Source organism: Zootoca vivipara, chromosome 10, assembly GCF_963506605.1.
Source record: "Zootoca vivipara chromosome 10, rZooViv1.1, whole genome shotgun sequence".
Classification (NCBI taxonomy): domain Eukaryota; kingdom Metazoa; phylum Chordata; class Lepidosauria; order Squamata; family Lacertidae; genus Zootoca; species Zootoca vivipara.
Window position 1 is genome coordinate 7,986,519 of NC_083285.1, and position 247,995 is coordinate 8,234,513.

General features: G+C 41.9%; 3 protein-coding genes across 5 annotated transcripts; 1 reads left to right on the forward strand and 2 right to left on the reverse strand.

Annotated features, from left to right (window-relative positions):
- Nucleotides 1-247: 247 nt before the first annotated feature.
- Nucleotides 248-75,706, reverse strand: LRRK2 (leucine rich repeat kinase 2). The gene is made up of 51 exons (XM_035126473.2): nt 75,357-75,706; nt 75,093-75,178; nt 68,326-68,435; nt 60,801-60,889; nt 58,523-58,657; nt 55,940-56,074; nt 54,628-54,759; nt 53,510-53,629; nt 51,662-51,777; nt 50,683-50,762; nt 49,585-49,691; nt 48,548-48,677; nt 47,154-47,278; nt 45,026-45,153; nt 44,230-44,374; nt 43,056-43,195; nt 38,049-38,177; nt 37,755-37,925; nt 36,429-36,684; nt 34,554-34,742; nt 33,434-33,552; nt 30,710-30,776; nt 27,922-28,121; nt 27,553-27,803; nt 26,954-27,102; nt 25,727-25,820; nt 24,161-24,347; nt 22,586-22,767; nt 21,590-21,819; nt 20,300-20,427; nt 19,440-19,658; nt 18,064-18,265; nt 17,028-17,116; nt 16,718-16,905; nt 16,338-16,492; nt 15,268-15,414; nt 14,966-15,157; nt 13,297-13,443; nt 12,795-12,895; nt 12,056-12,246; nt 11,646-11,806; nt 10,444-10,614; nt 9,422-9,522; nt 8,969-9,163; nt 7,394-7,587; nt 6,892-6,961; nt 5,860-6,044; nt 4,231-4,383; nt 3,406-3,614; nt 2,337-2,411; nt 248-814 (listed from the first exon to the last, which is right to left on the reverse strand). The coding sequence occupies exons 1-51, from the start codon at nt 75,553-75,555 to the stop codon at nt 693-695; spliced, it is 7,596 nt and encodes a 2,531-aa protein (XP_034982364.2). The 5' UTR covers nt 75,556-75,706; the 3' UTR covers nt 248-692.
- Nucleotides 75,707-112,108: 36,402 nt separating this feature from the next.
- SLC2A13 (solute carrier family 2 member 13) lies at nt 112,109-225,780 on the forward strand. 3 transcript variants are annotated; one of them, XM_060279394.1, is made up of 11 exons: nt 112,109-113,030; nt 135,516-135,675; nt 138,047-138,255; nt 152,305-152,413; nt 172,009-172,172; nt 175,275-175,395; nt 187,430-187,555; nt 207,053-207,174; nt 208,626-208,778; nt 209,748-209,901; nt 218,585-225,780. In XM_060279394.1, the coding sequence occupies exons 1-11, from the start codon at nt 112,439-112,441 to the stop codon at nt 218,724-218,726; spliced, it is 2,052 nt and encodes a 683-aa protein (XP_060135377.1). In that variant the 5' UTR covers nt 112,109-112,438; the 3' UTR covers nt 218,727-225,780. The 3 variants fall into 3 exon arrangements, with proteins under 3 accessions (XP_060135377.1, XP_060135379.1, XP_060135378.1); XM_060279396.1 differs by lacking the exon at nt 218,585-225,780 and adding an exon at nt 212,494-218,571; XM_060279395.1 differs by lacking the exon at nt 218,585-225,780 and having other exon boundaries at nt 209,748-218,571.
- REDIC1 (regulator of DNA class I crossover intermediates 1) lies at nt 225,131-238,817 on the reverse strand. The gene is made up of 8 exons (XM_035127703.2): nt 238,788-238,817; nt 237,409-237,544; nt 236,987-237,119; nt 232,687-233,204; nt 231,614-231,680; nt 230,207-230,267; nt 225,816-225,920; nt 225,131-225,580 (listed from the first exon to the last, which is right to left on the reverse strand). The coding sequence occupies exons 1-8, from the start codon at nt 238,815-238,817 to the stop codon at nt 225,131-225,133; spliced, it is 1,500 nt and encodes a 499-aa protein (XP_034983594.2).
- Between the last annotated feature and the right edge of the window lie 9,178 nt (nt 238,818-247,995).

Here is a 247,995-nt window from a genome sequence, read left to right on the forward strand (position 1 = left end):
GACTAAGTTATAGTCAGAGCAGACCCACAGAAATCAATGGAAGTATCCATCAATTTGAATGAGTGTACTTCGAGTACGACTTATTTGGATTCCACCCTATATATTTAGGAAAAGCAAAGAGCTAAGTTCCATTGCATGATTATACTGCAAGGTACTTAATATCTGAATATTTAACATAATGCCTGAAACAGCAATCAAACAGGATCTGGACCTCAGCATTCAGGTATGCAAATGCAAACATACAAAACCGTATGTTTAGATGAGTAGGGTTTTTTTTTAATCAAAGCAAAGGCAGACTGTTTGACTTCCTATATTTAAATAGATGCATTGCTCTATAACATGCCTTTATTTATATCATAATGCTTCAAAAAGTTACAAAGTATAAAAATATCACTTGATTAAATATACATACATAAATACAGCATGGGATAGTGGAATTACTCTAAACATGGAGTGGTATAAAAGACATTGAAAACCAGATGAAAGAAGTTCAGGTTATAGGTTACAGCTGGGTTTCCTACCTACCTTTCACCACTGGAAAATTAAGGCACTGCCCAGTCAATAATATTCTCCATATTTTCAACAAAACTGATGCTGATGCATTCTGAGAAATATTGACACTGCATATTTCAATGGAGCTAGCACAGAACCCTCCCATATGAGCACAGTGAGATAAGTGTTTTCATAGCCAGTTAATCCAAAGAAATGCTCTTCATTTTTTCTGCTAACTCTTGTCTCAGCTCAATATGTTTTCTCAGGTTTTGTACTTCATGTGGCAGATTAATGTCCCATACAGTCAGACATGACTGTATTCCTGTGAACAAATTGAGGAAAATATGGTTGAAGATATTAAATAGGAAAAATATCTCAAGCATTTTTTCAGCTGTTGGGCAACTTTTTTTTTTTAATGGGAGCTGAAACCATCACTTGGGCGGAAATCCTATGCACACAACTGGGGGAAAAGTGGACTTACTCCTGAGTAAACAGGCATAGGATTGCTCTGCTAATGGCTAGCAATATGTGCTTTAAATGTACGGTGTGTACACAGCCTCAGTCTTGTAAAAAATCCTGGATACAGTAGTTTGCAAAGAGTGCTGGGAAATGTAGATAGGCAAACCACAGTTCCCAGGATCCTTTGGGAGAATTCATGAGCTTCAAATATATGGTGTATATGTAGCCCAAGTGTGAGAAAGGGACAAGCCAGCCATAATGACAGCAGATTCATGTGGGCAACATTTATCTCCAAGCTTATTTTTCATCAGTCTGGTTAAGAAAGGAAAACCTTGCATATACGAGACCCACACGTGAGTGGGATTCCTGATCTCAGAGTTCTATGGTATCTGTAAGTGAAATAGTTCTCATGGTTGCCTCACATGAGAAAAGTCCTGACTTTTAACCAGAAAGATCCAGCCTTTTACGTGGTTGCATGCAGAAGGTAGGAAAGACCTCTGCCTCCCGAGGCCTGGGAACAGCAATGGGCAAATCTGCATTTCTGGCCTGTATCACTTTTGCGTGCTTTTACCCACAATTCCATTTGATTTTCGCATTAATTTATGAACATTTAAATTAAAATCTTCTCAAAGCAATTATTTAAATGTGCATTTTGCATGCTTACATGAACTGCATCACAATATTCAGACAAGGGCAAGCCAAGTTCTGGGCTGGACGGACCTACAGCCTGACAGGGGAGCTTTATACTGTAGGTGGTTCTTTATTCAAACATAATGGAAAACCACAGTCTCCTGTTATGTGCCTTTTATAAACAAAGTCTGAATTTGGACATAATCAAGAACTGAGATAAGTTTCAAAGCAGAATTGAGAGCTTTAGATCCCGTTTTTTAATTCATTAAAGAGCAGGGAAACATGTATGAAGAGCCCTGCACAATTGTGCTTCACAACAGAAAACCAAGGTTTCCCATTACTTCTGAACTGGACCTTGGTCTTTGACTGGTGGACCTAACAATAGCCATCAGTCAGAATGCTTTAGTCAGCAAGTTGAGCAATAAACTGCAATCCTACACACTTATCTGGAAATAAGTCCCATGGAACTTATTTAAGTCTGCAAAGGACTGCACTCCTAGTTAATCAGCATGCTATGTGGCACATTTAAACTTGGGGTAGACGGAAATGGTCCCCGGAAAGACTATGTGGGGCTTTCTATTGTGTATTATAGCATTCTGTTGTGTATGATTGACGCTGTGTAACATAAACCTGCCAAGAGTCAGCAGGAACAGAAGACTGAATAAACAGCGATGAAAATATTATCATGGCATGATCTCATAAAAGCTGTACAGATTCCCTTTAAAATGTTTAAAACAGAAGGCACTAATCCTTACCTGTGGCGTATTTGCTGTCTTTGCTTTCACCTTTATGGCAGTAGCCCAACACCAGAACTACATTCTTCAGGCTCCCTTTTACCAAACAAACAAAAGAAAGATATAATCCAGTATTCAAAGTTAAACTTTAATTTGTAACGAAACAGTTTCAGTATTAAAAGTACATCGGCTTGGATCCAGCCCCACCCTCTGTGTGCAAATGGAAAGTACCTCAATGCATGCATTGGCGGCAGCAGCAGCGGGCAGGGATTGTCCTATCCCTTTGACTGTAGTCTCTAATGCTACCCTCAAACCTTTGACAGGGTTTTTGGAGGAAAGCAGGAAAGTTTCTTTGTGTAAGTAGAAGCTAACTGAGGCTTCTTTATATTCAGACCCTGTACTTTGACGAAGTATTATAATTTAAGATTGCACTTGAGGAAGGTTGCCAAGAAAATAAACAATCAGGAAAGTGCAGAGGACAAAAATAAACTACAGCACATATTATAGAATTATGACAAATAGTACTATTGCTCTAAATTCCATACTCAAGTTTTTACAATCAAGAGCAGGAGACTTTGGAGCTCGACTTTCAGCTCATGCAGCAAGCCATAGTAAGCCTTACCAACTGCAGTTAATGTTCAGATTTTTCGCTTTGAATCTAAACACTTACCCGGGAGTAAGTTCCACTGAAAACAATACTTACTTTCGAAGAGACATGTATAGGATGACACTGTAGGAATCATGTGGGTAGAGCAATGAAAAAGGTTTTTATTAATATCTAACTTGGGAACTGAATACTACAGATGTGTTTCCCACAAGCAACGTGGTCTTGCTCAACTAACACATATTAATTTTAATAATAGAGGTTAGTGGAAAAGGTATATCTGAGGGTAGATTTGCTTCGATATTTTTGAAATGGTTCAATATGGTCATGGATCAGATGTTAAAAACTACACACATATGTGTGTAAAGTACAAATGAAAATGGTAAACATGTGTGCTCAGTTCCTTGAAGGACGCACAGGATAAGCCATACATAAATACATTTCATTCCTGGGACCATGATGATTTCCTGTGAAGCCTTCACTTACCGAATTGGGCTGTCATCATGAATCTAACAGAATCACAGAAATCCCTTATTATTCTTATGGGCCGACGAGTTGAGAGGTCAAGCAATAAGATATGTCCTCCCCCTGTGCCAATCCAAAGGGCTGTATTCTTCTGCAGGCAGAGGCTCTTCACTCTTCCCAAAATAGCAACTTCTTGTTTTGATTCTTTATTCAGGTTTGGCACCTCTTCTCTAAAACAATATGATACCATTGTATGTTAAAGTTGCAATGGATCATGCCTTTCCTTTTGTTTCCCCGTATATTTTCACATAAACATCTCATTAAGTGGCCATTTGTTTAACTGAAGGACAGAAAGAAATGCTTTAAGCTACACCAACTTCCTATTCTCTCTTTGCACTATCTTTTAGAATACTAAAAGCAGACACCTAGCAATCTCTGGCCACTTCCTGCCTGTCAGAACAACTGCCCAGTTTGAGTACCGGTAGTTGCCAACATATGTGCTTCCTGCAATAAAGTGTACCTTCATAATAAACCTACACGAAAAGTTTGTGCATTGTAATACATAGCAAAATCTCTACTGCACTACAAATCCACTTTAAATGGGCAAATATATTACAGTAAAAAAATGATGGGGAAAAGCATAGGAATGTATCAAATAACTACCACACTGTATAACCTCTGTGCAATCAGGACAAACAGGTCATCTAGAAGCCTTTTTATTTATTTATTTATTTATTTATTACTATTAAAGCTTCGCTTGTGGAATGCATTTTAAAAATCAGCTTAACCACCCATGATATCCCTGATTTCTCTGTGACAGCTGTACACAAAATATCAAACACTTACTTTAGAAAATGCATGCAATCGATTAGTTCACAAAGCTTCTCTGTCTTTTTATCCCAAATTTCCACAAAATAGCTATTTTTCTTTGCCAGGTAGATGGATTTGTCTACTGCTATTGAAATGATATTGGCATCACTGTGAGCCTTATGGCATAATCTGAGGGGTAGAAAAGAAAAATCAGTATGATGTATGATGGTACAGAACATATAACATGTGTTTGCAAAGATGGGAAGTTAACAGTAGACACCTCTGAAAAGCTCAGTGGACTCCTCCCATCCCCGCAATAACCTAGATCCAAAGGCCTACCTGCCTTCAAAAAAATGTGTGCCACAGTGGGAGAGGATCCCAGCAGCAGCTCACACAGGTAAGTACTTTCTGCTCCTACACAGAAATCTCTGGGTACTGGCCAATATTCGCAGTTATCCTCAGTGGCTACATGCTTGAATTTAATCTGTGTCCAAACTAAAAGCCTTCTCTGTGGTGGCACTTCAAATGTGGAATGCCCTCCTCCTACAAGTCTGACTGGCATCAATATTGTCATCACTCTAGTGCCAAATTAACCCCCCCCCCCAAAAAAGTTGATGGTTAAGCTGATGGCTGTTTAGCCTCCTCTGCTTTTTGAGCTGCCTTTGCTCTGAATTTCATTGCTCTGTTGTGGTGTACTTGATGTTCTATGCCAGTGGTTCCCAACCTTTTATTGGCCATGCCACACCTAAGCATTTCTAAAATCCTGATGCCCCCCTGTGACATATAATTACTGTATTATTATTATTCAAAAAGTGAACTCCTATTCACATGAGGGAAGACTAAAAGGCCATTAACTGTTAATAACTCATTCTCAAATTGCCCCCTTAAAAATCAAATTGCCCCCCTGTGGGGCATATGCCCCATGTTGGAAACCATGGTTCTATACCCAGCCTAGTATCTGTACGTTGAAGGGTATGCAACTCCTATAATCCTTTCACAGTGAAAATGCTGGCTGGGGCCAATGAGAGTTAGGAGTTCAACAACATCTGGAGGGTATCACATGACCACCTCTGATGTAGATACGTGCAGATAATGTGCAAACATTTATACATGCTCAATGAGGGCTTGATTTATTGCCAAATGACGTCACTTAAGACTACCTCCATGACATCCAAGGATTTGTTCAGATCAGCTTCTGAGCATCCAAAGATCACAAGGAAAAAGCAGTGGGAGTTCACACCAAGATGTATTCCAGGGTGTTTATAAGAAATACACATGGATCAGCATGATAGAAATAAGTGGAAACAAATACACCTGAAAAAGGTGTGTAGTATTTATGCAAGCGTGAAAGTACTTGGGACTCCCTGACCCTCAGTCATATGAATATAAGACACTCAGCATTTGTTTGGAAACTGTAAACAGTTTGCTTAACCTTATCACACAATTTATATTTTACAAGTGATAAGGCCAAATAAGGTTTCTCATGATTGGTCGAGGAGAATCTTATTCTCCTCATTCCACCAAAAAGATGCAGATAAGGTAACTGTAAAGAGAAGTACCAGTCAAAAAGAAAAGCAAGATACTTAAAGAATAAATGATGTATTTTAAAGAACACAACCAGAAGAGACAAAGGCATGTAGTTAAAATTAAAACAAATGAACTTACATTTGGCTTGTTTTTGTCTCAATGATTTTTTGGATGCAGAAGTCATTAGAAAATGATATAATCTTTGTTCCACAGCCTCCCCAGATTGTATTTTTTTCACATGAATAAACAGATTCTCTTAAGCACATAAGTGGGGTGCTGCGGTTTCCAAGTTGTAAAATCTTCAAAGGTGCAGCATCTTTGCACTGGAAATATAGCAAAAAACATTGGTGAGAAAATCTCCAGGCATGAATAAAACACCAGTACCTGCTGATATACATAACTTTAAATGTTGTTGCATGGTCATTCAACACTAACAACAATAATAAAATACCCTTTCCCCCTGGTAGTACTCAAAGCAGCTTACAAATAAAATTAAGAACTGCTAAAAATATAGGGGGAACAATCATTAAAAACAATTAAACACTGATAAAATTAAAACTACATACATATATAAAATCTGTTTGAAACCTAAAAATAATTACATTTAAAAAAATACTGGGATACCATTTACATGATATGCAGAATCTAAAATATCTAAGCATAAACAACTTAAATATGAACCAAGGTGCATTCATAAGCCTTATGGAAAATGAGAAAATATGAGGAGACACAATTGTTGAAGAGGGAAACATGACTAGTGAAGGAATGAAACTCATTGTGTATGATCCACAATTCTTCTGTAATGCTATAAATGAATTTAACATTGTTTATAAAATGGATTTTGATTAAAATGAATCATAAATCCTGTAGAGTTTACTATATTTATAAGCAAAGAGAAGAGCAGGTTGGCCATGATTTGATCATGGTGCACCAGCCCACTGCTCATTTGTGGTAACCCATTATTTATTTTAGGCTATGGCTTACCATAATGTGTGAAAGGGGCCTTTATGTAGCTTCCCTGTTCAGTGATATTTCTGCTGATATCTGCTGTCAGAGAGTTTTAGAAAGACCTCTAACCTTTCAGCAGAAATGAAAAGGGGGAAGTGCATCAAAAACTATGTATGTGTTTCATTGCTGCAGAATTATTGGAAGATAGTGCTGCAGATGTACCTTTATTGCTGTGTCTTTAAAAACCGCTAGCTGTCCATCAGCTGTACCAGCACAAAAATAGTTCTGTTTGCTGAAATGAAACAGGGAATTTTGCAAGAATATCATTGAAATAAACTGATCATATATATATATCTTACTAAACCACTGCATGATTCTTATAGAAATAACTGTTCACTGCATACTAAATGAACCATTACACATGCATAATTTTTAGTGAGATGCACCAATATACGTGTGCAGTATTATGATTGGAAGCACAAATCAAAATGCATTCAACTTCATTTTTTAAAAGTCTACCCTTCAAGTAATATTGCAATTGGACACCTGCACAAAGGCGATAATAATTCTCACAACACCCATTTAAGCCATTTGAATATGTAGGTATGAGTTGCACAGGTATGTAAAATTATTTCCGGGTGGATTTCTTTTTTCTAACAGACTGTCCTAAAACTATAAATCAATTATGAAATTTCATCTATACTTAGATACAACCATACTGTACTTTTGCTTTGCATAAGAGTAGCAGTAAAGACATGTGACAGAATCAGACATCTTCTGAAGTTGGTGCCTGGGCTTCTCCTCTTCTGCGTGAAAGACCCACAAACAACCAGAATGAGTTCCTGCTACTATCCAGTTCTCCTCCTCTGCAGAAAGTGTTACCAAGGCCATATACAATACTCTGTTATCTGCAATTTCCTGGTGGGGAACAATATATATAGTAAACATCTGGACACAATTCCATAAACACATGTTAATACTATTATTATCTTTTTATTATACCAATTCCCTTGAACTGAAACTTCTAGAAAAAGATCCATCCGACTGACTACTTTATCTTTCCAAAATTAGTAGCTACCATGGGGCTATGGAACATGTAAATGCTTCTTTTTCTCTAAGGACAACTGGTCGGGTGCACTTTCCCTTTCTCTGAACATTAAGGAGCAAAGATTAAGTTACCAGTTCCCTGCTGCCCTTCCTCTACTCATAGTAGTAATGAACCTGGATTCCTGAGTGTCCAAGGGGGAAATGAATCCACTCACTGGGACCATCCTGAGTAAGCCTACAAAACACCAGATTCTACATGCAGCCTTCAGGGGTATAATAATAATAATAATAATAATAATAATAATAATAATAATAATAATAATAATTTATTATTATTATTATTATTATTAGTACCCCACCCATCTGGCTGAGTCTCCCCAGCCACTCTGGGGGGCTCCCAATCGAGTATTAAAACAAAACAGCATTAAATATTAAAAACATCCATAAACAGGGCTGCCTTAGGATAACTGCTTATTTCCTTGACATCTGATGGAAGGGTGTTCCACAGGGCAGGTGCCTTTTATCTATGAAGGCTGATGGATTGCCGTCTCCTCTGAGGACCAAGAGAGCCCTGCACAGCTTCCGCTGGCCAAGTCCCAGCAGCGTGAAAAGCCTACCACCTGAATACTAGGCTCTCCTGCATGACTGCTGACCGTGGTCCTGAAACACTCCTTTTATTTTGAACCAAAACCCTTGTTCCTGTTCAGGGCCCTGACCTCATTCCAGCGAAAAGCCATATGGGGCCTGCCTCCTATCATCTCATTTGGGCTGCCCTTTTTCTCTCCTCAACAATTAAAAAACACACCCCAAAGGCTGAAGCCTCTTAATGTTGCATTTTATTATTCTTTTTTCTAAAGTCAGGGTTCCTTCCATACATTTTTATTTAATGTTTTATTTGCCTGTAAGATTATAGCACTTATTTACACATAAAGAGGTTTAAAAGATAAGACTCACTGTTGCTAGGCTAACATTGAAAACTGTAACAGCTATAGTAACAATTATTGTTCCTCTACCAATTGAGTATGTAATTGAATGCTATTATGAGACTGATAGATCTGAGATGTAAAAGAAATCTCCATTACAAAATGCAAAACAAAACAAACCTTTCTACAGCATGCAGGTATATATACAGGCTGAATTAATTGCCCTTTGGGATTCTACTAATTAAAGCATGAAGTTTATTATATAAGTACTGCATCTACCAGGACTGCATCTACCAGCATTTGTATTAAGCACCAGCTTTTACACCTACCTGACACCTGTGTCCATCTGAATTTAAATCAATAAATGAGATCTGTGCTGCTTCTAAGTTTCCACTACCTATCCAGATTCCTGTCTTCTTACAACTTGGATTTGTAGCAACCATGCAATCTGCTCCAAAAGGAGAGGGTACTGAGATGTATCTCATCAAGCAGACAAGTTCTGCGGAATTCAAAATATCATAAACCTGCAGAAATACCACATTAGTAGCAACAGTGAGTAATGGCTCCTTCTGAATTCCTTTATACATTAAGTTCCTTACACCACAGAATGTAAAGATTAATCGTATAGTAATAAAATGCACTGCCAATACTGCATATATTGTTTAGAAAGGCATTTAATGACACATTCATTTATGCATCAGATCAGATGGTCTTTTCCATTAATAATGTAATTGAGAGACAGATGGAAACTTATAAACACATAATCCACAGCAAATGCCTACCTGAGCAGATGTAGGTCTTTCCTGAGGATTTTCTTTCAAACACTTCTTAATTAAATCTTCAACTTCTGGCCAGGGGGTGCAGCTATATTCTTTGACAGGATCTAGAATTTAAGTTTTTAAGTTTCAGATGAAGAAAAAGAACTACATAGACCAGTGTTCAGTATACAGTCCTCTGAGCACCAGAAGTGGTTTAGTCATGCTGGCCACATGACCCGGAAAGCTTTCTGTGGACAAACACCAGCTCTCTCGGCCTGAAAAGCCGTCCAAGGGTCCTTTACCTTTTTAATAGTAAAATCAATTGCTTTTAAATTCTTGCTTACTGCAAGAATTCCTTCAGTCAAAATGGGTTTGAAAAGAATGTCCATCTCTCCCATGTACCATATTTTTCTGTGTATAAGACGAGGTTGTGTTTCTTTTTGCTAAGTCTTGGTTCTTTCACAGAAGAGCCCAAAATTTACTCTCAGCATCAAGACACAGAGAATTAAACCAAATTACAAATTTTAAAATATTGGCCCTGACTCATGAACTCCAAGCAGTGGATGGTACACTGTTATTTAACAGTGTTATGTAACCTTGTTCTCTTCAGTGTAAATATTTGTTGCTAACACAAGTATTTCCTTAACTTTGCTTTAATGTTAAAATGGACCACCCACACCCATGCAGAATTGTGTGCACACATAATACACATAATGTCCTACATACCATCTTATATGAGAAGGACATTAAATAATGAAAAATAAACTACCAGTGAACAACCTGATTATATCAACATAACTAAGGAGGCACTGTGTATTCTGTAAACCTACACGGCAGGGGTTGAGCCAGATAATATTAGCTGCCCTGAATTTCTGTTGGTTTTAATAGAACACTGTGCACTGAATATTTGCAGTGCCTCCAGTTTCCAGGCCACTTGATATCTTTATTCCAAACCTTTCCCCTTCTGCCTTTTTGGCTTTCAGTACTGTCTACTGCTCATGCAACAACCACTGTACAGTACTGAACACTAGGAAAAGTAAACATACCTGGCAATTTTCCATGGATAGCTAAGTCATCAAATTCATTAGGAAATTTCATGCCTTCTGATATTCTCCCACCAGCTGTTAAAATGTCATACAGGAGCAAGCCAAATGAATAAACATCAGCTTGCTGATTGTAAATAACATTTCCTCTTGCAACTTCTGGCGCTCTGAAGCCTAAAAAATAATATCCAAGTCATTAATTGTTATGCTTCTTACCATGCAGTTGCTGTATTTGTTGTTTTAATTTAGAAATCTCATGTTAAGCGGCATAAGAAACTTCACACGAACACCAACTATTTTGGGCCTAAAATGAGCCAAGAGCTTTCAGAAAGCAATCATGAACGTTAATAAGAAAAACCATCTCTTACACTCAGTCCATCTCTCTTTCCACAGAAGCATAATATACAAAGGAGAATAAGAAAGTCACTGAAAGACTTTATACACAGGCTCTCATACCCAGCTGGCTATGGAGTCAACAAGCAACAACCCCAAAAAGGTAAATTGAAACCTTTGGCCACGAGAGGCTGTCCCATACTAATGCAATATGAAAATCTTATACCAAGTCAGACCATTAGTCTATCTAGCTCAGTAGTGTTTACACTGAATGGCTCTCAAGTCAGGGGATTCCCCCAGCCAAATCAGGATATGCATGGGATTAAACATGGGACCTTCTGCATGCAAAGCATATCTTTTTTCAAATTCAATAAAGATTCTGTGCCTGTTTTAAGCTGCAACCCCACCACTACTTACCCGAGAGTAAGCACCACTTAACCCAATGGAACTTATTTATGAGTAGACATGACTAGGATTGTACTCCAAGCAATCTTATTAAAATAACGCATGTTGAAACATCTTATTCTGTATCTCTGTATCCTGACATAGGATACAGAAACATATTCTGACATAGGAAAAGAAGCAATCGTGTATGTTCAAGGAAAGGATTATGAAGATGAAAAATTGCCATCACTACCTGCAGGACCCTGACAGAGTTCTAGGAAACAGGAGGTAACCCTGTGTTCCCAAATGGAAAAGAGTAATCGTTTACTTTAAAGCCATTTCCCCTTAGGATGGGGAGAGTCAGGCTGGTCACTGGCTTTGGAAAATTTAGTTCTTCTAACTTGCATTTCTCAAATGATGTTAACCTTGTTACACTACAACAGATTCATGCGATACCTTGATTTGATTAAACATGAAGTCCTTCATACCTGGTGTGCCCTCAGACGTTTTTATCCCCATTCTACAGCAATACTGGGCGATACCATAATCAGCAATCTTTGCAATGACTGCTGAATTGGGATACAGTGTAAAGAGAAGCACATTGTGGGGCTTTAGATCACGGTAGATTATCATTGCTGAATGCAGATACCTGTAAAAAAAAATGTATTGGAAATATTGAAAATGAGAGGTAGTGCCAGTCAAGGCAGTTTCAAAACATCTACTCATAGATGTTTTGTCAGAGTGCACAACACTTCAGATTTATCAAATTTAAGAAATCCATTAGAATAAGTGAAAATTATTTAGCAGAAATAGAATATTCAGAAACATGTATTCCAATGGGGAAAAAAATCCATTTTGATTTTTTTGTGCTGAAACAAACATTTAAAGATAGTTTTACCTTAAGCCATCGGCTACATGTAGAGCTATCCTGTGCTGGAGTGTTCTAGTTAGACTGGCATTGTCTTGTTGAAGCAATCGATCTAGAGACCCTTTTGGTGCTAATTCCATGACAAGCATTCGGGGACGCACTGCGGCAGCCAGCAAGAGCACTAAACTAGGGTGATGAAGATGGCAAAGCACTGCAAGTTCCTAGAAACAGTAAAATTAAAATGAAACAACAGAAGCACAAGCACTGGTTTTTCAGTGGCAGTTCTATGCTCAGGTGGGTGGGAGGTCAAATAGATTATTGGAGCCAGCTCTATCTTGTATGCACAAAGTGTCAGAAAACAATTTGGGAAGGGCTTCTAAATCTCTACCTTGCCAACATTATATGACAAGTTATTGTGTTAACTTGTAATAACTTCCCCATAAGCCAGAAACACAAATTCTTAAAAGTTAAGATAATTCAAATATTAATAGCCCCCATTTCTTTTACAAAGGAAATCCAATATGGCCAAGCACAAGCAATTAAAATATAAACATAAAAAACACAAAAATAACCCTGGGACACAAAAACCTGGGGATAACCAGTTTCCCCAACTACCAGTACTGTCTTATCTGGATTTAAATTGTTCACCCAGTCCCCCAAAGCATTCAAAAAGTGGTTCACAATATTTAGAAAGTAAGTTTTTCTTCTTTTAAGCTGCTGAAACCTTCGAAATGGGTGCTTCTCCCAAACAAGCTCTTCAAAGACTTACTTGTCTTAGAAGTCTAAGAGATGTGTGCTTATTAAAAATCTTTACAGCTGCCTCATTTCCACTGTAAGAAGCACGGTATACAGATCCAAATCCACCATCACCTTTCCCGAAAGAAAATAGAACACAATGTTAAAAATATATAAACTGTAATCCATCCCGAATTTGCCAGGGCCTGTTCTTTAAAATATAAAAAAATTTCATTTTTGTATTTTCTACAATATAGGTGCTCCCTATACTTTTCGAGAACTGGTCAATGAACAAGTTAAATTAGGCCTCATATAATTTATCAATCTATTTGCACAGTTAATCTATTTTATCCAACTCAGAATAAAATAGGATATTAATGGATGTTAAAATGTTATGTACAAGGTTACATCAGGGTGTTCAGTGCCAATAGCCCCGCTCTCATAAAAGTATGCCCCTCCTGATTCAAGGAATGTATACCAATTTGGAAAATTATACAAGCTGGCAGTCTCACAGCTATAGCAACAATAATAGTTACCTAGAAGAAATTCTGGTGTTTGGCAAAATACTAGTTCCTCATTTTTCAACATTATATTTCTAGGTAAATCAGCCAGTATCAGGTCTGGGGCAATTTGGGCAATTGCAATGGTACATTTTGGCTGATCTGGATTCACCAAGAGGTCACCTATATGGATAAAGAGAAACAGAAATACAAAAGATTGAACAAAGAGATTGTCACGGTCTGGGTCGTTGGCAGCAGCAGTCCAGACCCGACACGCCGGGACCAGGGTATAAATGGTAACAATGGTAGCAGTTCAATGGAGGATGAAACTTGATGGAACAGAAACTGGAGGAGAAGGAACTGGAGCAAGGCCAGGAGCACTGAAGCAGGATCAGGAACTAGATCAGGAAATGAAGCAGGATCAGGAGCAAAAGCAGGAACTGGCAACAGCTGGGAATAAACCATGTTGCTGTGGCAAAGAACCAGGGGAAAAATACATCTCCTGATCTGGCCACACCTGCCAGGCTGCACCCAACTCCCCCAAAACAAGCACAGTAAGGGCCTGGTTCTGCAACTCCTTGCTGTGCTCAGGGCCTGGCACCTGCAAATACTCATGGTACTTCTTACAGAAATAAAACAGTGTATCCATTATTCCATGCATCACTACTCCTAATACATATTAAATTCTATGTACCTTTGAATAATAAGTGCCATGTATTTAAAGTAAGGTTACCAGACGTCCCCATTTCCCGGGGACAGTCCCCATATTTACAAATCAGTCCCCTGACAAAATCCATCTATTTAGTAGGAAGTTGAAGTGTTCCCGGATTCATTGAAAAAAATCTGGTAACCTTAATTTAAAGAGGTTAAATGGCAGCATTTGTTGTGAAGCATAAAACGAAAACACTGATCTGTTGTTAAAGGTCCTCTGGACAGAGGGTTTCTGTAACTAGAAAGATCAACTCAAACTGCTTATTACCACTGTGAAACTTCTGTTATTTTGGAAGATGCAAAATCTTGGCTTATAGCTGTAGGTATACCGTATGTATTTGTGTAATGCAACACTGTACATCATGGGAGCTGAGAGCTTCTCTGCCAACGGATAGAAGTATACAGAAACCACTGAAGTGATAAATCTAATGATATCCAGAGCTGCAGTACGTATTATATTTGTACTGGCAGTTAACAGAAGCTGTTTGGAGTTTACCATCCAGGATGAAGTTGATCAGGAGTTCCTGAGTGCAGCTGATCTCAGTGGTGTTTGCATTCAGTGCTGAATTTAAATTCAGTACAAAAACGAAGTTGTGCCACTGATGGATTGGTGGCACTTGGGAGGCTCCTGAGTGGAACCAATCGCAGTGTGCCTTGTATTTGGCACCCAATGCAAGTTTTGCTTGCAGAGGAGCAATTGGGAGTGCACTGTTATGTTCACAATAGTTCTTTTGCAGCCATGGCTGCATAAACTCCATGCCTGATATCAAACGATGTCAGGTGTGGGGCATCTGGGTGGGACTTGGGGAAAACAGCCTCATGACCAAATTGGGATCCTTGGTGGTCCTAAATCATGCCTCCCAGGCTGAAGGTCCCCCCACCTGTGAATTAGGTTATCTGTGTTAAAAATACGAATATATTGATGAGAACAGATATACATTTATTTGCACACTGAAAAGGTATTTTAGGATAGCTTTGTTAAAGCACTAGATACCTTCTTCTGCTCTTTTCAGAAGCTCATCAAGTAATATTTGCTGGTGCTCCTCACCATCCTCAAAGCTATACAAAGCCCATTTTTTCAAGAGTGTTTCTCCTTCACCACAAACATCCACTTCTAACAAGCCTGGAAACCATTCTTCCATAAGAGAATCAATGTGATCAACAACTTGCCCCAAGAGGATGCAACCTGAATGAGAGTCAAGAAAATGTTATTCGGACCGTGGTGTGCTACAGCTGCAAAGTGCAAACCCAACAGCATTCTCCTCCCCAAAATATTCACTCTGATATAAGTTTAACCTTTTCTGCAAGAAGGCACAGTAATTTTGAGGAAACTGTTTGGGTTGTTTTCAAAAACTGCTGATTCCACCAGGCAATAGGCTTCAGGTGACCAGTTCAGATATATGCCTTGCCTCCAATACATCCTGTTAGGACGAAGAGCTCGTTCTGCAGAGAAAGAAAAAAAGGCTTTGCAAAACTATTTTCCTGCTGTGAGTCTGCACAGGTTATTTTACAAAGCACGCCACCTCTTACCCTATGCATTGCCATGATTTTATATCACTGCATGAAAGTGTAAAGCATAAACACATAAGTAACTGCATATTTGCAGACTATATTGTGTTATAGTTGAACCCTAGTCTTTGCTGAATCAATATTTCATTATTTCAGTTTAGCTTTCTCAACTGATTCATGAGATGTTATACATGTTGTTATACATGTTCTGAGGCCATACTAACATGCAAATATGCAGTTAGTATGGCCTCAGAACATGTATAACAACATGTATAACATCTCATGAATCAGTTGAGAAAGCTAAACTGAAATAATGAAATATTGATTCAGCAAAGACTAGGGTTCAACTATAACACAATAAAAATTAGTAAGCAAAAGAAGTAGCTCCACCAGTTATTTCAACCTTTCCTCCCCCGTGTCCACTCCAATTTGTAATTTTTTAAATAACATACTATCAGGAATCTGATTTATACCAGTTCAGAATACTGATTTATACTGGATCAGACTACCACTTAATTCCTTATTGTTTATTCCTGACTTGGCAGCAATTTTCCAGCAACAAAGGCATTTCTGTTAAATAAGAGATCCTAGGGATTGAACCTGGGGCTTTCTGTATAGGCTTACTTCCCCCTTACTAACGCCATGTTAAAATAATAGAAATCAAACAGAAAATACAAAAACCCCAACAGACTTTTTTAAAGGAAACAAAAAGAAGTCAGCAATTTCAATATTAAGAGTTCTGAGTTACTTTCAACATTGTATTGGGATACTGTCCCCTCTCCCACTCAAGACTCCCTATGTTTAATCACGTTTTAGCCAAGGAGAGCAACAATGGAGCCATGTGAAAATTAATGTACCTCTTCCTGAAAGAATAAACGGTGACACTTCAAGCAACCTGTTGATTAGCCTGGACCAGAATCCCATGGGAAAATAGGGCATTTCATACAGCCTAATGATAATTTCAGAGTTTTCACAGTGTGGTAGCTCTATCACAGGCCTATTATCTGACAAGCTGGAAGAAAAAGTAAAGTTGTTCTTAATATTTCTGATTTTATTTTTTCCCTATAGTGACAGCAGGAGTTAGAAGTAGCCAGAATGTGCAAAGAGTCTCTTTCTCAGGTGTTCTTCATAGTTCCAATTAATGGGCAAGTCTAAAAACACCAAAGATAAAACAAGTCATGAAGCTCTAACACTACATTTCCTTAACACAGCACCTGCTTTCAAGCATTTTGTTTACCTGCTTGGAACAAGGAGCTGATCTTCTCCTAGTGGCAGTGCTATCTGAAACTTCTCCAGAAGCCTGAAGTATTTACACATGTAAACCTTAGGAAATTTGCTTTTCTTTAGCAAGAAGTTCTCTACATCGGAACGCTTTATGATTCCCTTTGGGTACTTAGGAAAGCCTTCAACCTTCACTGTCAAGATCTAGGGAAAAGAAACAAAACTCAAAGTTCTTGAAAAAAAAAAGTGGGGCCTGAAGCAAGAAGGCAAGAGGTCGATGTGAACTCAGTTGGTCACAAAAAAAGAAAAACCATCTGAAAACTCACCTGTGCCATGATTTTACATAGCCATTTAGGGTCCACAAAATACAAGTCGCTTAGTTGAAGTGCCGGATCTTGAAAATGGAGCAAAACACCTGGGTGAAGAGCAGCACAAATTAATATTTTAATCAACACATATTGTACTTGTAGATATTAGTGCTGCTTGGTTCTTATGGTAGGTTAGACTCAGAATGGCCAAGAGAAAAGACTCCACTGAATCTTAAAGGAAGAAGACAATTTTGATGGAACAGTGCGTTTGGATTAGGGATGGGGAAATGTGTCAGTTTCGGTTTCTATTTTTTCCAATCTTCTGTTCACTTCTTTACATTTCCACATCAGCTTGTGATTTTATCTTCTTCAAAGGATCTTCAATAAGATTCATCAGCATTTTAGTGCAAATTTCTCCTAATATACCCATTTTTGCAAAACAATTTTCACTAATGCAACAATACTAATCTCAGCAGTTGTCTATTTTTTTTAGAGAATGAAGACATTCTACTTCAGATCAATATCAAAACTTTTATACCTAGAAGTGTGTTGTTCTTAGCAGAAATAAATAAACAGAAAGGTACATAGTACATTTTCATAGTTCTAGTTACAGGTAGGTAGCCATAATGGAAGGATTTTTTTGTTTTGTTTCGAGTACATTTTCAGTCATGGATAGATTGTTTAAAATCTTGGGGCACTACTGCACATTTCCAAGGTAAGCAAGGGGCTTCCAATCATTAAAAAATTGTCTTGAAAAAGTCTCATGCACCAAAACTATGCTAGAGCAAAGGCAGAAATATATATTGTTGCAACAAACACATTTCTACTTGCTAAAATGTAAGGAGAGGCATTTGCAGAGAAGCAGTGATGGGTGGAATCTTTACCTTTTTTCTTGCCTATCTATTCTCCCTACAAATACAGTCAGGGTAGTCTCTCTCCTAGTTAAGGGAATGAGTCTACAGGAATCTACCGGTAGCTATAAGAAAAAATGGAGGGTGGGGGAGGGTGGAAAGGATGCAAAAGCTAAGAACATTATTTTGGTGCTGCATGTTACCTGATTCATTTAGAAAGTGAACAGCATGTGGGAGCTCATTTTCATCCAACTGCAATTGGTTTTCTTGCACCAATTCTAACAACCGCTTGTGGTCAATCACAGGAAATTCAGCTGGAACATTTTTGCATTCCCCTAAAATTCTCTTCTGAAGTTCCAAGTAGCTGTCTGGGATTAGCTGCCCAACAACGGGCTGGTCTCCGATCTGTAGAACGAACACGCTTTAGACCTTTTTATGAATTCTTTAGTGATGGGTCAAACCTCCCTACTCAGGTTTGGAAAACTAAATGATTTATCCTAAGACTTGGGGGACAGTTTGGTCAAGTCTGAGCCCATGTCTAGGCTAAACTGGACCCCATCACAACTATGATGTCATGGGAAAGGGAACTTCAAATCCTGACTGGCCGGCCTCCACTCTGCCCATTCAGGAGCCTGGGCAGCTGCTGTGGTGGAAGAAGGAGGGAAGTTTTTCACTCCCTGCTCTTGTGTCCTGTTAAAGCAGGGGGTGGTTTTCCCAATGCTACCTACCTCAGCAGTGCTGGGTCAGTCAAAGTAGTGTGCTAAAACAGTGGAGGAAGGAGACCTCCCTCTATTATTCTACAGCCAAAACTTCTTGTCCTTCTGCTAGCAGGTGAAGACAGTTTTATTCCAACAGGCCATTTGGAACTGACAGCTTTTAAGCAGAGGGCTTTTAATAGTGCTGTGCTATTTTTATTACCAGTATTTTAACAGATTTGTTTTCATATTGTTTAAATTCTATTAGAATTTGATTACTTTTAAACTATTGTCTTTTTTATCTTTTTACCTTTTTGTATTTTTTCATGTTAATTTGCGCAAGCCACCTTGAGTCCCACTCTGGGAAAAAGGCAAGCAAAAACAACTACAACAAATCTTAACAGAAAACAAGAGAGAGTGTTTTAAGACATAGAAATTTAACAATGTATAAATCCATATGATTTATCTCTACTGCTCTGACAGACAATTCACATGCACAATACTTGGCTCCTGGTTCCAAATCTCTTCTCCCTTCTCCTGATGATTAGATTTATGCCCCACACCTTCCAACAAAGGAGCCCAACGGTGGCTTTACTGGGATACTTTGCATTACAGTATTTACAATTTCTCTGAAGCCTTTACAGTTACTGTCTATGCAATGAGAATAACTTATGAGCTACTTTTTGTTGTAAGGTTACGAGATAAGGATTGGTAAAAGGTTTTTTGCACATTAAGGAGACATCATACTGCAGATTGTGTAGTAGTTCCGATTAATGGCACCATAAGCTTTGATACAACTGTGCAAGCCTTAAAGAACAAAGTGCTACAGTAAACTTTCCTGCATGTGAACGTGAATGTGTATCTATATAAATGGCATGGCTTACTTTGAAATTCAGACTCTCCTCTATTATAGTTTTTCTAAGTTTGATCATAGCATCAGACTCTTCAGTAGCATTCACAAAATGGTAATCTCGGATTGCTGGAAATCCCCTCTGATTCATCAGTTCCTTGGTAATTTTGCTGACACAAGTTCTACGCTGTTTGTCATTAGAAATGTCTAAATGAGTACCAATGAGAATCACAGGTGAAGATGAAGCTCGGGCCTGTAAAGAACATATAATCACAGTGCATGATTAAGATTCTCATCCAGTACATAATATACAGCTTTTAGGATGGTTTTGCCCCTACACCTTGGAGTAAATTTCCCATGAAGTGCATCACATATAGTTTAGATATTCAACAGTCAATGCACCACTTCAAGGTTTGTTCTAGGTTTATGGTTTCTCTGAACTGAGACAAACTATGAGCCCAGGATTGGACATAATGCCAAACCAAATGAAGACTTAGCCTCAGGTAGATTAGGAGAAGTGCACTGTGCAACCATGAACTTTGGTCTGGAATCTTGACTGTTTGAGCTAAATCATGGTTTGGCTTAGCATTACATGCAAACTGGGAAACTACGTAATGTTATATGCAGACTTGAAAAACGAATATAGAAAATTTCTCCATCTATGATCTTACATAACATTTTATGAGCATAGCGCAAAACATGTTATCATTACTATATCTATTAAATCTATAATTTAATAAACTCTAAAGAAAATATGAAGAAAAAACAACAGCTAACAATATCTAAGACAGGCCAATAACACTGTCAGGAAAAGCCTGAGCAAACAAATGTGTTTTCAATAAACTTTGGAACCACCTTACTGGGGATACCTCCAGTATGATAAAGTTACAGTACCTTGATATTAAACAGCCACGGCTTCATAGCATCCACTTCAGCCTCTCCTTTGCTAAGGTCATAAACAGTAAGGTATAGAGCTCTCTGGGTCATAAAGTGAGGGTGAGCACTGTAGAATTCCTCCTGGCCTAAATAACAACATCATTTTTGTGTGTGTTATGTGCTTGCTTTTTCTCTCTCCTCTAGGTCACAAAAAACCACAATAACATTCCTATACTGTAATCTGCACAACCTCCAATTCTTACAGAAAAACCCCAGAGTTCAAATATTTTTAGGCTAAGAAAAAAATAACATTGCACAGCTTGAGAGGCACCTTGTTCTGAAAAGCTCCCCACACACACCAGGAGAGTCCAAATTAGGTAACCCTCCCAGGAATCCTGAAATTTGGAAGCAGTATTCATATTCTTATGCTTGACAGGATCCAGAGAAGAGTTCCAGTTTCTTTCTTCTCTGCAACAATTTCCACTGCTTTTAATATTGGAAGGATATTATATGTTTTGGCGCAAAACTAACTAAAGGGAAAGGTCCAGAGAGTGGCAACCCCAGAACAGGCTTTTCTGCAGTGGCTTCCTGTTTGTGGAATGCTCTCCCCAGGGAGGCTTGCCTGGTGCCTTCATTAGGCGTCAGGTGAAAACATTCCTTTTCTCTCAGACCTTTGAACAATCTAAGGTCTTTTAAACTATGTGTGTGTGTCCAGGGGTGAGGGAGGTATTTTTGTGTTTTATTGTGCTATTTATTGTGTTTTTATACTGTAAACCACCCTGTGATTCTTGAATGAAGGGTGGTATATAAATTGAATAAATACTGTAAATAAATAAGCAGGCTGCAGGTTGTGCACAGAGTTCTCTTGCGTCTGTATGCTTAAGTCTATGAAACCTAGCAATTATCTCTATTTCTATGACTACTAAACCAGACCGAACACCTTACCTATCAAGCCTGACAACACACTTTCATTGCGTATGTTCAATGACCACTTGCATTTTCATACTGCTAAAAAGTTATGAGCCACCCAATATTAACTATGTAACCTAAAATTGTTTTGATGAATCATTGCAAGCTGTTAACTTTCATAGGCTGCCTTGTGCATAGGTCTGAACCAAGTAGACTAAGGCCATGCAATTATTAACCTACATAAAATATAGGAAACAACAACTATGCCATTTGGGACTACACAACTGGACCTTAAAAAAACATGTAATGGGGGCACAACTGATAAGGAAGTAGCTGTGATTCCATTTCCCCACTGTGCATAAGCCAAGCTTGATGTTAAATGTAAATATGACAAGATACCTCCAAAATCCCAGACACTTAATACAAGCTCTTTCTTTGTTTTACTCTTCACTGTAACCCTCCAGTCAATCACATCAATGCCAACTGTCGCATTCGGAATTTCAATGTCTTGTCGCTTGCATTTCATTAATTGTTGTAACAGTGTAGTTTTACCGCTGCCTGTATTTCCAACTATCATGAGCTTCATCCGGTTATAAGGGACAGCTTTCTTTAAACGCTGTTGAAGAAACCTTGAGTAAGGGAGGGAACCTTTGTAAGAAAATTGTAATTATAATAGAAAAACTCCTTCATATATACAGTAAAGATATATGAACCAAGTTAGATATTGCAAAACATTAATGTTAGCATTATGTATAGTTTATTGCTATGAGAAGGAGGCAGGAAAGTCCCAGGCTGGTGTACTCCTTCACTCCCCATCAGAACAGCAGAAGGTTGTGACCAAAAGTTTTCATTTCCGACCAACCACAGCGTAGTGTTTTGTTTGAACGTGGACAACCTGTGGCTAATCTTACCTATAGTCCCAACTCTACAATTCTGTGATTCTATGGCTTGTTTCAATTAACCATTAGTTAAGACTAATTACTTTACGTTACATTACATTACAGCTCAGTTCAGTTATTTCTTTAAAGCCAGTGACCATCATGGGGGTGGGGAGAGCATCAGAAAGCCCATGGTCCCACTTAGTTTTACTTATGTAAAAATTTGTCCTCATTTTTTTCAAGGTCCAATTGCATACAGATTTGTTTTGCAGCTTGGCAGTTTTACCTGTTAAGGCAGATCCTGTTGATACCACCAAATTCTAAAACAGTAACAAAAAAGCAGCCAAATTTATTCTTACAAATTTGCCACTTCAGCCTCCTGTTTTGAACAATTTGTCCATTTTTAAAACATATAAATTAAATTAACTTGATACTGTTGGTATTGCTTTGCTTTGTCTTGTTTTTGCTTTTAAACAGTCAATACATACCCACCCATAAGAATGTTGAGATAACTAACCTTATAATGTCCCTCGCTTTCCATCCCACATACTTGAAGTCAAAGCTAAGATTTAAGCCTTCCAAAGGAAGGTCCCATATTCTGGATAACTTTCCCATTTCATCAGGAAAGCTTCTTAATTCTGGATTGTAACTTACATCAAAAGATGTTAAGTTTTCAAGGAACCCAATTTGAGGAGGAATCTAGAGAGGGAGAGGAAGCATATTAACAAAAATCCTTTTTGGGGGGAGGGATAGAGTATTTATCTGTGCAAGATCAAGCATGTCAACAGCTAAAATGAACAAATCATAATTAATATAGAAAATCCCTTGTTTCATTTACTATTATCTATTTCACCCAGGGCTGTGGGTTAAACCACTGAGCCTAGGGCTTGCCGATCAGAAGGTCGGCGGTTCGAATCCCCGCGACGGGGTGAGCTTCCGTTGCTCAGTCCCAGCTCCTGCCAACCTAGCAGCTCGAAAGCACGTCAAAGTGCAAGTAGATAAATAGGTACTGCTCCAAGCGGGAAGGTAAATGGTGTTTCCGTGCGCTGCTCTGGCTCGTCAGAAGCAGCTTTGTCATGCTGGCCACAGAAGCCAGCTCCTTCGGCCAATAATGCGAGATGAGCACCGCAACCCCAGAGTCGGTCACGATTGGACCTAATGGTCAGGGGTCTTTATTTCACCCAGTGTTCTACAATATCTGCAATGTAGACAACGTATTTTATCTACAGCGGATAGCTCGCAATTTGGAACAAATGATTAATTTAGAATAAATCATTTTTCTCCAGTAGCAATGCATCCTTCTACAGCAATGCTATATTACTCCTTTGCAAAACTGATTTTAGGCATTTTGATACCCTTGGAGAGCTGTTTAAAAATGGTGTTCTGTTTCTCCTCAGACATCACCCTACAGATCCTAGACCTAGTGACTCATTCTTAGTGATCCTTCTGAAAATATTTATGGACCAAAGAAATATGAATCAAAATTGCACTCCTCACCATTTGAGGATCTTTGAGCAGGTGTCCCTCTCCTTCCCGCCTCTTAAGAGTCTCACCAAACTGATTGTGTTCTCTGGCTTGCTAAGCTTAAGCAGAGCTTTCTATAACTCTTTTCTCATAACTAGGCGAGTAAATAGACGCCTTCTAGGACAACTACAGAGTCTTATTAGTGCGCCACTGCCCACCCACCACACACAGCTGTTGGCATAATGAAATACAGCCTGATCCTCTTTAAACTGTTTTTGGGAACTCTTTTGCCTGTTGCTTCAGTCTTCATTGCATACTTATAGTATCAAGTTTATGGCTCTTCTTTTGTCTTCTTGTGGTTATTTAACAGCACAATGTGGCATTGGGTTCTGTGGCAGAAGTGCTACCCTATGTAGTTGTTTAGTGATAAGGCCACCTTGCTACTCAGGCATCCAAAGAAATTGGTGTTGAAAGAGTAATTTTGAAAGTAAAGCAACAACGGCAAGAAATCACAGGAAAAACCTTGTCCCTATCAAACAGTTTTTTTTTAATAGAACTGTGTTGTGGTGAAGTAAGAATATCATTCTCAAGAGCAACCACCCTATTAATAGTGAAGCTCACAGCTTACCTCTTTTAAGTTGTTGTGGGAGAGGTGAAGCTTTTCGAGCCGAGACCACAAGAAAGCTTTTGCATTCAGATCCAGGATGCTTATTTGATTATGATTAAACAGCAACTCCCTTAAATTAGACGTTTTCCAATGAACTGGCCCAGGCAGAGTTGTAATCTTATTGTTGCTTAAATCCACTGATCTCAGACTAAAAAGAAAATGAGGAATATGCAAACTTGTTATGAGCAAACTTGTTATATGCAAACTTGTTATTTCAAAGAACTAAACATTTTAAAAAAACATTTTAATTTTTTTTAATAATCCTGGAACAGGCATATTTATTTTGCCCACCGTATTGAAGATTAAGCCACTGGATGCCTGTTTATCTCTGTTTCTATACTAATAAGGCCTAAGTGGCATCTGTTAGAACACTCATTGTCATCTCGATCAGATAGATGGACTAGGACTGCTTTGATCCTCGGACATTCTTAAACTAAGAAAGTCATAGGAGAGTCTATGAAAGACTTAATATAGCCGAACTATGACAGAGTTGCTGGACATTCAGCTTCAAGAAAGAGACAGAAAATGCAGTTTTGAAGCAACATACCGTGTTTCTCATATTATAAGACATGTCTTATATTTATTTTTTCCTCAAAAAAACACACTATGGCTTATTTTCAAGGGATGTCTTATTTTTTTCCTCCTCCTGCCGCGGCCAGCATTGCTGCTGCGCCTATCACTATGTCTTATTTTCGGGGTATGGCTTATATTCCTTGAATGCTTAAAAATCCTGCTATGTCTTATTTTATGGGTATGTCTTAAAATATGAGAAACAGGGTACATGTTAAGTCTTTTGAATACAGACAGTTGGATTTCCAAAGTCTATGCATAGGTAGAACCTGGATGACTGTGGGAAAGAGTTTGACTTGGCAGACCACCTTACATTCTCCCAAAAGGGCTTTGCCCCTAAGGAAGCAATGCTAATTAATAGCTACATGAAACCTCTGAAAGACCTTATTTGGGGATTTGGAGCACAGTGTAACCCCCCAGCTCTGTCTCTCCATTACATCTGAATCAGGATTGAGACTGTTCAGGTGCTTTCCGGTGTCTGTTGGCAGTGATGAGGCCAATAAAGTGAGCCTGAGTCCTGAAAAGATGCAGATGCTATGGGTGCATGATTCTGAGGGCTAGAATTTAGAGAAACTGCCTGTTCTGGATGGAATTGCGCTTCTGTTGGAGGAACAGGAGTGTCACTTGGGGACACTCCTCAATTCCACCCTGTCACTTAGAGGTTCAGTCTTGAGGAGTGTCTATGCCCAGCATGGCTGCTTCACCAGCTACATCCACTGCTGGAAAAGGATGGTGTGGTTTCAGCAGCTCATGCTGTTACAACTTCACAATTGAAGTATTGCAATGTGCTCTATGTGGGGCTTAACTTCAAGGACTGTTTGGTTTCTGCAGCTGGTGCAGAAAGCCACTGACAGGCTGTTTTAATGGGGCAGCAACACATGTTGCTGATCCTTAAATCTCTGCACTAGCTACACGAGCATGTAATTATTCAGAAAGAGAAATACTGTAGAAACTTACTGTGGGAGAAGAAGAATTGCTTCTGGAATACTAGAAAAATTATTCTGAGATAATTTCAATGTAGTTATGTTAGGCGGCAAATCAGGTGTGGCCTCTAAAAACAGTAAAAAGAAAAGCAATTATGTTACCAGTTAGTAAAACTGCTAAATAATACACACAATATAGGAAGGCAGTTATCATAATCTAAATATTTATAGAACAGGACTTTTCTAGATGATAAAGGGAGGAATAATCTAAAGTATTGTTGGCAGAGTGCTCCAGCATTGCAGAGGCACAAAGGGGGAGGGCAGATTTTTAAAAAAGTTCTCTTTCCCCTTCTCTCTGACACACACGCACACACACACACACACACACACACACACACACACACACACAGTATAGGCAGGAAACGATGTGACACGCAATCTCAACAGATACCTGTAACACCTTATACCAAATGAACTTTTAAACAGCCTTGGGTGCATGGGGAAAGTAAATAACTCCAGAGCAGAAGGTGCTCCTGGAAAAGGATGCTTGCTGGTCTCTGCCTGGGGTTCTCAAAGACCTGCCTCTGTGTGCCCTTGTTTTTGGAACCCTGATCCAGCACTAAACTCTGCCTGCTCTCTCCCTCTGTTGCAGACTGAAATGCAGCAACCAAGGCATTGTTTTCTGTTCAGACAACTGACAGAGGAAAGGCCTAAATTTACTACTACTACGGTACTACTACTACGTCAGGAATTTGACAAGCGGCTTTGTGCAGGTCATCATCTCTCAACCTCAATTTCCCATCTTGTAATATGGCAACATTAGGGCCACTTCTAACAATACATTTCTCTTTTGGGTACAGATGTATGAGCACAAAAACCCAATTTATTGTTCACACATTTGAGAAAATTCTCCGTTTAAGAGCAATACTTGAAAGTAAGGCCTTTTACAGTTGCGTAGCAATTACTGAAGCTTTCTATTTTTCAGGTTGGTTTTATATTTAATTTATAGTATTTCCCACTCACCTCTCTGCCTAAAGGCACCCAAGGTGATGTACACCTTTAAAAATATATGCAATACAAAAACCAAGGAATTATATACACTAAAAGTGACTCATGACAGTACTAGTCTTATAGACAGCAAATAATAGCACAAATACTGTATTAACTACAACATTTTCCTTCTCCTCCTACACACCCCACTTCACTTGCTCCTATGCCTTACAGCCATAATATTGTGCCACGTCAAACAGTATACACTCACCAAGTGAATTCATCCCAGCATTGAGTGTCTCCAGCTTCAAACAGTCTTTTAGAAAATTCTCAGCCAAGAAGGATACAGCATTCTTACTAATGTTTAACACTTTCAGTTCCTTCAAACATAATGGTGAACATGCACTTGAAAGCTTGTTACTAGGAAAAAAGGAAAATAAATAGCGTTATAAGTAGCATACACACAAAAAATGCATATGGAAAGATGCTAGAGGTCTGCAGCCCACACTTTGGGCTGCAGTGCATTGGACACATTTGCATGTCATGCTATATCATAGTTTAACATTATGTGGAGGAATGAGCTACAGGAAACCTCAGGTTCCCATGTTCCCACTCCTCCTTCTGTATGGCTGTGTGGCAGTGGAGGAGTTAATAAGGTTTCATAAAATGATGAACTGGGACATATGCAACCACAGAACTTTAGTGTAGGGCAGGGGTGACCCTGTAAATGTTGGTCTCCAATGGTCAGAGATGCAGGGAGTTGTAATCTATATTATAGAGGGACCTACAGGTACTTTCCTCATGTTTCAATTCACTGCTGCCAACAACCCTTGAGAACCATATATCAAAATCACCATGACCTGTTCTTACCCTTCTAATATAAGGTGCTCCAGGTTTTGTGCAACATTGGAGAGAAATTCCGGAATGCACGACAATTGGTTGTATGATAAATTCAGTAGCTTTAGAGATGGACAGACAATCTTTGAATCCAAAATTAAGGAAGGACCAATCTCATTGCGGGAGATATCAAGATGTGTTATATGAGGCATTTTGCACAGGTATGGAGGAAATGATTTAAAACGGTTACTGTGCAGATCCAGATAACTTAAACACTTCAATCTCTGAAAGAAAGAAGGATGAATTGGATTTTTTTAGTGGGCACTTTAAACTATTTTATGATATAGTAAATGCATTGATAGTATGACATAAATATATATTCCAGCACTGTGTTAGACTCACCTCACACAATTGTTCAGAAATGCATGGAAGGGCATTCTGATGAAGCTCTAATTTCTCAAGATGTTCCAAATGAGTAGTTAAGCAAGAGCTTTGACTGATGCTATCTATATTCTCCAGCTCATTTGATGAAAGATCAAGTGACTTAATATATTCCCTGTCAGGGATTGACGAAGAGGAACTGTCCAATCGATCTGGGGTGTCTATTTTATAAATGAATGAATGAATGCAGAAACATTAGCTTTATCAAGAAATGCTTGCTACAGTATAAATGACATTTCTTTTTGACCAGCAGGTATGAACACTTAAGAAAATCCTGATTGGTTTGCCACCTGCCTCAAAATGCTAACCATCGGGATCTACCATTTTGGATGGAAGTAAAGAGGAAAACAAATAGATTTACATGGAATTGTATTTGCAGAGATACATTTCTCTGCTATAGTGTCACCAAAATGTCAATATAATGAGCATAGGCAAAATACATATTTTGAGCAGGATTCACCGAACATGGCTCATCAAGCAGAAGCCTGAGCAAGGATTCCCTCATGCAACAGGGCTCCCCCCTCCCCTTGTGCCCTGCAACCCCTGGCTCTGGTATTACAGTATTCAGGGGTAGAAGGCCTATTGCTCCATCTGTCAAGCTGCAATGACTGCGCAGCAGGAACATTTGTAATAGTATGACGCTGAATTCTACTTGGAGGAGAAATTAGGTACCTTTATGATGAAAAGGGTAAGAAACCCAAGGCAGAAATATCAGAGAATTTCAACAGATGTGAAACAAGATACTACACAGCTTGATATCAAGAGAAAATTTACTTAAAATTCAGTATTAATGGCATTTAATACCATACAGAGTAAGCAAGATTTATTTGTCAGTAGAGTACTTTTGGAGGTGTAAAACAGAATGGACATTCTTTTGTATATATTCTGGAAATGCCCTGGAATTCAGACTTTCTGGATTACAATTCAAAGTCTAATTAGGAAAATGACTGGTTACTTATTACCACTAGATCCAAAGGTATAATTACTGGGATATTTAAAAGACTTAATTCTTTATGTTGACTTGGAAATGGTTATTAATTTTCTTATCAGTGCTAGGATTTGTATAACAGCTAATTGGAAAAAGAGTACAGTCCCGGGGTGTTATCAAATTGCTTTAGCGCAATATGGAAAACAGTTATATTATTTAAGTTAAGCTTGCAGAAGAATGAATAAGGAACAACAGTCAAATAAATTTATAGAAATGTGGTTTTTATTTGTGAGGCTCTGGAATGTTAAGCTTCAGGATAGCCAGGTGTATGTAATTTTTGCTTCACTGTATTTTTTGCTGCAACTGACATTTTTGGAAAACAAATAAACAAATAGATAAATTAATTTTTTAAAATAAGGAAACTTTCCCTCCATCATCAGGGGGTGCAGAGAAATAGAATAGCTCAGTGATAAGTGGCCTTCTGTGCCAACTTTTAAATGCTTGCTGAAAATTTATGTATTGCACCAGCTGTAGACAGGCAATCAAGAACGGTTAATTGATGTCTGATTTTAATTTTCTTATAGTTTTTCTTGTATGATTTTATGTTTCTACTGCTGCAAACCACTTTGGTTTTTTTATGACAAATTGGTATACAAATATTTTATAGATAAACCAGGTACATGTTTTACAACTAGACAGTCCCAGGTTCAAATGCGCCTATCTTCACCTAAAGGATCTCAGGAAGTAGAGTTAGAAATATCACCACCAGAAACCTCAGTTTCTCCCAGTCAGAGAAGACAACACTAGGCTAGCCGGACCAAAAATAACTCAACAGCTTCCACGTATTCAATGCTCATTCTCTTTCCTGCAGCTTTAGTAGGTACAAGCTATACTATGATGTTGTTGTTCAAGGTCTGAGGAAATGCACAAATGTTTTTACATATGCTCAAGGTCTTGGCTGTATTACTTTATTTTGCATGAAGAAGGAATTTTGCTTCAGGCCAGAGATCCGGCTTGTGGTTCTTTACAAGCATAGTTCTTTACAAGCATAGTTCTTTACAACTACTTTCTCTAGGCATGTAGAAGACTTGGGCATAGAATGTGTTGATGGGACTGTACCCACTGATGTAGCAAGAAATTTAATTAGGTGGATGTCAGGGGAGCTCCCTACAGGGAGCCTCCCCCCATCATCCTGACCAGTACCTCGCCTAGCGACAGCACGAGCAGCGACTCAGGAGGGGAGGAGGAGGAATGGAGCGGGAGGGAGGGAGGGAGGGCTCAGTGAGGCGTTTGAGCCATGGCAACGCTCTGGAGAGCAGACCGTGGAGGAAAGGGTCTGCGAGGCGTCAGAACCAGGGCACTGCTCCAGCCAACAAAAGGGGGAAGAAAAGGCACTGCTGCTCCCGGCACCCGAATTGAGGCGCGTGCTGACACACAGGGCTAGGGGGTGGCGCTTTGGGGTGTCCAGGCTTTTCCGCTGGTCCAAGAAGCGACGGACGCCATTGCTGGGTTCTGAATCGGACTAGGTGGTCATGTTTTCTGTTATCTCTGCACTGTAAATAGTATGCACAATAAAACTCTTAAAGACAGCATGGACTGGAGCCTCTTTACTCGAGAGTAGCCGCAACAACCCCATGACAGCCGGCATTTTATTTCTCCAATTCCACAATTCTATACCAGTTTGTACTATGTAATCTACTTCTTAGACATTTAAATTTTACACATATTTTTATGAAGCATGGTAACTGTATGTAGAATTTAAGTGAATACAAAATGATGTAAACTTCTTTAATTAAAAACCTACTGTGGGTATCCACTTACTGTGCAATTCTTCAGAAGACATTTGCCCTCTTCTTGGATTCTTAAATGGTTCGTGTGACCCTTGTCCCTGGAGAACACCAAAAGCTTAAATGTTGCAGTTAGGAATATTTAGATGCATTTAAAAAGAGTGGATGATCAAATTATTATGCTTTGCTTGCGGTAACAGCATTAACAAAGCAACCTAAGTTTCAGAAACATCCTCTACCTAGACATGGACTCCTAGACATGGACTCCACCTAGTTAAATTGGTCAGGAATGGTAACTCTCAAGTGGAGAGGAGAGCACTGGCAAAATGCATGGGAGGCATAGGTGACCATTCTATCAGCACACAGACTTATCCTTGTGCAACGGCACAGTCTCCCCCTCTCCTCCACCAATGGACCCCCTAAATCTGTTCTGAGGGTTCCACCATTGGGGGGTTGGGTTTATGTGCTGCGGAAACTCAGTCAAGCAGGTAAGCTCACCATAGAAAATAGTTGCTTAGCAGAGTTGTCTTTCCTAGGCCAACATAACCATTATCTCTACACACACTATTTACAGATATTACAAGTAATCTTTCTCTGAGCCCAGAGAGGGTTATTTGCTTGCAAACTCCTTGCTGTGTTGAAGTCCACAGCCAAGTCCTTAGTTCAGTTGCTTGCAAAGTCCTACGGTAAGAGTTTTCCAAGTGTTGAAGTCAGGCAATTTAAGTCTTCACATGAATCCACAATTCCAACATATAGCCTTCAACAATTCCTGCAATCTCCTACCATGACCCACACAGTATGCTGTAACCTGAGCCCTTTTATACACAAGGTTACTTGCCAGATAAGAGACTCTCAAGATGCCTGCAGGTGCACTGTGGGAAATGACTACTGTAATCTCTGCTGACTTGTGGAGAATTAACCCATTAACTGACCACCTCCAACCCTCTAGAGAAGATTTGGGGATGGCATAGGGTGGACGTGGGTGAACAGAGAGGTTATTCCTGTGGCGCCAGTGGTGTTCCTTGTGTTCGCACAACTATTTTAGTTGAATACTGCCCTGTGTGCACTTAATGAGCATATAAGAAATCAGCGCAGATTGTTTGATGTGATTAGCATTGTGGACAAAGCTGCTTTAAGAAGGATATGTGGTCCAGGAGCTATTTCTTATACAAATTGCTCAGCTGCAATGCACTGTTATGCTATAGTTACTGCATTTCTTTCTGCTACCGTGTTTCCCCTTTTTTAAGACACCGTCTTACAACTTTTTCCCCTCAAAAAAACACACGGTGGCTTATTTTCAGGGGGTGTCTTTTTTTTTTTAAGTGCCGGTACAACTGGGTCCCACTGGCTCAGGACGCTTGGCGCTCTCTTCCGTGTGCATTTTCTGCCTCTTCTATTCTCTCCGTTTCCCCTCCTCCCCATCCTGAGTCAAGGGCTCTCCTTCCTTGGAGGCTTCTAAGCAGAGGCTGGATGTCCACCTGCCTAGGAGACAGACGTGCACAGGGGGGGGGGGGGCTTCACTCTGTGGATTTAAACCTCGTAGGATGCCAGAGCAGGAGGTATACACGAAGCTGCCCATCTCCCTCAGCAGCTTTAGGTGCTTCTCCTCCTGCTTCGGCTTGGCGCTCGCCGCCATGGCTTCAAAGGCAGCGGCAGCCGGGTGTGTGTGCGCGCGGAGGTATAGAGGCTGCTCCCCGGGCTCTCTCACGCTGGCCGGGGAATGGGAGGGAGGCCGGGACCCGTCCCGCTCCAAGACGCTAGTGAGGGAAGCGCGAGGGGGACAAGGCTAGGGCCTGCGCCTCTGGCGCGCGCAACCCCAACTGACGGACCGACGGAAGGAAGGGAAGAGGGAAAGGGAAGGAGGGGGAGAGGAGCGGCGTCAGCTCTCGGCGAGGAGGCCGGGGCAGCTGAATGACGAGCCGAAGAGGAACCTGCGCGGCACCTTTTCTCTGTCGGGGGGGGGGGGGAGAGATGCGATCACAAACAGAGAGAGATGGACGCGCACACGGGGGGAGAGAAAGACGCACGGGGGGAGAGGGAGAGAGAGAGAGAGAGACAGACAGACAGACAGACGCGCGCGCACAGAGAGAAAGAGACTGACACTCACAGAGAGAAAGAGAGCGGTGCTGCTTTGCACTTTGTCAGCGCTGCAGCCGCCGCCGCTTCCGAGCGCCAACCCGACCTGGCAGGCTTCCTCCTCCTGCCACGGCCGGCATTGCAGGAGCTGGGTCCTGCTGGCTTGTGCCCTCCGTGCTCCGTGCGGCACTGCTGCACACTTTATTGGCGCTGCAGCAGCCGCCACTTCCGGGCACCGACCCAACCTGACAGGCTTACCCAACCTGACAGGCTTCCTCCTCTGTTGCGGCCGCCGTGCTGGGTCCCGCTAGTTGGCTGGGGCGCTCAGTGGTCTTGCTCCGCACGTCGCGGAAGTATGGCTTATTTTCGGGGTATGACTTACATTTCTCAAACGATTAAAAACCCTGCCATGCCTTACTTTTTGACTACGTATTAAAAAAGGGGAAACACGGTATGTATGTAGATGATATTTGTTTATATTCTGCCTTTTCCCCAGACAAGGACTCAAGAGACAAAAAGCTAAAGAAGACCCTTTAGCACTTACAGATACACCTTTTATTATTTATTTATTTATTTAGTTAATTAGTTAGTTAATATACCGCCCTTCATCAAAAGACCGTAGGGTGGTTTAAAACATAAACCATCTAATATGACTTTACACCCATTTGATTATTTTTCTTACCACAGACTTGGAATTCCTTTTCAGGGTCAGAGAACACATCTGCAAGGCCCTGTCTTTGTGGACGTCTGCAACAGTCACGGAGTTGGATTTCTTCTTCATGATAATTGAGTTTTCACTCTCTGAGGCAAAAAGGGGGGTTAAATGAGATTGCAAGAATGGCTGCATAAAACTGAAGCCAAGAATTCAAACAAATAGAAGTCTACATGGCAGAAATGTCACCAGCACAACACCAAGAGCAGGAACTGATGCTTGCCACCCTGGACTCCTTTGGGAGGAAGGGCAGGATATTTAATAATAAATAATAAATGTTAACATCTATGAAGACTAATTTACACATACAGCAGATACTATTTCTCTGTACAGTCATACCTTGGTTCTCGAACCCTTGGTACTTGTACGTTTTGGCTCCCGAATGCCGAAAACCCAGACGTGTTCCGGTTTTCGAACGTTTTTCAGAAGCTAAATGTCCAACGCAGCTTCTGCTTGAGTGCAGGAAGCTCCTGCAGCCAATCAGAAGCCGCACTTTGGTTTTCAAACGTTTTAGAAGTTGAACGGACTCCTGGAACAGATTACGTTTGAGAACTAAGGTATGACTGTACTGTTTTCCTTTGCAACCTATTCTTCTTTTCCTGTGCCCTTTCTTTGACTACATCCTGCTGACTAGAGTGGTTTCTCTTGCTGTTTTTTTCTTACTGGTTACTGATAACATGGTTGCTCAACAGTAGAATCTACTACCCTTCAGTGTCTCTCAAAAAGCTTCCTTTTAACACAGTCTTTAACTTCGTGATTTACACTGCTGTCACTTTCTAGATACCCTTTCCTACCATCCTTTCCACTCCATCTCATGCAGGGCGATTTGACTTGTAATCACCATTTCAAATACTAAACTTTGGATATGACTTTATATTTTAGCAACTTTTCTCTGATGGGATTCAGTTCTGGGGTTGCAGCGCTAATCCAAGGGAGCCGGCCTTTGTCTGCAGTTTTTCCGGGTCCTGTGGCCAGCATGACTAAGCCGCTTCTGGCGCAACTGAACACCGAAACCATGAAAACCAATAAAAATACTTGGATAAAAGATGTAACGGAGTGGCAAATCCTTCATTTAATCTAGCAACTATACCTTCACTATCTATACCATCACTCAAGCAGAAAACACTGTCGACTAAATGGTCAGGAAGAAGTTCCCAGTCATCAAGCTGCTCCTTTATATTTTCATCAGTATTTTCTTCAATACTAGAACTTGACTGGTCCTCATAGCTGCTTTTCTTTTGGTATCTAAGCACCATTCTGGCCAGCGCAGAGCCTGCATCTAATGGACAGGAAACAAAAAAACTCACATTTTTAAAGAAACATTGGACAGAGTATATATACAATAGTTGCATTTGGACAATTGTATCTCAGCTTAATAGGCAGAGACATGCACAGGTCTTTTGCCCTCTGTGTGAACTGTGATTAAACCAAGAAGAATCTAATTAACCAAAGTTCCCCATTTAATACAAAACAAGAAATTATGGTTACTACTTGTCAGGGGCTGGTCTGAGGAGGAATGGTGGAGACTGCCCCCCCCCCGGGCAGTTCCCAGAGAAGAGGGAGACAATATAGATTTACAACAGTGGTTTGCAGAAGGTCATAGTTCAGAGGCTGCAGAGGGGAGAAGCTGGGAAATATTGGGAGAGAAGCAGGAAGAAGAAAAAGCACCAGTGGAGAGACAGCTGACAGACTCAGTGTCTTTAGAAAGCATTCCAGATCCCCCTTCTCCCAGGACCTGGCGGGCATGGAAAGTAGAAGAACAGAAAGTGCAGAGGCAGAAAGCAAAGATCAGCCAATGTAGGGATGACGTATAATACATAGGAGAGACGGAGGCGGTGGGGCTTTACTCGGAGCAATGCCATTACTGCAAGAGAGGCACTTTTCAAAGCCTCTCTCTGTGAATATTGAATAAAAGACTTGGTAACAACTCTTGTTTATCTTATTCTTGGCTTCCCACCATGGGAGGGATCGGATTTCCTGAAACCTGACCCTACTCCAGCTTCAGAACAAGTCATACAGGAATATAGTGGTACCTCGGGTTACAAACGCTTCAGGTTACATACTCCGCTAACCCAGAAATAGTACCTCAGGTTAAGAACTTTGCTTCAGGGTGAGAACAGAAATCGTGCTCCGGCAGCGCGGTGGCAGCAGGAGGCCCCATTAGCTAAAGTGGTGCTTCAGGTTAAAAACAGTTTCAAGTTAAGAATGGTCCTCCAGAACTAATTAAGTTCTTAACCAGAGGCACCACTGTATAGGAAGCTGGTTCAAACCGACTCAGACCAGCAGTTCATCAACTGGGAGCAACTCTCCAGGGTTTCAGGCAGGCGTCTCTCCCAGTCCTTCCTAGAGATGCTGAGAACTGAAGCTGGGGCCTTTAACAAAGCAGATGTTCTGCCACTCAGCTGTCACCCTTTCCCAAACATTAAACCACAATTTGAACTTGAGTCAATATTCTGGTTTGTTCCAGACTTGATAACCACCGTTTCCCAGTCTTATGGGCAAAAGGCTCATTCATCTATTGGCTTACTAAGTCAAGTTACGATTGTCTGAATCAGCACAATACAGTGAATAAAGAACATACCTGGAACTATTAACCTCCTACATAAAAAGCCAGGAAACTTGGGTTGGGCAGAACTTTGAAAGCAGATTTTAAAAAAAAGATTAAGCTATTACTGCTTCATATTGACAACACTGGCCTGTTACAAATCATATGGCTAACAGCCACAATACTATTCTTCTTTTTCACATGAAAAATGGTGCCAATCACCCAAACGATCTAATCAGCCATGTTTGAGTTCCAGCAATATGTACAGATGAAATCAATGGCAAAGAAAAATCAGGGGCCTACACTGCTTATTGAAGGAACTAGCTTTAAACAAGCTGAAAATTACATGTACCATAGTTGGGCCATGCAGGTATCAACAGCACAATACATATTTTAAAATGAACATCTACAGCCACTTACTTTGTTTCTTGAAGGATCCTTGTTTACTTGGAAACAAGGGGCTCAGCCAGGAAGGTTCAATTCTACCAATGCAGAAACCACCAAGACATATGCTGCTGTTGGCCAAATCCAGACTAAGCTTTTTTAAGAGCACACTAATGACCTGGCTATCTCCTTTCTTGATGCTGATTGTGAGAGCACTCCGAACATCCTGCTCTCGAGCACCACCGTTTAATAGCAGTTCTACCAATTTAGGATTGCTCCCTTTCTCACAAATCTATGAAAGAGAAATAGATGATTAATGCAAATGGCACGTAATTTTGCCAAACTACTGGGAGTGTCTCCTGTTCTTACAATTCTTCTTTCTTTCTTTCTCTTTCTTTCCCTCCCTCTCCCTCTTTCTAGCAGCAGCACCAGGTGTATGGGGTGAAGGGGGCTTCAGCTCCCCCAATATCTTTTGGCAGGGGGCAGTGCCCCCAAAATTGAGGGGGCCACTATCCCCTGCCGCCGCCAGGTGCCCTCCACGTGCCCTGGCCCCAGCCTCCACCCGGCAGCCCAGGAGCCAGCCGGCAGCTGGGACAAGCGTGGAGGGAGACCTCCACGCTTGCTCATCCCAGCTGCCGCCTGGCTCCTGAGCTGAGGCTGGGATGAGCAAGTGCAGAGATCGCCCTCCATGCAGCCTGTCCCTGCCTGGTGCACGCCAGGTGGCATCATGTGACACATCACATGACCATGCCTCCTCAATTGGGGGGGGGCAAATTTACTGTAATTTCCCAGAAAACCCACATGACTGTGCAGCAGTAAGGGTTTTTTTTTACTGTTCAAGAGCCTCTGGGGAACCCTTCTGGCCATGGCTGAGCCAGCCATCATGCATTTAAGAGTAATCCAATGATGTTCCTCTATAAAAATGAAAGGCAGTCACTCAAATAGGTGAATGAACTGGCAAGTAAACCAGAACATTATGGAGTTGGCAGCTATGCTTGTTCATTGTCTCTAGTATTTCTCTAGATTTTTCAAGCTTGTTGCTGCCTGTACAGTAGCACCATTCTGAGTTCTAGTCAATGGTCACACTAAAGTGTGACAGAAGGTTTGAGGAACAGGATGCAATGTTGGAAACTGACTTTTATGCAATTCATGCATGCTTATGATGTTTGACATGACTGGAGTCAAGTGATGGGTTTTTCAAAGGGCAGCCTCTAAATTAACTATTAAGAATTTTTCTCTTGTGTACTCAGTATAGTGTCAGATGCATCTCTGTTTCAGGTCTTTCTGCAGGATGTTTTTCTTAAAAAGGCCATGCATACATATTTCAAACTGATGCAAAAAAAAATATTTTAACATACGTACTTGATAGATTAAAGAGTTTTTCTTTGTCTCCTTATTCACATCAGCTCCCAGCAATAGTAAGCATTCAACCATAATGCTGTTATACTCAGCACAGGCTTTCTCCAACATCAGGTTTTTTAAATCATCATTGTCAGCTATTTTAGCAAAGCATTTACAACAAAGATTCTGAAACTAAATTGAGAAGACATGCAATTGAAACTGGGTGAACATCTTCCAGAGTATGTCGTATTGAATGTCCTGGGGAAGGAGCAGGGAGAAGGTCAGAGGAAAAGAGAAGACTGAAAGATGAGATACCTGCTGGTCTCTTTGCTCAGTGAAACACATGGACATCTGATAAAAAATGGCTGTATCAAATGACTCCTGTATTAACAGCTTTGCAAAACAAGGTGACAGGTCAAGTATTTTTATAATCACATTAAATCCCTACAGATAAAATGAAATCAAAATGGTTAGGACAACAGTCAATAATATATTGCTAAACACATTCAAGAAAACAACAAACCTCCAAACCAAATAACAAATAGGACCAAAAATATTTTGGTACATAAACGTAGGGCTTATCCACAATTCCTTTAGTGCCACATTTCTAGGCACAAGTCTGTGGTTTCCAAGTCCATGTCAGAGTTTATTTACTGCTGAATTGGAGCAAATGGCAATAACCACTTGGACACAGATCAGGAAATCCCAGCCCTGTGCTTGAAAGCGCAGCACAAAGGGAAATGTTAGATAAGCCCTTAATCATATTGTTCGATTTTGCCACAGGGCAGAACTGAACAGTAAGCCTTGGTGCACATGAGCAGAAGATTCCTACACTGACAAGACAGAATAATACCATGGTACGTCAAAGATGTTGTTATATTTCACATCAGAATTCTAGCAAATTAAAAGTGAAACAGCAGCTTCCATAAACAACCGGGGGGGGGGGGAGTTTTTACACGTTAAAAAAAATCATGTGTATGATTACTCTTTCTACAGGAGAATAAATATTTTCCAGCTAGGTATCTTCTCTACACTGAACAGTAAACAGGCAGCATAGGAGGAAAAATTAAAGCTGGGTAAAATGGCCTCTCAAAATCCTCTACCTTTTTTATGGGCAGAGAAACTGGAGGGACTATTTCACCAGAGTTCAAAGTGGGCTGCTGCTGAGGCATAGAGGAAGGAAGAGCTGGGTTATCAGTAAAATCTCTTCCGTCCTCGGGGGGAGGAGATGTTGTGGGCCCACGAGGCCTTCACGTGGTGGGGGGATGGCTAGCATCCCCCCTCAGCCCATTGGTTGCTTCCCCGCCACGGCGCAGCCAATCTGGTCGCTCCATGGGGGCGTGGCTCGGGCATTTAACCGAGCGCGCGACGGGGAATCGGCCTCTTTTTTCTGGACCCAATCCTGCTTTTCCCGCCCACCCTCCCTCTTGTTAGGCAGGTTTCTTCAATGACGTTGCTGCGCAGGTTTATTGGTCGCCTACGCGACCTGGTAGGATTTTTCCCGCTTGGCAAATTGGCTCTGGCCTTGTGGTTTTTGCCTGCCGCGTATGCAAATCGTCACAACTTGGTGGTTTTTGGGGTAGGCATTGGATTATCTCGAGAAGGTACAGGTGCGGGGGGGAGGTCGCTGCCATCACCTCCCCAAAATGCGGAAAGGTACTCCCTTAAGGAGTCCGGGGGGCGTTGCCAGTCCGAAGCCGTGGTAGGTGAGGGCAGAGGGCACGCCCCTGATGGTGGCCCCAGGATGAGTTCCTAGTAGATGTGCATCGCAGAACTCAACCAATGGTGGTTAACCTTTCACAGACTGCCAGCAGAGCGGGCTGGAGTCGGATATAGTCTGGTAGATCCAATGCCTATGCCAATACCCCTCTTCATCCGTAACCAAAAAAGTTGTGGCCTTCTATGCCCATTAACCTTATACATTGTGTCCGTGTCTTTATTTTTCGCGGGAGGGACTCGGGGATCGCCACACAACAAACAGCCAGTGTAGGAATCAGAGAAAGATAAGAAGCCAGCTCTGTGGCTAAATCTGACAGGAAAACCTCCTTAAGCCAGAAGTTTTCAACCTTTATGAGTCCACAGCTCCCTTGACCAACTGCATTCTTTCTGAGGCAGCCCTGTGGGGCTCAGGAGCCCAGTTATGTCACCCCTTGTCTGCAGAGCTGGCAGCCTCTCACCCTTTCTCAAACACCCTCCCTTGTGGAACGTTCCCTCAGCCTCCTCTCCTCTCCCCTCTCATTGGGAGTCCGGGCAGCCGCTGCTGCTGCCCTGGTCTCTGAGATTCAGCCCCTGCCCCAAAGAGAGCTGCCTCCTCACACTGCCCCACAAAGGCCTGGGACTTGTCTGTCCATTCCCAACAGCAATGGCTGGCAAACTGGCTGGCTGCACTCTCTCACCCACTTGCTTGCTTACTCCAAGGCAACCTCAGCTCCTGGCAACCAGCACCCTCTGGCCAGCCCCTGAGGCACCATTCGCCTGGGAAGCTTGTAGCCAGGGCTACTGCAACAAACAGCTGTGCAAGCCTTTGGGAGGCAAGATGCAAGAGGGCATCAGAGGAGGGATGGAAGGAAAGAGGGACAGAGGCCAGTGTTGCCCGCAGCATCCCTGTGTTAGCATAAATCCTATGCAAGGAGAAAAGCTGCATGTGACTGATTGTTTACATTATAAGACTGCTGTAACTTCCCCACACACAGGAGACAGTGTAACTTGATCTCCTGTCATGTGATGTTCTTTGTTCTGTTTCTACTTTCACTTCTGATTGAATGAGAGTGATGGCGAATACACTTAACCATCGCTCCCTAATAAACGTAGTTAAAAGCTACGATTGTTTGCTGTCTTCTTTACCGAAGCCAGTGGCAAGAGAAAGAATATAGGGCTTTACACCCCGATATTCTAACACCCTGACCATCATTTAAGGCACCCCAGGGTGCCACAGCACACTGGTTGAAAACCACTGCCTTAAGCTGTTGCAGCAAGGGAAAGGTTAGGAGCTGGTGAGCAAAGGGCAGGGCCTGTATTGGAAGCTGGGAGGTAGTGGTCAGGGTAGTAGTAATTGAGCAAGTCGGGATAGGAATCTGAAGTGCTCTGACCCTCTGAGCCCCTTGGAAGCCGGAAAAATTCTCAGAAAAGGTTTGGGCAGTAAAAATAGTCCTCAGTCCTTTTAGGGGATATCCCCCTTCATCCTTCTTGAGCCACCTGAGGTATGTGCTAGACAATGAGAGGATTCCTTGCCTTGTGAGATGGGGCTGGAGCCCCCTTTCTCCTCCATCTCTTCCTCCTACCCGCATTTCAGGGAAGCTGAATTTTAAGAAGCCCAGCACACTGGAGGTGGTCCATCTGGTAAAAGGTAAAGGTAAAGGGACCCCTGACCATTAGGTCCAGTCGTGACCGACTCTGGGGTTGCGCGCTCATCTCGCATTATTGGCCGAGGGAGCCGGCGTATAGCTTCCAGGTCATGTGGCAAACCAGAGCAGCACATGGAAACGCCGTTTACCTTCCCGCTGTAGTGGTTCCTATTTATCTACTTGCATTTTGACGTGCTTTCGAACTGCTAGGTTGGCAGGAGCTGGGACCAAGCAACGGGAGCTCACCCCGTCACAGGGATTCGAACCGCCGACCTTCTGATCAGCAAGCCCTAGGCTCAGTGGTTTAACCACAGCGCCACCTGGGTCCCAGTCCATCTGGTAGCTGAGCCCAAAAGAAGTGAAGGGCTAGAGGGGTCCTCTGAAGTGCCACTATTTCCAGCCCCTCCTGCAGCTGACGTTGAGGCCCTATCCTGACACTAACGCTGCATTACAGTAGTTGCTCTTGCAGTTTCCCCACCTTTTTATTTGCAATGAAAGCTTGTGATGTTGGCAAGGGAGACAATAACTCTTGGGACCTGTGGGAAATGGAGGAATCTTGTGTTACCTTCCTCATGGCTGAGCAGCTGTAGGTTTTTTGTTTTTTCAATAGGATGGATATTCACAGCTCATGGAGTAGAATGATGGGAAGCATTAGCAGTTTGAAGGAGCAATGCTGAGCAAAGAGCAGAGGAAGAAGGGCCTCTTTTTTATTAAGGAACAACAGAGGACAAAACAGCTAACAAACACACAAACAAGGGAAACAAGCATGTAAGAAGTGGAGACACAGATTATTGAAAATCAATTATAATGGTGAAGACAAAATCAAAACGGAGAGCTCATGAGAGGTTGGAAGCTTTCCTGTGAACAGCAATTTTGCCTTCAACCACCAGGTGTCATTCAACACCCACAATGATGGCAGATTAACACTCACAAGAGAAACCACAACCACAACCAAACAACAATGGCTTTGGGGGGATGAGAGGGGGGTGGGAATAAGAAATATCAACAAAATGTTTTCTGAGATATTTCAGCTCATATATATATATAGTCTTAATAAGCCAAGACATACGACCTCTCCTCCATTTCACTTCCCAGTACCACTTGCCATCCACCAGAGGGCAATTTTTAGGAAATTCCTCATGGAGAAGAGCTAAATCCTGGTACATACATGCATGGACAACACTTGGAATCTATGCACTGGTATACTGGCAGCTGGACAGCAACTACAAAGTGGCAATCCTAAGCATTCTTACTTGGAAGTGAATGTAGAATGTATGCAACCTGTTCTGAAGCAAACATGCTTGTGGTGTACATCCACTTCCACAAAAGTAATTTAGTTTGGCTAATGAATTTTCTGCATTTGCACAAAATTCTCATGATGCAGTTTTCATGCTCTTGGAAATGCCATACATATCAGTGAATGAGAGGCTATATACCCCAGGAAAAGAGCCATGTATAAACATGCTTCTCTGTGGTACAGTAATGGGAAATTGCAGATCACCAAGATACTGTAAATTTAAACCAACTTTTGAAGCAACAATCATTTGTGTGGCATGTAACATATGAAACTGCCTTAGCTGTTTCACGGTCACAACTGAAAGCATTTCAGGAGAAATGATATTCTCAGAGACACAAGAATATGGCCAAAAAAGAGTTTTGAGGGAAAGGGGCAATGGGTGGTGACCACAAAAAGAGGTGGGTTCAACTTGTGCATGAAACAACTATAGAGCATGTTATAATGAAAAGGGCTACAACAGGGATTTGAGATGTAGCTGTAAGATCTAAAACAAATTAAGATTGAGTTGATATGACCTAGTGCCATGAGTAAACCAGCCGTGAGGCACAGAACTACAGCCCACTAAAAGTGGTTATATTCAAAACCTAGTATGAAAATACATCTCTGAATTTAACCTTCCCCAAAGAAGCCTCACAACCAAATAGAAAAGTGCTGGATTTTTATACCAGACGCATTACATACATGTGCCTGTATTTCAACAACCTCCTTAAAGCGCCGTAAAGTAGAAACCAAGATTGCCGCCAGAACTTGTATAATTGCAATGCACAATATCTTTCTTGTAACCAAGGATCCCAGAAGACTTAAGCCTAAGCACTGTATTTCTGGAAAGAGAAAAGGGAAAGGAAGGTCAGGAATATTGAAATAAATGCATGGTATTGAACACAGAATAGCGTCTTTCTTATTTGCTCCTATTGCACAGAGGGTGGTACACAACATTCTACAAGTGGAACTCTGCACACACAAGAGAGTTCCCCTTCCTCTCTTCCCACATTCATCCCATATCTGCTCCAGAGGGTCTCCAACCCTCCAGAGGATGTGCAGGTGGCTGCAGGGTAGAGGTGCAGCTTTGAAAACACAGGAGTCCCTTTCAGAAGAAAGTGGGAGGGAGATTTTTGGGCCAACCATGTGGCTCTGTGTGTGTCTCATCTGCTGAATGTCAATTCTTTTCTTCTAAATGGTGTGTGATTTCTTATTAATAAATATATTTCTTCCTCTCTTGCTCCATTCTCTCTTCTTTTAAAAAAGGATAATTAAATCTGATTAGCGGAAAAACTTTTGATTAAGCATATTAAGGCTCCATTCAAACTCCAAAGTGCCAGGAAATCACAGCTGTTAAGGGCCACTTGTAATGTGGAATGGTACTTTCAGTTTGCATAGAATTCATGTTTCTATCCCAGAAAAACAGACATATTTGGGATTGGAGTCCATCACTCTGACATTGAGAGCAATCCACCTCCAAAGTGGATCTAACCATGTAATAGAATACCATGCCATATAAATATTGCCTAAGCAACACAGCTGTTTGGGGCATGGTCCTTAACAGCTGCAATTTCCCAACATTTAGGAGCTTGATGGAACATGAAAAGCCCTTAACACAACATGGTAAAACTAAAACTTGTTTTTTGTTGTTGTTAAAAACATGCTTCTAGAGTCTGTTTCGGGTGGCTTTTGTTTCATTTGTCTCATTGCAGCTGATAAAACAGGCCTTAAATTGCCCTTCAAGCAAGGCTGAACAAGCAAATATCAGAGATGCTTCAGACACTGGGTGACCAGCATAGTGCAGGATGATTGGGTTAGATGCAGTTAAGTTATGCAAGATGCAATTAAGTGCAATTAGCCCCATCTTGCTTTGTACCTTGATCATCAGGATACATCTGTAGCGTATGGAGTACAGTATCTGTCATTCCTTGCTGTGTCAACATTTCTAGAGCACCTGAACATTCCACAACAGAAGAAAGTACCTGAAATCCACATTTCTGAATACCAGGATTTCCAATAAACTAGAAACAAAAACATGCATGTAAAGTAAGGTTATCTTATATGGAAAATGCAAAAACAAACTGTTAAGTTATTTCTACTAAATTTTGTAATTCATGCAGGACCAGTTGTTACATTTAAAAACATCTATTATTCTGGAAGACTTCTTCAAGGCTCACTGAGATTCATAACCACTGCATCACTGCGATAATGCCCTTCAGCACGAGCACAGGAAGCCAAGCACTGGCAAAATCTAGACATGCCTAAGAGATGGAATACTGCTTGGGACAACTGCCCAGCAGCATCCAGTCTCCTTGCGGAGGTCGGGGTGTGTTGGTGATATGCTGCTTGCACTGCCAGAAATGCGTGCATTAGTACATTAAAGCTCTAGATCATGTCCTCAGAGAGCTTCAAGTGACAGATGAGCATTACGAACTTTAAATAACCCGGGCAAATAAGTGAGTGATATCATTAAATGACAATTATGCTGTGTAGTTGAATAAATCTACATTTCAATACACAAGGAGGCCACGATTTATGTTTTACACTTTTAATATGGATGGAACATTCCAACTTGAGTAGAGAGAAACAGAAGAAATCTCGATATGAAAGGAAAACGAGACTGAAATTATGTAGAGGGAATTTGCCCTGGAAGGAAAAAAATTGAGTCATACCGTGTTGAGAGCATCAAGGACTAATGAGTGAACACCTTGCAACAAACATTGGTTTTTAATCACTTTCAGCATTAGCGCCAACTCAGTATCTCCCAAGTCAGAATTATTTGGTTGCTTTTTCAGCATGCCTGTAACATAAAAAAACCCCAAAATATTTTCCTTGTAAAAAGAAATACTTAGTTAAAATGAGTCAAGGATATCAATATATATATGAATCTAAAGCCCAATATTTTCACTTTAAATTTCTCTGGGTATGACTACAGACCAAGTAATCAGCTGCTTGTTTCTCCCTCTTTCTTTTTATATAACAATTTTTGCAATTTGTTATTTTATTTTGCTGATATCTTCAAAAGTAAAAAAAGAAGATTAATCTATCAGTGCATTATGGTATGCTGGGGAAGACAATACACAAGTATTATTAATAATCTATATATATAAAAATGTAAACTGGCCATGTCTGTTAGTATCCACGTTTCACCAAAACTGCTTGATCGATTGTGTTCAAATTTTGACACAATGCCAAATGTGACTATGAGAGCAAGCCCGTACCGTTTTCAAAGACAGATGTCACACCTGGGCCATGTAAAACCCCCCAAAAACACGTGTTCCAGAACTCACAAATCAGACCAAAGTGCATGCTGGGAAATAGAACAGAGAAGCAGCGTCTCCATTGGCTGCAGACAATCGGTGACATCACAAAATTCCACGGCAACCAACTGAAAACAGGCCTTTTGCAGCAAAAGGCCCAGCATCGCCCAGCCGAATGAATAGGCCGCAGCATTGCCCAACTGACTTGGCTGCAGCGGATGAGCCCGGGGTGAGGTGGGGGGAGGAGTCAAAAGGGGGACTCTGAGGGCCCATTTAACAGACTAAGCCACAACAACGTGTGGCAGGGCCAGCTAGTAATTATTATAATTCTAATAACCTGCCCTACATCCTAAGGTCCCAGGGAGGTTTACAACAAGTGAAACACAGTATTAAAAACAATTCAAAGTAACTTAAATCACAGAAATAAGAAGGGTCCTAAAACATACACCTCAAGTGTCAAAAGCTGGAATAAAGAGGTACATTTTCAGCACGTACCAAAAGCTGCACAGTCAACTTGAAACTTGCATTTAACTTATGTTTAATGTTTTATGTGCATGGTGGCTGGCCGACATGCAACCACAAATTAAACACACACAAGGTGGAGAGCTTAAAAGCTCTATACTGGACTCTGGGAAGGTCTTTTTCGAGAGCCTGCATGAGACCTTCCAGAGCCCAGGAAGCAAGACAGAGAACTTAAAGGCTCTTTGCCTGTTCGGCATGCCAGCTTCAGAAATTCAGGTAGGTAGCTGTGCTGGTCTGACACAGTCGAAATATATATTAAAAATATAAAAAAATTGTCCAGTAGCACCTTAGAGACCAACTAAGTTTATTCTGGGTATAAGCTTTCGTGTGCATGCACACTTCTTCAGATACTTTGCAACTTGAACTAAAAGAGGTATGTGACACATTATGAATTAATTTGCATTTGTGAATTAATATGTATTGGTCTGATGTTTTCACCTTGAATAAGTACAAATTACAACCCAGAATCCATCTAAACTCAAAACACCTATAACTTCCGTTAATTTCAATGGGAAAGTTAAGTACATACTTAAACCTTTCTCCCATAAACCAATGGGACATAAACATATAAAACTTTGTTTACAGTCATACCTCATGTTGCATCTACTGCAGGTTGCATTTTTTCATCATACGAACGCGGTGGACCCGGAAGTGTTTACTTCTGGGTTTCTCCGTGCGCGCATGTGCAGAAGCATTTTGTGTGTTTCACGCATGCAGACGCACTCTATCATGCTTGCACGCATGCGTCACTCGGGTTGCAGACTTTTCGGGGTGCAAACGGCACCCCAGAACGGATCAGGTCCACAACCTGAGGTACCACTGTATTTCCTACATCAACAAGTCCCCCTCCTCCCCATAAAATCACTTGGCTTCCTATTAGCAGAAACTGATTAAGTTTTCATTTCCATCACTATTTCATGAGAAGCCATACAGCAAAATGACTAGACAGCAGGCTCATTAACTCCTTATTTCTAGTTGCTCATTTAGATTATGATGTATTCTTCATGCATTTTCTTACCTGAAGTCATAAAATGTAAAATAACTCTTAGTGCCTCCAGCTGTACAGATGGGGATGATTTATGCTTTCTCATAGCCATTACAACTCTCGATGCCACTTCTGTCATTATATCCGGAGGGGGAAAACTGCAGGATCAACGAACCACATTATCAATTACACACAATACCGCTGTATTGTTTTAATATTTGATTGGAAGCCGCCCAGAGTGGCTGGGGAGACTCAGCCAGATGGGCGGGGTACAAATAATAAATTATTAATTATTATTATCTGATTATTAAATACCCCTTATTTTTCACATTATGAAATATTGCATATTTTTGTATATTATTTATGTGTCCTGGCCAGGATCCAATATAATACACACCTATTTCCTCATACTGAAAAGGGCTGTGATCTTGTCTTTCTTGAACACCAGCCCCTCCACACTCCAAAGCAGATGGAAAAGCAGTGGCTCACATGGTGAGATTGTCCAGTAATGTGGGGGAGAGTGCCCAAGACGAACAGGTAGCTACTAAATATGATAAAATCCAGCATCAACCTGGGTGAGTGGTGGGAGGCCCCTTGACTGAGATCAGCAACTGAGGCCCTCTTGACTGTGTTTCAGGCATAAGAGATCTGTTATGATGCAACATGGGAGATGCCTTCTCAGTGGTGGCACCTGCTAATGGAATGCCTTTCCCCATGAGATGTGTGGTAGTATCTGCCCTATGTTTGAAAGAAAAAAAATTCCACAGACATTTGTAGAGTATTAGTACTAGGATCTGGTTATTTGCTATTGTTTTGCTGTACAGTACTAGTTGTTGTGTTGATTTGGTATTTGCTCATGTTTTTGTATTGTGGAGAACTATTTCGTTTTGTTGTGCCTCTCTCTGTGATTGCGTTGTTAGTGGAGGGTGGGTTAAAAGCAAGCAGAGTGTCTGTGAGTAACATCAAGGGTTTGAGTGTTTCCAGCCACCACATACCTTGCCCTTGGAAGCCTTATAAGAAGCTGCAGAAGGAGAGGGACACCAAGCATCATCATGGGAGGGTGTTTCTAGGACTAAGGTGAAACTGTGAAGCTCCCTTGTTATGTTTGCTATGGGATGCTGCATGTTTAAGTGAGCTTCTTATATTTATAGTATAAAATGTGTTTTTTGTGTATTATTATATTTGCTACTGTTTTGCTGTATTAATGTGAAATTGATTTTGTAGCATCTGTTTGAAATGCATCCCCGTTTCTTTGTTTTAAGCTGCCTTGAGCATGATCCCACCCCCACAGAAAACTAGCATACAAATCACATGAATGAAGTGCAAAATTTAAACTTGCTCTAGGATATAATGCATGAATACTGATATATTTGCAAAATCGTGGTTCTGATTTTGGGTGTACCTATCACAGAACTACATTTCGTTACCTTCCTTCAAAAGCACGGTTCAGCAGCTTGCAAGCACTTTCTGCAACTTCAGGGGAGTTGGAGTGTTTCTTCATAATCTCCAGCACATTCATGTGTATTCCTTTTGCCAGCAGAACTGTTCTAATATTTACTACAATAAGAATAGGGTACTATATGAAAAAGAGCATGAATATTGAATGCAAGCACCTACCTTTTTCATTTTTACCCAAAAGGTAGGAGACACGTTTAACAATCTACTTCAGGTTGGATGCAGACTAAACGAGCATTCTGATTTAAGTCTACTCAGATCTGTGTCCAACTGAATTCAATCCAACTGATTCTCTGTTAAGTATGTAAGGGATGTGCAGTATAAGTTAGGTGCACTACTGAAATCAACATGACTTTGGTGCCATTGATATAAATGGCATAACGTGCAACTAATTTAGGCTGCAATCCCAACATCACTTACCTGGGAGTATCTGAAGAAGTGTGCATGCACACGAAAGCTCATACCAAAATAAAAACTTAGTTGGTCTTTAAGGTGCTACTGAAGGAATTTTTTTCTATTTTACCTGGGAGTAACCCTGTTGAATTTAATGGGATTTACTCCAGAGTAGATGTGATTTGGATTGCAGCCTTAGTGCAGATCTAGCCCACAAATTGCCTGAGATTTGGAATGGGTTTGTAGAGCTGTTTGCAGGCTAACACCTGGAGACCAACAAAACTGATGACATATCATGCCGTGGAACATTTTTAAATACTTTTTTGTTCTTTTTACTTTCCTTTTTTCTCCTTACTTTTTTGTTACTGGTGTTTATTTATAATCGGAGGGAGCAATGTGTCTGGTTGAGAGCAGAGGATATTGGGGAACTGCATCTCTAAAAGAATTTGTGAAAAAATCAAACCAACTATTATATTCACAGCCCTAAATTGTTAATTGTTTGTCATTCTAGTTAAATCTTAAATTATCCCTGAAATTTATATCTGACAAATTCAGTGTCAAGGACAGGTTTTGTGCTCCACTCCATCCTCTGGTTTAGTGTTACACAATCCCTTACCACTTTGCTCCAGTAGAGTTGCCAACGCATTTGCAGCAGCTTTAAACAATTCTTTTGAAGAATTATGCATCAACATGGATAGCATCATTTGTCTGTGGGCTGGGAATCTAATGCAAACAGGAAAGGATATGATAACAATCAAACATTGTTATAGCAAAAAGAGATACCAATAAATGTTATTATTCTGTTCTAGCATCAAGTTGTCACTATGCATCTTGGGCCAAAGTGCCATTCCAAAGCAGTCAGGAACTAAAAGCAACATAAGGGTAATTTTTATTTTTGATTTAACAAAGTCAGATTTTCATCTACGTAACTTGTCAGTGTTATCACCAGTTCTATCCCTGCTCCAAAGGTTAACAATGAACAAACTGTGCCAGAAAAAATAGAAACCGTAAGGTTTAAGTTGTTGTTGTTGTTGTTGTTGTTAATTCAATTTATATACTGTCCTTCATCATAAGATCTCAGGGTAGTTCACAGAATAAAAAATAAAAACAAGTAAATAAGTAAACCAAAACAGCAAAACAATACCGCCCCTTCCCACAGACACATTAAAAAGACTGTGAAATATTAGCCAAAGGCCTGGTTAAAGAGGAATGTTTTTGCCTGGCACCTAAAAATATTTAATGAAGGCACCAAACAAACCTCCCTGGTGAGAACATTCCAAACAGGGAGTTCTACACACAAACCCTAGTCCAAGGATTTCCCTTATGTTCTTTCGTGTTTTACCACTACGGTAATACTGGCCACGGCTGGTTCTGGGAGGCTGTCGTCTTCCTGCACGGCCGGGGGAAGGGCTACCTCTGGCCGCACTGGACCTTATAGGTGAGGTGGGCCTCACCCACAAGATCAACCGGGGGCAGGGGCATGACAGCTGCACCCAGTCCGGCCCTGGTGTATTTAAGGGAGTGGCTAGGTGCAGGCTGTCCTCTTTGCCATGCAAGACAGATATGTGGGAAGCAACAATACCAGTGTCACTAGAAGGCAGTCTCCTTCTCCCAATTTACTCTTAAGACAAATGATATTGAAGAGGAAAAAAACAGATCTTGGGCTGTAAATCTAGTGGTTCACATTTCCATGCATTCAATTTAGGCTACTAACTTTTTGTCTCCATCTCCAATCTTCTCATGAAGATTACGTTGGTACATAAGCAGATTGTTCAAAGCCCAACATGCAGCCTCCTAGTGAAGGAAGGAACAAGAAAAGAAACTATTTGGTCAATAAATTCAATCAAACCTTTCCAAACTATTCCAAGAAGAATCATCAATATAATTCATGGCCACAGCATGTACTTCAATCTAAAGTGCTAAAACAATTTCTCCATAGTGGCTGCTGTAACTGAGACGGAAGGGAGATTACTGTACTGTTGTTAATAAACGATGTGAACTTAATCTGTAATGTAAAAAATTTTCCAAGTTAGTTTTGATGTCGTGTGAATCACAGCATACAATGCTTCACATGAACAGAGAAGTTAAATAAAATATGGCTTGTGGCTAAATTAGAAGGAATGACATCATATATTAGAATAAGACAAGCAGATACAATGGATATAATGGCCTTTTGTATTATCCTGGTTTAGTCTGGGAAGTACAAATCGTATCTGCTTGCTTAAAAATCTGGACCAAACAAGACTGTCAAGCAGCAATAGGTGAGGGATCAAGGAAGTCGTAGCATTTAAGCTCCTCCATCCCAAGCCCAAGACTTCAAGCCCTTGGACCCTGCTTTCTGGACCACAGTAAAGCCAAGTCCAACTATGCTAACTATTGTCCCCGAGCTTCAGTTCCTCACCAGTAAGATGATAACAGAGAAATGAGAACAGAGAAATAAGAAATGAAACAGAGAAACGGTGAAAAAAATCAACCACTTCTGAGAACAAAACACACTGAAGATTGTAAGGTATAATTTGAAAATTAAGAATGCAATACATTAAAAGAATGCAATACATTACTGGCAGCAAATAAATGCTTAAGAAAAAAATTCTACCCAATTTGATTGTTGTTTCTTATGGTTGCAATTTATATAAAGAACATCATTTAGGACTCTTCTCAAGTTTCCCAATTCTTTACCTGCAGTTTCTTACCTGCACATCTATATTCTTCTGATGCAATTTTAATGCTTTATAACAGGCTTCCAGCCAACACAATTCTTTTTCTTCCTCCTCCTCTTCCAAGTCTCTGCTTAAAAATATTGTTTCCGCTTGAGGAAAAAGTTTATTCGCATTTTGAATATATGAATATTCCCTTGTTTTTACACTCTAGAACAGACTACCGAAGGTGAAACACAAGGATCAAGATTGCTTATTAGGAAAACTGAAAGCACAATGACATATTTACAGCAGAAGCCTTTTAACAGAAGTTTCAGCAAGCTACCAATTGACTCAAGAATTTAAGACAACAACTGAATTCTGTTAAAGCTGAAACCCAATCACTGGTATCAATGGGCATTTTGATACAGAATGGTGTTAATTAAAACTTTGGACTGTGTGCTCCATGCACATAGCCAGGATTTGGGGTGGGGGCAGGCTCCATGTTAGGAGGGGCAGACTTCATGTTAGAGTGGGAGCAGAACCTCAGTTAAGTGTTTTTATTGATTTACTTGATCTAGGTGAGGCAGCTGCCCACCCCCGCTACACCCATGGTGTGTTCCTATTGTCTACAATTTGCTTTTATTTCAGCCAGAATAAGATGCTTTGAAATTAAAAGCAAGCTTATGACTGCTAAGACTGTGTGTTAGGACTGTCTTCCATTCCAAGTATTTAGCTGCTTGACTGTCTTGGTCTTAACTGATTAAAACTATTACACTCAAACAAAGATATTTTGAGGTTATTTCCTCATATTTTAAAAAAGAAAACTTTTCTAAGAATTCTGGAGATATACCATTTACTAAGCCTTCTCAGGTTTTCTGCTACAGGTCTTAAGCTACATGTGTTGCTTTAGGCCAGAATGGGAATGGTTGCCCTCTTGCCAGGGTAAGCAGAAGACGGCCATTCTCCTCCCCCTTTTTAAAAGTCCCAAACACAGTGTGGCTTCTCTGTGTCTCACCAGCAAGAAAGCACACACAGAGTGGTAGAAAAATAAATACAAGAACAGAAACTCTATGGCACATGATGGGTGTACATAGAAATGTTGTAAGATGCAAAGGTTGAGGAAAATTTCAGGGAGAAAGGAAAGCCCCTGTGCTGTTGACAGACTTGCATAAGAAGTCAGGTGGCCTGGTAACCTGATTGGAGATGAGGAAGCTATCAGGAGTCTGAATAGAGAAGAAGGGAAACAAAGAACTGGAATATCTGTTATGAGGTGCCAAAGCAACATTGCCCAAAGCATCCTCCTCATGGTCAATACCTGCTCCATCCATAACTTGTGGGATAATTACATGGATTACAGCTGTCATGTTGGAAGTCTCCATTAGCTTCAAACATGGGGACCTCAACAATATTTTGTGAGGAACAGGGTCAGGAGCCCCTCCATCCTTTAGGAAGAACACGGATGATTCAACAGGAGGGAGGCTGCTTTCAGCAGCAAGCAAGAACCTTATGCTGATCAGCTCTAACAAGAAGTAATGAATGCGCTGCTAAGGGGATACAAAGAAAGCAGCCATCGGTTCAGAAAAGTGGAAAACACAATAGTGATCTGGGGCAGGGGGGTTCCAGCAAAGTGTTTATAAAGTCCTTTAGGAGTCTCTCCCAATCTGCTACTGTACAAATATTTTGGATTCCAACTATTTGCTTGGCCAAATGTCAGGGATTATGGGAGTTTTAGTCCAACAAAATCTAAAGGGCAGCATATTGGGGAAGACTGGTCTAGCTTTTTCCTTACTGAAGGTGGCTATTGTTCATACAATTTTGCAGTCACATATGACAAAACTATTCTATCAGCAAGTTGTAGGAGCATTGAGAAACATAATTTCTTTAACTTATATAGCTACTTACTGAGAAGAGCCAAGCAACTGAGGCCTGCAGCCTGCAGCTTTGCACTAGCAGGGTATTTTCCGACAGCTGTTACAATGAATTGATGTACATGATTCAATACCAGGATATTGAAAAAGTTTTCTGTATACAAGAGATGAAAAAAAGCTGAGTCGCATGCAAACACTGGATGCATGCATTTTACGCACATACTGTGCAGCAATGGCCATCATATGAAGAAGAAAATAGATATTCATAAAAAGTAAATTCAATTTTTCAATCAATGACCCCCAAATTCCCCTCTCGAAAAAACTGTGAGTTGTTTTTATCTCTACATGGTTGCAAAAGTGGGGGTACACGAACTGGGGTGATTGTGGCTGCTGTGGGGAAACTTTGTTGCTTTAGGGAAGGTCAAATAGATGGAAGCTCTGTCCAATCCCTTGCCTGCTTTCTGTTCCTTCTGAGGAATCACAACTATTCAAAGGCGTTTAAGATTGGTTTTGCAATTGTGGCTCTGTAGCCCTCCAGATGTGGCTGGACTATATTTCTGAACACCCTGACCATTGATCATGTTGGCTGGGACTAACAGGAGCCACAGGTTCCATATCCCTGATTTAAAAAGGAAACAGTCCCAAGGAGTCAAATTCAAATCTTGAAACCAAAAGCTATGTTTCTACCGGGAAAATCCCTCCCAAGCAGTACCAATCTGACACATTAAATAATGTGGCGTTTTGTTTTGTTTTTCTGGTGAGGCAGCAAATCTAAACACACAACTTTTCACACAAAAGGGGATTCTTCCTTCGATTATGGCAGCTACACCCAGATGAGAAAAGGCCTGAACAAATGAGACTTTTTTAAATTATGTAAGTGCCCAAGAGCCAAAGAACTCCTTGGATCTTTAGCAAGTGCTTCTGTGCATTGACTGGGGTTTCACAGCTTTATTTTTCAACTGCAGCTTCTCTTGCTTCCCCTGAGCTTCAGGAAATATTGTCAGGCAGCATAACTTGCTCTCATAGAAAGAAGGGCTTCAGAAGCTCCTCTATATTCATGGAGCTCTTTATGCACTATTTTTACTACTAATTTTCTCTCCAGTGTACTCTAGAAATATCCCCCATGTTAAATAAAGGGGATCATGTTCTCACCCAATGCAAGTTTGTGCAACAAGCAGCAGCTCACTTCCTGAATTGGTTCATTGTCGGAGAAATCTTTCATCATTTCAACGATGACATTGTAACACCTCACATTTCCAGACATGAGAATTTCTGCATTGCTAGCTGAACACAACAGAAGGAATAAACTTACTTGAGATGATAATAATAATAATAATAATAATAATAATAATAATGAAGATTTATGCACAAGTGTTCTTTTAAAATTGACTGACGGAAATATTAATTCATTGTAAGACTGAAGTGTGCACAACAGAATCACCTTGTGTATTTCTACTGCTAGTCCAAGCATGGTTTTTTTCTGCATTCTGAACAGAACATTCCCATTATCTTAGGCAAACACACGTAGTTTCAATGTACTGTTATAATGTTCAAAACAAAATTCTGAGAAACCTTTATTTTCAAATGTTTTCCACTTTAGCTTTGGCATGCCAGCTGTAGGTTGAGCAGAAAGAGTGCCAGCAGCCACCATTTCAAAGGCTGACACCCACCCAAAAAAGAATCTCAGTGTGTTGTGTTGAACCTTCCAGTTGTGCTTAGCTCCGTTTCATGCACAGCTTTGCTATACTTCCAAATTTCCACTCCATATCTCCAGGCCAGGAGAAGCTTTGCCTGCTTAATCTCTACATTAGGAACATAGGTAAAAGGTAAAGGTAAAGGACCCCAGGACGGTTAAGTCCAGTCGTTAATTATGGGATGTGATGCTCATCTCCACTTTCAGGCTGACGGAACCAGCATTTGTCCGCAGACAACTTTCCAGGTCATATGGCGAGCATGATTAAACCTATTAAGTATTATGCCCATGGGTGTTATGGTGCAGGAAACATGGCTAGGAGGCTGTGGAGAACCTTGCCACTGCTACAAGCAGCAGTTAACCTTTTAAAATTATTTTTAAGAAAGTGAAAATATGAATGAGAAGAAACCGCCTATAAACCTCATGCAAAGCAAGTCAAGTCACTCCCAATAAGTTTTATGAAAGTTTTATGAAATTTGCACACAGTCAATCCCTACTCACTCCTGTTTTCATGGAGTAAAAATGGTTTAACAAAGGGGATGTGAATTTCAGTACAGCTCTTATACTGAGGAACTGAGCCAAAACAAAGGTAGCACCCACCTTTCAGTTCAGAAATAATTTTCAGACATCAAATACAGATCAGAGCACACCCATGATCTCTCTTTGAAAACTGCCCTTTGTTTGCAAGTCCAGACAGGAACTGCTGATTAATTCTTAAGGGCACACCCTCACCGCATGCACACTCTAAATATTAAAAACTACAATACTTACGTGGTCCTGCCAATGAATGTAAAGACAACAGGGCAAGGAGTACTAGGTTTTCTTTTTTGGGGAATTTTTTGAGCACATTCAGTATGATCATGTGATCTCTGTCCTCAACAAATTCAATCAGCTGCTCCTCTGGAACTGAAATTTAAAAACAAAGACATAAGGACATAAGCTCTTTGATACATGTATCCATTTTCATTCACTGAAGGCAAACTAAGGATATGCCTGGGACAACACAAGAGCAGTCTGCCAACACCAGACCAGACCACTATCCGTGCTTTCTTCTTCATACCAAAGCAAACCTGAGTGTTCTAAAGTATAAAGAGTAAATGAGAGAATGAATTCTGATTCAGGTGAGTTAACAATAGGGAAGAAAAGTTAAGAGTGAAGCTAGGGAGACATGAACCTATTTTTAAAAAAGGCTCCCAAGCCACTTCACCCACTTCTTCTCTGTTGCAGCTTGGATCCATCCTTGGATCCATCCTGATCCTCCACATCTGAACTGGTAAAGATATCTCCTCTTTTATGAACAGAAGATAGCGACTTGTGATTTCTCTGTTCAGCTGTGTCATTTCAGTCTTCTAATGTTGCACAGCTAACATGAGCAGACCACTTGTGTAAGCACGTATTTTTATTTGATTACTTACCCACTCTTTATCCTAAGGTGGGGAGTGTGTGAGCTGGTTGTTGCTAACTCCTTCACTGGTTCTCTGTTTTAGCAAAAAAGACTTCAACATCTCCTCCACCTAAGCATAGCTGTCAAGTTCACCCCTTTTTTTTAAGGGAAATTCCCTTATGCTGAATAGGCTTCCTCGCGAGAAAAGGGAAAACTTGACAGCTATGCACCTAAGAGATGTGCCAACTCCAGACAGGAGGGCAGTCTGCACATCTCCTCTTTGACTGGAAGTCAAAGGTGTTTTTTGGGGGGGGGGTTGGATCAGCAGGGAGAGAATTATTTCCCCTTGTTTAGAATGTATGCTGGTTGTCTGCACAATAGGAATTTTGTACAGGATTGAGAGGAAAAGGAATAGGAAGTGTGACACATTTCCATTTCCTGTCTGATCCAAAATATAGTTTTCATGACTGCTTGATTCTTCCTGTACACACCAAACTCCACTGTATTCCAACTCCCCTCCCTAGGAAATTATTTCTAGCTATTGCCTTGATACTAACAACAGTTGTTGGGTATGAGCTCTGGTGAACAAAAACAAGACCATTAACTACAAATGTGTTTTATTTTATTTACTTTCCATATAGCAGCATGCAGGAGGATTTTGAACACAGGAAACTGCCATCTACTGAGTCAGACCACTGGTCCATCTAGCCCAGTATTGTCCGTGCTGATTAGAAGCAGTTTTCCAGGGTTTCAGACCAGTCTCTCCCAGACCTACCTGAAGATTCTGGATATTGTACCTGGGGCCTTGTGTGTGTTAAGCACACACTCTACCGCTAAGTTGCAGTCCTTACCGATGAACCAACTTAATACAGTTTTCTTTTTATTATCATCTTCCAAACAAAACACAAGTCAGACACAAAGGTATTTACTGTTGTATAATTAAAGGATAGTAGATAGACATCTCCAAAGAAAATTAGATTTTAAAAATAAAAGTCTACCAGGAAGTTCTGAAATTCCTACTGTACGTGGCAAATTGTAGAAAGAATAATGTGTAACACCTTTTTGGCATCAAACAAGTTTGTCGACTTTGATCTGCTTATAGAAAATGATTTTTTAAAAAAACAAAACAAAACACTGTACCATTTTCAGAAGAGGATTTCTAAGGTTAAAATAGATTTTTCGGCATGAACTGGTCAGTTTTTTGTGCTATTAACTAAATGTTAAATTCACAAAAACTGTGAGTGGATGCTTAACAGGCCAAGCTCTGGCACAAGATCTAAGAGATGTCCGTGATCCAGATACAGCATTTGTGTATTGACCGTATGCCATTACCACTCCTGCTGCTGTGTCACAGAAGATTTGCAGCTGGCCACAGCAGTCACAAAACTTCCCAGAAACAAGCAAAGGAGCACTAAGGGCAACTGCATAGCACCTCTTTTATGCCTTGGGTTTTCCAGTGCTTGGCAGGTCAAGGAATGTATTGAAAGGAATGAAGGGTGGGATCTGCTTTGACACCAATCAGTAGACAGACAGGTTAATTAAAGACTATAAAGGTACCAATTCAACATCAAGTGATCTGGGATATGTGTCCTTATTTACTGGACAGTCTGTAGTTCCCTGCCCCAGTGATGATGCAGATATCCACACACTCCTGCAGCTGTCAATCTTAGGAATAGGTGGTTTCTTTAATCAATATCACCTAGGCTAATCAATTCTTCTCTCCTGGAACATGCAGCAGCAGCTGCAGCAGCAGCTTACAATTGCAGGTTATCATTGCTACCCACCCAGAACTACTGTTGTCACTTTATTTTCCAAAATAGTGCTTGGAAAATGAGTAATTTAAATGATTCAGTTGAGAATTTAACCAATTTTTTTTTCTTCTGGAACACCTTATTTCACAAACATATTTCCTGTTTCATCAGGCAACACCAAGAACATCAAGAGCAAAAATACCTGTTCTCACGATTTACCTTTTTCAAGAAGCACGTGCAAAGCTTTACATCCATATTTCTGAATCTCCTCATTATCAGAAAATGTGTCCATGGCATCAAATACCAGTAAAAATACGTCTGTTCCTTCCTCCAAGAGAAGAAGTGTTATTGCATCTACAAATAGGGGAGGGAAGTTGCAGGTTTACCAAAATATTTCTTTTTTTCTGCAGTCACAAACCACTTTAAAATACATTATCTCAGAACTGGATTGTCAAAAATAAGCCACAAAGATTCAGTGGGACTTACTCCCCGGTATGCATGTAGATTGCACGCCTAAATTACACAACAATCTGATGCATGTTTATGTAGAATAGAAGTACAACCCACTGCATTTGATGGGACTTCCTACTAAGAATGGGCAAATTTGTCAGATTCTTCTTAAATTCAGTCCTCCACATTTCTACATCAGTTTGTTATTAAAAACAAAAACTCACCAGCATAATTTATCACCATTTTTGTGTGCAATTTTGCCTTTGTACATATTTTTGTAAAGGAATTTCCCCTATTACAATGCATTTTGTATGTTATTTTCACTAACATATGCAATTATACACACACTTTAACCTAATATACACTTTTGTACACAATGCTTGGCATTGGAAAATTCTGAGAAGTGTGAATTATTTTACAGGGCTGTATATGGATTACAAAAATTCACCTTTACATGCAAACTGAATTGAATTTCTTTCCCACCCCTACTTACTACCAAATAAATATTGTACTAGAACAACATTAATCCTTGATCCTACTGTCAATCCATTACCAATATCATAAAAAATGGCAATGTTCTCAAAAGTAAAAGTGTTAGCAGCCATTTTACACATATTCTGCATCTATATAATTTGATAATGGGCAATGCAGGATTCATGTGTTAAAGGTAAAGGTAAAGGTACCCCTGACCTTTAGGTCCAGTTGCGGACGACTCTGGGGTTGCGGCGTTCATCTCGCTTTACTGACCGAGGGAGCCGGGGTACAGCTTCTGGGTCATGTGGCCAGCATGACTAAGCCGCTTCTGGCAAACCAGAGTAGTGCGTGGAGACAGTGTTTACCTTCCTGCCAGAGCGGTACCTATTTATCTACTTGCACTCTGATGTGCTTTCAAACTGCTAGGTTGGCAGGAGCAGGACCAAGCAACAGAAGCTCACCCTGTCACGGGGATTAGAACCTCCGACCTTCTGATTGGCAAGCCCTAGGCTCTGTGGTTTAGACCACAGTGCCAACCACTCACTTTGTTGCTGGTGTGCAAAAGCTTGTGTCCCTCAGAAAAGCAACAGGTAACATGCTTGCTTTGAAGTACCTAGGACCAGAATCATGATGCAAAATAATTTAAATCCTTTTACTAGGAAGGGTGACACCTTCGTCTCATGCCGAAATGTGATTTAACAATCTATCTCTCCCACCCTCTTAAGAGCATAAAGTGGGTGGCTGATTACCTCCTTGCTTCCACAGATAAATGTTGGAGAATGATGGGTGGGTTTTGTGCCATTTTCAATTATGCTTCTGGCTCTATGTTTGAACAGCTTTGGCCACACTACAACAGTTGCCTGCTCAATCCAGGAATAGGATACTGATGGCACACATACAGTCATACCTCGGTTTAAGTACGCTTCGGTTTCAGTACTTTCAGTTTAAGTACTCCGCGGACCCGGAAGTGTTTTATTTCCAGGTTCTGCCGCACGTGCATGCGTAGAAGCGATCTACGCACTTCGCGCATGCGCAGAAGCGCTCTATCAGCGCTTCGCGCACACACACTATCACCATTCAGATTCAGTACTTTTTGGGGTGTGAATGGCACCCCGGAACCAATTAAGTACTTAACCCGAGGTACCACTGTAAATGTTAAATTTTTTTCATCTAAAATACTGTCTTATTTATTTTACAGTACAGTACACTGATTATTGCCTTCATTTTATGGATCAATGGTCTCATTAGACAGTAAAATTTGTGTTAAATTGCTGTTTTAGGGGGTGTTTTTCATCATCTGGAACAGATTAATCCACTTTCCATTACTTTCAATGGGAAAGTTCGCTTCAGGTTAAGTACAGACTACCGGAACCAATTAAGTACTTACCCTGAGGTACCACTGTACACACTTTTTTTATCCTGGGATAGGAAGTACTAAGCATTAACTAATGCAATATAGATTGAACAGCCACCAGGTAAGGTAAAGGTAACAGGTTAAGGTAAATGCAAGACTGGCAGCATTCTGTACAATATTCTAACCCTAAGTAATTGTAACATTTGGAAAAGGCGGTACCTGAAGCGAGAAGCATATTTAATGCTTTGAGGCCAACTGTTGAAAGGTGTACGTTCACATTGTGGTTTTTAAGCATCTTAAGAATGAGCCTGAAGTGAAAACAGAAAAAATGAACTTGATACCAGAACAAAACACTCAAATTACGGTAAGTTTCAAGAAAGCTAGTACTTTCCTTCCACATCAGAGTTAATAAAAATCACAACATGACATACATAGTTGCTCTAGTTGAGTGCAACAACGAATAACTACCAATTGAGATGGACATATGCTTCAAAAGACACAACTAGCTAATGGAATCTGAATGAATATCACAACATGGATGAATATCCAGATGTATATCCATGCACCTCTGAACACAAATCTCACTATCTATATCAGGTGGCTGTAATCAAATATCTGCCTGTATACTGAGCATTCAGACCTCTAGGGACCCTCTCACATCACCTAAATAATCAAAGAGAGCCAAATTGATTAGAGCAGGGCAGCCCAACTTTTCAGACCAAATGGGATCCAAAAGTACTTTGACAGAGACCCACAGGCTGCACACTGCCTTGTTGTGCAGAGGTGGGGGGGAGCAAAGCCAAAATTTGACACACTGACACACACACTCATGCTGCCTTTCCAAAGCTGGATAAGTGAGGAGCCAGGCTTTGGGAAGGAGATGCAAGGCTCTCAGGGGTCCTAGAACCCTCCCACTTCCTTCCCAAAGCTGAGAAAGCATGAACTAGGCTTGGGGAAGGAGGATAGAGGACTCTAGGACCCTGTCAGAGCCCTCACACCTCCTTGCCAAAGTCCAGCACTTCACACAAGGGGCATCAAATGTTGCCAAGAGCTTCTAAAAAAGGGCTTGAGGACTGCATGTTGAACTGCCCTGAGTTAGAGAGTTAGATTGGGGAGACTAAAGTTCAAATACCCACTCAGCCATTAATTTCAAAAGCCCTAGGCCAGTCACTATTGAATCAGCCTAACCTACCTCAAAGCGTTCCAAGAATGAAAGGGGGATAGAACTGCCCTAAGGTCCTTGGTGGGGTGGGGTGGGGGTATAAATGGGATCCAAGTGTAATAAAATAAATAAGGATCTCCTGGATTATCAGAGGAAGATGTTATGCATTCTCCCCACTTCTCCACATACACACAGACGTGCATACACTTGAACCAAAATGAGTTCTTGCTGAAGGGACTGGCATTGTTGCTGGGGCTATAGCAAGGCTCAAAGGCAAACAACGACAAAATGACCTTGACCACTATCACTTTGCATAAAAATGCATGGAGGTGCTCATATAGCAAAATATTCATAAGATATTTATGGTACACTGGTGAAATGCAATGCAGCTGAAAGTTTCAACATGATACATACATGGTTCTGCAATGAGTTATAATCACTGTTGAACTTCTGCCAATAAGACAGAGCATCCTCAGAGTTCCGGCTGCTTTTTGCACTAAGAGTGATTTAGCTGTTGTTGAAGAGGTTTGAGACATTTAGAAAGGAAGATTCAGCTAATACACCAATTAAGCATGATACTTGTTAAGCTGCCACGGTGCCTTGTCAATATTTATTATGCTGCACAGGGTACTCCAAGGCACAACTGTCTCCTGTGCAACCGCCTTGTATCATTAAACTCGGCACTGACTCCAAGGAAAGATTCAAATCAGCTTAAAACCTTGTCACATACCAGGGTAATAGTTCCCCAAAGGGTCTGTTTCCCCTATTTTAAGACGTAGTCATAAAGGAATTAGCTTAGCATTCAGTGCATGTAAATAAGCTTCAAAGTAAAGATATGCAGAAATGAAGGGATAGGGCAAATTTCCTCCAAACTTTTAGAGTGGCTCCACAGGCTATGGAATACGTCATCTTAGGCAGCAGTGCTGTGCACCTTCAACTCATCCCACATTCAATTGTGTACAGCAATAAAAAATAAGACAGTATAGTCAGATATGGAGTTCTTTCATGTACTTTTATAGTAGTGAAAGAAGCAGCACTGTCAGTCTCAAAAGAGAAAAAATGGATTGCTCTCAGAATATAATCCAGGGAGGGCAGGCAGTGCTTAATCTCTAACAAGAAAGACAGCTCAGATCTATGTGACATCCTTTCTGTCTGCCCTGGGGATAATTAATTTTAAGAGTATGACAACAGCAACCTATTCTTAGTGATGAAAGTTACTCTGCATATGCTCAGTGGAACTGAAACAAAAATATTTTTAGCAGGCAGCAAGGCAACTGCCTGGTGTCCATTTATACGTGGCTTTGCTGTCAATCTTAAAGGTAAAGGTAAAGGGACACCTGACCATTAGGTCCAGTCATGACTGACTCTGGGGCTGTGGTGCTCATCTCGCATTATCGGCCGAGGGAGCTGGCGTATAGCTTCCGGGTCATGTGGCCAGCATGACAAAGCTGCTTCTGGCGAACCAGAGCAGCACATGGAAACGCCGTTTACCTTCCCACTTGAAGTGGTGCCTATTTATCTACTTGCACTTTGATATGCTTTAGAACTGCTAGGTTGGCAGGAGCTGGGACAGAGCAACGGGAGCTCACCCCGTCGCAGGGATTCGAACCGCCGACCTTCTGATTGGCAAGCCCTAGGCTCTGTGGTTTAACCCACAGTGCCACCTGCGTCCCTGCTATCAATCTTATTCTTCCCTTAATGTGTCAGGTGGGTTTCCCACTTTCCTTAATGTGGCACATCTGCATTAAATTATATATTGTATTGTCATTCCTCAAGATCAACAGATTTTCAGAAAATTTTATCTTCCCAGTTGCACATGCTGTGTTCAAGTACTGCAATTTAACTTAAATGCTAATGCCACATGTGCAGCTTAGAGCTGTATATTATTTAGAGTCAAAGGTGAGCATTGAGATAGCCAAGTTTGCTAACAATACTAAATCATGCAGGGTGGTTAAAACAAAGAGAGATTGTGAAGGGTTCCAAAAGGATATCTCCAAACTGGGTTTATGGACAGTAAAATGGCAAATGCAATTCAATGTGATGGGACACTGGGTCAAAAAAATAACAATTGTAATTTCAGACAAACACTCATGAGGTCTGAACTAGTGAAACCTTAGAGTTGTAGTGGATAGCTCCATGAAGGTGTTGAGCCATGTGTGGCAGCTGTGAAGAACACAAGTGTCATGGTAGGAATCATTACGAAAGGAACTGAAAATAAAAACATCAGTATCATAAAGCCATCATACAAATCTATGGTGTAAACACATTTTGAATACTGTGCACGGTTTTCATCGCCCCACCTCAAAAAGGGTATTGTAGAGCTGGAAAAAGTTTGGGAAAAGGAAACCAAAATGATCAAGAGAATGGAGCAACTCCCTTACAAGGAAAGGTTACAACATCTGGGGCTTTTTAGTTTAGAGAAAAGATGAGTAAAGGGAGAGTTGTATGAAATGATGCATGGTGTGGAGAAAATGGATTGAGAAAAGTTTTCCTCCCTCACATTAACACTTAAACTCAGGGCTATCCAGGGAAACTGAGTGTTGGAAGAATCAGATTTCACTCCCAAAAATAGTAGTGTTTGATTTTTTTTAAGGATTAGGAAGGATTAGGAAAATTCGTGGAGGATAAGTCTATCAGTGGCTACCAGCCGCAATGGGCAGAGCTAGTGTGCATCTGAATAGCATTTGCTGGAAACAGCAGGAGGGGACAGGAGCTAACCTGCTACAGTTTGGCAGGTCTATCAATTGATGGATTTTCTTTTCGATTTCTGGAGAAGTATACATTTATGTGACCTTACAAAACATTTTTGGCTGGATCCAAAAGTGTCCTCCTGCCAATGAAAGGGCTTGAGCCCAGAAGAGGCCCCTGTGAACAGAAGGGGGGATTTTTGCCAAACCCCCCTCATCACCAAGTATAATTTCACTTTCTGCTATGGTTATCCACCTACCTGAGGCAGATTGTTTAAGAGTACGGGCAGAAGGTAGAATCGAGATGCTGCAGCACCCCATTTAATAGGCAGAACTCCACACATGTAACTCCAACTCTGTGTTTATCAAGGGACAAACATCATGAAAAACGTCAGGAAATATGAGCTGTGTAAACCTATGAACTAATACAGTAAGAAGCAGCTACCAATATGAAAGTGGGGTAAAAAAATGCAGAATTTTTTTAGGATCAACAGGAAAACATAATGCAGAAACCTCTCTCCCAGTGTTCACAACCTCAAAAGCTGTTTAAAGAGAGAAGTGAAATGTTTTCACTTCCCCTACTTCCTGAAAGCTCTGTGACAAAACAGATGTTGAAATATTCAGAAAGTAACTTTTTTTCCTCCTTGAAAATGGTTACTATTTACTACAACATTAGTCATCAGACCCAAGGGACAAGGTAGGCTGTCTGGGCAGATTTAGCTTAGTTCTACAACAGAAACATCCAAGAGTCCTGTGGCATCTTAAAGACTACCGGTAACTCATTCCTTAAGGCAAAAGCTTTCACGAAAAATTCATCAGTTACAGAAGTTTCTGTTCTCTAAAAAGGGACAGATATTTTTCTGAAAGTTTTAATCATCTTATAGCACTGCTGTTGTGTGTACATTTTAAAGATTTCCTTCAGCATATCCAGGTCATACCGTACGTTTGATACTAATATACAAATATACACAATAGACAAAATAAGCTTTAATATCACATTTCCGTGATTTTTTACTCAGCTCATAGGAAAGAGAGATGGACTTATTACCACCCTAAAAACTCGTTAAAAGCTAGAGACACTTAGGTAAAACTAAGAATGTAATGAGAAAAAGCCCATCTTCTCCAAACCTTTCACCACAGCCCCTTCTGTGCTATAGAAGTTGTTGCCTAAATGAGCTCTACTCAACCTCACACAATTGTAATCAATTTCCTCTGCAAGGAACTTTATAACACTACCACTACTACTACTACTACTAACTTATTTTAATGTATTTTTAATCTTTGTTGGAAGCCGCCCAGAGTGGCTGGGGAAACTCAGTCAGATAGATGGGGTACAAATAATAAATTACCTGTATTATTATTATTATTATTATTATTATTATTATTATTATTATTCCCTGCCCATTTCTTTGAAGCTTATGCACAGATCCTAGAAGCAGTACAATGGCTTGTTGGAAGGAAAATGATGTAAACTGGAAGGGAAATAATCTGAACAGTGGTGCCATCTAGGCAGGACCCCTTTTGTTATGATGTCACAGTCTTGTGTAGCAGTAGTTTTGGGTGACTGATTATAACAGAGGAGAGAGAGAGCCAAACAATTTCAGATTTTATTAAGTGGGTCCTGAATCAGGTAAATTTAGGCTCCCTCGGGCCTGAAGAGCACCACAGTCACCTTTGACTGGAATTAACCATGCAGGGGTCCTTTACCTTCTTTACCTTTTTAGTCTGGCTGGTGTGGTTAAGAGCAGAATCTGATTGGCTGAAGGTCCAGTCAGGTGGGAGTTATATGTCACAGGGAAGTCAACTGTCAGTTAAGGAAAAGACGTTGAGAAGGTGGAAGAGAAAGGAGTTGATGAGGAAGGAGTGACCAATTCCCTTTTGGGATTATAGGGACAGAACTGCCCAAACTGTATAGAAATTTATTTATGTATGCTACTACAACGACAAGAATATTACTTGCCCAGATATGGAAAGATGAAGTCCCAGCAAAGGAAGAATGGATACAAAAACTTATGGAATATGCAAAAATGGCGAAACTTACCAGAAGAATAATAAATCAAGATAACCTGCTTTTTATAAAGGAATGGAAATGGTTTCTTGAATATTTACAAATAAATTGTAAACAGATAAGAACATTGGCAGGATTATTGTAATAACCTGCAGTTTTATAAGAGTATATATTTAAAGTAGATGAACAAATGAGTAAATTAAGTTAATTTGGATATGCAGAAAATATAAAAATAAATTTAAGGAACTGCAGAAAGAGGGAGAAGGAAGTCAAGTTTTGAAATGTTAAAATCATTATAAAATTATTGAAATGTATAAAATTGAAAATCATAAATAATAAAAAAGGAAGGAGTGAGCAAAGGACCAGAGAGAAAAGCTGAGGAGAATGGCTAAGGCCTGGATATTAATACTTCAGTGTGTTGTTAATACCCTGTTTCTCATATTTTAAGACATACCCATAAAATAAGCCATAGCAGGATTTTTAAGCATTCAAGGAATATAAGCCATACCCCGAAAATAAGACATAGTGATAGGCACAGCAGCAATACCGGCCATGGCAGGAGGAGGAGGAGGAAAAATATAAGACATCCCCTGAAAATAAGCCATAGTGTGTTTTTTTGCAGAAAAAATAAATATAAGACATGTCTTATAATATGAGAAACACGGTACTTGTCTGGTAAAGACTGAAAAGGACCTGGTGATTGAGTTGGGCTGAGAAGCTCTCCTGAGATTGCACAAGTGGCCTAACCTGTCCAAGAAGCCAGTACAAGCAGAGGAGGAAATTTGGGAGGCAGACTGTGTCCAGCAGCTGGACTGGGTTGCTGGAGTAATTGGCTAGGGTGGAAGTTTAGGGAATTTGGCCTGAGGTACAAGCCACTAAAAGGCTGGTGTCAGCAACGTGGTCTCGAGGCTACAGCAACTCTTGTCAAGCACCTTTAAGACCTTAATGTAAATAATGCTGCTTCCTTATGTACATAGTTTCCACTCAATAAAACAAATAATCTTAGTTAAGTGTCCTTTGTCTAGTTCTGGCATCCACTTCACACCTAAGCTTAATACACTAGCTACCAGGAGATTTTGTAAGCATTCTGAGAGAACTGTTGGCAGTGGAAAATTAAAAAGCACAGGTGTCTAAACCTGTGTTTTTCACATAGTGAGGCTGAAAGAATCAGGTATACCTGACATCAGATATTATATTCTGGTCCACAGCAGCAACATGCAGAATTAAACACCAGCTTATTATATTTACAACTGTTCTTCTCTTCTGAGCACCATTCATACATTTGTTTATTAAGTCAAAGGAGAAGCAGCAAGTCTACTTCTTTTGTGACAATTTATTATTCACTTGTTTTTAGTGTAAGTTAGCAATATTCTTGCAGGGAACTCTGTCAAAACACAATACTTTAAAACAATACAAATTCACCAGGTAATAAACAGCTTTTAAACATAACAACAGTAAACGTTTACACTAAAGTCACCGCGCCACAAAACAATACCAAACACAACAATTCATTTATACATTAGAAAAGCTAAAGTGGTACACCATTCTCGGAATTTCTTTCCCTATTTTGTTTCTTTCCAAACCTAGAGAACAACCTCACAAATTCAAATGGGAAATTATTATTAGGTCAAAAAATTAAAAAGATCCCACACATAAGTAACTGTTAATCTGAGCTGTTTCCATGTCATATTCTGTTCTAAACAACCCTTGCCCCAAAACTGTGATAAAAGTAAGCACTGCTTGGTTTTGCCCAGAAACTGAAATAGTTAGCAAAGGTTTAGAGGAGAATATCACATTTCTCCAGTAACAACAGTAATTTCTATTTCCATTTTGTGGAAACACTGAATTGTACACATTATACTATTTTTAAAACATTAATGTACTTACTGGTGAACACCAAGCACTTCCCAATCCTTCCCAACACCTTGAGGAGCTGCTAAGTTATGAAGCGTGTCTGGGCAAACTTCGATAAGTTTGCAAAGAAGCGACCATCCCACCTTAAAGGAAAAAACACAACTAGTTTTCAAAGCACACATCAAGCTCTTTTTTGCACAATCACAAGACTTTACAACTACAAAGTTCTTAGGATGGACTGTTACAATGGCAGATTTAGTCCAACTTTCAAAACATGTTATTACACTATTCAGATTGAGATACTAGTTTACAACTTTTTAACTTGTATATTGGTTTGAGGGGATTTTTAATTGATTTTTTTGCTTCAAAAATATTGTAACACACACACACACACACACCATAGCTGCCAAGTTTTCACTTTTCTCGCGAGGAAGCCTATTCAGCATAAGGGAAAATCCCTGTAAAAAAGGGATAACTTGGCAGCTATCACACACACACACACACAATTGCTATTTAAATACACATATACATAAACACTTCCTCCTATGGCACAATTTGGGTATTTTCATTATGCATTTGATTCCAACTGCCAGTCAAAAAAATGTTGACAGCTACTGCTATTGTCACAAGACACCTTTGGACTAGCCTCTTTCACATGCCTAGGGATTTCCCAACATTACTCAAGCTTCCATAAAAGAGACTTCAGGTTGGTAATTCACTGATAATGTATGCGTAATACATAGTGAGATAGGCAGTCTATTAATGTGTTATCAACGCACTGCATGTCCAGACGATGTGGAAGCAATGCCCACATCACTCCAGTTCAAAGAATATCCATTTAAATGGCAAACTACATGGAATATACTTTCAACTGTGAACAATACACACTTAAAAGGTCAGAGCTCTGCAGAATAAACATTGAAGTGGTAATTTGAAAGGATTCCAGACATTTCTGTCTTTAGGGCATCCTGCCAATTTATGCATGCCATGTGACTAATTCGCAACACAAGTACATACGGTATTTGCATTTTAACTGAATTACTTATTTAGTCAAATTCAGAATCTGAGGTCTGAAATATAAACTTTGTTGTTGTTGTTTAGTCCTGTCCGACTCTTCGTGATCCCATGGACCAGAGCATGCCAGGCACTCCTGTCTTCCACTGCCTCCTGTAGTTTGGTCAAACTCATGATGGTAGCTTTGAGAACACTGTCCAACCATCTCGTCCTCTGTCATCCCCTTCTCCTTGTGCCCTCAATCTTTCCCAACATCAGGGTCTTTTCCAGGGAGTCTTCTCTTGAAGTATAGCATATATTTAACACAAAAAACAGTGACAATTTGTTGTTCACAAAGGACAGCTGGACATATAAAGGGCCCCATAACCATTAGTATATAGTTATTGTTCTGTTTGTTTGGTTTTTGTTGTTGTTTAGTCGTTTAGTCGTGTCCGACCCTTCGTGATCCCATGGGCGAGAGCACACCACACACTCCTGTCTTCCACTGCCTCCCAATTTGCTCAGACTCATGTTCGTAGCTTCGAGAACACTGTCCAACCATCTCATCCTCTGTCGTCCCCTTCTCCTTGTTTGATCTTCTTGTAGTCCATGGCACTCTCTCGAGTCTCCTCCAGCACCATAATTCAAAGGCATCAATTCTTCGGTGATCAGCCTTCTTTATGATCCAGCTCTCACGTCCATACATCACTACTGGGAAAACCATAGCTTTAACTATACGGACCTTTATTGGCAAGGTGATGTCTCTGCTTTTTAAGATGCTGTCTAGGCTTGTCTTTGCTTTCCTCCCAAGAAGCAGGTGTCTTTTAATTTCATGACTGCTGTCACCATCTGCAGTGATCATGGAATCCAAGAAAGTAAAATCTCTCACTGCCTCCATTTCTTCCCCGTCTATTTACCAGGAGGTGATGGGACCAGTGGCCATGATGTTAGTTTTTTTGATGTTGAGTTTCAGACCACATTTTGCCTTGTCGTATCGAAGGGGCTTGAATAACTCAGAGAAGCTAGGAGCTATGCCGTGCAGGGCCGCCCAAGACGGACAGGTCATAGTGGAGAGTTCTGACTAAACATGATCCACCTGGAGCAGGAACCGGCAAGCCACTCCAGTATCCCTGCCAAGAAAACTCTATGGACGAAGACAATAGGCATAAACTTCTAGTTTACCCTAAAGGCATTAAGATTGTAAAGGCAAATCACCTAAGCACATTACTTCTCCTTCTGTCAATTTCAAGAGATAAAACACACTGTCGTGAGGATCTGAAATTGGTTTTCACTTCCTAGAATAATAGAATTGTAGAATCGGAAAGGATCCCAAGGGTCATCTAGTCCAACAAATTAATAGGATGCAACATACAAGTTAACAAGGCAGAAATATGATGAGGTTGTTATTTCTCTCCTGCTCCAATCCTTTGCAGTGACATCAGCATCAGGTGCTTTGCTACCCAGCAACAGTCCAAACTTTGAACATGGAACTACTAGCAAGTAGGGGGAAAGTCATTGAGTCTCTTAGGAGTGTTGCTTCAAGGGCTTTGGGAGAGTGGCATGAAAGTGAAAAGACAACAAGAGAAATGCCTTGCGCTTGTGCATAAGGGCCCTCAGGGCAGCCCTGTTCCTCAAGTGACAACACAACTAAAAGCCACTTCAAATAATCAGCAGAATCAAAAGGGAGGAAATTATCATGGAATCTACCATTTCAGGCTGCTGGTAGGTGGTGTTCATGTTGAATGCTTCCCTACAAAAATTAATTCCTGCACATAAAAACTAGCATTTCTGACCCTCGCCTGTCTCCCTCACATACTATTCTACTCCCCCCCCCCAATGAGTTCAGTGATCAAATATTTCCTCATCCACATTCCTTCAAACTCCTCCCCTCACACTTTGAAGGAAAAGCTTTAACCACTTGATTTGGTAGATTTTATAAAACTATAGCAAATCGCTTATTTCCAGAAATGCATAATGTAGGATGCACATTTGGCTTTATGGCACAAACCATTGCTTGTATTGCAGCCATGAAGCCAATAATAAACTAGCCCAGATGAAAAAAACGCTACAGCAGTGCAAAGAGTCCATAATCACCAGCTTTGTCCAAAGCATCCATCTCTTTGACTATGCACAAGGATCAAACCCCGAACAGAACGGGGGGGGGGGGAGATCTCTTCTTATTTAATTTGAGTGTACGATAATGGAGAGGTTTTCACAGGTACCCCCCACCCTGCCCCACAAAAAGCAGAACTAGACTTGATAGGACATAGAGGCTGCCAGCTGCCTTCTTGTTCATTTCTGCCTGAAAAACACTCATGTTATTATGATAACTAAACAGACCCACATAATTTCCTTTTTGAAATGTATTTTTTCGCATTCCAACAGTTTCCTTTATTTAAAATTACTGCTTGAGGTGTGATATTCTCTGCTCATTATACAATATGTCGTGCACTTAAAGCAGAAACCATTTATATCATCCGTATGGAACAGATATGCAAATTTCTTGACATTTAGTCTCTAACTACTTTGTATTCATGTTTTCTAAGAACGTTGTTTGAAAATACTTATAGATCAGGGGTGTCAAACTCAAATTCATCGGGGGCCGCATCAGCAGTTTGGTCACCCTCAAAGGGCCGGTTGTATCTGTAGGACTATGTGTCCACTCTTTATTATCATAAATTATTGTCACTGCATTCAATTATTACTGTTTTTGTAATAATGTAAGTAATAACTAGCTCTGAAAGCAGAAACATAGTCAGAATAATGGCAAGTAGATATTCAAATGTACAATTATTGTACAATTTATTGAAAAATGATTTTTGGCAACTGCACTGGGTGGTGGAGGCTCGCTAGGGTTTCATGCAGGACCTTTGCAGAGCTACTAGTACCTGGAGATGCTGGGGTCCTTCTGCATGCAGGACAGATGTTCTGCCAGTGAGCCACCACCCTTCACCAAAGGGATTGGCTGAGGTTGACTCACTGGAGCTGCTCTCCTGGTTCCAGGGTTTAAGGGCCAGAAGTATAAAGCAGCATCCTATGTTTCTGAGGAGAGGGAGAGGGAGGGGAGGGGAGGGAGGGAGGGAGGGATGGAGGGAGGAAGAAAAGAGGGAGTGGGAGGGAGAGAGGAAGGAAGGAAAGAGGGGAGAGAAAGAAGAGTAGGAAATAAGGAAGGGAATAAAGAAGGAAAGAAAAAGAAAGAGGGAGAGAAGACGGAAAGGGAGAAATAAGGAAGGAAGTAGAGGGAAAGAAAGAATAAGAATGAGGGAGAGGAAGAAAGATGGGAAGGACAGAAGGAAGAAAGGAAGAAAGGAAGGAAGGAAGGAAGGAAAGAGGGAGCAGGAGGGAGAGAGGAAGGAAAGAGGTGAGAGAAAGAAGAGTAGGAAAGAAGGAATAAAGAAGGAAAGAAAAAGAAAGAGGGAGAGAAGACAGAGATAAAGAAGGAAGGAAGGAGAGGGAAAGAAAGAATAAGAACGAGAGAGAGGAAGAAAGAAAGGGAAGGGGGGTCGCCGCCTTGATTCAGCGCCAGAAAAGAGAGCGAAGGGACCCAGGGGCAAAAAGCATTTCCAGTGGAGCGTGAGGCAGCGGGTGTCCGTTTTAGGAGAAGTGCGTAAAGCCTCAGTTGCACGTTCGTGAGGCTGAGCCGCGGCAGGATGAGGAGGAGGTGAGGCAAGAGGAGGAGAAGGAGGAGGAGGAGGCTTGCCGGGTCGGTGCCCGGCAGCGCCGTGCGGAGAGTCCCAAGCCTCTGGGACGCAGCAGTGCTCTGTAGCACTTTGAATCCTCCTCCTCCTCCACGCGGCGCTGCTGGGTGCTTTGTCTGTGCTTCAGCAGCAGCAGCAGCCGTTTCCAGGCGCTGAGCCGTGGCAGGAGGAGGATTCAAAGTGCTACAGAGCACTGCTGCGTCGCAGAGGCTCGGGACTCTCCGTGCGGCGCTGCTCCGGCCGCCTTTCTACCCCCCCCCCGGCGCCAGCTGTTTGTCGGCGCTTTGTCGGCGCCGCGCTTCAGCAGCAAGGTCCCGCTGCTGGGTCCCGCTGGCTGGGGCGCTTGGCGGGCCACATGACGAGGTCTGGCGGGCCGGATTTGGCCCCCGGGCCTTGTGTTTGACACCCGTGTTATAGATACATATCTCAATTAAAATTATACATGTAAATCAAGCAAAGTTGAATAACTCCCTTAAAAAATACTTTTCACATTGTTGTTTGAAAGTGGGCTAGCCTGTTATAACATCCAGGGCAAATCTTAAGACATATTAAAGATGGGTTCATTTCCTTTCAACTTGCACTGTTTTAAAACTTAACCAAAATGAGACAGCAGTTGTGATATGAGAACACCACGCTGAAGTCTATACCTGCAGCACATATTTTACAGTTAACATTTTTTTCGACATGAAAATAAACTAATGGCAATAATTTCATGGGTTACACCATTGCCCGTCATCAAATTCGTAAAATTTATTATTTTTATTTATTAAATTTCTATATTGCCCTTCATTCAAGGATCAAAGGGTGGTTTACAAAAGGTACAAATGCCCCAGGGGAAGAGCTTCAATACAAGGTCAATTGGATTTACGGAACTGGAATGATGGCTGAACTTGAACATTCAAGTCACTTATTTTTGCAGTACAGTACTCCCATTTTCAAGGGGTAGATGTAATAGCCTCATGCACTAGCAGCGGAAACATCAAGTCTTAGGGCACCTTAAGGATGAATGCATAGCATATGTCATGAGCCTAATAGTTTGTCTTCAGGTTACAGGTAGGTAGCCGTGTTGGTCTGGGTCGTAATAAAATTAAAAAATTCCTTCAGTAGCACCTTAAAGACCAACTAAGTTTTTATTTTGGTATGAGCTTTCGTGTGCATGCACATGCATGCACACGAAAGCTCATACCAAAATAAAAACTTAGTTGGTCTTTAAGGTGCTACTGAAGGAATTTTTTTAGTTTGTCTTCAGAATGTCACGTTTTTTCTTGCTTCCCCATTTTCAAGTACGGTAACTCACACAAATACGCCTTTCAGAGAGATATGAACTGAACCCGAATTTGCTTCAGAAATGGGTACAAATTGAGTTGAGACATCCCCAATCACCACAAAGAGCATCTTCGGACCTAGGATTTCCGTTTGGGCATCCCCTTCTATATCCCTACATCATATAAAACTTTTCAGTAGACATCACCCTGCAATAAAGTTGGGATGGAGAAAACAAAGTCGAATCGTTCCTCATCTGCTGGGATAGCTCAGTGAGTAAATCATGAGTCTCTTAATCTCAGGGTTCTGGGTTCGAGCAAAAGATTCCTGCATCGCAGGGGGTTGAACTAGACGACCCTTGTGGTTCCGACTCTACAATTCTCTATGCGCTGGGCTAAAAAGTGGGGAGCAGGGGTGGGATAAGTAAAAAAAGAGAGAGGAGACGATAGCTCAGTGGGTTAGTTAGAGCATGTCACTCTCATGGGTCCGATTCCTATTTGGGCCACCTGCTTCTTCCTGCCTTGCAGGGGGTTGGACTATATGACTCTGGGGGTCCCGTCCAAGTGCTCAATTCTACGACTCAACGAAGAGTTCTTTATTTTTATTTTACATTTTAGAATATTCTTTTAAACAACATTAAATCAATGGCTTCCCTTCTTCTCTTTCTCATTTTACATATCACAAATCCCTGCATATATTACATAAGTGAAATCATTCAGTATTGCACCCATCAAAACTGATCTACACCGTTGAATTTATCTCAGTGCTGCCAGGTTTTTTTTAAAATCAACACATTTTTCACCTATGCAAGCATATTCCGTTCTTCCCGTTCTGTTATTTATTTACCTGCTGCACGCTCGCCACCCTCATGTAAGAGGCCAGCACCAACAACAGAGGCACGTGGACGTTTTTGCCGACGAGCAAGGGAGGACCTGATCGAAACCAAAAAGGGAGGGAGGGAGAAAGGAAATAAAAAGGAAAAGCGAAATAGGAAAATGCGGGGGGGGGAGAGAGAAAAAGTTTTTGCCACGTTACTCAACAGCTCGGAAAGAGGCTTAAAACGTCAAGCAAGAATAAAACCCCGAAACGCGAAGGCTCTCCGGAGTTTACCGCTCGGCGACGAGGCGAAGGCGAGGAGATCCCTCAGGATCTGGACGAGGGTCTCGATCTGCTTCCCTTCCTGGACATTCTTCAGGCGGACGATGAGCTTCTTGAGAGCCGCTTCCCTCTCCTCCTCCTCTTCGCCGCCGCCGCCGCCGCCGCCCCGGCAGCTCCTGCTGCTTCCCCCCCTCCGGCCGCCGCTGCTCATGTCTCCCTCGGCGGCCACGAGCTTTCCCTCACAGAGAGCAGCTCAGAGGGATTTCCCCCTCACAGACCCCGCAGACCCACTGCAGGCTCCCTCCTGCCCGCTCGGCCGCGACGAGGGAATCAGGAGGAGGAGGAGGGGTGGCGGCGAAGGGAGCCAGCAGTGCGCACCACATGCCCGTAGATGGCGCTTTCGTTGCGGCCTGTTTGCCCCGCCGGGCTCGAGGCGGGGAGGAAAAAGAGGCGGGAAATCAGTTCGGCCGGCCTGCCTGGCGGCTTCGCTTTCCAGATCCTCGTCAAGGGCGGCGGAAGCGGGAGGAGCCGCAGGCGCCCCGCCTAAAACGAAACCGAGGGAACGGGGAAAGGGATTTGCGCAAAAAGCGGCTCTCCTCCTGAGGGCAGGATACCGGGGGGGGGGGGAGGAATGGCGACCTCTTGGCGTTCTCGAGGAGCCGAGGGTTGCGTGTTCGTGGTTGTGTGTGAAGGCGGGAGGAAAAGGGCTGTTTCGAGGCGCCCTCCCGCCTCAGAGTTGTCAAAGCGAGGGGGGAAATATCCCATCATAGCGGGTACCCCTGCCTTCATTGTTCTTTGTATATTATTACTGTTATTACTAATTTCCTTTCCTCCCAAAGGCTGTTGCTTTTGCGCCAAATTGTCTTTTTAATATACATATTATATATATATATTTAATACACACACACACACTTTTCAGATTTATACATTTCATTCATTTTACAATCCTAACATTTCAAAGCTTGACTTCCTTCCCCCTCTTTCTGCAGTCCCTTAAATTTATTTTTAATACCTTCTGCATATCCAAATTCATTTAATTTGCTCGTTTAGTTATCTGCCTTACATATATACTCTTATGAAACGGCAGGTTGTTACAATAATCCTGCCAGTGTTCTTATCTGTTTGCAATTTATATGTACATACAGTATTCAATAAACCATTTCCATTCTTTTATAAAAAGTTTGTTATCTTGATTTCTTATTTATCCAGTAGGTTTTGCCATTTCTTTATATTCCATAAGTTTTTGTATCCACTCTTCCTTTGCTGGGACTTCTTTCCATTCTGCGCCAAATTGTCAGCAACTGCCTATCTTATCTGAGGAGAAGGCGGCCATTGGGATGCCCAGCTTAAAATGATTTCAGGCTGTTGCCAAAACTTGACGGGAATGAAGCTGGGGAAAGTGGGGTATTTTGCTCGATAGTACAAAAAGGAGGGCATGGCCAGTTCAACACTACTACTACTACTACTACTAATAATAATAATAATAATAATAATAATAATTTATTATTTATTCCTCGCCCATCTGACTGGGCTTTCCCCAGCCACTCTGGGTGGCATACAGCACCTAAAAAATCGTAAAACATTAGACATAAAAAACTTCCCTAAACATTGTTGCCTTCAGATGTCTTCTAAAAGTCAGATAGTTGGTTATTTCCTTGACATCTGATGGGAGGGCGTTCTACAGGGCGGGTGCCAACACCGAGAAGGCCCTCTGCCTGGTTCCCTGTAACCTCACTTCTCGCAGTGAGGGAACCGCCAGAAGGCCCTACCATATCTTCCAACATTTTCCCGGTGAAAATAGGGATTTCCATAATAATTATTTTACTATTTATACCCCATGCATCTAACTGACTTAGCCCAGCCACTTTGGGCGGCTTCCAACGTATAAAAATAAAAAAAACATTTTTTAAAAAAAACCCCGTATACAAGGCTGCCTTCAGATGGCTGCAGCGGTCAGATAACCCCATACCGTCCAACATTTCTCCTGTGAAAATAGGGATGTCTTAAGGAAAAGTGGGACATTCCAGGATCAAATCAGAAACTGGGATGGCTTCTGTAAATCCAGGGCTGTCCCTGAAAAATAGGGACACTTGGAGGGTCTGACATACATCTTTCCTGAGTGTTAGGTGGATAAATATCTATTTTGCACTTTGATATCAGATTACATATCATTCCATGAGAGAGTTGCTTGCATTACTCTTTTCCATTTTCTGATGTCATTATGCAAGAACTATCCCAGAAAAGGGACTGAGTTCAGTCTTCAGTGGACAGTGTCTACCCATCTCAGGATTTCTTTTTTATCCTTGCTCTAAGGTCGGCATATCATCAGTAGAATAAATACTTCACATTAAACACCCAGCAGTAGCAGTTACCAGGAGTTTCCTGGTAAATATATCAGAGGGCTCATGACACAGTAAAATGTGACTCATAGCAATCCCTGTAAACCCATAGCTTGTTCAGCTATTCCCCACCCATGTATATACAGAATGAGGAAACAGAATTACATCAGCTCCTCTTCCCTACCATCTGCAAATTTTAGTATAAAATTTGTACAAACAACTGTTTTAAGAGTAGCCAGGTGTCCTGCTGTACAGAGGACAATCCTCTTTTTAAAGATGTTCTCGGTTTAAAGGCCTTTCCAGTCCCAGCTTAAGACCAAAAAGAGAGCAGAGATATTGAAGTTGCCAATCAATACCCAGACAACAGATAGAAATGCAAGACATGTACATGACTATTTAAATTATAGCATTTACTGTATTTCTAAATGTGCATACATGTATGTATGCTAGCAAATGCACATTTTTGGCAAATCTGTGTTCCCCTTGTTTTTTTTTAAGCCATTGTTGATAACAAATGGGAGGGAATGTGGTCCTGCTCCTCTCCCCCCAAAAACTATCCTCTGCCTTCCTTCAGGTGATGGTCTTAACAACAACAACAACAACAACAACAACAACAACTTATTATTTCCACCCCGCCCATCTGACTGGGTTTCCCCAGCCACTCTGGGTGGCTTCCAGCAGAATGTTAAAATACAATGATTCATCAAATATTAAAAGCTTCCCTATTTGTTCTTTGGAAATGCCCCCTGCCTGCCTCTGGCATGCGACCATTCAAATGTGTGTGCTATCCTGCACTCTAATAACAACATATTCTGAAGTGAATATCACATTCACATGTACAGAGGCCATGTATTTTCCTGCTACTACCCTAGTCTTCTATCCTGCCAGTCACACTTAATTTTACTTTATTTAATTATATGTAATTATGAGAAGCCAAGTTATGCTGGACAAAGGGTGCATTCAGGAAAGAAGACAAGGAACACATTATGTAGATGTTGCTGAGCTTCTCTGCTTATCCAGAATCGTAGGGTAATATTTAAATGCAGTATACCTTTCTCCTGTGCCTTTTAACAGTTACAATGTATTTCAGTGCATAATTCTAGTCTCCTATTCCCAGGGGTTGGTGAACCTACTAATTATACATGGGGCGACTTTTGAAAAGCCTTTGGAAATCTCAGCAGGTTCAGAACGTGCTATCCAGTCTACTGACAAAGCCTTGTTCATGTTCAAAGTTATGATTTCGTATCTTTAAGCTGAAATCATTTATGCATACTTGCCTGGTAGTAAACTCCATTGAACAAAGTGGAACTTACAAGTAAACATTTATTTTGTACTAGCTGACCCGGCCACACGTTGCTGTGGTTCTTTCCTGTGATCCCCCCCCACCCTGTCCCAATCCATGACGTATCCTGCCCTCTTCCCTCCACCCCGGCTCATCCCTGTGTTTCGGTAGGATACCCTTCCCTCTGTTGTCCCTGGGGAGTGTTGGCCCCTCCCCCTGTATCTCCATACCTTGGCCCCCACCCTTCGAAAACGAACTGTCAGCTTATAGGTTCTATTTCCCAGCATGCAATTCTGTCTGAGCCTTTTGTTGTCCCTGGGGAGTGTTGGCCCCTACCCCTGGTATCTTCCTACATAGGCTCCCACCCTTGGAGAAGGAAATGTCAGTTTCTGGGTTCCATTTCCCAGTATTTACTTTTGTCTGAGCCCTCTGTTGTCCCTTCCCCCTGTAGCTCCATACATTGGCCCAGGCGCACGCATCGTGAACATTTCTATATATTTAGATTAAGGATCAGGGGTGATGATGCGCCCCGGGACGCAGAGAACTACTTTAAAAATCCCGACTGGGGGGAGGGGGTGTCAAATAGCATGTGACACAACGCCCACTAAATTATAAAGTGAAAACCCCTCGCTGTGCCCCCAAGTGCGTGTTAGGAGAAATGATGAACAACTGCCTAATGCTACCAGGCGTTTATTAATACACCCGCCGGGAGAGGCTTTGGGCTTGGGCTTTGGGGGTGGAATGGCTGTTTTGGTGGTTGTTGGACAGTTGCTCCCCCCCACCCTACGTCAGCCCATGACCTATTTGGGCTCCTCCTCCCCCCACCTCCCACCCAGGGCTCCATTCCGGATAGTATTTAAAGGGCTGTAGATCTGAGGCCTAGTATGTAAAATGGAGCCAAGGCCTAGTCTTTAGGCTGTAAAGTAGAGGCGAGGCCTTGGCTTGGGCTAGTATTTAAATGTGACCCGAGGCCTCTGCCCTGTATCTCCATTCCTTGGCCCTGGCCTGACTCTGTGGTTTGTCTGGTAATAGCCCCCCTTCAGATCCCCCTGAGCCTCAGAACTGCTAGGTTGGCAGGAGCTGGAACCAAGCAACGGGAGCTCACCCCGTCACAGGGATTCGAACCGCCGACCTTCTGATCAGCAAGCCCTAGGCTCAGTGGTTTAGCCCACAGCGCCACCTGGGTCCCCCCAGGGCGGGTTACAACAATTTAAATTTCAGAATTAAAAACAGTTGAAACATTACAACCACAGGATTAGGGTGGCCCCTGGAAACACACATCTCAGGTGTCAAAAGGCAGGATATAGTATGCATGTGATTGCAAAAGCTGGGAGTAATGTAACACTTTGGTCACAAAGTGATCTACATTTAGCAGCATAAAATATGAGCTAGGAGGAAATCACCTGCCAAAAATACATATACAGGTATGGTCATTTACAAACATCCACTATTTTTCCTGCTTTGGTTTCCTGAAAAGAGCAAAGTACATGATGTATGTAAAGTTCTGGATTATTTCTTTACAATGCAGTTTTAGCCCAAGTCATGAATCTGCTCTTTAAAGACATCTGATTCCGAGAAATCTGGACTTAAAAGCTTGGGATTCCTTTTCAACTGAAAATATGGCTAATGACTGGTTAAATGCGCAAACATTGTTGCAAAAGCGGCGTCCTCTAATTTCTGAAAAGTGGGACACTTTGCTTCTGTCATCATCACATATTTTATAAGGCTTCCTCCACAAAGAAACTCTTGTCTTCGTTTCACAATTTGCTTCACAATTAGAGGCCATAAACTGTGGCTAAATTTGTGACATATTTTTAATTGTTGAAGAAGTTAGTTGTCCAAGCACTGGAAGAGAAACATGACTATACAACGCTTAAGTCCATGATTCATATAAAGATGCTAGTTTAAGTACTTCTTGCAGAATGTTTGGGCAGAAGTATTGCAAGGTTTTATTTTGCGGGCAAAATAAATTGTACTGTACAATGTGCTGCAATTAGGTCACTTCAGCAAGCAAGCACAAATATGTTTGCCCTCAAAAATTAAACCAGGATATATCAGACTGTAGTTTGAACTAAGTGCTTTTATACTATATATATATTGTGTGTGTGAGAGAGAGAGAGAGAGAGAGAGAATACCATGTGTTTTAGCTGCAAAAGAATTAATTTTGAAAAGGTAATTAAATATATTGTCTTTTTAATTTTAATAAAAGCTACTGCTAACACATTTGCCCTCTCTTCATTGTGTCTATGAATATGTCTTACTTTAGAGTGACATCTAGTGTTTTATCTGTGCAATATTTTTAATGTGGAATCTATACGTCATGATGCTTGTCTGTTAATATTGGAACAGAATATGTTGAGTTTATATAAGAAAATCCAGTTTATGTTCTATTCTCTGAAACTCCCTCCCACAAGAGATCTGACTGGCGCCTTTTTTATTTTGCCTGAAGCACTATGAAAAGTCCACCCTAATTATTTGGCTTTGGGGGTGTTTAGTATAAAGTAGGACATCCCTATACTCTAATAGTATTTAGAACCTACCAGCACAATATACCTGTATTGTCCCCCCCCCTCAACTTTATCTTCATTGAAGTTTACCCTATTTGAAGGCTTAATATTATTCTAAGTGAATAACTTTAGATCAATTCCTTACATAGAAACAGAAGAAGAAAGTCTATTTTGCTATGCATTGAATACTCTGGAATTACTAGAAGATTAGAAGTAATAAACATTAGAAGTCGTGAATAATGACTTCATTAGATAAGTTCACCCCAGCTTGGGAAATCAATTGCAATAAGAAAAGCACATAATCCAATGCTCATAAGGAAACAAGCAGTGTTGTCTTTTTGAAGCAATGCAAGAGAAATCTCAGACTGAGCACCATGCAGTGCTCCATGGAATTTTTCTGCATCCAGAATTGTGCCCTGCTCAGCTCACCCTCCACCATCAACCTCCCTATTTTGAGGTTCTGGGTATGTGTGCAGCTCCTCTGTGGTAAACTACAAATTATTTACTGTTGTTATTTATTACATTTGTATACCGCCCTTCATCTGCATATCTCTTCCCCTCACACAGCTATAGAGTGGTGTAATCCCTTTCATCAGGGTACTTGGGGCATTGTAGTTTTGGGAGGGGACAAGGGGCCTCGTAGTAGCAACTCTCAGCACTCTTAACAAACTACAGTTCCTAGGATCCTTTGGGGGAAGCTATATCTATTTCAAGCAGCAAGTTTAAATGTGTAGTGCAGTTAGGGCCTAAATCAGACTACCCCTAAATAACATTGAATAATCCATCCGCTATCTGAAATGATAGATAACACTATTAAAGATTGCAGCCTTGTGAGTTATTCGTTTACTATGACTGTGAGCTTACAATAACATCTTACAGTACATGCAATATTGTGATCTAGTGCCTGACTAGTTCACTATCTTTGTATAGCTGCAGACCAACAGAAGTATGCAGATATGATTTGACTTTTGTAATCCCTTCTTTGTGCCCATATCCCATTCGCTCCTTCACATGCACAACCCACACATTCACACTGGGGGTGGAACAAATGGCAATTTTCCCATATTGAGACTGTCTCCGAGGAAGTTATCCTTCCCAAAGGAAACAGTTTTGTAAGCTGAAACAAGTGCCTCGATAACAAGAGTCAATAGAATTATCACAATTTGTGGGGCACAAGCTAGTCAGTTTACTAAGACTGCATTTTTTATTTGTTTATTTATTTATTGCAAAGAAATAAACCTAGTGATGCTAGTAGTGCTATAGTGCAATCTTAGCAAACTAAGCGTAATCCTTGTTCTGCACATTACAGCAATTGGATTATTTTATTACAGTATTGAGGTTGCTTAGAAGTTTCAGCACCACAGAGAGCTCCAGGTGAGCAACTTGTTTCAAGAAAGGTTGAGCGCAGACTTAGCCTCTTTTCCTCATAAAACATCTCCCTGTTTCCACCCTTTTGTAACTACAGTGCCTGAAGCTGGGGACTTCTCTATTCCTGAACCTCCTGCCTGTGCCTGTGAGGGTTCAGGCTCTGGCTCTACAGATCCAGGAGGTTCCTCTAGGGCAGGGGTCAGCAAACGTTTTCAGCAGGGAGGCTGGTCCACTGTCCCTTAGACCTTGTGGGGGGCGGACTATATTTTGGAGGAGAAAAAATGAATGAATTCCTATGCCCCACAAACAACCCAGAGATGCATTTTAAACAAAAAGGACACATTCTACTCATGTAAAAACAAGCTGATTCCTGGACTGTCCGCGGGCTGCATTGAGAAGGCGATTGAGCTGGATCCAGGCCCCAGGCCTTAGTTTGCCTACCCATGTTCTAGGGCAGGCATCCCCAAACTGCGGCCCTCCAGATGTTTTGGCCTACAACTCCCATGATCCCTACCTAAGAGGACCAGTGGTCAGGGATGATGGGAATTGTAGTCCAAAACATATGGAGGGCCAAAGTTTGGGGATGCCTGTTCTAGGGCCTTGTATTCCTCAGTTGTTTCCTCATCTCCAGCAGCAGGCCTAAAAGGTAAAGGTAAAGGGACCCCTGACCATTAGGTCCAGTCGTGACCGACTCTGGGGTTGCGCGCTCATCTCGCATTATTGGCCGAGGGAGCCGGCGTATAATTTGCAGGTCATGTGGCCAGCATGACAAAGCCACTTCTGGCGAACCAGAGCAGCACACGGAAACACCGTATACCTTCCCGCTGTAGCAGTTCCTATTTATCTACTTGCATTTTGATGTGCTTTCGAACTGCTAGATTGGCAGGAGCTGGGACCGAGCAACGGGAGCTCACCCCGCCACAGGGATTCGAACCGCTGACCTTCCGATCAGCAAGCCCTAGGCTCAGTGGTTTAACCCACAGAGCCATCTGGGTCCCACCCAGCAGCAGGCCTAGAGCTCTGTAACTCTCCTTAGCTGAGCCCCTGAATCAGAATTTTAACTGCTGCTAGACACTGGGGCCATGACACCCATCGAAGTACATTTAATAGCTGGTATTTGTACTTCAGGGGGGAAAAGGTTTGGCACACAACCTCCCAAACCCCCAATTTAGAAATGTCTTGGAGAATGACACCACTGAAATTCTGATTCAGCAGATAGTCACAAATCCAATTTCAGTGCTACACATTTATGAAAGCCTGAGTGAGGGGGTGCTGCGCTCTCTAGCCCCATTTTGGAGCAGCGTAGGAATTATGATTCAGCAGAATCTTATTCAGTGGGATCCCCCATGGCACTGTATTTCCTACAAGCATCTGGTTGGCCACTGGGAGAACAGCTGGGCTGTTTGGGCCACTGGCCTGACTCAGGAGTTCTTCTTATATTCAGAGCTGTTGATACAAACAAGCTAAGAAGGTTTCAGAGACTGAAACATTTTTCTCCACTTTTTATCGTTTCTCTTCTGTGCTATACAGTGGTACCGTGGTTTGCAACCGTTTTAGATTACAACTGTTTTGCATTACAACCACGTCAAACCCTGAAGTGTGTGTCCCTTTTTTTGGATTACAACCCATTTGGGGGGGGATTACAACCCTTTTTTGTGTGTGTGGAGACCCCATTGGCGAAAGCGCGCCTTGGGTTACAACCTGTTTTGGTTTACAACCAGACCTCCGGAACAGATTATGGTTGTAAACCAAGGTTTCACTGTATTAGGAAATCATATTTGTAGTGTTTGCTTGAAATGGATCCCTGTTTCTTTGTTGTAAGCCTCTTTGAGCACAATTAACTGCCAACCCATGCCACTTGGAGCATTGTTATTGGTGTGTGTGGAAAAGCGGCATACAAATAAAATGAATGAATGAATGAATGAATGCCAGTAACCTCCAAGTCTTACTTAGCATCCCATGGGCTGGAGCAGGATGTTAGTTCCATTATTAAGAAATGTTAGAAAAACAGAAATTTCTACCAAATGTGTAATTAGTGTTTATTGATATTTAAAACCCCCACTTTCCTTTCACTCTCTCTAATATGCCATCTAAAATATCCTCCTATTCGGTCCTTGGCTATTTCCCCCCTTTTTGTTACTGCATATCCATTTTTATTTCATTTTCCCCTCCTTTTTGAATTATAGGCATTTAGCCTGATTTCTGAGGAGAGAAAGTTATCCTTAGTCTCTGTACCAGATTGAAAGAGTGGGTGTTTGGCAGAGTTCACTCTCATAGTGAGCAGTGATATCTTTACATGTGAGAATCATCTGACTTCCTTTTTTCTTCTTCAAATAAAGTGAAAGTTTATTTAGCACCTACCCACTTAAGCAAATTGTTCTTTTTTGACATGTGAAAAGATGTCACTGCATTTATCCAACATAATGGAGTAAAAGGTAAAGAACCCTTGGACGGTTAAGTCCAGTCGAATTTGCTTTTGTGTGCAGTGCTCATCTCCACTTTTAGGTTGAGCTAGCCGGCGTAATAATAATAATAATAATAATAATAATAATAATAATAATAACAACAACAATAATAAATTTTTATTTATACCCCGCCCTCCCCGGTCAGAACCGGGCTCAGGGTGGCTCACACCAATAAAATTACAATAAAACATAAAAATCAATTCATTAAAATACAGATTAAAATACAATATTGAAATTTAAAATGCACCCTCATTTTAAGTAGTCCATAAATCCAGCCATGAGGGAGGAAAACATAGGGGTCAGACTAAGTCAGACTAAGGGGTCTGACCAACCCAAAGGTCAGGCGGAACAGCTCTGTCTTGCAGGCCCTGCGGAAAGATGGCAAATCCTGCAGGGCCCTGGTCTCCTGTGAAAGAGTGTTCCACCAAGTTGGGGCCAATACTGAAAAGGCCCTGGCCCTAGTAGAGGCCAATCTAGCTACCTTATGGCTCGGGATCTCCAGAATATTGTTGTTTGTGGACCTTAAGGTCCTCCGCGGGGCATACCAGGAGAGGCGGTCCTGTAGGTACGGGGGTCCCAAGCCGCATAGGGCTTTAAAGGTCAAACCAGCACCTTAAACCTGATCCTGTACTCCACCGGGAGCCAGTGCAGCTGGTGAAGCACTGGATGAATGTGATCCCGTGGCCAGGACCCCATAAGGAGCCTCGCCGTGGCATTCTGCACCTGCTGGAGTTTCTGGGTCAGCTTCAAGGGCAGCCCTGCGTAGAGCGAGTTACAATAATCAAGCCTGGAGGTGACCGTCGCATGGATCACTGTGGCCAGATCAGGGTGAGAGAGGTAAGGGACCAACTGCTTCCTGGGTCATGTGCCCAGCATGACTAAACCACTTCTGGCACAATGGAACACTGTGACGAGTGCCAGAGCACATGGAAACGTCATTTACCTTCCCGTCGCAGTGGTACCTATTTATCTACTCGCACTGGTATGCATTTGAACTGCTAGGTTGGCAGGAGTAGCCAAAGTGATCTGTTCTAGACATGGTTGGATTCCAGTTCTCATCAACCCCAGGCAACATTGCCAATGGCCAGGGATGATGTAACCCAACAATAGTAGGGAAACGGGTGATAATGTAGTCTAAACTACTGAGCCTCTTGGGCTTGCCAATCAGGTCGGCGGTTCGAATCCCCGCGATGGGGTGAGCTCCTGTTGGTCTGTCCTAGCTCCTGCCAACCTAGCAGTTCGAAAGCACGGCAGTGCACGTAGATAAATAGGTATCACTGCAACGGGAAGGTAAACAGCGTTTCCGCATGCTCTGGCTTCTGTCATAGTGTTCCGTCGCGCCAGAAGCGGTTCGGTCACACTGGCCACATGACCCAGAAAGCTGTCTGTGAACAAACGCTGGCTCCCTCAGCCTGAAAGCAAGATGAGTGCTGCAACCCCATTGTCGCCTTTGACTGTCCCTTTACCTTTTTACGTAACCCAACAATATCAGAAAGGCACTATATTGGCTACCCTTGCAGTTGAGGTTCCATCCAGTACAAATAAATATGTCCCCCTCAAGACATAGATAACCCCTTCTTGGAATCGGAGGCCGACGTCAAGCAGCCACCAAGCCCTAGGAAGAGCAAATGACTAAAGCTAATGGCTCAGTCTGCCACCAGATGCCCAAGTACCCTCCTGAGGAACAAGGACTCCTGAGGATTAAAGGGATCTTCATAAATAATCTACTGCACATTAGCAGACCAAAACTTCCAGCAGCACAGATGGCCTGCAGTTGTGTTCTGTGTGGGTCTATGAAGGCTTAGATTTACAAGCCTTCCGTTCCAGTCGGAGAGGTGGAGCCATGTCTTTTCAACCAGTGTCATTATTTCTTAAGCCGTCTACTTGTGGACGTCAAAATGCTGCTGGACAACGACTCCCATGATCCCTCACCATACTGGCTAGGACTGTTGGGAGCTGGAGTCCATAAAATCTGGAGCGCCACAAGTTCCCCATCCCTGGCCTGTGTTTGAACTTTGAACTGCCTTTAGACCTTGCCTCATTGGTCATTTTCCAAGGAGGAAAGTAATGATAGTTCCGTTGGTTAGAGTGTGGTGCTGATCATGTCAAGGTTGCAGGTTCGATCCCCACGTGGGACAACTGCATATTACTGATTTAATAAAAGGCAAAGGTCCATAACCAAAAACGCCCAATATTTTCCTCCTCCTTATAAACCAACATGGCAGTCTTTGTTCCTAACATTCTAGCTGTCGGCAAGCTGTAAATGTTAAATAAAGCAGTACAGATAATGCTTCCCTCTTCATTTCTGTTTCGCTGTTCTTTTGTAAGTGTCTTCGTAGACCATGTCTGAAAACTGTTGGCTTGTTTACCGGGAAGATTTGTAGGCATGTAGTGTCGGCTGTTGGGTTCCAGATCTTCCCGACAAGATTTGTGGCGTTCATTATAACTTTCTGCAAACTGGATTGGTTTGGCAGCTCTTGCAGGCACTGAAGCAAGGTTTCCCCGTTGGAACTTGGAGGAACATTTTGAAGTTCGAAGCCGCCATCCTGACATCTACCCCTCAAACCCTGCCAGCAGCAGCGTTTGAAAAATGATCTGTAGGGGAGTTGACTGACACATGACTCTTTTTTTGCCATTATCTTTGTTTCTTACCTGCTTAACTGTCAGCCTATGATTCATGAACTCATCCACTACCTTGCAGATCTGTCTTTCGACAAAGACAATAGGTTGTTTTTAAAAGCAGGAATAACAAACTATTTTAACATCTGTCAGAGCATAGTTTCTTCTCCGGCAGTTGGGGGCAAAAGTGGACAGAAACGGAGAGCTATGGAGCACTAGGGAAACAATTATGAAGCTTCCAAAAACAAAACATTTGATTGCTGAGCTTAGAATTAAAGCACAGTGGTATGGGTTTGCAGGGGGGAAATGTTAATCAAAAATTAAATGGAATGGGGATACGCCATAGCTCAGTGGTACAGCATCTGTTTTGCGCACAAAAGGTCTCAATTTCAGCCCCCAACATCTCCAGGGAGGGCTGGGAAAGGCCCCTGTGTCCCAAACCCCTAAAACTCAGACCTTGGTGATTTGTCTACCATATAATGTCCAGGGTCTAGCACCAACCTTGCCCCTTCTTCTCAAATCCAAGCAGCCTAGGCCAGGAGACTCCCAGGCCTTACCAAACACCCTTAAGATTCCAGAAAAGAGCTAGTGTCTCCCTGAAATATTCAGGTAAATAACTTACGCAGTAACAAATAATAAAGAAGTTAGAGGAAGTGGGTCCAGTACCAAGGCTTGACCCAAAATGGAAGCCAGATTTAAATGAGATACGGTAGATTTATTTTTAAAGAAAGGAATACTGTAAAATCGTACAAAGATAGCCGCATGTAAGGCAACAAAAAGGCCCACAAAAACGACAGGTCTAAAGTACAGTTGACATTTATGGTTGGGCGTTAGAATCGGTCCATGACACACAAAAATATAATCTCCCAGGGGTTGCATAGAAACAGGTAAGAGAGACAAAGGAGACAAGGGTGAAAACTAGCTTTATAGTAAAAAGCACTTTCTGGCACTTGGGCAGACTGTTCTTCTGCAGAAATGAGTCCCCAATTAGTAGGCTTCCTCCCTGGCCTTGAAGCCTAGAGAACACAGGTGCTTCAACTTGATGAGATCATCCAGATTAGTGGGAAGTAGCTTCTTTCCAAAAGGCCAGCTTTTTACCCAGAGACCCAATCTAGGGAACAATTTTATTGACAGTTTCCAAATGCATAGTGAACAAACAAACAACATTCCGGAATACATAGTAGATTCTGACTGGCAGTAACACTTCAAGGTCACTACAGGTGGGCACACGATCTTAGTGGGAAGGCTACTTGGTGCGTTATAATCATTGTTATGTACTGAGCTGAATCCTAGAACAATAGGATTCAGAATCAGCGGGAGCTACCCAATCCAACTCCAGGTGGAAGTGAATCCGCAACCTGATTGGCCTGCTGGAGCAGCCAATCAGGCGGCTGGCAGAAGTGAATCTGCTACCTGATTGGCCTGTAGGAGCAGCCAATCAGGCTGCAGGCAGAAGTCAATCCACAATATAATTGGCCCACAGGTGTAGCCCTGAAGTAGCCAATCACGCAAGGCCCATTGTGTAAATAATGTATATAAGCAGATGGTTTTGGGAAAAGAGCCATTCGTCTTCTCTTCTTCTCCTTGATGAATATGAGCTGAATAAAGAGCATGAAATTCACTCTCGACTCCGAGTATATTTCACTGGCGACGAAGGTGGGATCCTGCTGAGCTGACCGCCACCACGCACTGCACCGCAGCACCGCCACCTGCTGCACCGCTGCATCGCACCGTGCATCCAGGCTTCAGCTCCAGGACCCAAGGAACCCAGAATGGCAACCGACAGCAGCTTCTTGCCATTCAAACCAGCATCAGGAGACTGGGAAGGGTACGCCGCCCGTTTCAACTTCCTCCTGCAAGCAAAAGAAGTCACCAACGATGCCATGAAGAGGGCGACATTCTTCAGCGTCTGTGGAGAGGAGACGTTTGAAATCGCCCGGGCTCTCCTTGCACCTAGAGATGTCGCTACCGTCTCTTACAAAACAATAATGGAACGGCTGAAGGAGCACTTTTCACCACAGCCCTCGGTGGTAGCTTGCCGAAATGCCTTCTACGCAAAGCGGCAAGCCCCGGGGGAAACCATAACTGGGTTTGTGACCTCCCTCCGCCAAGCCGCCCGGTTATGCAACTTCTCAGAGTTGGAGAACATGCTTCGTGACCGCCTCGTCGGTGGCCTGAGGGACGAGATGTTGCAACGACGCCTCTACGCCAAAAAAGACCTCACGTTCCAGATTGCTCTGGAGGAAGCCCTGGCAACCGAAGCCGCCGAGAGGTCAACGCAAGAGGCACGACCGGCCCCGCCATCCCAACCGAGGGTCTACCACGAAGACCTCACCGACGAATCCGAATCTGACAGGGAGGAAGTACACCGAGTACAGCGGCGCACTCAAGCAGCACACACACCACAGCAGCCTCGACGAGAAGGAGGGAACTGTGCAAGCTGCGGGGAGAACCACGAGAGGAGGACCTGTCGTTTCCGCAACGCAGAGTGCAGGCAGTGCAGAAAATTGGGACACATCGCCCGGGTGTGTCGGGCTCGACTCACCCGTCGACAAGCATCAGATGACCGACCCAGGAGCCCCAGGTCACACGGCACCATGCACCAAGGCAACTCGACGGAGATCACGGACTACCAGGTATTCCAGTTGCCCCATCCCAGCACAGAGAAAATTTATATAGAGGTACAGATAGAGGGAGCCCCATGCCGCATGGAGCTGGACACGGGTTCAACTCTATCCATAATCTCGGCCCGAACATTAAGGGAACTGTGCCCTAATGGGGGTCCCAAACTAAGGCCGGCCCCATTCACCCTCCGGGACTTCCAGAAACGTAAGGTCCCTACAATGGGGGTGGGGACCTTCAGGGTGCAATATCGAGGGCGAAAGCAACAATTGGACTTGCTGGTAGTTAAGGGCCCCTACGTTAGCTTACTGGGACTGGCATGGTTTGGACCTCTGGGGCTAGCCGTTACCGGGGTGAACCGCACTAGCTTACTAGTGGACGTGGACGCCATATGCAAAGAGTTTCCAGGGGTTTTCGATGGGGCATTGGGACGATATACAGGACCCCCCCATTGTCCTACAGCTAGACCCCGCTGTACGACCCATCAGGCACAAGGCCCGCCGGGTCCCGTTCGCCCTGAAACCCCGCATAGACGAGGAATTGGACCGGATCGTGGAGCAAGGAGTGCTGGAGCCGGTGCCCAACGCCCCCTGGGAAACTCCAATTGTCACACCCGTCAAGCCTAACGGTTCGGTCCGCATCTGTGCAGACTACAAATGCACCATAAACAAGGCTCTCACGGCCCATGCATACCCAGTGCCAGTGGTCAGCCATGTCCTCGCCACCCTGGCTGGGTCAAAAATCTTTGGCAAACTGGACTTGGCCCAAGCGTATCAACAGTTGCCTGTGGACGAAGCCACAGCAGAGGCTCAGACGATTGTGACGCACAGAGGGGCATTCAGAGTAAAGCGGCTGCAATTTGGCGTTAGCGTGGCACCAGGCATATTCCAGAATCTAATGGACTCTCTCCTTAAAGGGATTCCTGGCGTCACCCCCTTCTTCGATGATGTACTGATCGCCGGGCCCACACCAGAGGAATTTGAGGACAGCCTCCGCTCCGTCCTGCACCGTTTCCAGACGGCGGGCCTCAAGGTGAAGCGGGAAAAGTGTTTACTGGGAGTGCCGCAGGTGGACTTTCTGGGATTTAAGGTGGACGCAGAAGGGGTCCATCCAACCGGTGACAAGGTACGGGCCATTTGTGAGGCCCCAGCGCCCAAGAGCAAGCCCGAACTTCAGTCATTCTTGGGACTATTGAACTTTTACCATGCCTTCCTTCCCCATAAGGCAGCGGTAGCGGAGCCCCTACACAGACTCCTAGATAAAAGGGCCCCTTGGGTGTGGGGCCAGCGACAAAGGGCCGCATTCCAGGCAGTCAAGGACTTGCTCGTCTCGAACTCGGTCTTGGCACACTTCGACGAGAGGCTGCCAGTGGTGCTGGCATGCGACGCCTCTCCCTATGGCATCGGCGCTGTCCTGGGACACCAACTCCCGGATGGAAGAGAGGTGCCGGTGGCATACTTCTCCCAGACGCTTGCTGCAGCCGAACGAAACTACTCACAGATTGACAAGGAGGGTCTGGCAATCGTGAAGGGCGTAAAAAAATTCCATGATTTCTTGTACGGGCGGCCCTTTACCATAGTGACTGACCACAAGCCGTTGCTTGGCCTGTTTGCCCCCGAGAAGCAGACCCCCCAAGTGTTGTCTCCACGTGTCCTCAGGTGGTCAATTTTCCTTGCCGGCTACCAGTATGCACTAATCCACCGCCCTGGGAAGGCGATGGGCCACGCAGACGCACTCAGCAGGCTACCACTACCAGAAACAGGCCCCGACCCAGCGCCTGCGCAAGAGGTTATGACCCTGGAGCTGCTTCCCGACCGACCCATTCAGGCACAAGAAGTTGCGCACCATTCCACAAAAGATAGGGTCATCTCCCGGGTCCTGGACTGGGTGTGGCGAGGATGGCCCAGCAGCAGCCCCGGGCCAGAATTCGCTGGCTACACAAACCGCAAACATGAACTGTCGGCCCACAAGGGGTGCCTGTTATGGGGAAGCAGGGTTGTTGTTCCCCAGCCCCTCCGCAAAAGGGTCCTCACAGCCCTACACGAGACACACCCAGGGGTAGTGAGGATGAAGGCCCTTGCCAGGAGTTATGTGTGGTGGCCGGGGATTGACAGAGAGATAGAGGCCTGGGTCCAACACTGCCAGACCTGCCAAGAATCCCGCCCGGATCCCCCAAGGGCCCCAGTCCAGCCCTGGGAGTCCGCCCGACATCCATGGTCACGCTTGCACGTGGACTTCGCTGGCCCCTTCCAGGGAAAAACATTCTTCATAGTGGTGGATTCCTACACCAAATGGCTGGAGGTCGCACTGGTACCGTCCACTTCTACGGCGGCAGCCATCCGGGTACTACGTAAGCTGTTTGCAACCCACGGGCTCCCTGACACCCTCGTCTCGGACAATGGAACCGCATTCACGTCAGAGGAGTTCCAGACCTTCACAGCGCAGAACGCCATCCGCCACATCCGCTCAGCACCATTCCACCCTGCCACCAATGGCCAAGCGGAGCGCATGGTGCGAACCACCAAGGACAGCCTCCGCCGCATAACACAAGGGGACTGGGAATACCGCCTTGCCGCATTTCTTCTAGCACAGCACAGCACCCCAAGCACAACGACGGGCCGGAGTCCAGCTGAACTACTCATGGGCCGGCGCCTTGCAACTAGACTGGACCGACTTCACCCCGACAGAGCTCAGGATGAGGTAGTGGTGGGGAAAGGCAGGAACCCCCGGACATTTGTGGCCCAGGACCCAGTGTATGCAAAGAATTTTGGGGCAGGCCCAGCATGGGTACCCGCCACAGTCACCAAGGTGACCGGTCCCGTGTCGTACGAGGTACTAACGGAAGGGGGGCAATGTTGGCGCCGCCACTGCGACCAGCTACGGCGACGATTCCCAGGAGGAACCCAGGAGGAGAGCGGGATAGAGGGGTCCCAAGGGGACAGCAGGGCAGTGAGGCCTGTAGAGCGAGAGGGGTGGGCAGGGGAAGCAGAAGCAGTAGGCACAGAGGGGCGCCCCAAGGCTGGAAGGACACCGGAACCAGAGTCACAACCTAGTGGTTCAGTGGCGCCAGACCAGACAGCCCCGGCACAGCCAGCAGCCTCGGAACACGAGCCAGAACCAGAACCCCTGACCAAGGAACACCCCAGGCCACAACGCACACGGAGGCGGCCAGCAGACCTTGGGGACTACGAATGCAACTTCCCGGGCAGGACTGGAACTTAGAGGGGAGGGGTGTTATGTACTGAGCTGAATCCTAGAACAATAGGATTCAGAATCAGCGGGAGCTACCCAATCCAACTCCAGGTGGAAGTGAATCCGCAACCTGATTGGCCTGCTGGAGCAGCCAATCAGGCGGCTGGCAGAAGTGAATCTGCTACCTGATTGGCCTGTAGGAGCAGCCAATCAGGCTGCAGGCAGAAGTCAATCCACAATATAATTGGCCCACAGGTGTAGCCCTGAAGTAGCCAATCACGCAAGGCCCATTGTGTAAATAATGTATATAAGCAGATGGTTTTGGGAAAAGAGCCATTCGTCTTCTCTTCTTCTCCTTGATGAATATGAGCTGAATAAAGAGCATGAAATTCACTCTCGACTCCGAGTATATTTCAATCATAATCATATTATTATTATTATTTATACCTAGCCCATCTGGCTGGGTTTCCCCAACCACTCTGAGGGGCTTAGAGAATATATAAAACATAATAAAGCAACAAACATTAATAACTTCCCTTTACAGGGCTGCCTTCAGGTGTCTATGTAGTTCTTAATGTCCTTGACATCTGAAGGGAGGGCAAACTTGGAAGCATTAGCACAGGCATCCCCAAACTGCGGCCCTCCAGATGTTTTGGCCTACAACTCCCATGATCCCTAGCTAACAGGACCAGTGGTCAGGGGTGATGGGAATTGTAGTCCAAAACATCTGGAGGGCCGAAGTTTGGGGATTAGCACATCTGTAAAGTTCTAGCATTTTTCAGATGCTTTTTCCCCCTTTGACTGTTAGTACATGCTTAATTTTTTTTTAAAAAAAACTTAATACAAAGTAAACATATACCAAAACTACCCATACATACCAGAAGAAAAGTACATTCACATTTCTATTATCCTATATTCTCTTTGGTTTGTCTCTCTGGAAAAGTAGTTTTATCCAGCGAAGCCAAGAACTGGAATCCCGTATGGTACTTAGAGGTCCCACACTTCTTCTGCATAATGTGAAGACGCTCCTCTGTTGTATTCTTTGTTATTTATACAGTATGTGCACTAAAGTCATACCAGTCCACTTGAAAGATGTCAAAGTGTTTTTGTTGTTCTAATAAGCAAAGCCTCTGAGTAAATTTTTCTCTTAAGGCAATGTGCCACATTTTGTTATACCACTAATCCAGGGTGGCTCCTTTCATATCCTTCCAATACAGTGGTACCTTGGTTTGCAAACAGTCTGGTTTGCATACGTTTTGGATTACAAACACGTCAAACCCGGAAGTGCGTGTCCTGGTTTGCAAACTTTTCTTGGATTACAACCGCTTTTTTTATGATGAAGAAAAATTTTTGGAGGCCCCATTGGCAAAAGCATGCCTTGGGTTACAACCTGTTTTGGTTTACAAATGGACCTCTGGAACAGATTCTAATTGTAAACCAAGGTACCACTGTATTGGATAATTGTCAGTCATCAAGATTTTACTATGTACATCAGTATTACATGTTAAAGAAGTAGTTAATTTTCCATAAGTTGGTATAAAAATGTTCCGTCCCTCCGGATGCAGTTGCAGAGTATTGTGACTGTCTCATTTTGGCACAGACTGTCATATATCGCTGGCTTATATCAGAAGCTCTCATTATGGCTTTCTCTGAAGTGTGGAAAATGGTGGATTGTGGAGAATTGTTGCAGACAGAACTGGAAAGACTTTGTTAAGATGAGACAGAAGAATGAAGCTGCAGGATTTTGGCAACTCTGGACTTTGGACTTGCTGATAACTTTAAGCAAGGACTCTGAAAGCTGAAAGCCCTCTCTGGGCTCAAATAGAGAGGAGCCTTCCTGAAACAACTGTGTATAGTGTGTGTATAATGTGTTGTATGTTTACTATCACAACACAAACTCTGCTACACTTTGTCAGCTGTGGGAAGTTTAATTGCTTTGCTTAACCTCTGATTGTGCACAGTCACCCAACTATTGGACACGAACGTTCAACAATACCATCTGTGAACAGATTTAGTAAGGTTTTTGGATACTTTGGGCAGAATCAAACTAAACAGCTCTGCTAGTGCGATGAGTTTTAGCTGCTCAAAGGAACATTCTCACCTTCTCTTGTTCCTATGAACCCACTGTGCCTTCTGTAAATCTGCTCCTGAGGATTGGGGAAAACCCCACAACAGAGTTATGGGCCACACAGAGGGAGAACATGGGGAGAGAAGAGGTTTCCTTGCACAGCTAAAACTCCTTGCGCTAGCGGAACAATTTAGGTGGGTACCTCCCTTTAACTTTGTGTTTTATCTGTTGTTTTCCAGTTGTTGATCCTGTTGTTTTCTTAGTTTTATATTTATTGTTCTTAGCCAGCCACCTTGAGGCTGTAGTGAAAAAGCAGAAAGCAAAAGAGAGCAAGCGAGCGAGCAGAGTAGCAGTCTTTAAATCTCTCTCTATATATATAAATGTAAAAATCGTTTTAAACTTTTCTCCGTAACCGCTTGACCGATCGTCCTGAAATTTTGACGCAACGATCCAGGCCACTCCCCGAGCGTTGTTGGGGACAAAAATCCCTCAAATCACACACCTGGGCAGGTATAGACCTGGTTTTCCACCAAGTCAAACAGCGCCCTCAAGTGGCGTAATACCCTCCTCCACCCCCTCCCTTCCTGTGAAATCTAAGCCACACCCACAAACCAAATGACACCATCAACCAAGCAACTGAAACCACCAAGGCGGCCATTATCAGACCCCTAGGCCCCCACCAAATAACCAACATTGCCAAGTGGAGGTAGGGGCCTGCCTGGAGGGGATGCGGGGGGGGGGGTTGAATAGGGAGCAGGTCAGAACAAGGTGGGGGGGAGACACAGGGATGAAACCTGCCCTCTCCACAGTATCTCACCTCGGCTTTGCAGACTAGGCCGCTTTCCAGACTAGGCCAAGTGGAGGTAGGGGCCTGCCTGGGGGGGATGGGGTGTCCAAATAGAGGGCAGGGATACGTAATGGGTCAGAACAGGGTGGGAGGAGACACAGGGATGAAACCTGCCCTATCCACAGTATCTCGCCTCGACTCGGGGACTCTGAGGCTCAGGGGGATCTGAAGGGGGGCTATTACCCTCCATTTCACAGACTAACGCACAGCAACGCGTGCAGGGCCAGCTAGTATTAAATAAATTCATATCTGTGCCTAAAGTTAATGGAAGCAATCCTTTCGGTTAACAGATCTGCTGCTGCTTCAACAGAGGACAAAAGAAATATCACAAGTGCAACAAATGGCAGTGTCATATGGTACATTTTCCCTCTTGCCCCGTCCCTCAAAGCTGGAGAGAGAAGAAAGCATTGCTCATTCCTGCTCAAGGCTACAGAGGTGACTATTTGTTTTGGAACATGAAGAAGAGTTCTTTTCACTATTCTCCTTTAAGTCGTACCCTGGATGCAATAAGGGAACTCATCTGGGTTTATTTAATCTTCACAGACAGTAATGGGGGAAAGAGGTTTCCTTTACTCTCAGTTTTGCTACGAAAGCTTCCATAATTCAGAGATATTAATTGGCCAGCCAGCTGGATGAGTAACTGACACAGTGGCAGCCTGACTGGTCACACTGCCATCATCTTTCTCCTGCAAAGGTCTTTTCAATTATCACTTCGATTAATAGTTTTTCAAGAACGCAATAGTGAATCACTGCCGGAAAGGAGGCAAACTTTTTGCAACCTGAATATTTTGTGAAAATTTGCTCAAGGTTATTAGGGATAACTTCCAGTCTCCAGGGTTTACATGCGACATCGGCACCTCACAGGGGATGGAATGGCCTGTTTTCTGTTTCTTACCATCACCCCCACCCCATTGTAGCGGGAAACACGTATAGGATTGCCCCAGACAAGACCCAGAGGTTTGAAATATATTGAAAAGAAACTCATCTGATTTTCCAATTATCACTTTTTTTTAATGTGTGTGAAAATAACTTTTTAAGGATTTTTCTGTTTGTAATCTAATCGAGCACATCTTATTAGATCCTTCCGTGCACAATCTTTTCCCCAGTGCAGCTGCATGATGAACAAGTCTGGTCTTGGGAGTAATGATTTTTAATAACATCTTGTTCCAGAAGAAGCCAACTGTAGCAGTCACTATCATGTGATGCTTGCAGATGTAGCCTGCCCTACTGATTAGCTTTCTTTTCTATATCATCTTCCACAAACTTTGCAGCGCACAAGGCTTAAAAGAGTAAGAAATGAAAGAGCTGGTCTTCTGCCAAATAAAAGCCTCTCCTTAATCAACAGTCACAAGGCTGGAGTAGATTTTAAATACATTGCATGTCAGTAGATTATTTGATACATCCTTACAAAAGAATATATTGTGCTTGCTCTAGCAAAGCAAAATGTGCAGTAGAGGGCTTGGTGTAATTATTTGCCTGTACATAGACTAGCAGTGCAAACCCATTGCTGGATTTTTGGTTAATTTAGACAGAATTTTCTACTGAAGCTGTTCCACAAAAGCATTTAGTGCACACATTGCTGAAGAAACTGGGGCTCTTCCGCTAGTATTCTGGAGTAATGTACTCAAAACCCCGCTTTTTCTTATAACACCCGAAATCTGACTTTGCAAAAGATCTGGCATGGATCCTTGATATTTTGTAGTGTGGCACGTGCACAAACATCACCCCACTTTTTATAGGGAAGGGTTGGGGGTGCGGTTTGGGAGAGACAACTCTCTCTGTGCAAGGTATCTGCTTGCAAGCAGGAGAGAGATGGCTGAGAAATACAGTTGTACTGAACTGCAGACAAAACTTCACCACGATAAGCAGGTTTGCCATAGCTCAGGAAGACATGTAGTTCCTCTTCTAAAGGTAAAGGTAAAGGGACCCCTGACCATTAGGCCCAGTCGTGACCGACTCTGGGGTTGCGCGCTCATCTCGCATTATTGGCCGAGGGAGCCGGCGTATAGTTTCCAGGTCATGTGGCCAGCATGACAAAGCCGCTTCTGGCAAACCAGAGCAGCACATGGAAACGCCGTTTACCTTCCCGCTGTAGCGGTTCCTATTTATCTACTTGCATTTTGACATGCTTTCGAACTGCTAGGTTGGCAGGAGCTGGGACCGAGCAACGGGAGCTCACCCGCCACAGGGATTCGAACCGCTGACCTTCTGATCAGCAAGCCTCAGGCTCAGTGGCTTAACCCACAGAGCCACCTGGGTCCCAGTTCCTCTTCTATGCTCCTATAAAATCAGCAGACGGTATACTGGGCATTAAATAGGGGGAAGGGAGAGAGAGGACTGTCACTGTGCCCATACCCATAACTCCCAACATTTACAGAGTGGGGGAACAAGAGGGTACATTAAAAGTGTGAACACTGGAACAACTGGAAATGGAACATTTCTCAATTCAGGCACAACCCACTATTAATGTGGAAAGGAAACACAGTGGCATACAAGTAAATGGCTTATGTGTAAATGATAAGGAACTACAGTATATGTGTCCACTCCAGTCTGGAGGAGCTGAGAGATTCAATCAATTTGCTCTATCCCGTGTTCTCTTTCATCTACAAACCCAGCTCAAATGATTTCATTTACCCATGTGTCACTCACGGGACATCTATTTGACAGAAAGAATGTGAGACAACCTTTGTTGTTGTTTAGTCGTTTAGTCGTGTCCGACTCTTTGTGACCCCATGGGACAACCTTTAGCTTGCTGCTAAAATGATCCGTTGGTTGATTTTGCTTAATGAGATTTTAATTTGAAGATCGCAGTATGCTTCATTTCACAGAAGGCGCTGGAAGTTATTTATACAGCACAGACATGCATACTTACACACCGCCTGCAACCCAAAGGTTTCCAGAGTGTTGCACACCAGCATGCAAAAGGTCAAACATAACTATTCACAATAAATAAAAACATTAAAAACAAACACATTTGCCAACATATTGAAACTATAAAAGCAATTTATAATGCAAAACAGCACCTCAGCAGAAAGAGACACCAGTTCTTTAACTGCCCCCCATAAGTCAGAAAAGAAATATCTTTATGTCAAGCTGCTAAGGTAAGGGAGAAGCATAGCTCTCATGGCAAAGAGATCCAGGGTGCCACAGCAGAGAAGTCCCTGCTTCACATTATTGCACAGTGAACTGCAGTGGTCAGTGGAACGACAAGCATGGCTTCCACCCCCAGAACTTAAGGCACAGGTTGGTAGCTATAGGGAGAGGTGCTCTTTCACATGTTTGGGTCACAAATAATTTAGGGTATATATATGACTTAGTCAGCACCTTAAACTGGGCTTGGAAGCCAACAGGCATCTAGAGCAGCTCTTGTAAGACTTGTGAAATATTACCCCATTTTGTAGTGCCAGTCAACACCTTGGCAGCTGCACTTAGTACCAGCTGCAGCTTTCAGACCTGTCTTCAAGGGAAGTCCCATGCTGAATGCACTGCAACAGACTAAACATGAGGTTGCCGTGTTGTTTGCTACTGTAGCCAGGCTGTCCTGGCCCAGAAAGGACCATAGCTGGCAAAAACAGCTGGAGCTGGAAATAGGTGAAATGCCTGAGCTTCAAGTAACAATTGTGACTCGAGGTATACCCTAAAGGTATAAAAGTGTAAAGGACCCCTGGATGGTTAAGTCCAGTCAAAGGCAACTATGGGGTTGTGGCGCTCATCTTGCTTTTCAGGCCGAGGGAGCTGGCATTTGTCCACAGGCAGCTTTCCAGATCATGTGGCCAGCATGACTAAACAGCTTCTGGTGCAACGGGACACCGTGACGGAAACCACAGCGCATGGAAACACCGTTTACCTTCCCGCCGCAGTGGTACGTATTTATCTACTTGCACTGGCATGCTTTCAAACTGTTAGGTTGGCAGGAGCGCAACGAACCTCACCCCGTCGCAGGGATTCAAACCGCCAATCTTGGCAATTGGCAAGCCCAAGAGGCTCAGTGGTTTAGACCACAGCACCACCCGTGTCCCATGACCAGGGCCGTCTCTAGGCCTGGGTTGGGTGGCGCAATGCGCCAGGGCACCTGGCCACCAGGGGCGCTGCTGCACCCGCCAGACAGCTGATGTCTGAGCCCTATGGCTCCACCGCCACCACCACCGCCTCTCCTTTGGCCGTGGGAATCCCCTCAGCTGCAGCCCGCCAAGCCACTGTCGCCTGCGGGAGTGGCGGTGGCGGGAGCGGCTCCCGAGGGGCCTCCTCCACATCTGGTGCCCGCCGCCCCACCACCACCACTCCTGGGGCACAGGCAGTGGCGTGGCAACTGCCTCTTGCTCCTCGGGCCGCTGGGAGCGCAGCGAGAGAGCGCAGGCGGAAGCAGTGGTGGAACGGTCAGACGGCCAGGGAACAAGTGGCGCACTGCGGGACCCGGAATTCACCACTCACGCTTGTTTCCTCTGGTGCGGATGGTGGCCGCTGGGCCAAGCGGCCTCCGGGCCAGGGAGGTGGCAGGAGCTGGGGAGCTGCCTGCACCCTGGCAGGGGCGGAGAGGGGTCAGCAGCGTGACCTGGCAATGGGACACCACACAGCAGGTGAGGGGCGGCGGGAAGCCTGGGCTGGTAGTGCTGGGGACCCTGAGCCAGGGCGAGAGAGAGCAGTTTGGGGAAAGGGAGGGGGCGCCGAAGGGACCTTTGAGCCATGGCGCTAGATTTGCTTAAGACGGCCCTGCCCATGACACCCTAAGCCATTAGCCTTTTCCTTTAGGGGCAGCCCATCACCTCCAGAACAGGCGGTCAACCCAACTCTTGGACTTGAGAACTGCCTACCATCAACAGGGCCTCCATTTTGGGTGAATTCGTCTTCTGTTTCTTGACTCTCATTCAACCACTTGCTGCCTCCAGATCCTGTTCTAGCAACCTGAACAGCCTCTCGTGGGACTTTCTTTGGAACGTTCATAATAGGATTAAGTGATTATTAAATGACAGGCTTTTGAATTAGGTGATTCTTTTTGCATTCAATTATCTTGTTGTTGCATTTACGCTTCTCGTACAGACTGGTTTGCTGCACATTTTATGAGTTCTTGGCGTTATTGAAACGATAACTTTACCAATAACTGTTTTTCAGACTGCGGAGGTCACTGAGGAATACCATGTTCTTTCGGCTAAGCCTATTTGCAGTGCAGACGGGAGTTTCTGTTTGACACATAAGAACATAAAAGGTCATTCTGACATATGCTCGTTCTCTGGTATTTCCAAGCAGAAGTGGTATTTCCCCGGAGACTCTTGTCTGCAGCCCAGTTCCATCTCCTGCTGTTGCGATTCTGGAGCAAGCAGAAGATTGTGCCTCAGAGTGAAAGTGGCAACTTAAGCAAGTAGAGCAGAAGCTATCTAGCTCCCTCTCAGCACCCCTTCAATGGGATGTTACACAGCTGAATGTGTGATGTTACTATTCTGCTAGGAGCCACCCAGAGGGGCTGGGGAAACCCAGCCACAGGGGTGGGGTATAAATAATAAAATTATTATTATTGTAAGATGGAAAGAAGCAAGAGGGGCTACAGATTGGTTTGGTTTCACACTGCAGGACAGACAAAAATGTGTTTACCTCACAGCAATGCTATGAAATGAATAATTCTTATAATGTTGATGTTCGCAAACAAGATCAAGGGGGGGGGGAGTGGTTGAATGGTGGTCAAGGCTATGGAAAAGAGATTTGAAATTTAGGACATGTTGTTCATTGAAAGAAGACTACATGAAAATCATGTACCAGTGGTATTTAACTCTGGTCAAATTAGCAAAGATGTATAGAACGAGCTCAAATACTTGCAGGAATTGTAAAGAAAAAGAAGGTACCTTTTACCATATGTGGTAGACGTGAAATTAAAAATTTATGGGAAATGATATATAATGGAATGAATTTTTTTTATTTAAAATAACTTTTGTTTTAAAAAAGAGAAGCTTTCTTATTAGGGATTATAGGTACTGAGATTCCAAAGGATCAGAAAAGACTGTTCATGTATGTGACAACAGCCGCACAGATACTTTTAGCCCAGCGATGGAAGGAAGAAACAACCCCGACCGGAGAAGAATGGCAAACCAAGTTGATGGACTATGCCAAAATGGCAAAATTAACTGGGAAGCTCAGAAATAAAGAAGTCAAGAACTTTAAAAAAAATAATGGGGAAAGTTTTATAATTTCTATACAAGATCATTGTAAGCAAGTTAAAACATTGGCAGAATTTTAACCACACTTGTAATGTAACGGAATGTATGGATAATTTAGACAGAAAAAAAAGGAGGCGTATTGATATGCAGTTGAAAATATAATCAATAGGACCCATGGAAGGGATGGATGGAAGTCAGGAGATTCAAAGTAATCTCGATATTTGGATTCTGAATTGGATTTTGGTGTAAGTTTATATTTTTGAAAATCAAATAACAATTTATTACTTTTTTTAAAAAAAAGTAGTTGAATGGTAGCATACGGCTGCCATGAACTTATTATTGTGTCAAAAATAAAGGAAATTTCCTATAAACATATTCTCTCTCTTCGCTCATGCATTCATATATCATTGGTTTAACCACTGACACCATGTCCCGTACTTGGTTTAACCAGCCCATTATTGATGGGGTATATTTTAAAGAGGTATTCTTGCACCCATCTTACATAGGTGGTACTGAGCCTAATTGTGTGTCACCAAAACCAAGGGAGGTGGAGAAATGTCTTGTTACGGCCTTAACTACTGAAGCTAGCGAGCCCTTCTTTACTCATCCTGCTTGTTCCTGTGACTTGCTGAATCCCATAAAAGTCTCCTTCATTGCATGCTTTAATTCCCAGGGACAGATCACCCGAGAAAAGGACACTGTTAGTCCAGCCTTGTGCATTCTTACTCCCAGGTAAGTGGATACAGGATTGCAGCCTCTAGACAGGCAAAACTTGTCATTCATTCATTCATTTGATGGCACTGCTCTTATGCCTTCAACAGTATCTTACACAAATTTAAACTAGGACAAAATTTTCCCACTTCTTTCATCCGTGTCAGGAAAAGCTTTACCAATTTTTTTCAGGCTGCTGCAAAAAGTACAGTGGAAGGGCCAGTAAAAGTGGGATGTCCACGTAAATTAGAGTGCTGTTCTACTATGATTTCTCATGATATAAACTTTAAAAAACAACAACTCCAGTCTTAACTTTTTATTTCTCTTTCAATTCTTTCCATCAGATACAGTTTGCTTTAAAAAAAAAACCCACAGCCCAATCAAAATGTTCTCAAAACCTAAAATCCAACAAAATAATTCTTTCTAGAAATACAGGGCTAGGTTTGTATCCACACCACAGGGAAGAATGTCTCCCCCCCCCTTCTCCTTAAAGGCTGGTTGAAAAGCAATGTGCTAAAAGGTTTCCTTTGAAAAATCAGTGTTCCATCAAATTCTATTATGCAGATCTGTTTTACCTTTACAGTATTGTACATCATCACCATAATCCATGGCTCTGAAATGCAATCCACTCTGTTTTCCACATGTACAGACGAAAAGCTCTCTGTGGGTATCCATAAAATGTTTTTCATATTTATTACATTATCATTTTAGAGATGTTAAGTATAATAACAGCAATAAATTATTTGCTAATCCTGTGGTGCCAGCTGAATAGAATAAACATTACTATTTTTACCTTCATAGGAATGATATGCTTTAATCCTTTTGAAAGACTGTGCTTAAAAAAAATGGAACTGAAAATTTCAGAATAGAGGCAGAGGGCCTTCCGGAGATTAAAATAATGGTCTCTCAGCGCTAGATAACAAAAACCACTATCTAGGAAATTAAAAATGAGCAATGATATACCCTGTGATCTTCAGCATTACTAACTCATAAACAAAGGATTAAAGAACGAACAGAAACACTGAGAACCTAAATTGTTTCATGGGATCTACTTTAGATTAATTTCTTATGGTCTTTCTAAGTCAATTATCCTGCTATAATGATAACTGGTAGACTATTTCTTCACAAGTGTGTGGGGGGGAACCTTGTAAGTATCTACTTTTTTATTGGTTGAAATGCTGAAAGAGTAGTAAACAAAAACTACATGGAGACATTGCCTCTGGAGACATTTGCACTCCATAAAAACCTCCAATCCAGAGAGAAGGAGAAGGAGAAGGAGAAGAAGAAGAGGAGGAGGAGGAGGCGTTTGGATTTGATATCCCGCTTTATCACTACCCGAAGGAGTCTCAAAGCAGCTAACATTCTCCTTTCCCTTCCTCCCCCACAACAAACACTCTGTGAGGTGAGTGGGGCTGAGAGACTTCAGAGAAGTGTGACTAGCCCAAGCAGCTGCAAGTGGAGGAGCGGAGACGCGAACCCGGTTCCCCAGATTACAAGTCTACCGCTCTTAACCACTACACCACACTGGCTCTCGAGAGGAGCTTTGGAGATAAAACAGTCAACAGATTCTGTTGTTTCCTTCCCAAAGAAGGAGCCAATTAGCACCATTTATTTACCTATTTATTTTCTGCCATTTGTATCTGGTCTTTCTTCCATTATGGAACCCATGGAATACACGTGGTTCCCAGGAAAGACATCTATACATCTGTGCACTAACCAGACCTGCCTAGCTTCAGCAAGACAGTGGCATCATGTAACTTGAGACCATATTCTGGGCCAACGCATCCAGCACAACCAAGACCCCATTACAGTTGTATCCATTGATCCGGTGAAGGATGAACGGAGAAGAAAATTAAGTGAGGAATGCCTGCGTTTATCTTTCTTTTGTGATCTACTTAAGTGACCGCAGCATGCTTGCTTGGCTAAGGCAACTTTGACTAAAGAGCCTTTGCTGACATTGGAATTGCTTCCACAATGAGTTGTTTGTTAATTGGCTTTTGAAAGTATGTCTGCCTATTAGTCCTCCTCCTAATTAGCAACTAATTGGGGCACTAATTGTGAAGTATAAAATCATTACTGTTTAGTTTAGTTTAGCAGAAACTTGAAAGCTTGCATATTTTAAAAGGAATCATTTTTACCTGTTTAGAAACTTGTGCAAGAAAGTAGACTTCTCTGAGATAAGTCGTTGCTGTTATCGCATTACAGTGGCGCTCTCACTTGCCCAGTTTAAGTTCCTCCCAAACTCTCCTCCCCATGTAAAATTCATAGCTGCCAAGTTATCCCTTTTTTAAAGGGATTTTCCCTTATGCTAAATAGGCTTCCTCGCAAAAAAAAGGGAAAACTTGGCAGCTATGGTAAAATTGGACACAAGAACTGATTAAGAGACAGGTAACAAATCTCATAGTCAATGAGCATCATATTCCAATCCATCATCTTGATTTCAGAGATCGCTATCAAATCTAGTGGGGGGGACGTGTGTTTTGCTATAATTGTGCTATCTAACATGTTTCAAAAGTCTACTGGATGGAACCCAAGACCCTTTGGGAATCAAGGGGCATGGGGATTTCTCTCTCTCTTAAGTACTGGGATTTAAAGACTTTTATTAAGATATCCGCATGCATGGTTCTACATTTATCTTAATCATTGTAAGCTAATCAAATGAATGAAGGTAACCTTGACACTTGTGGCTATAAGACTAATCATGGGGGGTACAACTATCAGCGACTACTAGCCATGATGGAGGCAGTGTGGCTCTGAATACCATTTGCTGGGAATCACAAGGGAAGAATGCTGTCTTGCCCTAGTACTACTTTTGAGCTTCCCATACGTATGTGGTTGTAAAAACAGGATGCTGAACTGGTTGGGCCATTAGCCTGATCCACCAGGTTCTTCTTATGTTCTTAAACATCTACCATGATAGGTTCTGAAGTGTAGGTGGGTTCCCACGAAGCAAGGCACTGTGATAACAGCAAGAACCTTTATTGAGCTAACAGAACTATACAACAGGGGCAAAGCAACTGCTTACTGTACTGTATATACATTTCTGAAGGCCTGGGCCACTCCCACTCCCAACGTGATTGGCTATCTAAACTTCCAAGCTGTGAATCGTAACTCGGAGTTTAAGGGCCAATGGCAGTGGCTCCAATCTTGAACTGTTCTGTGATTGGATATCATGTATCAAATCAGAACACAGGGGCTCAGAATTCTTAGTTCAGACTCAAGCTCAGGCAAACACAGACCACTGAATACATAACAGGTTCGGTCATGTATTTGCCATCTGATGCATAAGCCGTCTACTTTCTTATAAGCTCACACAATACTACACAGATAACTTACATAATCAGGAGGCAGGTGAAATGTGTATTTCTATTTAGCTGGGAATAAGTCCCTGAGATCAGATCAGATCAGCTTTCTTCCGATTAAAGTGTGAGGTGTTTGAGGACCAGGACATTTGCAGGGAAGCCAAAATGCCTGTTTACAAAGCTATTGTACTACTATCCTTACTGTATGCTTGTGAAACATGGACCACTTATAAACGCCATCTCCAACTCCTCGAAAGATTCTATCAACGGTGTCTCCGGAAAAATTTACACATCACTTGGGAAGACAGGCGAACTAATTACCAGTGTACTGGAAGAAGCAAAGATCACCAGTGTTGAAGCAATTATTCTTCAACATCAACTTTGTTGGACTGTTCATGTTGTGTGGATGCCTGATTATCACCTTCCAAAGCAATTACTCTATTCTGAACTTAAAAATGGAAAGCGTAAAGCTGGTGGTCAACAAAAGAGGTTTAAAGACTGTCTCAAGGGAAATCTTAAAAAATGTAGTATAAACACCATCAACTGGGAAACACTTGCCTGCGAGCGCTCCAATTGGAGAACAGCCTTTACCAAAGGTGTCATGAGCTTTGAAGACACTCAAACTCAGGACAAAAGGGAGAAATGTTCTAAGAGGAAGGCACGCTTGGCAAATCCACACTGTGATCAATTCCCGCCCAGAAACCAATGTCCCCACTGTGGAAGGACGTGTGGATCCAGAATTGGCCTCCACCGTCACTTACGGACTCATTGCTAAAACTGTGTTTATGGAAGACAATCTTACTTGAAGAAGAAGGAGGAGGAGGAGGAGGAGGAGGAGGAGGAGGAGGAGGAGGAGGAGGAGAAGGCCCAGTGAAATCAAGAGGACTTGCTTCTGAATAAACATGCATTGGAATGGGGTGCACCGCACCGCAGAACCTGGGAATACTTGTCCCTTGCAATGTGTTCAGAAAACATTCTGAGCTGAGTGAACTGTCCTGTGTATATAAGAATCAGGGATGTAGTCGGCAAGGATGACTGTTTTGTTATTTAAAAAACCAACAAAACCAAAAGCCTTGTTCTGGCAAAAATCACGAGGCACACCACCATTAAAAAAGTTAAAAAATTTAACTCTGTGCCGCCCTATATTATAATTATGACTGTAAGAAACACTTGCCAAATATTGCTTTCCGGCGGGTCAGTGCTGTGTATTGGCGGCCGCCAGGCTCGTTTGCACTGAGCTTTGGGAAAGAGGAGGAGAAATATTGCTTTCCGGCGGGTCAGTGCTGTTCATTGGCGGCCGCCAGGCACGTGACAATGCAAATCGCCCTTCTCGTCGCCGCACGTCACGGCACACCAGCCAGCGTCTCGCGGCACACTAGTGTGCCACGGAACAGCAGTTGAGAAACGCTGCCTTATACTACCGGTATATATTTTCCATTTGTTAAGCCTAATGTTTTCAACCACTAGGAGGCATAGTGATCCTATCCGTAAGTAAGCTGTGTCCTGCTTTTATAATACTTTCAGAGAGTTGCGGAAATATAATTAAAAGCCTCAGGATGTAATTGCATCTTCTTCTTTTGTTTACCCCTGCCTCTGTCCCCCCTCATTCTCTGTTGTTTCCATTTTGTCTATTGTCATATTCTAAGTCCCTTAAATGCACTAACATTTCCAGAGTACCATCTATGCACTACCTGGAGTGTCATAGCTGTGCCACCTACAGAGGTGGCGCTTAGATTGATAGATAATATGCATACTTTCTTAGGAATAAGTCCCATTGAGCTTTCTGAGATTTACATCCATACAACTGGGTTGTATTACATCCTGCTCCACGTTTTATTCCATATTATTCCATTACTATATTTTTATTGCAGAATGAAGATTTCAAAAAAGTTTTTGGGAAACAAAGAGATCTATTATTTTAAAATTGCACTGACTGGCTTCTTTATTTTCCTAGCATTCTGTTTATTTTCAGACTAGGGCATACAGTATATCAAACCTGCTTTCGTAAACCATCCAACTGAAAATGTCCAAAAGTGAGAGAGAATGTGAACCTGGAAGGTTTATTTAACAGAGCTGGATGAAGCAGAAGCAATTTTAAATGAAAAGACACTCAAATGAGGCTTTGCTGGGTTAATCCGTTGTTATAAAAATAAGTAGCATTTTTGCAACCCTCCTAAAAAATGAGTTAGAAATTGTCCTCTTTCCCATTGAAAAAAATCCTGCCCATGGGCCATTTGCATGCTTAGCTTCCAAGCTAATGAGTTAAAGAAAAAAAAAGTTTGGCTACATGAGAGAAAACCAGCTAGACAGGTTCAAAACCAGTTAAGTAGAACCAATGCCATTTGACTTATATTTTATCCCAGCAATTCTCTATTCAGAAGCAAGTTTTATTGCACCCGCATGTCCTTGGTGTTAAAATGCCAGGCCATATTTTTTCTCATTTAATCTGGATTTACCCTTTCTGCGTGGGAAAACAAAGTTTTTTTTTATTAAAAAAACTGTTGCCAACAGCCTGTTTTCTACTTCTGAATGACTTGTTTGCAGTATTAAGCCCCCATCTGGAAGCACCATAGGGATAGGAAAGGGAGGAAGCAGAGGCAGGAAAGAAAGAAAGAAAGAAAGAAAGAAAGAAAGAAAGAAAGAAAGAAAGAAAGAAAGAAATTTTCTAACTGGTAAGGGAACATCCATCCACTCAGTGAATTGCATCCACAAGACTTCCATCCCGACCTTTAAAGAGTTTGGGGTTCTAAAATCTGAGGCCTAACCGTGCATCCTCACTCTTAACTTTCAGGACTCTCTTGAATACTTTTTTATGTCAACGAGCATATGCAGTTGTTTAAAACGTCCCTTAAGCATTTTAACCATCACTTCAAACTGCTTTAAAAATGTTTTATGCTGTTGTGCACTGCCGTGGCTCTTTGTGAAAGTGTGTTATATGAATATTTTTTTATAAACAAAACAAAAATCTACTCAAAAGCAAGGGAATTGAATTCCAAGGGGTGGCGAACCTAGAGCCCTCCAGGTGTTGTTGGATTGCAACTCGGATCAGCCCCAACCAGTGTGGGCAATGTTGGAAATACTGTATCTGAAGGCCCACAAGTCTCCTATCCCTGTTCTACTGCAGTTCCTGTACTCAGGGAGATTTGCCTCAAGCTACTCAAGCGGCAAACGTGAATGGGATTGCCATTTTACAGCCTGATCCTGTTCATATTTACTCAATAGTAATTGCAGTCTTCATTTTGGTGGTTCAAGCTGCTGTCCCTAGTGTAGTTAGGTAATTTCAGACTCTGGGCTTAACAGTATTCTGGAAGCCCTTCGTTAACATTTAACTTCACTTTGGAGCCACTATTTTACGGGAGGGATTCCAGCACATACCGGAAATTTAGGGTTGCACAGTTAATGGATCAAAGTGCTCTGTTGCATTAGCAAACTTAAACAAAAGTGGCTTTTTGGGGTTAGCATAGCGAAGGGGAAACACACCGGAAAGTGTGGAATGAAGTTTTTTTTTGTTTTAAATATTTTTATTGAAGAATTTTTTTTAAACAATACAAATTACATAACCAATTACAATTTCTCCCCCTTTTCCCCTCTAATTCCTCCCTCTCCCACCCTCTAAGGACTTCCCTCAACTCCCCTCTCTGATTTGTTTGTACATATTGTTTTCTGCATGTTATAAAATTTTACATATCATTACCTTATCTATCATATGTTCTACTAATAAATTGTGGATGTTTATCCAAAACCTGTCAAGGAGTCCAAATCCTTTTGTTGTCTTTAAAAATAATTTGTAAAAAGTTTCCATTCTTCTTTTAAGTCACGGTTGTCCTTTTCACGTAGTTTATATGTCAGCTTTGCCAACTTTGCATAGCTCATCAGTTTTTCTTGCCACTGTTCTTTCGTTGGGATTTCCTCAGGCTTCCATCTTTGTGCTAACAAGACTCTTGCCACTGTTGTAGCGTACACGAATAAGTTCTTTATTTTCCTTGGCAGGTCTTGTCCTAAAATCCCTAACAAAAATGCTTATAAACCCCCCCCCCCCAGCCTTCCTTTTAGGAATTATAGGTGCCGAAATCCCATGGGAACAGAAAAAACTATTTATGTATGTGACCCCGGCTGTGCAGATGTTATTGACCCAAAAATAGAAAGAAGATACCTCTACTTACGAATTTAATACGTTCCAAACGCACATTTGTAAGTAGAAAAAAATTGTAAGTCGAATCCCATAGGAATGCATTGGGAGAAAAAAATTGTATCTAAACCACATCCAAGATGGTGGACGGAGCTTCATTCGTAAGTAGAAACATTTGTAAGTAGAGTTATTCGTAAGTAGAGGTACCACTGTACAAGTCTCTACCAAAGAAGAACGGCAGATCAAGTTGGTGGATTATGCTGAAATGGCCAAAATGACGGGAAGAATCAGAAATCAGGAAGACCAAAATTTTAACAAGAGAACGGGGAAAATGTATAACTTATCTTAAAAGACCATTGTAAACAGTTAAAAGCGTTAGTAGGATTGGAATAGCACTTGTAGTTTAATGGTGAATTTTGGACACAAAATAATTTTGGATTATTATAAAATATGCAGGAGGAAATGATTGACAATAGGGCCCACAAAGGGGAGGAGATTCGTTGGAATCTTGCTTTTAGGTTGCATGTTGGATATGTGACCTTAAAATTTCAATCTGAAAAACCAAATAATAATTATTATTTTTCAAAAGAATGCTTCAAAATGTGCTGGCATTTGGGCCATAGCTGCCAAGTTTTCCCTTTTCTCACGAGGAAGCCTATTCAGCATAAGGGAAAATCCCTTAAAAAAGGGATAACTTGGCAGCTATGATTTGGGCCCCTCCTGCCGAGCGGGGCTCTTGATTTTTGCCCCCTCCCCCACTCGAGTCCTGCCGTGGCAGCAGCGGCGTCGGCCTCTGCTCAGAGTTCCAAGGGCGGGATCCCCGTGACGCGTGGGCGTACAAACGCACGCCAACCCTGCCACAGCTTTAAATGCCCCACGCGGACCTCGCCGTGGTTTTTTCCCCTGAAGGATCGAGGGCAAAGCAGGCTGGGCCATTCCCCCCTCAGCGACCACTACGCGCGTGCTCAAAATATGCCTTCCCCGCGCTTGCTCTGTGCGTGCGAGGGGGCGGCGGCGGCGACGACGAGAAAGGGATATTTATTTATTTTCCTGAGGGAAAGAATGTAAAAAAAAAAATTTAAATAAAAAGAGGAAAAAACGAGAGGCGGGCGGATACACACAAAACACACGCCCCTTCTCCCGCCCTTCGCCCCGCCTCATGGCCGCCTCGCTCGCTTCCTCGCTGGGCCAGTCACTGGCTGAGGTGGCAGCTCGCTCCTGGCCCCTTCCCTCCTCGCTCGAGGCCCCGGTGGGCGTGAGGCGACGACGGTGGGCAGCAAGCGAGCGGGGCTCCTTCGCCTCAGCGCGCGAGGACGACGATGATGAGAGGCGGCTGCAGCGAGGCGTCTCGGCAGCGAGTCCTGCACTGAGCTGCCTCTCGACACACGCCGGCCGGCCGACCGACCGCCATCCCGAGCGGGGCTCCTTCCTCCGGGGGCTTCTTCCCGCGCCCGCCAGCAGAGGCCGCCGAAGAGGGCTGGCGGCGCCGGCTGCCCCATGTCCCGCAAGGCCAATGTGGAATATACCCTGAAGAGCCTCAGCAACCTGATGGGGGAGAAGCGCCGACGGCAGCAGCAGCAGCAGCAGGCGCCCGCCGCCGAGGGCTCGGCTAGCCTCGGCGAGAGGAGCCTCCTGGCCGCCGCCGAGTCGTGCTCCAGCCTCCACAGCCAAGCGTCCGGCGGCGGCGGCGGCGGTGGCAGCGGCAGCGGCGGCTGCTCGGAGCTGGAGCGGGCGGCCCGGCGGCAGTTCCAGCGGGACGAGACGCCCAGCTTCGTGTACGTGGCGTCGGTCTTCTCGGCGCTGGGCGGCTTCCTCTTCGGCTACGACACGGGCGTGGTGTCCGGGGCGCTGCTGCTGCTCAAGAAGGAGCTCCACCTGGACGCCTTCTGGCAGGAGCTGCTGGTCTCCAGCACCGTGGGCGCCGCCGCCCTCTCGGCGCTGCTCGGCGGCGTCCTCAACGGGTGGTGCGGGCGGAGAGCCTGTATCCTGCTGGCCAGCGGCATCTTCACGGCCGGAGCCGCCGTGCTGGCGGCCGCGCAGGACAAGGAGACGCTGCTGGCCGGGCGCGTCGTGGTGGGGCTGGGCATAGGTAAGCGACCCTCCCCTCGGGTCCTCCTGGAAAAACTCTTGTATCATTGCTGTCATCTTTTTTTTCTTTTTCTTTTTTGCATCCTCCGCGCACCCCTTTCCCTCCAGGACTCCTTTTTGCTTTGCCGCAAAGCACCTTGTTTCAGCTCCGCTTTGGGGCATTGCAACAGACCTGCGTGCCTGTTTGTTTCCGTGGAAGTAGACTGAGGCTGCTCCGTGCAGGAATCTTGCATAGGATTGCAGCTTGCCTCTTTTAAGTCTCTCCCCCTCCCCCAAAAAGCTAGCCTCTTTTGCACATATGTTGAGTTTCCCCGGCTATTGTAACCAATGCTTTTCTTAGAGAAAAAGGTGCCAGTACTCGCCATAAAGTGGTTACAGTAAGTGCCACACTTTTAACCAGGGTTTTTCTAGAAAAAAGGTTCCTGTACTGCATACACTTGAGTATTCTTAGGGGGAAAAGCACTGTTGTAACATACAGCAAACTTTTCTTGAGAGTAGTATTGGTGGGGCTAGAGAGAACTCCTCTTCCTCAAAACGCCCCCAATTGTGTGGTGTGTGCAGTGCAGAACAGGTAACTTTATCAAACTGCTTGGGGTTTGCACCCTTGTAACCTCAGCTTTTTCCGCTTAGAGCAATGAGATGGCTCTCCCCAACCCACCTTTCATCTGTCCCCCCCAAATAATAATAATTTCTTTTTATCCATTTTGTAACAACACAACATAACCAAATAAATCTCTTGTGTCATTTTAAAATGACACAAGCCTAGTCTGGATAACTTTAGAAATTAAGACTTCAGCTCTTAATGTCTACTGCCAAGTGAACAGCCTGAGTCTAATGTAAGAAGGAAGTTGTTGACAAGATGTTAGTCATTATTATTTATCATCATTGTAATTGTCTTTTTGAAAGTAAAGCCCTATGTTTATCTGTTCTCAAAGGGAACAGTTTGTGCTGTTAAGTGGCCCTCTCTCATTGTCCTTTTGCAAGTCAGAAATTCATTTTAAAGGTGATCATTGTTGCCACTGCCAGTGGAGTTTTCTTTAGCATAGAATATTTAATGTAGGATAGCTGGCAAAATACAATTATATCATTGCTTGAAAGCGGTGCTGTATATTTTTGAAAGATGTTCAGGAGTGCTAACCTTAACTCAATCCTGAGTTAAAATTGAGATGGTGCAACTGATGGTATTGTGGAGAGAAATGTCACATCTTTGAAAAGCCACCATTTATTTGTACAGCTGGGAAAGCAATGTGTAGCATTACTTAAGTAAGCTTAAGTACATACAGTAATGGCAAACAGATAGTCTTTACCTGTTTCATTTTTTCCCTCCTAGCATATTGAAGGGTCCTTGCTGTTTCTTATGATGCCATTGTTCAGTAATGCACAATATTTGAAAGTTGAGCTTTCCCAGAACTTGCTTTATGAATTGAGTAGCGGGACCCGGCCACGCCCCCATACCCCAGTGGAGGACAGTAGGATACCCTTCCCTCTGTTGTCCCTGGGGAGTGTTGGCCCCTCCCCCTGTATCTTCATTCCTTGGCTCCCACCCTTGGAAAAAGAATTGTCTGAGTCATGTATTATAGTCATTGACCAGTAGATGGCGCTGTGTTGAGTTCCTTAAAATTGGCTTTTACCTGCCTCAGGTGTGACATCTGTCTAAGCAAACTGTATAAGTTCCTTCGTGTATTCGCATGTGATGTTGTGTCAAAATTTCAATGCGATCGGTCAAGCGGTTTCGGTGAAAAGTGGAGACACGCAAACATGGCCGGTTTACATTTTTTTATATATAGATAGATCCTGGAAGATAAACTTACTAAAGTCATTTAACAGAGGATAACACATAAACTACAAACATACAAACTTGCCTCAGAGTAAGTCTCATTGAATCAAGTGGGACATCTATATAGATGTGTGTAAGATTTTGCATTTAATGGCATACATTTTTGTAGAAGGAATACTTCTATGTAGAAATGGCACTTTTATTCAGTCCTTCTGGCAAGGGGTTTAGGGAAGCCTATATGATCTTCGCACTCTCTTTCCCCCATAACTCTCTAAGATAGGCTTAGACTGAGAGTGTAACCGTGTGAATATAGTTTTAAACCCAGGCATCAGCCCTGTACAGCTTACTATTTGTGTAGAAAAATGCTGAGGAAGAAAGCCTAGTGATAATTGGTGGTCAGATGATCAAATTATTAGCAATGGAACACATACACCTTTTCTACCTCATTTTTGAACATTTCATTTGGAATTTCGTTTAAGTAGAACACACTTATATACGGTAAGTATGTCTGGGTGTCTACTTTAGGTACTCTCAAAGGCAAGATGGCAAGAATATACTGAAAATGCATTAGCCAGAGATTCCTAAACTCTGTCAACTTCGTATTCGTCACAGTACTGTACATATTATCTTCGCATTGGCCTCTTTATTGCTGAAACCTCTTTTCTCTATCTTAAAAGTTTGTGGTTTTGTTGTGTGCTTTTGTTATTCTGCCCATATTTACCTTGTCGTCTCTTGGTACAGTATATCTTTTTTCTGGCTTTTTGCAGTATGAAAACTTTGTCACTGATTCAGCCAATGCCTTCAGTTACATTTATTCTTAGAGATCATTCAGCACTATGCTGTTCTCTTTGTCATACATATTCTGATTTCAATCTTCCATTTGTCGTCTCTAATGTGTTCTGTTAGAATTGGATCCTGTGGGCAGAACCTGTTTCCATTTTTTTTAACCCTTTGACAATATAAATGAGAACTAAACCTTGTAATGAACAAGTACTGTACCACAAATACATGAGATCACACTTGCCTCTTTTGCCATTACATAATTGTGTACTACACTCCTTTTTAAAAAATAACTTGCTCAGTTGTGATGCATACTTCAAGCTTATTTCTTGTTGGGAGAGAGAACCAGCTAATTGAGAACCATTGTTGCATTGCTTTTCACAGTTTGCATCTGTGAAGCTGTACTGTTGCAAGCTTTTGTTATCAGAAGCATGGGGTGTGCTTTTCAAAAAGAGCAACAACTTTTTGAAAACAGATAGAGGGAGCCTCTGCTCTCAGCCATTCATTGAACAGTTACAGGAGTTTGTAGAATACTCCTTCTGAGAATTTAGTGTAATTGTATTGGCATAAGGCTGATGAATCGTGAGTAATAATTCATAATTATTCATACTGCTCAGCTGTGTCTATTTCTGGGAATTCATAATTTAGTGTGTTTACAATTTGACTCTTTGTTGTGCAAAGCTTTTGGGTACTGTAATTATTGGGACTGAAGTGCAGTTAGAGGACTGTATCTAACCCTCTGGAAAAATGGTAATTTGACAATTAGTCTTAAAAGTAAAAATGAACATTATTGTTTTTCTCTTTATATGTGCACCTACTTTTAAACTGATATAATTTACATAGACTAACTAACCTGTGTGTCAGTCTGTGTTCTGCATGTCTTGTAAAGGAAAAATAATCAAGATGATATCTCTTTTAAAAGGTTTGAGTTATCAGGTTTTGGTGTAAACATTTACGCTTTAGTGGTAGTGAAACACTGGCTTGCTGCCCTTCTTCATTTGTTCGATTCAACCAGATTTGCCCATTGAGTCATGAATAGCATAGATTTAAACAGTATTCCATTTAATTCAGTGGTCCTAGGTCACCAGATGGAACCACTTCAGTGTGAATAATGGATTTCAGCCTTAGTTGCTCAGCAAATGTATCTGATGTGGATTACCTGGTTGTAAAATGGTCTAGAAAAATAGTGAAATAGTTTAATGATAGTGTATGTGTGCTTATAGGTGTAGCCTTTAGCAGGCTTTGTTTTTTTCTGGTGGTAAGATAATTAGAACTGGAAAAAAAACTGCTTTAGGCTGCAGGGTGTCTTAAAAGTGCTTGATGCAGTATAAAATTAAGCAGGAGTGGACCTGGATTGTAGCAGGATGCGAGAGTCACTTGGAAGTCAACTGGGTTATTTGTAGAGAAAGATAATTAGTTCAATTCTTGGGTGGAATGCAACATTTCTGAAAGGCTTAATCAATTATTTTCAGGTTCTGATAAGCTGAACACAACAGCTAGTGGAAAAAACGTAATCATACCAACCAAATGAAAATAACCCAAGACTACTTCAAGTATTAGAGTAATTCCTGTGTCTGTAATTTGTTTTCAATAAAGTGTTCCTGTGACTATTCCTGTAACTAATTTGTTTTGAACTGTTTTTAATACAGAATTTAAAATTGATGTAACCCATCCTGGGACATTATGGTAAAGGGTGGGTAATTAAAAAAATACTGGTAGTAGTAGTAGCAGCAGCAAGACTTAAAGCAGAGATGAGAACCTGTAGCCCTTTAGAGGTTGTTAGACTAAGTTACCATTGGCCATGCAGGTTGGGACTGATGGGACTTGGGAATCCAATATCTGGAGTGCTTCTAGGGTAGTACCATATCCCTAAATTTAAAGACCTCTTTTCTGTTCTTGAACAAAATCACAATCAACTTTCTCATTGTCAAATCGACCATCAGAGGGAGCTAAGGGGCTTAAGTAACTTCTTGAGGGCTGTAAAAAAACCCCATAAACATAGCTGAACTGTAAGTGTATGTTCAAATTAGACATAATAGGTTGGAACACTAAAGAGCAATAAGGAAAACTGACTCATCCTTTCTGTCTTCTTGAGCTATGGGGCACTAGTAGAAGTTTTCATTTCGTGTGTATTGTGACTTAATGTTTTGGACAAGGCTTCCAACTTGGTCCTTTGTTCATATTGTCTTTACTGATTTTATATTTTATCTTTCAACATTGTTTATTGTTTTGATATATAAAAACTGAGTTAAATACAGGTACTCTTAAATAGTGGTACCTTATTAAATTGTCACCACTGCTCTCAATATGAACATGGTTGGTGATACTGAATTGATGCCAAATAACTGCTATTCAGCAGGCAAAGATTAGTTGATTAGTATAAAGTGCTAGACATTATAATTCATGTTGACTGTTGTTCAGTAGAGCAGCTTTGCAATTAAGTCCACAAAACTTAATAGCCAGCACACCTGTGTCAGTGTTTTTGTGGCATTCTGATGGAAAGGGGAGAAACAAAGAATCCAGCTGCCTTTGCCAATAAAAGGTTTATTGCCTTGTTGTATGGTAAAAGTTCTTATTTGCCAAAACTGAACCTTGAAGTTTGACTGCTAAATGCTTTTTTAAAAAAATGCTTTAAATTTAAAGCACATTTTCTTCCCCTCCCCCTAAGTCATGGGAACTGTAGTTTACCCCTTACAAGGCTACAATTCCTAGCACTCTTAACAAACTGCAGCATGGTCATTTACAATGCCTCTGACATTGACTGGGGGTATTCTCAGGGGTGGAGCTACCTGCCCCGGCACCCTGCGTGGCCTAGCACGGAGAGCATTGGGGGCACGGAGAGCATTGCCCGCGGCAGCATCGTCCCTAGTGCCATGCCACCCGTCGGGGGCACCACCCGCGCAGTGAGCATGGGGGGTGGTAGCATGGCAATATCACCTGCCCTCACGGCTGACACCTGGTGCATACCGCACCCCCCCTGCACCCACCTTTCTCTGCCAGTGGGTATCCTCTCCTTCTCCTCTTGAAAAAACGGATTCACTCAGTGAAGCAACTGAGTGAGTTCTGGTATGTGATGGCCATCTCCAGTTAAGAATTCTGTGTGTGATATATAAAAATAATTGTAGCTATGAATGGCCCAAGATGTTACCTTCTTGAAGCATCAAGTTCAAAAGTTATAGTGAATGAGCACACTATTTCCAATTTGATATCAATCCAAATTCAAGTTGCTTATGCTGATGTGTGAAGCCCATGCCGGACAGAAATCACTGTAAAAGTGACTTGTTTTTCTCATTATCATGTTAGACAGTCATGACTCTGTACAAGGGTATTACATATGGAGGAAGACCACTTGCTTGAAGGTGAAGGTTGCAATCCTGGGCATACGTATTTCAAACTATTGAACAAAGTAGGATTGACTTTGAGGAAATTTGCACAGGCAGGGCTCTAACACAGATCCAGGTATCACGCTGGACAAAATAGAATGAGATGGAAAGTACATACGGTACCTACGCTGGTTGACTAGTCAAATAATAAGTGTTGGTGTTGAGCTTTAAAGCCCTAAACGGCCTTGGTCCTGTATACCTGAAGGAGCATCTCCACCCCCACCATTCAGCCCGGACACTGAGATCCAGCGGCGAGGGCCTTCTGGCGGTTCCCTCATTGCGAGAAGTGAGGTTACAGGGAACCAGACAGAGGGCCTTCTCGGTAGCAGCACCCGCCCTGTGGAACACCCTTCCATCAGATGTCAAGGAAATAAGCAGCTATCCTAATTTTAAAAGACATCTGAAGGCAGCCCTGTTTAGGGAAGCTTTTAATGTTTAATGCTGTATTGTTTTATTATTCAATTGGGAGCCGCCCAGAGTGGCTGGGGAGACTCAACCAGATTGGCGGGGTATAAATAATAAATTATTAGTCATAACTAGACAACGGAAAATAGTGCAGAACTCAAGTAGTTCGAAGGCATAAAAAGGAGTAGAAAGGTGGCATCAGCAGATGTCCTGATACATGGGAGGGTATACCCTGGATTCTAGGATTTGTGAGTTGCTACTCCCTAAGCCTGGGCATGATACAGTACATGATACTACTGTATCTCATTTTTCTATTCAAAACACCACTAATTTTTAACTCTTTGTTTGGCAGATATTTATGAATAATTTTTAAGACCTAAGTTAAGACGAGCATATTTTTTATTCTGTTTCCTTTCAAGTTAGGTTGTTTTGAAACAAGCTTTATTTGTTTTTGTTTTTTAAATCTGATTTTAAAAATCCATTCCATCCACTTAGTGTGGCTAGGAGTGATTACAGTATGAGAGGTCAAACGTAAAGTGCAGCAGCTACCAAATTAATGGGGGCTATGTACTGACAGCCAGTGTCTGCAGTAAATAATGAGAGTGATGCTTATTACTAATGCATGATCAGATTTCTGTTGTTACTTGACAGTCAACCTATGTTGACTGGTGTTCTTCAGTACATCTTCTGTACAGGGACTGCTTTGTAAGACATACAAATGAAGTGTGGGTTTTCTGTTCCTCTTTGGAAGCTGCATAATGAGCATTCCAGTGTTTGAACTGCTTCTGGTTCATTAGGGAAATCAGTAGATGCACATGAATTTAAATTAAGATGTGTAAGTTATTCAAATTACTTGACTGCTGTATAACATGTTGCCCTTAGAAGGTGACAGATATTTTGAAGGTGAAAAACTTGAGCAGAATAATTGGAAATCTACAGAAATTGCAGTCCCTATTTCTGTCTGTGGGATCAATATTTGGAATGTTTAAGCATGAATGTAATGAAAATCCAGAGACTTGTTGCAAGAAGGGTGCTACTGACATAGTAGTAGAACAGTGGAGATATCCATTTTTTTCTGTTCGTAGCATGCTGGAGTTGGAGAACTCTGGACTTGAGATACTCATGTTTTGCAAGTAGAAGCACAGTAGATAGATACGCTAAATTTCCATTTCTGTCCAGCTTAGATGCTTTCTATAGTATATACAATAGAACAACTTTTATTGAAAACTAGCTGGCCCTGCCATGCGTTGCCGTGGCTAATCCCTGTGACTGCCACCACCCTGTGTCGATCCATGACGTATCCTGCCCCCTTCTCCCCCCACCCCGGGTTTTCCCTGTGATTCCCCCCAACCTGTCCCGTCCCATGACGTATCACGCCCCCTCTACCCCCCACCCCCAGGTCATCCCTGTGACTGGCCCCACCGTGTCCCGTCCCGTCCCCTCCCCCCCAACCCCTACCCAGGCAAGTCAGTACCTCCATTCTGCCTAGTCTGTAAAGGCTTTGGCCTAGTATGTAAACGGCAGCTGAGGTGCTGTTGAGAGGGAAGGTTCCATAGGTTCTATAGGTGTAGTACCAGTGTAGCCACCACTAGGGGGCGCTGGTTTGAAACCTGGTTCTTTTCCCAGAATGCATTTTCGTCTGAGTGGTGTGTTTTGAAACACAGGGTTTTAGGAGGCACAGGTGTGACATTTGTCTTTGAAAACGGTATGGGCTTGCGCTCATATTCGCATGCGGCATTGTGTCAAAATTTGAGCGCAATCGGTCAAGCTGTGGCTGACTCAGGGTCCTCGTTTCCCAGGAAAGGGGGAGGATGTGTCCCTCCCCCTGGGCTATGTTTTTACGCCCCCCGCATTGTGCCTCATCCCTGTGATTCCTCCCAACCTGGCCCAACCCATGACCTATCCGGCCCCCTCCTCCCCCACACCCCACCCAGGGCTCCAGTCCGCCTAGTCTGTAAAGCTGAGCCGAGGCCTCTGTAACCCCCCCCCCCCTGGCCCAAGCAAGGCGAGGCCTCCACTCGACCTAGTCTGTAAAGGTGGCCTAGTCTGTAAAGTCAAGCCGAGGTCTCCAGTCAGCCTAGTCTGTAGGTCTTGGCTCGGCCTAGTCTGTCAATGCGAGCAGAGGCGTCCGCTCGGCCTAGTCTGTAAAGTGGAGCCGAGGTTTTGACCCATGACCTATCCTGCCCCCTCCTCCACCCCCCCCCGGCTCATCCCTGTGACTCCTCCGGTCGGCCTTTGTGGAGGAATGGCCTTTGTGGCAGTTAGAGCATGTTGATTGGTGACATCATGATCTTGCTTTGGCCTTGGAGACGCAGCTTCTGGATTCTGTTTCCCAGCATGGCCTTTTGTGGAGGATGGTAGGATACTCTTTCCTCTGTTGTCCCCGGGGAGGGTTGGCCCCTCCCCCTGTATCTCCATACCTTGGCCCCCACCCTTGGAAAAGGAACTGTCAGTTTCTGGGTTCTATTTCCCAGCAAGCACTTTAGGCTGAGTTGTGCATTCTTGAACACAGGGTTTTGGGGTTTTACCTGGTGCAGGTGTGACATCTGTCTTAGCAAACTTTATAGGAACCTTTGCACATTCGCTTTGGACGTTGTGTCAAAATTTGAGCACAATCGGTCAAGCCATTCTGGAGAAAAGTGGACACAAACCCACATGCCCTTTTAACAGTTTTATACACACACACACACACACACACACACACACACACACACACACAGATATTTGTCTTTTTGTGTATGTGCTTGAGATAAGTAGGGGATAAGTAGAAGGGGAAGATGCAGAGTTGAGGCAATGAGGGTTGTGGTGGCTTCTCTGTCCACTTCTACTAGTCCTTTACATTTGTTTTATGATTCTGTTTGTATTTGGGGAAACCTAATACTTTTGAGATTTAACAGTGCTAAGTTCAATGCTAAAACAGTTTCAGATTCTTAATGACTGCAGTAATGTCAGCTTCCAGGGAAGTCAACTTGGAAAGTGCAATTAATTAGCAAATCATTTTGGTAATATGCATTGTTTCTTTGCCTGGAAAACAGCAAGCAGATGTTTGACATGATTCATTGCACTTTGAGTATTGCTTCATGTTAGTGTATTAAATCTCTGAAATTATACACATAATCTACTTTGAGATCTGATTACAGTTCTCATTTTTTAATGACATAGTACAAGAACCCTTCCACTGGGATGCGTTTTGTTGTTCCATGGTTTCTCATTTTGTTGCATGGTGATGTGAAAAAGATAATGCAGCATTCTGTCAAGCAGCGAGCTCTTTGGCAACTGAGTGTGAAGTGACATGTGTCATTGGGAAGCTGCATTATAAGTTTGTTTTAGTTAGCCTTGAAATGGTTGGTTACCCAGACAACCAGCAGCACTTTTTCTATTCCCTTGGGCGGACTGTTGCCCAAATAGATGTAGAGCTGCTGCAGATGTAATGCTGCTGATCTCTTCACCATGGCTAAAATATCAGGAGCAATTCATGCACTCCCATCATTTGCTAGTGTTAATTAGGGTGTAGTAATATTCCTGCAGTGAAGGCAACCAGCATTCATTTCCTACTGATCTGATGGTGATTTTAGAGACTTGTTCCTTGCATATTCCTTATTCACATATCCAATGAAACCAGTAGAACAATAAAATTAATGTGCATCCCTGCAGCAGAGTAAAAGCCACTTAAAAAAAAAAGATGTTAGGTAGCAAGAAGCCACACAGTTGGAAATGCATGTTTTATTATTGCTACCTGCAAAACTGTTCATAACATCTATTAAGCATTGTAAAATGCTTCAAGCAGGCCAGTGTGGCGCTGACACAAACCTGAGTATTGGTACGATAGGGTACTCCTCAGGATGGCATTGGTTTTTCAGCATTTCAGTGTCTGCTTATAGACGAATGTGTTTTTGCTGGGTAATTGCTTGGAGTTTATTTACCTCTCCTAACCCAAAATGAAAAATATTTAAGTATTAACTGAGAATGTTAACCACCCATGTCATAGGATAGGACACTTGATGTATGTACTTTTACATGTTGTAGGGGCATAAGCTATATTCAGAAGCTGTGGCTAGTTTAAAAATAGATTAGACTTCATGTATTACGATTTTGTCTTTTTTCTTTATTTGCCTTCGGTGTTCATTGCTTTTATGTTCTCTTTAATTATTGGCTTGAGGAGCAGTCATTAGACCAAGGAAGATAAAGTTAATCACTTTATTCTCCCCAATGGAAAGTGTCTGAACACTGGACAAAAATTGACTTGAGTGGGTCTCTGAATTGGAGGTTACCAGGTTTGGTTAATTAAACACTCCTGTGTCTGATAGTAGTTGGACTTGAACCTGTGGAATAAGGACCTTTTTTAAAGGACTTTTTAAGGTCTGTAAAGCTGGTGTCTAAGTGAACATGCAAACTACCTTCTTAAAGTCCCTCATATTAATAAAGCTTGATAAGTAGCTGTCAGTGGAAAAAGCCTTTTGTTACTGTGACAAACCTCAAACAAACCAGGAAAGAGGGAAGGAGACATCAAGGTTTGTTCTGGCAAGACTATCACCTCCCCATGATAGAGTCTGTCACTCGGCTATGCTACCAACAGTTGCCATGATGGAAGGATCCTAGATGACACCAGTATGTCCATATTATTGTGATTTTTTAAAAAGTAGTTAAATGTGACTTGTAAATGGCCTTTGAAGGACTTGTATCCAGGAAGACAGAATATAATTAATTGTAATAAATACGCTTCTAAAAATGCTATCCTTGTTCGTTTTTGCTTTGTATAGCACTATTCCTAAACAGTTGGTTTAGTAGGTACATGATAAAAATATACCTCCTTCAAAATGTTAACTTTCTAGTGAGTTTAATGCAACATTTTTATCCAACTTTTCCCTCTCCCAATCACTTTCCATTCAATAACAATGATTCACACTCAAGCCTAGGGTGTAGTTCATGAGCACAAAATTGAAAGAAAATTATTAATGAAAGTGTCTTTTGGTCTGCAGAGAAGCAAAAAAGAAGCTAAAGGCACTTGAAGTTTAATATTGGATAAATTCTCTTGCATCTTCAGTGCCCGATTTCCTCTAAAGTGGCTAAGTGTGTAGTGTTAAAATCTAGTTTTATATGTAGAAGGAGTCCCTTGAAGCTTTTTTCCTTTTGAATTAGCTGTGGAGATTGCATTTTAGGAAATTTCCACGCTAAAATGCAAAGCCTGATACCGGTTCATATATGAAAGTATAGGAGTTGTCTTCCTCTGCTATTCATGGTGCTGTACTTGCACTCTCCCTAATTTTACAAATCAGTTTACTGTATCATGAATGAGCCACTGTGGCATCCTGGCAAATAAATACCTTTAACTTTGGTCTCCTAACCACTTTATAACTATGCTGCAAAATTGATATTGAAACACCATGGCATACTATAAGAAAGATAGGCTACAAGAAGGTAGAGTGGAAATTCTACAATGGTTAACAAGTCAAGCACTCTTAAAACCTGTGGATGAATAGGAGAGATTTCAGCATATGCTTAATCCTTCCGTTGAAATAGACCTAAAAGTGCCAAACCCTAGTAGGGCACAATTTTGCCAATCACTTATTACTCTGCCACTTGGATTGTTTTTCAGTAATCCCTCAAATAACATGCATTTGTCTTGCACAGTTTCAGCCAAATGTGGTAGAAGGCAGACTGGTTAAAATGGCACAAATCAAATCCCAAGCCTCCCGCAGTTTGGTCAAACTCATGTTGGTAGCTTCAAGAACACTGCCCAACCATCTCGTCCTCTGTTGTCCCCTTCTCCTTGTGCCCTCCATCTTTCCCAGCATCAGGGTCTTTTCCAGGGAGTCTTCTCTTCTCATGAGGTGGCCAAAGTATTGGAGGCTCAGCTTTAGGATCTGTCCTTCCAGTGAGCACTCAGGGCTGATTTCCTTAAGAATGGATAGGTTTTATCATCTTGCAGTCCATGGGACTCTCAAGAGTCTCCTCCAGCACCATAATTCAAAAGCATAAATTCTTCGGCGATCAGCCTTCTTTATGGTCCAGCTCTCACTTCCATACATCACGACTGGGAAAACCATAGCTTTAACTATACAGACCTTTGTCGGCAAGGTGATGTCTCTGCTTTTTAAGATGCTGTCTAGGTTTGTCATTGCTTTTCTCCCAAGAAGCAGGGGTCTTTTAATTTTGTGACTGCTGTCACCATCTGCAGTGATCACGGAGCCCAAGAAAGTAAAATCTCTCACTGCCTCCATTTCTTCCCCTTCTATTTGCCAGGAGGTGATGGGACCAGTGGCCATGATCTTGGTTTTTTTGATGTTGAGCTTCAGACCATATTTTGCGCTCTCCTTTTTCACCTTCATTAAAAGGTTCTTTAATTCCTCCTCACTTTCTACCATCAAGGTTGTGTCATCTGCATATCTGAGGTTGTTGATATTTCTTCCGGCAATCTTAATTCCGGCTTGGGATTCATCTAGTCCAGCCTTTCGCATGATGAATTCTGCATATAAGTTAAATAAGCAGGGAGACAATATACAACCTTGTCGTACTCCTTGCTATTTTTCAGAAATCTGCATTCAATTTCCTGTATCTTTCACTATCTCCCTCACATTTTTCTTGCCTTCTCTCCCCCACTATTTGTAAGGCCTTGTTGGACAGCCACTTTGCTTTCTTGCATTTCCTTTTCATTGGAATGGTTTTCGTTGCTGCCTCCTGTATAATGTTACGAGCCTCCATCCATAGTTCTTCAGGCACTCTGTCCACCAAATCTAAATCCTTAAACCTGTTCCTCACTTCCACTGTGTATGCATAAGAGATTTGATTTAGATTGTATTCTACTGGCCCAGTGTTTTTTCCTACTTTTTTCAGTTTAAGCTGGAATTTTGCTATAAGAAGCTGATGATCTGAGCCACGGTCAGGTCCAGGTCTTGTCTTTGCTGACTGTATAGAACTTCTCCATCTTTGGCTGAAGAGAATATAATCAATCTGATTCGATGCTGCCCATCTGGTGATAACCATGTGTAGAGTCATCTCTTGTGTTGTTGGAAAAGAGTGTTTGTGATGACCAGCTTGTTCTCTTGACAGAACTCTATTAGCCTTTGCCCTGCTTCATTTTGAACTCCAAGGCCAAACTTGTCAGTTGTTTATTTTATCTCTTGACTTCCTACTTTAGCATTCCAATCCCCTATAATGAGAAGAACATCCTTATTTGGTGTCATTTCTAGAAAGTGTTGTAAGTCTTCATGGAATTGGTCAGTTTCAGTTTCTTCAGCACCCGTAGTTGGTGCGTAAACTTGGATTACTGTGATGTTAAAAGTTCTGCCTTGGATTCGTATCGAGATCATTCTATCATTTTTGAGATAGCATCCCAGTACAGCTTTCGCCACTCTTTTGTTGACTATGAGGGCCACTCAATTTCTTCTACGGGATTCTTGCCCACAGTAGTAGATATGATGGTCAGCCGAACTGAATTCACCCATTCCTGTCCATTTTAGTTCACTGATGCCCAGGATGTCAATATTTATTCTTGCCATCTCATTTTTGACCACATCCAGCTTACCAAGGTTCATGGTTCTTACATTCCAGGTTCCTATGCAATATTTTTCTTTACAGCATTGGACTTTCCTTTCTCTTCCAGGCATATCCGCAACTGAGTGACCTTTCGGCTTTGGCCCAGCCGCTTCATCAGCTCTGAATCTGCTTGTACTTGTCCTTCACTATTCCTCAGTAGCATGTTGGACGCCTGACCTGAGGGGCTCATCTTCCAGTGTCATAACTTTTATATGCCTGTGTCTTTGTCCTTGGAGTTTTCTTGGCAGGGAAACTGGAGTGGCTTGCCGGTTCCAGCTCCAGGTGGATCACATTTAGTCAAAACTCTCCACTATGACCTGTGCATCTTGGGTGGCCCTGCACGGCTTCTCTGAGTTGTCTTTGCCATGACAAGTGATCCATGAAGGAGCCACTTGTGGTTACCTGCAGCAAAAAGAGCTTTTAAGCTCTCCACTTTGCTTTCTGGGCAATGTCTGCTCAGCGCACCACCTCAGCAAGGCTCAGGGATGCTCTTGTGAGACAATCTCTAGCCTTCCAGAAGTGGCACATCAAGTTTTTTAATGTGGGTAATCCAAACACGGATCAGCAGTGGCGACAACAGACAATTTTGTCTGCCTGGGCTCAACCATAACCAGCAACCTTTCCATTGATGCTGAGCTGCACAAGTGTATTGGCAAGGCAGCTACAGCAATAGCTCGCCTCTCCAAAAGGGTATGGGAGAATGTGATGTTAATGACCAATACCAAGATGAAGGACTACCAGGCTTGCATGTTGAGCACACTGCTTTATGGGAAAGAGTCGTGGGCAACTTACATCCACCAGGAGCGATGCCTCAATGCCTTTCATATGTGGGAAAATTTTGAGCATTGCCTAGCAGAACAAACAATGATCTGCTCTCCCAAGCCCACATTCCCAGCACCTTTGCACTCTGATCTCAGTGACGTTTACTCCAGCTTGCTCATGTCCACAGAATGGAAGATTTATTAATTTAATTTATATGGCAGGATCACCAAGGACATCCTCTATGAGGAGATGGCTTCAGGCACTTGGGCTGTTGGCGGACCAACTCTGTGTTACAAAGATGTCTGCGATCTTGACATGAAGGCTGGCAACATTAACCCTGCCATAAGGAAATCCCTAGCAGACAATCGCAGTGCCTGAAGGCAGGTCGTGTATCCACAGCAGTGACCAGAGGAGGGATGACCGCTGGGGGGAGCGCAGACAGAAGAAACACCATTGTGTATCCTTAGCGGTAAAACCGGATGGCTTCATCTGACCCTGCTGCAACAATACATGTCTCTTCCATATTGGTCTCTACAGCTGTAGCAGGTGCTGTAACTCTCCAACAGTTTGATTTTACCCCTGAAGGACACTCTTCCATTGTCTCCCAAGACAGATGCCAACAACAAGGACAACAAGAGACTGAATATTACCTAAGAGCATATTTTAAATCTTTGAACCATGCTGCTTAATTTTATTTGCTTAGAAACAGGAGCCATATTTCTGTTGGGTGCAATCTTTATGGATTTGCAATTCTTCTGAAATTGGCATTAAATACTAGTGAACAAAGTAGGACTGGGTTCTGAGTAAATGGCCATAAGATTGGGCTGTAACAAGTGTTCAGAATTTTGAAGAAGCAGCAGATGGTAGTAACTGTACAAAATAGTGCTGGCTAAAATAGAATGTGATGGAAAGTAAATATCCTTGTTGAAGTACAGGACCATCCATATGGGCTCAATGGATGATCCTGCCAAGTTACACTTCCTAAATTTCTGCACTGTGATGAGTAGCTAGTCGTGGGTTCATTTGGAACCTCATAATAATAAATACAATATGCAGCTTACTCTATTTATAATGCCCACACCTAAAGTAGCTTTTATCGTGTCTGACAGATGGTCATGATTCAGTTTTATGAGATAAATGTCGACCAACATATTTATATTCAGGTTTGTTTTTTATTTTAAAAAATACATACTATAAAAGTGGAGTTCAAATTGGTTTTAAAAGCTCTTCAAATTATTCTCCCTGTGATGTTTGGAACATTTGGATTTGTATAATATTCTCAAGAGCTCACAAGGCTTCAGGCAGGTGAAAATATGATGGCACTCACCTTAATGGTCATGTTGTAAAATCCTCAAGTAATGTAGATGTAAGCATTGATTTCCCACTTCCACTATACCATGTTGGCTCAATTTGCCATGAAAAAAGATACATACTGTATAAAGGAAAATTTCCAAATGTAATAGTTTAGACTAGTGTTGTTAATATTTTTATTTAAGACTTACAACCCTTATTTTCCTAAAAGTAATGTAAGGGAGCTAGCATCTAAAACAATGCAACATGGGAAAAAATACAAAAGTTTAAGCAGCGAGATAAAACAGAACAGATAAAAGCAGCAGAAGGAAACAAAATGTGTGATTGCTACCAGTAGCATAAAACCATCTCAGCCAGCCAAAAACCAGCCAAAATGTCAAAAGGGAGATGATGAAAGGTAATGGGCACATGGCTTGGAAAGCTATTGCACCCAAAGTAAACACTTAGAAGGATTAAATCACTTGTTCCTTATGGTGATATTCAATTATTTTTTATTCAGGGTAGACCCATTGAAATGAATGAACATTACTAAGTTAGGTCCATTAATCTCAATGGGTCTACTCTGACTAAAATTTAGTCACTGCCACCAGGACCTCCGTACACACTGCCCAGGCTAGTGCCATAGGGAGGTCACTTCGGTGTTACTATCACAGCAGTTAGACTTTACCCCCAGAGGTGAAGTCTATTGTATTTTGAGACAGATGGATACTAACAATGTGATAGGGAAGCAGGCAGGTCACACTCAACCTCTAACAACTGGTGAAAGCAGTTCTTATGCCAGTTTTAATGGTGGCTTTTTTGTGCAGAAGGTACTATAGTATATTTTGTTGAATCTACACACACACCCTGCCACCTCTGCGTTTCTACTGCATCTATTAACACTCCTTCCAGATCCTGAAATTGAACAGTAAAAACTCTTATCTCAAACTGTCATGCAGGTGATGGAAAAATCAGAAGTGTTAATAGACCTTTCTGCCCAGCAGCTAGCAAAAAGCCTGAGGATTTATTCATCCCATGTGACTTAGAACTGAGAGTTTGCTAACCAGCAGGTGAAAGAGATGAGGCAGCACATACTCAAATTAAATATTTGTTTAAAAGGTAGAACTTCATTAGTTACCAGCAAGAGCAAGTTGGAGAACTTGATGTGCTCTGAACAGCTAAAGGTAATCTTTTATAACCAGTGTAGCTGGGAGGGCTGAGCTGAAGTGTAGCCTATTAATTTTGGGGAGAAATTGAGGTTTTCAATGGGTGCACTGTTTCCTGAAAAGCCCCTTTAGTGTAGTTCCTTTATATTTTTATATGTTTACAGGGATTGTTTCCTCCTCTGTGTTGTTGCTGTTCCTAGTGCCACTTTCCTCTGGCTTTTGAATGATCCTAGCCACTCAAAAATAGTAAAGGGTAAAGGACCCCTGGGCGGTTAAGTCCAGTCAAAGGCGACTACGGGTTTGCCGCACTCATCTCGCTTTCAGGCCAAGAGAGCTGGTGTTTGTCCACAGACAGCTTTCTGGCTCATGTGGCCAGCATGACTAAACCACTTCTGGTGCAGTGGGACACCATGACTGAAGCCAGAGTACACGGAAACACCGTTTACCTTCCCACTGCAGCGGTACCTATTTATCTACTTGCACTGGTGTGCTTTCAAACTGCCTTGGTCAGTTGGCAGGAGTGCAATGGGAGCTCACCCCATTGCGGGGATTCAAATTGCCAACCTTTCAATCAGCAAGCCCAAGCGGCTCAATGGTTTAGATCACAGTGCCACCTGCATCCCTTTTTAATACTATTCAAAATAGTATAATAAATGTGGCATTTAATGCTGTGTCACCAGTCAGATTTTGTTAATGGCAAAGTCACAAAACTAAATCTGAGGGGTGATTGGCTGGTCATATCCTAAAATATTTAGCTGCGCAATAACATAACACTGCACTTATATTGTTTACATTTTAAAGATTTGTCTACCATCCTTCCAGTTGCCTAATCTGACTTGAATTTTTCTTGAATTATACCACTAATTTAATTTATGAAACAAGTCGTTTCAAAGTAGATAATCTTGCATGGAGTGTTTTTGACCCTACATCAGTGGCTGTTATATTCATAGCTTCTTCCTTTATACTAATGCTTATGTACTTGCCCAGAGCAACTGCATTTATTTAGCCTAACAAAAGCTTATTGGAAAATGCCAAGGTGTAATTTAAACACCCCCTTTTGGAACACGGGGATAATTAACTATCTTTTGTTAGGAATGTCCTGTATTATCTAAATATAGTTCACATAAATTAATGTGCACTGCTTGATATGACATCAATTGATTCAGTTAATGTGTATAAGAAAGAGCACTACTTTGAAGTGTCCTGCCTCTTATCTTCACAGCCACATCTGGAACATGAGTTGGTGGATGTGTTCTTTAACTCATTAAGTGTAAGCCCTGTTCTTGATATGACACATATTTTGTTATTTTCACTATTGGATGCTGTGTGTTGTTTAAGTAATCTTGTTATCTTTATCATGTTGAAATGTTGGGGTTTTGTATATTAGTATATTTGCTATAAGGGACGCAGGTGGCACAGTGGTCTAAAAATAAACCACTGAGCCTAGGGCTTGCCAATCAGAAGGTCGGTGGTTCGAATCCCCACAATGGAGTGAGCTCCCGTTGTTTGGTCCCAGCTCCTGCCCACCTAGCAGTTCGAAGGCACGTCAAAGTGCAAGTAGATAAATAGGTACCGCTCCGGCGGGAAGGTAAACAACGTTTCCGTGCGCTGCTCTGGTTCGCAAGAAGCGGCTTAGTCATGCTGGCCACATGACCCGGAAGCTGTCTGTGGACAAACGCTTGCTCCCTCGGCCTATAAAGCGAGATGAGCACCACAACCCCAGAGTCGTCTGTGACTAGACCTAACGGTCAGGGGTACCTTTACCTTTATATTTGCTATTGTTTTTTTGCGCTATGTCATTATGAAATGTTTTTTTGTGGTGCTTGTTTGAAATGTATTCATGTTTTATTAGTTGTAAGCCACTTGGAGCATGATTTTTGTGTGTGTGGAAAAGTGGCATACAAATAAAATGCATAAATGAATGATTATACAACCAAGTTTTTGTATTTCTCTTGTAAGAAATGGATCATCTTAGGACATACGATATCAGAAGCTTGCTAACATTAGCAAATATTAAAGGTTGCCAACTGATTTACTTCATGTTAATGCCTGTCATTTCTGGTAGATTTCTGAAGCATGTCACAGGTCTCTTCATTCTGAACATGAACCCAAGTTTTCCGTATTGTATTATTTTGTCTAAAAGTTAATAAAAGGCTTTGGGGGTGCAGCCCCATCAAATACTTTATGGAGGGGGACACAGTGGGACCTTGGCCCCTGGGAGTTGGCTCTTAGGAGTATAGCTAAGCAGCCATATTTTCTTGGTTGTTCATTAACGTGTACATCACTTAAAAACTAGTATCCACTACAAATTCTTTTTCTAGAATGAAATATTTTGCCATGCCGCAAACATTTCACAATGAGAATGATAGACTTTGAAAAGCAGTATGTAATGTTAACAAGTTGAATTAGCTGGAGGATCTTAAAGGGGGAAAATAGACATTAAAATGTTCGATGCTGCCACCGTTCCTCCTACCTTGTAATGTGTAATGTAAACATTGTATAATGTGTGAATCACCATCTGCCATCCCTTTGATTTGTGGCTGGCAGGGAGAAGCCAAGTCTTAGAAAGAAGACAGAGAAAAACTATATAGAAAGACAATGCAGATTATGCACATTTTGTAATGTTTAGTTTGGCTCTAACCATAGTTGTGTCCATAAGCATTAACTTGCACCCCTTCATCCCATATCAGTTTAACATGGAGGTGGGGCAGGGTTGGCAGAAGAAAGGTTTCAGCAACTTTGTTGTGTGGAACTGAAAACCATAACCAGCTCTTTTGTATCTTTCAATTTATCCTATCTCGTAATTTCCTGTAATTGGTGGTTTAGGCCATCTGTTTGGCTAGCATAATACCATGTACAATATGCTGCTGGCAGGTATCTGTTGAACGGTGGCCACAAATTGGAGAAGCTGATATGAGTAGCCTGGGCTCATCTATCACAAAGCATTTGAAGATGAAAAGGATTTCGCCTTGGTTGTAACATGTACAAATGGCTGCTGGGAGAGTTTCTGCTGTATGTTTCCAGTTTGTCCCTTGCAGAGTCCTGCAAGCTCAGTACACAGTGTTCTTCAACCATGGCTGCCTAGATGTAGTCCCATCATCTTCGGCTATAGCTTAGGGATGATGAGAGTTGTACACAACAACATCTGGGTACCCAAGGTTGAAGAACATAGCATGGCAGTTCAGCTTATTGAGGCTGCTCAAAAGAAAGCTTTTTTTGTTTGTACATTACTGTCTTTAAAAATCTTAGTATTCTTAGGTTCAAGATATTTGTCCTGCAACAAAATCCGTGCCAAGAGAGCCAAACTGAGAACCAAGAGTAGGGAAGGGCATAATTCATATAAAAGACAGCTTGTCCCACAGAGGCTGCCCGGCGCTCAACTCACCTGGAATTACATTATTTTTGCAAGCTCGGTGTAGATAAAGTATGGGCCAGCTGCAATTCAGTGGGTCACTGGACTTCTTAGCATTTTTTAAAAATAATAATAATAATATTTTTTATTAACTCTTAGACTCCATTTCTGCAAAAGTTAGTTCAGGCACAGAGATCTGCTCTATGGTCTTCCCTGTGAAGACAAAGACAAAGTGTATCTGATACAAAATAAAAAAATTCCTTCCAGCAGCACCTTAGAGACCAGCTAAATTTGTCATTGGTATGAGCTTTCGTGTGCTTGCACACTTCTTCAAATACACTGAAACAGAAGTCACCAGATGCTTATATATAGTGAGAGGGTGGGGAGGGGTATTACTCCCTCCTTGTGGTGGAAGGGGTGATTGACTGACTGATAGCTGTTGACGACTGTTAACAACTGCAATTGGTCTTACAGGAAAAAGCAAGGGGTGAGATGGCTAAAGATAGCTTTACCATGTATAATGAGATAAGAATCCAATGTCTTTATTCAGACCTGGTCTCTCCATGGTTTTAAGCTTGGTAATAAGTTGCAGTTCAGCAACTTCTCTTTCCAGTCTATTTATGGAATTCTTTTGTAATAAGACAGCTACTTTGAGATCTTGTATAGTATGTCCTGGGAGATTGAAGTGTTCTTCTACTGGTTTCTCTGTCTTGTGATTCCTGGTGTCAGATTTATGTCCATTCATCCTTTGGCGTAGGGTTTGGCCTGTTTGTCCAATCTAGAGAGCTGAAGGGCACTGTTGGCATTTGATGGCATACACGATGTTAGAAGATGAGCAATTAAATAATCCTGAGATGGTATGTTGGATGTTGTTGGGGCCAGTAATGGTGTTGTCCGGGTGTATGTGGCAGCAAAGTTCTTCTGGCTTTGGTTTCGAAAAGGGGTTGGTTTCTAGCATATGACTTGATGCAGGTGAATTGGCAGAACAAGTAAGTTTTTGATGGATATAAGATTATAATACAGTGGTATCTCAGGTTACGAACACGATCCGTTCCGGGATGCAGTTCGTAACCCGAAATGGTTGTAACCCGAAGCGTCATTTTGCGCATGCGCAAGGCGCAATTTCTGCGATTTCCGCGCTTTGCGCATGTGCAAACCGCGCGCTGCAGCGAAAATACTTCCGGGTTTGCGGAGTTCGTAACCTGAGGTGTTCGTAACCCGAGGTACGACTGTATTCTTAACTCTCTAAGCACTTAGACTAATCTCTAAGTATGAGGTGTGCTTTGAGACATGAGTTGGAAAAAACACAACATAAAAAATACAGCCACAAAAAAACAGCTTACTTTTTTCTTAGGAAGTTGTAGCAATTTGATTAGATGCCTGTTACTGAAATCTATTTTAATAAAGTGCTTTGTGGGCCTGCTGGTAATTTAGTTAATGTCAATGGGAATACACCAGTATAAGGGAGTCATAATGTAGGGTTGATATTGGGCTGAGATATGTTTAGGTGCCAGATGATGTATGCCCTGTTCTATTAGGCTTTAATTGCCTTTGATTATTTTTTAATGGTTACAGATATCCCTTAATGGATTGCTTACAACTCATTCCTTTTTTAGTTGGCTATCTTGTTTGCTTCTGTTCTTTTGTATTATGTCATGAAATGCGGGATATAAATCCCTCCAAACATATAAATAGTCATCACTGTGTCCTACAAGTTCAGCTTCTGTTTGCTTATCTATTGACAATCTCTTTTATCTTATTATTTTCAACTTGCAGTGCAATTCTCTATGCTGTATTCACGATCAAATGATTTCTCCTCCATTTGGAACTCTTATCTTTCAGATGCACTGTAAACATGCTATACAGTATTTATATAGCATGTACTTTCGTGTGATTACTTATTTGAAAAGTAGAACGTTTCCTCCTGTTTATGATTGAGTGTTATGATTGTAGATAACACATGCCAATGATAAAATAATTTTGTAGTTTTTATTTGTAAACAGGTTCCTACTGAATTTTAACTACTTTCTTCCAGGTATTGCTTCTATGACAGTCCCAGTATACATTGCAGAAGTTGCTCCACCTCATCTAAGAGGCAGATTAGTTACTATAAACACACTCTTCATCACAGGAGGACAGTTCTTTGCAAGCGTTATAGATGGAGCCTTCAGTTACCTTCCAAAGGATGGATGGAGGTTAGTGTAATTTTTTTGTTTGTTATTGAAAGTAAAGTTAGAGCTGCACTTCCATTTAGATTCATATGCTCTGTGTGTGAAACGTGTGTGTAGTACACACAAATATTTATTTGTATATACACACATGATATAGATACATTTTTGCTGGCAATGTTTTTTGTACTCTTTAGTGCAAAAAATTAATTACGCTTTCTAAATCACAATAAGGAGCAGCAATAATAATAATAATACTAGGTGACAAAGAAACCATCCAAATGTGTTATATTTTACATATTACATTTTTAATTTAAAACCAATGATTTTAGATGCAAATCTAAATGATTTAAATGTAGACTTTGTTTTTGCACACTTGGAATCTTCCTTTTTGTGGTTTTAAGTTGGTGCCCTCAGAATGTTAATTGGCTTTGGATAATGGCAGCAAATCCATCTGAAATTTACTAATGGATTGAATTAAGGAGATACAGATTTTATCTTTCAACATTGTAATTTGCAGGGTGGCAAGATCTATAGCAAATGCATGCTAGCTTTCTTGGAGACCCATGGCTTCAATTATATGGCCCTCAGTACCATATCATGTAAAGTCTTGATTCTTCTGTTACCCAGAGAACTAATTTTAAGAATCCCCAAAGCTAAAAAATAAAAATAAAAAAAAATGCTTGGTTTTGAATAGACCATCTTCTGTCTGTGATCTAGAAAAATCATTAAATGTAGCAATAGCCACCAACTTGGATGGCTTCAAAAGACTGGTAGACAAATTCATGGAGGATAGGGCTATCAGTAGCTACTAGTCGCGATGACTGTGTTCTACCTCTGCATGTCTCTGTGAATGCCCAGTGCTTGGAATCACAAACGGGAAGAGCCCTGTTTCACTTAGCTCCTGCTTGCAGGCTTCCCTCGGACATTTGGTTGACCACTCTGTGAGGTGGTCCTACAGGGTACTTACCGGTAAGTATTTTTAAATGGTATAGTTTCATGCCTGTTTAGTTAGTGAAGAGAACCTGTTTGTACTTTAAGGATGCATTATAGAACCCTGGGTAATAGCCAAATAACTCACCATAAGATATCCTCTTGCATGGTTTGTGTATTTTTTAAACAGAACTGTAATGAAAACAATACTTGAATTATCAGGGGAAGGGAGTTCCTTTTTATAGAAAATTGCAATAGTGTGCTTGAATTGATTTAAGAGTGAATGAGTTGGTAGGTGTGGATTTCAGAATCAATTTTTTCTGCTTGCCATTACAAGAAATTCTGTCATAATAGTGAAAGGAACAAATATTGCACGTTAGTAACATTAAAGTGAAACATTTACTTAAAGTAAAACTTACTTGCGTGTTAGTAAAAACATTTAAAATATAATAAAATGAACCATTTGTTAGAAGTTATTGCAACCTGAAAGTCAGTAAATATCTTGAAAAATAGAATGGCCAACTTTTGGAATGCTAATTACCAAGATAAAATTGAACCATAATAATAATAATAATAATAATAATTTATTATTTATACCCCGCCCATCTGGCTGAGTTTCCCCAGCCACTTTGGGCGGCTTCCAACAAAATATTAAAATACAATGGTCTGTTAAACATTAAAAGCTTCCCTAAAACATGCTGCTGGTGTTTGCGTACTATAGTAATCCATAGGATTTTAATTAAACCTTAAAGTATCTGAACATTTTTGCTATTCAAAAAGTAACACACTTATCAATGTCATTTTAGCAGGAACAGCAGTTTAACTTATCAAGGGACAAAAGTGAAATGGGATTTTTCTCCCCCAGAATGAAGTAGTTTTATTTTTGATGCCAAGAAAACCGACAGTACAAGAATGCTTCCACCCCAATGTGGAACAGTTTGGAAAAATAGTTAATGGTTCAATATGTAAGGCATTGTCAATTAATGTTGTTTACAATGCGTCAAGCTCTGTCTGACAAACATGACAACTGTGATTGTCTTCTATATTAGATCTATAATGGAAGAGAATAATATGTCAGCTGTCATGCCACTGTAGTTGTGGGCTTTTAGTTGGTCTGGAGTTGCATTTGTTCAGCGTTTTTGCTGTTTTATACATGTAAATAATTGTAGTTCTCAATCTAATATAGGTTAACTTTGGGCAAAGTTTATGTTATCTAAAAGTAATTGAAATAACTGATTTGCAAACAGCAGTTAAAATTATGTCTGCACGGAACATCTGAAAACCTGTCCAAGAGTTCTTGGAATCGTCTGATACGGAAATCTCAGGATATAAACAATGTTACCTCCATCTGCTTATTTAGAGAAATACTGAGTGTATTCAGAAAGCAGCTTAAAGCCTTGCTGTTCTGTATGGAGAGAATCTTGGATAAATTTGCATTAAAAATGTTTTTTTTTATTTCCCCCAGATATATGTTGGGCCTCTCGGCAGTTCCAGCTGTAATACAGTTTTTTGGCTTCCTCTTTCTTCCTGAAAGCCCCCGTTGGCTTATTCAAAAAGGACAGACTCAAAAGGCGCGAAGAATCCTGTCTCTGATGCGTGGTAATCAAACAATAGATGAAGAATATGATAGCATCAAGAATAACATAGAAGAGGAAGAAAAAGAAGTTGGTGCCGGTAAGGCTGAATTTCTGTTTTCTTTGTACATTTATGAATGAGACAATCAGGCTGTGACAGTGTAACAGCATTTTAGGTTAGTTTGAAATAGATTTGATATTATTATTATTATTAAAATTTGTATAGCACCTGCAGGTGTCAGGGCAGTTCTCAACTTAAAATCACAATATAAAATCACAAAATACATAATAACAATAAACACAAGAAGACCCAATAATTTGCAACCCATGGTTTCAAGCAATCCTAATTAGTTCTAACCATACTGCTAGTGAAAATAAGATTAAACTAAGCTTTATGCTTTATACAGCATTGATCCTACATTGAATTCTATTACTATTTTCAGAAGAAATTAATACAGTATCTTAATATCAGACTTGGTTCCATACTTTAACATAATGAAATTATAATTGTCTTAAGAATTGCTAATGAGTTTCAAGGATTCAGTTAAACAGGGGAAGTCAATATAATAATCAGCCATATATACTTTTTCAAACAAATTAATAATTTTAAGGATAATTTTTCTTCCGTTCTCAATTGACTGGGTGTGTATATTGTAATTGTCACAACTTAATTATATAATTGCTTGTCAGGAATAACTCACTAGTGCACCCAAGCTCTGATATCCTTCAATTGCAATATTAAAACTTGGGATTCTACAGTGACCTTTCAGTTTGTTGCCTCCCTTTATTCACAGAGGGTTTTGGTGTGTGAGGTTCCCAGTATGGTTACAAAGAAATAAAGGCTGGCAAATTCCAACTAGCATATTGAATTCTCGCGAGTTGCTTCTGTTAGCTTTTGGGTCATGCAAATTATGGTATACTTTCCTTATACAGCCACTTCTGTGCATTTATTATAACCAAACTGGAATGAGACTTCAGTCATAGGGAACATGTTCGTGAACGGCAGAAACTTTTCAATCCATGCTACTAGTGTATGGTGATGTTGGAACTTCCCCATTTATACCAGTCTCTATTAGAGTTTATTTAACAGGATTAAGTTTTTTAATCTGTTAAAAATTATATAAACACGGACTGGCAGCGTACAGTACATCTCCGGTAGCAGGGAAATGCAAGAGGCGGATTTATATTTTAGATGCTTCTTCAGAGAGAAGGTGGGTTGGTCTGTTGTTATCAAATGAGCCTTGCCAACTAGGGGGAATGTCCACTGATACTCCTGCAGATGATCCCAGTGGCTGATCTGGGATAGAAGGGTTAATGTGGTCTCTGAGGTAGCTTGGACCTAAATGGTCCAGGGCTTTGTAATTCAATACAGGGACCTTGAACTTTGCTTTGTAGTAGATGGGCAGCCAGTGCAGATTCTTCAACAATGCTTTCATATGTTGTCAGCCAGATGCCCCCATGACCAATCTGGCTGCTGTATTCTGCACCAGCTGGCCACCCTCGTGGAGGCATTGCAGTAATCCAGCCTTGAGGTTAACAACACATGGGCTGTATCCCTGTAAGGAGGATGCTGTGAAGCAGTCCAAGTGGAGCGGGCAGTGAGTTAATCTTTTCCACCCCAAGCCTTCATTACTTAGTCCCAAGATAATGGCACAGAATGAAAAACTTGAATACAGTCTGTAGTTTGACTGCTGTTTCTACCACAACAGTTCCCAGTGCTGCGAAAAGGGGGTGAAATCTTAAAATCTGCAAAAACAGCCTATCTCTTCTATAGCCTGTGTTTACAGATCCCCTTGCAAGTGTTTCAGTTTCTTTGGATTGTGGCTGTTATCTAGGCTGAGATCCAGAAAGCTCCCACACAACTAGTTCTGCATGCCAAGAGGTTTTGGCTTCTGTTTTTGTGAATTGAAACCACTTCTGAAACCATGTGGACTTTTAAGAGCTGTTTGTGTTAAGTCTCTGGGGTCTGTACCTAAAAAAATAAAATCCTCTGGGCTTGCCCAAACTGTGCTGCTTAATGTTGCTGTTTGGCGTCTAGCCCATGATGATTTTTCCATGGAGAGATGTGGGTCTGACATAAGAATGTTAAACTGAATCATAGGTTAAGTTGTTTTTTTTAATGCATCTACTCACTTGCAGTTCTGCACACTAAATATGTAACATAATATTATGTGCTGGGGTAATGGCTTTTTCTTGGATCAGACTTTATTCTAAAAATGGAAATAAAATGAAATTACTGTGATTCAAGGGATTCAATGTTTGTTGAGAATATTACCAATTTTTGTTTTTCTCATTGATGGTAAAATGGGGTTTATTAAAAATGACACAATAAGTTCCTTCTTGTACTGTACCCAAATAATGGTTTAGGAAAAATACCTTTTTCTTAAAGTGAATTTTGCTTTGGTGAAGAAGCTCTTGACACTGATATGAGAGGATATAAGAGGATTTCCCTCTTTTACCTTTCAAGATACAAAACAGATTCTGAAACACTGACCTGTTATTTATAGCGTGTGGATATAAACAGATTAATGTATAATTCTTATTTCCTGTAAAAACAGATATTAGCAGGATAAGTCTGGTCTCAAATTTGTGCAGCCCTGACTTCTCAAACTTTGATTTATCAATATTTTTCTTGCTCATGAGACTTTGGAAAGTCATGATGAAGCGTTTCAGATAAGTTCCTCCCTCCTTAAAAACTCAGAAGATTTTAACATTTCAGAATTAGCAGTTTTAGTGAGCTTTGAATGCAGTGATATTCGGTGAACTTGTTTGTGTTCATTCTATTATGACTTTGGCTTTGAGGTCAAGCAGTGTGGTCAACACTGCATTAGAGGGGTTCTATTTTTAGGATTTCCTCTTCCCTAACATGAAGCTGGGATAGGCAGCACATGAACCTTAGTACTACTACAAATTTCATTATGCAGGGGTGGAGATTTCTTGAATTTACATCACAGTCTGAAATACAAACAATATCAACATTGTGCTATTTTTGCATCAACAAGATTGCTTATAAAGAATGGAACTAAATAGAGCTCAAGGTCTATTCTGTTCGAGTGGTTTTCTGTGACTTCAGTGATTATTGGATTATTCTCTTGCATATTAGCATTTTTTAAATAAGAGTGAACAAGCAGTTCTAAGAGGGAGCTCTGAAGTGTTAACGTTTTGTTAAAACTAAATTAGATCTGTTAGACGCAAGAATAAAATGACAGTTTATGGCAGATTCTAAACAAGTGAATAGCTACGGAAATGCCTTTATAGAACATCTTTATTCACATTTTATTTCAAAAGTGCTGCACTTCATAGTATTTAGCTTCCGTTGCTATGATGATGGAAAACAGTTTTCCCAGTAGCTTGTAGCATTTGTAAATGCAGAGCAAGAAAATGTTTGGATATAGCTACATTCCAACAGCCTTGAAAAAGAGTACAAACAGATGTATTAAACTGAAGTTACAATTTTGGCAATACTGTACCTTATTTCTAGAAGTATGAACACAGAAAAGGTTAAAGTTTGGCATTTGCCACACATTGATATTTTTGAATTGTTATTAAAAAAAAAGACAAACTGAAATCATTATGACTCTACCAACCAAATGGCATGGACTTTCACTTTGTATCTCATTGGAAAACACTATTTTGCTGCCACCCACTGCTTTTAGACACCTGTTATACACCGATCATGCATGTATATTCAGTATATACTGTATGTCTATTGCTCACGTATGTATTTTGTTCAAAGGGACTAATTTTCAAATAAAGGTGCATAGGATTCAAGCCTTAGCCTTCAAGTAAGTAACCTTTCTTAGTATCCTATAACAGGCTGAAGAGAAGAAAGCATTAAGCCCCAGGCAGCTGAGGGTTTGTACCAGTCTACTGCTGCAAGTACTGGCCACAACATGAGGGTAGCATGCCCCCATGGTCCTGCTTTTCTGATAGTTTGGTTCTTTAAGTACTCTTAAAAACATGCTTTTCCTACATACCTTGGCGGTTTCTACTTCAGCTGGCTGTCCCCTTTCCTTATTTTGCCATTCAGCATTTCATTATCCGCCTTAGAAGGAGCAATTTACCCTTGTTTGTTTCAGAGCCCGTTCTGTTTTATTTTGTGCCTTTATATCCTTCCTGGCTTCCGTTGAACTCTAGGCAGCATATATAGAACTCCTGGGGAGTTTCTAAGCCAGTCCAGGCCTATGTAGTTTCAGCAGAGTTAGCGTATTGTATGCCATGCCCTGGGATCTGGAACCATGATGCTACATAAAAACGATGCTCAAGTAGGTTACTAGTTCCCAGTTCCTTATTTGCTTACAAGTTCAAAACTCTGAAAAGAAGGAAAATTCAGCCATCCCTGAACCCCCAAATAGCATTTGGAATACCCCATATAGTATATTTCCCTGACGGGGGACTCCCACCTTCAAGTTGTTTTTGGTCTAAATTATTTTGCTTATGAAATGCTCAAAAGAAATTAAATAAGCAACTGGTTGTGCCTACCCCACAACATGAATCATACACTCATCCATCTGGGGGCGTGTCCCTTGTGAGCTGTCGTCGGATCCTGCCTAGCCCAGAGCTTCCTGCAGGCACATAGCACATTCAGCTGCATCTCACATACCAACAATAGCCAAAATATGTAAAGAAGAAGAAGATACGCTTTGGGCAACAAACAACAAATAATGCATCCACCCACCCACAAAATAAAGTATAATGATATTGATGATCGTATTAATTGTTCCTAATTATTTTATGTAGATTGATGGAAGATTAAATATGAGGATATACAAATCTAATTGAAAGGAAAATGGGGTCTAGCATATATATTTTATTCCTGATAAACATTGAAAAGGGAATATTGATGAGTTGTTGACCTTTATTACAGTGCTTTGTAATAAGAATTACAGAGAACATACAACTCCCGAGTTTCATCATCATCATCACTATTGTCATTCTTAATAGCTGGAATGTGCTGGTAAGATGATATTATTAATGTTGATTAAAAGATACAGCAGCCTTTGCTTTGGAAAGGTAGCATGCCAGGAAGAAATAGGTCATTTCCTGTAAAATCGTGTGGTTTTCTTCCTTCATTCCGCGTTTCCCACACCTTTTGTGGTTACATCTGTACTGGGGAACCACATGGGTTTGGCAGGTAGTTTTGTTACTTTTCTTGCAGTCTTATGCTTGAGTGTCACACTCTAGTGGCAAAAAGTATGTGCATTTTGCCTCTTTTGAGATGGTAACGCATAGAAGAGCATGGTAGATCAGGCCAGTGTGCCCATCTATTCCAGCATCATCTTCTCCCAGTGGCCAGCCAGCCAGATGCCTCTAGGAAACCCTCAAGCAGAATTTGAGCACCAGAGCATTCTTCCCTCCTGAGGTTTCCAGCAACTGGTATTCAGAAGCATTGCCACCAACAACAGTGGAGGCAGAGCACAGCCATCATGGCTGTTAGCCATCAATAGCCCATTCTTCCACAAATTTGTCTAATCCTCTTTTACAGTCACCTAGGTTGGTGCCCATCACTGCCTCCTGTGAGAGCAAGTTCCATAGTTTTAACTAATATTGTTTTTGACAGCAGTGATTGTAGCATAACGCAAAGCAATAATACATGTAGATGGTGTGACTTGTACTGGTGTTCAGAGTGGTTTACCATGAACAGTGGTTTGAAAGCAGCCTATGAATTAGGAGCTGGGGGCACTGTCATACAGTGGTTCTGCTCCTTCCTCCTGGGTCGTGTTCAGAAAGTGGTGGTGGGGAATGAGTGTTCAGACCCCTGGGCTCTCACTTGTGGGGTGCCTCAGGGTTCTGTCCTCTCCCCCATGCTTTTTAACATCTACATGCAGCCGTTGGGAGAGATCATCAGGGGGTTTGGGCTGGGTGTTCATCAGTATGCGGATGATACCCAGCTCTATCTCTCTTTCAAATCAGAACCAGTGAAGGTGGTGAAGGTCCTGTGTGAGTGCCTGGAGGCGGTTGGAGGATGGATGGCAGCTAACAGATTGAGGTTGAATCCTGACAAGACAGAAGTACTGTTTGTGGGGGACAGGAAGCGGGCAGGTGTGGAGGACTCCCTGGTCCTGAATGGGGTAACTGTGCCCCTGAAGGACCAGGTGCGCAGCCTGGGAGTCATTTTGGACTCACAGCAGTCCATGGAGGCGCAGGTCAATTCTATGTCCAGGGCAGCTGTCTATCAGCTCCATCTGGTATGGAGGCTGAGACCTACCTGCCTGCAGACTGTCTCACCAGAGTTGTGCATGCTCTAGTTATCTCCCGCTTGGACTACTGCAATGCGCTCTACGTGGGGCTACCTTTGAAGGTGACCCGGAAACTACAACTAATCCAGAATGCGGCAGCTGGACTGGTGACTGGGAGCGGCCGCCAAGACCACATAACACCGGTCTTGAAATTTCTACATTGGCTCCCAGTACGTTTCCGAGCACAATTCAAAGTGTTGGTGCTGACCTTTAAAGCCCTAAATGGCCTCGGTCCAGTATATCTAAAGGAGCATCTCCACCCCCATCTTTCTGCCCGGACACTGAGGTCCAGTGCCGAGGGCCTTCTGGCGGTTCCCTCATTGCGAGAAGCCAAGTTGCAGGGAACCAGGCAGAGGGCCTTCTCGGTAGGGTCGCCCGCCCTGTGGAACGCCCTCCCATCAGATGTCAAAGAGAAAAACAGCTACCAGATTTTTAGAAGACATCTGAAGGCAGCCCTGTTTAGGGAGGCTTTTAATCTTTAATCAATTATTTTATTCTTCTGTTGGAAGCCGTCCAGAGTGGCTGGGGAAACCCAGCCAGATGGGCGGGGTATAAATAATAAATTATTATTATTATTATTATTACAGTAATAGGCAGCAACAACAACAACATCATCACCATCATCATCATCACCACCACCACCAGTGCCGTCTTAAGCGCCCCTGTCGCCATAGTGCGCCGGATCTCTCCGGCGCCCTTCCGCCCCGTTTCCCGGCGCGGTGGGCGGGGCGCTGCTGCGCGGCGGGCGGGCACAGCGCGACCTCTCCGGCGCCCTCCCGTCCCGTTTCCCAGTGCGGCGGGCAGGTGGGCGCCGCGCGCAACTGCGCAGCAAACCGGCGAACCGGCCGGCCAGCGGGCGGGCGCAGCTCGCGGCGCCCTCCTGGCGGCCGGCGCCATGGTGCCCTGCGCCACCGGGGGTCTACGACGAGCCAGCCCTGACCACCACCACCTTTCCAAACAGGGCTGAATGAGGCTGTTACTTCTAAGCCGCTTGGCAATTCCCCTCTGTTGGAGGACAGAGCTTGTACATGCTATGTAGCCTGTCCGGTTCCCCCAAACCTAGCCTGGTACTTTAGGTGCAGTGAATGATGCTAATCTGCTATCATTGTTGAAGTAAGATTCAACTGTCTGTCCAGGCCGTTTTTGAATGTGGATTAGCGAAGGAATGCCAGTCTGTCCTTCACCGCTAACAGCAAAATATTTGGGGCCAGCCCTGCTTCTAAAACATGTTTTTGTGGTTTTTCAGAGCTTGGTTTCAGCTGTGGGGAAGCTGAAGTATACTCTCTGCATCAGTGAGATTGCTTCTGAGTTCATCATCGTCCAACCTTCTGTAGAATCCTTTTCGATGTATCCTAGCAACAAGAATGGCAATATGCACAAAGGCCATTAGGGACCCTCACTTAAAAAAAAAATCTACAAATTTAAGATGATAACTTGAAGTCTAAAGCATGTCTACTAAAGGATTTTCTAATTCTATTCACTTTATTCAGAATAGTAGGAACTACAAAACATTATACAACAAATATAACCCTTGGAAAGATTAATCAGTATATCAGACTTAATGGCTTAAAATCTTTATTCTTATGACTACATGTTTCACAAATGAATGTCTGGTTAATTGTGTTTGCTTGAGTTCTTAAATGATAATCTGAAAAATAAAATTTCCACCTGGCACCAGTCATCTAGATTAAATATTTAACAAACTGTTTGGACACTGAGCAATAGGAATCCCTGGAGTCCTAAAGAACTGCTGTTTCCCCCTTTAGTGTATGTTTGTTGCTTCAGCTCTGTTGTCTGGTAGTCCTTGGAATCTCTGTGGTTTGCTCTTCCTTTTTTCCAAGCAACCAGAATGCAATTTTCCTGTGGGGAGTTTGAGGTCAGGTACACCTTAGAAAGTATTTTCTGCAGATAAAAGGTAAAGGTAAAGGACCCCTGACAGCTAAGTCCAGTCGCGAACGAGTCCGGGGTTGCGGCGCTCATCTCACTTTACTGGCCGAGGGAGCCGATGTTTGTCTGCAGACAGTTTTTCCGGGTCATGTGGCCAGCATGACTAAGCCACTTCTGGCGAAACCAGAGCAGCGCACGGAAACGCTGTTTACCTTCCCGCCGGAGCGGTACCTATTTATCTACTTGCACTTTGACGTGCTTTTGAACTGCTAGGTGGTCAGGAGCTGGGACCGAACAATGGAAGCTCACCCCGTTGTGGGGATTTGAACCACCGACCTTCTGATCGGCAAGCTCTAGGCTCAGTGGTTTAGACCACAGCGCCGTCCCTAAGGTAAAGGTAAAGGGACCCCTGACCGTTAAGTCCAGTCGCGAACGAGTCTGGGGTTGCGGCGCTCATCTTGCTTTACTGGCCGAGGGAGCTGATGTTTGTCTGCAGACAGTTTTTCTGGGTCATGTGGCCAGCATGACTATTGACTAAGCCGCTTCTGGCGAAAGCAGAATACTGCTGCACAATAAGTGCAGAATCTCAGACCCAAATGGAAAATGTAAAAGGTTAACACTTAACAAAGAATCATAGAATTGTAGAGTTGGAAAAGACCCTGAGGTTCATCTAGTCCAAAGGTTCATCTGGTCTGCAGCAGACACTCATTAAGAATTCACTTACAATACAACACATTATATGTCTACTCAGAAGTCGATTTCTTTGTGTTTAATGGGGTAAGAGGTTACAGCAGGCATCCCCAAACTGTGCCCCCCAGATGTTTTGGCCTACAACTCCCATGATCCCTAGCTAACAGGACCAGTGGTTGGGGAAGATGGGAACTGTAGTCCAAAACATCTGGAGGGCCGAAGTTTGGGGATGCCTGGGTTACAGGATAGCAGCCTAAGCTTTGTTTAAGGGTTGGGGGTTTTTTTTGAGGGAGGATGGTTCCTGTTGCTTTTACAGCTGTAACTTCGCAGTCAAGGTCAATGGGACATAGCTGTCTTCCTATGGTAAGCATGGGGTCGGCATGGGGAGGGGGGACTACCGTAGTTGTTTTTTTAAAATATCATTGTCATGCTTCATTCTCCCCACCAGCCACTTTCGGTTTGTATTGTTTAGCTCTTGTTACAGAACTTGTTTCTTCCATATTTAACTTCATTGTTTGTAGGGCTGAAGTATGGTGCATGTCTCTCATTCTGCTAAGAAAACATGGAAAGGGGCCTTTATTCAATCATCCATTTTTTTCTGGGAAGTGTGGTTTGACGTTCTGATTTTAATCCTGAGAAGAAATGGTTACAGTGACATTTCTAGACTTTATAATATGATAGAATATTTGGACATAATTGAAGGTGTTCCATTCCTTTGAAAATAGCCATGCCCTGTACCTGTGAGAAGTTAACAAAACACCTGGGTAATTTAAACTATGCTGGTAAGTAGAACAATACTCTATTCCAACAGAAATAATTAAATCAGAGCAGGATGACCTTGGCACCATGTTATTTTCCTGTTGATTTCTTAAGTATCCCAGGAAAACTTGGAATAAAGAAATAAGCTCTGGAACCTCTACTGGAAGATGCATAGTCTTTGTACAGTTGTAATAAAGTGAGCAAACAAACTTCTGTCTCAAACAATTAAACTCTATTGAATAGCATAATAGCAAAATTCTGGAGAAATAATTAGTTATGCATGTTATTTTGATTTGAAAAACTTTTATAGAGGTTTATAAACCACAGACATAATTTTAAAATGACAAATCAAATAAATAAGCACTTTAATGTTCTTGGTTAGGAAAACATATCATGGGAATAAAAACTTCTCATCTGCAGTTGCTGATGTGTTTTGGAATTGTGCAGTGCTTTCGTCCATTAATGAGAACCTCATTGGATTTTATTTAGTGATAAATTGGCTTCAAGAATGGTAACATGATTCTGCCTAGGTAGAATAAAATTGTGGTTGTGGAGTAAATTGCTGGCATTGGTAAAATGGGCTAAAAGGCTGCATTTGGTTTTCAAGTAGAGCTGTTTGGAGTCAAAGCTTCAGAGTGAACTTTCTTGTACAGGCAATTCTCAACTTACACTGGGGTTACATTTCAGGGATAGTGCATAAACTCAAAATCGCGTATAGTCAAAGCACATGGGATTCAGTGGTGGGTGAGATTGCCAAAGTCTTTTTTTCCTGGATGCCTGCCCCCTATTTATTTATTTATTTATTTATTTTATCTATCTATCTATCTATCTATCTATCTATCTATCTAGTGCATAAAGCTGAATGTGCACAAGTTAAATAAACATAAGTTGTCAGTTATCTGTATCCTAAAGCCTTGGTAGGAAAAACCCCCAATACTTTTAAGATAGCACTGCATGACCATAAACCATGCATCTTGTTCTGAACTGCTGTACTTGACTGTTTTGTCTCCTTGCTTTTAAATTGGTGGTACCTTTTGAAGGAGAGAAATCAGGCTCTATGTTTTACACAAATGAATTTATTAAGCCAACAGTAAGTGTCTTTAAAAAGGGACGCGGGTGGCGCTGTGGTCTAAGCCACAGAGCCTAGGGCTTGCCAATCAGAAGGTCAGCAGTTCGAATCCCCACGACGGGGTGAGCTCCCGTTGTTCAGTCCCAGCTCCTGCCCACCTAGCAGTTCGAAAGCACATCAAAGTGCAAGTAGATAAATAGGTATAGTACTGCTCCTGTGGGAAGGTAAACAATGTTTCCGTGTGCTGCTCTGGTTGGCCAGAAGCGGCTTAGTTATGCTGGCCAAATAATAATAATAATAATAATAATAATAATAATAATAATAATAATAATTTATTTATACCTCACCCATCTGGCTGGGTTTCCCCAGCCACTCTGGGCGGCTTCCAACAGAAAAAATGAAATAAAATAATCTATTAAACATTAAAAGCCTCCCTAAACAAGGCTGCCTTCAGATGTCTTCTAAAAATCTGGTAGCTGTTTTTCTCTTTGACATCTGATGGGAGGGCGTTCTACAGGGCTGGTGCCACCACCGAGAAGGCCCTCTGCCTGGTTCCCTGCAACTTGGCTTCTCGCAATGAGGGAACCGCCAGAAGGCCCTTGGCGCTGGACCTCAGTGTCCGGGCAGAACGATGGGGGTGGAGACGCTCCTTCAGGTATACTGGACTGAGGCCATTTAAGGGTTTAAAGGTCAGGACCAACACTTTGAACTGTGCTCGGAAACGTACATGACCTGCAAGCTGTCTGCGGACAAATGCCGGCTCCCTTGGCCTATAGAGCAAGATGAGTGCGCAACCCCAGTGTCGTCTGCGACTGGACCTAACAGTCCTTTACCTTTACCTAAGGGTCTTACAGCTGTTTACTAACAATTAAATTTATACTGTACATTATTTATAATGGAAAGGTTTGGTCTCCTGAATTGAAGGATAGTTGTGGTCTAATCTTTTTTTTAAGTGAGCAGATTGGAGCTCCTTAAAAGGCACAATTGAGAGATCTAAATTTGAGGCTGATGAGTTAGGTTTTTGTGTTACCTTTCGTCCAAATGCAGCAGTTAACTGTCTTTTAATATAACAGTGAATTAACCTTATTGGGTAGTGAATGAACACTGAGAAGCAAATAGGAAAAATCATATCTAAGGTTGCGTATAATTTATTCCCTATAAATATTGATTTTGAGCTGTACTTCATGGACAGTGTTGTCTGAATGCCATGCATTTAATCTCTTGTGAATATATTGACCTAGGAGTCACCGTACTGAAGACGGTTGAGCTACCTCAGCTGCTTTTATTTCTCTTGGTGAATTCTCCAGCCCTCACTATGTATAATTAAGACATGCTAAAAATGGTTTTCTATATGAATCCAAACAGATAATACAAGAAAAGAGAGTGCATAGGGAAGGTCCTAGAGGAGCAATAAGTTTGAAGAAACAATAGCTGCTTCGTTTACCAACAAGCAATGCAGGGGGGTGAAGACATCTCTTATATCTTATTGATTGGAAAAAGAACTGACTGATATTCTGTCATTTAGTATACTAAGCACTCATCCTGCTGTGTATGGTAAGGATGTGTGTACCACTGCATCTATTCAGGTTTAGAGTTTTTGAGAAACTTAATGACTTCTCACAGCTGTCCATGGAGGCGCAGGTGAATTCTGTGTCCGGGGCAGCTGTTTATCAGCTCCATCTGGTATGCAAGCTGAGACCCTATCTGCCCATGGACTGTCTCGCCAGAATGGTGCATTCTCTAGTTATCTCTTTCTTGGACTACTGCAATGCCCTCTACCTTTGAAGGTGACCCGGAAACTACAACTAATCCAGAATATGGCAGCTAGACTGGTGACTGGGAGCGGCTGCCGAGACACATAACACCGGTCTTGAAAGACCTACATAGGATCCCAGTACGTTTCCGAGCACAATTCAAAGTGTTGGTGCTGACCTTTAAAGCCCTAAACAGCCTTGGTCCAGTATACCTGAAGGAACGCCTCCACCTCCATCATTCGGCCCAGACACTGAGGTCCAGCACTGAGGGCCTTCTGGCGGTTCCCTCGCTGTGAGAAGCCAAGGTACAGGGAACCAGGCAGAGGGCCTTCTCGGTAGTGGCACCCGCCCTGTTGAACGCCCCCCCCCCACCAGATGTCAAAGAGAAAAACAGCTACCAGACTTTTAGAAGACATCTGAAGGCAGCCCTGTTTAGGGAAGCTTTTAATGTTTAACAGACTATTGTATTTTAGTATTTTGTTGGAAGCCGCCCAAGTGGCTGGGGAAACCCAGCCAGATGGGCGGGGTATAAACAATAAATTATTATTATTATTAATTATTGAGACGGAATATTATCAGTACTTGTTTTTATGTCTGTATTGTTGCAGTACAGTGGTGCCTCGACTTACGAATTTAATCCGTTCCGAAGGCACCTTCGTAGGTCGAAAAATTCGTAAGTCGAAAAGTGCCATTGGAAACGGAAAAATTCGTAAGTCGAAGCAACCCCATCTAAAAATTCGTAAGTCGAAAAAACCCTATCTAAAACCGCTGCCGTTTCCATTCGGATGTCGAGAAATTCGTAAGCATGCGGCCCCATTAGCCCCATTTGTAAGTCGAAAAATTGGGTTGTCGAGTCGTTCGTAAGTCGAGGTACCACTGTAGATACTTTTAATTACCATGTTTTATATATGTGGGGAATAGTGCCATAATTTAAAATTTTAGAACAATGCATAATTTTAAAGACTAGAGCAATATCTGAATTATAAAGCCTGCCGTGAGTATGCAATGGCTATAGTATTTTATTTTTATGGATTTTAGTTGCATTGCTAATCTTAAAATAAGGACATTAAAATTAAAATGGGAATTGCATAGAAAAATAACCTTAGTGCTTCTTGTTTTTTATATAGATTTCAGCATCAATTGTATAATTAACCAACTTCCATTTTCCCTGCTGGTATTGTATATCATAGGGTCTCCCAAACCTGGTTGTCCAGCTGTTTTGGGGCTATAATTTCCATAATCCCTGACCACTGGTCCTGCTAGCTATGAATGATGGGAATTGTAGACCTAAGACTGGGAAACCTTGGTCTAGTGTATCCCTTCTTTCAAGTCCTGCAGTGTTTATTAAACTAAAGTTACTGGAAAATTATTAATTTAAATTCTTATCCTTAGACCAGTATATGGACAATTATTGTAGATATATATGAAATTAATTAATTTTGTAAGCCATTTGTGATGTGGATTTGATAGCACTATCATTTTCGGCTTTCTGCTTCCCTGAAATACTCACTTTTATATATCATTTGTCTTCCAGAGGCTTGAAACATTTTATTTCATTGATTTTAAAGTCCCAGCATGACAACAGTCTTGAAACCACTTGATCTGTGGTCAATTATTCATCTGCTATATATAATAAAGAACGTATGAAATAAATAGCATGCGGAAAAGTTCAAAATATGGCTTGTGGTTGGTTGCCTTAATGAGAAATGCTGATTGAAGTAATGAATTTCCTTTTCCTTTTCTTTTTCAAGCTGGACCTGTGATATGCAGAATGCTGACCTATCCTCCAACTCGAAGAGAGTTAATAGTTGGTTGTGGTCTACAAATGTTCCAGCAACTGGCAGGTATTAACACAGTCATGTATGTATCACTTTTTCAACTTTAGTTTTTTTATTTAAAAAACATGTTTCATTTGGTACCACAGAAAACAAACAAAAAACTTTCAGTGACATGTATATTTTTCAGATAGTATAGAGGGTGAGGGGTGACCAGTAGAGAAAATGTCAGGAAGGCCCCCCCCCAATGGAAATAGTATAAAGGTGATTTATGAATTGACAAACTCCACTTGTAAGAAACTCTCCATTTGTTGCGATGAAGCATGGGATGCAGTGCAGGAAATCTTGTCATATTAATTTGAGATGTTTGGAGATACTGTTGTAATTGTTACCCAACAATGGCAACTGCTTACGTTTATATATACATTCACATCACATGTAATAATGTTTTGTAAATTTAATTATCACTTTTCTACTGTTTACATTGCTCCGTAGATTCCTATGATTTTATGTTTTTCATATCCCTGGGAATCTTCTCCTTTGATTTAGGTGTGTGCTTTTCAAATGTTGCATGAAGATGCATTGTCAACTGCATTTTGACTAATGTTCAAGGTAACAGAGCAGATTTTTCTGCAGTGCACCTATTTAAGCATGCTTCTCTACGAGGCGTAACAAAATCCACAAAGTATAGGACTGGCATCAAATTACTTTGGAAATGTGGTGTGTGCATATGGTAAATGAGAAAATATCTGAAGTTCCTAAAGAAAAAACACAATTGGAGTAGGTCCAAATCTTTTTTTCTTTCTTTCTTTTTTAAGTATATTGAAACCCTGTAAGATTTATGGTACTCATTAGCTGACTTTGCTTATCCTAAACTTACAGATGTGCTTAGATCAGAAACACCTTACCAAGCAGTAGTTTTTGCAGACTCTGAATGGAACAGATCTAGTTGACAATGAGGAAGTGGAGAAGGGCGGAAGTTACTGCAAAAAAAGTCTTAAATCAGGGGTCAGCAAACTTTTTCAGCAAACTGTCCCTCAGACCTTGTGGGGGGCCGGACTATATTTTGAAAAAATATATGAATGAATTCCTATGCCCCACAAATAACCCAGAGATGCATTTTAAATAAAAGAACACATTCTACTCATGTAAAAAATGATGATTCCTGGACCATCCGTGGGCCAGATTTAGAAGGCGATTGGGCCGCATCCGGCCCCCGGGCCTTAGTTTGGGGACCCCTGTCTTAAATTCTAAAATGCATTACAGCAGCTCTGGTATGGATTTATTAAGTAAATCTTTAGGCACCAAGTACTGTATTAGAAACACACAATTTAGTGTAAATTGATTTCCCCTCAGTTTGTTTTTTGGTGTTTGAGACACACACACACACACACACACACACACACACACACACACACGTACGTGTGTATGTTAGGGGACCTACGCTGTGAAATGCTTTGATACTGTAGATTGAAAACCTGTCACCTTGCTAGATATGAATCATAGTATATGACAGCAGACTGCTTGGTAACCTTCAACACATTCTGTGACCTATACATTTTAATGGCTTGCTAACGTAAAGATGTAGCACTGTGCACATTTAGCCTTCTGCCATATCTTTTGCAGTTGACTGTATTTTAATTGAGAAGACCATGGTAGCAGAGTGAACCATTGCTTTTGCATGGTGGGTAGGGAGGTAAATGTACTTAACAATGTTTTTCCATGTGCAAATGTTGAAGAAACTGGTCTCATTATATTTACTACATGTATAGTACAGAAGAGTCATAGTTCAGTGGTGGAGAATCTTCCATATAGAAGATCACATACAGAAGATCACAGGCTGGGAAAGTTTCCTTTTTGGAAACCTTGTACACCCAGCTGCCAGTCAGTTTGGCAGTGCTGAGCTAATTGACCAATGGTCTCATCCTGGATAAAGCAGCCTCCTGCTTTTTCTTTGCATTTTTATAACAGTGACCTGTAATCTGATACAAAGGAGGAACCTAAGCAAATTCAGGTACTAATTCTTTCATGCTATTATGTAATATGAAGTTACATAACAACCAGCTGGAATAGCAGCTGATGGAGACAGTTCTGATAGAAGAGGAGCCAAATGGCATTTGGACCCAGCTGAGCTGATAAAGGAGGACTAGCCGTTTCTCTTCTGTCAGTTGCAACCAAGTGGAAGATTCAGAGAGCCCGATATTACTGCACCCTAAATCCTAATTGAACTTTGACTCCATTAGTTTGCCTGCAGAACTTTTACGATCTTCAACATTTATTATTGCTCATTTTATGCCTGCTGATTGTCACTGGTGTGGTGAACCTGTGTTGAGAACTTGGGACTGGGCTAACACCCTTGAATGTAGCTCCATAACCCTCCCTAATAATGAATGTAGCTCCATAATCCCTGTACAAAGAAGGGTCACAGCCTAGGCGTCTTACTGATACGGTGTAGCAGTCAGAGTAACACCAGAAATGTCAAGGTTTAAGGTTCCACTTGATAGATGACATGGGGCCAATAATTCTGTCAAATGAAGGTGTTGTGCTCCTTGGAAGAAGGGCAGGACAGCTCCACCCCACTCCAATCTCACTGACAGATGCAGTGATTTTTATGTGGATGGGCATCATGTAAGCTTATATGTGCAGCCTGGCTGGTAGCATTACTACGTGAACAAAGTCTTAAATAAGTTTAAAAACAAACAAACAGGAGAATGCCATAGGCACAATCTAGTCGATTTTGGGAAGGGTATTGAAGATAGGAAACTCCTGACTTACAGGACAGCAATTGTCATTCAATGGTGGAGTCATTTAGAAATGTTTTATTGGTATTGTAGACTTGCATCCTCATAATGTGACACTTGATCATGGGGATTCAGTGATAGAAAGTATAATTGAAAACTGTAAATCAGAGTGAGGATATTTAAATGTCAAATGACTTAGGAGATTAAATGACCTGCTGATAAACTCTAACAAAATGATGTTGCATGATATCATACAAAATGAGTAGAAATTAGTAGAAATGTTGTACTTATAACCCTAAGAAACTGATAAGTCTTAAATATGAAAACTATCAGTTATTTTAATGATTACATTTCAGACAATATTTTTGTGGCTGTGAGATCCTGTGTAAGAATGCAGTAGTATTGCAGACTTAATAATTTTGCTTTGAGAGAAATGTATCTTGCTGGCGTCTTTGTATTCTTCTCTGTTCCTATTTTTAAGCCATTTGTGTGAGTCTTTCACAGTCCAGCCATTTCTCCTCCTTGATCTTGCCAGGAAGTCATAGTACTATTTGATTTCAGCCTGTTGCCTTGGTAATAACTGTAATGTCACAAATTCAGCATTATAACTTCACTGCACGATCAAAAAGCTGTGAGTGTGCTATGTGGGAGAGAGCCCAAAGGCTTTGTTGTAATACACAGCTTTGATAATTAGTAAAACTGAGAGAGAACGACTTGTTTTTTTTCAAACATAGCAGCCTGCCAGATTTGAGGTGCTGAAATTCATCTCCATTAAAAAAAGTAACGTTCAGTCAATCAGTTTCCCTTTCACAATATTCCTACGCATCCTTCCCACTATTCATCAGATATTTGTTGATGTTTGGAAGAATACATAGCCAACATTATCTGTTGCAAGAGCAAGGTATGGAAGGTAAAGGTAAAGGGACCCTTGACCATTAGGTCCAGTCACAGATGACTCTGGGGTTGCGGTGCTCATCTCGCTTTCCTGGCCGAGGGAGCAGGCGTACAGCTTCCGGGTCATGTGGCCAGCATGACTAAGCCGCTTCTGGCGAACCAGAGCAGTGCACGGAAACGCCGTTAACCTTCCCGCCAGAGCGGTACCTATTTATCTACTTGCACTTTGACGTGCTTTCGAACTGCTAGGTTGGCAGGAGTATGGAAGGTAGGTATGTTTAAAAACCTCATCTAGTCACTTTAGTCTTCTGTATTTAAATGCACACTTGATGATGTAAGCCAAATTCATAAATTTGTTAATGGAGTTGTGCAGGAGGTTTCTTGGGCTCATTTCTTGTATGTTTTGAAAAATACTGATCAATCAGGATGTTTCCTGAATTGTTCATCTTGGAATTGGAGCTATAAATACTGACTTTATACAACCCATTTTTCCTTTTAAAAGGGGGGAGGGGAGGAAGAACACGATTTGCCTTGAGGTGAAATCTTTTGAAAGATGGTCAGTGTGAAATTTGACGGTGGTTGGCAGGAATTGAACGCAACCCTTGTGTAATATGCTGCTAAAGTTATTACAGCAAATGGCACCATGTCTTGCACTTTGTGGATTTTAGTCACCGTTATTTTGAGAGCGTCAAAACAGGTTCTGCTGGTGAGAGACTGACATATCTAGGTAACCAAACTCAGTTGGACTTTAACAAGAAACAATCTCACACCAAGATTAAGTGAGTGGGCATGACTTGATGAAAAAGAGTCGCACCTGTGACATGCTTTCCTCCCCCAGGTGGTCTTTTGAAAATAAGGTCTTTTATCTTTTGACTGAGGTGTACTTTCCAATAGGAGGGTAACTCCTTTTTATATTTTATAAAATGCGTAGGCAGTTAGCAGAAGAGACTTGCTATATCAGTTGGTCCAAATATGTTCCAGTTTATTTTAATGCACATTGTGGTTCAGTCCACAACTATTTGTTTACATGTTTGACGACTGTGACAACCCACAGTTGGGCTTTTTGTTTAACTGAACATTCTCACTGCTAAGACTCTCCAGTATTTCTCTACGACGACAATAGCAAAATGAAAGGGATATAGGGTTCATTCAAAAAATTGACTAAAATATGATAGAGGATACCCTTGTGGTATTTTGTGTTCTTAATACTTCAACAAAATGTTGCTTTCATCATTTCTTTATTCTCCCCACCCCTCGGTGCAGTATATAAGCTGGCTAACACCATTTGAAGAGTATTAAAGTTTAGCTAGAAATGACAAAAAATATTATTCTTGCACAAGAAACTAAATTCCCTATCCAGCTTGGGAACTGCGCATCTTTCTAATCTACCCCTGAAAGGCATCTTACCTATCAATTCTCCTCCTGAACCAGAAGTAGGAAGAGCTCTCTTTACATATCTCTTACATGTGATCTGATAGCTTATGAATAGTCTCTGAGAAGGTACCTGCTTGAATAGCAAGGTATAGAGAGTCTGGGGAGGAAGGAATATCGCTCCTCTATGCCAACTCTGCCCCAGCTTCTGCCAACCTAGCAGTTCAAAAGCATATCAGTGCAAGTAGATTAGTGGCATTTCCGTGCGCTCTGGCACTCGTCATGGTCCTCCATGTGCCAGTTGCGGTTTAGTCATGCTGGCCACATGACCCAGAAAGCTGTGGACAAACGCCGGCTCCCCTCGGCCTTAAAAGTGAAATGAGCACCGCACCCCATAGTCTCCTTTGACGGGACTTAACCGCCCAGGGGTCCTTTACTTTTACTAGCAAATCTATGACCTTAGTGGTTCTTGGAGAAGGGAGGATTATTGCCAATGCAGCAAGTTGCCTGCTTGGTTGTTGCAGGTGATGCTAACAATAAACCATGTAGCAGTTTTCATGTGCATGCATTCCTCAAAAGTCTAGGTAGCATGTTAATTTATATATCTTTAGCAACAGTAGCCTGGTGAAGAGGAACTTCTATAAATTCTGCTGCTCTTGAGGTTTGCCTTCTTTGGAAATCTTAAAACCATGGGCTCCTGGAGGTTGTGTTTTGATATGTCCCTTGTATCAAGGACATAAGCATGTTGCAGATGTGGGAGTTCTAGATGCGTTCACTACTTGCCCTACCAGTAGCTTTGAAAATGACTCCTGCTGTTCAGCATTCATTACTTCTTACCATTTACCCTGTAACAAATTTATATGTGGAGTTCCTTTCCCCCCATTTAGAAAACACATACACAGACAGAGAAATGCATTATGAGATGTGATGCGTGTAATATGCCTGGGAGTGGAGTGTGGCTTATTAGTAAAATAGGACAGTTCTCTTGGGAAATATGCTCTCATTTTGAATCATTTCACCCTCCTCTTGCTGTGTTGACTTCATCTTAAATATGTCCATTATAGTAGAATGTGTGACACACACATAATTGGAAAATGTATCAAATATATTTTGATTTGAAGTAGTCTTGTAAAAGCCGACTGAATTGTTCAAAAACATAAGTAGGTTTGGACTACTACATTTTCAGAGGTGAACACTTTTTTGCAGAACATCTTTGTATGTTCCTTTTTTTCCTATGGAATTAATTAAGTTTAGAGATCTAACCATTCTCTCATGTGAGAAAAATAATCTGATAAGGAAGCTGTAGCTCAGAGGTAGGAATAACTTATGTTTTGCCTGACTTAAATATATAAAAATTAAATATATTGCAGTGATTAACAAAAACAGAGATATTAAATTCTTATAGCAACTGTTCTCTTTATCTTTTAAAAAACTATAGGTCAAGCAAAACTGTCTAGAATTTTCTCTTTGGGCAGCATCTCATTCAAAGAGTCTGAAATAAAAAACACATTTTATAGTGCTATCCTCTACATGTAAACTACATGTAAACATATTAAATCGAATAGTTTACTTCCAAGTAAGTGGAATAAGATTACAGCCTCAGTCACTTTCTGCAGGATCTAATAGTTGTGGGGATCTTTAGGTTGACCCTGAACATTGGTCATGTTTGCTAGGACTCCCCCCTTCTTTCCAGCACTTGGATCCCTTTGTGTAACTTCCAGAATACACAGTCTTAGATGATGGACACCTTTGAGCCCATGATTGAGATGGTTTTGATTAACATAAAGGCAATAATGAAATAACTGAGTTCTTAAACATTCCTTAATTATATTTAGTGATAAAGTCAGAGTTGCCACAAAGAGCAGCACATTTATTAATCCTTATTTGCATTGCAACAATTATTTAAAATATTGTCTTTTGCAAATCCAAATATTTAGTTCATAACCTGATTTGATGGAATCATGGCAAGGTTTATTTGTATTGGATTATATTGTATTATATTTTAAGGTATATTTCACTTTTGTGATTAGAATTTCTCCACACTCATAACGTTGAAAAACTTCTAATGAAAGCCAGAAAACTGCTGCATTCACATGTAGTTCCAGCGTTTTTAATGAAAGTTTGATATTGATTGGATCCCAATGGGATTTGTTGAAATGATGAAATTTTTCAGCTCTCTGAAATGTGCCACGGATGATATGCTGATCTCCTTGAAGTGTGTGTGTTGTCTATATTTAAGGTTTATTGTTTATTCCTTTGGCAGTACCTCCTGAATCACATTCTATTGTGTCTGGGTCTGCTTCAGCAAAGATGATTGAGGGATTGCAGCCTGGGGGCAGTGGAATATATCTCAGAATGTTGTGTCGATAGTCTCATCTTTCTATACAGTAGCCTTTTTCACATACTGTACTTTTATTCTTCATGATAGAACAGTGGAGCTGTGACCACTTGGATTTAATATGTAATTATGCCTAGTTACATACACGGAGTCCAGCATGACAATCCAACGACCTCTTGCTTGTTGTCACTAATTTAACCAGTGTTGTTTATTGGTTGTGTGTATTCTAAGCATCCATGCACCCAAGAGGGTGAATGAGTGTGCAGAAAGCATATGCATACTTGAGGCAGTGTGATTAAAGTTAATCTGGCCGTGTCTTTATGGCTTCTTCTGTGTTTGCCTCTTGGATTTGTAATATTTTTGGTATAGAGCCAGTTAGTTTAATGATTTAATTTAAGAGCTCATTTCTGTCAAGGAGTCTTTAAAATGTGCTGCAAAATATGCAGATTGGGGTCTAGTGCTTAAATGCAGAGTTGAGAAATACATGTTCAGAAAGTGCAACAAAATGGACTGGATTCACTGGCAGGGTTTGAATAAACGTCCACAACTTTATTCCAGTAACAGATATTTTAGAGAAATGATAAAGGAACTTACTTTTATATAAGAAAAGCAGGATACAATAAATAAAGCTAAATACTGTAACTCAGCAGAGGGGGAGTTGAGGGAAGTCCTGAGGAGGGGAGGGAGAAAAATTGTATATAACATGATGATTGAGATCTGTATTTTTATTTGTTATAAAATTCAATAAATATTCTGAGAGAGAGAGAGAGAGAAATGTTCAGAAAGATAAGTTCAGAAAAACACACACATGAATAAATATAGTGGGCAAAATCTGAAATTCCTGTCATATCATTTCCCCCCAGTAGGAAGGAAGCCTCATTTATTTCAACAGAGCTACTTCTGAGTAAAGCATACCAGTTGTGTTTTATTCTGCAAAGACAGCACATTGAATGAATGTAATGATAATGAGGAAAGTGCTCTAACAAGCATACCCCACTATCCTCCTCCATCCAGCTTCTCTTGCTTTTTTTGCAGCTCTGGGAGGGACCCTTCCCAAATCACAGGTGAGGGCGCCCACATTCCTTCCTCTTAACGCTTAGCAACTGTGATTAAGCGATGGTCATTTGCACTTGTGCTGCCTGAGTGCTGAATCATAACGGCTACATCTGCATGTTGTGTGCTAACTTTCTTCAGAAATGTCTGGTCAACCTTCTTTTTTAAAAAAAATGAAAGATAAGAATCTGGGGCCCGTGCTGGCCTTGCCTTGGCCCCACCAGAATCCTAACCCTTCTACCCATCTGTCTGTAGACCTGCCTCAATTCTGTTACTCCATTTCCCTTCCAGTTCTTCAAATCCCTTAATAGTTCGTGATTTTTCACATTCTGTATTGCAAAAGATAGCAATAAGGTGACAACCCTAGATTTGACTTACTTTTAAACCTTTTCCAGACCATATTCAGTTCAGATTTTCCCTAAACAATTTATGTTGGTGTAAAGAATGAACATTTACACATTCTCTTTGAAGAGAGACTACTGAAGGTTGGGATGGCTATCGGCCATCCTGTTCCTTGCCTTGATAACCCTTCCTTTTAAGTGAGAGGGAACCACAGGCTGGCCAGCACATGCTTTCAAAGCCCTCATATCTCTGAACAGCCTCCTCACCTAAGGAAGGGACATTTTGGAACGCTATAAGGTATAGATTGCATTGTCAGAAATAGAGGGAATGATGCTACTTCAAGATGTGTATACAAGGAAGCATCCTGAGACAATCAACAAGGCTGTGGATGTTGGCTGTTCTTGATCATAGCTTCCAAAAGTCAAATTCTGGGATTTGTAGCTGCCAGGCATTTTCTTTGTAGGTTCCCATGATCACTGAATAATATGCCAAAACAGATGGAGCAGAAGCAAACATTTTAAGTTTGTGTGTATCAGGAGCAGATGGTGCCAAATTAGTACTCAGATGGCATACACACTAAGATTACTATGCAGTTAACTACCAGGGCCTAAATATTCCCGTAATTTTTGGTACATTTTGTGGGGATGGGGCAAAAATACCCCCAAGATTGGATTAATATTTGGTGTGGGTGTGGTAAAATCAAATAACCCTGCCAGGAAGGTGTAGGTTTAAGATTTTTCAAGCAACAAAAATGTTTCAACACTTCAAGCAGCTCCACTTGCCCTTAGCATCTAGCAGTCACCCCCACCTAAACATTCATCCATTTTAGGAAAATTAGTACAGTCAAACCTCAGTTGTCTAACGTAATCCGTTCCGGAAGCCCGTTCGGCTTCCGAATCGTTCAACAACCAAGGCACAGCTTCCGATTGGTCGCAAGAGCTTCCTGCACTCAAGTGGAAGCCACGTCGGACGTTTGGCTTCTGAAAAACATTCAAAAACCGGAGAATTTTCTTCTGGGTTTTCGGCGTTCGGGAGCCGAAATGTTCCAAAACACAGGCATTTGGGAACCGCAGTCTGACTGTTGTCTTATACTGAATCAGACCACTGGTTCATTTAGCTCAGTTTTAATTATTCTGGCAGGCTGCAGCTCTGCAGTGTTTCAGACAGAGGGCATTTCCAACCCTGCATGGAAATGCTGGTCCCTTCTGCATAAAAAACTGATGCTCTATGAGCTACATCATCATAAAAAACCCCACATTCCATGGATACGAATAGTTCTGCGAAAGTGGGGGTGATACTAAGTTCAGTTTGATTTCATTTACATTGTATCTTGAAAGCACAGAATAAAAAAATTAATTGGTCTTGTGGCACATAGCTTATGTAATTGTTGGTTTTTGGCAACTGTCTCGAAAGACAATGGAGTGTGCTTCTGGGGGGTTAAGTCAAACTTCTGCATTAGCAGCACTAAAGTGCAAGCCTGGGCAGGGTATATGGAGGTCCTGGGCTGCCCAGATGACAAAATCCCCCCTCTTTTGGCCTCGTTGATGTGGTCCAAAGGAAAGCACAGCAATATGTTTGGCACCAGCTGGGCAGCAGGAGTTGCCAGAAGGAGGCATACAAGGTGCCATCCAACTATTTTAGGGACTCCACTCTGGATTTGTGTAGAATTTCTTCTCCTGAATTGTGTAGAGTTTTCCTTCTGCTATATGGGCTACCTTCCCAGGTTATGTAATATGTAGAAAATAATGTCATTAACCTTCACTGCCCAATGGATAGCTTCACCTTCTTCCTCATATGTAGTGAGTGGTAGATAATATCCAAGGACCAAAGGAATAGCCATATGTAACCTGATTTGCAGGTGGTGTGTGCTTAAGTAAATGCATAAAAACGTTTAACTTGCACTAGGGTCTAGATTGTTGCTGCTGATGACAAAACAGTCTCTAGGCAACCATGCTGAATAAATTCATGGTTCAGATGCTCTTTAATAATGTATATGAGTAACATGAAAAATTGGGGTCAAGTCTGGTGTAGGTCAGGAATCACCTCTTGGCCCCGCTGAACATACAGTACTTAGTAAATGCATTGTACACAGCCCACTGCAGTGATATTTACTCAGGACCATGGGAGCACTCTACACTATACCGTAAGCATACTGAAGCTTTAGTAACTGTTAGTTTCACAGCTTAGTTTTGTAATGATTGTCACTGTGGGTTAAGGTTATTTCTTATATCAACTCCTGATTCGTAGTTGGATTGTTTTAATTACTAGTGTGCCCCTACCCTGAAATATTTGGATAGAGAGTGGGTTCTAAATATTTTAATAAATAATATTGAGAACATATGCATAAAAACTATTCAGAACTAACAACTCTGCCTGTTGCATCAAAGGTTGCTTTAAAATTTAAGATTGGTGGGCACCTAAAGATCTGCACTTATATTCTTTATATATAATTAGTCTATTATAATATAGCAATGTTTGATTAAGAAAAGAAAACCAGAATTCCCAGGAATTGTCTGGTTTTAGGCTGGCGGCTCTTACTGATGTTAATTAAGCAGTCCTAAAGGTTTAGATGTGTTTCTTTTAAAAAGTTAAATTATGCAAGGTAAATATTACTGATGTAGCATATTTAATTAAAAGTTGAAAAAGGAGAAAATAATGAGATGGTTTCTGTGTGTGAACTTAAACTTGAAGTGTTCCTAGAATTTTAAATACCTTCACCATGCTATTCAAGAATAATTTGGTTCAAGAGAATGATTTCATTAGGGGATAAAGCTCTGTATGCAAAGAAGGCTGTGTGTTAATGCATTTTCATAATGTTGAGGAATTGTGCAATCTTTTCTATTTTTTACTTGTAAATTATAGCCTATGTCATAATAGTGAGGGATGTTGGCAGGGGGGAGGGGGACGTAGAATGTGTAATTTACCATGGCTTGATATATCTACCAGTCCAAAAGCTAGACAAGAGCTTTGCTATATACCTTAAATAAGAACAGGAAACGTCTAATTCTGCCCATTTACAACTTAGTCCAGTACTGTACCACCTAATGACCAAACTATATAATGACCCAGCATACATTGTGTTGACTAGCTTATCATTGAAAATAGCACAGGGGCTTTCTAGCACTCCCAACATTTTCATATTGGGGATGTGTGTTCTGAACATGAAAATATCGTCCATTATATTTTACAGTGCCTCTGGTGCTGAATAAGAATCATTCAAAGTGGTTTTTTTGTACAATTTTTGGAGAGATCTGGTGTCTTTATTCTAGATGTATTGCCTCTAGTATGCTTTTGTCATAAATTAATTTTCAAATGTGGATTTTATTTGTCTTAGTCCATTACAATGTATATTACTATCATCATCATCATCATCATCATATGTTTATTTATAACTCGCCTATTTCTCTTATGGGACTCAAGGCGGCTTACAGATTAAAAACAAGAACCTCTAAAAAACATAAAATCAGTAATTAAAATACAATTGATAGAATTAAAACTATATACAGTACATATATAAAGTCTGTTTAAAAACATACCAGTGACTACAATAAAAACAGCAGGGCACCAGCTCTTTGATTAAAAGCAATCAGTTCCCCAAAGCCTGTGGCAACAAGAAAATACTCATCCGCCAGTAGGACAGCAAGAAGGAAGCCAGTCTAGTTTCTTTAGTGAAGGAGTTCCCAGAAGTCTGGGAGCAGACCACAGATAAGGCTGTCTGTCTCCCATGTCCCCACCAAGAGTGTCTGAATATTGTGAATGTTCTGTTCAGGATTCAAGCATAACCATACCAATCTAGCAGTAGAAATGCACAGGTATGTCCTGTTGTCTTGCCTGTTTCTTTATTGAGTGCGGACATGTTTCTTGCTTTTTCTTTTTTTATGTCCTTGTTGTCTTATTTGTATTGTGGGAAATGCACCATTGACAGTTTGTTTAGTTGCATTATAAAATTTCCAGTAATAATAATAACAATTTCTCACCAAAGTTGACTGTGATTTTTTTTCTTTGCTAACTGATAGCAATAAATATGTGGCCTGCTGTGTTGCCCTCTTTTGCTATTGTCACTAAGAAATTAGGATAAGGTTTATAGGAGAGATGTCTATTTACTGTGCAGCAGATTGCCTTAGCTGATAAAATGGTGGTGTTTCAATCAGTACTGGTGATTAACACATGGTAGTGACATAATCTTGGGTTGTTTTCAGACTTCCTATTTGTTCAAACAAATCAGAATGAATGTTCAACAGAGTTTGTGGGGAGGTTAGACAAGGTTAGATTGAGCATCCATTCTGGTTGCAGGGAGGTTATAGAACGTTGTGTCAAGTAATGGTTATCCCACACTTTCTAGCATATTTTCCTGTCACTCTCCTTCAGCAAAATGTTCAATTTTGGTGGAAAGGGGGTTTGCTATACAAGAGCACCAATTCAGCTTTAGTTGCACAACCTGGATTTGTTGGTGTGCAATTGAATTCCACCTGAACATAACTCTTAAATTGGTTTAATGTTTCATATTATTGTGTTTGTTTGTTTGTTTGTTTGTTTGTTTGTTTGTTGTAACTGTTTGTATTTGCTAAGACCTTTCACCAAAAGCAATAAATACAGCGGAGTACTGGACTGGATGAGGCACGAGGCACAATACATTCTGTTTAAAGATTGTGTAGATGTGCAGCAGAGGAAGAAGTAAAAGTCAAGTGGTTTAGCATGATTGCCTATACTTGACTTGTACTAAGAGATACTCAAACACGGCTGCACCTTTATCAAGCTATCTTGCTCCAAAGCACTGGCACATCAAGGAAGAGTTTAAAAATAGCTATGTGGTAGCCACTAGACGAGGACTTTGTCTCAGCAGATGGATTCCAAAACCACATTAAGGATTGAACATGGTTATATTATCACAGAAAGCATCACTGAAGCAATTTAGATGATGCGCCAAATCCAAACCAAGGGTTTCTGGTTCTGTTTTGAATGGAAAGCAGTAAAGCATAGTTTGCTAACTGGGACATCACAGCAGAATGTCAATATCAAGCAGGAAATAGAAAGTGGAGTTGCAAGAAAGTGGAGTGGGGAGAGGTAGTATATGACCCATCAGTTTGTTCCTGATCCATCATATCATGGTTTGGGCTACAGGATGGTCTGAACTGAGCTAGTGTATGTGTTGCTTTCTCCTCAGAACTTCAGAAAATTTTCTATACAGTCACTGATGTGCATTTGCAAAAGCCCAGAAAGATGGTGAATGTGTTACCTTTAAGCAGGAGTGGCTAACCTGTTCAACTCCCATCAGCCACACCTAGCATGGTCAACAGAGAGTTACAAGTTAGCCTCATCTGCCCTAAAGGGGGGGAAAAAATAAATTCACTAATCCTTAAGAAATATAGTTTACCTTTACTGGATCATGAAAGTAAGTATGCATTAATGTAATAATAATACTAATAATAATAATAAATAAATAAATAAATAAATAAATAACTTTTTATTTATACCCCGCTCTCCCCAGTCAAAAACCGGGCTCAGGGCGGCTCACACCAACAGAATTACAATAAAACATAAAAACAATTAATTAAAATACAGATTAAAATACAGTATTAAAATTTAAAGTGCAGCCTCATTTCAAGTAGTCCATAAATCCAAGCTATGTGGGAGGAAAACACAGGGGTCAAGCTGAGTCTAACCCAAAGGCCAGGCGGAACAGCTCTGTCTTGCAGGCCCTGCGGAAAGATGACAAATCCCGCAGGGCCCTGGTCTCCTGGGAAAGAGCGTTCCACCAAGTTGGGGCCAGTACTGAAAAGGCCCTGGCTCTAGTAGAGGCCAATCTAGCCATCTTATGGCTCGGGATCTACAGAATATTGTTGTTTGTGGACCTTAAGGTCCTCCGCGGGGCATACCAGGAGAGGTGGTCCCGTAGGTACGAGGGTCCCAAGCCGCATAGGGCTTTAAAGGTCAAAACCAGCACCTTAAACCTGATCCTGTACTCCACCGGGAGCCAGTGCAGCTGGTCAAGCACTGGATGAATGTGATCCCGCGGCCGGGACCCTGTAAGGAGCCTCGTCGCGGCATTCTGCACCCGCTGGAGTTTCTGGGTCAGCTTTAAGGGCAGCCCCGCGTAGCGCGAGTTACAGTAGTCAGGCCTGGAGGTGATCGTCGCATGGATCACTGTGGCCAGATCAGGGCGAGAGAGGTGAGGGACCATCTGCTTGATGCGGCGGAGATGGAAAAATGCCACCTTTTCTGTGGATGCAACCTGCGCCTCCATGGAAAGGGAGGCGTCAAAGGTTACACCCAAACTCTTGACAGAAGGCGCTGGCACTAATTGTGCCCCTGCAAGAGATGGGAGTTGGCCCCCCAACCCCATGTTGTCCCGACCCAGCCAGAGGACCTCTGTCTTCGAAGGATTTAGCTTCAGTCGGCTCCCACGTAGCCATCCAGCCACAGCTTCCAAGCACCTGGTCAGTGTGTCCGGGGCCGAGGCAGGGCAGCCGTCCATCAACAGATAGATCTGGGTGTCATCAGCATATTGATGACAACCCAGCCCCAAACTCCGGACAATCTGGGCAAGGGGGCGCATAAAGATATTAAAAAGCATTGGGGAAAGGATTGCGCCTTGCGGGACTCCACACACCAAGGGGTGCCGCGGCGACAACTCCTTCCCTAGCGCCACCCTCTGCCCCCGACCTGAGATAAAGGATAATAGTTAAATACACTATTCATTAGTATATTACAAGACCATTGTGGGCTTTTTATTTTATTTTATGATAATCTGATTTTTAACCTCACGCGTTGAAACAGTTGTGGGGCAGGTTTTGCTACTCAGGAAAGAAATATATTGCTGCACATAATGAATGGACTGTACTCTTTACGTTCAGCTTTTTTTAGTTACCAAGCTTTAAATGGAACACTTTCAGTTCAGTGATTTCTCCCCTCCACCCCTCTCGATCTTGTCATTTACCACAGCCTTGGAAAATGTTCCTTTGGTTTGTGTGAGACTAATCTGGGCTCAGTGGTTGCAAAATTTGCAAGATAGCAGCACTGTTTTCTGATTTGCGGCAATGGAGGCAAAGAATAGCCAATAGCTGGGTTCAGACACTGGGTTTTAGCATTATGTGAATCAACCGACTTGTGTGCTTCATCTTCCCCTCTCCTTCTGACAGGAATTGTATATACTGTATTAACAACATAAACCTGATTCGGTTAAGCACAGTCATATTTGAACAGCATTTTAAATTTCAGTATCTCGCTGTGTTTCTATAAGATACCTTTTTTGGAGCCAAATGGATAAAATAGTCTCATAAGATTTGGTATTGTGAAGGCAGAAGAAGGTACATGAGTCAGTTGTAAAACTGTTTGCTTCAGTTATTTTCTAAAGCTTTAATAATTTTGCTAGAGTGCTGCTTGTGGTATCATTTTGCCTTGAGCTGAGTTCACAGTTGAGTTACAAGTTGCGGGGAAAGGGGGTTCCTAAACACTTTCCTAAACTGTGTTAATGTGCTAAAAATTTGCTCCTGCTATTTTTGCATTATAAAAGGTATGTAACAGTATCATGTCTTTAAAAGAAAAACTACTGTAATTGCTTAAAGGTGGTTTTGCACTGGGAACATTCATCCTATTTAACTGTGATTGAAAATTCTATCAAACCACTGAAAAGCCAACTTCACTAAGAATCAGTTTGCAAAAGATGAGGATTCTCCTCCTATAAAGAGAGGAGGTATACTATGAAGGTTAAATAATGACAGAGTTAAGAAACTAAGAGGATGACAGCATAGTTTTCACTGAGGAAGCACAGTGTTCAATTGTTTGGGTTGCATATCCAGCAGTTTGATGAGCTAAACAGAAAATCTAAATTATGAATGATACTGACATTTGGAATTTCCTCTTGTTTTAACTTTGTACTGAGAAATGTATCTTTTCTGACTGACGGTCGAATAAAGAATGATGATAATGATGATGGAATTTCCTCTTTCTCTTACCTGCTATGACAGAGTGAAATTCAAAGAAATAGTTTAAGTCGATTTTAGATTAAGGATTAAAAATTGCAGGCAATATGTAGTCAATATGCAGTGAGTAGGAACATTTGAAAAAGGGAAAGAGTGGTGATTGTTCTGAAATACATTGATATATAAAATTTACCTTTTCACTCCTGTAAATGCATTTTAAAGGTCCTCCTTTCAGCCTTTGTCTAATTTGCCTGTATACTTTAGTCTTGTCTTTTGCCCTAGTTCCAGTGTGCCTCATGTTCCTGAATTGTGTTCTTAGCCTAGAATACTTAGTCTGTTCATTCCATCATGCGAAAGCATGGTTGCTTGTGCAACCATACAAAGTTGATACTTATAGGTGAGAGAGTGTCTCAAAAGCACCACTTCCTCAGAAAGTATACTACTGATTATTGTGAGGGCTCCCTCTGGTGGCCTATGCTACCAACTGAGAAATATAAGGTACTCATGGAGCCGTGGCTTCTCCACTAGAATCGTTTTCAATTTAAAAGTTGGAGCATCTGAGAGGACTTCTATCAAGAAAAGTTTTTTTTTTAAGTGTCCTTAGTTGAGCAGGTAGCTGCTGTCTGGCTGCCAACCAGGCTTGAAAATGAAGTTTAAGCAGTTAGACTTTTGTCATAGTCAGGAGCTGATAGTGATTTATTTCAGAGATAATTATGGGACGCGGGTGGCACTGTGGTCTAAACCACAGAGCCTAGGGCTTGCTGATCAGAAGGTCGGCGGTTCGAATCCCTGCGACAGCGTGAGCTCCTATTGCTCAGTCCCAGCTCCTGCCCACCTAGCAGTTTGAAAGCATGTCAAAGTGCAAGTAGATAAATAGGTACCACTCCGGCAGGAAGGTAAATGGCATTTCCGTGCGCTGCTCTGGTTCGCCAGAAGTGGCTTAGTCATGTGGGCCATATGACCCGGAAGCTGTCTGCGGACAAACGCCAGCTCCCTCGGCCAGTAAAGTGCTGCAACCCAGAGTCATCCACGACTGGACTTAACCAGTCGGGTTCCTTTACCTTTAATTATGGCTTAGCATTATGTGCACAAGGCTGGAGTGCCCATATTTCCCTTTCCTGCTGCTCTGGTGTAGCTGCAAAGAGATTGGAAGCTCTTGTTTCTGCTTTCAGGCAACTCTGGTTAGTCTTGCACTGGCTTGTTTTTTAAACTAGGGATGCGGGAGCTGTGGCCCTCCATATGTTGCCATGCTGAAGGAAGTTCAAATCCAATAATAGCTGGAGGCCACAGAATTTCCCCATCCCTGTTTTAAACTATAGGTAAGATTAACCACTGCTTTTCTGAGTTCAGATATAAGGAATAATTCTGGTTATCTTGAAACAAATGCAAACCCTGCCAATCTGTTCATGGCTGCATCAGGGAAGGAGAGAGCATATGAGATAGGGGCAAATTCACTATGGTTTGAGATTGTGTCCAAACAATAGAGACCCTTTCTTGTAAATATGAGGCTTAATGGAAGCTTTGTCACAGTTTTCTTGTGGAAAGCACAGATAAATCGAATCTGCAATCAGACCCCTGCCCTGAAAGCAGGAGGAGAAGGGCTAATGTAATAATAAGAAAAAATAATAATAAGAATTGGCTCTGAGAGGCTTTGAAAGTAACAGCATCCTTTGGTATTTTATGTGATGGTAAAATAGAAATGATTTGCTGATTCCAGAATATTTCAGCTATAGCAGAACAAAAGATCACAACCATTACATTTCTTTGGGTCATAAAATCTTTGTGTGTTGATGGGATGGCATTTCATAAAAATGAGGTGCGGACTTAAAATGAAAGCTGGACTTGCAGCATTTTGTTTGCTGGTGACTTCATCAAAACTTGAAAGATTTTGCAATTTGGAATAAAGAACTTGAATGCTTAAATAATTCTCACTGAAGCATTTCAGAGTGCTAGCATTTGTAGTAGTGATTTAGAAATGCATTTTGAAATTTGACATGCAATCTTGTCATAAGAACACACTACAAGCCGTTTAGGACAAAGAGGAATCCTTCTGCTTTAAAGGTTGGCTTAAATTTGTCATGTCTAAGCATAAGATTTCAGACCCCCTAAAAGTTTGTAGCACTTTTTAAATTCAATTATTTTTAAATGTGTACTAAATAGACTGCTCAGCAGACCCACTAGTGACAAGCACTTTTATAGCCTGCAACAGCAACATATTTTGTTTGAATGCTGTCTAGACACTGGAAGAGAGTAGACTTTTGTCATCATCAAAGGCCCTTCTTTGTGTGCCTCCTCCACAAGAGGTCCAGAGGGTGACAACATGAGAATAGGCCTATTCTGCAGTGGCTCCCCACTTGTGAATTTCTCTCCGCAGGGATGCTCACTTTGCACCTTCATTACATATCTTTAGGCATGAGGCAAAAACATTCCTCTTTTCCCAGGCCTTTGGCTGATTAAACAATCTATGCCCTTGGAAACTGTTTTTGTTTATTACTATGGAATGTATTTTTATGTTTTTATATTGTAAACTGCGATTCCCTGATGAATGGCAGTATAGAACTTATAATTCAACTTACAGGAGTGGAGAATATCAATTAATAGTTTTTAATTCTTAAGTTTATTATGAATTAAAACCCTTAATTGGTGTCACATTCTCCATGGCAACATTCCATCCCTTTCTCATGTTCTTGTGTAGGAATATTTCTCCAGTGGTGTCCCCAACTGGCCTCAAAACAACAAGGATTTGTGAGTGTCAGGAGAAAAGTGTTCCTAGGACACATGTATTTGAAATTTCAGAGCCTTTCAAGGGACAAGTTTCTGGAGTCTTCCAAGTCAAGCTGCCCAGCAAAGCACAGTGCCTGTTCAGTTCCTTAGTGCCATTGTAAAAAGAAAACATAATTGCCCAAATTAAGAAACCTCATACAGTACTGTCCATAATGAAAACCCATATATGAAATCATTTTATCATTGACCAAATCAGTGGCAATGCTTTTTAATTCTGTTTTATTTAACTTTTCAGGTATTACAGTGCCACCATTATGCAGATGTCCGGTGTTCAAGATGACCGGCTTGCAATTTGGCTTGCTGCAGTGACAGCATTCACTAATTTCATTTTCACTCTTGTTGGAGTCTGGCTTGTTGAGAAAGTGGGCCGGCGAAAACTCACCCTCGGAAGCTTAGCAGGTACAACTTTGTGTTAGTTCTCTTCATTATTGTGTGACATGTTGTTTCAGGCCAAGATGGACTGCGTATAAGAAAGTTTATTGAGACAGGGAAATGCAGTAATGATGGCAGAAGATTGCTCTTAAAGCTTCTTAAATTAACAAGCCAAGTTGGTGTCTGTAGGTTTGGGAAGTGGCAGGCCTAGGTTTAGTTGCTTGATCAGGTGTGGCATATTTGGGGTTCTTTTGGATGAGTTGCCTCTCTGCAGGTTTAGAAGGAAAGGTATTAAGCATATATGCCCCCATACAGTGGCGTAGTAATAGGAGGGGGCAGCAGGCTGGACGGGGCTGACCACCTCCGATGGCCACTGCCATGGAGGAGAAGCCCTGACGCAAGTGAGACTGCCTCACTCGGCGGCTTGCTCACGGGGTTTGCCACGTTGCCGAGTCACATGTCTCTTGTGCGTGCATGCGCTGCATGCATCGTGACACGCAACGCATGCGCGCGACGGACATCCTGCCCCCTGGTGGGGTGACTTCGCATTTGCTGCCCCCATAAGCATATGAGCAATCAAATTATAGAATTGTAGAGTTGGAAGGGACACCAAGTGTCTTCTAGCCTAGGAGTTTAAACTACAGTGGTACCTTGGTTTATTAACTTAATTAGTTCTGGAAGTCCGTTCTTAAACCAAAGGGTTCTTAAACCAAGGCGTGCTTTCCCATAGCAGCGGGGGACTCAATTTACAAATAGAACACACTCAACAGGAAGTGGAACATGTTCTGCTTCCAAGGCAAAGTTCACAAACCAAAACACCTACTCCCGGGTTTGCAGCGTTCTTAATCCAAGTTGTTCATAAACTAAGCTGTTCTTAAACCAAGGTACCACTGTAGATCATACAACTGCTTAAAAACCTCCACGGAAGGAGAGGCCACCTAGAACTCCCTCCTGGGAGACTGTCCCACTGTCAAACATCTTTACTGTCTGAATGTTTTTCCTGATGTCTAACAGGAATCTCCTTTCTTATAACTTGGATCCATTGCTTCAGTTCCTTGCCTCGGGAGCAGGAATAGCAACTAGTAACAAGTAGTTATGAATTGAAGACCTGGGATAGCCCAGTTGTTAGAGAATGATACTCTTAATTTCAGGTTTGTGGGTTTGTGCCCCACATTAGGCAAAATAATCCTGCATCTTGGACTAGATGACCCTCGTGGTCACTTCCAACTCTACAATTCTATGCTTCTATAAGTAACAATGTAGAATGGTAAGACTTCATAATAGCTAATCTTGATAACAGTGTTGCACAGTAAAATAATGTAACTCTCAGTCTTCTGTGCAAATTCTTAAGTTTCTAAATTAATTTCCCCATGTAAATAGTTTTTATCAAGCCTGATTTGCATTGCTAAGTGAACTAGCTATGGTGTGTTCGTCTTTATTTAGTGTTCACTGTTGTATACCTAGACCTGGTTCACACAATGTGGTAAACCAAAGAAAGGTAGACTTCCCTAGAGCATGTGAAAGGGCAGGCACCCAGAGAAGAGCTCACAGCCTTGGCTTTGCTCGTGTGTCTGCACTGCAATTTGTGGGTAAGCTCTCTCCTCAACCCTGAGCTGTAGCCAAGAACAAACCTTGGCTACAGTTTGTGATTCGTGAGGTGATAGCTTACCTGTGGAACCCAGTTTGGATGACACACTAAGCCAAATGTTGGCCTGGTTCTGCATAGTGCAGCAGTAAAAGGGAGGAAGGAGGAAGGAGGAAGAAAGAGGCTGTGAGCAGCTCCCCACGGCCTGCACATCTACATGCTCTTGGTAAGCCATAGGTTTGCATGACATAAGCCAAAATAAATAAATACCAAATATAGCTTCATTTAATTAGCTTTCTGCTTTTGATTTGGTTGTGCTTTCTATGTTGAAATTCCAACAGATACCCTGTTCTAGTTTCCCTAAACCACTGTAAGAGATAGTAATATAAAGCATTTTGAAAATAGTAATTTTCAGTAACAATGAGTAAGTAGCTTTTCTCAACCGGTGACTGTTGTCAATTTCCAATTACAGTACTTTTTTGAAACCCTATAGTAATTCAAGCATTTTTTAAAATAAAGAAGTCAGTTTGCTGTTTTTCTGAAAACAGGGGTGTTGAAATTCCATCCTATTTAAACCTGTAGAGTAAGTTCTGCTGACAGATTTCAGTGAATGCATCTTATTATAGAGACTGGATTTCAGACTGAATGTAGCAGAATTTTCAAGTGCTTCAACACATTTCAGAGATGAGAAGGAAGGGTCATTGCCTGCCTGATCTAAATTTTCAATGTTGCTGAGAGGCAGAACTATCTTTTCCCTCAAAGTGAAAGCAAGTGAGCTTTAAGAAGATTTCATTCATGATTTAAAAAATCCGTAACATTTTTAACCATTTATGAACACCTGCTACTTGGCTGGTTCTGACGAAGTGTTGTGTTCTCAATTTCAAGGAAGACCTGCAGAGGGCCTCATTTGTCTCTTATTTGGGGAGGCTTGAAGTTACAGGTAGTGTAGGACTTTGCAGTCATCAGGTTCCAACCTCCTTTCTTATATTGTAAGGATAAATCATTTCTTGCCTGGTCCACACAACATCTTTTTCTTGTTTATAGATGCCATAGAATGAATTTGGGCCTTCAGGAATGCAAATCTCTGAAGAAATGTTGTCCTGTTAATGCTATTTGCCATGTTTTCCTCAGATAAACAGAATTCTCCACTCAGTATTTCTTAACAAAAGGACTATTTAAAGACCTGTTTACTTCAGCCTCAGGTGTTATAAGGCAGATTAGATTGACAGATGCTAGAATTGGATGCTATTGTGACATTCACCTTTTTGTAGATATAATTCTATCTGAGCATGTGGATGTGAGGAATTTTGAATCAAAGTACCGTAGCAACTCGGTCCCATGTTCCTGGCCATTCTGTGTTATGTGATGTTCTTGAGCATTGCATATGCCAAGGAGTTAAATGCCTAATATAAATACTACATTGCAACGGACAAAGTCAACTCAACATTGTTAAATTGAACAAAATAGCAGTTTTCTGCTAAAGAAGCACATTTGTGTTAGTAAAATTCTGTTCTGAACTAAAGTGTTTTGTTTCTTTCTTGTAGGCACTACTGTTGCACTTCTTATTTTAGCTTCGGGATTTTTGTTGTCAGCTCAGGTTTCACCACAAGTCACTCTTAATCCCGAAGGCCCTTCAGGTCAAAATTCTACCTGCACAAAATACAGGTAAGTTGCTGTGATTTCCTCATAAAAACCTCTGATGAGAATCCAATTTGTTTTTCTAGTGCACACTTTTATTGGCTGAGGATTTTGTGTTCAAAACACATTAGGGATATTTCTGTTCCTTCCTTCATAGGGTTTGTACCTTTGCAGTTGAGGTGTGCCAATGAGCAATGTTAGTGGCTCATTGTATTTTGATTGCTATTAATTATATATCAGCAAAAGATGTACTGACCTCTTTGGTAGTTGCCTGTCTGCAGTAAAAACATTGAAAGAACTCAACTTGTGCGGAACTTACTCCTGTAGAGAATTCCTAAGTTGGTCCAGATTGCTTTCCTAGGGTTCAGGAAACTTAGTCTTTTATTTAGGCCAGAGTGGGGGCCCTTCAGCCTTCCGTTTTTATTTTATTTTTTATTCCATCTTCTATTAGGCCCAAGTGGTCAGGAACGATGGGGAGTTGTAGTCTACAACATCTGGAGGGCCACACATTCCCCATTCCTGATTTAGGCAAACACTTTGGCTTAGATCCAAAGAACCTTTGGCACAAGACAGGGCAAGGCATCCTTACTCACAAGACTCATGCCCTGCAGGATCACCAAGCATGGAGATGCTCTCTGGGTTGGGGAGGATGCATCTTTCCCAGCGACAGGAGTGCCACTGGGTCCTGGGCGACCAGGCTGTGCCCTCCCCCCCATCACCCCATGAGATGTCCATTGTTGTCCTTGTCTCCCTGGGAGGAAAGAAGGAAGATGGGAGTCCTGGTTCCCCAGCCAGGACATCTGCCTCTTTCCCCCAGTATTAACCCGCCCCCCCCATGTCATCTCCTTTCCCCCTCATCTGTCTCAGCCTGGTTCTCCACTTCTGAGTCCAACGATGCCTCAGGACTCATGACAGGGTAGTTTCTACGTAGTGCAGTTTGTGCAAACTGCTATAGCACAATTGCTTGATGAGACTTTAGTTCTGTCGGCATGTTATGTTTTTGCTCAACGATCTTCTGTGGTTCCACTGTTGGTATATAAAGCCCTTAATAACCAGGTTACTTAAGGGACCCCCCCCCCCATGCTCCATGTATGCCTATTTGATCACTTTGTTTGGGAGAACTTGCACTTTTACAATTTCCACGTAATATTTGGTCCACATTTGTGAGAAGTTGTTCCTTCAATGTTCTCTGCTCCTTCTCGCTACATTGTTTTAGATGCTTGCTGCAAACTTTTCTTATCCAGATGTCAAAGAGAAAAACAACTACCAGACTTTTAGAGGACATATGAAGGCAGGCCTGTTTAGGGAAGCTTTTAATGTTTAATAAATTATTGTATTTTAATATTTCTGTTGGAAGCCGCCCAGAGTGGCTGGGGAAACCCAGCCAGATGGGTGGGGCATAAATAATAAATAATAAATTATTATTAGTTTTAAAGTGTTGTTGGTTGTTTATATTTGTTTTTAATTATGATGGTTTTTAATATAGGCAGTGACTGATTTGCGTGAGGGTTATATTCTAGACCTCCACCCCTTTCTGTGACATTTATGGATTACATCCAAGTTTGGCGTGGTCTGTGCATGTGAGATCATGCACATAAGATTCATCTGAAATGGTCACGGCCTGTTTTTGTTTTACAGATTTTAGCTGTATGTAGGTTTAGAAAATTCTTTTGAGTGGTTTACAAATATTCTAAATGAATAAGCATTTCTTTGTGAAGAGAAGTTTTCAGAGCCACAAAGGAAGAGGGCAGTATTATATTTTAAACTAAACATATTCATAGAAATATAATGATTTTTTTTCTCTTCCTGTATGAAAGACTGACTGAATTGCATTTGGTAATACAGGAGGCATAGATGGGAAAAAAGTAAATTAAAGGAATGCTTGTAGAAACTGATCTGAACTGGAGCTTATGTCTCACACAGCTGATTCTTGCAATATTGCCAGCTCTCCTCTAAGGGATACATTGCTTGGATGAAAGCATGATATCATACTGAAACTCAGCTTACGTTTACAGTGAATCCGCCACCTATAAGCATATTGGAAACTAATAGCAGATGCCTGGAGTGTTGGAGATGAAGGAGCTGTACAGAGTTACTACTATATAACACTGACTTGTTATTTCACAAGTAATACCTGAAAAGGTGAATTTTAACGAGTTCAGTTTGTGGGTGCAGACAATTGCTGAAGTAGGGGACAGTGATACCATTATATTCATGGAGCATCTGATGTGATATTTCTCCTCCTTGTTAGGTTTTACAGCTGCCAAAAGCTCTGGGTATCGCCCTGCAATTACAGCTGACCATGTCTGTCTAATTTATAATTGCTGGAAATTAAGTCAAATGGGAACGGTAATTCCCATCTGCATGCAAACTGCCAAAGAAATGTGGTTCCACATATAGCCTTTATAAACAAACTTCTGTCACAAAAGTTTCTCTAATGCCAGTGTAGTATAGTTTTCTCATTTGTGTGTTGATTGACCCTATCTCTCTTCACCCAGTATATGATTTCTTTGCTATTACTAGAACAAGATTGAAGACAGAACTAACTCCAAATGATAAGAACGGAATTGCTTTCACAACTTAGGGAAAGCAATTTTAATGCACAAATCTCTCTTCGTTGTAGGATGTTTGAAGGGCAAATAGCGTACTGCAGAGAAATGTGTTAGAGATGTAACTTAATATGGGAACTCCTCAATTTAAAACCTAGTTCACATAAAATGAAAAACAGGTTCTGGTTCTGGTACAAATTAGTGGAGAAATGGAACCTGAGATTGTAGTTTATTGGTGGCATTGTGGAAATTACACCAGGGTAGAGAACATGTGACTCTTCAGATGTTTTGGACTACAATTCCCATCATGCCTGACCGTGCTGGGTAGGCTTATGGGAGCTGTACCCCAAACATCTGGAAGACTTTACATTGGCTACTCCTGCATTACATCATCTAGCAATGGGTGAGGTACACTTTCAGTCTAACAAATGAAGTTGTGAGCATGAGAGAAACAGTTAACGGTACTCATATCATATTCAAGTGCACTGGATGAAATTAAGGTTGGATTGTGCTATTAGATTCTAATAGGTACGTTAAAATACTTGACTTTTGTGTTTCTTTCACTGCTGTGGATTGGCATGAATACATTTAAAGCAATTTCATTAGACGTTCAGATTGTGGATTATATCTGATTGTGCTGGAGTGCCGTAAATTGCTTTGGGTGTCCACTGCCTAGGGGTGGAAAATATGTTTACATTCCTGACTGCCTGTCTCAAAAAGAAAAAAGAAAAGAAAAGAAATTATAGAGCTAGAAAAGGGCAGAAGGGGTTGGGCAGTCATCCAGAATGACAAAGGGGTAGAGCACTATCCCTGTGATGAAGTGTAAAAGCATTAGGAGCTCTTTTCTTCAGAAAAGAACAATGTGTATTGTTGACAGAATTGGGTGGAACACTTCTTACTCTCATTGTAACTGTTAAATTGCATTCTGCACTGGCAGTCCTTTTATTTCGGTCTTTATTAAGTAAAAGAATACCCAGTTACTTTATTGATACAATAAAAGATAACCAGAATATCTACCTCGTATTAGACTACAGTACAAACTCTGCAATTACTTTCGGGGGTGGGGGCAGTGGGTTTAAAATATTTTTTAAAAAATCAATTATACTAAGTAACAAAAAATCCCAAACTTTTAAACTTCTAAGGTGTCACATACTATCTTGCATATTTGTAATAGTTCTCAATTAATTTAAGGGCAATAGAATAAGCCTATTACCTTAATTATTATGGAAATATTTGTGAATCTCTTATTCCACACTGTAATACTTTAATGGTTTGAAAATTAATCATAATTTGATAAAAGTCTAGGCAACCCTTTTTTTTCCAAAATAACTTTTACAAGTTCAGTTTTCTTTCTTGCTAGATACCCATTTAATTTTTTTAGCCATCCACTGTCTTAACAGAAACAATGGAGATCTTAAATGCTTGTCTTGCTACATGAAACTCTTTTACACTCTAAGAGTATTATGGTAATACTCCAAATAGAGAGAAGCCTTGTGTAATAATAAACATTGTTCCCTTTTTACATAATTTTCCATTACTACACGTGAACTTTCAATTTTGAGCAAGGGCTGTTAGAGAAGCAGAAATGTACTTTATTGAACCTGCTTTTTAAGGTACAAGGGTGCCCTAAGAAATAGTAGATTAGCCCTAAGAAGCAGGGTGGGGAAAACAAATTGACTTAAAAAGAATTTTTTTAAAGCAAGCAGCACATGAGCTCAACTATGAGACATGGCAGGGGATTCTAGTTGTGTTAATTTACCATTTACTGCTCAGTTTTGCAGCCTTTGTGGATCAGTGTAAAAATGCAAACTTCTCTATAGATATTTGTGTGTGTGTGTGTGTGTGTGTGTGTGTGTGTGTGTGTTCAACAAAATACAAATCCATATGTTCTGTTTTGTGTAACTTAGATGCAGACATTAAATGGGGAAGCATTCCTACATGCATTTTCCTCCAGACAAACTTATTCTAGAGCCAGTTGTCTGTAGAGTTCATGTGAGGCAAAGATGGCAATCTGTTGCCCCAGCACACACAGTTTATGGAGATCACCAATGAATGAGTCATCATCACAGAATTAACTTTGCAAATTAATCATACCAATCTTCACTTCTGACTGAAATGAAACTTTCAGTATAATAGATGCACGGTGTGTCGAAACAGCACATGGTTTGCTGCTGCAAAATTTAGTGATAGCCACCAGCTTGGATGATTTTGATTCGGTCAATAGGCCTACTAGCCACAATAGTTGTGTCCTATGTCCACAGTTGGGGGGACGTGGATGGCGCTGTGGGTTAAACCACAGAGCCTAGGGCTTGCCAATCAGAAGGTCGGCGGTTCGAATCCCCACGACGGGGTGAGCTGCTGTTGCTCGGTCCTAGCTCCTGCCAACCTAGCAGTTCAAAAGCACGTCAGAGTGCAAGTAGATAAATAGGTACCACTACAGCGGGAAGGTAAATGGCGTTTCCGTGTGCTGCTCTGGTTCGCCAGAAGCGGCTTTGTCATGCTGGCCACATGACCTGGAAAATGTACCAATAACGCGAGATGAGCACGCAACCCCAGAGTCGGTCACAACTGGACCTAATGGTCAGGGGTCCCTTTACCTTTACCTATGTCCACAGTTGGAGGCAGTATGCCTCTGAATACGTTGCTAGGAATTACAGGTATGGAGTGTACCCTTGCCCTTTTGAATTTCTTGTAGGCATCTGATTGGCAAATAGGTTGTTGGACCAAATGAACACTTGACTTTACTGAGCAGAGGTTTTCTTACATTCTTTAATGTAGCAACCAGCAGATGCTCCATTAAAAAACTGGTCTGTATTCAATTGGTCTGCTCATCCATGGTCTAATCTATACCAGCATTTAAGTGGCCTGCTATTTTAAAAGCCACACTTTACTCCAGTTAGTCCCCTTTAAAACACTTGTATGTTTTCCCCAATATAAAATACAAGCCCCATGTAGCTGAAAAACTGAAGTTATGGTGGTTTCCATGAAACGCTCAGAAGAATCGAATCCTAAAATGAAGCACATGTGCCTGTTGCAACCATTTTCCACTGCTCCAATCAAAATGTAATTAAAATTCTACTGGAAAGCTCATGCTGTAGAGCTGAAGAATGACCTTATAATAAATCCTGAAATTGGCTAAGCAATAAAAGCTGTTCCCGGGTACTATCATTTAACCTTTCTTTAGCATGTTTCTCTCTCTATTAAATCTCCTAATTTAATTTAAAACCCTGGAGGGTAGCATCTCTCAACACAAAGAGTCCAGACATCTGTCATGTTAGTAATAAAATATGAAATATGAAATTTATTTTTAGGTCAGTCTCAACATGAAGAAAGGAGTATTTTATTTTATTTTAGTATGTAATAGAATGTTGACATTTTGCAATGCCACACTTACCGGTAATTTTTGATAGGTTAGCTGTCTCAGGTTAGGCAGGCAGCGAATGGATGATGGTGGTTGGTTGGTTGGTTTATACCCTTCCTTTTTCTGACATAGACTTAAGGTGGCTTACAGATAAAATAAGAACAGGGGGGAATTTAATTAAATAATAATAATTGGTAGGCGTCCCTACCAAGTGTGCCTGTGTGGGTGGTGGGCCTCCCCCAAAGATCTCAAAACCCAAGCAGGGCTTGTATGAGGGAATATAGACTTTTGGATAGTTTGGACCTAAGCCATATAACCAGCACGTTGAATTGTGTCTGGAAAAGGACTGCTAGTCAGTGGAGTTCTTAGATAGGAAGGGAGTCATCTGCTCAACAGTCTGGCTGCAGCTCTTTGAGCCAGTTGAAGTTTCTGAACACTTTTCAAAGGCAGCCCTGACACAGAGAGTATTAAGAGTATTAGATGAGGTTTGCTTAACATCACCAATGTGCATAGGAAAACAAAAGGTTTAAAATAAGTAGTATAGGGGGGGGGGAACACTGAACTTGAGATCTTTTAGATAGAGGACACTAAGCAGTAATAGTAACACTTTCCTCAAAAATTAGTGTCAAATCACACATCTGTGATTATTTTATGTAATCTTGACATAATAGAACAAACATAAGGAAAATATCGAAAAATTTAGGGCGCTAGCAGCCCTACCAAGGGAAAGGTTTGCATGAGAAATTATAGTGCTTCCCTTACTAAAGAATGAATTGCAACATCGGGAATCCTGCAATTCAGTGGGAGAGGATTTTTCCATATATCTTTAAATTCTGATGCCTTTTCTATTTAAACCCACCACGCACAAGTAATAAGATTCCAGTTTCAATACTATATATATGTTGTTCCATTTAAAATTCCCAGAACAGTATAATTCATCATCAGAAACACATAATACGGTAAATAAAACAAAAATCCCCCCCCAAATATTTATCCCTGTTGATATCTGTCTTTGAATGACATTGACTTTATGTGCGGTTGTTTTAAACTGCTTTTATATTTATACAGTAATTATTTTATAAAATTATTTTTATATTCGGTTTTCTACAACTTTTTAATATATCTAACTGGGTTTTTTATGTCCTTACATTACAAATTGCTCTGGGATGCCTCATGGGAAGCTATTCATAAATGAAATAAATTATCATATAAAACACAACAGATAAAAAGCAATCTCTGAAAGCAATAAAATACAACTAACACTTAAGAACAAAGCAAAACAGAAATCTAGGAGCAGCAAAAATGAACAATGTGATACATTCAAACTAGGGAAGGAAATCGATGTAGTGCTACGGCGATTTCTGTGTTAACATTTCTACTTGCCTTACGGAAGTTGGATGTGGAATTTGGAATGGGGAACGGAGCAGAGCAGGGATGGGAAACCTATGGCTCTGCGGATGCTGATGGATTACAACTCCCAACAGGAGCTTTCTTTAAGGGTACTCTTAACTGGAACACTGAAAAGGAGCACCCCACACAGCAACATTTTGTTCCACTTCCCCCTTGTATTGTATAGTAAAGATGCAGCACAATACAGCATCCTATTATTAACACAAGGGACGCTTCATATGTAACATATGAGCAGTATTTGACATGGACAAGATACACATTTTATTTAGACGCTCGGCTAAACCTGATATCAAACCCGAATATAAGGAGTAAGGAGATTTTTATACAAAGTGGATCCCTTTCTTTTTCAGACTGGGCTCTGTGGGCTGCACATTGTGTGCTGGTTTGTCTTTTTAATTATCTCAAGCCCCTTTTTCTTCCTTGGCATTTGGAGTGGGGGGCTGTTTCTGCAGGCGGCACTCCCAGCAGTGGTTTTGCTGGGCTCAGAAGGTAAAAGACATTGTGATATTGGTTCCAGGTTGTGGTAGGAAGGCGCATGAAGCTACCACCTTCCAGAAGCTAAGGAGGTCTCAGTGTGGTCACCTGGGAACCACATGGATGCTACCTTGGGTTCCATGATGGAAGAAAGGCAGAATATAAATGTAATTTTTTTTAAAAAAATACATTTTTCAAAAGCCACTTTCAGTTTTGCAATGCAGTTTGCAACTAGGTACATGGGAAATAGCCCTTGAATAGATCGGCTGTGTAGCATTTCGGTACTAGTTTCGCTAGACAGCAAAAGAATGTGAGCTATAGCTGTGACAATTTCCCTCTCTGTAAAGGACAAAGCTAAGCCCGATTTCTATGTAGCAGACTAACAGTTTGGTTTTTCACCTTGCTTTCCTCCATAACAACAGCCATGTCGGGGATTGTTACCCCCGCCCTTGTATAAGCACACAGAATATTTAGTGTTTAAGGAAGAGTCTTCAGTCATTTAAATATATTTCATTTACTTAATAGAACTTAATCAAGCATTCCAGAAAAGAAGATACCTGAGATTAATAGCATACAGAACTTTATACATTACAAACCTAAAATATTTGTTGCTGGATTGCTGAGAAACCCTTAATTACCTGAATCAGTAAGTATACAATTGGGCAGCAAGCAAAAGATGATAGAAAATGAGAGGGTGGTAGAAGATGTTCAAAGAAAGGCATGTTTATACCCAGTTATTAGTTACCAAAGAAAAACAGCTCCATTCCACAATATATCCAACTTAATGAAAGGTTGATAAACACACTTCTGCAACAATCTTGATTAAGCAAGAGAATTGTGGCAATGTTTAATAGAACTACATCAAATACCAACAATTGCTTTTTTTAAAAGGCATGTATTAAAAAACCCTTCCAGGGCATAGACATATTATCAAAATCTAAATTATACAAAAGTGTGTTTGGCTCAACATCTAAGGGTACTAAAAGTATCAATGTATCAAGGGTACTAAAAGTATCAATAACATTTGGTGTAAATATAACCTGTTTAATTAATGTATAAAGGTGGGTTGAATAAATCAGGCCAATCCAACGTTTTCTTTTGGTACCAGGGGACAGGCGTATTGTTCCTAATAGGGCAGGTGGAGTAGCAGTTAGCTTCAAGGCTGTATGCTGTGCAGTTCTAGCCTGTCTCTGAAGTACATTACAAGAATAGAAATATGTATTTTATTCCCATTTTAACAGATCTAATTGTGCTGCATTGGGGTACAGAAAATTAGCTATAGGGCCTGTCTCTGGCACAGTTGTATTCTCAAACTCTGCTTCCAACTCCACCCCCCAGGTTTCTCTCCTCCTCTGGACTTCTCAAGAGAAGCAAAACAGCTGATGTATAGATGTAATTAGGGATAATAAAGCATGTAATTTTTTATTTTATTTTTAAAAAAGTGTCCCCGGATTCATCGGAAAAAATCTGGTAACCATAGCCTAGGATCCAGTTTAAAGTGGCCAAGCAGAAGCTCACAAGAGAGCCTGAAGGCAAGAACCCTCCCCACCATTTACTTAGGAAATAGTTGCAGTCATTGAACAAGAGGGCAGATTCTTTCCCTTGCCACACCATACATAATTAAACCTCTATTGTCCTCTCTGTTGGGTTCTTGTCTTTTTTTCTAACGTAAAAAGCTTCAAACCTTTTAACCTTTTCTCATATAGAAAGTGCTCCCAACCCCCCTAGGTAATTTTGCTTGCCTTTTTCTGCAGCGTTTGTTTCTCCATTATTATCTAACACAATATTCTATATGAGGTCAGATCATGTATTTACATAAGGACATTATTACATTGGCCATTTTTATTTTTATGATCATTCAGTCCTTCTCCTAATAATCCCCAGAATGGAAATTTGCCATGTTCGCTGATTAAACATAATGAGTTGACATTTTTCATTGAGTTATTTGCAGTGATTCCATGCTCCTTTTCCTGACTGGTTACTGTCAGTTTGCATATATACTGACAGGGTAAAATATCCTAGATTCAGAATTTATCATTTCATACCTGCACATATTTTTCTCTTCTGTTGCCCTTTCCCAATTTGGAAAGGTTCCTTTGGAATCTTGTCTGCTGGTTTTTTGTTTTTTTTACCATTCTGAATCATACACAAGTAATACACAAATATGGGTGCTTACCTGCTCACCTCAAGCTTCAGATATTTCTAAAATAAATAGCATCCATGCCAATAAAGATCCTTGGGAACTTGAATACTTACCTCTTTCCATTGTAATAGTCTATTGATTCTTACCTTTCAACCTCCTGTTCTTTGAACACTCAGGGCTGTGGTCTAAACCACTGAGCCTCTTGGGCTTGCCAATTGGAAGGTCGGCGGTTTGAATCCCCACAATGGGGTGAGCTGCCATTGCTTTGTCCCAGCTCCTGCCAACCTAGCAGTTCAAAAGCATGCCAATGCAAGTAGATAATTGCCTTTTTTCAATGTTGATTTTACAAGGCTACCTTCTGATCATCCAGTACAGAAATATGTAAGAAGTGATGACCATTTTCACATTTGAGTTCCTAAGGACCTCTCAGGTAGGAAAGTAGTGACGTCCTCTGCCAGCTGTGCAGGGCTTGAAAGGCCTCCCTGGCCCAGCAGTGAACTGCCACTGGGCCACAACTGGCACCCCTTGTGAAAGCTGAGCAATATATTCCACTAGATTCCTCCCATTAACATTATTTTCCCAATAACGTATTTATATGGTTAAACTTACTGAAAATGTTGACAATAACTGGACATACCAGCAATACCTCATTTCCTTTATAGTGGGGTATGATGCCACCATTGCCTTTGGTTTTAAAAGATATACTTTAAAACTGTAATATTAAACTGTTCCTTTTTAGTGGCTTGTAGTCAGTTGTGCACAGTTTATTTCAAGGGATGAGGTCTGTTTAAATATTAATCTGCTTATTTATTTATCTGGCTCAACTATTAATCTTGCACGGGATAATAACCAAAAACAAGGTGAAAGAAAAGGAGCTGGTCTCCATGTGGTGGTAACATCATTTCCCCCACTGATACTGGATGACTGCATATGACCAATTTTAGTATATGTGCTGCCGAAGCGAGCACAGGATGACTGCATATTACATGCACTTGCAAAGAACAGCCCTCACCTTTTTACAGACTCAAACCCTCAAACAGGGACAGAAAAGTCACAATTGCTAACAGTACTTGGAATCTATCCCTTTCTGGAAAGTAGTAAGCGTACTCAATTGATTAGCAGTTTTGAAGTTTATTTTTGTCAGATCTATGTAAAACCTAGTAAATGTTGTTGTTGTTTGGTGTAAGATGTGTGTTTGGTTTTATTGTTCATCTGAAGTTAGGGATGTACATAAGAGTGTGTGTGTGTGCGTAGAGATGTGCACAAACACACAAAATATATGCTATTTTGACTGATGATCAACCCTGCCTTAATTATCGTTGCTAAAACTTAATTTCCAATGCAATAGTGTCTTAATTCCTTCCTGTCTGCAATTGGTAATTATAGGGATATTTTTAATCTGTCTGCTTATTGGGAGGAAATTTTCACCGCTGTCCAACGATGACTTATCCATCAAATTGGGCTTTTCTCTCTCTCCAGATCCAGAATTGGCCAGCCCTCCTCAGACCACTTTATAACAGCTACATGGGGCCACCCACCTGTCAGTTGCTTGATGTCATGATATCAGGCACAGGAAAGATGGTTGTGGTTCACCAAAAATTCCAGAGGTTCACCACCACTAGTTTAAACCATAGTTAAAAATGAACTATTAACGTGAACAAGCAGTGTGCTGATGTACACTTCCCAAGCAAAACACAAGTTGGAGACAAACCATTAAACTTAGATCATTAGCTTGATTTTTATTGCTAGTCCAGCTTCATCAGAATTTAGCAACAATATTCATGATCCAGCTGACGTTTCCCCTATCCGTCTGCTTCTATTTCAAAGGGAAGCTTTCAGCATGCTTAATTATGGAATTAAAACCATGGGAAAATCTGTACTACTTAATTTGATGGGATTTTATTCTGTGTGTTCAGCTTATTTACCTTTTATTTTCAGCAATTGTGCAGATGTTCTCTGTGCAGCAAGACTTTCTCAGTTTTAATGTTAGCAAGAGTTACCAAAAGTTGTTGATATCCAAGGTACAAACTTACCCTATGGACCAGTCTGATTGCTTCCATTGGCTAATTGATGTTTTGCTGTGAAAAGGTTGGGCTTATTCTTGTGATTTTTCATTTCTTTCAGTTACTGTAATGGGTGCATGCTGGATCCAATTTGTGGCTTTTGCTACAAACTAAACAAGTCAAGTGTTGTGGAGTCCTCCTGTGTCCCTGTTAATAGGAAGTCTACAATGGAAGCAGCCTGGGGCAGGTAAGTTGCTTTTGTATTGCTTAATTTCCTATTAAAAGGACCTTAATATCCTTTTATAAGAAGTGCCACTGTTACACTTGTCTTCAAACTGGTATTTTGCCATTATAATAATAATGTGCACCAGAGGTTTCCTCTTGTCAAAAACCCTCTCATTTTGCTTCCATTTTCCCCCTTTCTCAGAAAATAAAAACGCTGTAGGATGGAATCATTTAAAATGCTGACTTAAAGGTCACAATCACACTTTCTTTTTGAACATCAATGGCAAAGACAAAAACAAACCTTAATGGCCCTTGTGCCAAGACCCAATGCTGACTCTGGCAGTGGAGGGACTTAGTGCACATCAAATTGATGAGGTGACAAGAAGCGAAAATAATTAAAGATGACACAACGTTGCAACAGTAAATCTTGTACCATGCACCCTGATCTCTGAGCAGCTTTCAGGGGTTCCAGCAATTACCTTGGTTTTTGGTTTCTGGAGACCTTTCTGTGATCAAAGGTTTATTTTACACATATGTTCAGGCTTAGCATAAGATGGAAGACTCACAGCTGTATCACTCAAACAGATTGCGTTCTCCTATTAGGTGTTTTTGGGGGTGGGGGTACCAAACCCATAGCTTTATTTTCTCCTAGAGAGCAAGCCAAGCCTCTGCATCTTTCCAGCCTAGTCTCTCGTTTGCCAGTCCCTTTTGTTCACTTTCACCCCATGACACTTCCATGACATCACATCCAGCCAGAAGAGGGAGAAGAAAGACATGTCCCCATCTAGAAGGTTGCCCAATCATTAGCTCCTATGGCAACAGAGTACCTGTACTAATCAATCACTTTAATTATGCAGAGGCCCATTGTTGTTTGACAAAGAAGTGACAGTAATGATACTTTGAGACAAAGTTTAACCGAAACATAATTCGGGATGAAGTATTTCACTACTTCATCCACTAGAATATATTTCTGTGTCTGGTAAAATTTTCTAAAATATGTTGTGCTATTGGCTACCCCCTTCCAGTTAATATGGAGGTGGCTGGCAAGGAATTTGAACTATCTCTGTCCTTAAGTACAGTTTCTAACTCTAAAAACTAATTCTGAATTTGGAAAACTTAGTTGGTCTTTAAGGTGCTACTGAAGGAATTTTTTTCTATCCTATTTGACTCCAGTATGGTTAACTGGGTTTGTAATTGGTGACTTCCTGTCAACAAGTAATCCTTGCAAATTCTGAACACCCTTAAATGCTCTTTTGCAGAAATTAAGAGGAGAGCCCATTTCCTTCTGTCGTATAAACTGAACAAAATACTTTTAAAGAGTTTTCTGTTGTACAGACTTGTTTGCGAGCCATTTTATTCCTATTTTTTTATTCCCAGATAGAGGGGCATAGAAAGTGATAGTAGGGAGAAAGGCCAAAGGAAATAGATAGTGGTAAATTCAATAACATGCTATTCACTGAATTTCAGTGAGCCAAAAGGCAGCCAGTGTGTGCATTCACAAAGTAGCAATCTCTGATGCTACCTAATGTGCCATATCCCTTCACTAAACTTGTGATTTATGGTTAACACACACACATAGACAGCTTTTCATTTAGATACCACTTGAAAAGCAAATACCAACTCATAACAATGTGAAAGATTACATACTATTTTGTGACATCCATGTCCCATTAACCTGAAATTTCACTGCTTTCAGTATTTCCATGCAATGCATCAAACTGCACAGCTGTCAGAATGACTGACTTAAACTGTGCTTGGGAGGGTGGAATTATCACTAGGGTTCATACAAATATAGTCACAGTTGTCAGAAGTGATGGACTGTTTGTTAATGAGTGCCAGACTCTTTTCACACTATTAGTGCTTTTTTAAAATATGTGCACATCAGTGTTTATAAAAGTTCCTAATTTGGTGCCAGTAGAAGTTCAGTCATACATCAATTGCATCAATACCTCTTAGTTTTAGGGGGATTTAAGAATATGGCCCCTCTCAATATGTATTGTTGCATGCCATCCCAATCTCCGAGCGGTTCAAGATTCCAGGGTTTCCAGGTGCTTCTTTACCCAGGGTTCGGTTTCCTTGGCATGAGGGACAGCGGAGACCGTGGTGTCTTAATGATATATGGTTTATTTACACATAAATGTAACCTGAGCCTATGATGGAGGAGCTCACAGCATTAACACCGCAGAAGGTCTTGCTTCTCCCATAGCCACAGTCTTTGATTCAAGCAGAAATCAAGCATGGCTCTCACTCTCAGGCTTCTGCCTGCAGCCTGCTTCCAGTCCAGCTCAAACACACACTACACTTTTGTCTTTTTCACTACCATACAAGTGAGGGAAAGGGCCCACCTATTTGCCCTTTGGCACAGTGCAACTTCTTTTCTTATACTAATGACCAATACGGCCAATGGGATCCTCCATTAGGTTTTAACCCTCTGCTGGATCCAGGCATTAGAAAGGGCTTAGGCATCATAACAACCTAACCCCCACCCCAACTCAGAACAGTATTCTTTCTCTTTAGTCTTCCACTCCTCCCCCCCCTTTCCTCAAAAGACAAAGATATTGAAGAATTGTAACCATTCAAAAAAGGTGAGATATTTTTGGTCATTTTCATAAGTCAAATTTTCCTGAGATACATTAAATAATCCACTTTAATGAAAGGGTAATTTTTAAAGATTGGATCTACTAATTGTATTGGTAACATAACTTCAATGCAGTTGTGAAATATGTTAAGACTGGCTAGTTTAATAATGTATAGGTCAGTCAGGTTAGCAAAATGGTATTTGTATAATGTGCTATAAGAATGCATGAAATTTATATTTAGTACTCAAAGCTGCACCAATGAATTGCACTATCTTTTGAAAGTATCATGAAGGATTAGAACACAATCATGCTGTTAGTTCATTCATGTGGGAAGAACCTAGTTCTGTCATCTGGAAGCTTCACAATTCACCTTCCAACTCTAAAACAGTTGAAATATTTCAAGACAAAAATCAACGTCAAGTGTGATTAATGTAATCATTGTTCTTCTGCCAAACATGTCTCTGTGTTCTTCTATTCTTGTGCTGTTGATTACAGCTGTTATAATTGTACTTAATGATGGCTAATGACTGAAATAGCATTTAGAATAATAGGACATTAAAGCAAGGCTATACACTGTACACATCTTTCTGTTAAGAAGACCTTTCACAATGGTGAGAGAGCATGAAAGACCAGCTAAATACTGTTGCTTGCATGCAAAAGTTGCTTTCTTTCAATCCAATGAAGAGCGAGCCTTGTAACATAAGGAAAAGGGAATATCACTTGGGAAGAAGAATACAACAAATTGAAAAGAAAACCCAACTTGGTTTACTCTGTAGGGACTATCAAAGTCATGTTTGAAATTGATGGCATTGGAGGACAAGCTTACATCAGGACATTAGAAACACTTTAGCTTTAAGTCCCATTAAACCTGGGTGAATGCGAAAAGCTTCTTCGCCACCTAATTAATCATTGTAGTATTCTTGGGAGGTGTTATTCACTACTGAATAGCTTGTTTTCTAATCCCCAATTTTGATCTGCTTAAGAACCAGTTTGCCAAGTATATCGCTGGGTGGTTGCAATGTTTTCAAGGGTACCCTTCTCTATCAAAAAGTGCAGGTGTTATAAGAACAGGAGGGTGGATGTGTTCAGAATGCAGACAGTATATTTAATGTCCACCCCGCTTAGTGTCTTTGGCTATGCTGTGACGTTCTGGGGTGTTAGATGTTCATGAGCATTTTCTGCATTGCTGTCAGGATGGTTGGTGATAGAAATTCTGAAGGCCATAGAGCACAGCTCCTGGTGTTGCGACTCTAGGCTAACTTTCTGGTTTGTATACAGTAGCAAATGCCTTGTTTGGGCGAAACTGATTAAAATGACACCACTGTGCCCTCAACTGCAGTTCAGTTGCCTAGTCACTTGCTTAGTGTCATAATAAATTGCATGAAAGCTGGAGAGAGTTAAGCAAACAGTCTCCCCTGTTCATGCAGCTGTGCTTTTCCCTGTGCTGAGGACAGACAGCACACATTTAGTGGTGAAATTCAGGATTACTTAACAAAATATACACAATGTACTGTTAAATTACACAGTGGCCCAGTTGCACATCATGGTAAACCATAGAATTCTGTGTTCCCCTACCCCTAGAGCAAACCACGATCCCTGCCTTATTTCTGCATCTAACCAGGGAGTTACAGTTTGTTTATCTACAAACCAACCATACTCGGTTAGTCAAGAGGCAAACCTTGTCTGAACATAATTGGGGTTTTTTTTTTAACACGGCAAACCATGATCCTTGGTTTGAATGTAATACTAAGCTAGGGATTGTGATTTTTGCTACTGCTGGGGGAGCAGTGAAGCAAGAGCCATCTGTGTGCTCACAGTAAACCATTAGCTATAGTTTGGCTCTGTTCACCTATCACAGTAATGCCTGTGGGAAGTAGGTTGGCCACTGTGAACAGGATTAGGTATTCTTCGATACACATATGTAACAACATATTTTCCCTTTGTAGCTGGTTACTTATGTGCATTTAATAGCTTACTGGCCCACTTTCTAGAGCTGCTAAACTTACAAATGAGTTGCTGTTCATAATGAAAGAATAGAGCCCTTGATGAAATTTACACAAGCAGCATAATGTGTAAGGTGAATACTTGTACAATTAAGTCTCAATGACTTTGGTTCACACAAAAAACACACACCCATGTTCTCGGACTTCATAAAGTTGAGAATCTAAGTATTGCCATGCTGAGTCAAGACTAAGATCCATCTAGTTGTCATTGTTTCAAGAAGCGGACAGCTGGTTATCAGAGGCAGGGTATTGACATAATTATCCCTCACAATTTTAATCTATTTTAAAAGTAGATAAGGACTGTGCCCTAAATATTCTCTCTCAATTTTGTGAGCTTAAAAGCGCTGTGAGGAGAAAACTTTAAAAAAACATGATAGCAGCATTCCTCCTTTTAATAATGCTCAGTGCCATATTTTTACTCTACTGTTGCTCTGGCACTTGTTGCTGCTTCCTCCTGGATAAGTCACAAGAGAAGATATGAAGAGGCCTTCCTATCTAGTCCAATATCCTGCTCCCATAGTTGTCAGATGCCTATGGGAAACCCACAAACAAGACACAAGGGCAGTAGCTCTCTCCTCCTGTTGTTACCAAATGATTGGCATCTGACCCTGGAAAGAGTTTATCACCGTTGACGGCCTTATATTTCATTAATCTAGCTAAAGCCATCTAAATTGGTGACCATCAGTGAAAAATGGGGACTTGATACACATGGTCTTGCACTAGCTGTTCAGGAATGCATAAACTACAGTCAAACCTCAGTTTTCAAACAGCTCAGTTGCCAAACATTTCAGCTCTCGAACACCAAAAACCCGGAAGTAAATGCTCTGGTTTTCAAACGTTTTTTCGGAACCTGAACGTCTGACGCGGCTTCTGCTTGAGTGCAAGAAGCTCTTGCAACCAATCGGAAGCTGCGTCTCGGTTGTCAAACGGTCTTCTGGAATGGTTTACATTCGACAACCGAGGTTTGACTGTATTGAAAGCTAAGGACAACACGGTTCTTAAAAGCAAGAATAGTAATGACACCCAATAAATCTGTGAACATGGGGGGAACAAGGGGACTGCTTTTGCGCACATCTCTGCAAAGTAGTTTGAGCGTAGCCAAAAGCAGTCTAAATTAATGGTGGGGGATTTCATATGTTCTGTGAGGAATTACTTTCTTTTGTCTCTCCTGAATCTCATCTGTCCTCAGTCAATTCTGTTAGGCGGCCAAGAGTTCTGTGCTGTACAAAACAGAGTAGAATGTGTCTGTAGCTACTCTGCATAATTTCATAATGCTCCCATGGTCCTTCTTAGGATCAAGTTAGATGTTACTTTAGTTGTGTGGTTAGCAACCACATCAGGGCATTTCCTTTTTAATGAATACTTAGTTGCAGAGGGCTCCAGTTGTCATTGGGAACACATGATATAAGGGACAAAAGTTTAGCTATATTTTTTGACAAAAATCACACACACAATTAACCCTGCTTAATGCGTTCTTCCTCGGCTCAAAATATTCCTTACAAAACTGCTTTTTATATAGGGCAGGTGACGGGTGAAGAGACCGGGACCACAGCTCTTCCCCCTGTCCCCTAGTTCCCAAAGGCATAGTGATTCTGAGCTGGAAATAAATGACCATGTGAAGAAAGGTCTGAGCAGCATCTCCCAAACCATACTTCCTCTACTTAAAGCAGCTTGGCAAGGCCAGGTCTTACATTTAAAAAACAAGAACATTGGTGTAAAGAATAATGGAAAAGGATGTTACACAGTGGTAGAGCAACTGTTTTGCATGCAAAAAGTCCCAGGTTCAACCGTCCCAGGTTCCATCTGCTCTTTCTCCTGGTACGGCTGGGATAGATCCCTGCCTGAAATCCTGGAGAGCTGCAGACAGTCAGTGTAAGACAGCCCTGAACTAGTTAGACCAATGATGTGACTCGATTTCCTATGTTCCTGTGGAACACATGTGTAATGTGTCATTTCAGCTTCAACCTTCATCAGTGGCCTAGATCTTTTCCTGTGCTCTGTGTTGAAGATACCGTCCCAGAAGGCGCATATCCGCTAGACTTTGGCTATAGTTACAAGTTTAGAGCTCTGTCTATACTGAACATGAACTTGAACTAGTACCTGACATATGCAAGGGTCATTGTGGCTGGCTGTTAACCAGAAGGTTGGTGTTTCAAGCCCAGGGCCGTCTTAAGCGCCCCTGGCGCCGTGGAGCGATGGATCCCTCTGGCGCCCCCCGCCCCGTTTCCCAGCGCAGTGGGCGGGCGCAGCGCGGCTGCCACAGGTGCTGCTGCGCGGCACCGCGGCGGGCGGGGAGGCACAGCGCGGTTGTCGAACCGGCAGACCGGGCGGGTGCAGCTCACGGCGCCCTCCTGGTGGGCCGGCGCTGTGGTGCCCTGCGCCACCGGGGGTCTACCTAGAGCTGGCCCTGTTCAAGCCCACCCAGGGATAGCTGTGGGCAGGATTCCTGCATTGCAGCGGGTTCAACTAGATGATCCTTCAAACTTAAAATTATTTGATTCTGTACACATCAGAAATTTATGCTGCTTTCTCTCCATGCCAAGGCTGCTCCTATACCTCATATTTAGAAAACATTTTGTGGGTATGCCATGTTCCCTGTCAGTGAAGAGCAAGTTGAAGAGTGTCTGTCTCTCTCCTCCACCTCCCCATGATTACTTTGAATAGCTATTCTGGAAAGTGACTGCACTAGCCCTTTAATAATGCATGCCTTGGGCTCCTTGGAATTCCTGCTTGCTTTTGCAATAGCAACAAAGCTGATTTAAAACCAGCTGGCATTCTGTTTATACCTCTCCAGAGGTTTGCTGAAAAAATAGGTCTGAGGCAGAGGGAGAAGAATTCCTAGAGCTCTCAACTTGCCAACACTAATGAGCATGCTCAGAAGCAACAAGCTCTGGGTATGGCTAAAGAAGCTATGGGAATTGGAGAGGCTAATTAAATGTGACAGTTGGGAAAACAAGCTGCCACACATCTTGGCTTTCTGATCCTGTGTGACAAGGAAAGTGGGGAGTTGGTGGAACCAAAGTCAACAAAGCAATTGGAAAATGTATCATCCAGGGAACACCTGACTCCAGTTTGAGCTAAGAGAAGATAGCATCTTTGGCCATGGCTTTTCAGTTGCTGAAGGAAAGGCTTTGAATCCCATCAGCCCTGACTCAGCTGGAAGAACAGAAGTAAGAGCCAAACTCAGTGGAATACTTAATATCTCAAGAAGCAGCCAAAAGCCTGAGATTGCTTTGACTATGCAAGGACTTTTTTGTGGGAACTGTTCTTTGGACATACGCAATGTGACATCATCTAAATCATCCATTAGAGGTTGATTGATTGATCCAACAGGGTGTCCATATTTGTCTCATATAATAAGGTACAGGGCCACATGCTATGTAGCAGGGGGTTAACCCTTTCTCCTGTGCCATATTTCAAAAGTAATCCACTCACCCTGGAGTTGCTGTTTGTTGTATTAGGCTGCTCCCATGGCGGGTTTTTTTAATTAAAAAAGAAAAGAAAAGAATCACTAGTATCAGCAGATAACCACCATCTAATCTAATTTGGCCTAAATCACCTGCTGCAATATGCACAAGTATCTGAGGCTGGTGAAGAAAGGAATCCTTAAATGAGGTGAGAAGTTGTAATTCCATTTATGTGCCCTATTTTTCTTCCTATCTGGTAGAATAACTGAGCATCTTTGCCCATTCACCATTCTTTCCAGAAATACCACCTCGTACACATTGGGAGAGTGAAGGCTAAGGTTTCCTAACAGTATAAATAGCATGTTCAGTTATTTGCTTTTAAAAGAAATTAAAGGCATGAGCGCCTATCATGAATCTCTCAGGTTCGTGTCTCTTTTGTCATCCTAGTTTGTGTTTCAGGGCAGTGTGGCCATTAATGGAGTGACGAAGGGAAGAGTGACGAAGGGAAGATTTTTGGCATTTCCAGCAAGGCTGGGAGGAATGAGTAAGGAGCTTCATTTCCTACTGCCTTCCATGCAGTATTTTGAAGTGCTCCGGTTGAGTGAATAGGTCTCTCATCTTCACTTTCACTCCTGCCCTGCAGCTCAGCTAGAAATCGTAACTTTATCTGCACTTCTCCTAAGTCAGGGCAGGAGAATTTTTGGGCCCTCCTGGATGTTATTTACCTACAACTGACATAATCACTGACCACTGACCATGCTGACTGGGGCTGATAGAAGTTGTAAGTCCACAAGTTGTCCACAGGAAGACCTCTGCTAACTTCAGATGAAGATGTAAATGGAGAACATCCTGAGTGCTATACTGTAAAGATGGGAGTTATTTCTACCCAGGGTTATGAGTCTCTGCATGCCTGTATACGGAAACCAATTTGTAGAGTTTCGCCATCCTTCAGCATGCCCAAGAATCAAGTCCCCAGATAGAGAGGTGAGGCTATGTAGACAGGGGAGGCTTGATTCTTGACTTGCAGTCTGGGACATGACCAAACCCTGCTGATTCTCCCGGTTCCTAGGATCCCTGTTGTGTTAAAGGCAGAAGACTGCTCTCCAGCCTTGTTCCTGCAGCAGAGATTTCAAAGAAAATGCAGTGTGGCTTCCAAGTGCAGAGCTATAGAGATGTACTGCATCCCTTATGACAGGGGTAGGCAACAAAAGGCAGGGGTTGTTTAACTGGCCCATGAGCCACCCCCGAAACAAGCCGCCCGCTTGGCGAGTCCCCACCCGCTGCGCTAAACCGGCACAGTGCAGCGCGGGGACTCACTTCTGCGGTGCTGGAAATCGTGGCCGATCCGGCCCACAGAGGGTTCTCCGCTGGAGTATACCGGCCCAGGCGAGGTATGTTGATGTTTTTATGATCGTGGTGCTATAAAGTTCATTAGTGGGTCATAAAACACTCGTGGACCCACGCTGCCAAGTTGCAATGACGCCCAGCCACGTTCCCGCTGTGCCAGTTTAAAATCCTCTTCTTGTATCTAGCAGAGTTACTGCGCAACTGGAACCAGATAGCAGTTTGCCGGTGTCTTCAAGAAAACAAGCACACTGTAGCTTCAAAGACTAACTTAAACTTTATTTACTGAAGCTTAACATAATACATCTAAACCAACTGAACTAAGCTGCATTTTAGCAGCACTCTTATTTCTTAACACTCCTCTCACCTAACTTTCTGCTCTCATGCTCCGACTCAAACTTCACACAGACAGAGAGAGAGTATTCTCTTTAGAGCATGATTTATGACTACACGGCAATTAGCAATCAGCGCACAGCTGTGGGCTAGCACCCAGAGAATGAGAACGCCTGAGAGTGTTTTTAACTCCTTGCTGTCCAGAATCCCAACACCCCCTCTCGTTCATAATGTCCTGGGTGCGATCTCAACATCCACTCTAGCTCATGTTCAACATTTCACAGAACTTATTGTGCTTTTCAAAAGTCAATGGCTTGGTAAACCCGTCAGCAAGGTTTTCCTGACTAGAACAATATCTGAGCCTGATTACATTTGCTCTTACACTTTCACATACATTTTTGAAGCGTATATCCAAGTGTTTTGTTTGTGCTTTAAATTGGCCTGAATCTGCCAATTTTAGGCATGCTTGATTGTCTTCCCATACTGTTACAGGCAGGAAACAATTCTCACATATCTCCCTGACCAGACATGTGTAGAATTCCAGTTCTCTGCACACACCCGAAAGAGCGCTGAATTCTGCCTCAGTTGATGACAAAGCAATGAGGCTTTGACGCTTTGAACGCCAGCCAACGACTGAACCTCCGAACGTTACCACCATTCCGGAGATTGACTTCCTGTCAGAGGTATTGGCCCAATCCGCGTCAGCCCAGCACTGAAGCTGTGTATCACCCTGAGCGGATAATTTAAGGCTGAATTCCTTGGTCTGTTGTAAATACCTAAGGACCCTTTTTATACCATTCCAGGCCACAGTAGAGGGTTTTGAAGCCTCTCGGCTCAGGAGATTGACCGCAAATGCTATGTCGGGTCTACTCCATTGGGACAGATAAAGCAGACTTCCCAAAGCAGATTGGAACACCTCCTGGTTCTCAAATTCTGGTTTTTTCTCTAACTGGATGTCTTTGAGAAAACACACTTCCATTGGTGTTCTCACACCCTTACAATCTGTCATTTTGAACTTTTGCAGTAATTGCTCTATTTTTGCCTTTTGGCTTAGTAAAAAACTGCCATCATGTTCTCTTTGGATCTGAACTCCTAGGTATATACTCACAGGACCTAGTTCTTTGAGTCTGAAGTGCTGCTTCAGCTGCCTAGCAAACTCCTGCACCTGTTTGTTTGTCTGGGCAACAAGAATAATGTCATCAACGAACACAAGAGCTAGTTCCTGCTGCGGGCCTGACCCTTTCAGGTACAGGCAGCTGTCTGCCAGACTCTTTTGAAACCCTAGCTTGTTCAGAGCTTCATGGAGACATTGGTTCCAATTTCTGGCTGATTGTTTCAAGCCATAAATGGAACGGTGCAGTCTCCATACCAGTCCCGGCCTATCGCCCTCGAATCCAGGCGGAGGTTGCATATAAATCTCCTCTTGCAGTGGGGAGTTCAAATATGCCACATCAATGTCAAAATGTGCGACCTCTGAACCTCTCTGCGCTGCAACTGTTAGGAGCAACCTCATTGTCTCACTTCTAGCTGTGGGCGCATACACCTGAGAATAATGGACCCCAGGTCGCTGGCTGAAGCCTCTGGCCACCAATCTTGCCTTATATTGTGGCTCTCCACCTGGGGTAGGTTTTAACCTGTACACCCAGCGACAGCCCACTGCCTGCTGGCCAGCCGGCAGGGTTGTGAGTGTGTAAACCCCCAGAGATTCCATGGAACCAATCTCCTTTTCCATGGCTTGTTGCCACTTGCAGAACTCTGCCTGAGGCAATTTCTGCACCTCTGCGAAGCTTTCTGGTTCACACTGAGCAAACCCTGCGTATATATTGGCCATTGAAAAACGATCAGGAGGTTTTCCTTTGGTGGTCCGCTTAGATCGTCTTGGCACCTCAACCAACTCCTCCTCTGACCCAGACGCACCTGTGCCGGACTCTGCCTGTGAGTCTGACATACCAGGTGAACCACCACGTGACCTGCTTCTCTTGCCACGTCCCCCTGGACTGGCTCTGGCTGATGGTGACAAGGGAGACCTGTTGCGCTTCTGCCTGCCAGGCCTTGCCTGCGGCAAAGAGAATGGACTCCTGCGGTCTGGCTTCACCTCCCTGTCTGGGCTTGCCCCCTCTGACTTGACACTCTGAACCACATCCTCAGCAGGTTCACTGCCACCAGCTCCATCAGCGTTTTTCTCTGCTGAATCTAAACCACTGATCCAGCTTCTGAGTACCTCAGGGTTCGCGTGAATTCTGGTCCAGCCACTCTGTTCGCAAAATTCAGCATTTCGGCTGATTGTCACCTTGGACCGATCACCCCCTGGGTTAATAAACCTCCAGGCCTTGGATCCTGGCTCGTATCCGCAAAAAATCATTTTTCGCGATCTTAGAATCATAGAATCATAGAATCATAGAATCATAGAGTTGGAAGAGACCACAAGGGCCATCCAGTCCAACCCCCTGCCAAGCAGGAAACACCATCAAAGCATTCCTGACAGATGGCTGTCAAGCCTCTGCTTAAAGACCTCCAAAGAAGGAGACTCCACCACACTCCTTGGCAGCAAATTCCACTGCCGAACAGCTCTTACTGTCAGGAAGTTCTTCCTAATGTTTAGGTGGAATTTTCTTTCTTGTAGTTTGAATCCGTTGCTCCGTGTCCGCTTCTCTGGAGCAGCAGAAAACAACCTTTCTCCCTCCTTTATATGACATCCTTTTATATATTTGAACATGGTTATCATATCACCCCTTAACCTTCTCTTCTCCAGGCTAAACATACCCAGCTCCCTAAGCCGTTCCTCATAAGGCATCGTTTCCAGGCCTTTGACCATTTTGGTTGCCCTCTTCTGGACACCCTTCTTTGGAGGTCTTTAAGCAGAGGCTTGCCCTCTTGGGCCACCCTTCCTGCGCAACGGCCTGGGGATCAATACCCATGCTTCTGCGCCAAATGTTCTGAAATAATGTACTTTAGGCTTTCTGCCGTGAAGCATAAAATACGGCGTGTTTCCTACCACTGAGTTGAACGTCCGGTTCAACGTGAACGCTGCGGCCTTTACAGCTTCTGCCCAATAGCACCTTGGTAGCCCTGAGTCAAACAGTAGAGCTTCCATTGCTTCCTGAAGCACCCTGTTTTTTCGCTCTGAAACTCCATTCTGCTGGGGAGAGTAAGGAGCTGTCATCCTATGCTTGATTCCTTTTGCCCGGAAAAACCCCTGCAAACTAGAGGCCAAGAACTCCGCACCTCTGTCTGTCTGAAACGATTTGACTCGGGTGTCAAATTCCAGCTCAATTGCAATTACCCACTCTCTTATTTCATTGGCTGCCTGACTTTTGTCTTTAAGCGTAAAAACCCAAGACATTCTAGAGAAATCGTCCGTTAGACACAAAATGTAACGGGAATTCCCCATACTAGCCACCGGCATCGGCCCACAAAGATCTGCGTGAACAAGCTCAAATGCTTGCTTCGCCACTCTATCAGATTTTGGAAAACTGGCCGTGTGGACTTTAGATTTCATGCAAGCTCTACACTCCAGGAACTTAGAGCAGTCCTTCATATTGCAGCCAATGGCGCAATCCACCTGCTTGCGCACATACCGCCAGTTTGCATGTGAAAAACGTCGGTGCCATAAATGAAGGCATTTGTCATGTGCGGGAATGTTAGCGCACCTGGCTTCTGCTTTTTTAGACTTAGCACCGCCCACCTCAGCAACTTGCGCCCCCTTTGAGGCGCCACTGTCTGTTTCCAGCACGTACAGACCCTTACGGCCTTGTACCTGGACTAACTGCTCACCATCCTTGGAGATGGTACAGACCTGGTTCCCAAACTGCACCTGAAAACCAGCCTGGTCTAAAGCATAAACAGACAATAACCCACATTCCATACCATCCAGTACATATACATCAATGTCAGATTTTAAACAGGGCATAAACATAACAGCAACTTTTGTAATGTCTCTCTTTGTAGCATCAGCTAAGGTGACTGTAGTCCCAGCTGGAATTTTCCTGCAATTTTTCATCTGGTCACTAGGTGGGGCTAGGTGACTACTCGCTCCACTGTCAATTATCCAGCGTTGTTTACAGTTGGTTTTGGCCTGTCCAACAAAAGCATATGCAGCTGTCCTTTGATGTGTTTGATGTGTTCCAGCACCGCTGCCTCTGCCCCGACGCATCTGGCCTCTTCCAGGACGTGCTCTTCTCCTTATCTCCCGGTTACCATGGAGATTTGCCTTGGGGCAATTTCTCTGCAGGTGTTGCTCAGAGTTACACACATAGCACCTCTTAGCTTCAAACGCATGCACAAAGTTCTCAGCTACTTCTGCACCCCCACGTCTGGATGCTGGGCAACCTCCCTTCGCAGCTTTCTCTTTCTCTCTCAGCCTTTTGTTCTGATGATCCTCCAATCTGCCTGTCACATAATTTAGATCAAGCTGATCTTGAGGCATGGCTTCCAACGTGAGAGAAAGTGTCTCATAGCTGGGGTCTAAAGAACTCAACAAAATGTAGACTTTCTGCTGCTCTGTAAAGGGTATCTGTAGTTGCCTCAGTTTATTAAACAATGCCAGCATCTGGGATATATGCTGTTTTACGCAGCCCCCTGGCTCCAAACGCAAATCAAACAGCTGCCGGGTAACGTGAATCCTGGCCCCTGCTGTATCACGCTGATATACGCGTTGCAGAGCCTCCCAGATCTCATGGGCGTTCGTGGCCTGGTCTATGTGCACCATCTGGGATTCATCAATTCCCATGGTTAAATAAGCGACAGTTCTCTGGTCCTCCCTCAGCTCTGCAGCCGCAGTAGCTGGAGGTGCTTGTGCGGGTGGACCCTGTGTACGTGCCCAAAGCCCTTTAGCCACTAAAAAAAACCTCCATCTTCTTAGACCAGTCCACCCAATTACTCCCCATCAGTCTTGGGAATGGCACCACGAAAGTTTCCTGAGCCTCAGCCATCTTTCCCCCTGGGGCTGGTGATACTCACACTACTGCCGCTGCACTGTTCTCTCCAGCTTCCAGCTCTCAGCACTCAGCTCCCAGCTCCGGAAAATGGCTTGCTTTCACCAGCGAGTTTCTACTGACCTGTGCCTTAACAGCATGCACAGGCAGGCCTCCAGCTGGGCTTCTCTAAGCTACCGGCTCTTGAAGACACTCCGACCTCCTGTCCTGGCAATCCATCACCTCAGGACGCGCTGCCATCAAAGCGTTGCTATCTTTCCGTGTGCTGGCATAAGCAACCATAACCTGTTGATGTTTTTATGATCGTGGTGCTATAAAGTTCATTAGTGGGTCATAAAACACTCGTGGACCCACGCTGCCAAGTTGCAATGACGCCCAGCCACGTTCCCGCTGTGCCAGTTTAAAATCCTCTTCTTGTATCTAGCAGAGTTACTGCGCAACTGGAACCAGATAGCAGTTTGCCGGTGTCTTCAAGAAAACAAGCACACTGTAGCTTCAAAGACTAACTTAAACTTTATTTACTGAAGCTTAACATAATACATCTAAACCAACTGAACTAAGCTGCATTTTAGCAGCACTCTTATTTCTTAACACTCCTCTCACCTAACTTTCTGCTCTCATGCTCCGACTCAAACTTCACACAGACAGAGAGAGAGTATTCTCTTTAGAGCATGATTTATGACTACACGGCAATTAGCAATCAGCGCACAGCTGTGGGCTAGCACCCAGAGAATGAGAACGCCTGAGAGTGTTTTTAACTCCTTGCTGTCCAGAATCCCAACAAGGTAGACCTTGCCAACCCCTGACTTATGAGACCTCAAGATGTGCATGCGCTCTTGCTTTGCATATTCTGCCTGTTACAAGGATGGGCGTTTTGATAATTACAAATGTAAGCTACTGAGCAGGCAGCCTTATACCGCCTAACAGGGATACAAGATGACAAACCAACTAGCATCTTTATTTACTGCGTTCCTAAGAAAACATCGGACTTCACTTTAGTGGGCAGCTGCAGTACTACCTGAAAGGAATCTACTAAGCCAATTACAGTATTGTTTGCTTCAAGACACTTCAAACATGGATAATTAGCCACTATTCATCACTGTGCACCTGCTCAAAAAATACTAGCGGCAATACTAAAAGGAGCTGATGCGATGTGAAGCTGTTATCCTATTGTCCGTAATTTAAACTGACGTAAATGCAAGAATCTGGCCATACAAGGTGGGTCAGAGAAAGAATTAGATGTGTTGAATCCACTTGTTTAGTAGGGGAGAAACTCACAGTGCATGTGCGCCGTGCTGCTCTTCAATGCAAAGACAAAAATTGCCTCCATCACCCTTAATTACTAGCAATAATGGGCGAATATATAACAATTTTACCATGTAAGGCTTATCCCAAAGGCTCTCATGGTTACTGGAGTCAGCCATCGCACTTCATACAAAACAAGCAGATGAAACGAGAAAGAAGAGATTGTGGTTGCAGCTGATACGATCTTTACAATATGTGTTTAAGCCTACATGAGATTTTATTTATTTTCTATAAGGGACTGCCAGATGTAAACATTTTAAAGTTCAAGGTGGCTAATGGTATGAAAAATACCAAATGCAGACAAAGCAGTCAAAAATTAAAGCCAAACTGATGGGGGGGGGAACTAGACTGTGAAGGGGAACAGTTTAGGATTTGTAATGGACACCTGCTTGCATTCAAAGCATGCTCTCTCCCTGTGGCTTTCAAATCTGATTTGATACCATTTCCCAATCCCAGTTCTCACTTCCCCCCTCCCTCCATGTGATAATGGATCTGCATATGCAGTTGCATAGAGCTATAGGAACAGCCATGTGTGAAGTGGAACTACCTAGGCAAGTACTGTACTTATCAGCTGGCATCTCCTGCGGTTGGTAGTCTCTGAACAAAGGAAATGGGACCTATTTATTTTGACTGCACGCTTGCAGTCAGAATTCAGTTAATTTTTTACATTCTACAGCATTCTGGTTTTTACGTGCTTCAGAAATGTTGTTATTCTTTCCCCATGTGAGAAGCTTGATGATCATGGCATTCCGCCTTCTGGGCACTTACGCCTTCTGTAGCATGGGGAAACACTTCCATAACTGTGTGTAGAATCTTACTCCAGGGTCCTAAAGGAACAGTGTGCTTGTGTGTTTCACTTGCAGAAAAGGTTCAAGGCAGTTCTGAGCTTCAAAAGAATCTCAGAAGAGCAGCAAAACAACAAGAGTCTTGCGGCATCTAACAAACTAATTATACAGCATAAGCCAGGGGTAGGCAACCTAAGGCCCGGGGGCTGGATGCGGCCCAATCGCCTTCTCAATCTGGCCCATGGACGGTCTGGGAATCAGCATGTTTTCAGTAGAATGTGTCCTTTTATTTAAAATGCATCTCTGGGGCATAGGAATTGGTTAATTTTTTTCCCTTCAAAATATAATCCGCCCCCCCACATGGTCTGAGGGATGGTGGACCAGCCCATGGCTGAAAAAGGTTGCTGAACCCTGGCATAAGCTTTTGTGGGCAAGTGGGCTTGACTGCTCAATGGCACCAGTTAGTTACTGAGCTAAGTTCACGATACTGGTGGAGACGGGCAATGCCCTATACAACTTGGGCCCAGCATATCTAAAATACCACCTCATCCTTTGTATACCTGAGAGGGCCTCCTGCAGATACCATCTCATCAGGAGGCTCTTTCCATATGGTGTTGGAATCGTGCCTTTAATGTGACGTCACCTACCCTTGAGAACTCCCTCCCATAACATCACACACAAATATCATCTCTGTTTTCTTTTCAGCAGCTGTTGAAGACCTCCTTATGAGTGGATATATTTACCCCACCCTGTTCTGTATCTGTCTGGATCTGAAACTGGCTTTCTGTATATTTTTTATGGCTATGTTTTTATTGTAATGGCTTCGGGATGTTTCACGAGCAACTGTTCCTAAGTAAAATAAATGAATGAAATTATTTGTTAGCCTTTTAGGTGCCACAAGACTTGGATGGCATTATTTTGTTATGGGTGGGGGTTTGGGGGGGGAGGGGTGCTGTGGGAGACTGACACAGCTACCCCTTTGGAGATCAGAAGAGCAGCAATATTTGTCCACCTTATCCACTGAGACAGGAAAATAAGCAACACTTCTGAAATACACAGGGCATCAAGTTGTGTCAAGTATTAGGAAGTTTCTGTCTATAGGAATAATTCAGCGATGGAATAAGCTGCCTGCAGTATTATGGAACTGTCTTCTTCTAGAGCACGGGTGTCAAACACAAGGCCCGGGGGCCTAATCCGGCCCACCAGACCTCGTCATGTGGCCCGCGTAGCCGCCGCCGACAATAACCGCTGACAGTAGCTCTGTAGCCTGTGATTGGCCGAGGGTCAAAACCGGGGGCGGGGCTGCAGGCGGAGGCCGGGGCGCTGGAGCCGCGCTGACGGCCTTGGCCAGGGAATTTCAATTTCGAATGAGGCTGAGGGAGGCGGTGGCACAGCGGCCAGACGGGGAAGTGAGATGCAGGAGGAGGAGGAGGAAGCCCGCCGAGGAAGTAGGAAAGCCCTACAGGCGCCGCCGGCAAAGTTGGTGCCGGGACAGAGCAGCGCTGGATTTTTTTGGGGCGGGCTTTGCTGTTGTCTCCGAGAGCGAGTGAGGCGGCACTGGGGAGCCGCCGCCCACCGCTTCCCTTCCTCTTCTCGGCTGCATCCGGGAGGTGGGCGAGCGAGCGGGCGAAAGGGACGCGGAGTGAGCCTGAGGGGGAAGTAGGCAAAGTGCAAAAGCCGCTCTCTTGATGGAGCCGGGTTTCTCTTCCCTCTTCCCCCGTTTTCTCCTCATAGACACTCGGGAGGGTGCCTGGCTTTTGCTCTGCCCCCCACCCCCGAGCCACCCTTTGGCTTCTCAGTTCCGGCGGAGCTGCTCCCCGGGGGGCGGCCGGGAGGGAGGCGGCACGGGTTCCCGCTCTTCCCGCTCTGCCGCCACCTCCTCTCAGCCCCTCGTGATGTAGGGCTCCAGATGGAGTCGCCTCGCAGTTTGAGTAGGTGGGAGGGAAATTTTTTTGGGGGGGAGGTTTTCAAGCCTCCTCTGCCTGCAGTCCCGGTAGGGAGAGGCGGCGGCGAAGACGACAACAGCGCGGGTGGGGGGAAGAGCAGCTCTGAGGCGAAGATGCACGTCTGCTGGGGCTGCCGCAGCCTTCCTCCTCGGAAAATCCGCTGCCCTCCCTCAGCACGAGGGGAAGGGACTCTGGCGCTGAGGAGGCAGGATGCAAAAGCAAAGCAGGGAGTTGGCGCTGCACCGCATGTTCCTGCCCCTCTCCAAAGCAAGGGGTGGGTTGCAGCGTGTGGCATCCTGCCTAGCAGGGTTTGGGTGTGCGCAGGGCAGGAGAGGGAAGCCCTCTTTCCATCTGCAGGTTTTTAATCCCAGCAGTGGCTTTCTCCTTCCTGCCGAAGGTTTAGTTGAGCCCCCCCTCGGAAGCCGTCGATCCCCACCTTTTGTTCAAATTTCCCTCGTTTACATCCCCTCCCACACACGCGCCACGACGCAGGAATGTGATCCGCGTGGGGGCGGTAATGAGCTTACATTATTACAAAAAACAGTAATAATTGAATGCAGTGGCAATAATTTATGATAATAAAGAGTGGACACATAGTCCTACAGACACAACCGGCCCTTTGAGGGTGACCAAACTGCTGATGCGGCCCCCGATGAATTTGAGTTTGACACCCCTGTTCTAGAGACTTTGCATGCATGCAGTGATCTGCTTTTAGCCAGAAGGTACTGTGTTTCTTTGGTCTGAGTCTGCCTGCTGTAACTTTATGATTCTTACTCTTTTTTTGTAGGCGCTCACTTTATCCTTAAGCCTTTGTGTTGCTCTTTGCTTATAGATGTTGGTTTTCATCTTTAAACCTTTGTTTTATATGGTGGCTATCTTGCAGATGTTCAAATGAGACCAGACTCAAAACTGAAGAGACATATTGGGCATATAACTTCTGCCCTACACCATACTCTTGGACAGCGCTTGTGGGACTTATTTTATACCTGGTTTTCTTTGCGCCAGGTAAACAGATTTGGTGTGTTTAGTTTTCATGTGAAATAAATTGGACCTGTGGAGCTGTTATATTCCAGGAAAAGTTCTAGGACTGATACAAGTCTTAGACATATTTGTGTGCCTGCCTCCCTTCGAGGAGAAAATGATGAGTGAACTGCCTCTCTTGCCTTTATTTGAACACACTGTCTCCTTGGGCCACCTGATTGAAAACCTCTGACAAGAGTGGGCAGGGAGATACTGCTTTCAAATAACTGATATAACCCAGTTCACTCACTCATTACTTCCCTCCACCCAGCCCCAAGAAAGACGTCTGTGTGAGAGCCTGAGGCTCATATGGGATCAAGAACTCTCCTGGAATGTAACAACTCAATAGATTGACCTTTGCAATAATTAATATTGTCTTGCTACTCAGCCTTTGTTTTACTATACCTTTTTAATTTTTCCACATTTTTTTCCAGTGTTACAGGAATTTCTCCCCCCTTTCCAGTTCCCTTAATGTTGCTGTTCACTTCCTTGATTTTAAATAGCAATGAAAAATCAAAGGAGGGGGATTAAGGCTACCTTCTCCTGCCATTTCTGCATATTGTTACCACATTCCATACCTCATTCCTTTACTTAAAATAATCTCTCAAAGGCCCACGTATCTCTTTGCTTTTCTTGGTGTCCTTGCCTGTTTCAATATCCTTCATATATCCTTCTTGCTAAAACTATCAGTTCCATGTGCCAAGTGGCAGTGAGTTAGTCCGTTTTAGCATTGTAGGAGCAAGCATTTAACTACAGTGGTGCCTTGGTTTACGAACTTAATCCGTTCCAGAAGTCCGTTCTTAAACCAAGCGGTTCTTAAACCAAGGTGTGCTTTCCCATAGCAGCGGGGGACTCAATTTATAAATGGAACACACTCAACAGGAAGCGGAACATGTTCTGCTTCCAAGGCAAAGTTCACAAACCGAAACACCTACTCCCGGGTTTGCAGCATTCTTAATCCAAGTTGTTCATAAACTAAGCAGTGTTCTTAAACCAAGGTACCACTGTACTTAAATAATTCTATGCAAATGACGATTTTCTGAACTACAGAAATATGTACAATAAAGAGTCATCTTTCTAAGCCATAGGAATACATACAATAATGGTTGGAATCCCTCCATCTATGCATCTATAAAAACAGGTTGACTTCCGCCTTCCTCTTCCGAAAGTATCCCTTCATTAGATCCACAGTTAGGTATTCTTCAATCTCTATTCCCTTCTGTCACTCCCAACAGATACTAGTGTGTACTGAATAATATCCCCCACAAATAGAAGATTTAGATCTCTGAGATTTTTCCTCATATGGTGGCTTTCTACTGAAGTAAAATATTACTGTTCCAACAATCTGTTTGTACCACATCCCTTTTTTGAAGATCATTTAGTATTTGATGTGAATGTTTATTAAAATTTGTTTTGTGGCATGTTTCTTTTAAAAGGAATGGGACCAATGCCATGGACAGTAAATTCTGAAATATACCCCCTTTGGGCTAGAAGTACAGGAAATGCCTGTTCTTCCGGCGTGAACTGGATTTTCAACGTCCTAGTGTCACTTACATTTCTGCACACAGCTGAATATCTGACATACTATGGTAAGAAGTGTATCCTGTCTTAAATGGTACCAAGATAATTGCGTTTAAGATCCTTGGAATTTTAGCTTTTCACCAGCTAAGGTCTTGATGGGCAGTTTAGCTTTCCTTTTTAAAGGCCTCTAGAAAACTTGTGTATATATTCTCTTTTCAAGACTTTGTGTTGCTGAGTTCTGTTTCTAAACAGTGTTTCCCAAAGCTGTAATAGTGCTTTCGGTGGGTTGTGAGTAGTTAAACTTCCAAGTAGTAGATGTTTTCCATTTTTAAATCATTTTAAGAACAGGGTGTGTTGCCAAGCCACCCATCACTGAGTCAACCAGGGCCAGTTTCAGGGTTGAGAGATGCCACATGCTCTCTGTTGGTTCCCCAACAGTTGTGCTTGTACCCATAAATCCTAGCTCTCCCAAAATGTAATTCTTGGCTGTGTGACATTGTGGTGACCAAAACCCATGGTGGCATGGAACAGTGAAAAGTTTGGGACATTGCACTTTAGGAAAGCTAAGGTGGCATCCAAGGCCTGGCGTGGAGGCTCAGCAGTTACCACCATTGACAGGGCAGCCTTCCCAGCTTCACCGTGATGCCAGGACATGTCTGGGGACACATTCCTGAGTGCAGGCAGCTGCTTGTAATCTAGCTGATAGCTTTGCCCTTTCCCCAAAAACCCATATTATTGAGTTCCTCCAGTCTCTCTCTGTGGTAACTTGCATTCTTTAGCAAGTCACTTTACAAAAGAAATTTTAAATGAGATTTGAGTGTTATTGGGACGCCATCATAGTTTTGCAAAAATTAAACGTTTGGAATCTTGGCCAATATAATTATTTGAATGCATATTAAAATAATTATTTGTTTCTGAAACCTTCATTTTAACTATATAGTAGATCTTTTATTGTTGTGACCTTGTATTTTGTTTTAGAGGTAAGCTTTACATTAACTCTGTGTCTGGGGGGTTGGGTTTGTTTGTTTGTATTACAGGAGCATTCTTTCTTTATGCGGGATTTGCTTTTGTGGGACTCATTTTCCTCTACGGCTGCCTTCCTGAGACGAAAGGGAAAAAACTGGAGGAAATTGAAGGCTTATTTGAGAACTCCCTGTGTACATGTGGCATTTCAGATTCAGATGATGGGAGGTATATTGAATATATCCGGGTGAAGGGAAGTAATTATCATCTTTCTGACAATGATGCTTCTGATGTGGAATGATTTTCAGCTGCTGGCGCATTTAATCAAGCCGGGGTGTTGTTGTTTTTGGCAGGGGTGGTGGTGGTGGTGGTGAAGGAGCTGTTCTCGATGACCTCCCTGCCCTGCTTCTGGTCTGGTTCTCCTTTCTACTGTCTTATCTAGCTTCACTTTCCTGTTCCAAACCATGTCGTTTGAGATGAATACAGCAAAGCAGGACATTGATCTTTCAATTAGTCAAAAAGGGACAATTGTGAGGGGGAGGGAATTATTCTGGGAGGATATAAACATTCCAGGTGGGTGTATGTTTGAGGCCCTAGAAATGACGATACCAAACTCAATTGATGATATACCATGCATTTTTGTCCCACTTGGAAAAAAAACAAGTGAAAAAGAACAGCTAGTCAGAAACCAGATGAATCATTAAAGTACAGTTACCTGGCAACCGAGGGTTGATACAAAAGTGCTCAGCCTCTTACAAAACAAGCAGGAGAGAGAGAAATCGGCTGCCTGCTGTGGAAATTGTAATTTAATATTATTACTTCTTTCAAAAGTAGATTAATTTGTATGCAAGGAGAAGGCAAGGTGTTGCAGCTCTTTGGGCTGCTTCCTTCCTTCCTTCCTTTGGGCATGCCTCTCTTTGTAATAACTTGCCATTGTTTTCCCCTTATTCTGCCCTCCCCAAAGGATGGAAAGCACAATTGGAGCAACTAGTGCTCCTCTCTAATCCACCCCCACCCCGATCAAACAAACAGGCAGGACCTGTGCACAGGAAACTTTCCATTAACTTGGTTGAGCACCTTTTATTGAATGAAACTTGCTCATGGATAAACACTACAGAAGACTCTTGGCCATTGGAGAGAGCATGGTTGGTAATATAGTTCTGGATTAAGTACTGTGTGGAACCTTCACTTCCAGCTAAACACAGAAAAGTAAAAACGAAAGGGCTCTAGTACAGAAATGAGTGTGAAGCACTCTATAAACATTCTGAAGCCTACATCGGGAGTGGGGGTCCTTAGCCCTCGGGATGCTGTTGAACATAAATTCCCATCAGCCCCAGCCAGCATGGCCAGTGGTCAGAAATGGTGGTAGTTGTAGTCCCAACAACTCCTGGAAGGCCGCAATGTTCTCCTACCCCCTCCTGCATATAATTGTATGCCTAAGGAAAAGGTGGTTCTGCAGAAGAACAGGAAGTTAAAAGCACATGCCTAGGTTAGCAACTGCACTAATCAAAGAGTTAATGCTGCCATCAAATTTCTGCTATGTCGACTGAGTGTCTCCTCTTATTCCCCCGGCCCCTTCTGATTCTGCTTCCCTTGGATAGCATTTGTCTCAAGAGGTTTTTGGGATTTAAACAAAACCAGTTAAGGGGATAATATTCTAGACCCCGATCAGTAGTTTATACAGTGGTACCTCTACTTACGAATTTAATGTGTTCCGAACGCACATTTGTAAGTCGAATCCCATAGGAATGCATTGGGAGAAAAAATTTGTAAGTCGAAGCAACCCTATCTAAAAATTCATAAGTAGAAAAAATCCTATCTAAACCGCATCCAAGATGGCGGACGGAGCTCCATTCGTAAGTAGAAACATTCGTAAGTAGAGTTATTCGTAAGTAGAGGTACCACTGTAGCCTCTTCCAAGTTGCATTTAAGGCATATGCATCCTCCTTTGTGGCTGGGAGAAAGGAAATAAGATTTTTTCTTCAAAGATACTATTAAAAGGCAAATTAATCATTCATTTTTAGGTGCTGCTTGTAAAACCCACATTTGAAAAGCTGTTTGGGAGGTTTGGCATGAGAGTGACCCCAAAGAGGACTTACATTCCCACTGGCTCTTTCTGCTAAACATCCATGTGCCCTTTTAACCTTTTGACGTTTCAGGCAGGGAACTGAAGGAAAGGAAGCGCTGCCTTTCTCAAGGCTCCGATGTGTAGAGCTTCACCTTTTCAAGCTAGCTGCTCTCTTTCCAGAACAATACCGCATTTTCAACAGCCACCGTTCAACTTTGAAATGTATGGCTCCATCAAACGAACAGAGTTGCCTTAAAATGGGTTTGATCTGCATCGCCTTTTAAAAATGGGCAAATAAACTAAACCGGTCTGCTTTTATGATGAAACTGGTTTCTGCCTGCCCCTTAAACATTCTCTTGGAATTGGTTGCTATGACCAATAAAGTCCAATGATAATGAAGTCTGTGCCAAAATTCTGCCTTTAATAGGGCCAGTCCTTAAATATGCCTTCACTGGTTTTCCTGCCTAAAGCCTTAATTGAGGGGAAATGTGTGTAAGGTAAGCCCAGGAGGAGATTTCAAATTGATATCAGAAATTTGCAGGGTTGGGGCTTAAAGCCACATAGGATATGGGTGTTTAATTGGGGATCTATTCGTCTTCTGTGGCTCTGGTTATCTGCTTTGTGACAATAAAAATTGCTCATTGTTCTCCCAATCAGATCAAAAGACAATTGCTCTAGACAGAATCTTGTCACAAGCCCATGTGTTGAGCATGGTAGTGTTCCCATTTATATTAACTTTCTTATTTTTCCAGACTGCGCTGAAGTCTTTATCAACGGAAAAGCATTAGCCAGCATTTTGGTTCTTTGACATTCTCTCAAATGATGTTCAGCCACCCGCCATCCTCATCTCTTTTTCTGAAACATATTTTATCTTCTTAGGGAGTATATTTTTTTAAAGCCAGGCCTGACATTTCCCCCCTCTCTTTACCTGCTAGAGGCTGAAAGCAGTATATTTGAGCTCACTAACAAGAGCACAAAATCCACAGCCACCTTTTTCCATTGCTTTATTTTCCCTTCTGGACATGCTGGCATCAGTCTTCCTTTTGATGTTGCTTTATGCTGTAATAATGCCTTAATCACAGTACCAAGAATTACTTATAAAAACAATGAATTGAATGTTACTTGAAAAAGTCCTACAAAATTGGGGGTTTTATTTTTGGAATCTGTGAATGTTTATAATCAAAGAGTAAAGGAAAAATGTTTCTATTTTACAGCATATTTTTGTTTATATTTTACATCTTAACTTTGTCAGAAAAGCCTAGTTTTAATATTCGAGATACAGCTATTTAATTACAATAGATGATATGTAGTTTAGCCCTACTCAAGAGTAGACCCATTGAAATCGGTGGATGACTACTGTTGAATGTTCTCCAATGTAGCAGGTCAATCTCTACTACTGGGACTTTTATTTTTAACAGAACACGGACAACATACCTAAGCACAGCACTTTTATTCAAACTTTCTAATGCCCACATGTTTCTCTAGGTCTGTTTGATTCAGATCTATTGTGCTTCAGGTCAGTTAGTAGTTTGAGATATGGTATATTTGAGAAATCTTAAAATACCTCTTCTAAGAACTCATCTTAGCCTAGCAAAAGCAATCAGCAAGTGGATGGAGGCTTCCAGTCCAAGGATCAGGTCCTTTGGGCACAAAAAAATTGCAGTGCAGGATTGGAGTGGTGGCATCTGTCTACACCTAGGGTTGTGTGTGCAATGGACCATACCAGTTTGGGTCCAAGGGAGCACACTTGATAGGGCAGATTATTGGTACTGTCAGAGCTCAATATGCTCACCATCCTATGGCTCTAATTACCTGCTTTGGGACAATAACACTTATTTGTTGCTTGTCTGATCAGAAGGTGATTGCTCTGAATAGATGTTTGTCACAAACCATGCAGCCCACTCTGGGATTTATCTAAAATAGCACACCATTGTTACAAACACACCTTTTGAAAATAATGATAATTCAGGATTGTTGGTTAATTCTGTCTCTCCCTCCCCCGCCCCGGTTTATCCATATCTTCTATTTTGTTCAATATTCAGATAGATTTTGATTTGTCTCATAGTATGATAGAATGGTGGACCCAGGTGGTGCTGTGGTTAAACCACTGAGCCTAAGGCTTGCTGATCAGAAGGTCGGCGGTTCAAATCCCTGTGACGGGGTGAGCTCTCGTTGCTTGGTCCCAGCTCCTGCCAAGCTAGCAGTTCGAAAGCACGTCAAAATGCAAGTAGATAAATAGGAAACGCTACAGCGGGAAGGTAAACGGCGTTTCCATGTGCTGCTCTGGTTTGCCAGAAGTGGCTTTGTCATGCTGGCCACATGACCTGGAAGCTATACGCCGGCTCCCTCGGCTAATAATGCGAGATGAGCGCGCAACCCCAGAGTCGGTCACGACTGGACCTAATGGTCAGGGGTCCCTTTACCTCCTGCAATACAGGAATATTTTACCCAACATTTTACCTGAGATTAAGAGTCTCATGCTCTACTGATTTAGCTAAGTAGAAAATATTCATTTATTTTCTGTTATACATTCTCTTCCCCCCCTTAAGTTATTAAACATGAGTAAATAGGGTGAGTTCGTAAAGGTAAAGGTACCCCTGACTGTTAGGTCCAGTCGCGAACGGCTCTGGGGTTGCGGTGCTCATCTCGCTTTACTGGCCAAGGGAGCCAGCGTACAGGAACTTAATAAAAACAGGTAGCCTTGCCTGTTATATGTGCGCCAAACTTAATTTCCATAACTTTTATTGTCCTTTGAATTATAGTGAAAGCACTGCTACAAGCAAAATGAGAGCAGGAGATCATGTAGAATTTATTTTGAAGGAAGCTCACATTATAAATGGAAAGTCAATATGTTTTTAATGTCTAAGACCACTGAGGAAAATGCCAAGGAAACAGCTTATGATTGATGCCCACCATTAGTAACAAGGAGGTGTTGTCGTTGAGAATTCTATAAAGATTAAAGAACACCAAGCAGGTTTGAAATGTATTCAGTAAATATACCAAAATAGTAGACTCTGTCCCATTCAACATAGAAGACTTTGTACAAGGATGCATGCCATCTCAGACACAGAGCAGCTCGCCTATATAGGACAAAAAAGAGGGATCTCAAAGCAGGCATTGGGAAAGAGTTGCCAACTTAGTGCCACTAGGAGCCAGTTCATCCTCCAGTACCTCCTATGGTGGCCTCAGAAATCCACAAGGCACCAGAAACTGTTGGCTGTTTCTGCTCTGTTCCTGTTTGCACTGGCTCAGCCCCTCCTATAGTGACCATGCCCCTTTAAACATGGTCTTTTAAACATGCCCATGTTTCATTGGATGCCTGGACAACCCACTCTCCCATCTGTTCGGAACAGAAATAATGTAGAAATTCTTTGCGAGTGAGTGCAGTAGCAACTGATGCAGATGCCTTTCTCACCATTGAATGCCCTCACCGTTTTCTGGTGCCATGTCTCAGAGATGTGGCATCCATTATGCCATGTCCCCACGGTAGCCATTTGTCCCTGCTGCCCATGGCACCTTCTCAAAACTCCAAGAATGTCCACTGGCCCCGAAAGCTTGGTGGCTCCTGGTTGAGAAATTTGCAGACTGCATATAGCCAACATACATACCAAGCAATGAGTCAGCATTGGGCACCAAGAAGAACTGAGTTGGCTTAAAGTAGGGGTAGCATCACATTTCAGAATTGGATGGATTCAGAAGAGTGCGCCCATTTAAAAATAAACAAAGGAACAGCGGAAGCCCATTCCCTACTTCCAATTTCCCTCTCCCTTTCTGAAATATACCTATTGAGAGATCATTTCAAGGCGTGCCAAAGGGCCAGCTTTAACTTCCCAGTGTCTCTAAGCAACATAATGTAGCAGATGAGCATGCTTCTGGATCTGTGAGTTTTCATTTTGGACTTCTTCTCAGCTCACTCCATTCAGATTGGAGGAATTAAAATTAATTCTCAGCAGACGTAGAGGGGGGACGATGAGTGTCCATTGTGTCACCAGTAATCACGGGGACCTAAAAGCTGGACTGTCCACCACCCCCGGCTTAGAAAGGCTAGACTTGTTTTTGAGCTAGGTCCAGGGCAACAAGTTATGTTCACCCAGTACTAGCTCAAAACGAGTGATTCAAAAGGTACTGCAACTTTGGTTGCATTCTATAGATCGGAGCCCATGGATGTTTTTGTACATCTTCCGTTTGACTTGATGGACCTTCATAGGAGAAGCTCCCAGTGGATTGTGCCCAGGTGTGTTTCCCAGTAGTCCTTAAAACTTCTAGAAACGTGAGAGAAGCTGCAGTGAAATCAGTATTTGAAAAATTAATGTGAAGATCAATTATCTGAGTTGCACTTTAATCAGTTGATTTGTGCGTTTTTCTTTCTTTTGCCTCTTTTCTGGCCAGAAGCATCAGGCCAGAAGCAGTGAGGCTACAATATGTGTTTTATGGGTTTTTTATTATTACGACGTGTGTTATTGCGGGTAACTTTGACAGCTTAAATGTAGCTACTGATGACAAAATAATGCTGAATTATTCTTCGGATTTAAACAAGTCACTTTTTTCTTGCAAAATTGTTGTTTTCTATAAATAGCCTTGTGTACAGCTACCATTTGGAGTAACCTAGAATGGTTTCAGTTGGGGCAGTGTTTTCAAGGTAAGAAGTCAGCAAAGTATATTCTTCTCAGTGAAAAATGGCTCCAGTACTGGAGAGTAAATTATTTAAAGGTAATTACATAGATTTAAAAATAAGAAAAATATTGGGAAGTTATTTATTTTGTGTATTTTCATATAGAGAAAGGTTTTTAATGTGCCAATAATCATCACTGTGGTGTTTTGTAACAAAGTGCTAATGTTGTTCCAAGTACTGTATATGAAAATATTTTAGCCAACAGATTTGTTAGTACAATATGAAAACATATTTCCTAATCTGACTTGCATCTCTTGGAATCAAAGCATTAAAATTAGTGTAAGAAACTAGTTTCTATAAATTTTTGTATGTAATAAATATAAACTATATTACATTCAGGAACCGGGCATGTGTAACTATAAAGCTTTACATATAAATATATAATGTTGGAGTACATATATTCTTTGGGGGTTTTTCCAAATGGATGTTGACATTTTATTTTATTTTATTGTAACATACCAAAGAAGGGAAGTAGATGTTTTCTACTTCAAGGGTCACATGGATTGACATAAAAGAGAGAAAAAATCTGTATTCGAGCCTCTGTCCTGCAACATGTTTAAGTACATAATTGGTACTGTATTGTTTATTGTTTGTTTTTTAAAGTTCCCTGCACTTAGAAAGCTAGATGTCAGGGATTTTCCTTTTATGGAAGAAAAATTAGTTATGCGTTTGTCTTACCTCCCCTGCTGCAGAATATTTAGTCATATTTCTCCCCTATCTCTCCACCAATCCGCCACCCAAGTCTGAAGTGGCATTGTCCAAAAGCAGTTATGTCTCATTTACATGCATCTGTTTTCACATGCAGGTGATTTTTAGGCAAACACCATTGAATCAGTCATCCCTCCTCCCTCCACATTTAACATACGCCTTTTTGTTGCTCAACCAACCAAGCCTATAATGTGTAAAAAGTGGTGTAAATTTTATGGCAATGTAGTGCTACACAGTTGAATGTTTTTATGTTCAAATTACCCTACTGAAAGTTCAGTGTCTCTCTACATAAGAATAAATATCTTTATTAAAGAATTGTCTGACAGTTGTAAATGAACAAAAATAAAGGTGAGGCACTTGATTACAAAATCTTTCTTGTGGTTTTATTTGTACTTGACAGAGTTTTAAAGAACATTGTCAAGAAACTGCTGTGAGAGAACCTAATAAGGAATTGTGTGCATATGTTTTGCAAAATGACACCTACCTCTCCTAAGGGGTAGTAAAATTCATAGAAAGTTAAACTCCTGAAGTCTTGCTGAATGATGCACAAAGGTTCTAATTCCAATATGATGTCAACCAGTCTCAGATTTTGGCATTGGCCTTCATTCAGCAAGCTTTAAACTGTCATACCCAGGAAAATGGTGCTGTGGGCTCCTTGAATTGTAAACTTTCCTTCAGTGAACTCCCTTAACTTTAGAGCCCAAGGTAACTTTGCAATGGTCTGAAACTAACTTTTTATCTGCTCCAAAACAACCCCCAAAAAGAGACCCCTTTTCACGTGAAAAGGTCACTTTTGAAGCACTTTTTGATTTTATGGCAATTTAAACTGATAAATGTCAAGATGCATCATAAAATCCATAGTGATCTATGTACCATTTGGTCATTTGTTAACTTTGACCTATTAAAGGCTGCCTTTTGTGTCAAAAGTTAACGCTATACTTTGATTAAAACCACCCACAAATTGTGACTGTGAAAAGCAAAATACACTGCTTTTTAAGGCAGCTGGTATAGAATTCAAATGTCTATTTTTATTTATTTTTTTAACAATCGCCTTAGCTAGGAAGACTTCTCTACTTAGACACCCACCTAGACCTGGCAGCAAAACTTTAAAAATGCAAATGGGTATCTGAGCCTACAGCTATGCATGCTAATTTGGACAAGAAATGGCATTTCTCATATAATCCTCAGATCTTTACCCAGAAGGCAGCAAGTTTTAATGTCGTCATATGGTAAAACATTAGGCCTCCCCCTTGTTTCTCAAGGCATACTGTAGGTCAGCTGTTTTTGGACTACAACTCCCATCATCCCTAGCTAACAGGACACTAACACTGTGAGCACAATTGGAACTAAAATACATATGTGAAAACTGCATGAAGATATTGCTGAGGAGCGATCCTCCTTAAAAGCGTCAAGATCCAAAGGCTGAGGGTTTGGCCATGACGGTGATTTTTATTTTGATCTAGGAGGTCCTGCCATGCAGACTGCTTTTCAAGCTACCCTCAGTTTCAGCAAGGTTTGCCATGCAGCATGAGGAGGTTCTGCACGAAGAACTTGAGACCCAAAGCTTTCTGGGTGTGCGGAAAGTGGATCCCGCCCTCAACTTAAAGATAATAATTGCCCGTCCTGCTGATCCAGTCTAAACACAGTAGACTTGATGATTTTGCATCTTCCCTGAATACCACCGATGCAAGATGACAGCGAAACCTTTTTTCTGCGTGGGTGCAAGTACTGCTTCCCCTCCTGCTATTCCCTGGTGCTTTGACGCAATCCTGCCTAATGAACTTGTCGGGGAGAGGTGGGGAGGGGGATGTTGTGTGCTGTGTAGTGGCATCAAAGCAAAGTCACAAGTCAGCGGCACCTGCTGCTTGCTTATTACTTGGAAAAGAGAGTCGTCGGAGATAACATAAAAGTAGCCGCAATGGAGTAAGCAATTTTCTTATGAGCTAGAGAGGAAGATGGCTTATGCCCCCTGCCTGATAGCTTTTAAATAAAACTTCCCTGTAGGGTCAGAAATCATTACTACGTATCTGATTCATTGGGGAAATGTGAAAGCTTTAGATCTGGAGATGGAGGGCCCGAACGAGATTCCAAAGAATGATTGTCTCCCAACGATTCTGCTCCACTGGCTTCATTCTTAACAGCAAGGTTTTTAAATTTTTGCTATTTACATATGCTTATGGTGAGCAAGCAGGCATCTCGGCAGAATGCAGCTGCTGCCACAAAATTCAGATTAATCTGGATAAGGGGATGCAGAGTCAGGAGACTCAGGTATCCTAGGAAACAGCAACTGGAATTGCCGTTGCCTTCATATAGGCTCTGAAATTGGCGTCTCCTTTTGGATGGGGGAGCATCTATAACATATGAGTGAAGTGGGTTGGTGACTTCGGTGCCACATACGGCGTGGTCACAGACGCCAGATTCCATGTGACAATCAGCCTTTTTTTCTCTTCAGTGTGCATCACTGGCGAGAACATTGATCAAAGGTGACCTTATGAGGTCTACCCTTCTGACAGTGTTCATAGGGCTACTTCGCATATTATCCAACATGAGCATATTTATGTAGCAGAGACACACTACTAATCACAGTTCCTTGGAATATGGAAATGTGCAGAGGGCCGCCTTCTTGGTAGTGGCGCCTGGCCCATGGAACGCCTTCCCATCAGATATGCAGGAAATAAACAACTCTCTGACTTTTAGAAGACACCTGAAGGCAGTCCTGTAGAGGGAAGTTTTTAATGTTTGACATCTTACTGTGTTTGATGTTTTAATTTTCTGGAGGCTGTCCAGGGTGGCGGGGGCAGTCCAGTCAGATGGGCGGCATATAAATGAATTATTGTTATTATTAATATTAATATTACTAGCCAGTGTAATATATACAACTTCAAACTGCTTCCTAGTGAACAAAAGTAGTATTTAAATATGGAACAACATAACCGAGCACTGCTTGCTTTTACTCATATGGTGTCTTGCATACATTTTGAAATAATTGTTGTATAAATAGCATTGTCAACGGCATAGCAAAAATCCCTACCCCAAGCAATTTCCAATCTTGGTCTGCAATCCTAAATGCACTTACTAGGGAGAATGCCTCATAGAACTCAGGAGGACTTACTCCTGAGTAAACATGCTTAGGATTGCACTGCCTGTGTGCGAAAGAACCACAAAAGGCTATGCTAAAACCCTTCATAAGATTGCTCACCCTCTATATGAGCAGATTGATTTTTGAAGGTAACACTGATGGCACCACTTTATGGAACGTTACTGGGGAAGAATAACTATTAAAGGTTGGATGTTGATTCTGGACCATGTGGCCATATTTGCTTGGCAGTACTATTAATTCTGTTGGAACTGACCACTTTTTGGCAAAGGTTTGAAGGCCCTTTTTGAGGTGACGGATGCAGCTGACAAAGGAGCCTGTGTGGAATGCAGCCTGGAAATCAAATCCTCTTGCAAGCAAATTGAGTTTTGGAAATGGTTATTTAGTTAGATAGCTTCCTGCTGGAGAATCAGTGTCTGTATCTGCACAACTGGACCTTGCCCTTTCCAAATGCATTAGATTTCATAGTGAGATATCAAAATCCCAAAGGAGCAGAAAATACTATTTATGTATGCAACCACAGCTGTGCAGATGTTATTGGCCCAGAGTTGGAAAGAGGACAAAGCCCCGACGGGAGAAGAATAGCAGATTAAGTTGATGGATTGTGCCAAAATGGCAAAAAATGACCGGAAGAGTCAGAAATCAGGAATAGGGAAAATTTACCTTAAAAACTATTGTTTACCTTAAAAACCATTGCAAACAGTTAAAATCGTTAGTAGGATTGGACTAACCCTTGTAGTTTAATGGTGAATTTTGGATATAATGGAGATGTAAAAGATTTGGATTATTATGAAAGATGCAGGAGGAAATGATTAATAATAGGACCCACAAAGGGGAGGAGGGAAGTCCTGGAGAATATTTGGAATCTTCTCTTTATGTTGTATGTTAGATATTTGAATGTAAAATTCTAATTTGAAAAACGAAATAATTAAAAAAAATCATAGTGAGATATAAGCAGCTGAAGAATGATGAAAAGAGTTTTTCAATTAAAACCATGCAGTACAGAATTCAGAGAACAGATACAAACAGCACAAACAAGCCTAGGACCACAGGTTTCTAAAAGGAAACATTTATTCTTCGTGAAGTATCCTTATGCTGGGCCAAACAGCTGTTGCCCTGCATATGGAATTTCCATGCTTGGTCATGGTGCCTAGTTGATAAATTCATTTCTATGACAAGAAAGCCAGCTTGGGAGGTATGCTCCTCTACATTAAGAAACTTGCTCTGGCTCCTGGTAACCATGACTACAATAGTAGAGCCAAAATGCAAATGAGATCATGTGATTAGGATTTCCTTGAGCCTTAGCCTTGCCCATATATAACCAGCTTGATAGTTTAGTGCTGACAAAAGTAGGAGCATGCATACACACACACACGCACACACACATATATATGAGATAACATATGGTCAATGAAGATGCGTGATCTCCTATCAGAAATCAGCTGCACTAATTAGATCTATGCTTGTGAAAGGTTTCTCATGTGAAAGTTACTCTGGGGTGAGCTTGTCTTCCAGCCTTTAAATCCCACAAGGGTGAGACAAATACAGCGTAGAATATTTACTAATCTTCAGTCCATGGGGCCTTTTGAAATTGGATTTCGAATGATTTACACATTAGGTTTTCAAGTTCTTTTAGCATGCACTTCAACAAAGTGAAAAGATCTAAGTACCGTAGGTAGCAATTGATGCACCATAGATTATATTAAAATACATTATAAAGTATAGGTAGTGTGATTTATAAGGGCATGTTCTATGTGCCTTCCTTCAACCAAGTGAGACGTTCAATGGAAATGTTCTTTTGGGACTGAGAGCCTGTCAGGGAACCTGTTAACTGTTTTGCAGTCATGCACTGAAAACCAGCTGTATCTTTAAGGGGGTGCATTCCTAAATATTTTCCATGATAAACTGCCAAAGCACTCTTGAAATGACTTAGCTATGTGGGGACTGTGCCCTGATGAAAATGTGTTTTGATTTGTGTAGAGGCTGAGAAGAGAATGGATGGGCAACAGCGGTGAATCCATGTTGCAGTGCCCCGAGGTGAATTCAGAGACTGTACAAACATACACAACCAATAGATCTAAAAAGGCTTTTCCTCTTCCTGTATGTTTTATGCAGCTTCAGCTAGTGCTACCATAGAATACCTTGTATTCTGTAACATTTGCATGGCAGGTAGAGAATACACAGGCACAGCATCTCACGTTGCACTTACAGGATGGGAAACACTTCATTTTCTGGTTCTTGGTTATCATTCAGCACCCAAAGGCACAGTGACCTTAAGAAATGCTAGCTTAGAATATCTTTGCTCCCATACTGTGCATTTGGACCGGAAAACCCCACCTTTTCCTTGCAGCACTCCAGCCAAACAAGTATTCCAACAAGGAACTTGAATCCTTTAAGGCTGCTGGTTGCTCAGACGAGAAAGGCAGTGCAAACCACTCCTTAGTTTTGTATTTGAAGAGATGGCTTTGTCCATGTAAGCTCAGCATTAGTCTGTGATATTTTAATGTATTTTGATGTGTGTCGGAAGCCGCCCAGAGTGGCGGGGGAGACCCAGCCAGATGGGCGGGGTATAAATAATAATATATTATTATTATTATTATTATTATTATTATTATTATTATTATTGCAAATTGGTAAGAACAAAAATGTTGCACGTTTATTAGTAAAAGGAAAGACTTTCAGCTCACAACTTTTGGAAACAATATTATTAACTTCAGTAATTAGAGTTATCACATGCATCCCAGTTTATATATAATATATACACTCTTCTGATGTATAATTGATACTCTTCTTTTTGCTTGCATTGCTGAAATGTGCTTATTGAATTGATTCTTAATACATAAAAGTTGAGTGCAAGGCAGTTTAGTTACCAGGACTGATGAGATTGGTAAGCCCAGAATGGACATTTAAAGCTTGCCTGCAGAAGATGGAAAGGACCAAATAAAGAAAATAATCTTGTGTCTTTGTTCTGGATTCTTTCTCTGCCAGCAGGTTGCTGTAGATTCTAAAAGAAGCTCTTTCAGTTTTCAGTCATGTAGGAATTATAGCACCCTGGAATATCCTGCAGTAGAAACTCCTAGCAATCCCTACTTGGCCAACGTCTACTGGTTTGTGTGTTGCCTGTCAAGGAAAATTGTTGTTATTGTTGTTGTTTTATGTGTGGATCTGCTTCTGGTGCTTTAAAACACGGTTTGAATGCCAGAGAACACACACACACACACACACACACACACACACACACACACACACACACCTTTTACATGAAAAGGTCTCCTGAATAAGAAACGTATAAACAGAAGCACCCAGCTGAAACAGGGTCAGCAAATCTTTCAACAATGCTCACTGAGAAGGAAAAAGTCACAGCATATTAACCTTCAGATAATCCCTGCCTTTCTTGCAGTACTTAAAGAACAACAGTTAATGTCTCTCTTCTGACCCAAAACATTTCCTAACAAAATGGGATCGTGGAAAATAATCAGAAGGCCAGAGTTTAAAATAAAAGTGGAGTTTCTGTTCAGCCATAGCTTGTCAGGGTTGACTGACACTGATCTGGCAGTACTGAAGCAGGGAATACAGCTAATAGAGGATTTGGTTGCCTTAGCAGAGTTATGTTTCAAAGAAGAGAGAGTAAAAGAAAACAATTTTATTTCAGATTGCAGATCACATAGTTACTGAATAAAATAAGAGTGAATATCAACCTTTCAGGCTCAATAAAAACATCCAAACAAAGTAAAAGCCAATAGTGGTTAAATTAAGTTGAATGGCTGAGAAATGATGTTTTGGAATATGTATTTATTTTATATACTACCATTCATAATGTTTATGCAATAGCAGATTACAATGAAGTAACTTTGGTTAACAGTTCTAATTGCACAATGAATTTCTATGTTCCTGTTTAGCAATGTCTAATGCAGATAATGAAAAGTGTATTTTGTGTGTTGACAACAGAGGTGGAAACAAATTGTTCTATATAAAGACTCCCTTTTCCATGATCCTATTCAGATGTAAGGGGCCTTTTCCAAGCCATCAGTTTCTTGGCACATGAAGAAGCAACAAGCTTGCCCTATCCTGTCCCTTTCCATTCCTCTTCTTTTTGCACTGTCAGCTGCAGAGGTAACCCAGTTTTATAAACCGCAGTTTTTGAATATAAACCCAGAAACTGTGTTTTAAGTGCTGCCCCCCAACCAGCACTGCAAACTAATTTTGCTTGTAGCCAGTGCTTAAACCACAGTTCTCCAGTTTGGAGATCACAGGCAAATATGGCTTAAGAAACCTGTAAGTTTCTTCTGCAGCTGAGCACACGTGGAGAAGGTTGAGGGATGGGGTAGAAGAGGGCTTGTTCAAGCTTGTTTATCTACCAACAAACCATGGTTTGTCCAAGCAACTTGTTACCTCTAAATTGGTCCATTGTCTTTAAGAAGAAAAAGGCAGAATGAAAACACAGAGACATTTCTTTTACCATAATATGTTATCAGTTGTGTATACTACAGAAGGATACACTGGGGTTTTTTTGGGGGGGGCAAACAGCTGTGGAAAAGAGGTTGCCACCCAACGCAACACACCATATTTAAACTGGCTCCAATTAACACTGAGTTAACCATGCTTAAGCCTGTTACAGTCACTGTAGTGTACATTTAACCCTGTGTTTGATTGTGGCCAAGGGATTTAACTATGTATGTCTGAGCAGGACAAATATGTGTCCACATTCTTTAGAAAGAATAAATCGGTCAAAACTCCCATATTTATTGAACAGCTAATAAGCATATGGATTGATTTGAAATGACTTCTTTATTTAATCACACGCCTCCCCTTTATTACTATAATCCAGAATGCCTAAGTTTATTTTGCCATGTTCTGTTTCAAGAGACAAACTCTTAACTCTCAACAAATGGGTGCTTCTCAGAGCAGCACTTCAGCTTTCATCTGCAGGAATGTTCTGCCCTCCAGTGGTCTCTACCTTGCTGGCGGAAGTGTTGATTTCAGCACTATGGACAGAGGATGGCACATTATTACAGCTGCAAGCCTGCATTATTATATTGCATTGCACGGCTGCATCAGATTTTTCTATTTTATCAGCACGTGTCTCTGTTTGCGACCAAGCGTTGAGCTGCGCCTTAAAATTAGCATGTTTATTTTCACATGATCTGTGTGTTTGAGCTCTGCGCAACATATCTTTTTTCAGAGGCCTGGCTGGTTTTGCCTGGAGATGAATGTCAGTTGTTTCCTTGTCGAGGAAAATGGAATGCATGGCCATTGACTGGCAACTGCACTGCAGCTTTTGATTTCCTGAAACTGAAAGTGGATTGCCAAAAGAGTTCTCAAAGTAACACAATGCTCTTCCATCCTGCTCTTCCTCTTCAGACTGTTGAAACAGAATTGTTGGTTTAATCGTGCACGTCTGGGTCCAGTGAATCACCATTATAGTTAATGTCATATAGGAATGATTTTTGGCGTTTATGTGACCCTGCTGCATTCAACCCTGCTCATAAATATATACAATCTACTGGGTTTAAACAAAAAACAAAAACCATTGGCACCCCTGCTTATCCCCAGACACTTGGATAAACTCAGTTATGGCAATATTTGCCTCGCTTTACCTCAGCAGATGTAGTAGTGGCATAGCTCTCTGTTCGGTTTGGAGAATAACTAGGTGACTGGTTGCTTAGCTGAGATTCTTCATCTGAAACAATATATATCTCATTCTGAAGCAAAATTCTAAGCACTAACAAACTTTTCTAAAAGAATGGTGTCTAATTTTCCCATCTTTTAGAACCAATGGGAGGGAAACATTTTTTAAAAAACAAAAATGACTAAGTGGCAAGGGACAGTTGGGGGGATTAAAGAACACAATATTTTGCTCTGTTGTCAAGAGCCCCATATGGCTTTGAACTGGAGGATATCTTTCACCGCAGATTCTCCCTCCTCACCCTCATAGGTTTGTTCCGCCCAGTGGTTTACCTATTTAAGAAGAGTTAAAGCTACATTACAACTCATTAACTGAGATACTCAAACTTAAATAACATGTGTTCTGCTGTTCTTGACCATTAAGAAAATTAAGGAATCTGAAATTAGTACTGACCTTTTTGTTTTCCATGCTTCGAATGCTGATCATAGTAATTGCAGAATTCCTTTCTCGGATTGTTGTTAGTTTTTTTTTGAGAAAATTAAAGATGATGTTAGTCTAACTTCATTTACTGTACATTTTACTTTGGGTTCATCAATTCTGTTTCAGGCAAATCCCATAAATTGGGATCCAATGATATTGCACTAAGCAGCTCACATTCTCCTATTTCTTCCCTCACCTGAAGCTGCAGGTGGGGAGTCTTGTGCTACATTGTTTTCTCCTGTATCTCCATCATTCTAGGCTGTTCCTCTGTCCTGATCTGAACCAGGTAAGTTATCTTTTCACCACCAGATGAGACAAATGAGTTTATTCAACATCTGATGCTATTAAAAATGGAGAGTATGATTAGGGTAATCATCTTGCTCTTCATCTGTGCAGCTCCACTGCCTGAACCAAGTTGATTTGATCTTTCCAAATTCTGCTTCTACAGTGATCTAGCTCCCTTCTCCATATGTACTCTAGGGGTGTGGCCCTCAGATTTGCTGAGAGCAGTTTGGGTGGAATGGCAGGCAACTGGACCACTGCAGAATGAGAACAGTCTCTAATATTTCAGCTTTTCCCTTATCACAATCACACACACAAGAGAAATAAGCCCTGAACTGATTGGGAAGGGTAGCACTCAAGTATATCGTGAGCAGCACATAGGCTCTTGTCCCACACATTTGAGATGAGCCATGTGGTGTTTTACACTATGCTTTTGTTCTTGTAATGCGCTGTGTTTCAATATGTTGGAAGCTGAAAGATTATCTAGAAAGTATGGGCCCTTTTGGGAGGAAGGGTGGGATATAGATCAATGAATAAATAAAACAGACAAATTAATTTATAAAATAATAAAACACTTCAGGAAAATCAAAATACTGTTTCTCCTCATTACAACCTTCAAATCCTTGGGAATTTGCCCACTTTCCACAGGAGTGATGAGTGGCAATTAGCCAGTCCTCTTTGGGTTAGTAATAGTTTCCCACTTCATAATTAACTCCCCCTTAACAGCTGAATCATACTCATAAAAACAAGTCGGTTGCCAACATACTAATGCCATTCTCTATACAGAACATAACATTTTATCATACTGAGTTTGAGAAAATAACTAAAATGTCAAGGTCTTGATGCTTGCCATGTCAGGTAATCTATAGAAAGGGCTGTCAATTTTATACTTGAAAAAATAAATCAAAATTCCACTCCAAGGTAACCCAGGTAAAAGCTACACATACTTATAACTGCATTTGTCATACTGATTCCAAATTATACTAACTTTAATAATTGTTTTGATGTTATAGCAGAGCTAGAAAAGAAGGAGCAAAGAGCTGTCACGGAATCATATAGTTGGAATCATATAGTTGGAAGTGCCCATGCGGGCCATCAAATCCAATCCCTGCAATGCAATAATATTTTGTCCAACATGGAGCCCAAAACAATGACCATAAGATTAAGAGTCTCATGCTCTACTGAGTGAGCTATCCAAGCTTGGGAAACACTGATCTCTCTTTTTCACTTAGCCTTTTGCTCCCACTGAATTCTTAAGGGCTGATTCTATAGGCTGATCTAGATGTGACAACGAATGTGGCTTGGCCAACAAAATGGGAACCCAACAGCGAGTTACTCTGTCCATGTGTAGTTAAGAAAACACATGTCACTGTGTTCATTTCACCATGCCCACAGAGGCATCGTGAATGCCAGGGTAGGGCGGGAAACAACCTGCATGATGCTATCTTGTCCTGGAGTTCCATAGTATCTACCTGCTTGCCTGCTACCTGTATTGCCATCTACATTCTCAGCTGTAATATTCCATCAGTTTGTCCCTGCTTTCTTTTTTGCATTCTCAGCTCCACCCACAATCAATTCTGATTCCCAGTTTAGTTAGCATCTTGATGTGTCTGTTTACACATACAGTGGGGGGGGTAGTATTTGATCTCCTGCTAAATTTGCCTGTTTGCCCTCTGATGAAGAAATGACCAGTCCATAATTTTAATGGTAGGTTTATTGTAACTGGGAGAGACAGAATAACAACAGGGAAAAACCCAGAAGACAAAAGTCAGAGATTGATGTGCATTATAATGAGTGAAATAAGTATTTGATCCTCTTATCAACCAGCCAGATGTCAGGCTACCTGGTATCTTCACTGTATGTAACGAGCTGAGGTTAGAAGCAACTGCTGTAAGGGAGAGGTCTTACCTGTATTCCCAGCTTGTTACAGTACCTGTACAAAAGACACCTGTTGACAGAAGCAATCAATCCAGCAGATTCCAAAGTAGCCACCATGACCAAGACCAAAGAGCTGTCCAAGGATGTCAGGGACAGGATTGTAGACCTGCACAAGGCTGGACTGGGCTACAAGACTATTGCCAAGCAGCTTGGTGAGAAGGTGACAACAGTTGGTGCATTAATTCGCAAATGGAAGAAACACAAAATAACTGTCAACCTCCCTCGGTCTGGGGCTCCATGCAAGATCTCATCTCGTGGAGTTGCAATGATCATGAGAACGGTGATGAAGCAGCCCAGAACTACACAGGGGGAACTTGTCAATGATCTCAGGGAACATAGTCACCATGAAAACAGTTGGTAACACACTACGCTGTGAAGGATTGAGATATTGCATAGCCCACAAGGTCCCCTTGCTCAAGACAACACATGTACAGGCCTGTCTGCAGTTTGCCAATGCACATCTGAATGATCCAGAGGAGAACTGGGTGAAAGTGTTGTGGTCAGATGAGACCAAAATCAAGCACTTTGGCATCAACTCAACTCGCTGTGTTTGGAGGAGGAGGGATGCTGCCTACAACCCCAAGAACACCATCCCCACCGTCAAACATGGATGGGGACATATTATGGTTTGGGTGTGTTTTTCTGCTAAGGGGACAGGACACCTTCACCGCATTGAAGGGACAATGGACGGGACCATGTATCATCAAATCTTGGGTGAGCATTGAAAATGGGTCGAGGATGGGTATTCCAGCATGACAATGGCCCAAAACACACGGCCAAGGCAACAAAGGAGTGGCTCAAGAAGAAGCACATTAAGGTCTTAGAGTGGCCTAGCCAGTGTCCAGACCTTAATCCCTTCGAAAATCTGAGGAGGGAGCTGAAGGTTTGAGTAGCTACACATCAGCCTCGATATCTTACCGACTTGGAGAGGATCTGCAAAGAGGAGTGGGACAAAATACCTCCTGAGATGTGTGCAAACCTGGTGGTCACCTACAAGAAAGTCTGACCTCTGTAATTGCCAACAAGGGTTTTGCCACCAAGTCCTAAGTCATATTTTGCAAAGGGATCAAATATTTATTTCACTCATTATAATGCACATCAATCTCTGACTTTTGTCTTCTGGGTTTTTTGGGGTTTTCCTGTTGTTATTCTGTCTCTCACAGCTACAATAAACCTACCATTAAAATTATGGACTGGTCATTTCTTCGTCAGAGGGCAAACGGGCAAATTTAGCAGGGGATCAAATACTTTCCCCCCTCACTGTAATTCTCAGTAAAGTGGCATGAAATGCAGTGTTTGAAACAAATGTGAGTCGTGCTCCTCTAAGTAGTACTGCTAACCTGGAGCATTTTTTTTGAAAATTTACTCTTCAAAACATACCCCTAAAGAATTTTGCTTGCAATTTGGTGTACCCCACCAACCAATATTCAGACAATTAAGGAATAGTCAAGAGCCCAAGCTAAGCTCATTGGAAGAGACTTCCTTTCCTTATATAATGAGAAAAGTGCTCAAGATGTGCTTGCTTCATGCCAGGTTTCAGCACCAGAGGCCACACAGCGTAAAATAATTCTATGTTCAGATCATAAGTAGCTCCAAAAACATGCCATATTCTACTCAAGCTGCTTCCTTTTACACACAATGCAAATCATACAAAGCTTTTACCTGTTCAAGTCGAAATATCTGCAAGTTACTCAGATTATGTTCTGCCCATCCAGCCTTCCTGCTGCAAAATATCGGGAGAGGGGAGTCACCTCCACTGCAGTTTCAATCCCTTATCACCAAACTAAAACTAACATTGCTAGCGGTGTTTTGGCATGTTATGGTAGCTATAATTAAACTAAATTAATTATAGTGTTAACTGAATAGTTTATACCCTTTTGAATAGTGGAGATCTAACACTAGGACCATGATCTGAAAGCACCTGTTCTATGGCACACTATAACAGTAGAAGTCAGAGGAGTAAGATGCATTATCATATAAAATATTAGCCTAATGGGGCCAAAGACTGTAATTCTAAAATAAGTCATATGCTCAGCCTTGATCTTTGTTCCAAAATAACTGCATACAATAGGCAGTAGGTTTCCTTGCTCAATAATAACTGCTAAGCATTCAATAGGTATCGCTGTATTTCCCAACACAACCATTTTTGTTATGAAACAAAGTTGGGGAAGGAGTGTGAGGTATATTGCAACCTGAAATGGAGTGATAGCATGGGATCTTCTGATGTAACACAAACACCAGCCTAACCTTTAGTGTGATATGCTGGTATGTCCTTTTGTCATTCAGATCAATTTAAAACTCTTAGGCCTTAGGGCAACTGCACAATGACTTACTTTGAGAAACTGCAGTAAGTACACAAACATCTATGATGCTTTGCTGAACAAAAGCTATCACTAATTAACTGCTATCATGGATTATACCCTTTACCTCAGGTGATGACTTGGGCAGGGGTAACCAACATGTTGCCCTCCAGACATTGTTGGGCTTCAGCTTCCACCGGTCCCAGGCAGCATGGCCAAGAGTCAATGATTATGGTGCTTGTAGTCCACCAGATATGGTGGGGACCGTGTTGGTTACCGCTAACCTGTGGTGTGCAAACTGACAGGTGTGGATCGTAAAACTATTTTCTGGCCACGGTGGCTTTATCAAATGGCTTTTAAAAATGCACACATTGAATTGGACACTGAAACTGGAGAGCCAGAGTGCCATAGAGATTGTCACAACAGAAATACTTGCATATATGCACCAGGCACCATATCACTACTTTAAAGATTAAATCGGGTTGGCAGCCTGCGGTCCATGGGCCACAAGTGGCCCACAGGGGTCGTTTAAATGGCCGACGAGCTGCCCGCTTGGCGAGTCCCCACGTGCTGTGCTAAACCGCCGCAGCGGAGAGTGGGGACTTGCTTCCGTGATGCCAGAAATCGTGTCCGTGCAGATGCCAGAAATCGCATCTGCACAGACGAGATCTGGCCCACGGAGCGATCTCTGCGGGAGTGAACCGGCCCAGGTGAGGTAAACCTTGCCAACCCCTGGGTTAAATGAAGCACAAATGCTTCAAAGACTTACATTTTCTCTAAGCAATTTTGCATGCTGTCTGCTACCTTGATATTTCTCTCTTGGCTTTCAAATCCCACTGGAAAAAAAAGTTATATAACTTCAGATACATCCATAATAACCATTTATTAAAGCTATTTACAAAACAAAACAACAACCAAGTATGTACCACACATATGTGATGTGATGTGTTGTGTTTTAGGTGTGGAGAATCTTAATGAACACTTTCCCTGGAACAATTTCTCCATTAATTTTAATGGGAATCCATTCACTCACTGACTTCCTCCATGGAAATGAATGGGAATCCCCACTTGTATAGAAGCTTGGATCAATATGTCTCTCTGTAATCTAATTCTAAATGCAACCAGATAACCAGCAGTGATAATTGTTGCTGCATCTTACCATATCTCCATGACCAGAACAGTTATGTATGTTGTTAATCCACTTCCAAATTTGGCAGGAAGCCAATGCACTGCACATATAATGATGATATTGGTAACTTATTTTAAAAGACAAGGGTATTGGTAATAAGCTTAAAAGCCAAGAAGTATTCTGTACAAGTGCAGAAGTGAGGCTATGCATAGAGGTTGGTTCTGTTCTCTTTCTTGATGGAATCCATGCAGTAATATGGGATAAAGTTAAGTGGGATGCAAAGCAGATATATTAGAGAGAAAGCAAATATTGTTTCTCAGTTGGGATTCTGGGCCTAGTAAGGTGCAGCTTCAGCACCTAACCCTTCCCTCTAATTTCTTCCAGACAAGTGAATGGCTGCCATTCCCTTACATGGAGAAAAAGCAGTGTGTAAGTCAGTTAGTCAGTCAATTTTATTACAGCAAGAGCCAGCAATACAGTGTGTAAGAGACATTACCCTAGGAGATGACATTGTCTTTACCAATAGGACCCTATGGTAAGTGCAGTGCGTCTCTGTGTATCCCCTTCAATATATAGGTCCTCAAGAGGTCCCTTTGATATACAGGCCCTCATATGAAGCACTCCTATTAACAAAAGGATATTTTGCTAATTGGGCTCCTTAAATATGAGAAGGCCTCTACATTGTAATTACTTCTTCCATCATAAACATTTACCTGTATTTCCAAAGTTTTTAGCATTCTCTTGCTGTTCAGAAAACATTACAGGCTTTCGTTCTTGAATACAGTAATCTCTTGGCTGATTAATGGACTCCTGGGTGCTTGCATTTAAACTCTGGCTGTTTGGGAATAAAATCTGCTCTGGAGCTGTGAAAATGCCTCTGAGGTCTCTTTCAGCAGGGCACCTGTGAGCACATCTTGACATCTGGTGCATTTCTTCTATATTGTAAGGACTATGCATTCTGGATATTTCATTTGCATTAGCTGAATCTGTAAACAGCTGATCGATGATGCTTTTGTTACCAAAAAAATGGCTGGTATCAGAAGGAGGAGCCGTTGGAAACAGTTGTTTCTCCTCTTCAAACAAAGCTGCAATGGTTTGAGAGCTTTCACCAGCGGTAGCCTCTAATATGTTATTCACAAACCCAAACAGTGGCTCTTCATTGCGATGGCTTCTGAAATTTGTGTCATCACTGACCTTGGGAGACTTGCCAAGTGGGTTACTATAGTCTGGGCTTTGTGGGGATGGGGTGGGGGGAATCAAAAGGTGAGCACTTAAACAGCTAAGCAACATGTAATCTGCTGACATATTATATTACTAGTATAAATACATGCATGTTCCTCACTTCAATATGAGCTCCTTCATTCATTTTCTCTCTCTCTCTCTCTCTCTGGAATTACCCCTTTTTTTAATAGTTCATAATACTTTAAGCATGTTATATCTCGATTATGAAGAGAAACTGGGACCTTGTTTTAGTCTTTTTCAGAATCATATGAAACATCTTATTTTGAGCAGTTGTGACTAACTGGTTCAACCACTGTATGTCACTGCTGCTCCATTGCAGTAAACTTGTCAGTAGCAGGAGGAGAGGCATAAAGCACTGCTGCATGAAAAGCGCAGAGAAAGATGTTAGCAATATGCAATACCTAATGGGCTATCATATATACTGTGATAGAATTGTGAAAGCATGTTCGGATCCATAATGGCTCTCAGAATACTATCATGCCATACTTAACAATACATTTTAAATGTATTGTTAAAAATAGGCAGTGTGTTTGCTGAGAGCCACAGTTGTCTACGATCCTATTTGTGCAAGTATGGGTTAATGACACAAAAGAAGCTAATGATTGTCACGCTGTGTCATTTCAATAGTCCATTTGGCTTTATTCCCTGTTTTGTTTATGTAATTTATTAGAGCATTCTGACCCTTTCGTCATAAGCTAATTCATAAATTAAGCACAGTGATTAATGCAAGAACCTGAAACAACATGTAGATGTTTGAGATGCATGGTGTAGGGATCACAATTCTGATGTTTGGTTGCTTATCTGATGTTCCTAACCACCAATGTTGTAATGATCTTATATTGGATCATCCTTTTGCATATGGGCTTAGGTTTGTAATCAAAAATGTCAAGGCCCCAGCCATGCAATCTGTACATGACAAAATTAGAATGTATAGATTGGGCAGCTGCACCCTGCAGGCAATGGGCTCTATGAGCGTAGGCCCCTCTGCAAATATGAAAATCCATCATGTGATGCTAGGACTGGAGTTGTGTGCGAGGAGAAACATGATTCTGATATGCTCACCATGCCTAGTCTCTAATGTCTGCACAAAGTTTCAGCAATACCACAATATATGTTGTGAAAACAACTCTAGAATCTCAATTCTCAGAACAACAAAGAACTGAATTCTCTCTATATGAAAAACAAAAAACACGAGAAGCCCAGTACAGTAATATCTTAGCACAAGTTTTATCTTCAAGATGCAAAAAAACAAACAAAAAGTAATATAATTATGCACTTCAGAAGCCATTATATTTTTAAGTGGATAAAAAATCACTCAGCATTATATTTTATTTGCAATATAAAGCCTCTCCCTACCTATTCAACTGCTGGAAATATAGACCAGATGCTGTGTCTACATCTGGGTTACTGAAATTCCTTTGCCCGCAGGCAGCCTTTGAAAACCAAGGTTCTTCACACATACCGATAGTATTTGCTGGCTGAGAAGACTGTAGGCACTGTCAACAGATTATAAGAACACTTTGTAGCAGATGCAGTATGTCCTTGGACACTTGCTTAACTTCTAAAACCCTGGGAAATCTCAGGTTTTTTTCTGATAGACAATCAAATGAGCCTTGAGACTTTCTACTAGTATACACTGATTTACTTTGTGACATGTGTGCTTATGAATCTTATTTTAGAATATTTATTATGGATTTATGTATGCCACCACTAGCACTATTTTGGGAAAGACAACTATTAACCAAAACTATGCAATAAATGTAAATCACTAGGGCACAAACTTTTATTGTACAAGATCTCACAGGAATTGTAGCAAGAGCCATTGGGTGGATGCAAAATATTATGCTGTAACTAGCATAGAGCCAACAGCGATGCAACTGAGTGTAGCGTAAAAAGCTTGGTAGGCATGTTATAAGCATAGCTTACTTGGGACTGAATGTTCTGCTTTTCCGATAGATATTTTCTTCTGTTTTCTAATACCTCCTGTTGTATCCTATTATGATGGGAGGGAATTTTAATAGTAATAACAATAATAATTTTATTTATACCCCGCCCTCCCCGGCCAGGACCGGGCTCAGGGCGGCTAACATCAAAGTATGTGATACATTAAAAACAAAACAATCAATTAAAATACAGCTTAAAATCAAATTTGGAGCAGAATAAAATCAGATGACAACCCACGGATTATAACAATAGGGGTTGGGAATATTGAGTGCTCACCAGGCCCAACTGTGCTGGTCTTATATGAGACAATGGAAAGGGTTAGGGAGGCCACTTACATACGGGGTCTTATAAAAAAAGAAGAAGGGGGGGTCAGACTGGCGGAACAGCTCCATCTTGCAGGCTCTGCGGAAAGATGTCAAATCCCACAAGGCCCTGGGTCTCTTGCGACAGAGCATTCCACCAGGCCGGGGCCAAGGCCAAAAAGGCCCTGGCCCTGGTCGAGGCCAGTCTAACCTCCTTGAGGCCCAGGACCTCCAAGGTGTTATTGTTTGTGGAAAACTTTGCATATTTTCAGAGGTACTGAGATTTGCATCTTTATCAGACTAAGTAGAGGGGGCATTTGGTATTCTTAGGCTTTCTTGATGCTGACTCAGGCAAAATTAAAACTCTTACAATGTAATCCTATGCCTATCTACTCATGGCCTTAGTGACAAACTTCAGGTGTACAGCAGCAAACGGAGGCCTGTGGTCTCCTCAAGGACCTTGAGTCAAAGCTAACTTGTATATTGTGGCATAAACTTTCATGTCCCAGACTCCACTTTGTCAAATGGAGAACAAAGGATAGTAATTATAGCACCAAAAGGCCAAGCCAAGCAAAAGATAATGAGGTGTGTCACTTTATTATGCAGAGCCCAAATAAATAAGTCATGTTTTATTATTTGAATAAATAATGTGGATTCTGAGCTCAATAGCTTTACTAGGGGCAATAAAGAGAGCTTTCTGCTGTGACGGCTCCCAAACACCTCTCTACATGGAACACTTCTTTTAAATGTGAAAAAAAATCACACTGTTTTATACCAACAGGAAGATCTATTAATCAGTTTAAAGCAGGAGCTCAAGCTGTATGCAACCATTGTCACCCTCACCAAGCCCTGCCTCCCATTCTTTCATAATGTTAAAACTTTTCTCAGCCTGTCTTGCTGGGACCCTCTGACTCCAGAAAGAGAAACGGTAGCATCTCATGGCTATTGATTTTCATAAAGGATAAGAAAATTCCATAGCATTCTTATAGGCTACTTACATTTTCACTTTAATGTGAGAGACATTGTGGCATATATAAGAAAAAGAGCTAGGAATCTGTGATGTGCAGATATTATTAAACCATTTGCCTGGGATGTCTTCATTTCAGCTAGAACCTATAACTCTTCATATAGGTGCACCTGCATGCCAATGTATTCTATGCATAGCTGCCAAGTCTCCCGCTGAAAAATGTGGGATCAGCAGCGACGCGGCACCGGAAGTCACTTCTAGACATGTGTAGAAGCGACTTCTGGTGCCGCTCTGCCCGATTTCCAGTGCCCAGACATGGGAAGAGCGGCACCCGAAATGGAGCCTCCCTGGCAGGTAGGAAATCCGGGGGATTTCTGGGATTTTTTTCTATTCGGGATAACAGCGGGAAACGGATTAAAATCTGGGGGTTTCCCGCGAAAAACGGGAGACTTGGCAGCTATGGAAATTCTATGATATGTAGGTAGGTAGGTACGATGGTACGTAGACAGATACAATGAATCAAAATATTACAATTCAGAAAATTATATTGGGCTGTACCTGTGCTCAGTGTCATCTTGGTATGGTTTAGACTGTCTATGTTGTGGTGACTCGGGAAGTTCTACATTGTGTCTTCTCAGTGGGAACTTTACTCCTCTGTTAATATCCACATGAACTGGTTTTCGAACATTTTCTGTAATGAAAATACTCAAAAGATTAACAGTCCTTTGAGTGAATTAAAGAGGGACATCCAATGTTTTGGTAAGAGTGCAGGACCAAAAAATTGTAACATTACAACTTTTTCAGCATTATGGTTTCATTTTTAGATGGCAAGACATTCAATTAACACAAAAAGGTTGCGATTCAGATTTGATGAAGTAGTAAATTTGATGGAGTGAATGTTGGAGAACTTAGCCACATTTTTCTTATGGTCATGCTTTTAATGGTAAAAAAATTACAATTAAATTTGCAGTTAAACTCACCAGAACAATCTTTCTTGGTTGATATCTGATTAACAACAAACAGATTGAGGAGATCTAAGCTGACAGCTGAGCTTTTAAGGGGAGAAATTCCCAACAGCTTCATCTTTGATTTAAGCTTTTCTTTTTCAAAAAAGTCCTATTAAGAATGACAGAAAAAATGTCGTAACAATGTACACTTTCTTGCTAAAGAAACAGGCCCTTAGTCATACATACCAGTATATCCCACTTCTATGCTCAAAGTGGCAAACAATTACAAATGGCCTTTTTTTTTTAAAGGAACTTTCCCTTGATCATTCCACAAAGATCCTCAAAACAGCTACAGTGGTACCTCGGTTTACAAACACAGTTGGTTCCGGAAGTCTGTACTTAACCTGAAGCGAACTTTCCCATTGAAAGGAATGGAAAGTGGATTAATCCGTTCCAGACGGTCCGTGGAGTACTTAAACTGAAGCGTACTTAACCTGAATCGAACTTTCCCATTGAAAGTAATGGAAAGTGGATCAATCCGTTCCAGACGGGTCTGCAGAGTACTTAAACTGAAAATACTCAAACCGAGGCGTACTTAAACCGAGGTATGACTGTAGTGCCATTGGCAGCAAAAGAGAAGAGTTAGCAGTTGTGAAGGAATTCAGCCTGAAAGTAGAACCTTGAAAAGGGCACTGACAATATGAACCAAAAAATCATGATTTGGGAATGGCTGACTTGCATGGGTTTTTAATTCCTCATTTCCAATCACGGGACATTTCTGTCTATAAGCAGAAAAATTGGAGTGTTTGAACACTGTGAATAGCTTCATAATACCACATCTACCTCTCTGAAGAATTAATCTGTTTCGAGACTTCATTGATGCAAATACTCTCTTCGCTGTTGTTGTCAATTTCTGGCAAGCCCTTTTTCTTCATAATAATAATAATAATAATAATAATAATAATAATAATATATTATTATTATTATTTATACCCCGCCCATCAGGCTGGGTTTCCCCAGCTACTCTGGGCGGCTTCCAACAAAAAAATAAAATACAATAATCTATTAAACATTAAAAGCCTCCCTAAACAGGGCTGCCTTCAGATGTCTTCTATAGTCTGGTAGTTGCTTTTCTCTTTGACATCTGGTGGGAGGGTGTTCCACAGGGCGGGTGCCACTACCGAGAAGGCCCTCTGCCTGGTTCCCTGCAACTTGGCTTCTCGCAACGAGGGAACCACCAGAAGGCCCTCGGCACTGGACCTCAGTGTCCGGGCAGAACGATGGGGGTGGAGACGCTCCTTCAGGTATACTGGACCAAGGCTGTTAGGGGCTTTAAAGGTCAGCACCAACACTTTGAATTTGCACTTTTCACATTTGCACCTGCCTCCTAATTCAGTGTAATTCCTCCTTACCTTCTGCTTTCTTTTCTCCTTGGTGAGCATGATTCTTTTACTTGAAAGATTTAAAAGAAACATGAATTTGTGATTACATTTGTAATATACAGAAATAATAAATGATTGCAGACATTTAGGAGACATTTACATACTGCATGTTTAATAAAAGAAAGGTAAAGAGACCCCTGACCATTAGGTCCAGTCGTGACCGACTCTGGGGTTGCACGCTCATCTCGCATTATTGGCCGAGGGAGCCGGCGTATAGCTTCCAGGTCATGTGGCCAGCATGACAAAGCCGCTTCTGGCAAACCAGAGCAGCACATGGAAACGCCGTTTACCTTCCCGCTGTAGCGGTTCCTATTTATCTACTTGCATTTTGACGTGCTTTCGAACTGCTAATACTCTTCTGCTATTTACCAGGTCATCAGCTAAAGCTAACCTGCACTAATCAATTGAATGTTTCAATTATAAAATGGCTTTTAATCCGAAGTTTTAAAGCCAGCTAGCCAATAATAGACCTCTCCGCTGGAGGGAAAATAAATAACCATAAAGATAAATACTTAAATTCTACATTTTGATCAAAGGACTTGAGCACAACAGCACTCTGCCTACTTGTGATTCCCAGCAGTGGAGGCAGAACATAGCCATTGCTAGTCTTATCCTCTGTAGATTTGTCTAATCCTAGGGCCTCATCTGAGTAAATATTTCTTCTTTTAAAAAAACGCAAACAATTCCTGACATGAAAAATCAACCACAGAGGCCTTGACCTGAAGCGGTGAAGCCCTGAGGCAGCTTTTATCACCTGAATAAAAACTAGGCCTTAGTCAAGGCCTCTGTGGCTCGAGGGACAAAGATTTGGGCTGGGTTCTGGAAAACTTGGGTCACGGAATGAATTTGTCATCTTGGGCACATCCACTTTTGTCATACTCAAATGTCCAATTGTGAATTGCAAACAGTACAGCCCTACAACTTCTTGAACTGGCAAACACAACACTCATTGGAAAGCACTTTGAAAAATAAAGTGTTCTAATGAATAGGGAGCAATGCTGTCCTTTTGCACCTGACCTGCACTGACAGTTCCAATATGGCTGCCATCTTCTTCTCAAACAGCAGGCAAAAATTCAACACCCCCCCCCCCCGCAAAAATAAAAGCTTCATTGTTTATCTATCGTGATACAGCTTTGGTGGCCCTACAGCCCCTGGAACCGCAATAAGGGTAATGTAACGATTTAAAGAAACCTAAACCTACATTTGAGGAAGCGTAACATAATGATTTAAGGAAATCTACATTTGCAAATCTGCATTTGAGGAACTTAATACGCGCCCAGCTGTCTTGCAGCAATTCTCTCACAAAACCTTTTGCCTGAGGTCAGAGGCCTTCCATTTCTGCTGCAAGCTGTTTGCCTTAGTAGTTATGAGGCCCTTTCGGCTGCACTCACCGAGAGCCACCAACCCAGTTCATTTTCTCTCCCAAGAAAATAGAGCGGCCTACGGATGATTTCTTTATTATTATTATTTTTTAAAAAACCACCCTTCTAGGTAGGCCTTGCAGGAAGGCAACTGGCTCTTGCAATGAGTCCTCCAGGAGTGACTGCTGAATGAAGGCGTGTGTGTTTCTCTTCCCCTCAGGGACCGTCAAGGCCTCCCTGGAGCTCTCGGAAGGAGCAAAGTCAGAGGCAGCTTTTCTCCAGCAGTTAAATAAGGAATAGAAACCAGAAAGATGATGATGATGATGATGATGATGATGATGATGATTTTTAAAAAAAGCAGGGGGCAGATAAGGGCCGGATTTAGGTTTCAGGAGGCCCTAAGCTACTGAAGGTAACAGGGCCCTTTATATGTCCAGCTGTCCTTTGCCAACAACAAATTGTCGCTGTTTTTTGTGCCGAATACAATGGTACCTTGACTTACAAAGGCGATCCGTTTCGCGGCGCTCTTCGTAAGTCGAGACCTTCAGGTGCGAAGCGTCCGTTTTGCGCATGCGCGAAGCGCGAGCGCCACTTCTGCGCAGGCGCAGACCACGCGCGCATGGCGAAAATACTTCCGGGTTTGCTGACTTCGTAAGTCGAAACCTTCGGAAGTCGAGGCATTTGGAAGTCGAGGTACCGCTGTATAGCCTATGGCTTGCTGATCAGAAGGTCGGCGGTTCGAATCCCTGCGATGGGGTGAGCTCCCGTTGTTTGGTCCCTGCTCCTGCCAACCTAGCAGTTCGAAAGCACGTCAAAGTGCAAGTAGAAAAATAGGTACCGCTACAGCGGGAAGGTAAACGGCGTTTCCATGTGCTGCTCTGGTTCGCCAGAAGCGGCTTTGTCATGCTGGCCACATGACCTGGAAGCTGTTACAAACTCCGCTAACCCAGAAATAGGACCTCAGGTTAAGAACTTTACCTCAGGATGAGAACAGAAATTGCACAGCGGCAGTGGGAGACCCCCATTAGCTGAAGTGGTGCTTCAGGTTAAGAACAGTTTCAGGTTAAGAATGGACCTCTGGAACAAATTAAGTTCTTAACCAGAGGTACCACTGTATAAACGAACAAGGAAGGCGTTCATGGTGAGTTCCGGCACTTTTTCTAGAAAAATAGCACTTGTTGTTGTTGTTGTTGTTGTTGTTGTTGACGTCCCTATTTTCATCAGATAAATGTTGGAGGACATGAAATTAACTTTCTACCACAGATCATATTTGTAGAGGAATAATTTAGTAGTCTGGTGTCACCCTACTGTGGTCTTTTGAGCTATGATCCTCTGTTTTCTCAAGGCTGCCAAGGGCTATAATGTTGTCTTGTTCTCAGGGACTGGGTCTCCTCAAAGGTTGTAGAAAGTTAAACACACACACAAAGTCACAACTGCTTTGAAGTTGGCAGGTTTAAAATCAGCTTGTCGGGAGAAAAGATGGTTCATAACTTGAGGGTTGCACGTTCCACATTTGGATTAGTTGCCCTTTAACAACCTGTTGGGTGTGAAACCAGAAAGGTGTTAATTCTGGACCAAAGCAGAATACAGGCAAGGATGTGATCTTGTGTATATGGTGTGGACTATTTGGTACTGAAAGCATTGTTTTCCCCATGCGCCTTCGTTAGCTCTATTGCTTTTGCTGTGATATCGTTCACAGGTGCCTTTCGTCAGCAACCCAGCTCATTACCCTTGGGTCCTCAATTAAAACTGAATCTGCAGATGAGCCCAAAGCCCTTGCTGAACATTGTAAAAGGAACAACAGGTTTTTGCACAAACACTATGGCTGCCACTTGTAGCAGATTTGCTTTTAAAAGGTTGAGCACAGCGAGGATGGAAACGTATTTGGGAAGCTATACATGAGATTCCATTCTCTTTTATTCTGGGTTGCCTATTTATTTGCTTTATGTATTAAGATTTTATTTCTCTTCCTCCAAGCTTTGGGATTGGATGCATGTCAGCCACACAGCCAGTTTTGCCCTTCAAGCCTGGCAAATACTTTTTGGAAAGTTTCCCTTATTACCCCCTTTCTTGTGTTCAGTTTCTAAAATGAGAGGAGGAGCCAGGGATCATATCTGCTTGGCATCAGAGGTTGTTCAGATCATGGGGGAAAGCATCTAAATATGACCTCATTGCCAGGTTGCGTGTATAGCATTGCAGCCTTGATCAGGTATATTAATGTTCTAGTCCTTAAAAAGCGCCATTAAACCCATCCTTTTGGTTGATCAGTAAATATATATTTAATGCTATATATTTAATGCTTGGCTAATGTGCTATGTTTTGTGCAATGTGTTAGAAATATACTGCTATGCATTTATATATAATTAGATATGGGTGCTAATTCAGTTTGTATGATTTTAAAATATTGCAAGCTGAGAGATAATAATAATTTATTATTTATACCCTGCCCATCTGGCCGGGTGTTGCATATCCTGCTGATATGGCCAGCTTCGTGCAATGCATCGTTTTTGGAGTGCCGTGAGCTTCTTATTATATATGGGTGGTGATATTCGACATGATTTCAGAATACTGCATGCTGCCTCAAGTTGGTAGAGAAGTGGAATATAAATGGTTAAATGAAAAAGCAGAATAAACGAAGCTTGCTGCGCAGACTGTGTTCCATCGGGCTTCACTTTGGTTTGCAGTTACAGTACATTAACTCTGGGCTTCCTGACTCATTACAGAACTCTGCTTTCAGTTAGTTCTCCAACTCGTCCTCTTGCTACTGTAATGGCAGTGCTCCAGAAGTCTTCCAAACACCACATTATTTGGTCCACATGCTTTGCCTCCAAAAACCATCCATGCCCTCCCCATTAAATGGCTGTTCCATTCTGAACCATATCATTTGTTTAAAAAACAGTTACAATTAAAATCACCAAACTGTATTTTTAAAAGACACACACACACACACACACACACACACACACACGTGTATACGTATATTTCTGGATGTTTATGTGTCTCGCAGTGAAATTAGATCATAGTGACCTCCATAAACTGTTAACAACCTGTCTGCATAAATTTCATTTATTTCATATAAAATAAAAAAATTCCTTCAGTAGCACCTTAAAGACCAACTAAGTTTTTATTTATTTATTTTATTTATTTCATATGACACTTTGGGGCCACACAGACAGATAAATCAGAGTTACCAACCAAAAGCCATTTTTAAAGGGGGTGCATGAGCTTTCAAATCACACTCATATGCACTACATTGTTTATGAGAAATGATGGCTACATTTGTTGTGTGTTTGTGTGTGTGTATCTGCAATGTATAAACCTGCCCCTTAATTACAGGGATGTGGAGATAATATTGGTGCCATATTTTGGGGTGAACCTGGCAAGATGGCATGCATATGTGATGGCCTCTCAGTCATAGGCGTGCAGAAAATCTGGACAGCGTTGACCAGAACCCAGGCCATGAAACATTAGCAGTATTTCAGCTGCTTCCCAGTATGTGTTGGTCCTCAAAGGAAGAAAACTAGATATGGTTATTACAGCCATTCCTCATGTTGCGTCCACTGCAGGTTGTGTTTTTCCAGGTTACAAACACGGCACACCCGGAAGTGTTTACTTTCGGGTTTCACCGCGCACGCATGCACTTAAGTGTTCTGAGCGCTTTGGACATGCGCAGAAGCGCTCTATCACTCTTTTGTGCATGCTCAAAAGCGCCGCTCGGGTTGCGTACTTTTTGGGATGCGAACGGCACCCCAGAATGGATCGGGTCTGCAACCCGAGCTGTAGTCACATTGTAAAAGAAAAAGACATTTCAAGCCTCTTGTTGCAAAATGGATCGTTGTGTTGGTGCTTACAAGTATTTTAATTAAGAAATTGTTTAAAGCATGTTAAAGTGGTGTACTGGATGTTTTCCTTGTATGTAACTTAGGGGCCAAATTCCATAGTCAGCCAAGCCAGCAGCAGAAAGAAAAAGTCCACGGAAAAGAGAACTGCAGCTTGAGCTCATTGACACAGGCACCATGTATCCAGCCCATTGGGTTGCAACCTAAAATACTAAAAAGTGGAAAGAGTGCCACGATTAATGTGGTTAGGATCACAGCCTTCATGAGACAAGTCAGCATCAAAACAGTGCCATAAAAAAGTTGGGCTTGCAGAAAGTGAAAACCTCAAGCCTTAAACTGTATTCTTGCTAGCTCACAAACGAGAATAGATGTTTGTATATGTACGTTATTTAAATCAATGTCAGGATGAGGGCAGCAATAACCACACAGGGTTTTTCCAGATTATAATTACTGTGCTGTGGTCTTCTTAGCACTTTGGTTTTCAGTTCAGCACTTAGCGCATGAGGAAGGTTCTGCTAGCCAAGTGTTGCTGTCAGTGGAGTGCCTCGTTTCACCCTGCAACCTCCAGGTCTCGTAGCTCCGTGAATTTTGGTGCCTGATAAACAGAAGATCAAAGAAATGTCCCCTGTCAGTTATCCCCGCCCCGATCTGGGAGCAATTTTTGAGGAAATATTTCTCGCAGACAGAGACCTCTACCTGCCATTCTGACGTTTCTTTCGAACATCTGCCCATTTGGCCCAAAACTGAACCTGATGAAATTCTTGATTTAATCTCGAAACTAAAAATAGCAAAGCCCCCGGGCCTGATCTGATCCCGGCGGAGGCCATAAAGCTACATCCGGCCTGGTGGGCAAACATACTTGCCGCAACTTTTGATGCAATTAATGCTACTGGTCTCGTGCCCAGAACATGGAAGGAGGCCATCATCATCCCAATACACAAAAAAGGCCCCCCTGATGATCCGGGAAACTATCGAAACATCAGTCTCCTGTCGATTATCGGGAAAATATACGCTCGTTTTCTGTTAACTAGACTGACCCAATGGGCAGAGGAACTCCATCTCATCGGCCCAGAACAAGCTGGGTTTAGAGCTCACCGTTCAACCACGGACCATGCAGTAATTTTATACCACTTAGCTCGGAAATACTCTTCTTCTGAGCGGGGCCAACTCTGTGCTGCCTTCATAGATTTGAAGGCCGCATTCGACAGTATACCCAGAAAACTATTATGGGGAAAATTGGCCCATTGGGGCATTGATCTAAGGTTATTGTGGCTAATAACCCAACTTCACGATGGGACGGCCGCCAGGGTGAGAATAACACCTACTGGTGACCTCACAAACTCCGTACCCAAGGGCGTACCCACCATGCGGCAAGTTAGGGCAGCTGCCCTACTCTAGAAGCAGGGCTGGTGGGCAGAGGCGGAGCACAGCCCGGCGGAGCGCGAGTTCGCCATTCCCGCCGCACCGCGCCGCACCCTCCCTCCAGCTCCCCGGCGCGCCCTCAGGCAAGGCCAAGCGCGGCGGGGAACCAGGGAGCGCGGCGCGGTGGGCGGGAACGCCGAACTCGCGCTCCGCTGGGCTGGGCTCCGCCTCCGCCCACCAGCCCTGCTGCTAGGGAGGGGCACAGCCCGGCGGAGCGCGAGTTCGCCGTTCCCGCCCGCCGCGCTGCGCCCTCCCTCCAGCTCCCCGGCGCGCCCTCTGGCAAGGCCAAGCGCGGCGGGGAACCAGAGAGCGCGGCGCGGCGGGCGGGAACGCTGAACTCGCGCTCCGCTGGGCTGGGCTCCGCCTCCGCCTACCAGCCCTGCTGCTAGGGAGGGGCACAGCCCGGCGGAGCGCGAGTTCGCCGTTCCCGCCCACTTTGTGGCCCCTCCCCTTCCGTGCCTTGGCCCCTCCCCTTGCCCCCCCCTAGTTTTGATCCTGGGTACGCCCATGTCCGTACCCATCAACAGAGGAGTTCGACAAGGGTGCATTTTAGTCCCTTATCTTTTCAATCTATTTATAAGCGACATGAGAACACCTAGCCGAATCACAATTAGCTATCCATGCTCCTCGCCTTGCGGATTACCGCTGCCCCTTGTTGCTGTATGCTGACGATGCTGTGATACTCTCGTTCTCTAGAATCGGTTTAAGGAGGGCACTTAAGATTTTTGCTTTGTACTGCAAATCTAACCTCCTTACAAATCTAACCTCCTTACCATAAATCAATCTAAATCGAAAGTGCTTATTTTTTTCCAGAAGTCGGAAGTTGTACAAATGGATGTTGGATGGGAAACCTATCGAACAAGTTCAAAAATTTCAATACCTGGGAGTGCATTTTCAACACAACATGGGCTGGAAAGCGCATATTGCTTACCTCCAAAACAAGGCCAAAGCCCTTTCGAACGCATTACTGCGTTTCTTCTTTTCGGAAGGGGCCTTACATGTACCATCTGCCTTAAAGGTATTCAAAGCTAAAGTGGTTGCGACAATGGCTTACGCTGCCCCGTTATGGGGAGCATCAGTAAATCTGGCGCCCCTAGAAACAATTCAGAATCAATTTCTGAGACGCCTTTTGAAATTGCCCCAGTGCGTGAGCAATGCAGCTATTCGCCTTGAACTTAAAATTCCCTCGTTAGAAAACTCCTTATGGAAGCATATCTTCTGCTATTGGCTGTCCTTGTGGCATAGATTGCCCAATCACCATCTCATTCAATGTCTTTGGAGAGACGACTTTGTTAGTCCCTGGGCAAAAAAAATCCACTCCAAAATTATGTCCTACGGATTGTTCCCATCGGACCTATTGAAATTAGATCTTCCCTCAGCCAAAAGAACTATAATTCAAAAACTAGATAACTATGATTTCCATCAAAATATTATAACGGGAGGTAGAACATGTTCCCCGCTGAATCAAGGCATACAGCCCATGCCTCAGATTCCATCGTACCTGTCTTTTCTTTCTGTCGCAGCCCACAGATTCGCCTTCACCAAAGCAAGATTTAATGCTTTCCCATCCAATGTCCTGGGGCACAGGTTTTCCAAAGGCCAAATCTCAGTTTTATGCACGTGTGACAACAGAACAATAGAATCCCTCTACCACATACTGTTCTGTTGCCCCCTGCATACGCCCGCTCGGACTAAAATCTTGTACCCTCTAATTCTGGAAATCACGGACAAACCGCTAGAGACCCAATTAACATACCTGCTGCAAGATGATGATATGACCAAAACATTACTTGTAGCAAGATATTTGATTTCAGTTCTCTCTTACAAAAACCAGCATAACTTACTTTATGACTACTGACATCAAGATACATCATTCCAGTAACCTTCTGATCTGAGTAATGAAAAATGAAGGCCTGCAATGCACTAACATTTTAACCATAGCTAAAAGCCCCACAAAACTACTTGAAACGTTTAAAAATGTTGTAAACAAGTTCCTTGTATGAGGGACTAATTTTGTCTGATTGTTCTGATTCTTTTATGTTTTTAATTTGTCTGATTGTTTTTATGTATGTCGGTTTTATACTGTTTTATTCTTGGTTGCAGTACATTATGGGCCTATGGCCGAAATAAAGTTCATCTATCTATCTATCACCCTGTCAGAGAGCCCTAACATTATTTTGTCCTTTTGAGGTCACCACCTTTTTTTCTGATGCAGCATCTGTGCCTTTAGCAGAAGCAGAAAACAAAACTTTTCTCAACATGCAATTGCATCATTATGGTACAAAGGCCCTGTCCCCCTCATCTCCAAAGCAGCAAACCTATTTAACGGAATTCTCAAGTAACCTGACCAGTCCCCATTCCAGGGATAACTTCGGTTTGTTTTTTTTAAGTTGATTCAAAGTTTTGCATCTCTGATTGCAAGGCTCATTCAAATATGCAAGGAACTTGCATGTGCGAACCACTCCTTTTTAAAGCCGTGGTTGTGAGCAGGGACAATTTCTCTGCTCCCACTGCCTTGGCTCGCAATGCAACCCTTTTGGGAAGGCTGCAACTGGG

Excerpts from the sequence above, each read along its gene's own strand:
- LRRK2 (XM_035126473.2), bottom strand. The coding sequence starts at position 75,555 with ATGAGCAGCGGCGGCCGGAGGGGGGGAAGCAGCAGGAGCTGCCGGGGC. Across the intron at positions 75,179-75,356 it reads CTTCGCCTCGTCGCCGAGCG|GTCCTCCCTTGCTCGTCGGC; the intron begins GTAAACTCCGGA and ends GGTTTCGATCAG. Across the intron at positions 47,279-48,547 it reads AACCGTGCTTTTGAAGGAAG|TTTTCCCCCTCCGGATATAA; the intron begins GTAACGAAATGT and ends TTGATCCTGCAG.
- SLC2A13 (XM_060279394.1), top strand. The coding sequence starts at position 112,439 with ATGTCCCGCAAGGCCAATGTGGAATATACCCTGAAGAGCCTCAGCAAC. Across the intron at positions 152,414-172,008 it reads GCAGGTATTAACACAGTCAT|GTATTACAGTGCCACCATTA; the intron begins GTATGTATCACT and ends TTAACTTTTCAG. Across the intron at positions 175,396-187,429 it reads TCTACCTGCACAAAATACAG|TTACTGTAATGGGTGCATGC; the intron begins GTAAGTTGCTGT and ends CATTTCTTTCAG.
- REDIC1 (XM_035127703.2), bottom strand. The coding sequence starts at position 238,817 with ATGCTCACCAAGGAGAAAAGAAAGCAGAAG. Across the intron at positions 231,681-232,686 it reads TAAAAACTTTGGAAATACAG|TGGGATTTGAAAGCCAAGAG; the intron begins GTAAATGTTTAT and ends TTTTTTTTCCAG. Across the intron at positions 225,581-225,815 it reads CCACTACTACATCTGCTGAG|TCTGAAGAGGAAGAGCAGGA; the intron begins GTAAAGCGAGGC and ends CTGTTTCAACAG.